A 218288-nucleotide genomic window follows, 5' to 3' on the forward strand; every position below is an offset into this window, starting at 1 on the left:
GCAGCTGCCACCAGACGGTCCCCAGGGACAGGTTCAAACCCTAAACCCTGCCTCTCTCTCTCTGCCTGTAGGATTGGTTTAGCAGGACATGAGGGGTTAGTGAGGGGAGAGGTGTTGCCCCCTTCCACAGGCTGTGCAGAGCTCCTGATGGCTTCCGTCTCCCTTTCTTTGCTCCCTAGAAGCTCACTGGTGTCTTTGGGGCACACCTTTGCCCCTCAGAAAAGCCTCTAATGTGAGCTGCTAACAAACTGAATTCACATATGCTATGCAGAAGCCTTCAGCTGTTGTCTCAGTAAGTTACTAAATTCAAGGAATGTCACAGAAAAAACAGGTGCGGAGAGGAAAACCATGGCTTAACATAGCCCTGACTTGCTGGCTCCTTCCTGTATTATACAGACATTTAGCAATTATAGAAGGAATTTAGGAGTTGAATGTGGAAGTCCTTTATAATATTTCTGCAGCAAAGATGCTCTACAAGGCATTAAGTGACATAAGTGTTCTTATTATTAACATACTGTTTGTTTCGGTAACACCTTGAACTAAAGAGCCAGCCCTTTGCGGGTGTGGCTAGAAGACCTCATGTCTTCGAAGGAGGATGAATGCAACCCTGATGATGATGAGAAGGGATGTTCACTGCCTCCCCTTTGTCGCATAACACAGATCACTTTGGGTGCACCTGGTGGGGGAAGGGTTATGCTAACATGGATTTATTGTGGAGAGAGGCTAAACTGTCCGCAGTTCTTCTGTTAGCACAGATGAGGAGGACAGCATGCACTCCCAGCCCTGTGTCAGGTACCTCTGTGCAGCCCCCGCCCTGCTTCACTGAACCATGGGAAGGAGACACTGCATAGGAGGCTTTCAGAGAGCATCTGGAGCCCATCAGAGCTGTCATTGTTGCAGTCCCCACAGAAGAGGTCCCAGTTGCGTACCCTCTGGGCAGGTTATGGAGAGCCTGCTGATACAACCTGGCTCTGTTGGAGGCAGCACAGCTGCCTGGCAGTCAGAGCTCTTCAGCCAAGGCAGCAGTGGCAGTGAAAATCTTCCTGAACTGCCATATGGATGGGTATGGATATCAATAGGGGCTTGTGAGAAGAAGGGTACAAATGACTCAGCACCTTTGCTGTGACTCTGGCAGAGCGTCTTGGCAATGGTTTAAATCTAGTGATGTTCCCTTTCTATTGCTAGCTTGTGTGGCATCTGCCTGACAGAAGAGAGGAAGAGAGAGAGAACAACTGCTAAGCCATAAGTTGCCTAGAGACAGTTAAACTGCCTTGGCAAAGTGCAAACTGACACTGGAGATTAAACAGGAACTAGGTCTGACGTGTCTGTGGAAGCTAGTGAAGCAGTGTGCAGCTGAAGTGGCTTTTGATAATGACATCTGTGAGAGCCCAAATGCTCGATTAACAGGAGCATATGTCTTATTTAGGAATATTTTAAGCTTTGCCTGTGGAAGTCAGTTGTGACACCCCACTTCTAAAACAGGTAATGGGCAGACGTCTGAGCCCAGAAAGTGTACTCAGATGAAGGGATGGCTAAAACTGAAAAATTCAGTGTTCGGTTCTCCAAATACACTGCCCACTGAGCATTGTGGTGTAGTGTCACTTTGACAAAAGCTGCTAGCTCCTGATAACTGCCACAGTGCTTCTAAAGTAATCTCCAAACCATTCCAAAGAGTGCATTGACTACTGCGAGAGCAGGGATCCTGATTCCTAAGTGTCCTTGCAAATAAAATAAACCGTAACATTGATAATCAGGATGAGATTTAAAAAGCTTTCAGGAAGTTAGAAACTCCACACCCAGTGTTTTAGAATGCATAAAGTACTCCACACTGGATCAATAACTTCCACTTCTTCATTGCATCGCTTTCATCAGTTTTTCAAAGAACAGAGCAAGCAATTCATCTGCCATTTTTTATCATGTTTTTTGTCTTTAACTTGCCCCCCATTTCTCCTCTCTCACTGGAAGAGCAGGGTCACTTCTTGGTTTGAACATATGTTTCATGTATGAACTTTCCTCTTTCTGGTTTTGGTCCCAATTCAGGACAGAACTGTGAGGGAAGCCATGTAAGAGTCTAAATCCCACTAGGTTGGGTAATACTTATTCATGTTGCTTCAATTTAGGTACATAATCAAGTATATCCTGAATAGGATGTCTTCCTAAACAGAGACATTTCTGGTACTCCATAACTTCATAGTTTAGTAATTTACTGATCTGGTTAATTAAATGCGTATAATGCATACACAGTATACAAGTTCAATGCGATGTTGTACTGTGAAATGTAGCTGCCAACAGAAATAGAAATCGCTACATGAAGAAGATCACAGAATCACGAAATGGTTGAGGTTGGAAGGGACCTCTAGAGGGCATCTCGTCCAACCCCTCTGCTCAAGCAGGGCCGCCTAGAGCCAGTTGCCCAGGTCTGTGTCCAGATGGCTTTTTAATATCTCCAAGGAGGGAGACTCCACAACCTCCCTGAGCAACCTGTGCCAGTGCTCAGTCACCCTCTCAGTAGAAGAGTGTTTCCTGATGTTCAGACGGACCTTCCTCTGTTTCATTTTGTGTCCATTGCCTCTTGTCCTGTCACTGGGCACCACTGAAAAGAGCCTGGCTCCATCTTCTTTACACTCTCCCTTCAGCTATTTATATACATTGGAAAGATCCCCCCTGAGCCTTCTCTTCTCCAGATTGAACAGTCCCAGCTCTCTCAGCCTTTCCTCATGGGAGAAATGCTTCAGTCCCTTAATAATCTTTGTGGACCTTTGCTGAACTCTATCCAGCATGTCCATGGCTCTCTTGTACTGAGGAGTGCAGAACTGGACATAGTACTCCAGGTGTGGCCTCACCAGTGCTGAGCGGAGTGGAAGGATCACCTCCGTCATCCTGCCTAAGCACAGCATAGCTAGCCAGTCGAGGGAGGTGATTGTTCCACTCTACACTGCACTGATGCGGCCCCACCTTGAGTGCTGTGTGCAGTTTTGGGCGCCTCAATATAAGAAGGACATCAAAATATTAGAGTGTGTCCAGAGGAGGGCGACCGGAGGATAGGGCTCAGATGTCTCATTGAGTTGAGGATTGCATTTATTTGAGTCCTTCTTAGAAACAATACAGGGAAGATTCTGTTCTCTTTTCACCTTCGTTACTCCACAGACTTGTCTCCCCCATCCCCTTGCTAAGGCTATAACAATCCTGAGTGCTGAGATAAAAATGATAGGGAGGCCTATCCATATATCTCATCCACAGAATGGTATAAACCCCTTGATTCTGTGCTGGTTTTGACTGGGACAGAATTCATTTTCTTCATAGTAGCTAGTATGGGACTATGTTTTGGATTTGTGCTGGAAACAGTGTTGATAGTACAGGGATGTTTTCGTCATTGCTGAGCAGTGTTTACACAGAGTCAAGGCCTTTTCTGCTTCTCACACCACCCCACCAGCGAGGAGGCTGGGGGTGCACAAGAAGTTGGGAGCGGACACAGCTGGGACAGCTGACCCCAGCTGACCAAAGGGATATTCCATACCATAGGACATCATGCTCAGCATATAAAGCTGGGGGAAGAAGGAGGAAGGGGGGGACGTTCGGAGTGATGGTGTTTTGTCTTCCCAAGTAACGGTTACGCGTGATGGAGCCCTGCTTTCCTGGAGATGGCTGAACACCTGCCTGCCGATGGGAAGTGGTGAATGAATTCCTTGTTTTGCTTTGCTTGCGTGCACGGCTTTTGCTTTACCTCTTAAATTGTCTTTATCTCAACCCACAAGTTTTCTCACTTTTACTCTTCTGATTCTCTCCCCCACCCCACCAGGGGGGCAGTGAGCAAGCAGCTGTGTGGTGCTTAGTTGCCGGCTGGAGTTAAACCCCGACAGTCCTTTTTGGTGCCCAACATGGGGCTCGAAGGGTTCGAGATAAGAACAGGTTTGATTGGAATGTGCTAGATCGAATTTATAGCTGTTATTGCTGTTTAGCTATTAATTGGCAGGCTCCTGTGCTTGCCATGGGGCTTGCTTGCCTTACTGTAAATTAGACTGTAGTGCTCGTTAGTGCCTGCTTTTTGCTTTCGCTGCTTGCTGTACTGCTTATCGTCTTACTCTGCTGTGCCTGGGAACATTTTGATAACAGCAATGGCGATGCGCCTGGGCTGTCAGATGGCCAGGGCATCGCTGCTGTTTCTGTGCTGCTGTACTGGACAGGCTGGAACTCCAGTGTGAACTCGAGTCGAAGGGACTGTGACCGTGGATGAGTCCACATAGGAGCAGGAGACCCTGAAGCGTCTGTGGCTGTGGATAAGCCGATGCCAGAGGAGGTACATCTCAAAGCATCTGTGGCCATGGTTATGTCTGTGCCGCAGCAGGTATACCTCTGAAGGGATTGTGGCCCAAGGATAAGTCCACACTGGAGAAGGTACACCTCGAAGCATCTGTGGCTGTGCATGAGGTCATGCTGGAGCACCTCAAAGCGTGTGGCCATGGATAAGCACACGACAGAGCAGGTACTCCCCTGGAGGGACTGCAGCCATGGGTAAGGCCATGCTGGAGCAGGTTTACTTCTGAAGGAACTGTGGCTGTGGTAAGGCCACGCTGGAGCAGGTATATCTCTGAAGGCATTGTGGCCCATGGAGAAGGCCACGCTGGAACAGGTGCACCTTCCCATTGGCAGGCAGGTGTTCAGCCATCTCCAGGAAAGCCGGGCTCCATCACGCATCGTGGTTACTTGGGAAGACAAATGCCATCACTCTGAACGTCCCCTCCTTCCTTCTTCTTCCCCCAGCTTTATATGCTGAGCATGACGTCATATGGTATGGAATATCCCTTTGGTCAGTTGGGGTCAGCTGTCCCAGCTGTGTCCCCTCCCAACTTCTTGTGCACCCCCAGCCTCCTCGCTGTTGGGGTGGTGTGAGAAACAGAGAAGGCCTTGACTCTGTGTAAACACTGCTCAGCAGTAACTAAAAGATGTCTCTATATGATCCCTTCTAAATTTCTGTATATTACATACAAAAAAGGTGACCTAATGGTAGACACGTGCAATACAGTGATACGGAGACAATTCTGTGCTCACTAGGAACAAAGTGTATTTTAAAATTACTCCCCATCATTTTCTTCTTCAAAAGAGTCAGTTCCCACTTCTTCATAGTCTTTCTCCAGGGCAGCCAGGTCCTCTCGGGCCTCTGCGAATTCTCCCTCCTCCATGCCTTCACCCACATACCAGTGCACAAAAGCTCTCTTGGCATACATCAGATCAAACTTGTGGTCAAGCCTTGCCCAAGCCTCTGCAATGGCTGTGGTGTTGCTCAGCATGCAGACTGCTCGCTGAACTTGGGCTAGGTCTCCACCAGGAACTACTGTAGGAGGCTGATAGTTGATGCCAACCTGGAAACAGGAATATGAGAGAAGGTTGCAAAAAGGCAAGAGCAGAAAGCAGTCAAAGAGCTGAAAAAATGTGAGTAAAGTTACAGACGCTGGGGTAGAGTGGTGACACTATCAAAACTACCCAATGGCAAATGCCATAAAAAATAATAATGTCATAAACAGTATGATACTTGGTCAATTTAATGTCTGTATTATTCTTCTGTTTAATGTACACAGGCAACTTCGTAGCTTTCTTAACAGCTACTCAATGCTGAACATAGAGTTTCACCAAGATACTCTATAGAAACTAATACAAAAAGTTGGTTCCCAGTTAAAAGTTTTCATTCTTAAACCAGCTATTTGTATGACAAATGTTTTTCCACTGTTCATGTCTGTATTATTGTTGAAATTATGTTTCCCAACACTGCTATGTAGCCACTGGGGAGAGGCTGTGTAATATTTCTGCGTGAGGGGGTTAATTGACAGATTCCCTAATATCAGCATTTCCTTTATTAATTATATAATTTTTGGTATTTCCTTAATTTTAGATGTTGCTTCAGAGGGAACACTCACTGGCTTTTCCAAAATTGAGGTCTGAAATGAATACGTCTTTAAATTTTAACTCATGTACACTTCAGATTTCCACTTACGTAAATATTTAGGAGTCTGTGTCAATGGGTTCTCCAAAGGAGAAGCAGCACATTTTATACAAATGCATCTTTCTTATGTTCCTTCTTCTCACAAGTGGGAAACATGCAGGATCTAAAACTTTAAATACAAGTTTTCCACTAGACCGAACTTGCCCTTTAAAGAGAAGCTCATGGCAGGCCTACTCACCTTGAAGCCTGTTGGACACCAGTCAACAAACTGGATAGTTCTCTTGGTCTTGATGGCAGCAATTGCTACGTTGACGTCTTTGGGAACTACGTCACCACGGTAGAGCATGCAGCAGGCCATGTACTTCCCATGTCTTGGGTCACACTTCACCATCTGGTTATTAGGCTCAAAGCAGGAGCTGGTGATTTCAGCCACTGAGAGCTGCTCATGATATGCTCTGTCAGAGGAGATGATGGGGGCGTAGGTCACTAAGGGGAAGTGGATGCGCGGGTAGGGCACCAGGTTTGTCTGGAACTCTGTCAGATCCACATTGAGGGCGCCGTCGAAGCGCAGCGAGGCGGTGATGGAGGAGACGATCTGACTGATGAGGCGGTTGAGGTTTGTGTAAGTGGGGCGCTCGATGTCGAGATTTCGGCGGCAGATGTCATAGATGGCCTCATTATCTACCATGAAGGCGCAGTCCGAGTGCTCCAGGGTGGTATGCGTGGTCAGAATGGAATTGTAAGGCTCCACCACAGCGGTGGAGACCTGAGGGGCTGGGTAGATGGCAAACTCCAGTTTGGACTTCTTTCCATAATCCACAGAGAGGCGTTCCATCAGTAAGGAGGTAAAGCCAGAGCCGGTACCCCCACCAAAGCTGTGGAAGATCAGGAATCCTTGCAGGCCAGAACAGGCATCAGTCTAGAAAGAGAAAGAAAAAGAAAAAGAGAAAGTGAAAGTGAAAGAATAGGGGCTGAAGAAGAATGAAAAGACTTCATCTACTACGTGAGCTTATTCTGAGCTGAAGGAGAGAGCAGTCATTGGCAATACACAGCATAGATTTCATGTCAGGTTTTCTTGAGAAAGTGCTAGTGATAATCCCATCCTTTGCTTTCCTCACTGGCTCAACTTATGACATAAAAATCAGACTCTTACCTGTGGAGCTTCTCTCTCTGAGCTTCACACTTCTTTTAGTTAGTCTAGCTTTAACAAACAGTGTAGAACTGCCTAATCCACCCTTCTATATCAGTATTGGTGCTCTAGGGCTGTGCTAATAATGAAGAATTACATATTCAGAACCACTTTTTAAGAATATCTGGAGGCATACAGCTGGAAAGTGAACTACTGGCCATCTCTCTCTTGGCTAGTAATGATGCCTCTGTATGTCTTGCAATCTCTTTTCTGAACCATTGGTATCATTTGTAGTTAACAAGCTACCTGTTCTGCACTTCTTTCTTCTGCAGAATCCAAAGCGCTGTTTCAAAACTACTGGGACTTACCAGCTTACGGACGCGATCAAGCACCATATCAATGCTTTCTTTGCCAATGGTGTAGTGGCCACGGGCATAGTTATTAGCTGCGTCTTCCTTTCCAGTGATCAGCTGTTCTGGATGAAAAAGTTCCCGGAAGGTGCCAGCCCGCACTTCATCTGAACAAGAAAGAGAAATTGTAAGAAGCTGCATGGCTGTGCTCCAGTGCCAACAAGTTCTGGCTGTTGTTGGCATTGATGCAAGCTTTCAGTCATGGGAGGTCATGACCCCAAAAAACAGATGCTGGTGGAGAAGGGAACTGTCTCCTAAGCATTTTTACATTGTTGTGTTCTGTTGATTTATGGTGTGACTTGTATCCAGCCACAGAATTTGTTATCTTCTCATGAACTTGTCAGTTGTGCAGCCTGTATCCACAAGAGGACAAGTCACCAGAAAAAAAGTGTGAAGAAAATCAGGTTCCCCCAGGTACCCCAGTTTTTAGAAATCCTTCTGTTCCTGGAGGGAAACTGTCAGGCTCCCATTTTGAATCCGAATCAGAGAAAAACAGAATTCGAATGGCAAAAATGTCGTGATAAACAAAACCAGAAGTTAAGTGTTTGTGCAAAGAGAAGTCATACAAACCATGTGTACTAGCTATTAAACTGCTGGGGATCCTGCTGTTCCTATGTTTATAACACCTATAACAGAATCTGGCATTCTGTGTCACAAGAAAATTAATTTCATGCTATCTAGGGGTAGACCAAGATACAAAAGGTGTGCTGCTTTGTACCAGTGGAGGCTGGTGGCGCACTCCATGGTGATATTAGGAAGAGTAAGCTTTTCTCCATTTTCCAGATTTATTTCTATACTAACCTACTACAGTTGGTTCCAGGTCCACCATTACAGCCCGTGGCACATGCTTCCCAGTGACTGTTTCGTTGAAAAATGTGGTAAAAGAGTCATCATAGTTGAGTTCATCGTGCAGATCCTTGAAGGTGCCGTCTGGCTGAATGCCATGCTCCAGGCAGAAGAGTTCCCAGCATGCATTTCCTATCTGAACTCCAGCCTGGCCAACATGAATAGAGATGCACTCACGCTAAGGAGAGAGAGCAGAGACAGGGTCAGAAAAAACAATGCACATTAGTCCTCCTTATTCCTAGTGGTTACTTTTTCCCAGTGTATTGCTTTTCCAAAAAAATGGTGAATTGTCGCTGTCAGCATTCCATTTGATTGTTCAACGCCACGACCACAATAAGACTGTACATATACATGCCAGGTACTGGGGCAGTTCTTTAAAAGATTGAGATCTATCTGCTGTAATATATGGGTAAATGAAAACAGGCAGGGAAAAAAATAATTTCAATTACACAAACCCCACCTTTCCTCCTATGGATTGGCCCTGCTGAGGAGCACATCCCAGTTTAGTTTATTTTTACTCCTGGCTGGAACCTGACACAGCCATGTGGTATCCTTCAACCTTATGTAACCCAGGACAGGTGATGTCTTTTGATCCTTTTACCCTCTGACAGCAGGCTAGAGTGGAAACTTGGAAGAACTGCTTTAAGCAATATTCACCTCAGGAAATTATTTCAGGTTCTCTCAGTTGAAACAAATGTTCCTTCAAGCTCCTGAGCAGCTGTGAATTTTACATTGCGGGTCCATTGCTTATTCAGGCAGTGTCATTGCAATATAGTGTGTTTATTTGCATAATTTTGAGCACCGTTTTGGTGGCAGCCAGGAACTTTAAAGAAAAGAAAACAATGTATGTAACACCAGGCTAAAACAGGCACGTGCCAATTGCTCCAAAATCCTTTACACTTAAGAGTACAGGAGTATGAAAGACCTGGTGCTAGATTTCATAAGTTCAGAAACAGAATTATAAAGCAGATGCTTTGAGTTAGTCCCGATGATTACGACAGCAGGCGTGGTGAAAGGCAGTTTTTTAAGGAGAGAGTGGTTTCGGACACGTGGAGTTTTTCAGCTTCAGTTTCTGCTTTGGAGCAATTGTAATTAAAGCCTTCTGATCTCCACCTTTGTGATCTCAATGGCTCTGTCTATACTAGGGAGTAAGAAAGGGTCACGCCATAGTACTGAACACTGGCCTGTGATCGCCTGTGCTGACTGATAATTAACACACTCTCTGGCACAGTTTTGGCTTATGGCAGTTCAGATAATGCTTTTCCAGATAATGCTTGGGCACCATCCGGAGTACAACTCATTGTCAAGAGTGGTTTCCAGTGAGCAGCTCACTGACCACTGCCTAGCTTTGGAGAGGGAAAGAGAATTCAGATGCCTAAATATGAAGCAGGCTGTGCTACCTGGCTTCAAGGCCAGAAGATGGTCTTCGCTCATTTTTATTTTGTAATATCGCATTTAGAGATATCCAATGACTTAATATCAGATTTGGCCAGTTAACTTTTTTTTTTTTTTTAAATTCTGTAACTGCTTACCCTGCAAAATCATCCTGTGACCTGAGAGTGAAATGCGTCTTCCCCAAAAACTAAATCCTCAGGCAGAATGTGTGACCAGTAGCATCTCTGGAACAGTGTTTTCTTCACAAATTGATATTTATTTATGTTTTAGAAACATAACTAAAGATATCTTTTCAGAAGCAAGTGGAATTTCAGAAGTCACCACTGCCCCAGTTAGCCATCCTCAGAAGTTCAAATGAATATGGAAAGTCAATTTAAATATTTCATTCAATGAAATATATTATTTCTATTCAGTACTTATTTGTAAGTTGCTGACTCTGCAAATGGATATGCAGCAGTGTGTGTAACGTGCTCTCAAGTGTACTTGCACAACTCTGTTTTTCTCAACTGAGTTGTGCAAAAGTGTCCGAGTTATTTGAGTGACGATGAGGCTTCATAGCTTGGTATGTTGCAGGGGAGTTGCAATCTGGAGGATTACTCAGGAGACGCTGAAGGCATATTTAGGCTTAGAGAATTCAGTTAATGCTGATTTTGCACAGGAGAGGCTCCTGCTTTTCTTTTAAATCTCAATGTGAATCTGTGAGGCTGGCAGCAAGGAAAAAAAAAAGTTTTTTCCTTTTAAACATGGCAGTGAGGCCAGGTGACTTTTTTAAAGAATGTCTTTTTAGAGCAAAACTACAATTACAAGTCAAGCAATACTTGGAACATAAAAAGCTGCTTTGCTCTGTTCCTCAGATCAGTAGAGGAATTGGTCTGTTTTTTCACAGACAGAACAAGTGAATGTTGCCTTAGAAAGTTAATATTGTAAAGGTTAGTATAGGACTACAGCTGGAGACTGCAGAACCAGTTCCTTTCCTTTTAGACTGAGCTTTCAGCTGCACTAGTTTGAAGCAGTATCATCTCAACCCTGCCTTTTGAGCCAGGCCTCTTGCTCAGTGAAGTGCTCCTGCCTTCAACTCCCATCTTCTCCTACCCCAGCAGTAATTTCTAAATACTCTGACAAGGAGCAAAGACAATAACAAACAGGTTTCTAATTTTGCATAGTAAACAGCTTTAAAATAGGTATCAGACTTTTAGCAGGGAAGAGAGTAGGCCTTCTTCAGAGTCACAGGCAGAGTAAACTGATCTCTACATGGTATTTAAATTTGGAGCCTACTCCAAACTCATGTTTCACATCCCATCACTAATGTACCAGGACCTGGCTTACAAATTGTGGACCTGACTTTTTATCTACCAAGAGACAGTAGAAAGGGACAGGTCCTTTGTGAAACTAAACCTGGGACAGCTTTGACTCTATTAAAAAAACAGAATACTACCTGGCTTAAATATTTATTGTACAAAGGCAGACTTTAGTCTTCCAGCTATTCCCGAAACATACCCACTACCCTAGGTCTGCCTTAAGGCATGGGGAGCTTGTGGAACTGTGTATCTTGCCTGCAAAATGAGCACTCTCATTTTGGACCTGCAGCTGTACTGGCAGAAAATAACATAGTTCTCTTCACCAAAATAAGACTCAGTGCTAGACATAAATTGGGGTACTAAGTGAAATGGATTTTTCACATTCTAAGAGGTTTTGAGAGATTTCTATGACTTTATAATAAACTCCCAAATCTTAAAAATGAAGGGCCTTTTTTACTTACTTAAACGCATACACATATAAAAACATTCATGCACTTCAGAAACACACATGTATACACTGTATAGCTATGAACAGTACAGCCACTGGGGCTAAATTAATTTGAAACAGACACAAAGGTAAGTAACTTCTTTGTTTTATTTCTAAAAAAAAATATTATCTCATATGAAAATGAACCTGTGTTGAGAAAATATAGTCACAAAGAAAGTACTAAAAAGCTAAGACTCCAGATCTAATTTATTTTATAATTCCACTAATTAGAGACTCTCTGAAGAAAACTTTGGTTCACCATGCCTTACAGCTCCAGTGAGATTTTCTAACGCTCCTTTCCCATCCTCTTACATGGTAATCAGTGCGTGACATCAGGGTTTTGTGGCACAAACCGCTGATAACAACGGCAGATCCCCCTGCCTTCCCTCGTCCGTGGTCCTCCCGGTCCCCGTATGACTGGTGTTCCCGCATCCCCCTTACCATGGTGTCTCCAGTGATGTTTCCTTCCCTTTCGGATCAGTGGTGGCCGGTCTTTGCAGGAGCCCGGCTCTGGGCTGCAGGGCGGGAGGCAGCCTGGGCCCAGCACCCGGCACCTGCTGCTGCGCTTCAGTGTCACGGTGCGGCGGGGAATAGGTCACAGGCTCCGCAGTTCTGCCCGCTGCATCACTGCCTCCTGCCCTCCCCGCCACCCCGCGTATGCAAATTCATCCAGACAGGCAGGGCTCAGATAGATACACCCCAGATTTCAAATTTAGTCCCGCCTGGTTTGGCGTGCTTATTAAATCTGAGTGTAGCCATGTAACGTGCTGTACACTATACTTTCTAACACCTGAGTATTATACATGTGTGTCACCTACAAGACACATACCATCCCACTTCCCTGTTCTGCCAGTATGTACACGTGTAGATGAAAATCACTCCTAAATTCCAATACAGAAGACCAAGAAGGCATAAGAGAGCAAAAGAATGGAAAAGAGAAGGATAGAAGAAAAAACAAAAATAGAGAACTGGAAAGTAAATATAATTACCATTCTGAAGTGTGCTCTACCAGTGCTCTTAAATGCTGGCCTGACGTCTTGCTGTCCTTACTCCAGCTGCCTCTCTATCAATGTTTCAATTTACTTCTATTGCTTCTCTTTCTGTGTACAGTCATCTGGGCTGTCAGCAGTATGGGACAGCATTCAGTACAGACTCTAACTCATCTGTCCAAACACAGAAAGAAATTTGATTCTTATTGCAGTGCTTATTGCAAGACATAGCTGGAGGCATCACACAAACGTTCTCACACCAAATTAGGGCAGTTGCCTCCACCACTTTCTTGTTTGCTCCTTCTGCACTAGCTCAGCATTGGAAAGCAGCAGCTTCTCTCAGAGGAGAAATTCTCGTGTTTGCAACTCCTAGGTACCAAAGAGGAAGGCACACTTAATTGCTTGAAACTGAATATTATGTATCCCCTGAGTTTGTAAACATACTGTTTATTATGATGTTTAATCAGTAGAAATTTAAATACCCAATTCCTAAAATTTAGGTTAGTCTACTTTGACGTGATGATATTAATAGATTGTTCTGCCACTGTTGGCAACCAGCATCTAAGTATCTTCTCTAACACCTACATCTTAACAGTGTGAAGTAGTTCATACTGTTTTTCATAAACTCACATTTACTTTGGTATAGTCTTCATTTTGCTGATCTTTACATAAACCTGCAAATCACTACTCTGATTTTGGCTGGGAAAAGCTACAGAGATTTCTGGAGCCACAAATATTTTTTACAGAGGAAGAGTTCCCATGATAATTTCTTTCTGCTGCTCTGTTTAAGCTGAGTCCCACGCTTCTCCAGAAAACCATCAGACCATTGCTTTGAGACTAAGGAATAGGTTGTTCTAGTGTTCCTCTTCCAATGGAACTGGTAATGTTCCAGCCAAGCTCTGGCGCTCTGGACAATCTGAAATGTTAATGCTCATGGCTCCACCAGATGTGGAGATCTGTACAGAGAATCACCTCAGGAAAAAGTGTCACAGCAAATACTTTGAGCAGTCCACCACCCAAATCCTCTTAGGCACTCTTTGAATCAACATGTCAGATCTAGCAGCTACAAAACCTAAAAGAGGTCTGTGAATTACTAAATTATTTGGAACTTAGTCCATTGCTGCATTTTCTCTGCTCTTCCATTGCCCCCCTCCTCTCTTCTGAAATAGGCAGTGAGAGCACCTCTGGGAGTTAATCATTCCTCTCTCCACCCCACTCAAACTCAACTGTCCCAGGACCCATAGTCTCACCAATGTTGGGTTGCCACACTGAACAGAGTCTCACCAGTCAAAACTTCCAGGGAGCAGGGAGTGACGGAGTCTTGAGCGGTGTCCCTGGCCAGTGGGAGTACAACGGCTATGTCCCTTCTCTCTAGAATCAATTGAGCTAGAAGAGCCTGGGGATGACCCAGGTTACTATTTTTCCCTTTCTCACATATGCGTAGCTAAGAAAAAGGCGTTTGCAAATCTGCTTTAGACCAAAGACAGTGCTTGACCTGCTCTGTCTTGAGATAGCCCATGAACTCAAGTGCTGGAAATACGTACTGCTCTGGGGTGAAGGCCAGACACAGACGTAAAAACCCTGAGGAAGACTTGGGCATACTGTTTTTCATGAGGTTTCCTTATGTTGCTCTGTCCACCTGTGTTGTGGAGTGCTTGGGCAGAAAACCCTCAGCCTAGATTTAGAGGGTAAGCTGAAAGCACAGCGTGGGACTGTGCTCCCAGGTACCGGTGAGTTTTGTTGACTCCAGAGTCGGCCTCTAGGCTCTACTCAGTAGACACGAGGCAGATATGGCCTGGACTTGGATTCTTGGACAGAAAGTCATCTTGCTCGATGCTGGCATTCAACCTGTGCGGGCAGATGGTGAGCTTATAGGGGCACCTCTCTGTCCTGCATGGAACAGGCTTGAGACATGCCCTGCATGGGGACGGTTGATAGCCCAGCAGCCTGGTCAAGACCTGCCCACTTCAGCTTTTACCTTGCGACGCTGGTAGATGGTGACGAGAGCTAAATAGGGCTGCTAATAAAAAAGCTCTGCCACAGAGTCCTGAGGTGTGCAAATAAGTGAATTCGGCATGAGTGCTAGAGTGGCTTTGCTGGTACTGCCAGAGGGCTTGTGAATAGCCCATGCTCCTCAGGATGATGCGCAGCCTGCACGCAACTGGGATGGTCTGGACATTCTCAGAGGGCTTCTCATGTGCACATGGACTGGGTGCTGTGCCATAGGTGCCCTCCAGAGCAACGCAACAGAGCAGAGGAGTTGTGAGTTATTATCTCCAATTGTTTATGATGATACTATCAAAATCAGCCTCTTAATCTCAACCCACGAGGTGGGGTTTTTTTCGATTCTCTCCCCCATCCCACTGGGTGGGGGGAGTGAGCGAGCGGCTGCGTGGTGCTTAGTTGCTGGCTGGGGTTAAACCATGACAGAGGGATTTTAAAAAAACCCTTAACATGGCCATACAAAACCTAAACCATTTTTCTCTATTTAAAAATAGATACATCTCTGAAAATAGCATTTTTGAATGATCTAGAGCTTAGAAGTACTGTCCACCAGATCTTAGGCCAAGAGAACCACTAAGTCCTGTGATCTATCAGTTCTTTTCTGACTAGAGGTCAAAATATGTCAACAGGCAAATGAAGGACAGTTAACTTCTTTATCTCCTCTACCAGATATACATGACTCCCTACAGATTGGTTACCTAAGTGACTCACCAATAGTGGCAGAATCATGGATTATTTTAGAACAGTAATGTGCCATCTTACAAAACAGTGCACTCCTAGGAAGTTCTTCGGTGATCATACAAAAACCTCTTTCGCTTTTAATTTGGTGTGTGAAAGTCTTCGCATTTCCCACACATTATAATACCTTCTTATGGTAGGTGAATGAAGATATAAATGTTGCCCTGTGTCCCCTGTAGAAGTACATTCTCTCATTCTGTTGCCACCTACTGGGAGAATTGACAGCATCTCATTTCAGGTATTTCTGAAATCCCAAAGTCTAGTATTTCAGTACCCACATAAAACTGCTATATTGATAAAATACTGGCTTTCAGGCATTATCCCTGAAACAGAGAACTGTGCTATGTATTTTTAAAATTACTTTTAAATAAAGAAAAATTAAGTAGATGTTGGGATACAGTTTGAAAAGAGTTATTTCCTTTTTGGTAAGAATTGTCATATACAAAATTTCTCTATATATGTTAAAAATTATAGAATTAGATCTGGACTTGCAGAATTATCTCCCCTAATATAGCAAGGTCAGAACTATAGTTTCTAATATAAAGATCAGCCATTCATTGTGCAGATAAAAACCCCAACTTCTGGATGTGCCTGCTTTTCTTTATGATCTTTTAGCAAACCTAATACAAACAGATTTTTCAGAAAGAGGACAAAGCTTCTCAACAGTTTGGGCAAAACATAATGCATTTCTGTAGCCCTGCTGGAGTTGTATGCCATGAGTATATGCTTCAGTGAAAACATGGATTTTTTTAAAAAGAAATTTATGAAAGATCAATAGTAAATCCAGCATTAAAATAACAGTGGTATGTATTTGGTCTCCAGGGTGTCTCCCCTTCATCAGTGCTAAGGGAAACCTTCCAGATAACTATGAGCTCATAAGCAAGTTGGACACTCATGGCAAGATAAGTACAACAGTCTTATTGTCTTGCTGCAGGCATTGTTTAACACAGGGCTGCTCAACAGGTACCCCCAAATGGACCCCATTTTCTGAACCTTCTATTAGCTTTCTCTTGCTCTCCCCCCGCCCCCCCCAATAGACACACAGACACCACTTTTTCACCACTGGCCCTGTTCTGCTAATTTTACACCTTTATATGGTAATTTCAGTTTTAGTTAGTACCCCCAGTAAGCTGACACCCCCTTCACTTTCTGTTGATATCTTACACTCAAGGCAGGGGTCCCCAACACTCCCCTTTCACTATATGTTATGCCCAGTAGCTTCTCCTGCCATTACCTCATTACTTCAGACACAGTTTAGGATTGGCCAGCCACTTTTCCTGTTCCATTATCTGCAACATCCAACAGTTTCTCTTGTTATCGCATCAGTTTAACCTCAGGCTGTGGCTGGCCACCTGCCTGCATGCCTTAACACTATATTGCTTTAAAATCCTAAAACAATGGGAATATACAAAAATATACCTTATGAAGACTTAAGCTGTGAAGTCGTAGCTGGTGTTCTTAGACATCCCACCTATACCTATCACACACATTTTTTTGTCATGGTTCTGATTTATTGTGATCTCAGTAAGTCTGACGGAGCTGATAATGCTTCTGTCCTGCATGCCACAAGTTGGTCATTTTAAGGCCCTTAACTCTGTCACAGATGTTGTTCATTTAGCAGCTACAACAGAACTGTCAGCATACTTGCACCTCCAGACCAATCCAGTTATGATTGTTACACAGTGCTGCACAAGCATAGTGTGCTGTAAACTCCTGCTGAAGCTAAGAGTACCTGAATTGTGCCCCTACTCATGGCAGCTGGCAAAATCGCACCTTCCAATGACCCCGCACTGTGGATTCTGTAGAAGCAAGGGCACTAGGACAAGCTGTATGTTCTTGGCACCAACAGAGTTCTCACTGCATCTTACAGCTTTACAAACATTACGTTTCGAATTAGTATGAAATAAACACTGAGCACTGTAGGTAACTTCTCCTTACGTAGTGTCTGTAGCAATTATGTGGGACATTTTGAAGCACGAGTTCCTCAAATAATATTACAGCTACATGACTGTATCTTTGTATTGAATAAATGCCAGTATAGGTGACAGAGATCCTTTCAGGATATGTTAGCAAAAAATATGAAGCCTGCCATCCCCTGAGGCAAAGTGACTAATGATTAGCTGGTCATATATCCTGCATTTACTGTCTTGTGATCTCATAGTGGAAAACTCATCTTGTTTATAGTCTACTAAGATGGCAATGGACTTGGTGTGTGTGAGACAAGCAGAAATGCAGCCACATGAAAAAAAGAGACATAGAGACAATCTTATGCACAGAAAGAGCAGAGTGACTTTTAAGATTCCTCTCCCTCATTTTCTTCTTCAAATGAGTCAGTTCCCACTTCTTCATAGTCCTTCTCCAGAGCAGACAGGTCTTCTCGCGCCTCTGCGAATTCTCCTTCCTCCATGCCTTCACTAACATACCAGTGCATAAAAGCTCTCTTAGCATACATGAGATCGAATTTGTAGTCCAGCCTTGCCCAGGCATCTGCAATGGCTGTGGTATTGCTCAGCATGCAGACTGCTCGCTCAACCTGGGCCAGGTCTCCTCCTGGTGTAACTGTAGGAGGCTGATAGTTGATCCCAACCTGCAAATAACAATAGACAAAATGGAGGAATAAAAAGAGTTATGAGAAAAGGGACAAAATTAGACAATAAACAGGGTAAGAAAATTGTAAAACCATTGATGAGGGGAGGAAAACAGGTAGGGGAAACCCCAAATCACATCAGTGTTAAGTCTAATGTCATTCCAGCTACTTTTTTGTGCACAAGTGAATTCCTTACCCTCACTCAAGGGGCGGGGGGGGAGGGAGACCAACCAGAACTGAACTCTAAATGAAGAAAAACTTACAAAAATATGTCAGTATGCATGGAAAAATTCGGGACAATGAACAAAATCTCTCTCTGTGAAGATGTTGTAGAAATGTTTCACTTGCCAAAAATATATTATTGATAACTTTTGGGGTTTTTTTGTTTGTTTGGTTTGGTTTTTTAAATCTCACGAAAGACACTCTCAAGTGTCTCAGTGTCTTCAGAGTATAAGCCTTACCTTGATCTTTCTTCTAAAATGCAATTTCTTTAAGTTTAAAGTCTTATAGGGTTGACATTCTCCTGTTACTGAATATAGAAATACTGTATATGCTTCCATTTACTTAAATATTTAGGAGTCTGTGTCAATGGGTTCTCCAAAGGAGAAGCAGCACATTTTATACAAATGCATCTTTCTTATGTTCCTTCTTCTCACAAGTGGGAAACATGCAAGATCTAAAACTTTAAATATGAGTTTTCTGCTAGACTGAACTTGCCCTTTAAAGAGAAGCTCATGGCAGGCCTACTCACCTTGAAGCCTGTTGGACACCAGTCAACAAACTGGATAGTTCTCTTGGTCTTGATGGTGGCAATTGCTACGTTGACGTCTTTGGGAACTACGTCACCACGGTAGAGCATGCAGCAGGCCATGTACTTCCCATGTCTTGGGTCACACTTCACCATCTGGTTATTAGGCTCAAAGCAGGAGCTGGTGATTTCAGCCACTGAGAGCTGCTCATGATATGCTCTGTCAGAGGAGATGATGGGGGCGTAGGTCACTAAGGGGAAGTGGATGCGTGGGTAGGGCACCAGGTTTGTCTGGAACTCTGTCAGATCCACATTGAGGGCACCGTCGAAACGCAGCGAGGCGGTGATGGAGGAGACAATCTGACTGATGAGGTGGTTAAGGTTTGTGTAAGTGGGGCGCTCGATGTCGAGATTTCGGCGGCAGATATCATAGATGGCCTCATTATCTACCATGAAGGCGCAGTCTGAATGCTCCAGGGTGGTATGCGTGGTCAGAATGGAATTGTAAGGCTCCACCACAGCGGTGGAGACCTGAGGGGCTGGGTAGATGGCAAACTCCAGTTTGGACTTCTTTCCATATTCAATGGAGAGGCGTTCCATCAGTAAGGAGGTAAAGCCAGAGCCGGTACCCCCACCAAAGCTGTGGAAGATCAGGAATCCTTGCAGGCCAGAACAAGCATCAGCCTGAAAGCCAACAGGAAAAGTGAAAGAATAAGTGGACATAAATTACACCCTCAAATAGAGACAGCAACACCCACACCCAGTGCACAGCACAAAAGTCAGCAGTTTTCCCAGAAAATTCTCAGTTTTTCTCAGTTTTCCCCCGTAAATCTCAGGGTAGAGTATCAATAGAGCGATATTCATTTTTTTCTTACAATAATAACGCTATAGCAATATTTGAGGTTTTCCATTTAAGTCTTCCATTCATATGAAAACTAAGATGGGACATCTGGGACCTGCATTTCTCTGTTCTGAGCCAATGAGAATAGTAAAAGCAAAACGAGAGCCACTATAAAAAAAAAAAAAAAAAATGTATGTGGTGTTTATTTCCCCTCCCACCCCCCTAAGGTCTTTCTTCCAACGTAATAAGGCATACCAGCTTGCGGATACGATCTAATGCCATGTCAATTTTGTCTTTGCCAACAGAGTAGTGGCCACGGGCGTAGTTATTAGCTGCATCTTCCTTTCCAGTGATCAGCTGCTCTGGATGGAAAAGCTGCCTGTAGGTGCCAGTTCGCACTTCATCTGAACAAGAGAGAAAAAGCTAAGCTTGGAAGAGATAATTCACCAAGGTTGATAACATTTGCAAAACCAATGGAGCATTTTATGTTGGCAGAAAATGGTATGGAAGATCTGTATGTTGAAAAACAAAGTACAGAGGTGAGGAGTATCATCTGAGATGTTCTCAGTTTGGGCAAAAAAGAAGTGGACTCTGCTCCAAGTGTAACTTGCTGTGTTACACAAATGAATTCATTTATCAAATGAGGGCTGTGCCATGCTGTGGTAAAATTTCAGCTCTATATACTGATCAGATGAAGATCCATCAGAACCTTCAGGGGAATGACTGGAAAAAAGAGATTTGCAAGAGTAAAACAGTGGTTTCCCCTGATTCTTCATGCTCCTCTCTTACATCTGAATATGAGGAAAGCATTTTCCATCAGTTAGCAAAGGAAAAATACCACCACAAAAAAAGACCAGAAAGGAATCTCTTTAAGAAAGCTAAATTGTATTCATAACCAGTCGAGGTTTAAACAATAGTAAACTTTTGATTTTATTAATTATTAGTAGCACACCCAGGACAGAGTGCAGTCCAGTTTTCATCTTTTCATTGAGATAACAGAATTTTTAGTAATATCTGATATTAAAAACTTAAAATCTGTACGTTTTGCCTGCATGCTGGGATCATCCCTAATGGTAAGGGCATTGTCCTGCTATTCAGTGATCTGAACTTTGGCACCCAGAAGAGTTAATTAATTTCTGTTTTCCAAGATTAGTTCTATACTGACCTATTACAGTTTGTTCCAAGTCCACCATAATAGCCCGGGGCACGTATTTTCTAGAGCTAGTCTCTCTGAAGAATGTGGCAAAAGAGTCATCATTGCTGGGCTGGTCGATGAAGGTGCCATTTGGCTGAATGCCGTGCTCCAGACAGAAGAGTTCCCAACATGCATTGCCAATTTGAACTCCGGCTTGGCCAATGTGAACAGAGATGCACTCGCGCTGAAAGGGGAGGACAAGGGAAATGGTGAGAAAAATCAGAGAATATCCTAAGAGTCTATAAGCTGATCTTACCTGAAACCCCAATCAACCAATGACGACAAAATTTTCCACAAGACTGCAATTAATGGAAAATATTCTGACACTTATTTACAAATAGGAAGAAAAATATTTTGCTGTGTGTAGAAAGAAACAGTAATCACAACAGCTAGAGATTTGCAGCCATGCCTACACATGGTGTACAGTACACAGGATCTACGTGTAAGTGCACATAAGCCCATACAGATAGAAAAACTGTGTATAGGTATACAAAATAAACAACAGTAGGTCTCAGCTAAGGAATATGAGCCAAGTCCAGTTATCCGGGACAAGACACAGCTATGCCGCCTTATTGATATATAGATAAAGCAAAGGGAATGAAGTATCTTCTGATCTCTCAACCTTCTGCTGAGCATGTGTGTTGGACAAGTGGAAAGCAGGTTTGTAGAAATTAAAGGAACTAGAATTAAAGTGCCTTTAGTACCTTAATTAATTTCATCAGTACCTTAATTAATTTCATCCACTGATTGTTTTGGCCCATTCTCTGGGTACTTTTAATTCAATTTAACATGTGAAGGGTTAACTTGATACTCAAGAGGACTTGGTACTCTTTACATGTTAGACTAAATTAATCTCCTCAGAAATCCATCTCATACATACACTTCTGTAATCATGGCTGTTGAGTCAACAACCGGTTTCTAAAGTGTTTATTACTGTGTCATGCACATAGTTTAATAACAGAAATCTGAAACACAAAATATAATATCATATTCTAAAAGAAAAAGAAGCGTGTCTCCTGCTGTAGATTGCTATGGAGACTCCCAAGTACTGTGAATTTAAAGGGTTCTCTCAAAAACACTCTTGTTGGACATGGTGTATTTGAATATGAATCTTTTGGCAGATGATTCCCATCCAGTCTTACGGAGTATTTAGGGAAATGTTCACATTTCTTTGCTCTTAATTTTAATACTCACAAGCTAGTAGGAAAAGACCATTAATACAGGGTTAAACATACTGTATTCAAAGTACATCCAGAGTAGCTTCTACCCAAAAAGGAGTAGCTTCTACTCATCCTTCTTTTTCTGCATATGACTTCCCTTATAATAAATTTATTAACACAAATGTAGCTGTACATATTGGACTCTCAATTTATTTACCACGAAGCTAATACAATAGTTTGTTTGTACACTGTGAGCAACATTTGTTGCCCCCAAAACAAAGCAAAAAAAGTCACTTCAACCTTCCTACCTTCACTCAGATCTTGACCAGAGTAGGGGGAAACAGAAGCCCAAACTCATTGCTCATTATCTCATAAAATAATCTGATTCTTTTCTTACCATGGTTTCTCCTGTGTGCTTCCTTTCTTGATTGGTGGCAGCAGCTTTGGTTACTGATGTTTCTGCTGATGTTTCTACTGTTGTATAAGCAGTGTGGTGCAAGGTGGCAGGGCATCCACACCTTGCTGGGAGGGGCCCCGCAGCATCACAGTGTAGGCAGGAGAGGTCATAATCTCTCCCAGGCAACCGTCTCATTCCACCCACTCACCAGTTACACCAGCAGCCTGCTTTCTACCCATGAACAGGACCCAGCCTTAAAGTCTGTTCTTAAGCAAGTCTTCCCAGTTAATTCTCCAGGCTAAACCCTGGGGTTTTGGGTTTTTTAAAAAAAAAAAAAAAAAGAAAATTACAACTGGTATTAGTAACCAGAATTTTAACACATACGGAGTATCTTCACAAATAACTGGTTTCCTTCCATGAAACTCTAACAACTGGTGAATATGCTACCGATAACTCATTTAAAAGATTATTAACCATTTCAGAGTTTCTTCATTTACACTTTCAAAAGGTGGCATCATTTTTAAATGGTGTCTTTCTGACAAAGGCAACTGTAGATGAATGGTGGACATGGAGTTGCCTAAGTTCCACTGATTGAAATGAGTTGGGGAAGAGGTTAAACTGCAAGGAATTCCACTTGACTATTTGATCATCTGTGGACAAGGTACATAGGATTATCTTGTCCTCTGGTGCTAAGGCACCAAACCTCGTCTTTCTGCCAGCCATTCCTTGTATTTGTAACTGCTGTTCATCTGATTATAGACAACTGTTCTTCAGCCTTTCAGCTGCCTACAATATGGGCCAATACAAGTTTTTTGCATCTCTCAGGAAGACGGCAAAACAAAAAAGCAGAACTATAATTTGCTCTTACACCTGGAGTTACTAGCAGAAAGTTCACATACACATGGCACACACACACATTCTCTCTGACAAGGCTTAAACAGTAAGATCCCCATGGCTATGTCTTTTCACTCCATGATATAATGAGAGTGCAGAGAAAAACACACAGCTAAAGATAAATACCAGGTACTTTATTCTTGGTAGTACTGGTCTTAGCCATCCCAAGATACACAGAGACACTTACATATTTACAAAAAAAATATGCTGGATCTTTCACAGAAAGTAATTACCACTCTCTGAACTCCTATGAAAATGCAGACTTATACCCTACCAACATCATCAGTTGATTAGATCTCATCAGATTGACAATGAACAAGTCCTCTACTTAATTCAAATATGCCTGTACAATGAGGACATGTAGTGAAACATTTCTGGAAATTATCTGAAAACTGTACAGTATCAATACATTAAACGCAAAAGTTTTCATATACTTAATCACAACACAAATAAGCAACTCTACAAAGAGGTAAATCAGTAGTCACTTTATTGTGAAAATCAAATATTGCAGTTTTAGTATTAATTGCAAAAAAACCCTGATAGCTTGTTTCTGCCTTCTTGACCTCTCATGATGAATTAAATACAATACAAATGCTAAATCAGTAGTACTCAAAAAAAGCAAAGGTTACCAACCTACACTTAAAATCAAGTTGAATGTTAAAGTCCTGGTAAATGAGTGGCTATGACATTTAACAGCATTCTAAACATAAGGTATGGCCTGCTTAGACCACTGGTCCCAACCTCCAAAATTGCATCTCTGCCATCTAACTAAAAATGTTAATAGAAAAGTAGAGCAAAAAATGGTTGTCAGTCAATTTGGCGAGAATTTGGCCTGACTTCAGACTGAAGTTTGCCATTTCATTAACTCGCTTACAAAGGACTTAAAGTGACGCCTTGCAAAGTAGCAGGCCAGTAGACACAACCTAGTCATTTCTTGAAAGAGCTCAACTCCAGACAGAACTTCTGTGTTTTATTCTACTTGGTTTCCCATCAACTGTTGGTTGCAGAGTTGTAACTACACTTATAGCTGGATCACAAGAACCATCTAGCAATATCAAGAGCAGCTCTTCCCTATGTGCGCAGAGTATGTAAGAAATAACTTTTTAATATGGTGAAGCATTATGTGCTACTTATCCTGGTGTAAAGTCCTAGCAGAGACAAAAACTTTGGGGAAGGATATGGTATTTTTTTGGTTTTTACACTTGAGACAACTAGGCAAGGTCATTACTGCATTTACGAATGACCTGCCCCAGTTTATCTGACACTAATACTGGAGTATTTCTTTATGGGGATAATCTAAGAAGAAATAGACACAGAACTATTTTTAGCAGTGAAGATGCAGACTGTTTTCGAAGTGTCCCGGTAGATAGCAAAGCAACAGACTGCACACAGTTTGAAGGTGCCAACAGGCTGCTATCCGTGTGACAAAAACAGAAATAGCCACCACCTCAGTGTATGGCTACTGCTGGAGACAAAGGAACAACCTGAAGGGGACTACTGTTGTAAGACACCACATTGGGATCTATATTGGCTACTTTTCACAGGTTTGGTGTGTTGGATAGAATTTGCCCACCAGAAAGGCTGCTTTGTTCAACATCTGTAGCTTGGGCTGACGTTAGTCAGCCTGAATCCTTTTGGCACAGATGCTGGGATGGCGGGCTACTTGTTTGCCACAAAGGCCCCTTGCCTTTAACTTGTCCTCTCCAGCACACAACAGTTTGCTCCTGTGAAAGCAATATTTAAGTAGGTCAGCGCTCTCTCCTTTGGAATTTACCTTTTGTCAATCGATGATAGGTGGATGGATGGAGAAGAAATGAATGTTCTACCCCAAACCTCCAATTTCTGCCCCAAGTGGTCGGAAATGGGGTCAGTCTGGTGACAGATCTGCAAAGACAATAATTTTCTTGCCATGGATCTGGGGAAGGTTTTAGGATCTCAGAGAATATCTCTTTCTACCTATTAATAAACTTTTGCTCTGAATGACATAGCATTGCTAAATGGCTCCCATGTAACCCAGGACTTTAGATATTGGGGGCAGAGGGGGCAATTCTAGACATACAGAGACTTTCTCACATCTACATAAACAAAGCAAGAGGTAGGGAAAGAGTAAAACAATGCAACAACTTCAGTTGTTCAACTAGACAATAATATAGAATGTAGTTTAAAAAAATAAATCTATTTCCTTACTACCACCACATGCTCCTAAGAATTACTATGCATCAGGCAAGCACAAAGTGCTGTAATTTGCATTTAAGAAGAGTAGGTGCAGCACAATAGTCTTTGTGGCCCACCACCTTGGCTTTCTGGCTTAAACGTGACTAAAATCAAGAGTGCCTGTATAAGGAGGCATCAGTCACAAGAGAAACCATGGCCTTCAAAATGCAGTAGGCTTCACTTTCTCCAGTGTTTTTCTTCCACATGCTTGTCCTAAATCCCATGCTGCAGTAACCAGGCTTTTCAGATGTCTTCAGGCAAAACAGAATATTCCACTAACTACTGGTACTCTGTTGCCTTTTATAGTCATGCCTCCAGGAATGCTATTTCACTTGTTCAGGGAACTGCCCAGCATTTGCAAGGATGGAGCCTTCTTCCATAGTTCATAACTGGCTACACAACCCTCACTCAAGAGCTACATCCAAAGCAAAGTGTTTGAAAAGGAGGATTCTTATTCAGTTGCAGATTACTGAAGGAGTGGCTTTATCCTGGTGTTCGACAGAACGGTGCTGTAGAGCCAAGCAAAACGTCAGGAATACTTGGCGTGGTTTCAAAATTCATACAACACCATTCCCTGTCTGAAGAAATGAAGGTATCACCACACAGGAGTTCACAGGTGGTCATCTCAATTAGGACACTGATTCCAACAGTCCTTGAAGAGCCTGATAACATCCTCAAGACAAGCTGACAGTTTTACAGCAGCAGAGAAAACCACATTCTGTGACAGAAGACACTTAGCCTTGACTTGGAGGCCTGTGGATTGGAGAAAATACAGCTGCCCAAGCCTGTCGGAAGAGCTGGACCAGTTTGTAAATGAATGGCAGGGATGTGGGAGAAGCTGCAGAACAAAACAAAAAGCAAAAGAGCTTTTATTATAAAAGGTAAAGCTACGAAACACTAAACGTATTAAGAAAGAACTAATCCCAACTAGAGTTAATGGAAACCTAGTTGTCTTATTTCCTTCTGTTCAGTTCAGTACTTGGGCCTTCACTCAGGGCACTGCTCGCATCCCTAGCAAGCCTTCTTCAGTATTTTCCAATGGACTACTTGCAGAATAGCTACGGAGCACCTGTCACCCAGCAGAAGGGGAAACACCCATCCCCTCCACGCCCCAGCTGCCACCTCTACGTCATGGGACCAGCCCATTCTTCAGCAACAGCAGCAGCCATCACTAGTGAGACTCCAGCATAAGCAGATCAAATGCATGACTACGTTGCTGCCCTGGGCAACTCTCCGCTTTCCTGACAGGACAGCCCTAGAAGGCAATCACTCTTCCAAGAGATATTCACCTTGTAGCACCTTAAGATGACTGAGGCAGAGGCTGAGTCTAGGACTGCTCAGCCTGCCTCTCTCAGTCTGTACTTCGTCTGTTGGAAAGAGCTGAGGATGGAATAACTGTTTACAGAAAACTGGCTTTTGTGGAGCTACATCTTTCTGCACGGATTGCAACTGGAAACATGAGAAACAAGCCCAAATAATAAGTTCCTAGCCACCCAGTTTTTGTGTCTCCCAAATACGAGACATTTACACAGACCAAATCTATTAAAAGCAACTATTTTCTTCTCTGTAACCATAATGGGATTTAAAAAACAAAGGAAATCTTAATGCTGTACCTGGGTCTAATCTCACCACCACCAGGTACAGCAGAAAAGTAGCCAAGAGCATCTTTTTGTAAGGAAGTAAATAGAAGTGGCTAGACATGGACCGCAGTGCTCTACGTAGCAACGTCAACATGGTCAAGAGCTTTTGGGACAGAGCACCTAGAATACAAGAACAGAAAGGCTGTTAGGGCAAAGTAAAGTAAAAAAAGTAATCACATAGATACAGATAATAAAAACCTAAGATACTAAAGTAAGACTGTTCTTAGTTTGATTGCATGAGAGTTCAGTTGGGGTTTTTTTTGTAACAGGGAACAGAGAAACAGTACAATTTTATAATACAATTCATTATACCTTTTTTTTTTAGGCATCTAGTATAATATGATCTTATACCACAGTAGTGCCAGTTTCTCTCCTGGGAGATAACGTCAAGTGATTTACAGTTCTGGAGGAGAAGCAGTACTTTAAATGCCAGATATGCATTGTTCTACATGGGCTCGACTATAAATGGAGACAAAGCAGAGAGTACACAGAGCCAACAAAATGTGCCCTCAAAGGATTGCTAGTTAGTTTCAGTTTCCCTTTTGTACCTTTTTTTTTTTTTAAATACATTTATTCTGAAGTGCTTTTTAACCTGGAAAACAATTCTCATCTCTTGACATTGGCAGAGACTAAATATGCTTTGTAATTGTCAGCAAATGGATCACTAAGTCTTCCATTTCCTTCTGTGATACCCAACAGGACTTCCTCGTGGCTGGTTTGTCGTGACAATATTCTCAATACCTAGTTAATACTTGCTACCCTTTGTTAGTAAGGGACTAACTAACTTGAAATAAAATTAAAAAAAAAAGAGGAGCACAAACAACAGACGGAAAGCCTACCCAAAACAGTTTCTGTTGTTGCGTCTTGCTGCTCTTCGGCAGCCGAGTGCATCTCTTCCCGTTGAGTCCACTGACATCGGCTTTCACAAATGGTCCCGAGAAATGCTAGCTGCTGCTCGCTGTCAAAAACATCACAGCCACGTACAAGCTCTTCTGCCCCCTCAAACTGGCCAAGCGGAAGCAACACATGCAACAGATAGAGCTCCAGCAACGAACCGTACTCAGGGAGGCTCTTATTGGTTTGGTCTCTCAGCCAGCTACTGCCAACCTCCAGCATCACCTGGGGCTCTCTCACTTTGCTGTACAACAGGATACTGAAATAGAAGAAATAAATACTAGAAAACACTAACTCTTTGTAAAAGTTGAGATCACTGACAGTTACTACCCACAAGCAGCTATCATGAAGGCACGTATCAGGGTCTGCACTTGAAGCACAGAGAGGCTTCTGAGGCGGACAATAGGTGCAGCCACTGATGTTACTTTCTCAACATCACCTCTTTTTACTTTATCACCGTGAAGCAATCTTCAGGCCTGCAGGCATGCTCCAGCACACACAAGTCAAGAACAGGCCTGTCCCAGGTTCTGCTTTCATCCTCACTTACACCACACAAACTGAAAATATCACACAATACTCAAGTCTGGCCTGCTATTAAACCTAACGCAAGCCCTGCTTGTATCTGACAGCCACAGACAGAAACTCACCACAGCTCCAGAACTTTTGGAGGCAGATGTTCAGGGACATGGTAATACTGCAGGACCCAAGACAGAACTTCTCTCCACCGGTTCATCTCAGCCAGCGCCTGAATCCCCACAACACAAAGGGAGCATTTCACTTCTGCAGAACTGGCAATGAAGAGACACCTAAATAAGTGCTTCTTACAACCATGTTTCCCCTTGCATCCCTTCCGTGAGCTGCAGCCTAGCCTAGGTACTCTACAGTTCTCTGGAAGCCACTTCCCCTCCTCTTCTTCTCCTCACCCCCGATAAAAAGACAAATTCAACCACCCGAGAAGATGCACTGAGCCTGTCTCTCCAGGAGGATGTGGGGCAGGCTCCTATGCACACATCGCTTCCCTCAAACATGCACAGATCCCTTCATATGAAACATGTAAATATAGACAGGCCGTTATCAAATAGCAGTCAAAGCCAAGCTGGGTTTTAAATGGCTACTAACTCGCTTTTTAGCAACAAGTGCCCCCCTCCGTTAATTTAGCTAATTAAGAAAAAGCTAAGCAAAACCACAGCAAGGACCATCGGTGCTATTGCCATTCATACAGATAATATTTATATTCGAATCTAAGGGCTTCCTAACGCCCCGCCAAAAAAACCCCAGTTTATTACACCCAAAAAGCCCTCTATTAAAAACAATAAGCAGGGCAGACACGGCCCGCAGTTAGAAGCCAGCCTGACGCTGATGCGGCAGCGAGCCACTTCCCAGCGCCGCCCTGTCCCCGCTCCGCACGCCCGGCGCCCGCTCGCACCTCTCGGGGCCGGGGCCGGGGCCGGGGCCCAGGCTGTCGCAGCCCGCCTCACACCTCTCCACAGCGGCGGCGAAGTCCCGGTGCAGCACCAGCAGGTCCGCCGCCTCCTCCAGCAGCGAGGCCGCCTGGGCCGAGACCGGGGGCCAGGCCAGAGCCTCGCTCCTCATGGCGGCGGCGGCGGGAGGGCTGCCGGGAGGGCTGCTGCTGCCGCCGCCCTCCCCGCGCCCCACCGCCCACCGCCCGCCCGGCTCCGGCTCTGGCTCCAGCGCTGCCACCGCCCCCCCGGGGCTCGGCTCCGCTCCGCGCGGGCAGGCAGCGGCAGAAGCCCGGCTTCCCACGGCCCCGGAAGGCCGTGAGGGAACCCCCGCACCGCCGCCTCCCGGCAGCGGAAGGGCCGCCCCGGCGGACATCTTCTCCCCGCCCCGCGGGCCGGCGGGACATGTAGTGTAGCGGTAGCGTGAGGGAGCGGGGATCAACGGCTGCTGGGGCGAGGCGCAGGAGCGGCGGCTTGTCGGCGCGCAGGCTTCCCGGCGGGCCCGCAGTCGGGGCGGTGGCAGAGCTGACTCTGCGAGGATTAGTGGTTAAAAGCGGGGTCTCGGGGGACCCCCCTGAGAAGCTGCGACCGCAGGCTGTGGGATCACGACGCCTTCAGCTGTGCCGGGACGGGGGTCGGCGCCGGTCCCTGCCAAAAACCCCTTCAGTTTCTCACTCGTGTGGCTGCCAAGGGGAAGCGGCCCAGGCAACGCTCTCCGCCTCGGCTGCCCGCGTTAGCAGGCGGGTCAGAGGTCCGTAGCGGCCGCTGCCGTTCTCCCCGCGGCCGCCGGGCGTCAGCCCAGCCCCAAGCCTGTCCCTGCCGAGCAATGAGCCCCGGAGGAGGCCGCCTCGGAATGAGGCGGCACGGCTGCCGTCCCGCAGCTTTCCTCACCACGGCCAGGCAAGCAGGAGAAGGGGTTTGGCGTGGGTAGTAAAGGGAGAGCACTCCCCCACTGCTCCAGCAGCACAGCCTGGCCAGCAGGCTCCTGGGCGGGATAATGGGTGCCCTCCTCTGCTGGCCTCCTCTTCCTCCGGGGCCTTTTCCTCAGTCACCCGGTGTCCACGGTTTTAAGCAGATTACGCTGTTAAAGGAACTGGAGTTCGGGCATAACAACAGTGTCTCCATCAGTACCCTACAGGCAATGATTCACATTCTTCTTCAGTTGTTATTTAAAAACAATAGGGAGTCTTGGTTACAAGGTAATTACGGCAGGCAGTGCAAACTCCCCTCAAAAATGAATCTCTACAGGAGAGGCAGGATTTATTTCTTTTGTAATGCTGACCCCCTACTATGATTATTTAATTACAAAAATAAAATATGCTAATACAGAACATGTTAAAAAGTGAAACACATCTTTTAAAGGGGAGTTTCTATGCCATTTTAGTCTTGAAAGCAGGGAAGAAAGTGTGGAGAGTATGATTAAAAACTTGATCATAACTCTCTTTTTACAAGTAGCTGTTTCCAGGAGGGAGGACCACGCAGCTGCCCCTCACGGGAGCAGCAGGAGCACTCTGCAGTAGCAGCTTTTGCACAGTGGTGCATCTGAGGGGTTTGCACACTCTGCCATTAACTGTGGAAGAAGTTCCTGGAGGATTCAGGCTGGTTAAGGCGAAATGACAGCACAGAAACATTGTAAAAGGAAGGGCCCAGCAGCTAAGCAAAGGCAGAGGTAAAGGTGTTTGAGACTTCTGTTGCTTGGCGCTTGCAATTTGGAAAACAACATTCCTTTTTGGGAACTACAAGTCCCAAAGTGCACTGTGGGAAGAACATGCCTCATACCAGCCAGTGCCCAGCACAAATTCCCAAATATGGATAAGGAATCAATTTTGAAAAAGACTCACACTGGCTGGATACTCCTCCCCACTGAGACTCAGAAAAGGAGTGAGACAGCACAAAAACAAAGTAAGTTTGCAATATGCAAAGATATTATTCAAGAATTTCTTTCATGGGGAGCAGACAAGAATATTCTGTCCCTCAGAAGGGCAGGACAGCATTGCACTGGTGATGTTGGAGTTAGCTGCTGTGATGATGGAGGCGACTTTTGAAACAGGACTGTTGTTTCAGGTGGGGAAGTGAGCACCAGGAGCAGCTGTGCTGTGAAGTGAGTCAGATCCTGTTTCCCTGCAGATGCTCCTTATTAATAAAGACCTATGGAAAGATACATGAGCTGCAACACTCATGCAGTTATGCTAGAGGCAGGGAAGGATCAGGGGGAGGTAGGAGTTGCTCTAAACAGAAGAGCTGTATGAGTTGCAGTGTGGTTGTTTAAGAAGCCAAGGTAGAACAAGCAGCCTTGTAATAACAATAATTATAGGTAAAATTAATTTTTCTGTAAGGCACAGTAGAAAGTTTTTGTACTTCACCCCTCTTCCTAGAGGGGACAGTGTGGTGCCTTGAAGGCCAAACCTCTTGCAGCTCTCTGACCTGCAAATAATAGTAACTCAGTAACAGGATTGTTTAACTTCGGGCCAGGAACAATTACCTATTTTACTGGCAATTTGTTAACAAGCCAAATGAAATAATTCAGAAATAGAATCATCTTAGTGGAGATGAGAGATGCTCTAGCTCCAGACTTGGGCACACGTGAAGCCTCGGAGGTTGACCTGGTCATGGGCAGCATCGGCTCCTGCCTCCGTTTCTCTCACTGGCAGTCAGGCATATTCCTTGTGCAGCTCAGATGCAGTGCGTGGACTCTCTTCTGCTGGGTGATGTCAAGCGCAGCTGGTCAGCCTGATCCGTCATCCCAGCACCCTCCTCCTACTATGTAGGGTCATGGAGCAGCAGAGTCGGCACGGCACAGTGCTGCGAATGTAGGAGGTGCAGCCCAGCCCTGGAGAGGAGCCTGTGGCCATTTGGGCCGCTAAACCAAACTGTCATGTGGACACTCATTGCCAAATAAGAATGATGCTGTTTTTCCATCTTTCCTTAAATGTGAACAGCTTGAGGTGTTTTTAAAGCTGAAAGAGCCACTCCTGTACCTGAATTAGCCTATACAGCAAGGCTGTGCTGCTACACAAACGCTGGAGGAAATCAGCGTGTTTGCCTGTGCTCCTGGATAACCATTTCTAGTAACCAGAAAAGCTAAAGTCTAGCAAACTTGCTGCCAGTGACAGGTAGTAAGAGGGAGCATTGCAGTGGATTTTGTGTCCTGGGTGGGATGTTGATACCCAGCTCCTTGCCTTTTATCTGAAATCAAGGATTTTTTTGCTGCTGTCATCCTGATTTTCTATAGGAAAAGAAAAGTGAGTTTCAGAGGGGCCTTGTTTGTGTCTGCATCTGCTGTGGATTCACAGGTTCCCCTCCTCCCTCTCCTGACAGGCAGTTCAAGGAGAGTTTAGAGTTACAGGCACCTGTAGCAAGGCTTCCTGAGGTAAATCGCCTCAAGTATTAATCCAGATCTGACCCGCACACGGTCACAGGGCCAGAGAGCTGGCAATCAGTCTTTTCTGTGGTATCTTCTGTGTCAGTAGGCTGTTAATATGAGATTAGCAGCATTAGGGAGACTTTGAGCTAGAAACAGTGAGGCCCTATGATTTGATTTGACGAGAAAGAAACCCACCCTCTTACACCCATATAAAAACAGACAGAAGAGCTGGAAATTAGAAAAGGCATTATAAGCACAACTGAGGAAAGGATAGTTTCTAGGAAAGATGTGGAGTTTTGTAGTACATCGTAGCTTATCAGCAACTCTTTAATAAAGCAATGAGGTCCATGGAGACCGCAGGTCCCAGCGTGCAGCGCTCTGTCCTTAACACCATGTGCTTTTGTTTGGGTCTGGCGAGACCATGACATGCTGGAATCTGTAATTTGCTTGTAATTTACATCAGCAGTACATCCCTATTAAATATGAAGATAGCTGGCTGTAGATCCCTTCAATTAGCCCAGATTCAGGGCTCCCCTAGCTCCTGGCAGGTGGTTGTCAGAGCCCTTGGTTGGGTGAAGGTGAACACTTTCTGGCTGTGCATTGAACAGATGGCTGATCGTGATGCTCCGCTTTCTTATCTCACCCAGCGTGGTGGCACAGAATCAAACCTATTTTGTTGTTTCAAAAATAGAACTAGAAAGAGGCAACTCACCTGATTTTGAGACCACCTGCTGATGTTCCTAGTTACTGTATTTAAAAGCAGTCACCTCTTATTTTGGCCACATGAAAACTTGCATAAACAACAGGCGAGGATGGTAGAAGACAGAAAAGGCAACTACAGGGGTAGTCACAGCCACAGTCCAACTGTGGGGTATCACATAACATAAGAGTATGAGCAAATCCCAGTTTTAACCTTCATCACAGATGCACAAAACACTGTGTAAGGTGCAAGCACTGGAAACTGGGAAACTGGAAACACGGAGTTGTATTCACAACCTGTTGAAACTTGAGTTTTACTCAGATAATGGCAAAAGCTTTCCAAAACAAAGGGTGATTTTAAAGCCTCTTCCTTTGCTTCGTATCAAACAAAATACCAGCCTTGGCAAGGCAGCAGTCAAAGAATAATAGCTGTTACTTTTGATTTCATTGTTACTGTTATAATAGCAATAATTAGTGCTGGGTGGGGCATTTCATAGCTTTAAGGTGACCAATTTGGTTAAAGGCCTAAGGCATCTTCTTTTCTGCAACCAGTTATTATCTGTGAGAAAATACTAAAGCCTGTCATCACTGTAAGGTCAATTAAATCCTGTTTGCCTAGCACAGCATCTCTTTGCTTACTGATTCAGAGTAGCAAGCCCTTTTAATAGTTAATACCTCTTCTCAGAGCCCGACCTGCCGAAATCAGTTGTCATCCATTAATCTCCACCCTTCCTCTTTTTCAAAAGCAAACCTTGTGCTCTCATGGTTGGGAGAAGGGTTTGATGGTGTGAATCCTGAAAGTATTTGTACTGTAAGGCAAATGAGGTGATTTGAGAAAATATGTTTCTTCTCATTTTTAATCTAGCTTCCTAAGTTCTCAGTACTTCTTTTTTCAGTGTTTGTCAGATATCTGTCCCTCATTTTGAATGCATGTTTACTGTGATCTCCTGTTAATTATTGCTACAAACAGGTGATGAGTGTTCTGCATCTTGAATTGGAAAGCGCAGAAAATGTTACAGAAGTTAACAAACTCTTTTGCATCTCAGGCTGTTGGTCCTGGCTCTTATCTGGCCAGATCTTGCGACACTTACAAAAGTTGTGATGAGAGGTTGTGTTAGGAAAGCCAGCAGTGCTGCGGAGTTGTGTGGTAGTGGTACCTGAGCCTTGGGAGAAGACTTGCTGGGAAGGGGTTGTTCGCTGGTGCAACCTTTGTGTCTTGTGTTTCATGGTAAGCGTACCCCCGTGCGCCCCTCCGGCAGGTGGACTGTGGCAGGCAGGGCTCCCCTGCTTGCCATTTTGCTCGTGAACTTGATACAGTAATTAAGAAGCTATTGCTTTTTTTATTAATTTGCCTCTGAGCTTTTTTATGTAGTCAAAGAAAGTGCAGCACCTCTCTTTTTGGGGAGGATTTCTCCCCTCCTTTGAAGATCTGTGTGCTATTTTAGGGTCTTACTGGTTTGAGAGGTCTATTTAATAGTTTGTGTAAAATTAATGTTTCAAGCAGTGTATTGGCCCCCATTTCTCCAACGAGCTGATGTTCTCTTTCCCTCTGTTCCTCCCTTACTTGCTGCTCCTTCTCGTCTTTCTCGGCAATACCAGATGCAGACAAAGGTAGGATTAGGTGTCTAATTAGTTTATGTAGCCTTAGACATACGTGTTTACTTCTTGGCACTGGGGGAAGGGCAGCCCGTGAGGAATCTAACCCTTGTCTCTCAGTGAGGTTTTCAGCTTTGAGAGCAGCCTGAGCCCAGGCAGGCTGAACAGGCAGGCCAAAATTTTCTAGACACATTTTCGTTCCAGATGCCTGTTCACGGAGGAAGTTGAAAACCCAGTTTATGTTACCAAATCTGAAATAATTTCTCATTTAGGGTTAGATCCAAAATGTTTATTTCCAAAAAATGACTCAGTGTAGACAGCCTGAAAGAACGTGCTTGAAACATTACGGAAAAGCTAATAAACTGTAATTAATATCTTTTGGAACTCTACCGTAGATCGGGCAAGTTGTATTTTAAATATTTTTTTGTTTATCAAAGTGAACTTTAAGCTGTAACTCTCCCGTCTCCCACTGTAGTCATCCTTCAGCAGATGTAATCAGGGGAATTCAGCATGGCATTCCCACAGTAACTTACTTTCACCCCAGATCAACACTGGCTTGTCTGGAGAGCGGTAACCCAATGGCTGGCGTTAGTGCTTGGCAGCCACTTCACTGCAAAGTCAGTGGCTGCTTTTAAACCACCACTGAGAAGGGTTTGGACCAAGGTGGCTTGCTGGCTTTGCACTGAAGCACTTGTGAGATCTTTTCCAGCATTTCCAGTATGAGAATGACCTGGTGGTGGGGATGAAGGTGTTGGGGAGCAGAAAGAGCAAGGGACAAGTTGTAGGCCAAGGGTGAGCCCAGGGCAGGCAGGGCCAGTGTCCTCCCTGATCGGGGCACAGTCACACCCAGAGGACCTGAGCAGGGTGGGCAGCGCTGGGCGCTGCTAACAGGTTTCATCAACCGTGCCAGACAAGGCGAGGTGATGAATTAGGCTCCGGGTCCATCCCAGGAGTCCAGTCAGGAGCAGCAGGAGGCAGGACTACGACATAGGTCCAGCATCCACCCAGGAGACAGAGACAGGGACGCAGACTTGCACACTACAGTGTAGCTCAGGGCAGGCCTGGGTGCCCAGGATGGCGCTTAAATGGAGCCCTGCTCCCCAGGACCACTGGGCAGGAGGTGCAGGATGAGAGTCCTCGGTGAGGCGGGTCAGGGCATTTAAGGTCTATTAGTGCCATTGAGCGGGGCAGAGCCTGAAAATGACTTCTTAAGCTGCTCCAGATGTTTTAAGATGATTAAAGAACTATATAATGTAGTAATTTTTAAAACAATTTTACTAATTAATAGACTTGCACAAGTGTCTTGATTTAGCTAAAAATTGAAAATTTCCTGGATAGGTACATTTCAAGCATTAAAATTATCCCGGGCTGTCTTGGATATAGAGTTTATTGACTAGAGATTTCTTCCTATAAAATTTTTCTCTGTCTGAACATCAGCTTCTCTTTTCATAAAACAGAGATGATAACATCATTGTCTTTCCTACCTGACAGCAGGCTTATTAGTTTTGTAGTTTAAGTTGTATTTATGGAGTGTTCTGAGATATCTGGATGAAAAGAAATGGACTAGTGTAAAGCAAAGGAGAAGAGTACACTACAGCTGTATACAGTAGCAAAATAAAATTACTCAAGAGCAAAGTAATGGGAATGAGATTCATGTATGAGCTTTGAACCAGACCTTCAAGTATGGAAAATGGGGTGGGTTCTGCCAGAGACTGGGAACTTAATTTTTGCACTCAGGGATAGATAGCATTTGCCCTCATGTTTCTCATTAAGTGTATTTGTGAGGAAGCACTAGAAGGCTAGTAGACAGAGGAAGATGAGAGCTGCATGCTGGTGTGTCAGGCTGGCACTAGGAATACGTCCAAGTCATGAGGGTGGAGGTCACTGTAAACACGAGGGAAGGTTAAAAGAAATAGGGGGATGGGGAGGTCATGGTAAGTTTGAAAGGGAGAGTGGATGGACAGACATGACTGATGATAGCTCTGGAAACAAAAACTTAAATAGCTCAAGTTTGTTGTTTGTATTCAAGAACATTTCCATGCCAGGACTCAGCATCCCTCTTTCTGTGTCAAATTAAGCAGCAGTTAACATTCCCTATGCGCTGTGAGCTGCCGGAACAATAGGTCTATTCTGAGCTCCCCTTGCAAGACTGTCTCATGCCAAAAGGTGTGTTCACCAGAAGAAATTCAATACTAGAAAGATGCTCGGATAATTTTAGGAGATAGAATCAGTGCATGCTAAATCCCCAAAGGAGCTGACTCTCAAAATAGTCTTAGCAGGGAAGCATGCTCTGTAAATCATTACCAAAAGTTAGGCTGAAAGCATTAAAACACTTTGCATAATATGCACATAGTTTCTGCCTTGATCTTCCAAGCCACTGTTGTTTATTTTCCTAAGCTTGCTGTGATCAAAGCTGGTTCTCTGGTCTTGCTATTCATGTGACAGTTGAAGATTCTGACTGGTCAGAAACAGGACAATCACGGGGCTAAATCTCTAGAGCTGCCTGAATCATAGGGTTAAAAGAGGACTGTGAAGTACTTCATAGGCTGCCTACACATTGCTCAGCAAGTCAGAGGTTAACAAAGGACCTTATTCTTTGAAAAGATAATTGAGGCTGAAAACAAGTCAACCATCCCACAACTAAGCCATGGAGATCATCAGTTCTTGTGAACAATAGCCGATGATGTTCAGGATTCAGTGAGTTAAGTGGTTAATCCTATACAGAAAGCTACATCCATAATGGAGTTTAAATGGGGGGAATCCACCCAACTCGACCCCTAGAGAATTGCTTCCTGCAGTTACGCTGATGGATATGTCTATAAATATCATGGTAGCCATCAGCAGATAAAATCTCGCAGAGCTGAAAAGCCTCTGCCTATTAAATGATACATTGATCTCCATGAAACAGCAGTAGCCTGGGTTAATGAGCCACAGAAACCAATCCCCCAGCTCTCACAGAGTGACTGTAGCCAAAAAGAAGACCCATATATTGTTTCCTTCTTGATTCAGTGGAAAAAGGTCAAAACCCTTATATACTCTTTTTTCCTTCTGCCCAGTATTCTCCACAAGGCTGTTCCTTACATTCTGTATTGGGCACTCAGGCAGCATCTCATCAGCCTTTTGCTGCAATTTGTTCCAAATTTATCATTTGCTGTCTATATCCATCAGAGAAAGCCGTCAGTCAGCACAGTTAGGGCAAATCTGCCTTTGCAGTTTTCTTCAGATAAAGCAGTACCCTCCGCAGCGGCAGAGAATGCACCGACAGGTTTGTGTGCCTTCTCCAGCACAGGTACTAACGGGTGACATAAACTTCAGCAACCACTTCTGTTCATCCTCACCTTTTTCTGTCACTTTTGTGATTTTAGCAAAAAAGTGCTCAGTCCTGTTTTGTTTTGGTTTTTTTTTTTTCTTTAAAGCTGAAAATCTTAAGGTTTTAAGCCTATCGTGTTATAATGCAAGGCCTGACTCATGATTTTCTACTCTCAGAGCTGTTGGTACTGCATACCATGTAACATGCACATACACACAGTACATAGACTTTAACCCTGTATTTGAATTCTCCATACTGCCTGTATAACTCCTCCATGTCTGTATGTGCATGCAGGTCTCAGGACAAGTATGCCACCTTTCTGGTGCTTTAACTAGCTCTCCTGGTATTTAGAGCTACCAGCTGCAAATGAGTTAAACCATATTAAGTAGCTCTCATTTCTCTTTTGTCTTCTGTATGTTTCTTTTCTGTGCTGTCCATCTGTTTCCCTTCGCTTTTCTTCCTCCATTTTGTTCTCTGGCTCCTTGCTCCTCAGTTGCTGACTTGCTGCAAATCCCATTGTTTCTCAGCACTGGGGACTGTGACTGGCAGTTGTGCTGGGCAAACCCCAGGACATCACTGTGGGACTTACCTGGAGAACTTGCAACAGATGCTTTGTATCGCCGCCCTGGCTGGCAACCAGTGCTGTTAGCAGTCTTCTTCCAGAGTTAGTAAGGGCCAAGACAAGAAGGATTAGAAGAAAGCAGGCTTCACAGTCCCCCCAAACCCATGCCCATAGCTGCTTACAATGTGAAGATACAGAAGGAAAGTGAATTGTGAGGGCAGAATGATTAGGGTGCTTTCCTCTCTTCTTTCCCTTCTCTGCATGGATGTTTCTGCTTAGAAAGTCCTATGCTTGTCTAGCAGTGACCTAGGCAAGGAAGAAAGGAACATTACAGGGACTTTATTTCTGGACTTGTCCTTTGCTGGTTCAGTGTCTTTGAGCATGAGACAGCCTTTTGCTTCAGACACCCTAGAAGGAGTTAAAGTAAACTGGAACATGAGAGAAGGATCATGAGATGCACCAGCTCAGCCTGCCCCGGTTGCGCTCACAGTTGGGTCTGCTGAGTTCAGTGACTCAGAGAAACGAGCTGTCATTACCTCTGAAGAACCAATGCGCTAAGAGAAAATGATTCTGCTCCGTTTTCAGCAGTATCAACAAAATTGTTTACCAAGTTCCAAAGAGTTATATTTTTGGCATCCCTGTGGCCTGTTTTGGCCTGTTGAATGTTACTGATGAGTAAGAAGGAAAGAACTTGACTTGACTCTCAATTATAAAGCAGAATTTGTATGGCTGACAGTTGAAGAAAAACAAAGCAAACTCAGTGTTTTGTATATTTACTTCACAAGATCTGGAAAGACAATCACTACAGAGCCCACTGATTTCAATTGGAGGGATACGTCCTGGTTTTTAAAGTCATGTCTCTGGTCTCTCAAAACCACTGCAACTTGAGACACCCAAAATCAATGCTTGTACATCTAGTTGTAAATGGCCTGCTCAGAGTTATAGAAGACTGTGGAGAAGCTGGGATTTCTGTCACAGACAAGCCTCCTCTTTGTCCTTGGAGGCCACATTAACTATGACTCTGCTGTAGCCTGTGCTCAGCCCCTGTGGCATCAAGAGAGCCCTGGTTAGGCTTCCTAAAGGAAGGACAGAATTGCAGATATTTCCAGGACTTGGTTGGGAAACCGATCTCCTTTTGGGAGGAGCTGCAACCACCCTTGGTTTCTGCTTTCATGCTGGGTGAGGGGAGCCTCCATCTGTTCTCACCGCTGTGCAGATGTGGGCAGGGGATAGGTGCAGCGAGGCTGGAGTCTCAGCCTGGTGTAGAGGTAGAAATGCTGTTAAGTGGATAATGGGGCGCAAGGTCTTCGCTGCAGACTCAGGTTCCATAAAAGTACATGTGATGATGCCAGAAAAGCTATATATTCTTGAAACAGCCACAGGAGGATGGTGTTGCTGACTGCATAACTTGGGCTAGAAATAATAGCCACGGTAGCACTGGCCACTGCCTGTGAAAGTGAATATGAAAAGGAATAGGAAGAGCTTAGAGAGCAACAACAGTGAAAGAAATAGTAGCCTAATAAACAATTCATGCCAAGGATTTCTACAGTGCTTTACTTATTCAAAGCACTGTGCAAAACATTAGCTGATTAACCTTAATTAATCATTCAGGTAATTAAATGGAAGCGGAATGAAAATGGTTAGAGGAAGTTTGGAGTATGAAGGCTTCCTGAAATCATTAAATGATTTTGCTGTCTTTGATGGAAGGAAGAATTTCTTCCTTTAGGGTTTAAATGTGCTCGCAGTGTGGGTGTTATTGCAGTTTTAATAACAACCTGCTTAATTCCCTGGGATGGGAGATTACATGCAGCGCAGCCAAAGGCTTCTTGTTTGTTTGAGTAACTTCAGCAGTTATATGGGCCTAACAAAAATGAGAAGTATCACTAGCTCTATGTTTCAGGGCACAGAATGATGACCAGCTTCAGGAAGAAATCTTGTTCCTTTGACTTCTCACCAGGAGGATGGATTGGTACGTGTTCCTTTGCAAAATTTAGCATTTGCCATTGTTGGGAGATAGGGTACAGTTACGGCATGACCTATTGCTTTAACTTAAGCAGGAGGGAAAGACAAAGCTGTTCAGTCATTTGATGTAGAGGAATCGCTGAATGAGTGTGGCTAAAGACACTGAGAATGCTGCAAGTGAAAGCTAATTTTTTTATGGATTAATTCGTTCCCCTGCAGTAAGAAGATAGGATTCTTTGGCAGAGAATCAGTGCAACTTGATTCCTGGCTGTGGCATATTTAGGTTTGTGTTATCACCTGCTGCCCACACTCATATAGCATAAACTCCTGAGAGAACTTGTGAAGAGATGCGTTTTTAGTCAGCTGGCCTGAATCACTGCTTTGCTGACGAACCCCTTAAGATGCTGGAAGAAGACCTGTTTCATGCCAGGCCAGTATAACCGCAGACCAAGTACGTAGCTCTGATTTCCTAAATTCAAAGACTGACTTACTGTGCAAGTCAGGTTTTCAATTTACCTGCAACCTGAGAACTCAGTATCTTAAGCAGGTACAATACAAGCAGTTGGTGCTGCAGATAAAGCCAACAACCTTCAAGAAAGCTGTGATTTGATAGACTGCTAATTGCGCTGATACCTTTGCTACCCTCCCTCAAAAAGACTACAAAAGCCTGTGTTTCCTTCTGACCTGGAATACTGTCACTGTAAGCAATGAAAGCTATCATCAGACTTCTTTTTTCTCTCCCTTTTCCTCTGTCTAGTTCCCCCGGGGACAGGAGATCCTGGCAGCTAGATCTACCCCAGGCTTTTGCCTTTTGTTTTCCTGTACTTTTCTCTTGGCACGATTCAGAAGTTTTCAGTATTGTGCTTCCACAATCACATGCTAAAATATTTGCACAGCTGTCTGATGACAGAAAAGGGGGGAAAGAGAAAATCCACTCTTCTGTTATTTCAAAAGTTTAAAACAAAACAAAACCAAAAAACCCCCAACCAAACAGAGTTTAACATGAGTTAATCATATAAAATCTTCAGTTTGCTCTGCTCTTGTATAACAGAATCCTCTTTCACCTTGCCTGGTTTCCCCTGTGTCATTCACCTTTCTCTTCTTGCATGTATAAACCCACCTTTTCATGCTTCTCTTAAAACACCTGTGGGTTAAAACGCCCGTGGGACTCCATTGCCCACCTGTGGGCACTCACTTCAGCCTGTTGCTGGTGTACAGAAATAGGACCAACTCCTACAGGCTATAATCAGGCATTCTTGAGGCAAATCTCTGACTGAAGTCGTGGAAGTTTTGGCAGAAGGACTGCAAAACTAATTACATTCCTCCCCCAAGTATATATATTGGATGGTGATGAGAGATGAGAAAATACTGCCTAGAAAGAAAGTCCATTAATAAATGAGAAGTAGATGTGGGGAAGAACAGTCAATTGAATTATTTATAATGCAGTTATAAAATTGCTGAGTTGCTGAGCTTTCCAGAAACCCATCAATAACAGGCATGACCATAGCAGCAGTTAATAGGAGTACAGACAAGCAGGAGCAAGGATCTCCATGAAAATCAGGTGTGGAAATATTGTGAAAAAAGCCTACCACATCCAAATCATCATATGTTTAGCACAGAACGTATTTTAGTGTGGTGATAACTTTCTAATAGCCTTGAAAACTTGTTGTGAGTTAATTTTACCGGCAGTGCACCAGAGCATTTCAAGCAAAAACTGAGCAAATGTAGGCCCATCTTTTAAAAATAGAAAAACAGCACAGACGCTTCCTAATAACGCTAACTATAGATCATAGTAAAAAAAAATTAAATGCATGTTTAAAAAAACCTGGATAGTGATACTAAGAGCAAAAATGAACCTCAGTGTTTGAAAGAACCAATCTTGTCACATTTTATTTTTGTCAGAATTACCTGATTAGTGACTGATGATACTAGGGCAGATATACTGCATTAGATCCTTTGGTGCAATGAGTGGAAGATTCAACTTTTCAAATCTTCAGTGGCTGAAAGAAGGAAAAGCGAAAAGGCCAACAAGCTCTTTTTCAGCTTTGACATCTATAATTCACATGCATGCACTGCACTCCCACTACAAACAATCCGCTCCCTTCCTACACACATAAACACACACTCCCTGCCTTTATCCTGCTCTCGGACCACACACGCATCTCTGTCCACTTTCTGCCCTTCGCATCAGCTAGCCTCCTCCCTCAGACGCATGAACACCTCCTCTGAACTAACTCCTCAACTAAAGGTGTGTTTCCACCCTGGTCCACCAAGTTTGGGGTTTTTTTTAAGGCTTTCTTGCTGTCCTCAGTCGCAAGCTCCAGACAAAGCCTTGCTTTCTGTGAGGGAATTTCACCACCAGGAATGTGGTCTGGACATTTATGGACAAAGGAACATTCATGTTCCCGCTCCTGTTGCCTTTTAATCATTAGGAAGAATGAATGTGCTGTGGCTTTAGCCTTCCAGCTCAGTTTATGAAATCTTTCTCTTCCTGTGGATGTACATTTAGGGTAGCTGCCTTTTGGTTGTAGCTGAGACTGAAGTGTGCAGGCACAGGGATGTACTCTCTCTGTACTGGCCTGGATCCAGCAGCCGGAATGTTGTTTCCAGCCATTTAGCCTCTGAAACCTTCTGTTTGTGAAATTAGCCTGATGAGGCGACTGATGAGAAACTGGTGCTTATTAGCTGCTGTCATTTTTATACCCTCTTCCATAAGTAATGGTACAGCAGCCCTCATGATCCCATTAAATAGCTCTAGCTAGTGCTCTGCAGGAACATAAAGCTGCAAATGGAAAAGGCTTCTTGGTGCTGCAGGCCAAGCCCAGCCACCTCCTCTCCCATATGTTCCTCTGCTGCTTTCATACCCCTTGCTAGCCCAGCATTATTCCTTCTCAGGATTATCTTCTTCAGGGGACAGCTTCATTTTGAATGGCTTCATGCTATCACACCCAGAGGCACCAGGTCTTTTCCACTAAGCCAAGCATAAAAATGTCTTAGGGAAGGGGGAGGGCGGTGTCAGTAAAACAGATATATTTAATTATATGTACCAACTAGCATTTTCCCTATGTAAGATTAAGTGTGCCGTTCAGTTTCTGATCTTACTGCGTTCTCATTTGAGATTACTGAAGAAGCATCCATAAAATGCCCATGATAACGTGAATTTTTATAACATGCCTTCATATGTTTAGTAACCTCATAACTGTGTGGAACCAGATGCTCATAAGTCTGGGTGTACTCATAACTAATTTTGAATAAGCCACTAAGCAACCATGCAAGGAGGTGGGGGGGATGCTGTTTAAGTCCAGCATCTTTAATGTGAAGGCTCCAGATTTCCTGAGGCTGGGCCTAGATGGGCTTACCTACTTTGCAGAGATACTTCTGCACTGCCAAGTCTAGCGGCATTGTCATGGCCATCACTGCATTTGGTGATGTTCTCCAAGTCCCGCATTTTAGAATCATGTAAGCATAGGAGAAATGGAAGTTTTTTTTCTAAACCAAATTAAATTATAATCCTTGTAGTGTGTTGGAGAAAAGCTGGAAAACTCAGTCTGAAGGCAGAGAGGCAAAGACGAGTAAAAAGAGTTGAATTGTTATTGTTTTTAATGTCTGAGATTTTTTTTAGCCCACTCACAGTTTTCTGAATCTGCTTCAAGTCTTTTTAACCCTTCTGGCTGATGCTGCTGTTCTGAGCTAGGCCCATCTCTGCTGCTTCAGGTCATAGTGGGGCAAAAAGGTACTTAACCCCCTGTCATGATGGGATCTTTAATATTTTAATTTTGGCATCTGGAGGCCTGTCCCTACCTAGCAAGTTGTGATGAGCCACTGTCAGAGAAAGCTCAAACAACCTGAGTTAAAAGTGAGGATAGGAAAGTTAGTTAAGAAAGCAAATGTGTGGGTTTTACTTCTGTGTGTGTGTTTTTGTCGGTACCACCTACGTGCACACAGAGCTGTGTTTGTTACTGGTGTCCTGAGAGAGGAAATCCATTACCTTAAAAGAAGCACTTGGCATTAAGAGAGAATAATAAGGAAAGCAACAAAGAACCATTAGGAACATTTTATTAAGAAGATGAGATAAATAGTCTGTCTCGTAAACAAGTGGTATTATTTAACTATCCAAGGATTTGTGTTCCAAAATAAGCCTGAATTGTTCATTGTCCAGCAGAATAACGCCTGCTTCTGCAGTCCTGGCTGCTTCTCTAACTACAGCCCAGAGCCTGTAGGTCTCTGCTGCTGTGAACTGTCCTGCCTAACATTACTCATAATATTTACGTCAATGTTATAATAAAAATATCTTAAGCAAGTAGAAAACAGCAATATTAAGGCTCAGAAAGAATAATGCCAAGACTTTGCACTTGAGGGGACAGGAACAAAGGAACTCTGCCTTTCCTGAGCTTCCCCGTAGCTGTAATAGGGCCTCACAGACACACTTGCATTTGGTCGTGTTGGCAGAGAAACACTTGGCAGAAAAATACCCTGTTGCCATCTCAACTGCTCATTCACCTGCTCAGAGAGACAAAATTATATCGCTCTGTCCTAGCACTTCTTCAAACACTGGTAAGTGTGTGCTGATGTTCAGATGTTTACCAGAACAAGGTTTCTTTTTTCCTGTTTTCACATTACATGGTATTTCCCAGAGGAAGTGAGTGGCTCTCTCGGGTTATGCCAGCTTTCCTATACCATACAAACAAGATTTACAGATGCTGTAGAGCTCTGTGAGTGGAGTAACCAAAGCGGGGGGGGGGGTGTGAGGGTGGGGGGGGGGGTGTGAGGGAAGTACCTTCTGTATAAAACAGCCTTTTTTTTAAGAAATGGGTGGATTACCCAGGTCAGAGGAATCCTCAGAGGAGGAGGCAATACATACATTCGGTGCTCCCATTGCGGCTCCCTTACCAAGCCACAGGGGACCACTGCTCCGTTACCGTGGCAACAGTGACGAATTGGCAGCCAGACCCATCATCACACAGCCTCCTCGAGACCCTGCGAGATGCTCTGGGAAAGACTTACAGAAGGAGATTTGCATCCGAGATCCCATTTCTTTTTTACTTTGGCTTTACCTTGCAAGCCTAGAGAAAGAGAAAATTGTTTGTGTGAGCTCTCCAAAGAGAAACCTGTGCGGAGGCAGGGCACGATGAGCGGCGAGGGGGCTCTAATTTAGACGCCAGCCCTGGCAGAAGCGGGTGAACTATGAGCACCTGTCGGGGAGGAGTTGACTTGTGTGAGAAGAAGGTCACTTATGCAGCCTTGCTCTGTGAGTACTGACCCAGCCAGCCTCTCATACCTTCTGCTGAAAATGTTATTTATTGTTTGTTATTGACTATAAAATTCTGGCGTTTCTTGTTTCTAAGGAGAGGAATTTTCTTTTGTGCTAGCTCTTCTAAATAGGCTTCATGCAAAATCTATGAATGCACTACTACTGGATTTTTTTTTCTAGGTGTGAAGTCTTGCAGGAGCTGCAGACTTACCCATTAGCAGCAGGTTTCTCGCAGCAAGCTCAATGAAATCTGCAGGGCAGTATCTGCAGTTTGCAGTGAGCACCGCACAATCCATACCTTAATGCATTGATACCAGGTTTTGTACTCTAGCCAGCTGATACGGTACTATCCAAAGATCAGCTTTTTCATTTAATTCATTATTCTAGCCTTTGTTATACACGCTAACGTACTTGTTTTTGTTGACCTTAAGAATTTAAGCAGTAAGTAAACCAAATGCCGCTTGGAACAGGTGCAGAAAGAGTATTTGCCGTATGTAGGATAGAGTTACAGCAACTTTATTCCAGTAAGCCAAACAGATGCATGAGATAAACTGCTGATAAAAAGAATTATTATATTGGCAAAGATCCACCACACTCCACCGTAGCACATGGATATCATAGTCAAGCATACAGACAGATAGTAGTCAAACATACAAAAGCCATGGGTGAGACCAATCTAGCATGCTAACAATACGCATCTATAAATGTAATCGTGCTACAGAGCAGTAAGATCATCAGTTTTAAATTCTCACCTGAAAAGTATTAATTAAATCTAGAGATCGTGAGAAGAATATGCTGCTTTGTAAAAAACAATGCATTGCAAAAAAATTATAAGGAAAAAGAAATGAAAGAGATCTTGTACACCATAAATCTGAAATCTCGATCAACCTGCAGCCTGCTCACATGAAAGCCATGGAGATTTTTTTTCTCCAGATGAATTTGGTGCTTGTTCTGTTCCTTGGCCAGACGGCAGCACTGGGCCATCTCTAGCTGTAATCTCATTAAGACTATTAGGCTGTGATTGTGCTTGTGCTCTGTTGCTGGCATGGATTTAGGCAGACAAATGATCCTCGGAGCATGGATGGCTCTCACAGTTGAGAGGAGATGGGCTATGTTCTTTCTCACGAGGTTTGAAAATCTCACAACCTCAACTTTGGAAAGGCACTGTTTGCAAACCAGCCAGAAAGGCAAATAGGGACAGGTCTGCTCAGTCCAGGCACACAAGGGCAATTTATGAACATAGCTTCTGTTCGTGGTAATGGGAGTCACATGTGTAAGTTCTCTGCACAATAACGGCAGAATACACTCCCTTCAGTGTGTAAATAGTATAAAGCTGTGCCTGTGTGAGTGTTGGCATGAGAGGCTGGGCTACAACAGAAGAAAAACAGAAATCAGAAATGAATTATTTGTTCATTTTTCCATCCCCAGAACCAGTCCTGTGTTCTGCTTTGTCCAGTCTGTTATAACTAACACAAGCAAAGTAGCTTTTGCTTTTTTGGACTGTTTGACCAAACTTGAAAATATTTTGATGACAGAGGATGTTTCTGGAGTCAGATACAACTTGTTTTCATTCAATTTTAACCCATTACTCTTCATTACAATTCCTTAGGACACCACAAATACCTGTTCTTCCTTTTTTGCGTTCCTGCATCACTCAAATACTAGCAGGTAGTTCTGTTCCTCTGCAGCAGTGGAGTTTAAGTACTTCTGGATGTAACTGGATTTCCAGTCCCCTCTGTGACCCCTGCACATGTGGACCTCTTGCACATAAATCCGTACCGGTTTATGTCATTCGCGCATGAGCCTCGGGAAGCAGTCTTTGCTGAATGAATGCCAGTGTACCACGCAGTTCATAAATATGTAAAAGTAATGGGCCCTATCCCAACAAGCTTAGATTCAGAAACGTTTAGCAGATGTTCTGGCTGTGGGGGAGGAAAACAGGAGATGAATAAATACAATACAGCAATAACAAATACTTTGTTGATGAAACTGCACATAAATTAGAATGACAAACACACCCTTACCAGGACTTTGAGCTATCCATAAAAGAACATCAACATGTTTTATTAATAGTAGTTCCACGTTCTCAGGATCAATAAAGTGACTTCATTGATTTACTTTCCCCTTTTTATTAATACTTCTCTAAACAGTGATGAATTTGGATGGAACATAGGTAGAGTCTTTTTTATAGCTTGTCAAAGGACAATTCTAATAGTACTAGTAAAGCAATAAGGTTCTCAACCAGGACCCCAGAGCCTTTTGCTAAAGAGAACCTAACCATAGGTAAGTTAAGAGTTTGAAGAAAACTTCCAGACCTGTTTGAGATTCAGGGCTGTTGGTTATTTCTAGACAATACCACAAGGGAGCTGCTCTATACACTTGGTTAAAGGAGTAAAAAGCTGTTGCTTTAAAAACAAGTATACAAAACATAGCTCAGGCTCTCCCCTAATCCAAACTCCAAATAGTAAACATGCCTTTTAGACCTTAATGCATGCTACGTGGAGTAAACCAGTCCCAGGGGGAGCCGTGCACTGGCAACTCTTGTGCGGAATTTGTATAGCCCAAATTAGGTGAAGAACCAACAAAGTGTTTCAATGACGACCTTGCAGGACTTTCTATTACATTTCACCAAGTTATATTTAAATCCGTTCCCTTAGTCCTTCTTGGGGACTAGCTAAGTACAAGGAAATGCTGTACCTCTGATTTTTTGTTTAATATATTAATTGCATAGTATGGCAACAGTCTAGTAGTACGTCATCTGGATATGGTTTTCCTCTTGCATATCTATATTTTGCTCATTGAAAAGCACTTGTCTTACTGCTTTAGATGATCTTGCACCTCTTTACACACCTGAGCTGTTGTTCTTAAAGGAAGCATGAAGTCAAACTCAGCTGGGCTACTCTTCCCAGCCCTTAGCATACTGTACAGTTTTGGGAGGGAGTTTTCTGCCCTTGTGTAGCCTTTGTTTTGGGTTACTTCTACTTAAAAATTTACAGTATAGAGCAGTGAAAGTTGCATGTTTCTCATTAGCTTCTTGTATGCCCACAGTCTTGAGTCATAGCAGCAAACCCAGCCACAATTTTATATTTTACGGCTTGGAAAAATCTGTGAGCAGTGAAATTATCACAGTGTGTATGCACAGACTCAGAGCTTCTCTTATTCCTAAAATGCTCCCAAATGCTTGAGTCTACACTGAACACTCAGCAGATTTGCATGTAGCCCCAGAGAAACTTTACTTGTTGGTTCCTATCTGAAAGATTATTTTCTTAGCCTGAAGGGTTGGAAACATTTTTCTACATGGTCAAAGTTTACTGGATCTGATGGGCTGGCTTTTTATTTCCGTGTTGAACTGGAGTCTTTACCTAGAGAAGTTTCTACTTTTTCTTAGTGAGTGTCCTGGTTTTGGCTGGGATAGAGTTAATTTTCTCCTTCGTAGCTGGTACAGTGCTGTGTTTTGGATTTAGTGTGAGAATAATGTTGATAACACGCTGATGTTTTAGTTGTTGCTAAGTAGCGCTTATCTTAAGTCAAGGACTTTTCAGTTTCCCATGCTCTGCCAGCAAGCAGGTGTGCAAGAAGCTGGGAGGGAGCATGGCCAGGACAGCTGACCCGAACTAGGGAAAGGGATATTCCATACCCTAGAACGTCATGCTCAGTATATAAACAGGGAGGGCGTTGGCCAGGAGGCGTGGATTGCTGCTTGGGCATCAGTCAGTGGGTGGTGAGCAATTGCATTGTGCATCACTGTTTTTTTTTTCCTTCCCCCTCCCCCCCCTTCTTTTTTTTGTTATATTCCTTTTCATTACTATTATTTATTATATCTCATTATTATTATTGTTAGTATTATATTTTACTTTCATTATTAAACCGTTCTGATCTCAACCCATGAGTTTTACCTTCTTTCCCGATTCTCCTCCCCATCCCATTGGGAGTGGGGTGGGGGGAAGTGAGGGAGCGGCTGTGTGGTGCTTAGCTGCTGGCTGGGGTTAAACCACAACAGTGAGTTTTTTCCACTACCAATAGGTAGTTTTTTCAAGTGAATTAGTCTTGTATTTGTTTTCTTGTAATAAAATACGACCAGCAATTTATTTGGAACTCAGCTCCCACCCCTGCACACAATATCACTCCAGATTAGTGTGTGCATGTGTGTTCAGGGGTGGCAGAGGGGGTTAAATAGCATCATTTTATAAATATTACAGTTATTCAAATGCTTATGCAGTGAATAACCACTTGCATCAGGAGAATGCCGGGTGGTTGATGACTTCTGTCTTGTATTTCAAACTCAAGTTGAACACTTGTGTTATTGCTTAGGAAGTCAGCTCTATATTTTCTCCAGAATTGGACAACACTTCCTGCTAACAGTTGCAGCTGATGCAGAAGACAGCAAATTTTAAGACCTCTGTAGACTAGACTTTCTTGACTGTCCTTCAGTTTCTTCCGGAAACATTTCTTCTTTTGGAAGCGTTCAGCTACTGATTTGTATACAGATTACTTTTACATAAAAAAAAAACATTGCTCTAGCTGTCCAAGTAGATGTGAACATCAGAAAATAAGACTATAACTCATCAAGGAGATCCCCAATTAAATTGCCTCCAGCAGGTAGCAATTTAAATGCAGTGACTTTTAGCAGAAACACTTGCATACAGGAGATAAGAGTTCTGGTTAACGGAGGGCATCTCAGCTGCTTCAGTGACACTTTGGTTTCATGTTGTGGCCTTGACTTTTACAAACACTGCCACATATGTGGAAAGCAAAAGAAATCCTCTGGCACTGTAAACGTCATACTAAGACGTATAAACAGGAGGGATGTTTGTAGAACACACCAAGTGCTCCTTCCATTCTACATCATACTGGTGAGGCCTCAACTGGGAACACACTGTGTGCTGTTCCAGCACAGGGAAATTCAGGAAAGACATGGACTTTCCAAGAACAAATGGAGTTTTAGGTCTGGGGAATGTAATAAGAAGTGACATGATAAATCTTCATGCATCTGAAAGGCTGTTGGAGGAGTGAGAGGAACAAATGTTTTCTTTGTCTGTGATGGGTAGGATGAGACATAGATGTAAATGATGGTAAAAGAGATCCAGGTTAATCATTAGGGAAAACTTTCTGAAGGCAAAAAGAGTGAATCATGAGAAAAGGACATCTTGCCTGGATAGACCGTGGTGTCTGCGGCACTGGGGAGGTCTTTAAGGGGTAAAACAGATGGGACAGAGATGTTTTCACAGGAGTGGAGTTAGATGACCTCTCAGTATCCCTTCCAGCCCTGTAATTCGGTGATAGCCTCCTCATTTGAAAATCCACTTGCTATGTTTTTACTTGCTAATTCCAGATGTGGGGACTCTGCTCCGGGAGAGCATGCTTCCAGTGGAATTTGCTGTTCTTGGTTTTTAAAGACATTACAAATTCCCGCTCAAGCAGTCACGCACCTGGCAAATTCTGAGCCTTGGAAGGTCGTCAGAAGAGAATTCAAGATTCCTTGGCCATTTTTACTGTGAAAATAGCTTTGATATCATGGAGATACCAAAAACTTTATGGGATTTTCTTCTGGAACTTGCCTTCCTTGCTATACTCCTTGTCTAACTGGGAGCAGCACCTGGCCCTTATGAACCTTCAATAATTTCTCTTAGAAATGGAATATATAAAAAAGTCAGGCCTTATTTTTGTACATGGATTTTTCAAAATGGGACACTGTACCATACTCTGACCTTATTTTGAGCAGTAACAGCTCACCACCTTTTAAGAGCTGAATCTTGAACCACAATATTTTTCCTGGGTTGGTTTGGGACTGCTTCCTTGATGGCTGCTCTGCTTACTAGCAGTCACTTCTGGAGTGCCAGGCACCCAGTTTTACAGTGCTTGCAGGCACTCATTCACAGGGAATCACCGCTTGGCTGGGGCGAGGTGGCTGTTACCTAGCCCAGTGCAAACCAGCAGTTCTGTAAAGTCCTCAGGGAAGACACAGCGACGGGCTTACCTTGCACATCAGCAGCCTGGAACACCAGCCTTCTACTAGGCTGTGATGCAGCATTTCAGCTGTCTTAGCTTGCTTTTACAAGGTAGCCCATTCTGTACTGATGTTGCAGCCCCTTATTTTTTTGTGCGCGCTTTATTAGCCTAAAGTTCTGTACAGTACTGCCTTCCACCCTCCTCCCACTCTGAACACCACGTGCGCGCAGTGAAAAGAGACATGCAAAGGAAGTATAGTGCTTTGTTTTTCCTTTAGTTCTACTTGTTTAAACCCTTCCTCTTACAGTGCATTGTGAAAACTTCTCTGGGAATCTAACAGCATAATGATGCAAATAACCCTGTCATATGACTAAGTCTGTCTGGTGCTGGATTCCAAAATATCAAGCCAAGACATACAAGTCTTGTTGTGGATGCCATAGGCAGCCTCATGCTTGAGTGCAGGTGGCTCTTCAGTTCCCTAATGGGAATTGTTCGGGTCCTTATTAGCATTTTACAAAGATTACTGTTGAACTGACAGCCCTCCTGACTGTTCAGAGGCAGAGTGCTCAGCCAGTAATCAGTGGACACACTGTACGCGTTTGCCCCTTTGAGAGCATATTAAAATCTCTCCCGTATCACCGTACGTAAACCGTCTCCTCCGTCTGCTTTCATTTTTCAATAATCTAACACATCCTCAACCTGCATCTTTGTAGAGGAGGACACCTTGATATTTTGGCTATCAACAGGTAATACACGCTGCTGCCTCCCCTGCAATGAGCTACTACGTCAGTGGCCTTCACTGACTTCAAAGGCGGAAATACCCATTGACTGGAGCTCTTACTGCCCTTTGGTACTTGTATGTGCGTGACTTCGTGCATCTGCTCAGGTAAGGACGGGCGTCTTTGCCAGATTTTCCAACACGTAAGCTGAATCAGCAGGCTGCGGCTCTCAAGTGATTGCAAGCAGTAGCTCTAATTTCTATGCTCATGGAAACTCCATCAGTAAACAGGGTGGGTTGAGCCAAGTTTAGATCAGCTAAAGGCTTTCCTCCATCTGTTCTCAGAGAGGGATATAGATAGCGATTTGGGAATTGTGCACTTCTGGCTGATATTTTTCACACCACACTGTAGTACGAATTTCCTCAGCTGTGTCATGAACTCATTTTATGCGTCTCTTATGAATGGTATCTAGTTTGTTTTTTATCATGTGTTATTGCAGTACCTGAGTGCTTTTCATGCCAAAATCTCTAATAGACTATGGAGATCATAACTTCTCTTAAGGTAAGGTTGGAAGACTATGGCTTCGGCAGGACATTGGGACTGTGTGAGTCTGGATGTGAAAGGTGTTTGAATTATCTCTGCTGGAGAGGCCTATTTAAAGGAAAACTGGTGTACTTTCATATTACCATTGCTATTATGATATTGTCCTGGGTTTGTACTTGATTCCTAATCCCTGGGTCATTCACAGTGCTTCTGTATTGGTTTGCATTCTTGCCCTATTCAGGTGCACATCGACTGGCTCCCTTGGCTGAAGAATTCAAGGGCATACGCAGCTGAGTGTGGCAAAGACAGCATATATGTGTGCACTGCGTATACACACTAAAGTGTACAGATAGGAATGAAATATTTATATATAAACAGTATACAAATGTGTGTATATATATGCACACAGACACGTGGGTGTAGGTATATGCTGAACGGACAGTGCTCTTCCTGAGAGCTAGCTCAGATGCAGAGCACTCAGCCAGTAATCAGTGGCTTCCAAGAGCATTTAAAAAAGTAAACAGATGTGCATATGTATATATATAAGCCTACATACACACACTAAAGATTGCTATGTTCCTCTCAATACTTTCTTGAAGAACAGGGGTTTGTCATTTCCCTGTCCATCCAGTACCTATACTATTACCTCAGCGTAACCTGAGGGATTAGTCAATATTTGGGTCTTCCAAGTTAATTCAGTTAGCAGGAGACAAGGATAATGGGAGCAGGCATTCATCTGATGTAATTCCGCTAATTTCACAGAGACACAGGCAACGAGCTATTTTCCTGAACGCAGCAGGATCCAAACAGGAGGAGTTGCTATGACCACAGCTCCAAGCTTCTCCCCAGCCAACCCCAAACCAAAAATATATTTAGCCCTTTCTCATGATGATTTTATAAGCATCTCTCCAGCCATTTTTAGATCTGATTTGCCACCTTTCTCCTGCTGATTTCTTACGCGCCATCTCTCCTGCGCTCAGCTTCACCAGCGCTTCACACTGACACGCAAAGCACGCGTGGAAATCTTCCAAGCGCGCACACCTCGGCTCGTGCCAGGAGCCTCGCTGACAGGCAGCGCTGTGTGTGGTGGCACCTATTGTTTCAGCTGCCCGGCCTGCAAGAAGGCCCTCGTTGTTCTTGCCTCATCTGGGAGGGCTGCGGTCGCTTTGTCCTGGGGGGAGGGCGGTTCTTCGCGGGATTCTGGTCGGCAGCAAATTTACTTCGAACGGGAAATATTCGCTTCCCCCTCGAGGAGGTGGGTAACAGCGCGGGGGGCGGGGGCCGCTCGCCTGGGTCGGTCTGACGGGTTCGGGGAAGGCCCTGTGCGGCGCCCGCCCCAAGGGCCCTCACCGCGGCGGGCGGGGGCGCGGGCGCGCTCGGGTCACAAAGCGCGCCCCCGGTGCGCGCCGCCCCGCACGCGAACGCTTAACCCCCCCCGGGGCGCTTTAAACGGTTGCTGCTTCGCCCCGCCCCTTTTTTGATCTCCGCTCCGCCAGTCGCGTTTGGCGCGCGCCCTGGCCCGGCCCCGCCCCGCCCCGCCAGGGCGGCCAATCCCCGCCCGGCCTGTGCGATTCGAGCGGTGGGAGCATACCATTGCCAGGGAGCGGGGGAGCAGCGGAGAACGTGAAGGAGCTGTGTAGGGGCAGTCGCGTCCTTTTATTGTTCGCCGCCGCACCTGCTGCGTTCCCGTTGCCGTCGCTCTCCTCCCCTTCTGCCCCTCTTTCAGAGCATCGTGGGCCCGGCGGCTGGAGCCTCCGCTTCCCGCCGCCCTCCCCTTGACCCCGTGTATCGCTTTCAGGGGTCGGGATGGGGGCGGGTAGGCTTGCCCGCACGCGCTCCTCCTCCTGCCCCGCCAACCGCTCCGCGCGCGGGGCGGGGCGGGGCTGAGGCAGCTGCCAAGGTGTGCGCGCGCCGCCGCCGCCGCCGCCGCCGCTTCACCCGCCCCCTCCCGCGGCGGGCAGGGTCGGGCCGCTCCGCGCCCGCAGCCTGACGGGCGGAGCGCGGCGCCCCCCGCGGCAGAGGCACCTCGGGCCGCGCCAGCCCTGCGGCCGCCGCCCCTGGAGCAGCATGAGGTGAAGGCAAGTGCGGCAGCGGGGTCCCTCCGCCGCCGTCGCCCCGCGGGAGGGGAAGAGGGCGGGCTCCCGCGCGGTGCGGCAGGTGGGGTGGCCGCTTCCCGGCCGCGCGGGCGGAGGGGAGGCGGCGTCTCTCGTGGTGGCGGCGGCGGATCCGCTTCATCCCTTGGCATCGCCCGGGGAGCGGCCTGGCGCAGCGGCGCGGGGGCCGTGCGGGCCCGTAGGGAGCGGCGGCGGTTGGGGCTGGCGCGGTGCGGCAGGGCACAGTCGCGAAACCCGATCCCCGGGGCGGCCCGCAGCTGGGCGGCTGGTCCTTGCCGGCTCCCTGACCCGATTACACGGCTCGGCGCCGGGGAGGAACGAGGTGGTGGCGGCCGGGCGTCCGCCCCGGGGACCCCGGAGCGCTCCCTCGCCGGAGGGGGGTGGCTCAGCGAAAGGTACCGGGGCGCCTCATCCCTTCGTCCCGGGTTGGGGGGGGGAGGAGGAGACGGCGGTGGTTGTACGGGGTGCGCGCCCGCTACCTGCGGGAGGGCGGAGGGGGTGCCCTGCGGTGCGGGGTCTGCCCGCGCCCCGTCCTCCCGGGCGGGCGGCAGCGCTCTGTCCCGCCGGCTCGGTCGCGTCGGGGTGCCTTGCTATAGCGTGCTTCTCCTTCTCGTCGGCTTTATCGCTGATAGCTGCTGTGTGGGTTGCGTTACAGCGCGGGTAAACTTTACAGCGATGAATACCACTGTGTCATGAAGTGACTCCTAGTGCTTCCATCCTCAGATAGCTTATGACACCCCCACAAGAGAAATTGTATATACCGGCTTCATTTTATATAGACTTCTGCTTGTCTCGCGGACCTAAGCCTTTAGCCTTTTTATTGTTATTCTAGATATGTTCAGTACAAGGGATGTCCGGCTTTCTAATACTTTTGTCTCTGTTCTGTTTTTTTTGTTATGATACGGACTTAATCTCTACAGGCTGTTGTCCTAAGATGTGTTTAGGGTGTTAGAATACTTAACAAGGGTAACTGTGTCTAAACATAGGGTTCCTTCTCTTATTGTAATAAAAACCTGCTTATGCATTCACTGTAACAACTTCATTCCATATTCCGAAGAAGTCATCTCTTACCTCATGCAGTCATCCATTTAAGGTTAGTGCTGTGGAGCCATTGACAATAACTTATATTGAGATGGAGGAATACTTTTCAAGTCTGGCACTACAAAAATTGCCACTTCCTTTGTTGATTCTGTTGTACTTCTTTGAAAGGTTAACAAAATGAAGAATCTGTGGAAAATCTCTTTGAGTGTTAGACTTAAGACTTAAAATTGGGGTTCTTAGTTATTCTGCACTTTAAATGGATTGGGTCGATACTAGTGTAGGGGGCTTAGGGGAAGCTGAGCAAATAAATGGCCTCTCATGGACAATCTGGATATACGGAAACTGACTACCCATTAGGGCTCATTTTAGTTACAAACTTTGAAAGCTACAAGTTAACCGAGCTTGAAAAAACGCAGTAAACAAGATTTTCTGAGTGTAACTAAAAACTTACTTGAAATAGACTTCTTTTCCCGATAGTTATGCTAATACCTCTTTCTGCATTTCTTTTGGAGAATGTGCTTATTCTACTTATTTTTTCACTGTCACACTTTCAGCACTTGTGTTTGGGTTGGTTGTACTGCAGGGATGTATTTGGTAAAAATAACTCACTACATGGGAATTAACTTCTTTAATCATGAGAATATTTCTACAGGTCTAAGAGTCTGTGAAAGCTTACTCACACAAAACTAGATTTAGAGTTAGATTGAACTTGGCAGTATCCCTTTAAACCAGCCAAAAGTCCGCTACGCATTCATCTGCAGCTGAAAATGAAAAAGTCACACTACAGTTAAGAAAACAGATATGTTTGTACTTAGCTTGCAGCTTGCTAAAGTACTTGTGTCCAAGAACACAGATGGATATAACTAGATATACTAGACTTGTATTCATTCATATCTTAAATTACAGTTGGAAGGTACACCTTATAGCTAATTGGTGAAGTTGGAAAACCTTTAGTTCTTCAAGCAATGGACGGGGGAACTCCTCTTAAATGTTGCAGAACAACCATAAATAATTTTCTTTTAACAGTTATTTTTAAGTATTTGTGCAGAAAAAATAACTAATAGTTATGCTGATTATGAATGACGTATTCTGAATTTCAATTTTCAGTAAATTTGAATACTAATCCTGTGTGTTAAGGAAGGATCTGTAAATAGTATGTGACTGTATATTCCTGGTGTAAACCTAAACACAGCTGGTTGAGGTCAGGATGACATTTATTCTGAGCTTTCTTACCTCTCTGGGTTTCAAATATCCTGCAAACATGCCTCACATGAGAAATCTTAGTTATTTTGCAGGTGCAGGTCTCCTTTGATAAAGACTACAGCACTGTTGCTTTTCCATGAGAGAACTTGAATTATTGTTGTACACATGGTAATGCAGAGCTGATGACATGTTGCTTTTGGAGAAAGCTGAGGCAGAAGTGGTCCTTAGCTGGATGTGTTCCTCTTGTCTTGCAGGATTTCAAAATGACTTCTCAGTCACTTAAGTAATCCATGAATGGATTAGTTTTTTTTTTTTTCTCCTTTGCAAACACAAGGGCTGTCTTGCCAATGTAATCTTAGAGTCGTATTCAGGGTAGCTCTAGGTAAAGGGAGAGGGAGAACTGTCCGTGCTGCTGCTGTCTTTCTTTGGTAGAGACAGAAAACTTCCACTCTCTTTTGACTGTGTCACGGGAAATTGCCTGTGAGAGCAACAGCAGAGCCCGTACATGGACTTTCTTTGGTGTTACGGCTTTTGTGCTATTACTGTAAAGAAGGCTTAGGCAACTGTGGTAGCAGGTTGGTCAAAACTTGTTTCTGCCATGCAGCTTCCAGCCCTGATGTTTTAGGAATCTGTTCTCTGGCAGTTGATCTACATCTTAACAACCTGGGGTGGAAAAATCCTTTCACTTGCAGCTGAGGCTAGGGTTACACTAAAATCTTCCATCAGTGTAGCTGTCAATCAGGGGTATGATCTGTTGTATGTCAGGTCCTCGCACAGATTTGGTTATACAAGTAAAGCACGTGTGTGCTATTAGGGCTTGTCTTGACACTGTGATCTGTTGTTAATATATGGGTGTGAAACGCAGCTTTGCCAATGTACTGTACGACTGTTCTAATACTGTTGAGATATTCCTAGCATGGATGTGATCCGAGAGAGTTTTCCTAGGTGAGGGATTTTAGTGTAGCAGATCCTAACAATAATCTCACCTTTCATTTAAAAAGGGAAGGAGGGGGAAGTTCCCGCTGGTAAATCCAGGAGGTGGGTTTTTACATGAGCTCCATTGGAGAGCCTTGCTTGCATTTTCTTAGGGCTCCCAGCAGCACCGGAGCCTAGAGCTGACCTTAGCCTTGCAAACTAGCAGGATGTAACTGAGATGTCAGCTACAGAGATGCTGTTCATAATTTGATAGGTGGAAATAAAGCAGCAATGATACTGATCCGGTGTTCATGCTAGTATTTGGAAATGATGTGATAAGATACAAGAGGCAGGCACTGTTTATTTACTAGGAGGGGAGCCCAAAACAGTGGAGACAGAGCAAGAGGTAAGCTAGCATAGGAATATCGAATCACCACCCTTTCCTTCCTTTTTCTCCTCCTCCCTCTCCCAGCTAAATGACATCTTCTGTTGTAATTGCACAAGGGAGAGGGAGAAGGGGAAAAGTGCATCTAGGAGGACCCAAGAACGTACACTCTGAGGAATGAGATCTGCACGTAGACGGTGTTTGTGAACAGTATGAAAACATTTGGATTCCAACTGAGTGTTTGGGCCATGCAGTCACGGAATTATTTGTTGTCTGTTCCTGCAGTCTCCTCCTAATTTTGAGGTAGTTGGAATACTTAGTTGATAGGGCTCTAACAGCATTTGGTTTCTTTGTGTAAACAGTGAACTGACATGGATCGTAGCTCGTCTCATTCTCCTGCCTGTGTTGTATCTTGATTTGAAGAGGCACTGTGATGCTCTTATGTATGGAGTGGCTTGTGATAGAAATTCAGTGCCCAGATATGGGGAGACAATTTAAGGAAAGGAAGGTTGCTCACCTGTGTGGGCAGCCTCTTTTCTGACACCCCCTCCCTCCCTTATTCTTTTAAAATTTAATCAAGCAGCAATTATTTTGGCTTGGTAGCAAGAGGAAACTGAAGGATGTTTTTCTTTCTTTTCTGAGGTATTGAAATTTACTCCATTCAAAAGTATTCAGTGAGACTAGGAAAGGAAATGCAAGTTCTTGCTCTTCCTAGACAGCAGTAAATTAACAATAGAATTATTTCAGTTTCAGGAAAGAGGAACCTATTTCATCCCACACTTCCTAAGGAGAGTTCCTATCTTTTCTGCTAAAGGTGTGCAGTAGCACATTGCTGCAGCAGCACCTATTGCTGAAGACAGAAACCTGATTGCTCCAATAGAGGTCAACTGTTCTGAACCTGTTGTTTTTGCAATAGACAACATGAGAAACTGCATTTCATTTTTGAGGAAGGGCACTGAAGAAAGCTATGGAAATTGTGAGGAAAACCTTTTTACTACATTCCTGTCGCTCTCAGCCTGTCATCTCTGTCTTCTCCCCAGATCTTTATCTGGGTTATATGTTAACCTTTTTCATTCTTTCTCCACAACGTCTTTGAGATATGATCTTTTGTGTCTAGCCACATGGTTAAAACTAGTCTAGGCTGCCCTCACTTTGTCTGGATTTATTTTTGACACTCAACTGTTCAAAACAATGACCATTTTTACTGAAAGTGTTTTGTTTTTTTTTTTTTTGTCTGCTGCTAAGACTTTTAGCAAATCATTCCTATGCGGGGTCCTACAACTACAAACATAAGCTAATTTTCTTCTTGGCCCTTTTCGACTGTCATCTAGAGTGGCATACTGTGGAGAATTTGACATGTAGTCCCACTTGTTAATGCTGCTAACTTTTAGGCATTCACTAAAGCCTTGTTGTGGTCTTTCTTTACCTTGTTCATCCTGAAAGAGGAGTGTCAGATGGATGCTTTTTACCCATCGTGAAGTAGAGTCACATGAACATCTACGGAGCTACCTCATCTTCTGCCTTCAGAGTTGTTCTTAATGCCCTCCCCTGCCATGAGCTGACTGAACCAGAACAGCCCTGCAGTGGACTGAGTAGTCCACTGCTTATCTTTCTGAGTGTTTTTGCCTTTTTGCTGTGCTCCCTTCTTTCTTTGGATCCACTTGTCCAGCAATCATCTCATCCCTTGAGGTGGAGTCTCTGTGTGCAAGAGGTGTGTTTTCTTGTTCTGCTCCTATGTAGCATGTTATGTACTGTTATGTTCTGGTTTAGACTGGTGATCTCAAACATTATTGTAGGATACAAAACAAAGGTAAAATCTTGCAGTTTTCTGTTTTCGGTGCTGACTGTTTCCAACATCAGGAATATTCTTCTTATGTTATGGGTCTTTTGCTGTGTTTGCATGCATTAGGATTCCAGTTGTACAGCTTAATTAAAATCTGGGAAATAACCCATTTATTGCATCAACTTCCTCTTTGGCCAGCAGGAAAATTGTTCTGTATTACTGCTTTCTGCCCTGCTGTTTGGAAATAATTCCTCTGAATCTGCAGTGCTTTGAAGTGAGGCAAGGCTTGCTGGGAGCTGATAGGGTTGAGGGAAAGGGACATTTCAGTGCGTTGAAGACTTCTAATAAATCTCTTCCTTTCAAGCTCTACTTAGTTATATCCTTTATTGTCATGGCTGCAAGATGCTTTGGCATGAACTTCGGGTGGCGCATCTGAGGAAGTCTTAGGGTATAATCTTCTACTCTTCTAAGTAACTTTTGAACTAAAGTGACAATAGATAGCATAACTTTTATGCTTTTATAGTGACCTTCCTTTAAATTACTAAGATCTCTTTACCCTGAGTCTGTGGGGAGACTTCTCACTGGAAGTTAAAGTGTAGGCAGAACAGCAGCATTTTTGTGGGATCATATCTTGTTATCTCTGCCATGCAAGTAAAAGTGCTTGTGGCCATGTGAGTCCTATCTAACATTTCTATCTCTTTATGGCCTTGGTGGAACTGCCTTGACTTAACGGGATGGTTGGGAGGTCCTTCTTGCCCTTCTCTTAGTCTTTCTAAATATGCCATGTATACTTACACAACTATTAAAAAGGGCTTCTCTTGTTGGGTCCTGTGAAAAGGATAGTATAAACTCTGCTCCATTTTTGTGAGATACCGCAGCTTGTAGCGATTTGCACCATTTAAGAACTTGCTTATGGTTTTTTTTGGGATTCATTAAAGAAATTAATCCTAAAGGCAACAAGAAACCAAATGTGGCTCTAACCCAGTTAAAGAGCACAAACCAATTGATATCCATTCAGTGATACCCATGTAATAGACTACTCTGGATCTCATGTTGAGAAGTGTCCTCCAACACTTGCAACATCATGGTTATGTGACTGAAGAAACAAAGGGGAGGACAGTAGACTTTCTCATCTCCTCTGTTTTGTGGTGATCTGCACAGAAATGAGGAATGGAGGCAGGTGTTTGCCTAGGAGTCTTGCTTCAAACAGTCAAATCCAAGAATGTTTCACTAATCTCCTTTTTTTGTAGGAGCAAGTTCTTTAATAACAGTCTGTGTACATTGTGTATGGTACTCCATCTGCTATAAACAGAGTTCTGCTCAGTTTGAGAAAGAAAAGCCGGATTAGACTATGTCAGGAAGGGTAAACAGTTTTGGGGAACGTGGCATGCTTTTGATGATTCATTCAGCCATGCTAAATCACTAATTAAGTGAGGCTCCCATTCAGAATTCTCTGGAGCTGTGCCTCTTTCTGCATTGATTGTAAAGAAAGACAGGTTTGGAGTTAGCCTTTGTGTCTAGTTTCCTTGGTGAGCCTGGGAAGGCCAGTGCCTCGCACCTGGTATTTCAAGTTTCTTCTAGATCTCCTAAGTGCCATTTGTCTTGCTGCTTATAAACAGAATCTACACATACTGTGGACTTTCCAGGGAGAGTAGGACTGCTTACACATCCAGGAAATATAGGAAAAGGTTGGGTGTCAGTGTTACCTGGTCTGCTTCCAGTACTTCAGAAAGAGAGGAGTTTGTACATGTGAAAATGGAGGAGTTATCCAGAAGGTGACAGCATCAGTAGCAGATCTCCACTAATAATTCTCCACGGTGATGGTATTCAGTGTTCCCTCAGAGAGAAAAGACAGATGGGCTACTGCTAAGCCCATCGTTGTACCTTATACTTGTTGCTTTTGCCTTACATATAATGCCTATTGCGTTACACATGCCTGGTGACCCACCCAGGACTCTGCTGTGCCAAATATTGTATTAAAACATAGTAAAGAAGTCCGTGCTCTAACATTTTTTTTTTTCTTAAGTAAAGCAGATGAGAGTGGAAGAAAGCAGATATGATTTTTCTGTTGATGTTTAGAATGGCAAATGCTGTGAAGTTTTGAGTTCAGCGTATTGAATAGAATATTATTTGACAGTGGATTTATTTCAGGATGTGAACCAACCTTCAAATCATTCAGTGGGGTGCTTCTAAAGCTGCAAAATGTAAACTGTGGGCTTACGACAAGGTATGTATCTGTGAGAGGTATATATTTGTGTCATCTGGGAACCTTTGTCTTGGAATAACCAGTTTGCATTCAGGGCAGATGTCCCTGGCACGTCCTCCCTCGTCTCTAGCTCCACTCAACATGGTCAGGCTTAAGGACATTGAGTGGACTTGCTTCTGAACTGTTCCTCAGACACCTCTCTGCACTCATGCCGCACTTGTTCCCATTTCCTTCGTCTCATATCCTACCCAGACAGTAAGTGATAGGACTTCGGAAGAGGGATAAGGTATTCCAGGTGGCCAGCTTGTGTGCTGAGCCAATTCCACAGTCTGCTGATAGAATCCTTCATACAGTTGTGGTCATGAGTGTATTCACAGTGTGGCTCACGAGGGGAGGGAGGAGTCTCCTAATCCATGTTCCCTCCGGGACAGGAGGGAGATCTTCATTGGTGGGTGTGCTGTGTATACAACATGTAGCCCCTCTCTCACCTCCTCCAGGTCTGCTTGTTTGATTTTTTGACTGTACTTTTCCCTCCCATCTCTTTTTTGTACCCTTCCTACCCAGTGCCTCCCCAAGATGCAGAACCCTCTTCTGGCCACGGTCAGACTGAACTTCAGTAGCACTGGGGAGGGAGTCTGGCATCCCAGCAACGGTGGACTGTTTCTAGTATCTTATCCTTGCGTCTCAGGGCATGGTGCCACTTGAAAACTGGCTTTTTGGGTGCCTTCAGAGAGCAGAGTGCGCTGTTCAGGTTCGTTATTCAGTGTTCCTTCTGGGTTCCTTCTCCTATATGTTTTCCTTCCTTTAATCCACTGCCCTCTTTTTCTGTTTCATGTGCCCCACAGGCATTTTCTTTCTTTCCCTCCTGGCTGTTTACTATCTTACCCTTTGGTGCGTGGAGGAGAAACTACTGAATTTTGTTAGCAGTAGCCATAAGCCTGTTCTTAACAGGGGGAGCCAGTAGGAACATAGAATGCATCCAGGGCATGTCTCGTGGACTGGATTAACTGGGCAGTTTGCTGTATTGTTTTCTTGGAGGGGAATCGGTTAATGTTAATTTAGAAATGGTATAGTCTTAACTGTGATCTAAAACAGCTGAATTGCTTGGAGAGTGTCACTTGAGATGTTTGCTTCCTCTGTAGGAGAATTCTTCTGCTAATGTGCCCTTTTGTGGACGATTGTCTAGATGTCTCATCAGTCTGGAGACGCTTGTTTTTAGTGCTATGTGCTCTCTGGAGAGTTTATTTTTAAATAGTTACTGAAGCAACAGTCTTCTAAAATGCTGCGGTGTTAGGATAGAGGGAATTAAAATGTTTAGTAATCCTCTAAAAGGGTAGATTGAAAAAATATATTTGTCTCTTCTATTCTCTAAGGCTAGCTGAAAGTGTTGGTGAAACTGTGTTCTAGAAGATGACTTGTTTGCTTCATAATTTTCTTCCTCAAAACTCCTCTACTCTAGTTTAAATTGTGGACATTCCCAAACTGAAATATTGTCAAAACCAAAAGTTTTATATCAGGAACTGCTGTGCACTATCCTTCATTCTCTGCTATAAAAAGATGACTTTCACCTGTGATGAATTCTGCCATCTTAAGATGGGCTGTATCTTGAGATAGTCACCTTGGAACTGTAGCTCCCATGGAGCAGTAAGGTGCTATTACACAAGCAAAATAACTTTACTTTTTTGAGGAGAAGCATTTTGTAAGTCGTCTTTCTTTGTGCCAAAAACCTGGGGACTTTACTGTTTACCCTCTGCCAGAAAATTTCAAAGATGATGTTTTTCAAGAGGTCAGATTTCCGTATAGCGTTGTACTCCTGCAGCATTGTAGCGATTCTACTTTATATAATTTTCTTTCTTAATCTAAAGTCTTCAGATGAGTTGTCAGTACAACAATTGCACTTAACGAAGTTATTGTATTCATTTGAAATCATATCATGTCACTGATAAATCAGATGATTAATCAAATGTTGCAGAATGTCACCTCTAAATATAAGGGATTTTTCCAAGTCCTCATTCCTTTGCTGCTCTATTCCTGTACTCTTCAGCTATCACAAAAGGCCCTTTGTTGTTCATTTGACTGTTAAACTATGCTTATTTTATGCTTCATCAAACTCTCAGTGAGCTCAAGGTTTATAGTATCAAAAGTCTGGATCTCCAAGGGCGAGAGAAGCTAACAGGTTTCATAAAGTTATAGGGATCAACCAGCATACAGGAAAACATCCCAGGCAGTCAAGGCTTTTTTGATAGTAGAGGACAATGGTGGTGAATTCTTTATTGTGCTTTCATGCAAACCATGATGATAACTTACAGGCATGATGCTTTCTCACAGTCAGCATCTGCTGGTGAATTCAGCTATCGGGCATAGTACTTTGGTTATAGACTTTTAAGAAAGCAAGGAATTTCAGAAATGTGAAGTACAACAAAGCTGAAAGAGGGTAGTGAAGGCAGAGGAAAGGATGAGATGGCTGAGTACGTTCAGGATGCATAGGTTAGACCTGACCCAGCAGGCCAGTGCCTACTGCACAGTAGCTGGTCTCGGTTGTTCCTTTTCCTGTTAGTGTCACAACAGAGGTGGATCTTGAAGCAAAGACTCTGAAATGGACTGGGAATAAAGTGCTGTGAGATGAACACAATAAATTAAGATGAGTGTTAATTTCTTCTGTTGGATTTGAGGATGAATTGCCTTACAATGCTGTGCTAATTATGGCAATTCAGGAAATGATTCACAAGAGTGGGTAGCTGAGCATAGTCCTTCTAGCAGCTGTCCTAGCTTAAGCTAGATTGATTTATTTACTAGAATTGTGCTTCATTTGCTACAATGGCAATTGCAAACGCTCACTTTTAATTCCTATGACTTGACTGGATGGAGTCCTGACACCTGACAGAAGAATGGGAGCAGCCTTCAACCTGTCTACAAAGTCAGACACTTTGGCTTGTATTTAGAAGAGTTTCTTTACAGTAGTATGGGCTAGAGGATGTTTTCAGTGCTGTAAATTAAATACTAGGCCATGTAACACAATCATGACATTTAGTGCTAAGTTACACCGCATATTGCACAATTTTACTGGGGTTTGCTGCTTGCTTCATCATGTGGGCCCCAACATGGGGGCAATATCTTTAATAAGTATCAGGGAATCTGAGAGCAAGTAGATTCTGTGATCCTGTTCTCAAATGCAGTAATGACTTAAAATATATAATATTTAAATACATTTTTTCACTTATAAAAAATTACATTCTCCTGTTTCCCCAAGTAGAAATGCAAAAGATATGTGTTCCCATTTGATGGGATAGCTCCTGCTGTGCAAAATGCAAGTTGCTGTGACATTGGAGTATATGCCAGTTACACGCACCAAACACGTGCAGTATCTATGGAGTTTCAGTTATGACAGCAAAATCTTCAGGTAGCAAGAACAAGGTCATGGGTGTGAGATTAACTTGCATACAGCAGTCCTTGTTGTGGAAAGGAATGTTTGGCAGGCATTAACTTTTTATAAGCTGATAATACTCAGGTACCGCAGAAAAATTCTCCTTTCTGTGAAGGTCTTAAAAATGGTGGAGGTATGAACCCTAGCCACCCCCTTCAGATCTGGGTTCAAAGGGTCTTCTCTTCAGAAGTGGAGGGGGGAAAAAACGTGATGGGCTGACCAGGCTTTTGGTAAGCCTGTGACAACTAATTTGTGACAACTTACTAGAGCACTGAAACTGAGCAGCAGCCCATTGCTGGACTGCGTCCTCACCTGCAGGATTTAGCTGTTATATCTTAGAATGGTTACAGGAGGCCAGTGGTGGAAATGAGCTGTGACTTTACTTCTCTCCCAGGCAAGGCCCTGACCATAAGGAGTTAAAACTTGAAGAGGAATGAACTGAGGTCAGCAGCACAAATAGTCTGTTCAGTAAATTTTCTTTGTATACTGACTCTATTCTTTCACTCATTATTTGCTCCACTTATTCTTTTCCCTTCCTACACACACACACACACACACACACGCGCGCGCGCGCGCGATTTTCCTGGCTTTATTATTCTCTCTTGCCCTAGTTATCACCTTCCAATGGCCACTTGTCACTGTGACCCACCCTCTGGCTGAGGGAGCTGTAGATGATAGGTTTACTGTGAAAGAACCACCCTCAGTCTGGGATGGACACCTATGCTCAGCTTAGAAGATGCGAGGCTGTTTTCCAGCTGCTCCTGTGAGTCTGCTTCCTCTGAGCACTGCAGTGTCTATACAGAATGCAGCACACGGGAGGGAGAACGCTGTTCAGCCAAACACAGAAGAATTAAAAGCTGTTGCCCACCTTTTTCCCCCCTTGGTGGCAGGCTGTGAGCTCCTGGGTGAGTGAACATCTGATATCTGACATGCGTTGTTCCAAGATTGGAGGGGAAATCCATTAAATAGCTGTGCTATTACTGAGAATTCGGGTGAATGTAGGACGAAGCATTGGTTAGTGCTAGAGTCTGCAAAACATAGCAGGCTTTGATGCTAGTGCTTGGACATGATGCTATGAAAAGAGAAAAAGGTTTTAACGGTCTTGTATCTGAGGGTCCACAGAAACCAGCTAGAGGAGAAAGTAGGATTTGGGGGGTTGAGTGACCTTGAATGTGTGCTCCAGTGAAACAATCCATGTGTGACTGGTATTTAGGAAAATATTTTCTGGGAGACCCTTTTGTTAGGGGGGAGCAGTTTAAATGTCCTGCATCTGTTCAGAGATCCATTTCGATTTTTCAATGAAAGTGTAATAGCTACTTCTTGTCACCCTTTGTGTGTGATCTTGTAAATGCTCCTGTCCCCAGGCTCCTGAAAGATGTGCCAAATCTCTTTTTGTGGGGATTAAATTAACTTTAAAAAGCCCCACAAACAGGGTGAAATAGATGCTTAGCAGGCGTACTGTAATGTGGCAACTGTGGAGAAGACAGCCCAGGTATAATCATAAATATATAGTTTTGGGTTGGGGGGGCTTTGGGTCTGCACTGCTTAGCAATCTACAGTCTAATAATTCTTGCCTGCTGTTGGAGTGCAGCCTCTGTGTTCCTTCCCTTTCCCTTAGGGCACTGTTGTCTGCTTCATTCTTCTGAGATTTTTATGCTTCCATTGTGTTTTCTTAAATAAAAAGGCAACTCTAGAAACAAACAAACAAAATTCCTTTCTTGCTTGCCTTGTGCTTTTCACTTCTGAAAATGATTTTCCTTTCTGTGGTATGGCAGCATTATTAAAACCAGGACTTTTCTCAGCTGAGCTCTGTTACTGCAGAGCCAGTGGGGTAAAGTGAATATAGTGCTTGCTATGAGAGTTGTGTTTTTTCCCCTTGGTTTAAATATTCATAGTTACAGATCTGAAGATACTAAATCAAGACAACTGTTCATTGTTCTCTAAACGGACTTTAGATACAGCTTTCCTATAGCTACATTGTTCAGTGAAGTGCATTCCTTTTCAGTAAATGGACAGGCTTTAAGGCCCTCAGGTTCTTCAGATCTGAAACAATAGAAGCAATCATTAAAGCTAAATACAAAAGGAAAACAATTACGAAGGGGGAGTTTTTAGGAGTGTCTTGGGCAATGCCCCTACCTCCAGCTGCTGGGTTTTTTTTGTTTTTTTTTTTTATCCTGGGGTGCTGTGTCCTCTTCTCCTCCTCTTGTCACACAGCACAGCTGTCTGGGTGTACATAAAGAGTTTGATCAGAAAACTGATCTGGGTTTAAAAATAGAATAAAAGATAGCAAACCTGGTCAGGTTTACTGTGGAGTCCCATAGCTGTTGTGATGGCATTACTAGTCAGGTGGGGATGGTTTGGTGGTGAAGTGAAGACGGGGCTACTGTCAGTGGTACTTCGGGTATGGGGGGAAGCATAGTGAATGACAAAGAAAAGTTGTTGCTTGATGGTCTTGTATTTGGAAGGACATACTTGATACCTGTGGAGAAAAGGGAGGAACATTTTCAAGGAAGTGTTAAAAGGCTACAGCTTCTATGAAAGAAAGAGGCAACAGATGCAACGTAATAAAGGAGAGAATACAGCTAGTGGTTAGATGAGGTGCCATAAAATCACTATTTCTGTTGAACCATTATTCTTATTTTTCTGGTGTAGGGTTTTGGTTCATAGGCTTGTGTTCTGACCGTCTTCTATGTCTCTAGGGCTCCAGCTGAGAGATGGATGTAGCAGTACTTCTGAGAGAATGTAGTTGTTCTGTTAGCTGCTGTCTGCTTTCCCTCTTAGCTCTGTGAACTTCTTCAAGTGTGCTTGTGCACCTGTGAACATGGTCACTTCTGCCTGTATCAACTGGTTTTATAATGAAAAATTACCTCTTCCTGTACAGGAACTCAAAATATTTGTACTAGCAAAATATATGCTACTTGCTTGTTCTTAATTACCACTGAATATGTGAAAAACATGAGGCTTCTAATAATTGAAGAAATGACTTCATTTTCCTGTTAATTGGTGACTGGGAGCAGCTTGGTAACATGTTGGAACACTAAAAAGCTGTGTTGATTTTTTTTTTTTTTTTTTTTGTAAAGCTAGTTTTCAGATGGATATTTGAAGTACCCATTTGTGTTACACCGAGATGTTTCTAGCCATGTAGTTCCTCTTTATGATTCCTTCAAAGGGCTTTGCACTGATTTGGAAGGGCACCTTTTACTGTAGTGTGGCCTTAGGATAGTGCTTTCATGAAAAAATAAGTAGGGGCAGACTGTATGTCAGGACTTGTTTGTGAAGTGGTTGGGTGGAATTGACTTAAACCTTCACTGTACTCAGAGAATGATGGAAGGTGACTTGTCTCACCGCTTAAAGATGAGCAGCCACTTTCAGGAATGGAGTTTCTTACCTCTCTGCAGAGAGACTTGAAATAAGATGCCCTGCCTGCTCTGCGAAGGAGGAGTGTAAACCAGGCGTAGTCAGCGTAGTCTTAAAATAAATGCTAGTGAAAAATTGGAGGTCCTAACCTTGATGGGTCTGAATGTTACTCAGCTATACAAAGCCTAAAAGAGAAATTGAAAGGAAGTAAAACTGGAAAGGAAGGACCCAGCTGTCTTTCCTGTTTCACAGAACTTGTGTACGAACCAGGGTGGAGTATGCACGAGAATGATATTCATAGTTGCTTTTCTGTCTTTCTTCTGTACTTTGCTCTCTAGTTTAGATAGGCATTTGCAGCATTGCAGGATTTCTGTCTGTACTCTGTTCTTATCTAGGAAAGTAGCGTTACCTTTTAAACTGGTGAAAATACTATTGATCTAACACTACACTGAAGTTCTTTCATCTCTAGGTGTTCCGGCCATTTTACAAAAGGGATAAAAGTCTGTGTTCCCTCAGTTTTTGAAGGGAGATAAATGAAATGCAGCATTATCATATTGTAGTTGACCTTCATAAGCTTAGACACAGCTAGGATAAGAATCTAGGTCTCTTCCTGTTCCTGGGATCAGTACATTAAGAGGGAACTTTTCACTATCTTGCAGATGTGATACATGTGTTTGTGGGTGTGAACAGCAACTAATGAATATTTATGCATATGCTAATGAACCCCTACATCTGTTTTTATATATGCATATGGGTATGGATTTGCAAGATACTAGTGTGGGTGTGAATAGATGCAGGCCTGGGAAAATTGTGATAGCTTGTAACTGTGCCACTTGGCACATACAGTGTGTACAAATGCATACTTGCAGAACAGTATTAAAAAGCAAAATAAAAATTTCTACCTTCTCATCCCTTCCCAAAAGAGTCATGAACCCTAGGGTTTTTTTAAGCATAACTACCACTTGCTGAAAATCTTAATAAAAGCCTCCTACTTCCTGTCTTTGGTGACTTTTTGAACGGGAACTGCTGTTATGTGACACTGTTTACATCCCCGAATAGGCAAGCCTAGTAATGCTACAGGTGGGAAGGAGAATGGTGTTAGAGTGAACCTGACAACCCTTTTTAATATACTCTGCAATTTAAAATTTGGGTGGCTGGTGGTGAAGTTGGCAATTTCATTGGACTGCATGTTGGGAGTTATTTCTAGGGATGTATGCATTGAGCCCATTCTGTGACAAAGGTGCCCCCTCCCCTGTGCTTGCTTTTTTTGAGAGATTGGTGATTCATAGTTACATTACAAAATCTGATCTGCTAAAAGTTGGGGTTTAGTTACAAGAATGCTTCCAAAATTAGTAGTGTGTTTTATTTGCCTACCTACAGTGTTATTGAAGCCCCTCCTTGACACCTGTAGTGTTTCTGAAATTTCCATCATAGCTGATGGTCCCCATGAACCACTTCTGTTCCTTTAACAAAATTATGTTGTAGCAAGAGCCTCAGTATTTGATTCTGAAATGTTTATGTTGGTGCAACTGTCATTCTGATTTAAATGTTGAAAGAGTTCTGATTCGCAGGAGGGAACACAGTCAGGTAAATTCTATGATTTTACTACGGAGTCTTGATAATTTGAGAAATGGGAACACAGTGTTCTGCCCTCTAATTGTCTCTTTCTTGGTAGTCTTGTTTTTAAAAGGTGTTTGGCCTTTTCAGAGGACTTAGTGGAGGCAGCCTGTTTTGCTTTTAACATTCACAGTATCTTTTTTTAAACTGTTGTTTCAGTGTCTATTCTGTAATTTTTGCCTGAAAGTTTCTATTGTTTATACTTCTAACTCTACCTCTGAAGCCTTCTATTCCTCAGGCCAGCCCTGAGTTGTTAGTTAGTTAGCCCCTTTTGTAATTTTTTAACATTAAGTGCTCATTTTCAGGAAACCAAGAAAGAGGCATTCCTGGTTTTGTGACTGTTTAGTGGCTTTGTCAATGTGATGCGCATAGATCTTGAGTGCCGAGTATGGACTAAATTGAGATTCTTCCCTGCAAACCTCCCAACTACTGCCTTTTAGAAAAGATGTTAACTATATGACTAATCAGTGCCTGAGCTCCATATAACTTTGCCGGTCTCCTCAGTTGAAACTGGGAGCTGTACTGAAATATGCAGTATAACAATTTTTGATATAATACTAGTTCTGGCAGCAGTCATACCTACTGGTTTCTTAAGGTGTCTTATTACAACAGGTGGAAAAAAAATGGGAGGCAGGGAAGATCAATGTACAAGCCGTTTCATACAGTGGAAACTAGTGAATTAATAGGCAGTCCAGTAACAGGAATTTCAGACTTCAACTGAATTGGAGTTGATATTTGAGGACCAATACGTACATGCTCACCCTTTTTGCAAGGCAGTGAGTAATCCTGTCGTTCATATTGCAATATGTAGCATTCTGTTTCTGGTATGAGACAGTGCATGCTACATCTAGTTATGATGTTTCCCAGTGGGTGGATTTCCTCCCTTGAAATCACTATGCCCTCGGGTATACTTTTTTAATATCGGCCAGTATGACTGCAGATGCTTTCTTCCCTGTTTGTTCCTGTGTGCCTTTTTTTTTTTTTTTTTTTTTTTTCCCTGGTCACCCTGAGTTATTTGCTTGCAAATTAATTTATGGAAATGACTTTCACAAGTTGTTAGGTAGTGTCTCAGAAACCTTTCTCCGTGTGCTTCAAGTTAACCGATAGAAGAGAAGGAGCTCAGTTTACCAGGGCTAATGTATGGAAACTCGCAGAACTCTTTCTGCTCCTGCTTGGCATATTAATAGGGATGAAATATCAGAGTAACAAGAAAAAAAAAGAAATTGGTACTACTGCCTTCAGAAGGGAAGTAGGCAGAACAGCTTTATGTGGCTTCTGTCTTCTTATGCCAGCTTATTCACTATAGTAAACCTGACTTGTATTTTTACCGTACTTTTGAAAGACTCCAGGTTTTTACGACTGTTTTTAACACTTCCAATTGAGAGGGGGAGGTTCTCCTGTATATGTAGAAGCACTCACTTCTGGTTTTGTAGAAGGATAATTAGTGAATGATTCCTGGACCAGTATTGGCACTGGTGATGAGACATGAAGAGAAATCAAAACAACCCCTAGACTGATCACTGTGTTTTCTTATTTTACTTAGGAGCATAAAGGACAAATATGAGAATGTACAGTTTGCCAGCTGAAGGAAGTGTGTATGGTGGCTTTTTTTGGCTCAGTTCTGACTTTTTAAAACACTTAAGTGAGCAAATGACTTGTTCCTTTTCCTGATCTGGCTAGTTCTTTCACAGTCTCATCTGAGATACACTTCACAGATTCTGAGTAGGGTTTTTTGAATGGCCGACTTGCTGGATATGAAGGCACAACTTGAACTGCTTTTTGATAAACAGCAGTGGTAAAAAAAAAAAAAAAAAAAAAAAATTGTGTGCCCTGGCTGCTATAAACTGTGTTGTAACTTCTTTCCTAAAGACAAATCCTCTCCTTCCTTGGCAGTTAGAAGAGAGGCCACAAATCTGAGCTGGAACTATGTGTCTTGACTGGAGGCCTAGGAGGTATTTGTTCTGGGATTGAGCTATGTCTTCAGCCTCCATATGCACTCTAGATCTCTGGTTAAGGACAAGTGAAAGGCACCTTTCCCCAGTTCTCTTTTGCTCTGTTGTAGCAAGAATCTGCTGTCTCCTTATTTGATGGGGTCTTGTTCCTTTGCTGTCATAGTCCTTAGGGCTTTCTGTTATGAGAATGTTATAGAAAAAGTCTCTAAGCGCAGGCAATGCTGCAACCAGAATCTGTGGGCAAAAGGTACCTTCCCTACTCCTCTTGAGGATCAGTTTTGTTATACTAGACTGATAGTTGTATCTTTCCAAGTGGCCTTTCTCACAAACCTGGACTCAGATGATCCATTGAAGCTATTTTGGGACCTTGGGCAGATGTCAGCTTTGTGCTTCTTCTCTCTTTCTGGTATCCACAGTGAGCTGTGAATTCTGTACGTTCCACAGAAAAAGAAGATTCATGATCAGAAATCCAAGGCTCTGACCCCAGTGAAGTGTCAGACTTGAAAATACAGAGAGAATGCCTAAGGTTAGTTAATGGGAAGGAAAAGCCCCACTGTAATCTTTTAAGTGCTAGACAGCTTCCTTTCTGTGGAATAGTTATCAGAGAGAAAGTGAATCATTTACTTTGTGCTTTTCCTATAAGTGCCAGTTCTGTGATGGGAGAAGCAGAAGTTCAGATCTGGACTGTGAGAGGAGAGGGCTGCACTTAGTTCTTAGTGAAACAGCTTTGGCATAGGAGGTTTTGTCACAGTTGAAAATTTCCTGTACCTTTCTGTGGAAGAGGGGCTACTTGGAAGATGCTTAGTGTTCATATTTTGCATGTTTTGACTGAAAAGGCAAGATACTTCCATTTCCTACTATTGTTGCGTAGAGTATAGAGCAGCACTATCCAGTGCTTGCAGTTTGCATTAGTAAGACTTTTGAGTTGGTTTTCATGTGTTTGTGTATGTGCAGCAACAGTTACAGTTTGAACTTTAATTACTTTACTCTTTTCCGGGCTTATGCTCACTACTTGTGTTATGGTTAAGCAGTGGAGATTCATTTTGGCACACTGAAGAAATGCAGTTATCTTGAATATCTTATTTCCTTGAAAATGTCTTACTGCTTACAGGTTTCGACTAAAGTGTATGCTATGCTAACAGAGCACATGAAATTTCAGTTTTATTTTTGTGAGCTTGACAGTGTCATGTTCAGCTTTTCTGTTGCATACCTTTTTTTCTCTTGTGCTGAAAAGACATTTATAAACATTACTAGAACAAGAGAACACACTGGATTTGAAGAAATTTAATAGGTCTTAGGGCATGCATGCCAGTTCTGAGAGCTTCTCTGAAGCTGCGTCTTGCACACTGTTGTTGCAGTCTGGCTTGTAGAAACATTATGTTCTCTTCTGCTTATGAAGTTCAGGCTTTACAGCTGGGGAGAGCTCTTCATCTCACAAACCTGCAGTTACTGCAGTGCTGTTTGGTTCTCCTATGAAATAGAAGCAGAGGCACCAAATAGTCACATTTGACTTGGTGAGGTTACTGTGCCCCTTGCCTGAAGACAGGCCTGTTGACCTTAGCCCAGTTCTGACATAGCCCTATTCTAGTCTCTTTTTTAAAAAGCTGGTTTTAAGTATTACTTCAGCAATAATGTGTGATATAAATCCTGTCTAAATAAAACTTGTTTACAAGCCTTATTACAAATAGGAGAAATAGGTCTCAAGCATGCATTAAAAGCATTGTTTTGAGTGTGACAGGGACAGAATAAGTGAATCCTAAAGAAAACTTCTGTGTGCCTAATTGTCTGCAGCTATCCCCCTAAACGGGAAGAGCGCAACAGCTTTTTGTTGTTTGCAGTGAGGTGTAGAAATGCAGCATCTCGATGACTGTGCAAGTAACAGACCTTTTCCCATTCTGTTCCCAAGGAATGCTCTAATGTTTGCAGTGTTATCTTACGTGCTAGGGCTATCTGCTTTACTGGGCCACAGCCCGTAAACCAAAGCAACTGCTTTGCATCTTGCTCTCTTAGCCTTTTTTTCCTCTCATGTTAGGAAGGCTCCGTGTTTGGAGGAGTGCAAAGCACTCTGTGTGAGGAAGATAACTATAGAGTTGATGTTTTTAGTAGAGGGCTTGGCTCTATCGCCAGCTGCTGTCAGCTTGCCCTGGACTTTGTTACAGGACTGATAGTGCTCTTGAAAAGCCAGATCTTTGTGTCCCTGTGGTGATGTGCTACAGACTGGCTGGGGAGAGCTCTGTGTGTGTAGAATGTGTTTGTGCATGTGTATTCTTCCCTTGAGTAGGGCAACATTTAACTGTTCAAGTGAATTTATACTGATAGTGAGAAGGTATGGATTGGCATCTGTAGGAAAAAGAAAGGAAGGTTGATGGCATGGGCTGAGGCAGATGGGCAGGGCACAGAACGGGAGAACTTGGCTGAGGGTGTTCTTTAATTTGGGATTTGTGGCAAGTGTCCTTGATTATGGCTTTGTTATTTTCCTGTGAAGAAGGTTTCTGGCAGTGTGGATACCTGTATGGGTGGATGCTGTTCTTGCGCCAATCAGGTGTATCAGTGTCATCCTAAATAGTGTGGATGTGATGTTCTGTACTCCTTCTAGGTATGCTCCCAGTCTCTCTGAGGACGCCTTTCTAGAATTAGGCACAGTCCCAGCAGGAACAGCTGGCTTTTCGTGGCAAAGTATGCTCCTTGTAGGACTTCCTAGAGGGCCTAAGGAAAATAGGATTCAAATCGTGGTAAGGCTTGGTGGGATTTAGGTGTGCAGATATTTTAAGCTCTTCTGAAAATTACCAGCTTTATAGGCCTATCTCAAAACAAATGGTTAGAGATGAGATGTGCATTTTGGAAAAACTGAGTAAAAAACTTTGGTCGTTATTGTAACTACTTAAGAACAAAGTGCTATAAAACCATGGTATCAGGTTTTAAAATTTGAATATCTTTGTGTCATAGCTCTAGCCATCTGTCACATCATTTAGTAGCTGTGCCAATGTGATTAGGGTAATTTGATACATAAAGGTATTCTTTTGGTCATGACTGATTATTTTCAAGGTATAAGTTGGTAAATCCAAGGATAAGCTTGAAGTGAAATTCAACCATATGAGAAGCTTGAATCCTTGAAAACGTGGGACTCTGGACAGATTAGTTTATTAGAAAGTAACTTTGAATTGAGAAACCTCTCAATTTCTAGAAAAAAAAATCTGGACCCTGAAATAAATACTTAGTCTTGGTAGTGTTTTCATAGCCCTCTCTTTAGAACAGGACTCTGAATTAGAAAAGGACTTGCATTAGGTGAGCTTGATGGCCTCTTAAAGTTTTTTATGTATGCAATAATTTAATCAACCTGAATTTCATTTAGACTTTCAAGGTCTTAAGGCATAACAGGAAGGGCCACCTACACAGGTACACTCTTGTCTTGTTTTCCCTGATGCCTTGGATATCTTGCTGTGAACTGTTAAGGAGAAACTTTCCTGTCAATGCAGAGTAGACATTGAATAGGTCTTCTGCAGAAGATCAGGAACTAGTTTTCCTGCCCTCTTGTAACTGCATACTCTTGTGTCCTCCACCACTCTGTGGGGAAAGACTGCTTTGTTAGAAGCACTTCGTGAAATGTATTGCTGATAATACGTAGTGGAAAGGCAGAAATCAATCAGTCTAGGTGGAGAGGACTCTGGACTTCCTGGTGGGGTTTTGATAGTGTAAAAATATGAGGGGCTTTCTGCAGAGTTGGATGATCTGTTTTGCAGTAACTGTCTCTGATGGGGGTATATTCAGACGTGCAGCCTGTTCTAGCTCTCTGCACTGTTTCCTCTGACTGTTGTTGGGATGGTATCCTGCAAATTGCTGCCAGTGAACTGACAGTCACATCCTCTCCACAAGTCAGGAGATAGGGAAGGCTTACTGAGGAAAGAAGGAGAAAGGAAGGAAGGAGAGTGGTTCCATCATAGTTTGTTTGAGCTGAGATAGTTCTAGCCCTGTCTTGCACATTGAACTTAAAGGTCCTGAATCCCTTCCTGGTCACAGGGGTGCCAGGGTTACTTTCAGGTTGAAGGTAGAGAGGGCTTTAAGCTCTTGCTTTTAACTCCTGCCTCTCATAGTCTGTGTCCTGATGTTCTGTCTCCCTTAACTTTTCCAGCACTGATGCTAGCGGTCCCCATTTGAATCTTAAGATAATATTCTCTCCCAGATCAGAGGCTTAGACTTTGCTTTGCTTCAGCAACCCTCACTTGTGGCTTTGTGTGAAACGAGATATTTTATTGGTAATCCTTTCTGTTAGATGGAATAAATTGTTAACTCTTCAAAGTAAAGATGTTGTGGGATAGACACAGAGATGACTCTACAGTGAAGTTCCTTTTTAAAGGACGATTCTGTTTGTGCAGGAGTTAGGACTACAAACTTATGGTTTTGTACTTTACTCAGAGACTAATATTTGACTTCTGTTCACTTACACAGTAAACCTAGAGATGGTGCTCTCTGAGGTTGGTCTCTGTTGATAAGACTTCACAAATAGATTTAGCAGACGCATAGCATAGGCAGTTGGGTCTCAAAGAAATATGAACAGTAGAGTCCATTCACCAACTGTTAACTGAAAGTATTTTCTTATGTAAGAAGAGCCTGTTAATCCACAGTTATACAAAAATCTTGATGGAGGTTTATAGGATGGAAGTTGAAGTCTGCCCTTGGAAATGGCCTGCTAGCTGCTAATTCTCTGTGTTCTTGATATAAAACTACCTAAGTGACTCAATACATAATGAAGCAAGTTTGCAAATGCCTTATCTACTCATTGCCAAGGCAACTTCTGGTCACATCCTTCCTCTGGTTGACTCTTTAGCTAACAGTTCTTTGAAGATTGCCAATAGTTGGTTTGTGGCCCTGAAGGGAGATTACCTTTCATGATTTCTGTGCTTAAGTACAGGAAGAGTCTGAGTTATTGCCTTCCCCATCTCCCCTTGTCTTAAAGCAGGTAGAAATATGGAAAAGACTATACTATTTTACACCCTTCCAGTTGGGCTGTTAAGATAAGCTGGGGCTTCATCCTTCTATTAAGGTGTTATGAGTGTTATTTCTCCCACTTTATCAGGTGAAGTAGCCTCTTAAAAGCACCCCTAGTCACATGTTTATTTAGTTCTTACCGTAAAGCCTTCCTTCCGGATTCAGGAATAAGGACTCTTTCAAGTTCAGGGCACAGTGTGAATGTTTTGTGGGAGAACAACAGGTTTGCTGGATATTCACTGAGTGGTTTCTAAGTGCTTGTGGTGCTTTCTGATTGAGAGAAATGTTTGGGAGTTGCAGTGGTTCATGAAGAACTGGGGAGGGTAGCTGTGCTGTCCAAAGAAGCTTATTTATAGCATCACCAGAAAAGATAGGCTAGGCACACGGCAGCTGCATACCAACAGATCTCATCTTCCAGAAGAACTTGGGTAAGTCTGCTGATCGCTGGCTTTTTTTCCTTCCCTATTGGAGTTGGGCTCAGTCTGATCTAGGGAGTGGCTGTAAATCTAGCTTTTCCTTTCCTGTCTAGTTCAGGGAAGTATACATTTGGCATTTAATGCCATTAGTCAAGCGAAGTCCTTGTTCAGATCATTGGCTTAGTTTAAATGAATAAATAAAAGCAATGCACAATTCCTACAGGCTAGCAGAAGGTTAAGGGAGATATATTTAATGTGTATTAGTGTGGGCTTTGTTTTGCTGGAAATCCCTTGATTTCTTTGGCCAAGCAGTGGTGAAAGACCTCAAATTGTATGTGAAATTGTTGGCTTTTTAAGCAAGTTAAAACAGAAAATGGGAAAATGCATTTTTCTTACCGTATTACTCTAACATTTGTCAGTGTTCTTTCCATCTTGCAGAGCTCAGTAGCCACCACTGGTACAAAGATTTGTAAGTCATGTCAACTCTCTTGTTGAAGAAATTGATTAAAAAATGCAAATCTTTTCTAGTTAAGTGTGTTAACTTTGAAACTTTAAGATGGTTCAGAAGTTTGGCCTTCTGTAGTCATGGTTTCAGGCTGTTGTAGAATGGAGAGAAACAAGCTAAAATTAGTTAATCTTTGGGTTGTTTGAGAGTATATGTAGACTAAAATGTTTGGTTCCAACTCTGATGTCGTTAATCTAGAACTTGTCTACTATTGTGTGTAGATACCATACTGAAGAAAATGCTGAGCCTTAAATATAAATACTCCTGATTGATGGGAAGAGTCTTAAGCTACTTCTTCAAGTTTGTGTGGTAGAGCTGTTGCCTTTCAGTTTAGTTCCTCCCTTCAGGAGTTTCATGGTGACCAGATACCAACCTCGGCTCTAACACTGGTTTAATTCTATGCTAGTGATACATTAGATGTATTCTGGGCTAGATCAGCTAGCTGGGTGCTAGACTTCAAGTGGTAACTCCCACTTCTGCTTATATACAAAATAATTAGTGATAGCCTGAGTCTTTGACTCTGCAGCTGTGGCAATCTGAACCAGTCACACGCTGAAAGAAGTTAGATTCGTCTCAAATGAACAATGGCTGCAAACTGCTTGCAAATGTTATGCCTTTCTCAAGACACACCATCAAATATTACGTTTTATTCTTAAATAATAATTGTTTAAAAGAATAATGCAGCTGGTTTTAACTTGCATAAAAGCTTATGTGAGGGACATAGTGTGTGTCCCTGGCAAGGTCTTGAGTCTTGGAAATGCTGCTGCATTTGGTATTCAGCCCTCTAAGTAGCCAGGGTAAGGGGAATGTGTGGGGAACAATAACAATAATAAAAACTTTAAATAGGCAAATAACTGCTTTTGAGTATGAAGTACCCAAAGGCTTATGTGCTTCACAACCTGCGAAATGAGTATATATGGGGGGGAAAAAAGTCCACCTACCCATAAAAAGTACTTCTGATATTCATAGCTTCCCCCACACCCCCAAAAAGATGTTTCAATGAAGTGAAAATAGTTCTGTGGAATAGCTTTTGTCAGGGAGAAGAGGACAAGCCCAGAAATATGACCTGTACAGGGAAGTTTCTGAAAGGATATTTTCATGAGTCTCTTGTACTAACCTGTTCTTCCTTGCTGGTGTAAAAATGTGGAATATGCAGGCCAGTCTTTTTTCCTCTGCTGAAATTTAATTTGGAAGCTGGGGGAGAACGATATTTACTCCTTGAATCTCAAATTGTCCATAATGCAACAGGGCTAGTCGTCATCCTTACATCTGAGTCTCGTCTGTTGAATTACATGTCAAGAGTTAATCATTTAAGATACTGACTGCTCCTAACTTGTACTCCTATTGGTGGGAAGCAGGGCACTGGTCACCTGATAGACCATTTGATGGAAGAGGAATAGGTATGTCCAGTGTAACCATTTGATTCCACCTGCCTCCTGCCCCACCAGGCTGTGCTGAGGGGTATGTACGAAGAGCTCACGTGATGTCCATGTGTATTGGGTTTGCGTGGCAAGGTTTTGGTAGCGGGGGGGGGGCTATAGGGGTTGCTTCTGTGAGAAGCTGTTAGAAGCTTCCCTTACGTCCAATAGAGCCAATGCCAGCGGGTTCCAAGACGGACCCGCTGCTGGCCAAGGCCAAGCTAATCAGCAACAGTGGTAGCGCCTCTGGGATAACATATTTAAGAAAGGGAAAAGAAGTTACAGGGGAGTAGCAGTTGCAGCGAGAGAGAGAAGTGAGAATATGTGAGAGGAACAACTCCGCAGACACCAAGGTCAGTGAAGAAGGAGGGGGAGGAGGTGCTCCAGGCACCAGAGCAGAGATTCCCCTGCAGCCCGTGGTGAAGACCATGGTGAGGCAGGCTGTCCCCTTGCAGCCCACGGGGGTCCACAGTGGAGCAGATACCCACCTGCAGCCCATGGAGGACCCCACGCCGGAGCAGGTGGATGCCTGAAGGACGCTGTGACCCTGTGGGAAGCCCGCGCCAGAGCAGGCTCCTGGCAGGACCTGTGGCCCCGTGGAGAGAGGAGCCCACACTGGAGCAGGTTTGCTGGCAGGACTTGTGACCCCGTGGAGGACCCACGCTGGAGCAGTCTGTTCCTGAAGGACTGCACCCCATGGAAGGGACCTATGCTGGAGCAGTTCGTGAAGAACTGCAGCCTGTAGGAAGGACTCACACTGGAGAAGTTTGTGGAGGACTGTCTCCCATGGGAGGGACCCCACGCTGGAGCAGGGGAAGAGTGTGAGGAGTCCTCCCCCTGAGGAGGAAGGAGCAGCAGAAATAACATGTGATGAACTGACCAAAACCCCCACTCCCCATCCCCCTGTGCTGCTGGGGGGGGAGGAGGTACAGAATTCGGGAGTAAAGTTAAGCCTGGGAAGAAGGGAGGGGTGGGAGGAAGGTGTTTTTAAGATTTGGTTTTATTTCTCATTACTCTATTCTGATTTGATTAGTAATAAATTAAATTAATTTTTTCCCCAAGTCGAGTCTGTTTTGCCCGTGACGGTAACTGCTGAGTGATCTCCCTGTCCTTATCTCAATCCATGAGCCTTTTGTTTTATTTTCTCTCCCCTGTCCAGCTGAGGAGGGGGAGTGATAGAGTGGCTTTGGTGGGCACCCGGCATCCAGCCAGGGTCAACCCACCACACCATGGTTGTGTTACATGAATTGAAATTGTGGCTGTATCTGTCTATTGTTGAAAAGGAGCCATCCCTCCTTTTGCTCCCTCTCACTTTCTGTGTAGCCTCCTTTCCCTTTCTCTCTTCTAAGCACCCAAATTGTCCTGGCCTTCAAATTGGGTAGGGGGAGCATTTGTCTTCTGTCACTGTCTTTTATTCTGGAAGCTCAGTGCCTATCGCTGGTGCTCAGGAGTAGCAGATGTATTCTGTTTCTAGAAACCAGCACCTTTGTGTGTGTTAAATATGCCTTTGGCTAGAAGTGCCAGATAACTTGTTTTGAAGAGCAACAGACCCAAGTTCAGATGTTTCCTGCTCCAGAGAGCTTATTTGCAAATTACATTGCTCTCCTTGTAACCTTCACTTAGTATCCTTTAGTCTAAAAATAATTACTGCTTGTGTGAGATTTCAAGGACTAAGATTTTGCGTATTTTCAGCAGGAGGCTGACAGTGTTGTTTTTTTTTTTTTAAGACTGTGATTCATTTAATAGTTTATAAACAAGAAATTTTGGCTGAATGATGGAACACTTAAAATCTGACCCTTGGTAAACTGTTTATATGTTACCTATTTCAACACAAAGATTATTGCTCTTATAGAGCATAAATATTAATGTAGTTTCTCCCCTGTCTCCTTAGGCCATATTTTTTTTTTCCCTGGGTCAAGAATTGTTCAGATGGGCATGTAAGGTACTACAAATTGAGACTTACTCATTGTACTAGTCATCTTTAGGTCCTTGAGGCAGCAGTAGTGAAACAAATCTCTTTGTGCTGCAAGTGTTTTCCTTCTCCCTTCAGAATCTTTTCAGGACCAAGCCATTCCTGTCTGCTTGTTTCTGTACGCTGATCAAACAGGTTTGTTTTCAGTGTCCAAATGGCTTCAGAAATTAGACTTGAAAGGCTTGGTTGTTTACATCACTTTGTTTTGTTCTGTCAAGGTTACTAACACATCAAATCTGGAGAGAGCGAATTCAAGGTTTGTAGCACAGCAGTTTTGGAGAGAGCAGGTCCATGTGTGAATAGGGCTTGGAGAGGCCTCTCATCAGCGTGGTTAAAAAGATGCGTGTGCAATATGATTAATCTTAAGAGCTTTAATACAGAAGAATGAAGCTAATTGTAGCTTCCCCTTTTTATAACACCCAAGGCTTACCATCCTATGCATCTAAGGTGCACTAGCAGAAGAGAAAGATTTTGTTGTGTTAACCTCTTGGAACCCTGTCATGGATGCAGGTCCTGTTGTGTTTGGCACTCCCAGGGAAAGGACTGCCTTTACCATATGCATTTGTAGAGCTTGGCGTGTGACCAGATACTGTGGCAAAAAGCTCAGCCTAGAGAACAGCAGAGTGCACAAAAACTGTCTGACATTTGGGTGCTCTTGGTGTTATGCTGGCAGAACCTTTTGGATTCTTGCATTTTTTTTTTTTAATTGTCCTTAATCTCTCACCCCATGCCACGTTCAGAAAACAGTGAGGCAGCTGTGCATCCCTGTGCTTGAAGATGGTGAGGGAGAAATCACAGAGATGCTTCTATGGAAAAATTATTAAAAGGCTAATGAAAGCAGTTACCGTTATTGGACTTCTAATAGTCTGCTGCTTTAGACCTAACAGAAGTATTAAGTTGACAAGGTGTTCAAGCGGCACCTTTTTAGTCACGTTCTCAGTGTAGTGAAGCTTGTCACAGGTTCTGTCTGTAACAAACTGGGGTTTTGGGATTAACCTGAGCTGAGACAGCTGGTAAGAGTCTGAAGAGGAGTGCTTTCCAGTTCACATGGCTGTGGAGTCTTGATAAATGGCTGGTTGGCAGACTGTGTTGCTGTAGCAAGGGTGGAGGCTATCTGCTCTGTGGTGTTGCCTGTTCCTTTGTATTTCAGAGTGGTAACTGGGACTGAAAGTGGCCTTTTCGTGGTCTTTTTAGTCTTTTGGTTACTGTCTGGCAAGCGATCTGCAGTATGATGACAAGTTTTGTAGTCCTTTCCAAGACTTGCCCAACCCTAAGAGCCAGAATTGTTCTGTCTGGCTGATGCTGAATTCATTTCTCCTGCCCCTTATTGTTCATTCCTCACTTTACAAGCTATTTGAAGACCAGAGTTTGACCATGTAAGTAATCCCAAGAGGGTGCAGATAAAATCTTAAGAGAAGTTGTCAATCAACAAGGGGATTAGGGAATGGATTCTAAAGTGTGCTGGGGTAATAGAAAATTCTGAATATTCAAGAGGAGGAAAGGCGTGTCCAGATGAGGAAAGCAGAATCTCTTCTAGAGGCTTAAAGATGACTGTAAAAGCATATTTACTAGCTCTTCTGTTTTTCTAGGGGAATAACAGCTGCCACAGTTAGAGAAGGCTCCGTTTTAAGAATTCCCCGTATTCACGGGTTACGGGCTGACTTGGCATAGCTGATAGTTGACATGTGGAGCACTTCAATTTAGGGTCATCAGTTCAGACACATCCTTGGTCAGCAGTGGAAGCAAGCTGTTACCACAGGAGGTTTTTTAATGAAGTGAGCTGGCAATCTGTCAGGCTCTTAGGGCATGAGTTTCTGTAGAACTACCATAAATGGTACTTGCAAATAACCTTGGAGTCAAAGAATTAAGCAGGTGTCAATGATAATCCAAAGAAATGAAGTACGCATGCAGGGAGTAACAGGCATGGAGCACTCATGCTTGTACAGCTGATAAATGGAGTGTTTATACATTCCTTCCTGAACTTCAAATAAGAAAAACTAGTCAGTAAAGCAATGAGAAGCTTCTAACTACATCATCTACATTTTCACTGTCCAGATAAAAATAGAAACCCATAATGGTAACATTACTGGATTGGCTTAGGCACCAGTAGAGCTGTGCTTTCATGGTCAGAATAGGCAGTCCTTGAGGTCCTTTTGACTTCCAGTCACCTTTTTCTGTGTACCAAATTACCACTTTTTTCGTTCCAGTGGCTTTTTCAGAGTCCTGCTTAGCTCTTACTTGTATATACTGTTCATCAGAGGTGCTGTTCTGCTGTGGTGAGATTAAGGCTGACTTTCCTTCACTGGAGTCGACAGCCAAGTGCTTAATTCCTGGGGAAAACTAAAGACTTCCTCAGTTGTCCTCTTAGGAGCTTTGCATGGAATGTCCTTGCCCTTCTGCCTACCCTTGGAGTGAAGGATGAGACGGTACCACACTTCTCTCCACCTCTGTTGCCATTGTTTGGGGTTTAATTTAATAATTCGCCTGAGCAGCTGAGATTGTCTTAGTGTGGTGCAGCATTTGTAAACAGTATTTGCACTGCAGTTTTCTTGTTGTCTCCTCGAGCCCATTCATGTCTTTTTCCAGCTCCCCCCACGTGCATACTCTAAGCCCAGCTAGACAGCTCTATTCATGCAAACCTAGTTATTCCTTAGGGAAAAAACAACAAATGAAAGTAACTGGCCCTGAAGCTTCTTACTGAGGATAGCAATGCTAAAAGCTGTTCTGCCTGGAGATGTGAACTTAAAATAGGTCTCAAAACAAATCTGCTTTTTCCCCTTCTCCCTTTCTACCCCAGTCTTGCCACATTGCGGTCAGAAATCCTTTTTTTAAACTTTATGACAGTTCTGGATATTTTCTTTGACTGAAATCAATGTATACTCTGAAACATATGCTCCTGACATGAAATCATCTACTCTAGGGAGAAAAGAGAAAACCAGCTGCCACGTCACCACGGTTCTGTCTGCCCACCACCCTGTGTGTGTGTGTGATGGGGAGAAAAAAAAGTGATAGCATTCAGTTTTTCACTAAAATGTCTGTGTATGTTCTAAGAACTTCAGCTAAGAGTCTTGTGGCTCACTCCTATTACACTTGCATGCTGTTTTGCCTGATCTACCCTCGCCCTTTAAAATCACAGATGATAGATTTCTGCTTTACACCTGCACCTCTTTCACTATCTGCCAAAGAGTGCATAGTTTAATGGATGAACTGAACTCTGTCTGTCCCGCCTTGATTGGTAGGTGGTGACGTAAGTGTACATAATTGAAATGCATTGATTTCCCTGGAGTGCAAAATTGAAAAGCAGGAGGTTAGCCAGCGGGTTACATGCTCTCGTTCTAGAGGAATAGTGAAGTAAGGGAGCAAAAATGCTGGAGCAACTTGCTTTGCTGCACCACGTAAGTGACGGCAGCCTCAGTTGAGAATTCAAGAAGTGCTTGGAAATGGACAAATTTTGTGTTGCAATCAAATAGACCTCCTCATAATGAAGGCTTTGTGGAGGCTGAGTAGCTCTCCTTTAAAATGGTGGTGAGCTGGCAAAAAGTGGGGATTAAACAGGGACTGGGAATGGGTACTTGAGGCTGAACACAAACTGAATTACACTAATTGAATCTAGTTGTTGCTTTATCTTGTCCAGCACTTTTTCAGTAATCTCTCATCTTGCTGCTTTGAAGATGAGTAAATAGATTTTATAGCAAGGAGAGTGTGTGCTTTCCTGGCTGCAGGATTGTTTCCAGCTGAACTTGTCTTCCTGTTTCTCTAGAACTTCTCCCTTCTGGATCTTGGGTGCACTTGTTACTCATGTAACTCAGATTTAGTCATGCCACATGAAAATCCCTGCTGATTTGAAAAAATAAGATCTAACCTGGGTTGTCTAGCTGAGTCATAACCCTTTAGAGGATCTGGAGGACCATGTATTTTGGTTCTGGAAAGAAAGATGAAAAACTATTGTAGAAATTGTAGTTGTTCAAGCTGTGATTGCTTTCTGCCTGCTTAGGCAAAGCATAATTAGCTGCTTCCTTGCAAACATATAATCATTGTGATATCTTTAGCTGCTTTGTGGTACAACTTCACCCCATGGAAGACAGAGCATCACAGATGGTTTACATTTTCCTGAACAAAACATACAACATACTCCAGGAGAGTGGGCATGCTCTGGAGCTCTGCTCTTTGAGCAGCTTGCTCGCTGAAGATGGTAAACCAGATAGATTTTTCAAGCTGAATAGAAGTACTTTATGGAAATAAGATTTTTGACCTTTCAGAGCCATATTGGTAGCTCTCAACTTTTGTTGAGAGAAACTCTCTAGTGTGAATAAAGTATGTAAGCTTGTGAAGCGTTATTCTGAATTCTCAGAGAATCAGATGATGACACTTAAAATAGAGCATGAGCCAGACCCTAAAGCTTGATCTTTTGAAAGTTTTCTTAATTATAATTGAATGTTAGTGAAAACTCACCATGGCAAGGTCCTATAAAAGCTTTCATTATACTGTTCCTGTACCTGTTTTTCTAAGTGTTGATGTTGGATGCTGAAGAAATACTTCAGGCTTACTCTCCATTCAAAAATTGTATAGAAGTCTTAGAGTTAAGTCACCGTATAAACTGAGAACAAGAAAGGGAGAAAAATGCTTGACAGGAAGTGCTTTTGTTTTTTTAAGTAAATCTGTACATTTACTTGGATAAAACGACGTTTTGTTGAAAACTGTTTTGTGATTCTTGCTGTACTTTCAATGTGTGGTTAGAAATGGCTTTTTAGCTTTGACTTTTAAATTCCTCAAGTCTCTTCTGGTCTGACTAAAAAATATGGCATGATATCTACAGTTAACTTGCAAAGATAAGTAGCTCTAATTTGCTCTTTGCTTAGGTACTGTGTGACTAATATTGAGTACAAATGATCACACTGAAAATCTGAACAGCTACAATAACCTTTCGCTATACTATTATTAAATTGTTAGCTTTATCTGTTACAGACAAATCAATTCTTGGCTTAGAACAAATGCATTCCCATTGGAAATGTGTAGATTTTACCTGGTTGACCCTTTGGGAAACTTCTGGGAGATTTCTGAATGGGGACCTGAATGTCCTGTTCCTGTTGAAAAGCTGTTCAGAAACCTGTGTCACAAGTAAAAGCATGGATGCTGAAAAATTGGCAGGGATGTGGAGAAACACAACAACAAAAAGTATGCAAAAATCAGTGGTCATGTTTGAGTGAGTACGGGCCATGGCCATGTCTCATGGACTTAAGGTGAGATGTATTAATGCTTGACAGTTCCTGGGATTTAGTGGTAGGTATGGACACGACAGCTATTTTCACTCACTGCTGCATTTGGCTGCCAAAAGAAGACTTGAAATAAAATAAAAAAAACCCAGAACTGTGACTATGGTAAACTTGTAGTGATTGCATGAGAATTGCTGCTTGTTGCTACAACTGTATTGAATTGTGGTTCCTAGTTTTGAGTGATGGAAGTGTTGGCAGAGGTAGGAGACCTGTTTGATGTACTAGTGCAATTAGACCAGATCGCAATGGGTAGTATGATACAGCCTTGATTTTAGCATCTTTTGACTTTTGAATGCATGGTAGGTGAACACCTTTATAATTCATTTTGTCTGACAGCAAGTACTTTGATTTTTTTTTTTTTTTTTTTTTAAGTTTAAAAAGCTGTTATTTTGGTAGCTAGTAGATATTCTTTTTATCAGAGGGTGGTGGGGACATAAGCTCTTGCAATAAAATAATATAAGCAGTTACTAGATTTCTGACTATAACCTAGAAAAGCAATTCTGTTCGTTCAGGAACTTTTCACCCAATGTAATGTACGCCACTAGAGATGAGCTGTGAAAGTAAACCTCCTTTGTATGCTTGCTCTTTTTTCTGTGCTTACCTCTACCTTTCCTTCTGAAAATCCTGCATGAAAACATGTCTGTCACTTCACACATACTGTATGTTCCCCGTGTCAAGATTCCCAAAGAAACAGGATAAAGATTGTCTTCTGTCATGCTCCAGAGCTGTGTGTGTGAGGGCTTGAGGGGGAATGTCTTGGCATGCCCAGAGGAAGTCTCAGGTGTTTGTGCTGACCTGTGAACTCGGTGTGACAAATATATTTTGTCAGGCAACCAACTACTCTAGAGTTCTGAGAATATTAATGGATAGTGTGGACAATATTGCAGTTCAAATGTTTTGTGTAAACCCTTCAGCATCAAACATGGTAATTTACATCCCACGAGCTTATTGCCCTTGCACAAAAATAAAACTGTGGATATTTGTCTAATTTTCTTGCAAAATTATAAGCCTTAGCTGTCTAGATCATGTTTCCTATTCCTCCTGTTATTTTTTAAATAGTGTAATTTTAAATGACTTGAACAGCAGACTTCCATAACTTCCCTTGAGCATGCCAAGTTGATAATAGAGCAAACATTCAATTTGAGTCTGTTCCATAGCACTTCTGATGTGGGTATGAGCTTTTCTTTCCTGCTTTGTCACAGTTCCTGATGGCAGCCCTTTGGACTGCCCTAATTGATGTTTCTCCAGATTTTTTTGGGAGCCAGTTAGCTGTAGCCCTAAAAAGCCCAATTAAGATCCTGGAAAGAAATTCTGCTTAGTGTGCAGCTGCTGTGAGCACAAGAAAAAGGCAGTGATAAATCTACAGGTTTTTAAAACTGAAGTTAAATATGGGGATATTAAAAGAGCAATTGGAACCTTTCTTAAAGGGGTAAGCAAGATGAAATGTGTCTGCATTTTTAAAGAGGCGTTTCCTTAAAGCATCCAGAGGCCTAAACTCAGTGGGACGATCTAGACAAATAATTTATTTTCTTTCTTTGACAGTAAGCAGGCTGGGTGTTCTTGGCTTTGCTTATGCAACTTAACACTAGTTAAACTTCGTGGTACTGCAACTGAAGGAAAAAAAAAAGGAACTTTTTTCCCAGACATGTTGTCATACTGAGGTGATTGGAACTGCAGAATTTTTTAAAATACTGACGTAAATATTTTCCTCTGCCAAGACCTTGTTGACTTTTAATTCTTTTTTTCAACTTTCACCACCTTTGAAAAATGAGGGAGATGATTACATTTCTTACAGCCTTTTCCCTAAGGTGTAAGAATATCCATAGGGTGCCCCCTCATGATTTGCATAAAACAGCTGACGATCCCACTGTTGCCTAAGGGATGGGTCCCATCTCACCACAAACATTGTGTTTCTTTTTCTCTTCCATTTCTCTTGTGATAGTTGTGGAGCCATGTGGGGAGTTGGATCAAATCTCTGACCTGACTGAAGAGGCTGCTCTTGTTTCTTTGGTCAGGGAAGGGTAGTGGCAGCGTGGTCTTCAGTTGAAACTCCTTCTTATTTCCAAAATCAGGGGGAAAGGGAAACAAATACCTTTCAGTGGTAGCATGAAATAGATATCCTAAATAGATAGATTTAAGCAAAGCATGGATCTGTGTACATGGAGATCCTGGATGCATCTACTGTTAATGCATGATTAGAGGCAATAACTAACAGGAAGGTTGTGTGGCTAGGTTTCTGACCACAGAAGTGGTGTTGTTCCTTTCTGCAGTATCATTAAGTACTTCATAATACCAAGTGATATGGTTTAATAAACCCAGTGAAACCACAGGACTGGAAGAGAAAGCTGTAAAATTCAGGAACTGGTTTTGATGAACAAGCATGTTGTCTTTGGCCTTTTTGAAGGCAGAAATGTCTGTTAGCACTTCTGTTTTGGGTACAGGTACGGAATTTTCTCTTTATCATGTTTGGCTGAGATTACATTTTAAACGCTCAATTTTAAGAAATGTACACTTCAGTGATCTGAATAAATTTTGAAATTTAGAATGAAAACATATCAAGACATTAAAAAATGCTCAATAGACTGTATTCCTTGTTCTGTTCTTGCAGTACTATAAATGTAGGAAAAGCATAACATTTGATTCTTCCAAGATACATTTACAGACTTCAGCATAGCTCACTTGCTGGTGATGGATAACAGAGCTTTCCCTCTGGAATCTCTAGTGCCATTCCGGTGCAATTATTGGTGACCAAAATAGTCCGAGAAGAGTGTCCTTAAACTTAAAAAAACAGCAACTGATTTTGGAAGGTTTCTCTGTCCCCATCCTAGAAACTATTCCCTGTACTGATCTTGGCAATCTGCAATGGAGAGATAATACTGAAAGGAATCGCTCTCCTTTCTAGGAGGGTTTCCACTTCACTGCAAGATCTAAAAACAAAGAAAGAAAGAAAAAAAAACAGCTGTGGCTTTTCCTGCTCATGCTGTTTGTGGCACATTCAAGCTTCAAAACAACTAAAACCCTGTTGGTTACCTTATCTCAAAACGGAACATCATATCATAATGATCTGTAAAGTATTACTTGATATGCCAAGGTATGTTTAACTCTTTGGGTGAATTTTTTAACATTTTTAATAAAGTCTAAACAAATCTGCACTCCTTTTTGTTTCATTAAACAGTGAACTGGAGAGCTCAAAGAAGCATTGAAGTAATTAATTTATTTGAACTTAGCAATGGTAAGGAAGCAAGTTTTGAAATTAGGCACTTCTGTTCCTTCCAAAATCTTAATGCTATATTCAAAGGTTGGTGGTTGAAATGGGCCTTGAAGAGTTGAATTTTAAGGATTGTAGGAGCAGGAATGCGTTTAATTTGCAGAGCCCTATTATGTTTCTGAGATGTGCTTTTTATTTACTACTTGAGGAGCCAGGTCACTAAAGAAAAAACTTCACATAAAATATGGAATACTTGATAATTTCAGGACTGTAGATGTGCAGATTTCTCTCTTTACATGAGAACAAGCTTGTTTTTAAAAATTGAGTTCCTTTAGTAGGACTGGAGGTTGGCTATATATGTATCAAATGCAGAAGAAACTCAGTGAACACTTCTACAAGCAGTAGCTGACCTCTTTAGCCTAAAGACTTGAATTGTTGTGCCATAACACAAGTTTTGGCTAAAAATTGTTGCTTGGGCAGTGACAGTGTATGGTAATGTGGTAGCTGAATTTAGCCTAGCACCCCTACCTGGGCTGCCTGCTGTGAGAAGGGAGACACTGATCCTGTGCACTGATGACATTAGAAAAGGTTTTACTTTTTTAGTGCTTGTGGTATTCATGTCTAGACTAAGCCTTTTCTAAGTTTAGACTAAAGTTTGTCCCCTGTAAAAGGCTTAGTCCAGCTTTCCCTGGTTGCCAGAGGATTTGAGTGGAGATAGTTGTTTTCTAAATACACACACAAATTATCTTTGTTTTTTTTAAAGCAAAAGTTCTTTTTAGTATAGACCTCTAACTGGAGGACTTCAGTGTTGTGATGAGACTGCTGAAATGATCTGTGCGGAACAGCGTAAAGTAGTATGTTCTGTATTGCCCAGCATCTGTTGCCTCAAATAACCATTGCCCAGGACTTGTTCGCCCATACGATCAGACTTGGCATTTACATGGGTTGCGATTAGTTTCAGGCCAGTTAATGGAAGCAGTCTCACTCAATCTTTCCTAGGCCTTACCCCTTTAAAGGTGCTGAGATGATTAACTTCACTTCTAGACTGCTGGCTGGAACATACTTCCAGCTTTGACCTGATAATCTTCTCAAATCCTGTTGCCAGACCCTCCTGATAGGGGATAAGGAAAGAAAGAAGGACCTTGGGCATAAGAGGGCTGACTTGCTAGAGGTTCTCCAGTCCAACATGTGTGTGTGTAATAGATTTCCACTAAACAAGGCTTTTTTCTAAATCAGCTGTTCGTAGGGTCAGCCTACTCTGCTGGTTTCTTAACCTGTCTCCCCCCATAAGTGACCTTTTTTTTTTCCTAGCAGAATCATTTGTTTTCGCAAGTACTTGTAAGTAGCTACCATGAACTGACACTAGAAACAACTTCTCATCCCAGAGGTGAACCTTATTTTAATAAGTGAGTTCTTCATATGTCAAAATTAAAATGACAACCCTGCAAGAACTAAAGCCTCTTGATTGCCCTAAAACTGAACCATGGGTCTTTGGATTCTACAGATATCCAGTGTTTTAAATCATATTGACACATTGCAAGTCATCAAAAATGTGGTTTTGTAAATGCACAGGTAGATAATTTAATTTTAAAGTGAAACATTTGTGATTTTTCTCTGTACATCAGTATTACATTTCCTCACAGCCATGTGACACTGACAGCACAGGATAAGAGAAGAATTTCTGGCTATTTAAAACCTTGCGGTTCTGTTGCCAGCTGAACAGCGATTCCCTGTGGTCCCACTGCCAGGAATTACGCTCTACCCATGGGAAATATAGCGTGGATTTTTTTTTTTTTTTTTTGCTATTAGGTGTGAATATCATTTTGATGTCATTAGGTACCTCTTTCACACTGCAGCTCATAGGAAACTTGCATGTTCTGGGTCAACATCTGGACTAACATGATATTCAATCATTTCTTGAGTTAAAAACATTCTTCGATGTTATTTTTCTGATTCTTCCAGAGCTTGTTTACTGCAAATTCAGATGTCACTAAACTTGACCAGTAAGAACTGTTTTCAAGGAGAGAGGAGGCAGTTTAGTTGAACCCTTGGGCTAGGTATTGCCTTTGTTTAGAAAGTAGAATGTGAAATGGGATTCACAGCTACAATCCCATCTATTAGTGAGTAGTTTCATGTGTTATCTTCATGGGTTAAGCTTTCTTTTGTTTAATGTTCAATGAGGCCTGGGAATAAACACTTCATTTTGTTTCAAGGTAGGGAGGAAATCTGAGGACCTTATGAGTTGCATGAATATAGGGGAAAAAGTGACTTGCTGCTTTTAGCTCTCTTGACTTTACCTTTTAGGGTGATGTGTGCTGGGACTTGAGCATCTGTCCTCTCTTGTATTGCTTGGTTACGTAAAAATTAATCTGCCTGGAGGTTAAATATGCAGGTCTGTCTGCTGCAAGGGATATTATGTTAGGTTTAAGGAGTCCCTCGTGACTCCATCCTTGGAGATACTCAAAACCCAACTTGGCACAGTCCTGAGTAACCTGTTCTAGCTGACTCTGCTTTGAGCAGTGGAATCAAACTAGGCAATCTCCAGGGGTCCTTTCCAACCTTAATTATTCTGTGGTTCTGGAACTCACAATTTTGTAACTTGACCCACTCCTCAAATAAGAGTTTTAAACAGGGTAGATTGGTGCACTTCACTAATCAACAGCCGAATCAACTTCCCTAACCGAGAAGAGAAAAGGAAACATGGATGGATTTCCCCCAGACATGATCCTACTTCTTCTGCAGTCAAATATACTGATCTGAGGAAAGCTAATGGCATGGCAGGCCTCCAGTTTAATACTGTCAGGGTCAGCTTAGTACTGACTCATGTAGTTGAGTGTAGCTTAGTTGGGACAGACTAGTCTTTCTTTTCAAGCACATGTGCTGGTTTTCTATGAATGGATTTTAACTTCTTATGTTCAGTGAAGGAAGCCAGAAGAGGAGCAGGCTGGAAGTTTCTCTATGCTAAATCCTGTCTGTAGAAAAGACTGCTGAGAGAATGAGCCATCCAGCCTGGACACCCCAGCCACAGAGCATCTTTGCTTTTCTGTGAAAGGAAAGGTGATCTTATTCGCTTCATGTGCTCGTTTGTTCTTGAAGTGTGGTACGTCTGTGGAGATTACACCCAAAACTTGTTGGGCTGACCTGAGATAGGATTGAAATAGCTGTGGGCACAGGTTGGTATGTGATATTTAGTTATTAGGTGAAAAACAGACCCACCTTAGATAATGAATTGAATTTGTTTGCAGATGTTTTGCATCCACATCTGCCTCGCTGCAAGTAGCTGTTGTAGTGTTGTTGACTTCTCTCATAGGTTCACTACGCTGCTTTAAATTCTTCCAAGGAAAACAGCATTTAATAGCAAGGTACCTATCTTGTTGGCCTTTTTCATTAGGTGTTACCTTGCTATTAATTTACTTACATAAGCTGATGTTAATGTAACGTGCTATAACTAATAAATAGCTCCGTGCTAAAAGTGAACTGCCTTGTCTCCTGGAGAGGAGCTACGTGGGAGTTATAATGCTTAGATATGGACACACAGAAGCAGTAAGTACTATGTTGAGTATATGGAGAAGTGTGTGGATACCACTAGTGTTCTCTCCAGTGTGTCTTGTGAGTTACTGAAATACCTTAATGTTGAGTAGCCTTAGGGTTACACTCCACAGTCTATACAGGGATGAGCTCAGAGACCCTCCGTACGATACACTGGCGGCCTGTTTTCTCCAAAGGTAGCGAGTGTAATGGGCATAGGGGCACTCAGAAACACTTTGACAGATAGCAATCCAAACTACAGAAGGGACCACCTCTTGCATCTGGTGAACAATACTGTATTATGCTTGTCAAGGACATAGCTTCAAATTTCTTTACAGCTAGATACTGTAAACTTGCTGCTGTTTTGTTCTCTGTTTCTCTAAGATACTAGCACATCTCAATCTACAGCTGTTTATAAATGTGCCAACAACTCTGGAGTGAAGTAATAGACATATATAAATACTGATCTTCCTGTTAAACTTGAGACCCTACTGATCTGCTTAATGGCTGTATTACTGTCAGATCTGAGGAGTTAGCCAGGAGACTAATGGAAGTAACAGTGTAATAGCACTGTTACATAGCATATACAGAAAAGGGAAAACCAAGCTCATTCAAGATCAGATTAGAGCAATCCTGAATCAACTACATTGTTGGTGTTATTGTAGGTGTTGTTAAGAGCAATTCAAAGACACATGAAATAATTTTTCTTCATTTGGGATAATGGATTCCTGGGCAGTATAATACACGCTTGGAGCTCTAGAACAGTACTTATCTCTTAAATTCTCTGATGTAATTTGGTTAACTGATTATACCTGTATAGCTTGTAGTCATCTTACATTCCTTTATTAGCTGTGGGGACACAAATGTGGCATAAATTGCCTGAAGCATTTCTTTGCATAGCATATCTATGCCTTTGGGGGAAAATAATGTTCAAATTTTATTTTCCAAAGTAAACAACATGCAGGAGTGTACCAGCAGTTTTTAGTATGCTGCTTCTGCACCCTGGTGCACTACCAAAAGCACAGTTTTCTTGAAATTGTATGAACCTCTTTCCCGTCTTTCCAAACAACCATTCTGTTAACAGCACTGTTTCTTTCAGCCCTATGCACATAGGCAAAATTCTGGAAGTCTGTTGCTGTCTTCAGCTTTCAAGGCTGTAATTCTTTAAAATAGAGGAAGAAGCGAAATTTCATCCATCCTGGCAAGGAAATGGAGTTTCAAATCACTAGGGTCACCTCCCTCGCACTTCTTCCCACCCTGCACAACACATGCGTCAGTAAGAGGACACACGGTTACAGAAATGGCTACAGTATCAGCTACTTTGACAGAAAATTCATCTGTATGCAGCTGAAGGCCTTGAAAGCTGATAATTTTGCACAGCATTATGAACCTTCAATAAAGCTTTTTTGCTATGCATACATGTTTGCAGTCATGGTTGACATCACTTGATTCTGTCTTGGCATATTAATTGTGCATATATTGTCATGTCTACATATGGACACTAATGTCAAAGCACTGGACTAGTTTGGAGGCAAATCCTAGGACGTGGTCTGTTCCTTTTCAGTCTCAGAAAATTGTATTCTATTAATACACTGAGTAAGTCTTTAATTGCCTTGGGCTTTTCTTGTGGGAGAGTGCTTTAGAACCCCATTTCTCTGGTTTCAAACATTGAGCTGCAGTCCAAAAGCTAACACACATTTTTCTGCCACTATTGGAGGTGTTCTACCCTATTTATTAAGTTGATAGAAATGGGTCAAGAAGTAGGGGAGACTGGAAGGGCTGATTACAAGTTCTTTGTTAGTTTGACTCCACTAGAGTGGAGAGAGTAGGCATATGGATTTCACTGGTGGCTTCCAATGTAATCAGGAACAAATTCTTTACATTTCTCAGTCTTCAAATTGGAGAAAACCAAGCCTTCTTAATAGCAGTATATGCTTCTGTTAGCATAAACTAATGGTAAATATATGAATACTAAATTGTTTAATACCAGTGAGCAACTGAAGGGAGGAGGGTGGTTTCCAGATGTTGAAGGCCCCAGGTTCCTCTCTCTGGAGAGGAGCTTAGAGTTAATGCTGTGGTCTGCTGTGCAGGAGCACTGTATAGATTTCCAGGAAAGTGTCTACTGTTATGCTATGGTTCTGCCACCACTGTTGCTCACCCCCGGTTTAGAGAGCTGTGCTGTGCTACCAGTCCATTCTGGCTGACTGAACCTGAAAGCAGCAGTTGAATGAAGTTGAAGAAAGTATTTCTTAATTTCAGTATTTTTCTTCTTAAAGAGAGCTTGTCAGTCTGATTCTGAAGTTATTACCTGCTTTTAGATAAGGTAGCAGCAGCCTGTTGGTATTATCGCTGAGAAAGTCACAAGTAACCTTTAGTCTCTCTTGCCCCTTCTCCTTGCTGCATTAAAAGCATTTTGAAAAAGGGTCCTTCTGGCTGGTGCTCAAATACGAGATGGAGGGTGGTGTTATGAAATAAGGGATTATGGAAATTATTCAGTTTGAGCCCAAGGTCCAGAACTGAATCATCTGCCAGTGGAAATCCTGGAATGCCCTACGAGACAAAGTCCAGTCTGCAAGAAGCGTAGTGGCAAGACAGTGCATCAGGGCTGTCGAACCACGCTGGACAGAAGTTGAGAGCTTTACCTCTTAAAGAGGTGCGTGTAGATGTCTTTCACAAAAGGTGATTGTAGGTCCCTTGGTGGGGGCTCTCAGACCTGCATTAAGTGAAGGGGGTGCTTGTGCCTCGTAGAGCAACTTTCTCTGCCAGATAGCTGGGAGGTTCTGCTAAGGTTATCTGCCTAAGACCCCCAGATATCCTTGCAGAGGGATGGCCTTTATCTAAAGGAGGATGGAATTAAAAAGACTAGACAGAAAAGTTCTTGAGGATGAAAGGCAAAGAGAGGAGCCTTTCTGTGTGCTCACTACTAGGAGCAAATTCTGCTGAATGGCATCCTTACACTTAGATTGGATTAAATCTCTGACTAATTCATACCAAGTCTTTTCATGTCCCCACCAGTGCAGCTGTATTTGAGCAGACTAGTAATGTCTGCCTCTGGAAGTGATGACTGCCATCTTATTTCAGAAACTGCTTGCCAAAGCCTCAGGGAGAGGAGAGTAAATCACAAAACCTCCTCCACCTCTTTCCTCTGTAACTGATTTCCTAACAGATTTTCATTTGCTTGAGGCATTGAGCTTGGCATGGTCTTTGCTGAGAGAGGCATCTCCTGCGTGTTCAGCGGCTGGAGGGGAATTGCTGCCTGGCCAATTGAAACTGTTTCAGCACTTACTGAGAGTCAAATGTCCAGCCAAGTGGGGAACATGCTGCCTGGTTACTATTTTTAAGCTGTGTAATAGTATGTGCAAATGATATTAACTTACGTCCAGAGTTGAAAGTTCGATGTTACAAGTTTTGTTTTTGCCATACTCTACCTGTAATCTGGATTACCTTTCAAGGTTTTGGTATATTTTGTAGCATGAGAAAATGTAACTTCTTTATTCTACCTGTTTGTCATAGTTTAGCCAAAATGTTAAACAGGTTATTTGCTTACAATATATTCCTGTCTCCTGGTAAAAGCTTTCCTTGTACCTATGAGGAAAATTAATGATTGGAAGCATTAGACACACAGGATTGTGTAATAGAGATGAATTTTCATTAAACTGCTAGATTTGATCAGTTGTCATTTGACAGTCTCATGGTGAAGTTTGTTAGTTGCTAAGGGTTGGATTTTGCTTTGCTTTTTTTAATTACTATTGTTACTAAAGGTTGCGGAGCATACCAGAATGCAAGGGGTGGGTATTCTTATGTTTAGAACAGGAAAGATTTACATAAGTAAATTTATCAAGGGTTAATACTAAACTAAGTTTAAAATACTGTCAAATTAAGAACTCCAAGATGTAAGTACAGTAAGAGAGTGCTTTGAGGAAAGGCTAGAATAGAGATTCCGCCCCCCCCCCCCCCCGAGAATAAAAACATGTCTACAGGAATTCAGCCTGGGACTATAGAAGAGGTTTGTGGGACATGTGGAATAGACCTCAATTAAATGATCTAATTTATGAAATAAAAGTTATAGGATTATTGTGTGTGTGTGTTTTTTTTTCTTCCTGTGATCTAATGAATTGAGATTTAGCATTGTGTCCATTGAACAAGTTCAGTATCTTTTCTGTTATCTAGAAGCCCCATGGCTTAAGAGGCTAGACAAATAAGTTCTACCATTAAAACGAGGTGTAGCTCCATACTGAATCTGCCAGTCATTCCAAAAAAAAGAACATTCAAAACGTGATGGAAACCAGTCTCTTTCTGGTTCCCTTCAAATCCTGCTTTGTGTCCTGTTCAAACTCTGTTCAGTCAGTAGTGCTCTTACTGAGGTGTGTAATTCTCTGCCTTTGCGAAATGAAATAGTCCATAATATAGACTTAAGCAAATGTAGTAACTAATGTGGGAGGACAATACAGGCCTGTAGTGGCCTGTGGAGCATCAAGAAACAGTCTGCTGCATCTACCCTAGATTGAGTTCCTTGCCATTGCCATTTTTGGTTTCAGATATTTGGAGAGACTACACAGCATATGTTTTCATGCACAACTTTTAAGGAGAAAGGAATGCTAGGTGTAGTGATTTGAGCTACATGAGTAGGATACACCCATCAGTGGTTATAAACACACTGTGGGATTTTTCTTTGGCATCAGGGAAGTTTGAGGGAGTCAGCCTGCTGGTGGAACCTGGGTCTGTTGGCCATGCATGGGTTGGGGGCAGTGGCAGATTGGGGTATATGATAGCTGGGATATACAATGCTGGATATATTAACAGTGACAAGTGAAAGCATGTGGCAGGTAGTGAGTAAGGTGCTGGTCCTCATCTGCAGATGAGTCCTTGAGATGCTGTTCCTTGTTGGACCTTTCTGGTTAAGGGAAAGGAGGTGGCAGTTCTGAGGGTCTGGGCTTAAGGTCCAATTTCTTAGGTGTTTTTTGAGATCTGCGTGTATGTTTTACCTGGTAATTATAAAGGCTAAGGTTGCACCCACGGGTTGTAGCATGGTCCCAGCCCTTCCTGGTCTTTTCCTAGAATAAAGCTTGAGATTTGTTTCGTTTTTAAAGTTCAACAGCCTCTAAATGAAGTGGTTTGTGGGTTGGAGAAATCTTTATGGCTCTCTTATTCAAATGTCTGTTTACTTTGGTTTCTTGGCTCCCAAAAGAGTCTTGCAAGATCTGCATTAGGAAAAAAATTTCCAAAATTTTTAAGTATCTCTGCTTTCCATATTCAGTCTTCCTCCACAGAAACAGGATATACATCCCTTAAATAATCTGAACTGCTCTGTGCAGTGTACTCAATTTGTGATGCCATAGCTAGTTGAGTGTGTGTGGAGGGTGGAATTATAAATCTTTTAATCCTGTTTTCTAACTCCCTTCTCCACTACCACTTCCTTCAAGGAAGTGCCTGCCTCTTTTCCACACCCATAACAGCTGAGAGTTGGAAGCAGCACAAATAAAACTTGCTTTCCCATGTACATTTTTAATGTGTGTAACTGGAATATTTGTTCTTTGTTTTGTGAGAGTCTGGTATTTACCAAACCACTGAGGAGTGAGCCTTGGAGTTAAAAGTCCAAGCAGCCATCTGCCTTGATTAGAATAAATGCTGGCACAAATGACCAGTCTTGGAGTTTGCTTCTGAGGTGCTAAGATGTTTCTCTTGATGACCCAAATGAAGGTGGGTTTGGTAAGTTCAGCCTAGTTTGGACCCCATGATTCTATGTGACTAGTAATCTTTGACCTGTGTAAGGCAGAGTTAGGTAATAAAAGGGAGAACTGAAGCACATCAGTGGAGATGAGTGCATATAATAGAAGGCAAGCACATACTACATTAGATGCTAGACCTTTTCATTTTTCAGATCTCGTGAACCATTTTACATGGTCTTTAAAGAATGGTAATTTTTTCCTTTTGTCACTTGCAGTTTTTATGGCTGTATCTGTCTCTTTGTCCGTGTTGATTATCTTTCCTGCGTTAACTTTTGTGATCGTTGCAGTCTGTGTTTTGGTACCAGGTTCTGACAGATAGAAGCCTTCACTTACATAAATTTTAAAAAATGTGTTCATGTGAGTTTCATTAGAGAATTTCTTTTATGAGATTTCTTTTTTCTTTTTTTTTCTTTTTTTTTTAAATATAAATATAGGCTCTATTTGTTTTCTCACTGTGTCGTGGAATGGCTTGGGGTGATCAGTGTGCTGGCAGAACCTGAAGGCCTCAGGACTTGGCTCACTGGGCTGCAGAGGTCGTTATAGTGTGTTTGTAGCCTCCAGTCTTCGTTCTGCTCAACATTTCTAATTGGGTCAGAACAATGTTCTTGTTTTTTAATGTTCAGTAAAGCTTTTCTGAAAACCTCCCTTTCTTGTGGCATAGCATGTTGGCTCAGAAAGATGAATCAATACATGTCCTGTATGATGTCAAAAGCTGGTATGTCTTGCAGTGCTAAGGCGACTGATTTGTTTTATCCCCATTTAAAGTCATAGAAATAAAGTTTTGTGAAAGTGTCATTCCAGTCATTTCTTAGAGATATTTTTTTTATTTTTTTTTTTTTTAAATAGGAGCTTTCCTCAGGTTGTTGGATAGTGTTTGAAGAACTCTGGGGAAGTCCAACTTGTAAAACTAGGTGGGAACTAACTTTGAGATGGGTTTCTATGTTGAGATGTAACATCAGGAACACTTCAAATGAGGGAATGACGTTCAACCTTCTTGCTCTGTTAAGTGGTGGAGTGAGAAGCCTCCATGTGCTTCAGCCTGGTAGTGAAGTCACCTTCACCTAGTGTGAAGTGATTGTACACTGACCTTAGAAGTGGGATATGTGTTGCTCATCAGAAAATACCCACGGTCTGACTGCCTGCAGGTGTTGGGTATGGTCTTCATGGGAAATGCTTGTAGACTGAGGGCTCCCTGTATTGAAACAGCTGGATTTGTGTTTTGAGGACTTGTATTTTCTAAGGAGGATTTGTGGGAGATGCATGGATTTCACCACCCAGATACCAAATGGAGCCTTTGCTGTCATATGTCATTGGGTTTTGGGAGGCCTGTAAAGGGAAGTGTTGCTTATACGACTTGCTGCATTAATGGCCATGCTTCAAAAAGTTTGTCATGAGAGTTTTGATTCTAGTGGGATGTAGTACTTTTTACCACTGGAGTAAAAGCACATTTACTTCTTTGAGAAAAAAATTTTCTTTTGCTGCGCATGTAGACTACCGTGTGGTTCTTTACAGCACGGTGACAGTTCCAAGATGTAAAGAATGTCCTCAGCTTCCCAAACACACAGCTGGTGAGTTGGTGCTAGGTGAGAATGCAATAACTGCATTGGTTACTGGTCGCCAAGTGTGAAGATTTGTGCTGTGAGGGATCTCCCTAGTACATGACTGTGTCAGGCATTTAAGCTAGTGGTTCTTGAAGCTTCTTACAATATGACAGCTATCCAGATGGCCTACTATTCTCTTATCTTATAAGGGGGCAACTACCTCTTCCTTGGTATAATTTCCTTTTTTTCTTCCAAAGAAGAGAGATGATCTGTTTCTTGATCTCTTTCTTTATGTTGGTGTTCATTCAGTGTAGGGACTCTGCTGTGATCAAAGAGTCGTGTATGACAGAGCGGCAGAATAGTGTTTTTGTTGAATTCATATAGATGAAAGGTTTTATTTTGTAGGTCTAATGTTTTCAGTACTCATGTTGTGGCACTAAAGAAATGGTTAGTAATAAACAATGCACACATTTTTCTTCAGTACCTTGATATGAATTTGGGAACCAAAATATTATCTGTAACTGCTTCTGTATTTGTATGTTTCCATGGTTGTGGGTATAATTTGCACTTCTTTTCAAATCATTACTGGATTGAGTTTTTCTTGATGTGAGCATTCTATTAACTGTTTGTATATATGCTTTGATCTTCTTAAGAATGGGTTCTTGTATTTGCAACCAAGTTCCTATTTGGTCTCTCTCCCACTTTTGTCCTAGCTTGGGAGGGAGGGTAGACAGGAAAGAGGTGGAGACCCAAAGGACTCACTCCCATATGGTGGGCAGAAGCCCACCAAATCAGGTTTGATAAGTGTATTAAAACACAAACATCTTTTTGCCAGCATATTTGCTTGACTGTTGAATTTTATGAACAAGAGCAGATCTAAATACCATCTTAAAACATACTGTGGACAGTGCTGACATTCCTTTTTTTCCATCTGATATAAAAGGGAAGCTGCAAACAATGGTAACCACGCCTTTGTCCTCCTGCTTTCCCATTCTTTGCCTGCATAATATGGAGCTAAAATAATTGCCAGTTTTGGCTTTAGCTTTTCTTGTCAAAATTGTCCTCTTTTTGCTGTCTGTTCCACAGTCTTACTGCTGCCCTAAAGCTGCACTTTTTGATACCTGTGATCACTTAGAAAGTCATGAACATATTGTAGCAAAGTCCATTTCTTTAGTTTTAGGTAAAAGTAAAATAAATCAAATCCTGGAAATGAAAACAGAGCTTTTTCATTTGTTGGAATAAAGACTTTTTTTTAGTGTGGTTTCCTAAAGAAGGGAGGCTTACAGGATTGAGCCATTTGTCCATCTGCTTTTCAGTTCATCCTTAATAACTTTTGAACAATTTCATCCAGATTTGACAGGGAATAAAAGTCTCAAAGGTAATTGGTTTCCTACAAGAAAACTGGAGGCTGGGTGGAGGAGAGAGACAAAAATAGGTGTCCCCACTGTCTGCAGCATAAGCTTAACAATAATCTGTGCTTAGGCTTTTGCTAGCCAAGTTGCAAGTGCGTACTGGCTGCCCTAGGTACTTCAGTAATCTCAGAGTTTCCAGAGCGTGTTACTGAGTCTCGCTTAGGCAGAAGCTGAGGGGCCATGAAAGGGAGACAAGGGCATAGGGAATGTTGCTGGTGAACTGGAAATTTTAGGGAAAGGATGAAATCAATGGAAATTGGGGCTACTGGAGCTATCAGTAGTTTTATGATTGATGGACCAACTTGCTTTCAGATTCCATATGGTACTACTGCAGTTTGTTGATCTCTGACTTCTCAGAGATTTGTCTGTCAAGGATGCATGTGTGGTGTTTGCCTGGCTGTGAAATAATCAAAATGTAAGAAAGCATTTACATTGTGCTCAGAGAAACTCAGCATTTTGAAGTAGAGCTGGGCAGTTACTTTGGCAAATGTTTTATTCACTCAAAATGCTGTTTTAAGGTAGACAGAACAAGCTGTGAATTTAGATGGAATTAACTCAATAGTTTCTGCCGGAAAAAAATGGAGAAGAATGCTGGAAAATACATTCCCCGTAATATTTTATTTTTGCAGGCTCAAGTCATTAGTTGAATGAGCCCTTTTAACAGAATCTGGATGGAAAATGTAGTGGGGGTGACTCCTGTAATGGGGGTTTATTTGCCTGGAATATAGGAGCCCTGCATTTGCAACACTTTCTGCAGGAACTTGAATTTGTACAACCAAATTCATTATGTGTATCACTTGCAAAATCTCTTCCTATCTCTTGCATTTGACAGAAGTAGGGCACTGGACTTTCTTTCTTGTATATGCATTTGGTAAAATATTCATATTCCTGCATCTGTGGTGACTGTGGGAAGGAACCGCCACCTGGAATTATTCATTGCCTGTGTCTCTGTTTTTCATTGGTTTCTTTTGTCCTGGGCAAGTGCTGGAGATCCTGAGCATACTTCCAGTCATGAGTCAGTGACAACCTCATGCTATTATTGTAAATAGCAACATGAACACTGTTCTTGCATGCATTTTTTCACGGGCTTTGTCTTTCTCTCCCAACACTCCAGCCAAGGAATTTACAGAGCTTCTGAGTCAGCAATCAGCTGCCTCGAGACAAAACATGCAGGATACTGCAGGCTTGCAGAATAGCCAACAAGGCATACAAATACCCTGGAAACCTGGCAAATAATTCTTGCCTGCCCTTGCTTTCCTCCTGTAATTTCCATGTTCTCTGACGTGTTGCTCACAGGTTCCAAGGGCTTTGGGTGTTTACATCAAGAATGCAGAGTTCTGGGGAGTGACTTATTGTGGTGACTGAAGCCTCTGTATTTGACCTGTGGGCATAACTGACAGCCTGCATGAAATGGGATGTTGGCAGAACTGCTGTATTAATGTGCCGCTTGGGTTGCACTGTGTAAAATGACCTGCTTTTGCAAGTTTGTCTCCTGGCTTGGCAAACCTTGAACGCAAAGCAGTAAGTTCCTAGAATGAAAGTAGGTTGGATTTTAACTTTGGGATCTCTCCGAGTAGCGCAGAACCAGTGCCGCTTCACACCTTTGGTGAAAACGTACAATAGAAGCAAGAGTAAGAAATGAAACCTATGTTGTCCTTACATCTGGATATATCAGTAATGGACTGTGGACTAACAGACTTAAATTGCCACTCCACTTAATTTAGGTCATATAACTTCTATTGCTTTTTCTTAGGACGTGTCAGTCACCTGAAGCATTGGTGTAAAGTGAGTGTGTGAGTGGTAGAGTGGGGTGCAAGAGGTGGGGGAAACAACACAAAATAGTATTCGACTTGCAACGTTGTGCTCATTAATGAGGCATATGACTTTAGACTGTAAGTATTTTATTGTGTCTGTATTACACAGATGCACTGAAATTACTCCTTCATTGTAAGAGGTGATTTGTTGGAGCTCTTCATAACATTCTTCTTGAGAGCAGAAGAGGAGACACAGGCTTAAAGCACAGTGTCTTAGACCTCTGCAGTAGTGCAGTGGTTACTGTGAGGTGCAAGCCTGGAGCATGTTTCCAGCTTCACAACAGTGAAGTTAAGATTAAAAATAAGGAAAGCAGTTAGTTCCATCCTGCTTAGTGAGCAGTACTGATAGGGATATGGCATCACTATCAGCCAGTTAGAAAAACAGCTTCATGTGTACTGAGTCCTCTAAGGCGTTTGTCCTAATAAAGTCAATCACATTCTCCGGTATAACCCATTGTTGTCCTGTGGCTTCTGTAGGAAATTCTATTTTTATTTTTAATAACAAACAGTTTGTGGCTGTATGTAAAGGTTTCCAGGTCTCCTTTGCTATTTCTAAATGTAAGCAATAAATACCATGTTAGGGTGAAATGCAGGAGTGCCCAAATAAGCCGCTGCAGAGCTGTCATACGGGAGGGGAAGAGACGTGAACTGTAATGTTTGACTTGGCTTCCTGTCTGCTGGAAGCAGGAAAAGAGCTGGTGAGAATCTAAAAGGTTTTATCCGAGTCCACATATTTCCTTTTTTACCTTAACACCCTTTGCAAAAAAACCCCAAAGGACAAAAAGCACCTCAGAAATGCTTTCACTTCCATAGTTCCCGCATATGTTCCCATGCTGCCGTCCTATCTGAAGACAAACAGAACTATTCTTTCTTAGAGAGCAGAGTAATCTATTATGTGTATGTACTTAGTATTATGTATAAAAGGAAGAAAGATTTATTGCAGATAAAAGAGAGAGAGAGAGAGAGAGGGAGAGAAAATATCTGTTCTTTAAACAAAATCTGCTATTTGTGATCCAAACAATTCATTCCATAGGTCTGCAGGCTGCTCCTGAGGGATCCCAGAAAAGCAACTAATAGTAGCAGACCTCCTGTTAGCATATTTAATCTGCTGAGGACCCCCTAAAATTTTGTAGGGCCCTGCATATCAAAAGAAGTTGAAAACCACAGAATAGAGGAACTACTATGAGAATCTGCTGAGGATCATGCATCAGCCACATTTCACTCTTACGCTGCTTACTTACTGCCAGGAATATATGCGTAGACTCTAGGTAAGGCAAAGGTTTATACTGCTTGATGCAACACAGACAGGAATCTGGTTAAAGTATTTTGTGATTTAACAGAAGCGAGATGTCCCACTGTCTGCAGTGAGGCTCAGCGAACTTTGGAAGGCTCCACTTCAGTCAGCTTGGGCAGGAATCCTCAGGATATTAATCAGTTGACTTACTTAGGACTGGTGCATTATTAGTTACTGATAATCTGGGCTCTCAGTTCAGCAGGCTTAGACAGAATTTTTGAAAGAAAAAAAAAAAAGAGCAAGCTCAGTTACATTTTCTTCTTTTTATTTTATAGGTTAATAATGCTTGTAAGCCAGAGGTGAAAGTGGCTAACCAGAACAACATCGGGAAATCTGGCAGACTGGAAGAGAACAGCTGCCCCCCAGGGCAGCTGTGAAGTGTGAAGCATGGAGGAAAGTAAGAATGGGAAGGTGAACCAGGCTCATGTTCTCTTCGACAGATTTGTCCAGGCTTCAACCTGCAAGGGGACTCTCAAGGCTTTCCAAGAGCTCTGTGACTACCTAGAACTAAAGCCGAAGGACTATCGTTCTTTCTATCACAAACTCAAGTCCAAGCTCAATTACTGGAAAGCCAAAGCCTTGTGGGCCAAGTTGGATAAAAGAGGCAGCCATAAGGACTATAAGAAGGGGAAAGCATGCGCCAACACGAAGGTAAGAGATTTATTCACAGTGGTCAAGACAACTGTTACCCAGTTTGTCTCTGGAATACACCATAAAAATGTCTGGATGTAGAAAATGTTTGCTTGGTGGCAGTATAAGCCAAGGGAATATTCAGGACTGTTCTCACACATACTATTTATAATATAGTCGCAGTTTGTTAGCATTTGACTCACAATCAAAAATTGCGTTTGCTACTACCAAATTTGACTGCCCACCTGAATAGGGGAAGCTAAATGGAAATCCTTGGGAATGAATATTTGTAATTTATTCAGGAGAAGCAGCCTGCAAGTTTCTGTGTTTTACCTTTTTGTGGCATCAATACTATAGATAGCTTAGAAAATCGGTAAACCTTTAATCTTGGTAGGCTTTTCTTTTTTTAAATTTTTTACTAGACAATAACAGGGACATGAAATTTGCTGTTGGAGTCTAGATACAAAATATGTATGTTTGGAAATTTCCAATTTTAATTTGAAAATTCGCATGACTCTCTCAAGAAAAGTGAACTTTCCTGCCAATTTGGCAAAATATTCTGTTTACCATTATTTAGAAAGTAATCACTTGTATTCCAGGTTCAGAGAAGAAAAAAAAAATGCTGTGGAAACTCATACCAATTCCTTTTAAAAGGTTGGTATGTGTGGTATTTACTGCAGGAATTCCTGCTTTTATACACCCCCCCCAATTTTTTTTTTTACCTGAATTATTGTGAGCTGGTATTTATGTGCTGCACCCTTGTTGGACTGTACAGTATGAGCTTATTTATTTGTTTTGTTGTTACTGAAAGCAGTTCTTTATATCATTCATCAAAATCTGAATGAAATAAGTTATTTTTGCAAATAATCGTACACTCTTCCTTTTTTGAAAAAGGAAGATAGTGCGGAATATAATAAAATTAGAACCAGATTCTGTCCTCCTTCATTGAGGACAATAGGTGCTGCTGCTTCTTTTGAATATTCACCTTTTGGGAGAAGGAAATATCTTAATAGGAGGAATTAATGACTAATTTTTCAGTAGAGAGCTGAGAGGGGAAATACATCCTGTTTAGGACATGTCAGTCATTTCAGATCTGTGGACTGAAGTTTAATTCCCAACTAGATATTAGAAAGTTATGTTAGTTTCTTGATTGTTTATTCTGTTTCACTTCCCAGTGACCATTTTCATATGGATGGTGGCATTTATAATTAATTACTACAATAACACTTGGAAAAATTACTAATGGACCAAGGTGCACTTGTCCTAGGCCTTGTAAAGATAATGCTTTCCTTAAAAAGTTTACAATTGGTACATCAGATGATAGATAACAGGTGCATATAGATTAACTTGGAAAACAATAAAACAATTAGGCACTGTTGGTAATCATGGTGGGCAGTAGCTTCAACACCCCAGAAGTCCGGCCACTGTCAAGGTTTACATTTTTCAGGCAGCATAAGAAAGGAAGGACTTACAGGAAGATAAATGTAGTGGGTTTTGTGTATATTTAGGAATAACCTTCCAAGCACTATGGACATCATGGAGAAAAATTCAAAATTGTTTTTCTGAAAACTTGACTGCACTTTGCATTCATTGGATTCAGGAATTGCTCTTATTTTGAATGAAACACGATGGGTAGAACTGAAATATGGTGTTAAAGGCTGTGAAAGGAAGACAGGTGGCTTATGTTTTATTGAGAAAGAGACTGAGGAAGCTGTGGAAGAACATAGAGGTATTTTAACTTACTTGAAGTAATAGACTGAAAGAGTGATTTTGCATCTGGGCTCTGAATATATCTTAGCGGGCAAGATTGTATTTGTTAACACTGAAGAAAAGGTTGCCTCAATAATAGGAGGTGCAACATGAAAGAAGAGATTTAATGGAAGAATAAGTGTATAACTTGGATAGTGCTTGATTATGAGGATGTACAAAAAAATAGATACGAGTGGAGGTTGACATCCAGCTATGAAAGACATTCAGAAAATTGATTGTGACACTTACCTAGAAGGGAAGTGGTGAGGTGAGTTTAGAAGGACATTAGAGCTCCATTTTATCATGTTGGGCTTGAACTGACAACTAGGCAGCCATGAGGAGATGTCAGAAAGGCAGAGATTTTAGCCTGGACAAAAAGTAGTCAGCTCAGAGTTAGAAAAATTCTGTGAATCTACAGCACTGACAAGCTGATTGAACCAGTGCCTGTGAATGAGGTGACGCAAAGGCAAATTGTAGAGGAAGATGATAAAGAGATGACGGGCGAAGCCCTGTGGGAAGTTGGTGGTGAGAAGAGTGGGAAAAATGGGGGAAGTCCTTCAGATAGTGCTCTGAAAGAGTAGCTGGGGACATAGAGGAGTACTGAGTCTTAAATCAGAAAAGGACACCCTTTGAAGAAATACCTTTAGCCAACTGTCTATAAAACATCTCTTCAAGTGCAGTTGAAAAGTGGGTAAAAGGGGTAAAGCATACTGGGAGTGATGTTTGACTAAAGAGTTTGCTAGAGATTTTGTATAGTCCAAAAGCTTAGCCTATTTTGTGCACCAAAGCCAAGCTAGAGAGAGTGTAGGATGGAATTGGGGAAACGGGATCAAGAGAGAGATGGTGGTGAGATCAACAGAGACTCACGGGGCCATGTGTGACTCTCCCTCATTTGATGATGAGAGAGAAACCTGAGAACTTGCTGGTGTTGGTGTGAAGGACCAGAGGGGTGGGAGGGGGGAATGACTGCAGCAGACGTGTCAGTGATCACGCTGAGTTGGTCTCTACTAGAGGAATGGGAGGGATTATTCTATAGCTGCTCTCCTGTGTGGGTGACAAGGAGAAGAGAGTAAGAGAGAAGAGGAAGAGGAGTGGAGGCAAGCCAGAGAGTAATTTGCCAGTCTTTCTAAGAAGCTGTTGGTGAGATGCTGTATAGAAACACAAGCGAAAAGGGTGGATGGTGAATAAATTAAAGGTGGCACCCCACTCTGCCCCAACCCAAAAACATACAGGACTGTGGATTTCAGATTCACGCCATTTTGAGTCGTGAAATTAGTAGCTGAGAGAAAGTGAAATTTGGTTAAATTTTTTTTTTTTGTTAGTATGTCTTAAAAGAATATATACCTGTGATGATAAATGGGTTTTGTATGCCTTTACATACAAACTTTGTAAAATTTTGTAAATTTCATTACATTTTTTACAAATAATGTAAAGAAATGATAAATATATGTATTCTTTTTATATTTTTCATATGTTTCTGTTAATTACTTGTTTACTATCGTAATAGTATCTGCCATTAAATGTTTATATGTAATTCCTAAGAGATAATCATAACTATTCGAAGTAGAGGCCTTTTGAGAACTGAATCGATTCTGATTTGATGTTTCCTAGCTCACTTAGTTTTATCTTCCTAATGTTTAATGTAATTTGCAAACCACTGATTAAAAAATACAGACATTTAAGTGGGCATGTGGAGATGATAGAATTCAAAATAAAGATTAGGGTTTTACCCATGAACAGAAGTCAGTCATTTCTTTAGGAAGCTCAGCTTCTATACACTTGAACATACACCAGTTTTGAAATTCTCATCCTCTGTAGTGTAGGTCTTACTTGCCCCTTTAAAAATTGGTCAGGGATGAAGTGCTGTGTGTGACTGGAGTTGGGCAGTTAGTGCATCACATGGCCAGCATCCAGGTTAACCAGAATTCAGATAATCAGTGTTTGTGAAAGCAAGACTTGGGCATGATGGATTGTTCAAATGTAAATAGTTACAAATGGTGCTCTCTCTTCATTGGTTATACAGAGAATACAAGATTTCAGTTTGCATTTAATGTTCCATTACCATGGTGTTGTTACTGAAAACTTAATATAATCTGTCTGAAAAAGATCTTGAGCAAGAAGTGTTTCTGAGGGGTGAGACAGCTTTAGTACGTGGAGTTGCAGCAGTTGCTTGGAGTCATTGAGGGGAAAGGGAACAAGGAACAACAGTAGCTGCCTTTATTTACTTGGTTGTACTTGGCATCTCATGTAGTTACAGCTGCCTGTGGCGGTATCAGAAGGTAGGTTTCTACCAGAGATCTGAAACTGGAAGAAGCATTAGAGGTGGAACAGGGAGCAGAATCTTTTCTTCTGTTTTTAATTGTGCTTAGAACTCACTGTGTTTTGTAACAACATAATTTAATATTTTTGTGATGGTAAAAAAAAAATGGCAACTTTGACCATGAATTACTTCACTGAGTATCATATATTCTACATCCAGAACATCTAGAGTCTTAAACATAACTTAGATGTTGTTAACCACATCCTTGTTTGGGGGCAGGGGGGAAGGTTGTAGAGAAAAAAATGTTTTTACATTGCTGTGACAAAACTACAAGCAATTAATTTATAATTTGATTATGTAGACCTGAGTTTGAAGTCTAATTTTAGTACAATTCCTTTGCTGTTGTGTACTCCATCATAACTATTTTATATGGGGAAAGTTATCAAAGAATAAAAGTCACCCAACTCAGTGTGGTCTTGTTGCTTATTGAATCCAGTCTCTTTGAAGACTGTAGTTGTCAGATGAGCAAAATTGTTACCTGGATAAATATGATATGCTCTGCTAATTTTCTTAAAAGTTTAAAAAAAAAAAAAAAAAGACTAAGTGGTGTTTGAGAGTTATACTTACCTACAAAGAAAACAATATTAAATTGGAAGAAAATATTGGATCCTAACTGATTATCCCTTTTAGCAAATGACAAGTTGGACACCTGTTCAACATACAAGTCTATTTAGGAATTTAATAGCTCAGTGGTTGGGCTTGCCTTTTCTCCCGTATGCGTTCAGGTTCCTGAAGCTACTGAAGAAGCAGTGCTGTTATTCTTCCCTTCCCTTTCCTCTAGACTTGGATCTCTGCCCTCAGATTTATGTGACTTCTTATCTTGTACAGTAGTCTTACTTTGAATTTGCATGTCAGTTATGTCATCACTGCTGTGACTTGTACTGTTTTATTCATCATTCAGGCTTTATATTTGCAGTTTCACATTATTTGCAGAATTTATGCCCCAGTGAATAACTGGTGAAAATGTGGCGACCTGTAAAAATTGACATATGGGGATGACCAATGAACAAAGAGCTTTGCTTTGGCATAGGCTCTTTATCAGAAGGTTGGGTTCTGGTTAAGTTTTAGCACACTTAAGAATTTCTCAAAGAGCTTTGTTGTCCAGCCATAAGGGTATGTAAGGATCTGGAAAACACTCACATGGCAGCAGTAGTCACCACTGTAGTAAGGTCTTTATTCTGTGGGTCTGGTTTATACTCAGTAGAAATCAAAGTACAAAAATGATATGACAAAGTGGACTGTGTACTGTATTCCTGTGAATGCACATACCCATGCCAGCTTTCTTTGTGGACCTCAGTTTCTGTGGGTAAGAAGTGTCAACTGACTATCTTAGCTTTTTAATCGTAAAAGAAATGATCTTGCTGTATCATTCATTTCTCAGAAAATACTTCCAACACTAGATATGCAAGTATTTTACATTCTCAAGTTGTTTATTAGCCTCTGATAGTGTTTGTGAGAGGAGTGGAAAAAGATATGAGAAGATATGATGAAAGACCTTTGATATGACAAAGGTTAGGTTGGAGAAAACATATTTTGATTAAAAGTTGTCCAGTCACACAAAGTTTGTATTTACATTATGTTTACTTTCCTGAAGTTTCCTTTGCTGCAATAGTAGAAGCACCAGCATAGGCATAAGTTAGAGTGCTCTGACTTGACTGCTGTCTGTGCTACTCTAAATGGTGATGTTTGTGAAAACGTTAGCATCTCATGTATTTATCTGCCGTAGCCATTGCTATGCTACTCACTGATGATGAAGAATTTTTAGTGTTACTGAAGATTTTCTCGAGAAAGGCCAGCTCAGGCTTTGGAAGATGGAAGGAAAACTTGTCATCACCTTTTTTTTTTTTTTTTTTTTTTTTTTTTTTTTTTTTTTAGAAAGAAAAAATTCAGTGGACGGAATGGGGGAGGGAGAAGCCTTCAGAAATATTGCTGTTCTCCAGGTGCTTACATAGCCTGGAGGGTACACCTTGGCAGCTCTTCTTAAAACAAGGGTTGCAAACAGGCAGTTTACTTGCCTGCTTCTCCAAACTTTTCACTGGTCCGTGATATGTTTTATTTTCAGGGTGCTGTTACGGCTTTAACGTATCAGTGGCAGAACATGGCGGGTAACAATAGAAAGACTGATCTGAAATTTCAGCTTATGTTGCAGACAAAGAGCACTTACTCCTAAGAGCCGTGGGATGCTTGCAAGCTGCGCTAAAAATATCTGTTTCCTGCTAGGACTGTAAAGTTACTCTGTGCTGGTTGTTTTGCAGTGTCTGATAATTGGGGCTGGACCCTGTGGCCTTCGTACAGCCATCGACCTGTCATTCCTGGGAGCCAAGGTGGTGGTCATAGAAAAGAGGGATGCCTTTTCCCGCAATAATGTGCTGCATTTGTGGCCATTCACCATACATGACTTGAGGGGTCTTGGCGCCAAAAAGTTTTACGGCAAATTCTGTGCGGGATCCATAGACCATATCAGTAAGTACAGCCGCTGCTAGACACAGCAGCACTTGTTCTTCACAGGGGAAAAGTAGGTGAGGGCATGGGGTAACTCATTAAAATTCAACCTACACAAGTCACTGCTCTCAAGTCCTTAGGGTACAATTCAGCATTAGCTTTGCATCGTGGTGCATTTCGGGCTAGACCTAGATGTGAAAGAAATACATTGTGTCATGAGATGATCACATATGCAGTTATAGCTATCGTCTTTGATACCTTTCCGAGGCATATCTGTTTCCTACACTGAAAAGTACATTTAAGGTTCAAAATTTTTTTTTTTTGATGGATAACGTTCCTATTTTTGCTGTTACATTCCTGCAGCTGCCACATTATTCTGTTTCTCTTGACCATTGTAAGCGACTTGTAAAAAAAGAAAAACTACTGAATACTTTTGAACATTCTTATGAATGTTGATCTGGAAAAAGGAGGAACAATTTTGGCTTTGTTAATTTTTGGAAGAATGATGAAGATATTTTCAAGAATACTGTCAGCCTATGAATAAGTTTTGATTACATAGTAAAATTGAGAATAGTTTTCATGATTCTCAAATTCTGAGAAATCAGTCTCTTTTGAAAGCTGAATGCTTTGGTGGAGCAGGAGTTGTTATTTTTCAGTTTTTCTTCCCCCCCCCCCCCCCCCCCCCCAATTTACTGGACATGGCACTGTGTTCTCCACTGGGCATAAGTGGGAAGTATAAAGTAGCACAAACATAATAGATAAGATTTGGCTTCTTGTCCAAAGCAAAAACTGCGCCTTTCTCCCCGCACACCCCCACCCCCACCCCACCCCCAATGAACGGTAAAACTGGAAGATCTTTGGAACTTCAGTCTTGCAGATTGCTTTTTCCCCGTCCAATTTCTTGGCATTTTTATTCTTCAGTACTTTATGCATGTTGTCGTCTTTTGTATCTCAGCACAGCTGAAATTTAGTGTTTAGGTGGAGCATTTTTTCATTTCAGTATCTGAAATATGACAGTAAGGTGTCTTCCTTGAAATTAATAGAGTTTGCACCCTGTCATTTTCATACCCACTGCGCAGGTTAACTGAAGAGGAAAGAGGTAGTGAGGACCTTACTATGCCCTCACTAACCCAAAGGTGTTAGAGTGAAGGTGCAGTTCAGTATTACAGCTAGGCTGATCAAATGGCCAAAGCGCGGTCCTGCCTTGTGCTCCGTTCCCTCTCTTTCCTGCAGTGCATGTTCTGGTTGTTTCCCTTGTTGCTGATTTGGGGACTGAAACATTAAAAAATTATTTACTTTTTATTCTTTGAAAAGGGCTGGGTTTTCAGCTATATAGAAGTTTCTTGGCATGCCGTGATATTACATACCAGTGCTGCCTGGATGAAGTGCTGGGAACACAGTGGGAAAAAGAAAGCAGCAGCTGGCCTTTAAATCAGTTTATCAGTAATGTCAAACAGAGACGCGTGGGCACTTGTGCTCTTCTCTTTTTCTTTTATTTCTTTATTATCTGCTTTTTTGCAGGTATTCGTCAGCTCCAGCTTATCCTTTTGAAGGTTGCCTTGATCTTGGGAATAGAGATCCATGTCAATGTGGAATTTCAGGGGCTTGTTTACCCTCCGGAGGATCAGGAAAATGAAAGCAAGTAGCATTGAAACGGGTAGTAGAGAAAGGGGAAGTTATGGTAGGATACACAGACTCCTACGCCTTCACCCTGCTTATGACTCTAAGTCCTTTCCTCATGCTCCATTAAAAAGAGTAATTAATACACTTTTGCTTGAATTTTTAGTAGGATTTATTTTTTCTAGTGACAAAGCCAAATTAGTTACTATATGAAACAAAATCACCTGAAGTGCTACACAGAAATAGACCAAGACACAGTAGATCGTAATTGCTCGTAAAATATGTAAGCCTATTACACTTAGAAGACACCATTTTAAAACAACTCCTTTCCTTGCATTCATTGAGGATATTTATATCAGTGAATGATCCTTTTTACGCTTTTTCTATCTTTGTGAAACCTGTTCTCTGATCGCCATGGGAGATGGTAGCTTACTTGTTTTTTGTCATCCTATTAATTGAATAGATAGTAGAGAAGCTATAAAGGCTGTAGTGATCCTTAAAGGTAATAGTCAGGGGGGTTTTACCAGAGCTGTCTCTGCCTCTCATTCACAGAGTGGCTGTGCAAGTCAGCAATAGCCCTGTCAACAATATAGCTGTCCTCCAGTGTATCTTTACTGACCGCGCAAGGAAGGGATTATGGATAGTAAGAAGTGGTTTTATGTATTTGTGCTATTATGAGTGCTGTTTATATTGTCATTAATTTGGAGTTTATCAACAGGAATAGGTTGGCGTGCATTGGTCCACCCGAAAACCCATCCAGTATCTGAGTATGAGTTTGAAGTAATCATTGGAGGAGATGGCAGGAGGAACACCTTAGAAGGTAATGATGTGTCCATAATTTGGATAATTTCAAATAGAACTTATTCTTAAATTAGTTACAACAAAAATGACCTTTAACATCCCAATCAAAATCTGGAAAGACATTTGACTAGTGAAAAGGAGATTAAAAGTCCATGTAAAAAGCCATTTGCATCAGAGACGCATGGGTTGTCTTTTTCCTCTTCCTATCCACTAGCAAAGGAATTGCGTGTGTTGACCTAGATAATAGTTCCTACATTTTTTCTTTAGTTGAGTGGTGTTGTAGCTCTTACTTTTGGGAGTAGGAATTGAAGTGTTGAATATTATTCTGTGTGGTAGAGAATTCTATCTTAATATATTTGATGCAAGTTACAATTTTTGTAAAAGAGGTAAGAAAGAGAGGGGAGCTTTTTCCCTAAACGAGAGCTTTTATTTTTCCGATGAAGCAATTGTTGCTTTCTCTGTGGAGGAGTTTGTAATTTGTCAGATCTATTCTCTCTTTTTATTTTGTGAGGGCACCTGTCTATGGCATGCTGATCCTTCCCTGAAGGTATGCTCTACTTTTCAGCGTTACTACTTTATCCTTGCCGTAGGGTTTCGCCGAAAAGAGTTCCGTGGTAAACTAGCAATTGCTATCACAGCAAACTTCATCAATCGCAACACCACAGCTGAAGCCAAAGTAGAAGAAATCAGCGGTGTGGCCTTCATATTCAACCAGAAGTTCTTCCAGGATCTACGAGAAGCCACAGGTTTGCCAGCAATTGCCGGATTTCCAGTGAAAACTATTTGTCTTTGTTATTACAACTTTAACTCAGGTATCATGTTTAATCAATAAATGAACATCTTGTGCAAGGAAGTCGGTCATTGCTGTCTCTGGAATCTGACTTCCCCATTTTTACAGCTGTTCCATACAGCTGTACAAAGCAGATGTGTGTCATTCAGATATGTGTCATTTTTGTTCAGAAGTGGAGAACTTATCTCCCTGATGGTTTTCAGGAAATCTGAGCCCTAAATAGGAAAAGTCTGAATCCTGAGTTCAGCTTCTTGCACTCTGCATCTAAATGGAAACCTTCGAGAGATGATAAAGATATTTTTTAAAAGAGGTGGCTATATGCAAGTGAAATATGCTGTTTGTGGTTTTGTTGAAGATTCAGATTTTTAAGTCATCAAAAACATGGGAGAAAGCTGCTTGGCATTCTCTCTCTAAGGCTTTCTAACCATGTAGTGTTGCACGTAACATGTAACTGGTTCCTTCACTACCACGTCTTTTGTTCTGTCACAAGGTATTGACTTGGAGAACATTGTCTACTACAAAGATGATACACACTACTTTGTCATGACTGCCAAAAAACAGAGCTTGCTGGAAAAAGGAGTGATACGGCATGTGGGTATTAACTTTTCTTATATTCTCTATAAACTAAGATTTTTGGGACAATTTGCTTTTGGTATGGTGAAAGAAGGGAAACATACTCTTCTTCCAACATGTAATGTTTTTATACAGGTGTATTTTAGAACACAAATATATGTGGTTAATGCCCTTCTAAAGTATTTTGAGCCATCAGAAGAGTGTTACAAGACCTATCCTCTCCAAATTTGTATCCCTTTGTAGATTTGGGGGTTTCATTCATGTTAAGATAAAATATGCTTAAAGAACATTTGATAACTTAGTTGAGCTTCCCTCACTTTATGGAAATGAAAAAGCAGGGAGTGAAGAAAGTATTGGAAACTTACCTATATTTTATTCTGACAGAAGCTGATTTAAAAGTAGTTTGGCCACAAATGAATAAATAAGGATTGGGGTCTTGTGCCTTTTGTCTGAAGTGTGTGAAGAGAAATGCTCAGAAGTTTCTTAGCCCTTTCACAGTCAGAAATGCTAGCAGGACTGATTACTGTTTGCAATAAAAGATTTACAGATTTTCTCTTGGAAGCATAAACACAGACAGGAATGAAAGAAATTAGAGGGCAAACCTGTATCAGTGGATTTGTCAGAATTTTAATGCCAACTACTGTATATACCAGTCTTAAAATAAACTTGTGGATTTGGCTATTTCACTTTTGCTTTTCTGTTTTTGGCAGGATTATGCTGACACAGAGTTATTACTCTCACGGGAGAATGTGGATCAGGAGGCTCTGCTAAACTATGCCAGAGAAGCAGCTGACTTCTCCACTAATCAGCAGCTGCCATCGCTGGACTTTGCCATCAATCACTATGGTCAGCCAGATGTGGCCATGTTTGACTTCACGTGCATGTATGCATCAGAGAACGCAGCCCTGGTGCGAGAGCAGAATGGCCACCAGTTACTTGTGGCACTGGTTGGGGACAGTCTCTTAGAGGTTTGTGTTTTATAAACAGTGAATTGAAGCGTAAGCACAAGGCACGGCACCCATCACTGAAATATGCACTGCCTGTAAGAGAGTTACTATAAAGAAAGCTGCTGTTTATTATATAATAAAGTGGGAGGTTTGAAGGAAGGGTAGGAGTGTTGGGAAAACAGAATATTTAGGATGGTAATGATCTTGCTTAAGAAAATGCATGCAGAGATTTTTCTGAAGCTGTGTCTGTTCCATCTGCTTCTTATTGGGACAATTAGACTCTCTACAGAACCCACTGCAGGCCTGCTAACCAACTACAAAATGCTGATTATTAAAAAGTGTAGTCTTGAAGAGAAGCTGTTAAGGCACTCCAGGCTATGAATTGTTGGAAATAGAGGAGTATTGGCTTTGGGGGAGCTCATGGGCAATTCACTATACATCTGGCTTCCTCTAGCCCAGTGGGAGTAGAGCTTTAAGCTAATTACTGAGCTATAATTTCCCAGCAGAATACAATCTGAATATATTCTTGATATTTATTTAAAATTTTCCCTCACTGATGTTTTTCCTTCCTCTGCTTTTTTTGTAAACTATAATATTAGCCATTTTGGCCAATGGGAACTGGAATAGCCAGGGGATTTTTGGCTGCAATGGACTCTGCTTGGATGGTACGAAGTTGGTCACTCGGAGCTAGTCCTTTGGAAGTTCTTGCAGAAAGGTAATAGAGAAAACGAATACACTTTCAGTTCTAATCTAATCCTCCAACGTCTCATCATTCATTCTAGTTTCTTCTAGTACAAATATGTAGACAGAATGGGAGATACAGATTCTCACTGTTTTTAGAGGATGCTTGTGGGTATAATTCAGTTGAAGAAAAAATTTCCTAAGGAGCTGATAAACTTAAGTATATTTATAGAGGAATAAGAAATGTTGCAGCTGTTCTTGGTCCTAGTTTTCAAAGATTTGATGGAGAATCTTTTTTTGGTGCTTGTTGGCATTGCATGGAGAAAGTGAGCCTGACTTACTGTCACCAGCTTTGCAATAGCAAACCAGATGAAGAGGTAGGTGCCTTTAATGTACCAGAGACAAAAATTCTTGCCATCCCCTATTATCCTGTAGATATCTTTTATGATTTCCTTTTAAGGAAGCTATGACCTGCTTTTATTTCATGTTCTCCTAAATTGGTCAGTTTGTTTCATATAAGCCAAACAACATCTTGTGTTTCTTTGGAGTATTGAGTTCTTGATGTTTTTATCATCTTTGGTTGAGTGTTGTTTTGGTGACTCAAGGTGATCTTTTAGAGATCAGTACTCGGGTAATTAAAAGGTGGAGTACGTAAAAGCAACAGCTAGTAGAACTGATTTTAAACTTAAGCAACTGCAGGTTCTGACCATCAGGAACCATAGTATAATTTAAAAAATTGTATAAATGGCACAATGGATATTTAAAATTCCATTTGTTTGAATTTAAAAAAAATGGTGAGGATAGTAATGTTGCAGTTGGAGCCAGACTTCTATCACCTTTCTATTAGGCATTTGCAGACAGCAGTAAGATCTTCCCTGAGCCCTCTCTTCTGCACACTGAACAAACCCAGTTCCCTTGGCCTCTCCTCACAGGGCAAGTGCTCCAGTCCCCTTGGTGGCCCTCTTCCTGAGTCGCTCCAGTGTCTCAATGTCTTTATTGTACTGGGGAACCCTTTCAGTCATGCTTAATGTATTGTTTTCTTCCCTCCTTTTGATTTCTGGAGTTGCATTAAATTGCAGATTTTAATATACTGAATCTTAGCTATTCAGTGTCTGAAGTGGTTAGATTTCTGATCTGAATGTTTATCTCTCCAGAATTTACTTAGCAGTATTAGTAGTGATGCATATCTTTAATAAAAATTTAAAAAACAAAAACAAAAAAACCAAACACCAAAACAAACACAAAAAACCAAAACCACCACAAAACCTAAACCAAACAAACCAACCAAAACAAAACCCAAAACTTTTTTTCAATTTTATTTTCCCAAGGGAAAGCATTTATAGGCTACTGCCTCAGACCACCCCTGAGAATGTGAGTAAAAACTTCAGCCATTACAGCATTGATCCTGCCACCCGGTATCCCAATGTCAACGTCAACTTCTTGCGGCCACAGCAGGTAACTGGACAAATGGTGCTTCTGAATGTTTGTAATCTGCATTGTCTTTCCTTAGGTGAAGCTATGCTAATGTTTTGGGAGCAGATAGTGACCTGATGTGGCAGTGTAACATGGAAGCAGTGAAAAGCAGATACGTCAGTCAAGAGTAGACCTCTGTGCTTTAACAAATTCCTTTTTAGGAATTTTTGATTTTGATAGTTTTAACTATGCTGTAATGATACATGAAATCTCTACATTTGTGTTTGTCTGTGTGCATGCGCATTTTCTTCGTGATAATCTAGTATAGCAGTCTGTCATTGCAATTTGGTATCCACTGAGCAGCAGCAGTCAGCTAGACTGTTCAGCACTGATGAGCTGATCCTTGTTGTTCTGAGGTTCTTGGGCCAGAGATTTCTGCTGCATAGGTGTACTTGTCTTCCTTCTTGCGCCTTGGGATGGCTCCTTCTTGTCCTCTGGCTCGTTCTGTATGGATCTTGGGTGCATGGCATGTTGGTAATTTTTAGGTTTTTTGTGTCATTTTAGGTACGCCACTTGTATAATACAGGAGACTTGAAAGACATTCACCTGGAAATAGAGAACTTTGTGAACTCCAGGACACCAAAGCTGACTCGGAATGGTAGGCCTGGCTACTGTTCTATTACTTTCAGTACTCTGGAGCTGGATCAGTGCAGGAACCAGAGCGCAGCAGGGCTGTAGAGTATTATTTAACCAGTCTCTTTTGGTTTAGAAAATGTATCCAGCAATTGTTTCGTCAACAGTGTGATTTTCCAATTTTTCAGGTGTCCATTAACATGTAAATATATTTGTTTGCTTAATTTCCCTTGCTTTATAATGCTGTTAAATTTCTAAGCATATTTGCTTATAGAAGCATTTCTTTTCACCTCGTTTATCCTATAACAATGTCCATACTTAGAGTGCAGAAGCCTAGCCTGAATTCACTCTGACAGTAAACTTGGAATTTTTACAAACATAACAGAAGGTATTTCTTGTGCAATCTTTCATGTTCATGCTTTCCTTTACTTAATCTCATGTCTTAGCTTAACCAAATGAAACCTTACTTTGCTTGCATTATTCTGAAAGTTAGATGCCTTGTGATAAGCATTTCAGTATCTGCCTACTTGTCCTGTACCCTGAGGGGTATGTTGAACTTTTCCTTTTGCACACCTTGCCTTTGGATGCCCAGATAGTGTTTGGGGACTCTCGGAATGGCACTTTGCTGCTAAGCCTCCCTTTCACTGCTGAATAGCTATGTAGTCTTTTGATTTGTTCTTTGCCCTGCAACCACGTCTCTTTAGGCTGTAATCTCATCAGATCTTGCAGTAAGGCAAGGTCAAAACAGGTCAGTGCTTTTAAAGGAAAGCTTTCAAGAGAAAAGAAAAAGTTGCAGAAGTACATTTGTAGTTCTTCCATTAGAAATAGTATATCTGGGCTTGAGAGAGCATTGTGCTACTGTAAATCCTTTTGATCATATTTAACAAGCTCTTGCGACTGTTTTAATATTCCTGGGGCTCTTTTACAAGGGCTAGGGTGTAAAGCCTGGCAAGTTATAACTTAGATAATTACTTTTTAGCAAATTAAAAATCCTTTCTTGGATCTAAAATAGGTATGATAGTCTTTTTTAAAAAAATAAGAATTCTGTCCTGTATTGCCCATTGTACAAAGAGCTTGTTGTTTACATGAAGGTTTTATTTGTTGATTCGTGGTTTTTATGTTGTGTTTAGAATTCATGAAAGAAATGTACATTTCTACTTAAAAACGTGATTTGATTTTTTTTTTTTTTTTTTTTTTTTAAACACACAGAGTCTGTAGCTCGCTCGAGTAAATTGCTCAGTTGGTGCCAGAGGCAGACTGATGGATATGCTGGTGTTAATGTGACAGATCTCACGATGTCATGGAAAAGTGGCCTAGCTTTGTGTGCCATTATCCACAGATACCGTCCAGACTTAATGTGAGTAACAGGCTGTTTTGAATAACTGGGAAGGGCAGAACATTAGTGATATTTGGAACTAATAGTATGGAGACTGAGGCAATGCATTTGTGACTTATGGAGAAATGGATTGAAATGAATTCAATTAAACTTGATAGAAGTTAATGTACAGTGATTCACCAGCAGAGTGGAAGGTCATAATAGCTTGATGAATATGAAGATAAATGTGTTGTCATTTTCCCTTCTGGATAATTTGACGGAATTAAGCTTCAAGTTGGTACTGACTGGAAAACATTATTGACTGACAGCTCTTTTCTCTGTGAAGTTAGTCAGGAATGGTTCATAGCTTCAGTTAAATTTCTTGTGAACAAGTCTCTACACAGCCCTTTATAAATCTCCTGTTTAACAGTAACTCTTTTTAAAGACTTTTAGAATGCTCTTTTTAGAAGTAGTGACCCAGAGTCTAAATAGAGATGTTACTACTGTTTGTACGCTAACATGCTGATTGGATGAATGAGAGGGGCGTCCTCTCACATGATGTATTGGGTAAAACAGTGCCCACTTTCTAGAATGGGACAACACTGGCTGGAAGATGTAACGGTAGCAAAGACTCTGGTGCTTTAATTGAAATCTGAAATGGCTTCAACTTCCCAAAGGGACATTAGAAAAAGTAAATGCTAGAGCTGTATTTAAAGACATAATCTAATGTAAAGCATGCTGAAAATTTATGTGAAAATTACATGGTTATTCCCTTCCATGTGCACTGAATTACTTCTCTACTGGTATACTCGAGTTAACCTGAGCTACTCTGTTTAATAACTATATAGCTTGTGGAGAGTTCAAATAGCTTTTAAAATGGTTTATATAACTCTCTACAAGCTATAGCTTTTTATATAGTTTTTATATAGGTCTACAAGTTTTGGAAGAAGCCAGCAGAACTAAAATATGGATCAGTCAAGAAAAAAGGGGACAAAAGTGAAGACTTAATTTAGTTCCAAGCATACAAAAGACTTGACGTAGGGGAAAACAGTACAGTGTTCCAGCAAAGGAGGAAGTGAAGATGTATTTCAGAGGATAATAAATTTTTTAAGAAGAAAAATCTGGGTTTGGAGGAGAAGCAAAAAATGAAAAAAGAATATGTTTGAGCCAAAGTTCACCATAATTAAGTAGCATCAACTCTGCAATACAAAAAGGTTGCTGTCAAATAAATTTGAGAGATTTTGGAGGGAAAAAAAAAAAAGGAGATGGATCCCTGAGTTCTTTCAGAAGACTGATTTCTACTTGATTCAGTGCATGCCCTCTTTCTGCCCTTTGCAGAGACTTTGATTCTTTGGATGAGCACAATGTGGAGAAGAATAACCAGCTGGCCTTTGACATTGCTGAAAAAGAGTTTGGAATATCTCCCATTATGACTGGAAAGGAAATGGCATCTGTTGGAGAGCCAGATAAACTGTCCATGGTGATGTACCTCACACAGTTCTATGAGATGTTCAAAGACACCATCCCCTCTAGCGGTAAGGAGTTTGGGGCACGTCTGTCAGATTTAAAGACAGCTTCAGGGTGAATGTGTGTGCTTCAGTTATCTTTGTGGTTCTTCTGCATGAGAGTCTAGTCACTCACTAACTTTACGTTACAAAAAGTTGACGACTTGTTGGTACTGATAAAGACCAACACCTGATGACCTACCGATAGCAGCACCAGGAGCAAAAAAAGGAGTTAATACAAACTAATGTCCTCAAAAGTTCTAAACTCACTTCAGCACTATTAGATAACTGTTTTGCTTTCTTGCTATTATTAGGGGTTCATCTGTGTTAGCTAATGTGAGATGCCTTGCTAGTAGTTGTTTAGTAGGTAATTTCAAAACACTGGCCGAGTTTTATACCTATTTACCATCCGTGAATGGTGAGACTAACTTCAGGCCAATGAGGAATGAAAGATCTTTGATTAGAACTGAAAGATGTAATCGCCTAAAACAAATCAGTATGGCCTACCTTTAAATATTAATAACGTTGTTACAGCTTTTTATTACTGATGATCTTAATTCAAGTCTGTCGTTCTGGTGGTGGTGGGGGAAGTGTGTTTAATAGCCTTTTAAAAATATAGTGTGTATCACGTATTATTTCCAAAACTCTGAACTCTTCTTAAGAATACTGATGATCATGATGCTCTTTAAATATGAAAGTAAATAGAGTAAACAAACACAATATTTATTCTGGGTGGTTATAAACCCTGAAAGGAGAATTGATTTTGGCAAAATGAAAAAGCAGAGTAGCTGAGAAAGTTATTAATTCTGGACATTACAATCATTTTGTACAGGGAATTTAAGAAAAAGACTTGTTATGTTAAAAAAAAAAATCAGTGAGTCCTTTAGTTGTGTATTTAATAATAACACCACAGAAAAAAATTCTTGGCATTCCCTTGTCCTACCTGTTTTTGCTAACAGATAGTCTGGACCTGAATGCAGAAGAAAAAGCTGCTCTAATTGCCAGTACCAAATCGCCTATCTCTTTTCTCAGTAAACTGGGACAAAGCATCTCTCGGAAACGCACTCCAAAGGTAACCTTACCACAATCTTGATAACAATTGTGTCTGTTAGGCTGCTGTCCAAGTAGATGGTACTAAAAATGTATGTGTAAGTGAGTATCTTCTATGTGTTTGCAAGAGACCATGTGTTCATCAGCTCTTGGTATGGAACAATACATGACATTTATAACTGCAGAATTACATCTGTAATATGTACTCTCAATTAGTGGTATTTTTCAGTCTTAAAATCCTAGCCTTGTGGTAGTATTTGGGGATATATTTTGTATTGGAACATAACTGGTTACTCAGTTCCCAGTTAGTTGAAAGTGTTGAAGAATGTCCAATTTGAAGGTAAGAATCCCCTAAGGAGGATCAGGAAAAACCTCTTTTCTTAAACAAATGGAGAATGAGCCTGGAGAATTAATCAGTTGTGTTGCAAAGCTTATTTAAGTGCACTGATGACATTTATCTCAGGCCAGAAAGGTATGAGAATCCTTATCTTTGGTTTTTTTCCTCCTCCTTCCATTTTCAGGACAAAAAAGAAAAGGAACTGGATGGTGCAGGAAAGAGGAGAAAAACCAGCCAATCTGAGGATGTAAGTATTACAGTGAGGAAGGTGGCAGGGAGGAAAACATATGGTAGGTTCTTTGTTCCCACTTCAGTTCTTTCATTTTCTATATCCAGACAGGGTTTATGTAAGATTTTTTTAGATAAAAATTAATTATTCTTCAGAGGTTACACTTTGTCGTATCTATAGTGCAAATATTTTACTGACGCTTATGAAAGAATAGTACACAACCAATGAAATGTTGCAGTTCCCTCATGTTCTATTTTTATTGCAATTTACTTTGGTTTGATGAGGACACCAAGAATAAAACTTTCATTTAGTAAAGTCATGCAATATAGTCAGAAGTTTCATTCATATTTAAACTTTAGCCTTGGTTAGTGCAAAAAGCATACATTTCTAGTATGGCCCATAAGGCAGTCCTTCAGTTGAAATGTTTATAGCCAAATAGGTACAAGTGAGTTAAAACTTAGTGCTTTGAGCTGTCAACGAAAGTTTGAAGATAGGCTTTTGCTTTATGCCAGGGAATTCATGGGAGTGTTTCAACTGTGGTCTATTTGGTAGGTAAGTGTATCAAATAAGGTTGAAAAGATAAGTAAAGTTTAACAGAACTTTTGATGACATGCCAAAGGAAATTAAAATGTGAGCTTTCAAGTGCAGACTAATAGATTTATTTTCTACAGTGTTAGAAACCTATCACAGCAAAGGGGTAGAGAGGAAAAGGTGATCTGGTTGTATCTTGTTAGATTTTGATATCACTGATTGTTAGGAGGACATCCCACGAAGCTACAGAGAAGAAAGGCCCACGCTGGTGAGCGCCCTGACAGAGAGGAGAATTGATGCTGCCATTGGGAATCAGAACAAAGTGAAGTCTATGGCAACCCAGCTGCTGGCCAAGTTTGAGGAGAATGCACCAGTGCAGTCCTCAAGCTTACGAAGACAGGTAGGAGATGGATAATAAAACCCTTTATTTTGGAACTGTGGAGGAGGATAATGAATAATAACATGCATTCCTCGAGACTGGATGCTAGTGGTGATTTTCTACTTCAAAGGCTCTCCTAGGGAAGAGTGAAGCTTACTCAAAAGAGAAAAAATTAAAATTTAGGAGTATGGGGTGGAGAAGAATGTCCTCATAAAAGTCTGTTTCTTTGTTATTGCCCGTATTATGTTATGTAATCTCTTTCACAAACATCTTACCAGCCATTAGGTTTCTTTTATAACTACTGTTGCTGTTGAAAAGCTTTCCAGGAACATTCCAATTCTGATGTTTAAGAACGATCACTTGATTTCTGATTTGAACTTTTTCATGCCAGGTTACATCTGTTCATTCTTGTGAACAGTGATTAAGTTTTGTATGTGTATGTAAGTGGAGCGGATAAATGCCTGGGAGTTTCTTTGCAATTGGGATATTTGTGTCATTCCAGGTGAGGCTTCCTGATGACTGCTGGTTATTCAGGATGGTATCTGAACTACTGCAACTGCAGGGTAGTTGTCTTTGAAGTTAGATTGAGTCACTTCAAGCTACTGCTGGCAGTGCAGTGTCAGCAGTATAAGGCTCAGTATAGTTTAAGTGCCTGAGTTCTTGCTCTGCTGCATAGTCTGTCTTCATAGCTTGTGCCAAGCTCTGTGCTGCCATGGCCAGATTGTGAGTGGGACCTGACCTAGCTACTTTAAAGCTAGGTCAAGTATGTCTATGCTACACTGCATATCAGTGTTAGTAGTATAACATAATCTCAGAATGGTGACGTTTATCGCACTCTTTGCCAATCAAATGTTTCCTCAGCCACTGCATATTGGCTGGAATAACCAGGCTGATTTGAAGAAACAATGAAAATAAAGGGAAGGTCCAAAAATATGTGTAGTTTCCCATTTTTGGGGTTTTTTCCCTTTTTATATTTTACTTGCTAAATGAATTCTCCCCTACCCTATTTTTTTTTCTTAAATGTCTGTCTGTCTTATTCCGTATCCCATTCCTTTGGCGTTCTTTGAGTTTCCTTTACTGTTTTGTCTTTCCTCCTTGGTCCCATTTTCCCTACAACCTGCATGCAGCAACCTGTCCTGCCTTATCAAGAACGTGTTCACAACCAGCCATCCAGCAGACGAGAGCAGGGCCGTCTTGCTCCCATACCCCAGTGGAAACAGGTAAAGAAACTGATTATGAATACAATGCATTGCCTGCACCCAACACCAGCTATCACTGTCCTGTTTTTAAACCAATCCTTTTCCAGCACCTTGTGTGAGTCCATTATTTTAAACAATTTAACTTTCAGTGAATAAAATCAACACCTCCCTTTTGGTAATGATGCATGGTTTAATGTTTCAAAAGGACTTAGTCAAATTTTCCCTGCCGTCTTATGCTAGTTTCAGCTTCCCAGGGTTTCAGTGGATGTTTTAGAAAAAACTTTGCCTACAGAATTTCTAGATTTTTCTGTTAGAAAAAAATTGAAAATATGTAAGCAAATTATCGCAACCAATGAGGTAAAAGGTGTCATGCCATCTATGATATTAAAGCTCTTCCTTGGTGTAAATAGTAAAATCAGTTTTCAGTTTTGCTATTCACATGTGAAATCTTACGTGTTCTGCAGTTACAGGAGACTTTACTGTGGTTTCCCTTTGTCTGTGAAACGTAGCTTTCCTTGGCAACTTCTCATGTTCATTGCATTGCAGATTCCTGTATTACTGTGAATTAAGTAAATTTTAGGTTTTCTGCCACAGAGGAGTTCAGAATAGGGATCAACAGCAGAAAAATCAGCAGGTATCAAATTTTATTTTTTCTCGTGTGTTTTGGCCCATTGTCATTGCCAGTGTTTTTCTTTCAGCCATGTACTTTCAAAAGCTAAGGCTTGTGACAATCTTTTCAGGCAGATAGGGATACTTATCTCACTGGCTTCCTCTGCTTCCGCTGTTTCCCTGTGCAAATGGCCTCCTCGTGATTCTGAGAGTGCTGAGAGATGTTTTTCTGGCAGCCATAATTTGGAGAAACATCTGCTTCTTTCTGGTTGCAGTTTAATCAGAGCATACTTTGGAGTCAAGAGGAAGATGATGACACTAGTCTGGAAGTTCACTGTTCTGCATGATTATGGATTCATGGTGATCTTCATGTTCGAGGCATTCAACACAATTAATGATGCATGTCATGACTGGTGCCATGATCGAGAAGATTTCTCTCCAAGGAAGAAGACCCAAGCCAGGGGAATTGTTGTCAGTAGGACTGTCAAGAGAGTCTTAAAAACGTCAGCATTATGTTTAGGTTTCCTGACTCAGTGTTTGTTCTTCTACCTTCTGTCTCATCGAAATCTTCTATATAGGCTAATGAGCACTTTCAGATGGATACACATCATCCATGATTAAGGCAAATTTCATTTTTTAAGAATAATTCCCAGGTAAAGGGGGAGAACCCAAAGAACTGATGCAGAAGAGCATAATACGGCTGTACAATATTAAGTCAGTTGATGAGCACTGCTTACGTTACCCCACAAAAAAAAGGAAAACTGGATTGCATTGGTTGTCTTTCTCAGTTCAGAAGGATGAAAATTTGTGTTTTAGCACTCAGAAAAGATCACATCTCTGCAGCCTTGAGACTTCTATTTGAACCTGCCATTGAAACTTTATGAAGGCTTTATAATTAAGCCTTTATGGTGAAACACAAAAGTTCTTATTGTCATCCTTTTGTAATTGATCAAAAAAAAGGACAAACTTTTGTTTCCTGCTTTTATGATGAGGATTTTCTCCTCACCAGAGAATAGTTTTTTGTTCTTGTGTTTGTTCTTCTTTTTACCTGCACTACATGATTTAAAAAAAAAAAGGGGGGGAGAAAAAAAATCCTTCTGGTCTCCCTCGACATTGATAGCATCTCCATATAGGCAGCAACGTAGGGCAGATCTTTGAAAAATCTTTTTGTAACAGTTGTACTCTCAGAGGACTTAAATTAATTTATTCAACAATGACATTGATTACCCTGTGTGGATGATTTCCCTCTCAAGATTACACCTGGAGATGATCTTTCCTTGATAGGCTTTACTGCGTCAACAGATGATGATTCGTTCTTGGGTCCAGGTTTCATGCTGGATTTGCAGTGCTTTTCATCTGACAATTGAAATGGAGAAGAATAAAACTGGGTTTCAAGGCTGCAAAATCTCCAGGGTACAGTAGGATCAAAGAAACAATTGACACGGTCCCTATTCCAAAGGTTCTTTATGACTTGCCTGGGGAAATGAAGAACACCAGTTGTCTTCATTCAAAAGCCATGGGTGTATATAGAACCATTTATTCTTGACTGATCAGAGATCAGCTGAGGCAGGAAGCCATCCACTGAGCCAAGCAGCCAGCTTGGCCGAGCATGGACAGAAATCCATCCTGCAGGAAGTTGTTGCTGAAGCAGTGCTTCAGCTAGCTGCTGAGATTCCTAATTCTGGTTGCTTAGGCACGGAGAATCCAATAGCTGTGAGACCGTACCTTTCTACGGTACTGAATCGGCTTTCTACAGAGACATTGGGCACTCTAGCTACAAAGCTATTTCCTGGGCCACGGATACCAACAGTGGAGTTGGTGCTGGGTACCAGTACGTGTTATTGGAGATACTGCAAGGGATTAGTATTGCTCCTGACAAGTTCTTTAGGGAGGATGTCTGTTTACTAGAAAGAGCTGTTCATGAAGCTATGGGAAAGGATTCTCTTGTTTGGCACAGGTGTCAGAGTTTATGAGCAGAAGCTTCTGTCAGTGACTGTGTGTAAGATATAACATGTAGCAAATACCTTCTAGTGAAGAGTCCTTTGAAGAGGAGCAAAGTAGTTCCTAAGGCGACAAAGCGGTGATGTGTTACTGAGGGAAACCACAGGTTGCCTAATGGTCTTGCCAGTAGGCAGAATGAAGTTGAGATCTTCAGGGGTCTTTGGGAGACTGGCAGTTTCGCGTCTTGTGATTGATAGCTTTGGTCTTTCCTGCATCTTGGAAACTGCAAGAGGAAAGTATACTGCAAAAGCGTAAGAGTGATTGCAGGGGAGAAACCACACAGTTGCAAAGGATGTGGTCTGGGTTGGACCCCCAGTTTTGATGGAAAATTTACATCTGCCTTGGGCTATTGCCTGCCAGTGTCTGTCAGATGGACTTCCTTATCTGTACTTGCTTATCAGTTTAAGTCTAGAATCTTGCTTTGCCCTGGAATTAAGAGTTATGAGGTCAGCAGTTTCAATAAGCTTGTAAGGCAGAATGTCTCTGTGTCTGTTGTACAGGTCGGGTAGGGGTGGCTTGCTAAGATGGAATTCCTAGAAAGAGTGAAATCCTGGCAGAATCTGTTCTGAAGCAGTTTTTACTTTCATCACAAGACCTTTAATACTACCTCTCTTGGAAAGGGAAAACCTTCAAAAGATCAAGCAGGTTAAAAACCTCACCAATCCGCTGCTCGCAGTGTTCTGTATGGCCTGCATTTTCCTCATGAATTGGATTACAAAGTTTGCTTTATTGTTCTACACTTTGAGAATGTTGATCTGTGTTGTCAAAATTGGGTTCGTGCTATTATGAGCACCTCAGCAGCAGCTAGTAATGCGTGAAGATACTGTTAAGTGTGTGTGCACAGTGGAAATGTGTGTAATTTTTTATGTGATGGTAATAGCTCCTAAAAAAGCTGGATTGTGTTTCGTGGTGTGGTGGTTGATCTCCTCAAATGAACGCCTACTTGTATAAAAACATCTTCCATGGTGTGTTCTATTGCTTTCTAAGCCATTTTGCCTGCTTTTGGGAAAGAGCATCTCATCAGGGATCATGAAGCCATTGGAAAGCCATATGGTCTATCCAGAAGAGGATCTGACTGTTTGAGTATAGTATGGGAGACGACCCTTTTAAACTGAATTTTGTCCTGGCTTTCCAGACTCTCAGCTTATGGCCTTCAGCAGTTTTCTGCTATAGTTTCGTAGGTCTCCTAAGAGCAACAAGGTATGTGTGTAATACATAAACTTAAATCACTGATGTGTACAAAGATGCTTGTAAGATGGAGATCACACAGGTTTTGGTGCACTCTGGAGGTCTGATGCTTGTTCTTTTGAGATGGTTCCCTGAAGTGTAATAAAGGTGTAGCAGTACAAACTCTTTTCAGTAATTCTGTTGGAACTGTGGTTTTTGAAGATATGCAATGACTGAGATGACCATAGTCAGCAGGAGCTGATATCTCAACAGAAGAGAACCTACAACACCAATGATTTCTGCAAATACTGTTTTTCCTACTTAATTTCTTATTTAAATCTGTTGATATATCTTACCTCTTTCCCATAGCCATCTTTGTCTTTGCATGCTCAGAAATGCGTCCTACTGGAAGACTGAACATGTACTTCATATACTCATACAATGTTATATTTTGAGATCTGCCATGGAAAAATACACAAGTTTGTGAAAATTTTGAAATTTGAAGTGCAAACTCAGCCATGGTCAGACAAAAATCCATGAACAGCTGTAGTGGTTGAAAAATATTATCACGCTTTCAGCTAGAAATTAGTGACTTCACAGCTGAGCCTTTTGAAACAGCATATAAATGTTCTTCATCCACTTCAATGCAAAGTCATGTGCTTTAGTTTAAGCTGCTTGTAGCATGTGTTTGAAATAGAAGAGTTGATTTTTACTTCCCGCCCTGAAAGGGAAGAGAACACCCAAACAGATGTTAGTGCCAGCTCAGCTGTAAGGGCAGTAATGAACATCTGTAAGATCTTTAAACAGCGTGCTGTTTCTTTGGAGGCTAACAGTGGCTTTGGATACACGGTGGTTTTTTTCGCAGTGCAACAATTTCCAGATATGCTCTGGTGAGAACTCAAAAGAAAAGGAAAAATCAGGCAGAAGATACATTAATAATCAAGAAGTGGTGGAGAAAAGACTGTACGTAGTAAGGAGGTACAGAACTAGAAAGGCATGTTTTCTGGAATATTAAAATGAGGACATGTATGTGCATTGTGTAATATTCATACTATTACATATGGCTACATTTTGGCTATAAAACAGCTGTATTTCTGTTCTAGTAGAATGTAGTGCAGTTTAACTTGCCTGAGATGGTTTAATATCTGTAAGTTAAAGAGGAGGGATCTGAAGCTGAGAACAGAACACTGTGACTTGAGCTGTATTGCTGATGAACTGCAAGCAAGAGTAATTAGATCAACAGGATGGATATTTTTAAACATTGCAAGGCACAGCAGTAAGTAATTTTTCATGAAGCAAAGAGAGCAGTCCAACTGTGCTATGGAGAGGTCCAAGTTGTACCTTTCACTGACTGTAAGACCTTGAGTCAGAAACTGCTGGTTTAGCTAATGATTGATATAAGTACGTGTTCATTGGCTGCCCCTAGAAGTATCTGTCAAATGGACATGTGATCGTGTGGCTATGGGTGAAAAACTTAGGTCTTTCAGCTTCAGATAAAATGTGGCTTTAGGTCGTTCGTGAGAGGTGTGAGCTTAAGATCACAGTCTCTCAGTTCATACGTTCTGGCTTGTCTCACCAAAGCCAATGGTAACGGTATCTCTCTTCTACCATTAGTATGATTTTTTTTTTTTTCTTTTTCTGTTTTAAAAAAAAGCCAAGGAATAAGGAACGTTCTCGGACCTGCCCCAAAAAAGTGATCATGCTCTCTTCTTCCACTCCACCTTCCTCTCCACCGTATCCCAGGCAGCAGGTGATTCCCTCTGCATGCTCTATCCCTCTCTCTTCATTACTGCTTGTACAAGTGACTAGATCAGTTACCGGACATCCCATTTACAAATGCATTTCCAATTTTCTTTTTTCAGATGATGATAGGGCTTCTTCAACCTCTTAGGTTAGAAACATAGGTCAGCATTAGCTCACCAGAAGCATGGAGAGTTTCCACTGGAGACTCTGAGATTTTACTCTAGAGTAATTTGTAATTACAGTAGCCTTTCTCAGTTTTGAGTTGCAGCAAAATAGAAATGAAATGTTTGGAGTAATGCAGGGAAAGAAAATGCAACTTTTCTCCATTTCCACTCTTCGTTTAAACAGGTGTGACTGAACGTTTGCCCTTGTATCCATGAAACTCTTTTAGGTTTACTTGTATGAAGTGCTTTTTCTGGAGTGTTGTAGTGGCCTGCACATGCCCACTGTGGTTCTTCTGTTTCCCCCACACCCAGGCCTTTGTCTCACAAGAGTTTGTGTTCAGTCTGTCTGAGTTTGAATTTGGAGCAGTGAGAGCTGTTCTGAACACAGTGTATAAACGTGCATCCAGATGTTCATGCACGTATATTTGTTGTCCTTCTAGTTAAATGTTACCTGAAATCCTTTAATATTTGTGTCTTGTTGTACGTGGTCATCGTGCTTCTTTGAGTTGTATACTTTTTTAATTTTTGTTTCATTTTCCTACTGCAGTAATAAATTCCACTCCTCCCTGATCAATCCTGAACTAATCTTGAGGTGATAAAAAGGCAGCTGCAGTTCCATAGACCTCTCATAACTTTAAATAAGGACTGTACAAATAAATTTCCCCATAGGTGGAAAATGTTTCTTTGCTGAATGCTTGTATGCCTATAAACTCTGTAAAGGCATGTTACCTTTTAGCAGAGTAGACAAGACTTACTCTTGCACATAAAGTTTGACTTGCCTTATTGCTGTGATTTCTCAGAGGGTAGTTACACGTTACACTTAATCTGGTCTAATTATTGTCAGCCTCCAGAGCACACATTCTCTGCTGCCTCTCTGGTGTTTGCATCTGCAAGACAGGTCAGGTCTGCCTACTGATCTGATTTAAAACTGTCCTAACAAAAAAAGTGGTTAGTTTTCTGGCATGCTGTAGACAGCATATGGTGCAAGGAAGGATACAGGAATGGACATCTAGGTAGAATGGGTGGGTAAAGCCCTTTTCAAAACCCATATTTAAACTGAATTGAGTTTAGTATTATCAGATGATGTGATAGCTAGCTGCCTTCCTCTTGTCAACATTCTTTGAAAATTTTGACAGATACATTTTATGAGAGAAGAAAGGTTGGCCCCAAGCTTACAGATAGAGAAACTAAGGCAGTTAAATGCTGAGTTTTACTTTTTAATCTATGGCGTGGGATTCATTTTCCGTATAGAGAAATTGGCTTTCAGTCACTGAGGACCCCTTAGCTCTATCTTTTCCCTCCCTAGCTTCTCCAAGTGTTTGTTTGTCCTGTCTTTTTGGTTTTCTCGTTCAGTCATGAGAGCCAACTACTGTTGGGTCCAAGTGTACTTTGACCATTTTCTTTGTTGTGTCCTGTAGGAAACTTTTTTGCATGTCGTCTTGCTCAAAAAAATAATTAAAAAAAATTTTGGCTTCCTCCTTTTAACTCTGAGGAATTTTTACCCCCTGTGCTACAGAACTGATGTTAGGCTCAGTTGAGGGGTCTGTTTTTGGAGACATTCTTTTTTCCTTAGGAATTATTTCTTTTCCTGAAATTGTCTTGGCCCAGGCCTCATAGCGAGTCAGATGGATCTGCGTCCTTGTTACACTGATGTCTTTTAAAACCTGTACCTCTGCGCTTCTAATGCATTCATTCTGCCACTTCTTTTAAACTTTCCGTTTCCTTCCTTTGATCTAACATCACAGTATGAGTTATATTGAGTGTCTTGCCATCTTTATTGTACTAATTTTATTACATTGTGGTACTATATTGTGGTTTACTGACCTAATATGAATATATATGTTGTTAAAAAATTTCACTACGGGAGCCAAGTTATTATTGCCAGGTTTAGAATATTCTTAATAAACTGTTCTGCTCTCATTGTGGCCCTCTTTTCTGCCTGCATCGTAAGAAAAATCAGATGAAGTGTGTTTTGACTAGGAAGTTGGTCTGTGATTGTTATTAAGCTCATAATTTGTTGCCTGCAGAGAAACAGGGAACCTGATGCTGACTATCCCGGGGAGCAGAGTCCCAGACAGGAAAGGGTAAAGAGCATGAACAAATGGCATGGATGCTGATGACACAAGGCTGTGGTGGATGTGTGCAATACAGAGAACAAATATTGGGTAGTGAAACACACTTATCCTAATGCTGCTGTTAACACGCTGGAACTGCTGAGAGTCAATTAGGAGTGATTATTTCTGTGTGATACCCACATAAATGCATAACAAGCCTTCATCAATAGTTGCTATATGCTTTTATTTTGCCATAGATCTAGCACTTAAGCTCTTCCCATTCTTCTTTTTCTCTTACACCTCTTTAGCGAAGTATGCTGTGGCTGTAGCAGAACAAGAAGAGTTATGTTTTGTGCTAATTCATGTGAACATGGTTGCATTGTTTTCACTGCTTGCTTTCTGGATGGTTAAACAACTGGCATTCCATCCTGCCTCCTACAGGCCAAAGTAAAAGGAGAAATGATGAGGCATTATTTAGTATAGAGACTTTGAAGCCTTCTTAACAATGAAATATTCAACAGTCTGTCTGAATGGCTCAGTATTATACAGAAGCATGGGAAAAGAAAAGATAGGCACTCAAAAGAATTGGTTGATTTGAATTCATATCAACAAATTAATTGACATTCCAGTAAAGGCTTTGAATGAATTAAGTCATAAGTGGTAGCCAGTTATAAAACTGTTGCAACTTTCAGAACGTGTTCTAACAAAAGACTCTTGTGGGCCGAGTGTTTTCTGACAGGCAGTAGAAAATGAATAAGCGTGTGTCTGCAGTGACACCGAAGCCCACAGCTTTGTAATAGGCCCTAGTTTTAGTGAAAGTGATCTAGTAGGAAGGAGTAGGTGGAACTGAAAGCAGCTGAAAGTAGAGAGTATTATTAATGCATCTGAATGGGAAAAGTGTTTCTCGTAAATTGGGTGTGAACCCAATTTTCTGTTCTGCTTTGGAGGACAGTTAGCAATATGTAGCAGTACCCTGGCATTCTTGACAGATCAAGCCTGAGGTTTCTTCACGCACATGTTTGTAGTTCCTGGTCCATTTACTTTTGAACTCTACAAACAAATTAGCTGAAGGCTGTGTGATGCTGCAAGTGATACTTCTGTCTTCTACAGCAGGCCACAAGCCAGGTCTTTTTGCCATGTCACTAAGTGTACCACGCAACAGTTTAAGAAGATTGATATGAAAGACCAGAATAGCAGAGGTGTCAAATATTGTGCCTGGGGTGTGTTGATATGACAGTGCAGTAAGAACAAGCAGGATAGTGAAGTTGCAGAAGTAAAACTGGCAGCTTCTGTCATAGTTTGATTTTGCTGTGCTTTGCTTCAAACCAGCCAGGCTCATTAAACATCCTCTCTTTGGTAAGTACAGCATTTACTTTTCATATACCAGCATCTTTGAGGAAACTAACTCATTCTTTATGAGAACTGAAGTACGTTACCCTAAAAACATGTGTTTCTGTGCACAAAATCTGAGAAACACAAGTATGCACAGGTTTAGATATGTAAAGGAAATCCTTGAGAATCAAGAACTATGGTGAGATAAGTTGGCAAATAAGCTCCTTTGTGCATGATAAAGCCGCTTTTTTTTTTTTTTTTTTTTTTTGGATGGTAATGCCAGAGAGGCCATGCGCTTGCTTGGTTTTGGCTGCAGCAGTCCTAGGTGGGAGAGTTGTGAATAACGACGAATTCAACTGTTTTTTTTTTTTCTTGGCCTTGAGGGTCAAAACTTAGCACTTCATTAGAACAATAGGCATTGGGAATAAAACCAGTATTCACATGGGAGCTCCTCTTACTGTTCTGCATGTGAATTTCATACCTTTTGTCTGGCATTTCATGTCTGTTCCTTCTGGGGCTTTTTTTGCTGGTTTGTTTACTTCCTCCCTCCTTCCTCATCTCACAGAGATCTCCTCGTTTATTTTCTGATGACCAAGTGCCTGAGAATGTTGAGCAAAGGGCATGTCAGCTGGCTGCCCTCCTGGAGTCCAGACCTGCAGTGAGGCATCAGGTGACTACAGCCCTGCCTATCTGGTGTCCTGTATCAGTGTGGGATTCTGGGTACCGGTGACATCTGGGGTCAGAGGGATAGAAAAATTCACCAAAATATGATGACTGTTGCTGTACAGTCATGTGGTTAAAAAGACACGGTCAAGTCTATTTTGTGTAGTATTTTTATCCTACTTGCCAATTCTTAACTGTCTCCTTGTTTGATGAATGACAGTGTTTCTGTTTCTCAAAACACAATATAAACAATGAGGTAAAAAACACCCTCCAAGCTTCAGAGTACATGCTGAAAACCAGCTGGACTCCAGATCAAATCATCTCGCAGTGCTCGTTTACCAGTCAGTTGCTCACAAATTTTACTTGGTTCTGGAAGCAGGAACATTCGCGTTTTCCAAGCATAATTCCTGGCTCTGAAGTACTACTTTTGTGTCCGTACCTCCTGTATACTTATTTCCAAAGGCAGAGTTGGCAGTTTGTGCAGATTTTCTTTGATTCCAGTGTACACTTTTGGTTTGGTTTGGTTTTGTGCTTGATTTTCTCTCCAGTGTGTCGTCTTTGGCATATGGGAGCATGCCAATTTGAACAGTGCTTTCTTTAGTTTCTAGTTGCTTGCCCCTATCTCTGTTTTCAGTTATCTTCAGCAGCATTTGGCAAACTGGAGAGTGCTTTTGGAAAACACCTACATAAGTGATTTTTTTCATAACTTATTGTTTCAAGTTAACCATCCAAAACCAAGCTGTCTTCTTGAGCTGGAGTATAAACAGTCCCAGAACGTTTGCTAGTGGGCATAACTTTTCCAAGCCGTGCCAAAAGGAAATTTATAACATCTAGGTCACTTTTCACTGCTGTTCTTTGGGGATGCGGTCTTTGCTGATGATTAAAGTCAGTGAAGCTGTTCTCCAGGAAGGAAGAATGAACCTTTGACTAGATTTGAGATAGGATTTGGGGACATAGAAGAAACTATGAAAGACTGAGTAAGAAAACTAGTTTAAACATATTAGCACCTATTTGTTAATGAGTGACACAACTGAAGATCTTGGTCATGATCCAAGGACAGCATGCTCATGTACATTTCCTTACTCAGTTGAAATGATGATACAGAAATGAACATCTAGACCAAAACGTCTTGCTCCTACCTTTTGTGTTGCTCTCTAGCACTTTTAAGCTCCTTTTGAAGGTGGAAAAGATTAACAGCATTACAATGCAAAGATAGAAATTATTTTTGAAACTGTTTGATTTCTGTGTAGTGCAGAATTAAGGAGGAGAGAAAATAGAGGGGAGACAGAGAACACAAAGTAGAGGAAACGATAAAGTGGGTAGGGCAGAGAGGAAAAAGAGGAAACAGATGTTGGAACACTGCAGGCAATGATGGATTATGATGGGGGATTTAAGGGAAGAAAACAAGAAAAATAGATTAGTAAGAGAAAGAAGGCTTAGCAAAGTAAGACATTTTCAGAAAGAAATTTGATTTAAGTGTTGATGATCTTAAGTACAGAAAATTTGTGTATAAAGAGTTATATTTCTTTAAATTGGGGAAATTGTGAAAGCCAAGCTATTTTGCATTTTGTCCAGTACATTTAATCCTGAGGCTAGCCTATTCTAAGTGGCTAGAAATAGCTATTTTCACAGGTCATGCAGCTACATGACATCTATTTTTCCTTTTTATAACTAAAAACATAGCTTTCTTGTAAGAGTGTCAAATATTTGAAATTTGCATAATTTTTCTTTCCAGACTATAATTTCTAGGAATGCACAGTTTCTACCAGCGCTGTTTGTCTGATACTTCCACCTATTGTTTTTTTCCTGTTTATGTGAAGTATTTCTTGGGAGATAGGCGTAATGACCCATAGAGATAATGAGAGGGGTATGTTGGAAGACCAAATTTTGGGTTCTCCTGTGAGGAACCAGTTTCAGAAGGATGCAAATTCTCAGTTTGGGATTTACTGTTTGCCATTTGACAAGCAAGAACAGCAGATTGTTTTATTGTTTCATTCTTTTTAGTGTGATGTTTCCAATCTGCTTACAGTAAATTTTAGGTTGGAAATTTGCTGCTAATTACTGGCAATGCATACAAGTTAATTTCTTTCTCTTTCATCCCCAAGGAGAGCAGGCTTTTGTGTTATATAGTTAAAATATAGAAGAAGTCTCACATGGCCTGAAATATGATCTTAGTGCCTTGGGCCAGTAATACAGAACAATGGGAGATACAGGAGGAGCAGAGGAAATTGATTTGGGATCTTTGCCAGTGGCTTGGTTGGGTTACAGGAGGTTGGACATCTGTAGAAGTAGGTAACTGCTTCCAAATGGTCCTAAATAACTTAAAAGCTAATAAAGAGCAAATTAAGAATAACTTACTCTGCCTCACCAGGGAGAAAGTGAAGATACACTGGACATTTTTCTCCAAGTTTTCCTACAAGAGTCTTTAAGAAATTTTTTTTGATGGTGGGCAGGAGGGCCTGAGTTTATTTTCTCCTCTCTTCCCTCTGTAGCCATGTATGATGGTTTTGATTTTTTATTTTATTTTTTAGCCTGAGACTGAACCGTCTCGCCGATTCTTTGTTGACCAGTGGGAGCTCTCCCTTAGCCTCCGTTCTTCTAATCGCCCTTCTTCACCTTCATCTGACTCTCTTCGACAGGTAGCATTAGCCTGAGCATTGCAAGGTGCACTCAGCTGTGTTCGCTTGCTGCACCCCGGTCCCACCAGCCAAGGACACACCACAGGAGATGGCTAGGCTTGCAATGCTTCACCTGCAGAATGCAATGTCTGTGCATATTCATGCACAAATGAGAAGCCAGAGGCAACCTGTGGCATAGCTTGGTTATTGTCAGCCATAAAGCAGTTTGAAACTAAATATATATTTAATGTTTGGTGTAAATGAAAAGCTTGTGGTACATCTCACTCTCAAATCAGTTTTTCGGAGCACTGATAGTCCTTCTGGCTTTGCAGTAAAGCTTTCTTGTTTTGCTTGCTGCTTTTCTTGAGATCTTGGGCCAAACTACAGAATGCATTTGTGCATATATGCTTAATGGACAGTGTGAAATAAAAAGTATTTTGGCTTTCTGAAAAATCACTTGAGAATTTGAGCTAGTTGCAGTTGTCATACATAAACAGCAGGAACTTGATTTGACCTAAGCTGGAGTGGGTTCTTTGCCCACTCTTGAAATTGTTGCAGAACATTGTATATCTTGAAGGCTTTTGCCCATGGGAAGAAAGATAAAATGCTTCATTTAAGACTCAGTATTAGGCCAGATGTGATGTGTAGGAAAAAGCAAAACAAATCAGAAACACAGAACCCCAAATCAAAAATCCAGCAACTAAATTTCTCACATCAAATAGTCCAAGGTATTGTGAGTTAAGATTAGCATAATCATTTTTTAAGCATGGGACTTCATATGTGCTGGTAGAAATTTAAAGATCTTGAAGCATCTGCAGTTAAGGTTGGATGAAGGTTTCAAATCAAAACTTGTTCAGTGGAAACCTGGTTCAGCTAAAAGAAAGTTTTTTCCCCATGGAAAAGCTTGAACTGTCTTTTAAGAAAACTTAAAAAGCCTCAAAGGTTTCTGGTCTTTTAGAGGAAAATGGAAAACTCTTGGCCAAAACTCTTGCCAGTTAAAGATCAATGCTGAAGAAAATTTTTCTATTGGGCACCATTTTAAATGTAATATTTGACAAGATATGATATATGACATTGAAAGGCAACTCTGGACATATGTGTGTGCACACACTAGCTGAGGAAGAATATGGAACCTGGAAAATTTTGGAAGACAAATCATGTGTTATTTCTTGCATATATAAATACTGTGAGTGCTCTGCATTTTGGGGTGGAATCAGTAGACAGGTAGAAGTTCTTTCTGGGTAGCAATTAACCCTCATTACTGCAGTAGCACAGAGCTTAAGGAATTAGGACTTCAGTGATAGCAGCAGTAATCGCTAATGGCTGAGCGCTCCATTTTCAAAATCTTTTTCCCCAGAGAAGTACCCATTCTGTGGTGAATTTCAGTTTTTGTGATGCTTCCTGCTGTTCTCATGTCTGAACATGTGAAGGTCTTAAACATTCCTAAAAGGCTAATAACGACATATATGAAATTTATGCTGTGTTATTAGTTGTGGGAAATAACTAGTGTTCTTCAAACAAGTTCTGCTATATGAGTAAAGGGAGGTTTGAGATACAACTTTAGTCCTTTCCTTCAGAAAACTGTTATCCTTGGTGTTTTACACTTGCCAGAAGCTGGAGTGTCTCTCTGATCCTTCATTTGCTGAGGAAACTCGACTAGAAACATTCGTAATGCTTCTTAGTCTGGAAAAGGAAAATTGCTTGGCGTGCTCCTTGCTGCTCTGAGTCAAATACATGGTGTTTGCAGTGTGATTGAGCTAACATGGATGTAACCACATAATTTTCTTAACCATATAATTATTGCCAACGGTTGTATTTCCTGTGAAAAACACTTCCTCTGCTCCTGCAGTGACTGAACTTGGCTTGCAAACACTCATTTTTGTACCATCTAAGGTAACAGCCAACCTGCCTAGATTTCTCGGAATACTGGAGGGTTTTTAGATATTTAGAGTTATGGAGTCAGTCAATACCCATGATGGAGAAAAGCCTAGTCATAAAGCTGTGTTCACAGTTGAACAAGTCTATTTTCCAGATGTATGCAGGTATGGCTTTAAAGCATTGAATGAAGCTCTTGCATCTTTTTCCATATAAACCTCTATGTATTTTTAGTGTTGGAAGAATTCATATTTTTGAGTCACTATGACTCGTTAAGGATTTCTCCCTGCTCTATGAATGCTCTGTAAATTAATTCTTTCCAGCTGCTAAGGATATAAATATGCTGTTATGATCAGCACGTTGCATTAGACTATGTGACGTGTCTTCTAAAAGATCTGTGTTTCTGATGCCAATTTTACCTGGAACCTAAAATCTGAACCTATATTTGGCCTCATCTTTGAGAGGTGTCTATGCTTAGGTTTCCAGGTGCAAAATACCCCACAAGTGAAAATAAGATCTGCTTTCTTCATCATCATAGTATTTCTAGAGCACTCAGAGAATGCAAAATGCAAGCCTTCTTTTCCATTCTTACAGTTGATCCTGGACTATACTGGTGATTTCTGATGACACTAGCTTTGCTATTACTACTTGTCACTTCGTATTGTCCACTGTCTTGGCATGATTTGACCCCTCTGCACCTTTTCACCACCTAACCTATTATCATTTTAGTCATTTTTTTTAATTTGATTTTTTTTCTTTTCTCACTTCACTATTGTTTTATTCCATCCATCTGGTAGAAGTATATAAAGATGTACACAGGCGGAGTGAGCTCATTGGCTGAGCAGATAGCCAATCAGCTTCAAAGGAAAGAGCAACCCAAAACCCTTCTAGACAAGAAGGAACTGGTAAGACAATGTACAGAAGATGATGCGTGTTTGTGATTAGATGTACTGTAGAGCTAAAGTATTGTGAGTGTCCAGTTGTTACTACCACTGATGGAATCTGTCGTAGCTTTGTGAAAGACTTCATTTCCCTTTCTCTATCCACCCTCACTCTTGTCCTCATTTTCCTTGCAAAATGTTTTAATCTAATCTCAGCGTCCAAGGATTGTGCAGAAACAGTTGAGAAACTGCTTGTCATATGTATGAAAATGTGTTTGATCCACTGGGGCTACTTCTGCATTACAGTTTTCTGGAGGAGATACTGATTTTGATAATGTAGATCTAAGAATTGCTGTGTGAGGGATTTCTAAAGGCTTTGGCTTTCCATCATATGCCTCCTTCAGTCATTTATTTCAAGGTTATTGTTAATAGCACTGGTGTCCACTCTTCCATCCAGAGCTTATTTTACTCCTGACATATGTAGGCATGGCATCCTAGGACCTTCTTCCCTGGACAATAAGGTTAGTTTTTGGTGTCCTGGTTAAAACTGTGAATTGTGTCCAAGAACTGTAGCATCCAGGTGCTCCTGTATCCACATAAATGAAGAGAAAATATGACCGTGCAATCTTGGTGAGGCTGGACGCACGCAAATTTAGCCATGCCTATTTCTGTCTAGGGCTCGCTCAAAAAGGAGTTCCCCCAAAACCTGGGAGGCAGTGATGTCTGTTACTTCTGCCGCAAACGAGTCTATGTGATGGAAAGGCTGAGTGCTGAAGGCAAGTTCTTCCACCGCAGTTGCTTCAAGTGTGAATACTGTGCAACGACTCTGCGCTTGTCATCTTACGCCTATGATATTGAAGATGGTAAGAGAAATTGCCTCTTTGTCAGAATTCTCTTAACTGTCCTGGAAGCCTGACTAGTGATTTCAGCTCTTTCTTTGCTTAAAAATTATTTGGTGAGTTAGGGAAGAGAGTAACTTCGGTTCCAAAGACACCATCTCTCAAACTGTTGAAACTATATGGATTTCCTGTGGCCAGGTCATGCTGACAGCAAAATGGCTTTGATAGGTATCTACTGCGTGTAGTTAGGAAGAATCTTTTTGCATATACTGGGTAGAATAATGGCCATGGAAACACCATCTAGGCTTAAGGGGCAGAAAGAACTAAAATTATGTATTGATGATGCATTATATAATGACTTCAAGTAATGGACTTTGCTTGGTCATGAAGAGTTGAGGAAACTTAGAATCATCAAACCAATCTCCCAGTAAGGAATAGAAAACCCATTATTACTTGGCCAGAAGGTCAGCAGACTGGCATGCGAGTTTAAAGGGGCCAATGATAATTTTGAAATCAACATATAAAAGTAACATCTTCATCAGTAGTCAAAGTTGGGAAAAAGCATTTTTTGAGCAATGCTGTTATTTTGGGCATTCACAAGTAACTGAATATCTGACTATATGTTTAGCAAGAACAGACTGAGCTCCTCTGTCAGCTGTATGGGCTGAAACAGTTTTTGCCACCAGATTTAGTGATTCCCTCTGCCAGCAAGCTTATGTATGCAGTTGTGGCCAGATAGTTCTCAATGAAGCAAACACAAAGCTTGGTGTTTCAGCACACTTATAACATTGATTCTGAAATGATATTACATGCCTAACAACTGTGTATGTATATGAAGCAGATATAGCCAAACAGAAATATGTGGTATCCTATCAAATCTAATAATTGTGAAAATTTAGCTTATATATCATTCCAGGTTTTCTTTGAGAGAAAAAATAACAAAGCTATACACGCATTGTCGCTATTCATCTAACTGTTTGGACTGATGAGCATTCTGCAGCGTTCTGCAGTCAGTGTCTGGTTTTAGGCTTCAAAGTCTGACAATTTTTATGTAAGAGCTTTTCTGTTGTTGCTCTTTTCAGACAATTTGAAAGAGCATTTTTTGGAAAAAGTAAATATTAAGAAATGTTTATTTAAGGAGAGACTTCTCAAAAGGTAGTGTTTGTCACTTTTCCATCATAAAACAAAGCATTGTGCAAATACCAGCCCAGAGAAACTAGAGGAAGGGGCAAAGGTCAGAATATAGGTTTGAAATGCATTAGCAAAGTTGTAGGAGTAGGATAGCAGTAGGGGATGCTATGGGCTGCATATACCAAGCAAGATACACTGACAAAGGTACACTGGAAGATAATCATGTGCCATCAATTTGCTGCTATTATTATTATTTGTATTATGGTATTACTAGTGCTGCTTTGGCTCCCTGACAGTGTTCAGATACTGGTGAAAACCCATCTAGACTTCTGGGATGTTGCTAAACCAGTAGTATCACAAAAGGTCTTAATTGTGAAAATGAATCATTGGTTGATTGTCCTTTCCACAAGTAGCCACTGTGCATTTTTAGAGATGGTTCTTTGGGAGTTAACACTGTCCTCTCCCACTTCCCTCTGCTGGCTGTATTCATTCTTGCTTTTTCCAAAAGTGCTTCTGCCAGCTTTTCATGTGATGATTTCTTTGTTCCTCACACACTGCCGCATTGTTAGCATGTGATACCACACAAGCCTCACAGCTTTGCTTTGGTGTTTGATAGGATTTTAAGCTAAATGGCTGTCAGACACCCAATGGAAAGGAGGCTAGCTAGGAGGGGGAGAGAGGAGGGCTGGAGTTACAACTTCAGATAGTGTTTGCCTCTACGTGTAGTGAAGAAACTAGAGGGAGCAACGGGAATGGCAGCAGAAAATAAGTTGCAGTGAGATGGACATTTATATTGTGCTAAACTGCTGTGTTCTCATTGTTGACCATCATTCGTGTTTTATCTGCAGGTAAATTCTACTGTAAGCCTCACTACTGTTACCGACTCTCTGGTTATGCTCAAAGGAAGAGGCCAGCAGTGGGTCCTCTGTCAGGAAAGGTAACTCGTTATTTTCATCTAACATGTCATGTTAATAGGTTTTGATTCTTAACACTGAAAAAGTAAATATGCTGGGGTTTTGGTTTTGTTTTTTTTTTCAGAAAGTAGAAAGATTCAGAGTGCATCGAGTTGCATTTTTACGTCATGAGAGCTTGCAGTTCTATAAATTTTGTTTAAAAGCAGTTCCTTTAATTACCACTTCTCTTTTCACGGTTCTTATTATAGAATAATGTACTGTCTCATTCAGAACAGGATTTTGATTTGTTTTCTTGTCAGCTGAAATACTTATTCAGTCCATGCAGAGACTACATGAATAATGGTTTTGGTTTTGCTTTGTTTCTCCATGTTTTTTCTTAAGATGAAACAAATTATTTGCATTTCCTTTGAAAAGTGAAGTTCTACCCCACTTGCATAGGCTATGAAGACGACCTGCCTTCATTTCTGAAGGTTTTCTGTATGTTAATGGGAACCTGCGTGAAAAGAAAGGATAACCTTTTTCCTATACTATCGTAATGGAAGCATTTGTGCTTCCAATATAGGATCAAGACGCACTGTGTAATACAGAAAAGTCTCTCAGCTTTTGTCATTACAATCCAAGGCACTTAATTTGTCTCCTCAACCCCCTTTTCAGTATTTTTGCATGCTCTGTCTGAGCAAACTACATGCTAGTCTCTTAAAAAGTTCTGTTAAGCTTCCATGCTACAAACTGTCCTTCCCCCTTAAATTATATTTTTCCTTTGCGGTGGTGTTTGTCTTTCTACCTGTTTCTCAGGTTTTATTATTGTAAGCTGAAGCTGTACTCCTCCTTTTTGGAAGGGTAAGGGATCCATCCTGATATTTGTGCCATGCTTCCTGCCAATAATAAAGACTAAAAATGGTATTTGTTTCATTTCCCAGATGAGCAGACTTCAGGGATCTTACTGCTTTGACTTTCTTGGATATCCAGCTTGTTTTTCAGAGCTTTAATAAAGCCATAAATTGAGAAGGAACATACTTGGTTCAGACTTTGCCTTATGTGATGATTAAGGGGTATCTTAATTGCAAGAGGGATGTCTTCCTAGTTCAATGTGTTCACTACATATAGCCTCACATGAAAAAAGTATTTCTGAGGCATTTCCAATTTCAATATGAATTTAATTTCCCCCACGTTCTTACAGGACACCAAAGGACCTCTGCAGGACACCATGGCAAGTGATGGAAGTGGACGGGCAAATACCATCTCCGCCTCAGCAGAGAGGGCCCCAGGTAGCTCCGCTTCCTTCTTTAGCAGGGTGGTGCAGTACTCTCTGTGCCTCTTTGACAGAGTTAGGGTGGCAAGCCAGCGCCTGCAAAGCACAGTTTCCTCGATTGGGCACCAGGTAGCCCAGAACCCTTTGGACTCCTTTTTCATGTGTCAGCTGATGGCTTTTGGGGTTCCCTTTCTCTATGTCCAGTCAGAAGTTCTCGTGCAGATCCTAGGGGAATTCTGTGGGCAGCCTGCTGACCAGTAAGAATTAATGTGACCCAACTTTGAGCTGTATAACTCGTGTGATTTTTGGGGTGCCATGTGAATTTTGTGCATTACGTGAAAGTCTCAATATATTATGTCGCACTGTGGCTTTGGGGCCTAGATGTTCTCAGTCCTTTCAAGGACGTTATCTGAAAGAATTCCAGGAAAACACAGATGCTCAGTTGAGGGTCTCCTCTGAGTGGGCCCAGATAAAGAGCCCTGTAATATATGCAGCTTAGTGAAGTTAGAAGTTCTTCTGATGCACTGGAATAGCTCACAAACTGGATTTCTGTGTTTGCCTGAATTCTGGGTGTGGTTTCTCATTCTCCCAAGCTTCTCTATTAATCTGGTACTTGAATGGGAAAGATCCCATTATCTCTGGATTGTGTCTCCTTTGGAATTCTGGGTGTCTGATAGCTAATGGGATCGGATTCCTTAAACCCCTTGAATTTCATGGTGCTGGCAGGTCATGGTGCTCTTCCCTCACTGCCAGAATCTGTGCTGCTCCTGGCCATGGCTTTGGGAATGGGGTGGTGAATGTGTGTGTCTTACTGTGAAGCAGTTTTGCCTTTTAACTTGAAATTCTAATTCCTTCTAACATGGGAGAAGTGTCTGTGCTACAAATGCTCGTTTGGCCAGCCCCTAAGTGCTCATTTAGTGATGTCAGAAAAAGGAAGAGACTTAATTTCTAGTATTTGTTCCAGAACACAGTGGATAAACTGAATCAGCTGCTTTTAGAGAGAGAACATACTTAGAGCAACACTTTGAGAAAATAATGTTTTCGCAGTGCCAGTTGAGAAAAGACCTTAACAACATGCAGGCAAATAAAAATCATGCTTTTGTTTGACTTTATGTATTGTTCTTACAAGTCTTTCTAAGATTGTAACTGAATGCAATCCAACAGAAATTTATTCTTAGTGTGCGCAGTTGATTTTTGAAGTGTAGTTACTTTCACCGTTTCCTCTTTTGTTTGTGTGGAATTTCCATATGGCAAAATGCAGGAAAGGGAAAAGGTATGGAAGAATGACATTTGCAAAATGCTGTGGACAGATAGGTTAACTACAGCATTTTTGGTACAACTGGATAGACTTAAAATTGCTGTCTCTAAAAGTGAAGAGTTTTTTTTTTTAGTTGGAGCATATGCTTTAAGATGAATGGAAAAAATATTTCTTGGAGCACAGGGCACCTGATGTGAGAATAAGGTGGTTTATGGAGTGAAGCTATTGGTGATGAGAGGTGGAAGAAGGAGAGTTTAGCTATGTATATCTATTAGTTTATCAAAGCAATTGCTGGCAGAAAGTCTCCTTCCTCTGATTTAGTCCTTCCAACTGATCAAATTTAATTACTCACTTTTATAAATGACCATTCAGTAAATAACATCTAAGTGATCACTAAGTAGAGCAAGCAGTAGGCCATGATTTGCTATAAACTTCTATAAATCAGATATAAATCAGATGTTTCCATCTCTCCTTATGTAGCGGTGGCACAGTCCAGTAGCAGAACTGTATAGTACTTCCAGAGGAGTGAAACAGAACAGACACCATTTTATCAAATGGCAAAACTTGAAATCTAGGGCTCCTTCTGTTTGCTTTCTGCTTTTCTAAAGCAGTGTATAACTGTAGCATAATTTTTAAAGGTTTTGGACCTTTTAAAGCTTTGCCTCTTGCAGTGACCAAAGTACATTAGGACATACTCAGCTTAGCTGGGTCAAGCTAGGTCATCTTTAAGGCAGTGTATTGTGGTGCATTCTTGTGTGTGCATGACAGAAGTATATTTAATGGTAGAAGAGTGAGCAGCGCCTCTGCCATTCTCCCCCGTTTCTGCTGGAAAAATGCCATTAGTGGCTGAGATTTTGTTTTCTTTGTGAATTAAGTTCTAAGTGTATCTTAAAACTACTGGCTTAACAATGGTTAAGAAGCGGGAGGAGGCTAAATGCAGCGTACTTTAAAAGCAAGCTGCAGTGTCATTAAAGGCAGGTCAGTTCTCTGTTAGTGTAACAGTCATGTCCTGCAGGTACCTACCTTTAGCTCCTGTTCTTGCTGGGTAGGTAGATCAGGAAACCTGTGATGTGTTTACAGTTATATATGGCTTGAAAAAACAAACCAAACCCTTTTGAATTACCAAGCTTGCTAATACAGTGGAAGAATAGGATATTATCAAAAGGAGTCTATAAGATCACATCTCATTATAACTCCTGACTTTGAACTACCTGTGTATACGCTTTCTTGCAATTTATTAAATTGACTGTTTAAGAGATTATAGACATTCTGCTTTCGCTGTAGACAAATATCTCACACAAAAACCTGTCTGAAATGGAGATAGAGGCAGAGCTCTGTTTCCAAGGCTCCACTTCACCCATGTGGTAGACTCATCTAATACAGGTCATACATCTGAAAATGTTTGACCTCCCCTAAAGCAAGTGCCACCAAATGAAATTTGGCAATAGCAATTGCAGACCCTGAGGTCTGAGCCAATCCTCAGTAGTGAGGTAGATCTTAATGTGGCATGTAAGTTGCCCCTAAAATGATTAAGTAAAAAAAAAAAGTGTAACATGCACAGGTTTGATATTTGATGGAGATTTAAAGATAGCTTAGCAGGGAAAAGGAAGGTGTGCAGCAGAAACATCAATTCAAGAATATACAAGACAAAAAACCAGCTGTTTTTAGATTTTATACCTCTGAGTTAAATTCAGCCCTGAGTTAGCAAAAGTGCTTGTTCAGTGAGCTTTATGGTGACTCGTGCGAGGCCTACTTTTTAGTTGCCATGGAATCCCAAATGGATGTAAATTGCATGGGTTCTCCCCCTACACTCACTGCCTCCTTTGCTATACCACCAAATCTGGCCTCTTCTTTTTTAGCTAGCTCAATGCTTAAAATATATTCAACCACAAAATAACATTCAGCAGGTTTGGTCAGCTGAGGTAAGATTGGTCACAACAAGCACTTTCTTGTGATGTGTTACTAACCTGATTGGCATGTATTAACTTCACTGAAGATGTCAGTCCCTCACTGGGTGGCCGCAGTCTTAGGTGGCATTTAATGTGTTTTGTCTGTCCCTTGTATTGTCACAACGATAGTTGCAGGGCACAATCTGTGATAAGCAAGTGGAGGTTTTTTTAGCAGTCAGCTAGAATCACCCTTCTTGCGAAGGTTTTGCCTGGTTTGCCAGAGAGCCTGCATGGCATCTTATGTGGTGGCATTTTATGTGGTGGTTACAAGGGATGTTCCCAGGGAGGTTATGGTCAAACTGGCTCTTGCAATATAGATCAACCCTTCAGTTTGGGAAGTGGCAACAAGCTTTTGAGTGATGGGTGCCATTCTCTCTGGGGAAGGGAAGTCGGGGAAAGCTGTTACTGTGCTTTTGGTCCTGCTGAACTGTGGCATGCTTGTAGATTCTGTAACCTTTCTCTGTACCCTGTCTGCCTGTTTTTCTCTATTTTCTGCATTTGCCTTTGTGCCAAAATTGCTGCTATTGCCAAGAGAAAAAAAATACTTTGCTTTTCAACTGTCTCTCCCTTTGATAATCTGTAACTGCTGTGTCTTGGATTTTTTTGAATATTATTTACAGTACTTTATATGGTTTTAATGTGCTTTTAATGCAAATGCTGTTCTGTTTGTTCTAAAGGTCTGTAAGAACATATTTCTGAACTCTCAGCTCTTTCTTGACAGATGGACTTGGAACAGTCTTTACCCCTGTCAGCTTTATGAGACGTTCCTTGGGGTGACTTTAGCTGGTGATGTTTTGTTGTAAGATGTTTCCCATTTCAGGCTTGTGTTCTCACAGCAATGCGTTTCTGTCCCTATCGGCAATAGGGAGTTCATAAAGGAAAGACCTGCTAGGGAAACTCATACTTCAAAATGTACAGCAATAAAAGGCAAGTCATGAGATCTTTCAGTAGTTACTTGACCTGTGAAAGATTTAAGAAGCTGAATATGAGCTGTAGTATGCAAAACTGAAAAATGCAATACAAAGTAGAGGCACTAGGTCTTCTGCTTTAAAATCACAAAAATATATAGTGTATATGAGATAGGTATGCAATATGAAAAGTTAAAAATCCTCCTATGGATGTGCCTTAAGTATTTTCAGGGAGCAATGTTCTGAGCAAAGCTCTTCACAGTAGAATTAAACAAGTGATCTGTTGTATATAGCAAGCAAAGCTGGACTTTACATGAGGAAGTTCTTTTACTGACTTGGAGAGCTAGAAAAGGGTGGCTGCTTCCTCTAAATGGCATGCCCTTTACAGTAAATTATCTGAGCCACATTTTCAAAAGGATCTTAACTGTCTGTACAATTCTAATGAATCTTTATGAATGCATCCAATATTATTTGCACACAATTCTACTTATGTGTCTAACAAAGTATGAATACATTTTATATATATTTCTGTATAGAAATAAGCTTCTTGTTCAAAAACATTGCCTCTTTATGGTTCTGCATACACTGAACATGCCTTACTTGTGAAAATGATTCAGCTCAAAGCAATACTGTTTGCTTGTGCAAGCAAACAGATCTTCATTAAATCCTCCACTTGGTCACTTCTTTTCATTATTACTCACATTTGGGTTTTGTTCTTGTTTTAATTTGGTCTGTTTTAAACATTAAATTACAGAAGATAGCAGCAAACTAATTCTGTGACATCGTGTTCTGTTTGTGGTGCCTTCATTTTAAACCACTGAACTGTGCACTTACAAACACATCCATAGCGCACTCCTCTCCCCACCCACCCCCCCAAAAAGTAGTACATCCATATTTCAGGATGCATCACCAAACTGAGAGGAAAGATAATTCCTCTACTACTGTGCCTTGAATGTTGTCTGTTCTGTTTGGAGGAGCTGTGGTGGTGTGTTTTGCAGGACGTGGCACATGATACTGAACCCTTTTATGGGGTTTCATACAACTCCAAAGAGATCTGATGCAAGATTTATTTCTCTCCGTTGGAACATTTAAAATATAAACTTAGGAACCAGACCCTGTATTTTTGGAAGCTGAGGAGTGTGTGGGTTGCCCGATTAGGACCAAGGTTCAGTGCCCAGTGAATCATCGCTCAATAGCAAGCCAGGAATCTCTGTTAGGATAAGTGCTTGACTGTTCCCAGTCCATCATGTTCCTTGTCAGTGTTCTTACCAGGATTTGGGTGGCTTTGGTGTAGAGGAAAGGAGAATGCTAAAGGACCAGCAATTTGAAGCCCAGAAAGTTTGGAAAGGCAAAGGCATGATGGAAAGGTTATTTGCTCTAAAGAGTGGAGATGCAGCTGACCTGATAGAGTTTCACTGAAAAATCCTGAAAAATGTTTTGGGGACCGAGGAGCAGTATACAAAATAGTGATGTGCTGAGTTTGTACTCATGGATCCTGCTAAGAACACTTTTTCTTGGGAGTAACTGGGCTCCTAATTCCACCTTTCTCTCTAGCTTTCAGACCTGTAGACTTGTGCCACTGGAATATTTGTTTATTGTTTGTATGTGTATATTCTGAAGGGTGATATGAATTTTTCTGGGCACTTTAAGAGCTTCATTGAATGTTTTTGTGTCTTAGAAAAATAGTATCAAGTTTGTGTGAAGGAGTTGGATTTTTTTTTAATTGCTGAATTAAAATGTCTGGGTTTTTTTGAAAAGTGGAATCAGAGAAATGACCATTTTGAGATTGTTTCCCTCAAAGAAAAGGAGGGAGTGTGCATAAAATAAGCTTGGTGACAGATAATGTTCAAGTGAGATGATTAGTGCTCAGAAAGGCTTCATGTCTCCATTGTATAGCCTCTTTGAAGACTTTGATTTATGCAGTTGTTTTTAACCTGTTTTTGTTTTGGGTGTGTGTCTCTCTGAATTATGTAATGTGGTTTTCCTGTTGCTGTGAAATCAAGACATTTGTTCAACTGTGTGAAATGTTCAAGGGAATAAATTCCAAACAAATTTCAGGTTTCTGAGTTTTTCTTTGTCCTCCCCCTTCTCCCTCCACTGGTTCCAGGTGAGGAATGCTGCAGGGGATACAGAGTTGGGGGAGAGTGGAATGAATAGATCTGGCAAGCTCAAATGCAAAAGATATTTTGGGGAGCTCCGTGGCACGTGCCGTCTGTCACTGCAAAGTACTACTTTTCAGGCTTCTTCTGTATTGTGGTTTTTTTTTTTTTTAAATTTTGCTATCATGTTGTGGTTTGCTCAGAGTGCAGGGCATACACTGCACAGACAGCTTGACATACTGCTGTAGAAAACCTGCTAAGGACCCCCATACTAAATATTCTGCTGCTTTGGCAAAGCTGGCTTTGGATAGATGCGCTCTCAGTGTTGCAGCTTCACGGATTTTGGTCAATTTGGGAGGTGGTTTTGTGTGCCTTGCTGCAGGCCAGAGGTCTTTGTCGCACTCTGTAAGCAAGGCAGTGATACCCATATGCGAGGGGAGAGGAGGAATGTGGGCGAGTGCAAGTCAGTGCTCGGGAACAGGGAGGCATAGCCTTTACACTTGGCATGACAGGTAAGCGTCTTGGCAGGATTTGGTTCCTCTTGTTGGTATAGCAGCAGCTGTGATGATGGAATGTTTTGGTGTGATGGAAAGGCAGAAAATGAGTAAATATGGAGCCTTGTAGCCAAATCCTGTGTCTTATGTTCTAGCTGGACAGTTGTCTTCTCTCAGGAGAATGGCACATGAGGAGATGACCTCCCTTCCTCAAGACCATTAAGAGACTATTCTGTAATGTTCTCACCATGACAAACAGATCGAGCTGGATCGTAATTTTGAGCTGCATTTTCCTGTTCTCAAAGATACATTGGATTAGTCTACATTAGGGACTCATTCTGTGTCTTTTCTCGCATGCTTCTTGTGCTTCCTACTGCACCATTGGCAACTAAAAGCTTGTAATAGCAGGTGACTTTTGAGAGTCTAATTGTGAATGATATATCTTCTCTTTCGGGTTTATTTGGCCAGGGTCATTATGTTTAAATGGTAGCTCACAGAACTGCAACCTCAAACCAATTCTGTTATATGTAAGAGTTCCTTCTTTGGAGGAAAGTAATCACTTTATGCCTTTGCGATTGCCTTTTATTTTTCTTTACTATGATCAGTAGTCCTGATTTTGAGGCTAAAATGGGCCTTCAGTTCTGAGAAGGAGCCATCAGTGTTCAGTGTAGAACTTCATGTGCTGGTGTGTGAACTAGAAATGTCATTTTGATGCACCACTAGAACAGCCTGCGGTGTTCTGTGTCAGGAAAGCTGTTAATTTTGCAGCTACATGTATGCTTTTCAGAAATCAAATGTTTGCTTCATGAATTAAAAAAAAAAAGGGGGGGGGGGGGGGAAAGGAGGGGAAAAAAAAAAGAGTGAAGGGAGGTGCATTTCCTGAGCTCATCCCCATCAGAGGTGAAATCAGACTTCCTTGCTGTACCAGTATAGGAGACATTGTTTTCAGCTAAAACTTGGAGAAACCAAGTACTTGTGTGATGGGAGAACTCCCAGGCACTCTCACCTCATTCTCTTTGAAGTCAACACAGATGCCTCACACTTTCTCTTTCTGTGCCTGTGGTTCTTCTCTAGTCTCATGGCTTCTGATGTTCTCTTACTAATGCCTACGGGAAGAGGGGAAGAGTTGAGCTCTGTATCCTGCCGCACTGGATGGGAGGGGGGTGCTGCCAGGGAACTCCTTCCATGGCCCTGACACTCAAAAGTCACTTTTTGTTAAAGGCATTCTATTTTTGTTTGTGAAACAAAACTGAACCTTTTTCAAGCATTCTTCCCTTCACTACTACCCTTCCTCCTCGCTCCCATTCCAACCTAAGATACTTACCTTAAAATTATTTACTCTAGAGGAAACTTTATTCTGTAAATAAAGCCCCAAGTAACACACTATGCCAAATATCGTTCTTTTTAACCTTTGTTGTGCAAGTAAAATGATCTGAAAATGAGGAAGAAAAGTAGACTGTTTGGGCCAGGCCATGTTCTTTCTGAGTACATGCTTCTTTGCCTGTAGTTCTGTAAGGAGAACACATTGATTTTTCTGAATATGCTATCCTGGGATCTTGAATTACACAGATTTGTCCTTCTGTTGCATCTGTCACTTCTGAGGGTCTCTAACATTATTGAGGACTTGTAGAACTTGGTAAATAGGTTAAATATTGTCTTCATCTTACAGAAAATGAGGTATCATGTACTTTTTTTTGCAGTTAACGTCCTCACTTAACGTCCTCAAAAAGAAATTTTCCACAGAAAATCTTACATGGTTGCTAATTAACATCCAACTATTTATCCCAGAACTGAAATTGAAGGACTGAAATTCACTGTATAAATAGTAATATATTAAAGCCAATTTTTACAAAGAAGGTATCATAATTATGTGTGTAAATCACTTTAAAACTTTGAGGTACTGAGCCATTCACAAATGCACAAAAGTCTGTGGGCAATGTGAATGTTTTGTTTCCTCAAAAACCAGATTACTTCCACTGAAGATGGACTGAATTAGCTTTTACAGGGGTTTGGAAACTTCACTGTAAGATTTGAGCTTTTGGGAGTACTAAGATGTTTTCCACCATGCATCCCAAAACAGCTTGCTTCATCAGATATATTTTGGTAGCAGTTTTTCCAAGAGGCATGTTGGCATAGACAATCTCCTTTGCAATATGCATCGCTAGGGTAGTGTAGAAACCCTGCTGTGTACAAGTTGTTTTACATTTTAGACATATTACACTTCTTCATCTGGTATGGTAGAAAGCAGAGTAATTCATACAGATATTTTCCTCTAATGTTCTGTAACAGTGATGAGAAAGTGTAAGGTACTTTTAAAGTAATAAAACGAATTGATAAATGGCTGTTCACCTCTATACCAATTAAAACAAGCCAGTGATCGTTTTACCACCTGCTTGTGATCAGCAGCATAATATATTAAGGTATGTAGTTGGTGATGTATCTTAAAATACAAGGAGAAACAAGAGGAGAAAATCAAACTTTAAAAAAACAAACAAACAAACAACCCAAAACCATATAGAAATAATGTGAAGGGAAGGAATAGATACACCAGAGTCAACATTGAACCTATTCTCCTGCTTCTATGAGGTGTATTTATGGAGGAAGGTGGAGTAGTGGTTGCTGAGCTGATCCTGGTGATGTAGAGCTTAGCTTAGGCTTTCCAAACAAAACTGGGCAGATGCTCTTTAAGGATGAGATGGCACTTCTATGCTCTGTTTAGTTGCTTACATCTTCTCTCAAAAATGTATGTTTAGTCTGACATTTCTCATGTTTGCTGTCATCCCAGAACGCTGTGTTTTCTTTTTTAGGAAAATTTCATAACTGTCCTTTTCTGCTGTTACAGAAGTTTATCTGATGGCTTGCGGGTAGCAGTGTTTAAAAATAGGACTTTTTTTACCCAAGAGATGTTTCAGATACTTTCAGGCTTGGGTAACTCAGTGATTTAAAACGTCAGAACTGATGTGTAAGTTATCTTTAATCGGTAATGTGTCTTTTGGAAGCTTTCTTTCCGGAACTGGGGCAGATTTTGAATATACCTAGCTATATACCTATACACAAGAATTTTCTTAGTTTCAGAAAAATTTCCACTAAGGTGTGAAGCTCTGGATTGTTTGGAATATTCAGTTGCTTTACAAGTTATACAAGAGTATGTGGGATAAATGTAGATAATAGAAAAGTATGCAACAGCATGAAGGAGCAGATGTTAACGCTTTTTGGAGTATATGGAGCTTTTACTTAGGGCAAGTATTCCCCAGTATGTTTTCCTGTAACTGCCAGCCTTAGATTGCAGCCTGTTCCATTTGCAGCACTTCATAATCTTGACACAAGTGATGGAAATTAAGTAAGGGCATGGTCAGTATCTGAATATATTCTGAGATCCAGTAATTATGGAAATCTGTAGTACATTGCAACAGGAGAGATAGTGGTTATTAGCTCAGTAGTTGAAAGAAGATATCCATTTGAAAGCTGTGTTTTGAATCTGATCACAATTTGAATGGGAAACTGAAAATATTTGATATTTCACACTTCTATTATGTTTGATAAAATTTCTAGTTCCTGATTGGTTGTTCTTTAATGATCAAAACATCATCCAGTATCCAAGGTGGAAGTGGAAGTACCAGTTTCTATAAAAAGCAGGCAATATTTGTATTGATAGATTCCTCTACTATTTTTAGGTGGAAATGTCCTTGGTTCAGCTTTGTGTTACTTGCATAGTGGGCATCACCTGTCTGATACCTCCCAGTGAAATGAGAGGTTCTGGAGGCTGCTATATATGAGTGGCAAGAAATAGATGCCACAACGAATAAACTATACAAAGTCTTATGTAGTAGAGAAGATAGCAGAAGCTTTCTAACAACATAAAATGGGTTACTGTTTGGATTATAACTGGACAATCACTCTTAAATATTAATTTCCAAGTTACTTAACAAAAAAAAGAGAGTACTTCACTTAAAAAAGGGGAAAACTTTATGAGCCAAAGTGATGGTGATTTTAAAATATAGCGTGGCCTTTCTCTTCTTTCCTGTTTCTCCCTGCCAGTCCCTGGATGTGCGCTTCATCCCAGGTGGTTCTCTGAGGTAACATACCTTTAATAGCTTCCAGGACAAAATTTACGCCTGCAAAGTAATGTTATCTTTAGCCAGATTATCCTTTAGTGCTCTTCAGCCTTCCCACACTCAGCTTCTTTCAGGAAATGGAAATGAGGCCAGGTAGCATATGATAGAGCTGATCAAAATACTGGAGAGACCTCAGACATCTTAGATGATACCAACAAAATGGAAAATGATCGCTAATATGTTACTGACTTACCAACATTCCTGAGTAATAGACACACCGATAATTAACCGACTTAATATAAATTGATGTAGGGATTTTATATCTCTAGTACTGGAAACCTGTTTGGGCAGCAGTAAAAGTGAAATCTGTACAAATGTTAAGATTTTCTGCCAGAAAAGATGCAATAAGGAGAATCAAGCTTAACAGTGTTCCCTGGGGCTTGGATTAGGTGACCTAATACCTCCTTTCCCCTGTTTCTTTTCTCCACCCACCAGCTACAGCACTGGACTCTTTCCAGGAGTCAAAAATAGCTATATTCCTGGATTATTCTATACCTCTGCTGTAATGAAGACAACTTCTCTGTATTGTTAAACCATACATTGAACTTTTAACTTTCATTATGTAATACTGCTACTTCGCGCATCTGCGTATGAAAAACACTATGTATTTCTCAAACATAACTTTATGGTATAAGTTGCAGATGAATTTTTATTTGTTTTCAAGACATAAGTATAAATTACAGATTACCTTGAAATAAAACTGGTTAATTACATTCACTTCTGGTTGCTTCCACTAAAAATAAAGAAAGGTCAGATCAATCAAATTAGCAGCTGTTTCTAGGCCTTGCCCTACTGGTATTGTAGGAAGCAATGTTTTGTCAGTGTCTGTTTTGACAATTCTAGAAGTCTATTTTAACCAAAATAGCATGGGGGTGGGGAAAACATTGCAACACCCATAAGATAAACATATAACTTACTGATTTCATTCAGTAGTCAGTCCAATTCACTTTCATAATTATGAAGAGAAGGGGCTTCCACATTTACTGACAGTATCTGAGATATGAAGAACTTAATTCTAGCTGGAGGTTGTGGAATGTGCGGAGGAGGACTTACATCTTCATCTGTTTGTTTCTGGGGTATCTGTTTCAGAATCCCTTGAATATTTTAGCTGTCAGTTATTCCCATACACATTATAACGGTTTGAGGGGGCCCTTGGGGGCCTCTCTGCTCCTCATTGCTTAGGGAACCAGTAGATATCAACAGGAATCTCACTGATTTTTGTTTCATGTGCTGTGTGCTGTTGAATCAGGTAATACTAGAAAACTTCCTGGTCAGCACTGGAAGTAGTGCTGGTTCTTTAATAACTCTCTGCTGGGTACTTCTGCATCAGAGGATATTTAGATAAAACACCTTTCTGCCTGTACAGCCTAATCTTCCCATTTCTCTGTTTAGGTCCCTGATTTGCTAGGAAGAATTGCTAGACTGACAGTTTGAGGACTGAGCCTTGACATGGTAGTGGAGGTCTTGAGCATGTTGGTTGCTCAGTAGCAAACCCCTTTGTCTTCTGGTAGGCTAGAGAGCGCTGCTGTTCTGCTCTGTGTCTGCTCCTTAGTTCCTTAGATTTTAAATGTCAGTTTAAGGACAGTTGTATTGATCAAGTCCAACCTGCATAAGACAGTCTGCATATGTACAATTCCCATATCAAACTCCAAGAGCTTTGACTCAGTAGAGCATATTTTCTAGAAAGCTTAGTTAGTTACTGTTTATTGTTACGATTGATACGTGTGCATTACAGAAGAATTTCAGTAGGGCCATCTTCAGATATAAGTTCATTTTGAATCCTGTGCATGGACACTCTGGATATCTTGCTTATGAGTAGACTTTGTTTTTCTTATCATACTGTCCTCTTTGAATTCAGGGCTTTTATATTTAGCAGAATGTGTTATGGATCAAACTGGAAACACAGACATCAGCAAATTCAAGATTTGATGGCTTCTTAATACACCTGAGTAATTCAGGCTTCCTGAGGGCTTGGGAATACTATGGATAGTAAGAGAGAAAGTTGAGGCATTATATCAAAATAACATTGACATTTGATTACTATTAAGTATTTACATTTGAATAAACACACTCTTGTTTCTATTTGAGCAGGTGTTATATTACCCCTTTTGGCTTTGAGGATGTGCTTATCAAAATTCAGGGGATCCTACCAGGGTATGTGCAGTTCTGCAGTATGTGATGTGAGACTGTGTGAACAAGCAGTGACAAGAATTCACCGGACCTGCTGGGCTCTTTCCAGTGGTTTCCTGGAGACATTTCTTAAAAGAGAAGATAAATTTTAAAGGGTGGATGAATCTGGATTTAAAACCTTAAACTTCTTCCTAACCCTTAAAAAATCCATTCCATTTAACACGCTTCTGCAGGTCAGTTTAGAGTTGCCATCTACATGTTTTATGTATCTCTTACTGTGCAGTACAAAAATTGTTAACAGTGGCTAGATACTAATTTTGGAGAGGATTAAGGAAAGGATTTCTGGCTACGTCTCAGAAGAAATCAGTTGCGCTTATTTAAATGGAATGTCTTAATTGACTTACTGTTTCAGTATGTGCAGCATCCAACAATGGGCCTTAGTACTAAGATTTCTTTTTTTTTTTTTTACACACTGTGCTGAGTGCAGCGAGCATCTGGTAGGAGGTGCTGTTGCTCAACCTGCTCATGTAAAACATGTAATCATTATGCTTAAAAATCCAACATATTTTAGTCCCTTTCTTACTTTAAAGCGTTTTGTCTTGACTTAAAGTGAAGTTGAGAGTGAAGGGGTTGGAGTTGGGCATTCTGGATCCTGTTTCTGGCACGGCCACCAGTCTGTTGTGAGACTGCCTTGCTGGTATTTAATCTCTGTGTCTGGACTTGTGCAATGCCTCTACAGTACTTACCTACTTCCCAAATAGGTTTGTTTTAATATGCTAATACTTGTAAAACATTCTGAGGCCCTTGGATGAGAAGTGGAGTTGGAATACGAAGAGGCAGTTAGTGGAATTGATGTGGGTGAGGGTGAAACTTCTGGGAAAAAACTGAAACTCAGTCTGACATTAACACAGGTGAAAAATGAGAAGCCTAAAAATGCTGCTGGATCTCGTTTGCTGCCTTCTCTATACCTCACTAATAATGTTTGCTGAACTGCAAGCACACTTCAGAAACCTTACCCCAAAAGATACTTCTGAGAAGTTAATGGCAGTGGAATCTGAGGACTTTCAGCATTTCTGACTCAGAGCTCACTGCATCGCTTTTAAACTCCCACGGGAAAGTTCCCATCTTCCATCTCTGTACTTTGTCATATGCAATATGCTGCTGTTTCTATAGGAGTTCTTTTATCTGACATAGTTTTGTTCTCAAACAATTGTGTGGAGGTAGAAGTAATTGAAGAGTTTGGAAATGATGAGTGAAAACAAACAGGTACAGTGTTTCACATTATAAAAGCACAGGATCTGAGAAATCCAGAATCAAGGTTTTCCTGAGAAATATTAATTCGATTCCTCTTTTGCACGTGTTTCACAGTAGACTCCTTTATTTGAATTTCTGTAACTCCCCAAGGCCACAGCTGAGTCTGCAAAATACTGGACCCACACTTCACAAGAGATTACGTTTAACTCAGAGAGCTTGCAATCTTAGCAGATTGGACTAAGAGAAGGAAGTCTAGAGGTACTGCATGATTAATGAAAAGTAAATTCTAGTAAAATAGGCAGGTAGTTTCCCTTTGGGAAGAATTCAGTGTTCTCAGATTCCCAGTTTTTTCCTGCATCTTCAGCAAGTGTTATGTCAGGGAGTAACCTTGACAAGATTTCATCTGGCTCATGAGAATAATCTGTAGATTTTACAAAACAAGGTAGTACTGGGTGAAAATCGAGATGGGATCCTCTCTCAAGAGGAGCTTCTCAAGCCTTCCAGTAATTGCCAAAGTTGCTGGAAAAGGACACATTCATGCAGGCAAGGAGCAGTTCAGTGTAGGAATGTAATCTCTGATCATACAATTTTCTTTACAGGAGGCAGGCTGTGTCAAGGCTGAGGTAAATAAAGGACTCTGGCAGCTTTCATGCAACAGTTAAGCAGCCTGTCCTGTTAAGAAAATCAGTTCCCTTGAGATGATCTATATAATGTTCATGGCCCACTGACTCTTCCAAAGTAAAGAATCAGATTTTAAAATGTGTCCTATTTTGGATGTTGTTTGTGGGTTTTTAGCTGATCAGTTGATTGCATGAGAAGTTGCTCTTGGCTTTCAGGTAGCTCCCCTCTCTGGCTAGTAACATAGCTTTTTTTCTGGCAAATGCAGCCTCATCAGCCCCTTTTCTCTCAGTTGTGACTGGTTGCTGACTTTTGGCTCTGTGGGCCCAGATGCACTGACAAGGTAGAATGTCAGCTAATGGATAATGAGTGCACTCTGCAGCTATCTCCCACCAGCAAGCTACAAAACAGTCTGGGAAATACAATGTAATGATTTGAGAGAGGCACGTTTCCCCTCCAGAAGAACAATAGAGAATAAGCTTTAGTGTCTACAAGAACTGCATTGGAATAGACCTTGCCCATGCATGTAGCACCATATATATATGGAGGAAATGAGGGTAGGACAGCTTCAAATTTCCTTGTCCCTATTTATAGTTTCTTATTGTAGCTTCAAATGAATTGGTGTGAACTTTATAACATAATATGAGCAAGTTGTTCATCATCTGATCATGTTAACGATACCCGTATCTCACATTTACTTTCATCCCTTAAGTAGGTTTGTGAACTGTAATGCTTTTCCTTCTGACAGTTGATGGCTTCATGGTGCAGAAAGTTGACTATCAGTAGCACTTCTTCTATTTCACATTTGGTAATAAGTTTGACAGTGGCTTTGCAGCTAGCCAGATAAGTCTTCATGGCACCTTTTAGAAACAAAACCAATAGACCAAGTAGACCAAATGGTCTGTATAGAGCAAACTCCTAGAAATGCCCTGCTGAAGCTGGTAGTCGTTTGAGTTTCTGTATCATGTTCTCTGATGTAGAGCTGTTTTCTTTGCAAAGTGAAGTGGAAGGATGTGACCAAGCCTGCATCTCAAGTATAGGGATATATACATTAACTAGAGAAAGTGCTGGGAATATCCTTCCTACTTCTTTGAGATTTTTGAGGCACGGAGTGCTTGTCAAACTCACAGGACATCTTGGCTTGACCACATCTTTTTGCATTAAAGTTTAGGCAGATTTTCCATCTTTTCAGGTTTTTTTAACACAGTTGCACTGAGTCACTTACTCCCACTTACAGTTTGAGCTGTGATAGAATTGGTTTGATTCTCTGTGTACCAGTTATACTGGGTCTTCATGATGAGAAGGGTGATGATGATTTGTATTTTGAAAAACATACCTGAAAGATTGTATATGTTCACAAAATGCATATAAACAGATATCAGCTTGATTTTCAGTCCTCTTTTACCTTAGAGTGATTGCTGCCAGTCTTTCTCCCCACCCTAGATATTGCAGCATTGAAACAAGCATTATTTTTTTTTGATACACCCTTCATTTCATTTAATTATATGGGAATGATTTTATATTTCTTTTTTTGTTTTACTTTGAAAAGGCTGACAAAAACCACTTAAGATTGTTAGAAAACAAGAGGAATGAAATAATGTCAGATGGATAAAAAATTCTTGTTCTTTTTGTTTTCATTGGTTTTTTTTCTGCTTGTGGACTTTGCAGCTATGTTGGGGTATGCATCAGAAGAGAACAAGTTAAAAACAGCTTGTGAAAAGATATTTCTGTTGAAGTAGCTGAGCCTAGCTGATGGCTCTGTTGTGTATAAAGAGTTCCAAGTAGTACAAAAACTCTTCTTTTATGATTATTTTAATATATTCCTTCTTTGTTTTTCCTCACCTTGGTGTTCTTGCGTTACCCAGAGTCCTTTTGGTTTTTTACTGTCAGCCAGAGGTGGCAGAGCAATATTCCAGGTCATTTCCCCTGTTACTGTGAACTCAGGGTTGGGGAATGTAACACAGATTACAAAAATAGATTTGGCTGAGGTGGTATCACCATCTAGAGAGAATGAAATGAAACGTGAATCCCAGCTGAAAAGGCAGTCCAGTTCCACTAAACTTTGAAAATACTAACTCAACATAAGGCTTAGCAGGAGGAAATGGTAGAGACCACAGTATCCCTGGAAATGCAAGGTAGTGTTCCTGCCAGCCACCTGAGCAAGCTTCTGTGGTTTATACTATAAAGAAGCCCTGTAGTTCCAGCCGAGGGCACAGCAGCCACTTGCCCACATCATAGAAGGGTTCAATAACATTAAGGAAGAGAGAAAAACACTCCTGGCAGAGTTGTCTTTGAGATTTTATCTTTCTGGAGAGGGGTTGGAAATAAATGCCACTAATTATGGCAAGGCCTGTGTAGTTTTGTGTGAAAGACTAAGATGGTACTGAGTGAGTAATTGCTCTGAAAAAAAGGCTGTTAGGAATAAACTGAGAAACTACAAAGGATGGAGAAAGAAAATGAAAACTGTCTTGGAGGTCGAAACGTGTGAGGATAAAGTAAACGTTGCCAAAGTTAATGCTGGGTTAGACTTTGCAAAGGAAGGGAAAGCAAACAGCTGTATTCCTTAAGCATGTAAGGAAAAGCAAGGTAAGGGAAAGCAGAAGTGGGTCCACAGTGAAGGTGGGGCTGACATAAAATGCAATTGTACATATAGTCAGGCAATCAAATGAATACTTGGCCTCCAATTTCAGTTGGGACAATGGCATTGGACATGGGAGCAAAAGAAGTCAGTGTGTAGCCAGATTTGGAAATGGAAATTAACCCAGTGAAGCTGGAAGCAAAATGTAAATATTACTATACTGTAATGAATGGAAATAAAATTTGACCAAATAGTCTTTGTCTCAGAAGAGTGGAAGAATGGTACAATGAAATTGTGAGCTTTGTGGTAACAATTTGTGATTAAATCAAGCTATCCTGATGTACCTTGACTATCTAGTTCAGGGTAATACTGTGTGACCACTGGGTGACAGAAGTATGACCTGCAGGTAAACAATTCAAAAGAAAAGAAAAAAAAAAAAGAAAAAAGGTGATCTGAACAAGCACATATCAGTTGATCTAAACAGTAGATAAAACACCTTCTTTGAAGGAATAACTAAAGACTGCTAGTTCTGCAAGTGAAGTCCTTTGACCTTATGAAGGTAAGTGGTATAAAATGTGACATGGATTCACCAGAGACTGTGCCAGACTAGCTTGACAGCTTTTGTCGACGAAGTAACTGATTACCTCCATAAGGAAGATGTAGTGCATTTCAACAGTCTGGACTTCAGTAAAGCACCTGAATGCTGCCACATGGAAATAATTATTTAAACTGGATAAAATGAGGGAGTAGTACATGAAGTGTCAAGTAGCTAAGAAGTTGACTTAAATGAGAGATTAGAGGTTTTATTGAAAAAGGAAATAATGGGGTTGGATGTCATCTACAGACTGTGGAGTTTCACAAAAAATGATCTGGGTACTGATCTTTGTAATACTTTCACTAAGGTTACTGGCAAAAAAAAAGGAAAAAAATCTGCTAATGAAATTCATTGCTGAGGCAACATTTCAAACCCTCATCAATGCAGAGGAGGATAGGCACATCATACACTAAGAACTGCAAAATGTCGCAGACTGTAATATTAAAAATAGAAATGTAATAGTAGAAAGTACCAGGTCATGCACTAAGAAAGTGTTGAGAATTTTGGCTACCAACAAGGTGCTTATCAGTTGAAAGCAAAGAAGGAGAAAGATCTGAATATCAGTCAGTAAATAAAAGCCACCAGTGTTATGTGGCGTATAAATAGGCAAGTGTGTTCTCAGCGTGTATCAGATGAGAGATTTCTGGCAGGGTTGTATGTTAGGCTGGTAAGGCCTCATCTGGCAAGCTGTGTTCAATTCTAATCATGCAGGTTCTGGAAAGATTAATCCAAACTGGGACAGGTGCAGGGACCTAGGGGATGATCAGCACACTGAAGAGCTTATCTCATGAGAGGAAAGCTTGGCTTGTTTAGCAAAGCACAACAGAAGCTAGGAAAGATTGGGCTCTGTAAATAGTAAGCTGGGTAAGGGTAAACAGTGGCATGGTATTTAAGCTAAAGTACTAGAATTTAAAAAAAAAAAGGATGAATGCAGGTTAGAATTTAATTCATTGAGTGCCACAGTGAATGAAGCTCCTGTATACTTTTCTCCAGCTGCCTGGTTCACATATCCTTGCAATTTTCTGGCATTCATGGGATTTGTGCTTGCAAACATCTCACCTAGATTTTTCCCTGTGGTTCATTTAATCACAAACTCTGATTAAAAAGAAAATTAATTCACGTCTATAAAAAGTTTTAAAACTTGTTCCAAGTGGGCCTTCTTCATTCTCTTCCTCCCTCATCTTTAAGTAGTAATAATATTTTCTTGCTCCCTAACTCTGTAGACTTACCTTGACTGGTAACAATTTTAACATGCAGCAGGATTGCCCCATACCATTCCTATGTCTTGTAGAATATATCCAGTCTGTGGCCAGGCCTTCCCCAGTACTTGCTACACAGACTTCATTGCAGCTCTAGTTTTTGCAGCTAAAATGTCCCTATTTCCTCTCTCAACTAGGACATTTAACATTCTTTTTAGCATCTATTAGCCAAAACCACTAAGATTCCCTTTTGCAGTGTGGCTCCCCAGCAGGTTCTGCCAGTAGTGGCGAACAGGATAATGACATAAGGTATTCTCTCGCTTTATTTACCTCCCTCTGCCTCATGCCCCTTTTTCTCCCAATTGCTCAATTTTCTTAAAAAAATTACGGTTCTGACTGTTGCATTTATTGTTTATTCACTGGCTTATTCTTTAGGTTCTAATGTAAATGGGCTGGAAGAGCCCAGTCTTGCTAAGCGGCTGCGTGGCACACCTGAGCGGATTGAGCTGGAGAACTACCGACTGTCACTGCAGCGGGAAGAAGAACTGGAAGAGGTTCCTGAAGAGACGCTAGCAGAGCATAACCTGAGCAGTGTGTTGGACAAAGGAACAGAAGAGGATGTGCCCAGCAGGTTAGCACACATTGTCCGTAAGCTTTTTTATACCTATCTCAACAGACTTTCGCCTGCTTTTCCCTTAGCTTTTTTTTAACATATTATTTACCAAGTTGCCGTTTCTAAAGTTGTTGAAAATGTTCTGCATATGTACACAGGTATTTTACGCTGTAGTTTCTGTTCTTCTAAATAGCTTACTACTGTTCTTGGAAGACACCTATAGTACCACAATACCATGAAATTCAGTCCAAAGTTGGAAGGGATTTTTAAATTTTTTTTTTTAATTGTATCAAAGACAAATGAGTCTTTTGAGCAAACAGAACATGGATTCAAATGGGAGAGGGTTCCAAAGTTAACTTCTCTTCTGTATGTTTTGCATTACAATTCAAGAACACTTTTGGTTTAAAGATTCAAGCTTGACACAGATGTAATCCTGACTGAATGCTGATGCAATGCCTGAGAGATATTAATTTGAAGCAATAGTTATGACTGTTGAAAAACATGTTGTACCTTCACAAATTCCTCTTTATCTGCAAAAGATGTATAAGCACATCAGGATCCAAATATAGGCAGGTATTTCCTTACTGGAAATAGTTGTTGCAAGAATCATTGAGAGAAAATACTTGATGAAGAATGCTTGTGAACTTTATAGTCAATCACACACTTCTTGCAGAGTCTCAATCTCTTAATATGGTTTCTAATAATCTACTTTTCTTTGTAGCAATAACAACCCTTACCTTTTCAGCTCTCAGTCTGTCCAAGAGTCATCTTGAAATAAACTCAGAAAATTCTGTTACTGGTTTCCTGAGTCTTAGATCCTACAAATATATTCTATGTATGTGTTACCTAAAGGTATAGGGCTGTATGAGAAATTCCTTACTACATTTATACATGTTAAATTGAATTGGATTGGTGTGGTGAAGAATGCAGGAATAAAAATGTTTGTTAAATTGTTTACAGGATTAATGTAGTACAGAATCTTTCATTTATTTATCTGATAAGTTTGAAGATGCAGCATCTGAAAAGGAGTAACTTTTAGTAGCCTGAACTCAGCCTTGACAGAGAGTGTGTACATGTGGACTCATGAAGGTGTGGCTTTCATATAAGTGCCTGGCAATTACTAATATCTTGTACAGCTGTTTTCTCTGAAACCTAAATAATACTTTTGGATTGGTTTCTTAACATACTAATTTCTTTAGAAGATACTATTTTGACATTTTACATAATTGAGATCTTACCTAGTGCTCTGATTGAATAATCTTGAGACTATTTGTGGGAGATGCAAACTCTGTTTGCTTCACTCATCTTTCCTTTAGCTCCCTGCTCAGGCCTAGGAATTCTATCAACTGTGACAATATAGGCATTAATGATATTGAGGGGTTTTCAGTCCTCTAGCTCTAAAACCAAATTTACTAGTATGGAACATTATTATTATTGGTCTTGATTTCATTAAATCAGGACACAGTAGGCCTGCCCACTAAATGGCAGACGACTTCCAAAGGAGGAGAGTTAGTTAAAAAAAGTGGAGTTTTGGCATTTTGGCATGAAGCTGTTGGTCATCTCCAAGAGGCGTTTTGCGAGATTGTAGAGACTGAGGGCAGTACACTATTAGGTTAGCGAGCTCGATTTCCTCTCGTAGGGTGTTACGTTTAGCTCCCTTTGTCCTACATGCATTCCCCTAACCTGTATTAAAGTAAGTATTTCTGTCTGTAATAGACTGAATTGTATAATTTTGCATGTGAAAAGCAGTGTTTAGTGGGCAACTCACACTCTATGATAGAGAGGAAAGAGAAAATACATCAAATTCCGTGTCAGTTTGACTTGGAAAAATTTCTGTCCCAAATCCAAATATGGCAAGCAATTTACTCAGAGCATTGATAAGGCTGTGCAGGCCAAACATCAGAGAGAGAATTTTCTATATGATGTAGCTAGCGGGTATCCTCTGTTCAGCTCTACCCACTTCATGATAAGTCACAGAAAGACCGAAAAAAAGGGAAAAAGTCTGACCACTTTTTCGGCAACAAAAGAAAAAAGTTTGACTCCTGCAACAAGCCAGCCAAAGCCCTGATTTGATCATCTTCACTGTCTTGGTGCAGTGCTGCAGGGTTAGGAGCTGGCAGAGGAGATGGGAAATTCTTTGTTCCCTCCATGTCTTACGGAGCGATGGATTGGGCTTCAAGGTTCACTGAGGTGTTAGCTCTAAATCAAGCAGAGACCACGCATTTTGGTGCACAGCTTCCCATCCCGCACACAATCAGGAGTATGCACGCTGCAGGGAAAGTTTACAGAAAACAGTATTCAAAGTACATTTTTTCAAAAGAGTTAATCTTTAAGCTTCAAGAAAAGTCATTTAAGCAACTAAACCCTGGCTACACAGTTTTGAGGGGTGGAAAACCCTTCAGATGCCTTATTCATCGCCTTTAACTTGCAGTTAACTCCCAGTATGTCATCTGCAGTTTTGGTATAATACCCTGTGGCCTTTCGAAGGAGTGTCATAGGACAGCTTGTGCTGTAGGGGGTCTGTATGGCAAGGGAAGAGAAGAGGTTCATTTCCACAGTTTAGGTTTCGGTTCCTCTCCTCAGCACTAACTCTATGTAGGTACACCTTTTTAAGGAGATATTCAACGGCTTATACAAATTCTATAAAGCAACCTACTTTGGTCTTTGATCTCTGTTTTATAGGGAAAAAAAAAAGTTTCAGCTGTTGAATTAATTCCTGTGGCACAGAGTTGCCATGCTGAAAGGAATGCCCACTATACCAGGCCATCTCACTACCGTCTTTCAGCTTCTCATTTCTCAGTATTCAAAGGTCAAACAAAAAACAAGTTATAAATAAAAGCCAAAGAAGGTAAAGTGAGCTATGTGGTAAAGAATTTATGTCGTCAATATTACATGCGATAAGCCCACTGGTTGAAGAGCAGCAGCTTGTCCCATTCAGCAGTCAGGGCAACAGTTTGAGCAGCAGTGAAACTTATTGACAGCACATGAAAAATCTAGCATGCAGCACCTGTCAGGTTTATTTCCATACCAGAGAGTGGGAAGGTTAATCAGGGAGGAGGGGAACATAATTTTTTATCTCTGTGACAATATCTGCGTAAAGCCTTTGGAATATGCTTTGGTCTCCTGGAATATGCACCGAGTCCATGGCATGCAACAGTGTTTGTATTCAGTATTTAGCATGTGAAAACCAGGCAGCCTGTTAAAAATAAGTATTCAGTTTATGCTGTGAAAAAGTGGGTTGTAATTTGAGCAAAATAATGTTATATATATGCAGAACAGTGAGGAGAATTTAAGAGCCTATGGACAGAAGTATGTGACAATCAGAGCATGAAAAAAGTGGTGTTTTCCTTATTAGCTTTGCTATCAAAAATAGTCTCTCAGACAAGTAGATGAATAAAATTATGTAAATATGGTATGTTCATGTAGTGTTAGACTAATTTGAAGTTCTGCACCTGAATATGTTTATCTGCAATGTAAAAGAAAGAGTGCTGCCATATATCATTTTTTGGGAAACTGTCAGTTTGTCACATACTGTAATAAAACCTGTGTATGGGAAACAGAATTACAACAACTGTGCAAGTTATATTTTATAGACCTACATGAAATTTAAACGTCATTATTTTCAGCTTGTCAGTTTTCCCTCTCATCGTCTATATGGAACGGGTTCTGCCAAAGGCTAACTACTGTGATAGCTGTCATAAGGAAGCAGCAGAAGTAGAATACTGTTGTCAGATGATTCACCCGAACTTTAACCATTCACAAACAGTTTTCTCCTTCAATCCAGATAAATTTGGGCCTTTTAAGATTTATATGGGAAGCATCCAACTGTTGCTCTAATAAATGCAGTTCTTTTATGACAGTGATTTATTACGGAAAAACAAAGGAAGAGGACCTTTTCTTCCTGCAGATACGTTCTCTGAATGTGCTGCAGTTCACATTCATTTTCCAGTGACCAATGCAACCGTCTTTCTCCCCAGTACCTCTAGGTAGCCCAGCATGTAGGAGTGAGCTAGATTAAATGTCATTGTATAGGTGGTTACATTTCTTGCCCCTGCTGCTTATACTGAGGAACTATTAGAATTAGAGATGTCTACTAAAAAGCACTAATGATTTACTGGTTTGCATGTTTTAGACTTTGCTGTGAGAATAAGAAGCTCATTATTGTAATTATCCTTGCACTGCTTCCTACAGTTTCTTGCCACTATCTACACTGTGTACTTAATTGGATACATATTATAGTTCTGTCTGTGATGTAGAAAAGTGAGGAATTTTGTATTTATTTTTTTTTTCTCCACCTCTCCTTAGCTCACATGCTGTATCCTTTGGCCTGATAGTTGTGTTGTGTGTTCTTTCTGCTCCCAAAGCCTTCTGTGGTTCACCCCAGCAAGTGCCAAAAACATCTTAGCTATCCAACATGCTAGCAGTAGCTGCCATTATTGAAAGACGTGACCTTCTACCTTCTGACACTGCTAAGAACTATTGCACCACTTTATCCAAAGCAATGTGATATGAAGAAAGTAATTTCTTTCTGCTGTATTCAACTGTCACAAACTGTAACAATTAATGCCGCACAAATATTTGGACTTGGCTTCACAGGCACTTTTCTGCTGCTTCACCTTCTTTAAAAGAAGCAGGGCAAGGGCCATACTGCATCCCACATGTGATGCTGTCACTAAAATGCCTATGAAATATTGAAAGCAGAAAATTAGTATTATGGTTTCCATCGTATATTTTGGGCTTGTATGTATTGAAACAACTTGTCAGTGATCTAAGACTGGTCTAAAAAACATTAACTAGTTGTTTCTTTATCTTTTTTCCTAAACCCTTACAGTAGTTCGGAGTCTGAGATGGAAGAGGAAGATGAGGAGGAAGAAGATGAACTACTGCTGCCTCAGCAACCTCCTTCAGACTTAGGTGGTGTGCCATGGAAAGAGGCTGTGCGTATCCATGCCCTCCTGAAGGGAAAGAGTGAAGAAGAGATTGAGGCTGAGGAAAATAATGAGATTGAGGACAAAGAAGACGAGGAGGAGGAGGAGGAGGAGGAAGACGAAGAGGAGGAAGATGAGGAGTCAAGCGAAGGTTAGACAGATTGATTTGTCCTTCCTTTCTGCTAGACAGCAGGGAAAACTGAGTTGAGTATTTGCCATGCAGAATGAGAAAGATTTGCCTTTGAAAACTTTTCTTCTTCTTTCACTTCTTTATTGCTTTGATTTTTGAGGGAGTTATTGTCAAGGAAAGCTTTAGGTGGATCATTCTGGATACAGAAGATCTCTGCCCACAGGGCAGTTATAGCACTAGTACCAACATAATATGCTTCCCATACACTATGCCAACATGTGCAATTCACAGCTTTGTGACACTGTATTGTTTTATTGTTGCTTTTTATTATTATTGGGAATTGGATATGAACGTGCCCTTTGTTCTTTGGCAGCAAGAGCTGGAAGCATCGTGAAGACAGTGTTTTCAGTTTGCAGAGTGCCTGCTTCAAGGGTAGTGCCCTGTAACTGTCATCAGGGCATCCCAGTAGAAGCTGCTTGTAGCTCTCCTTCGTTAAAAGACGGCCTTGAGAAATCAGGGAGTTCAGGTGGTTCCCATTTTAGCTCTGAGGGATTTCTGTGGAAAATCTTAGGGAAAGGCTCCTTCCCCTGTGTTTGTCTCAGTCATCAAAATGCGAAGTTTGTGCTGAGAATGGCACGTTTCCAGTGTTTCACCACCATGCCAAATTTCTCGCTGATCTTGTCTTTGTCTTTGTACTCACATTTCCTTTTTGTGAAGACTAGTAGACTCCAAAGAGCTTCTTCGTAAAGGTCTTTGGCTGCCTAACGCAAGCAGAGGTCCAGTTTTTTGAGTCTTAGTGGCAGTTTTGTTGATGAGCTCAGCAGGCTGCTTGGCTACTTTTTCAACGTAGGAGCTGTATCTCCATAGCTGAAGTCTGTGGAAGTCCAGACTGCTTTTTAAGTATGGTAACATGCATGTTGTGTGTTTAGTCTGCTAAACCATGGTGTTCTTGGATGGACGTTGTTTCATTCGAGCAGTTTTCCTGTCATACACTTTGAATACAGTGGGAGTATGGGGAGTTGCTGGATTTCCAGACAGTCTCTCTTTCTGATTCTGTCCTTTCTCTTTCTCTCTCTCTCTCTCCCCCCATCACTTGTGTGTGTACATGCGTGTCTGGTGTTATATATGGATGTGTGGTTCCCTCTGCTGTAGAGGGGGAGTATTGCCCTTGGGAGAGAGAGCTGCAGCAAGGTCTCTGGCTTCAACGTCTCTCAAATGAAGAGGACACGGGTACATTTAAAGGTACCCGTATACCATCTCCACTTCCATTTCCCCAAAGGAGGGGGGAATGTTTTAAAGAGCAGGTCCCACATGAGAAGTTTCTGTGTTTTATTTAATTGCTTTACCAGCTCCCTAAAAACTGATTCGATAGCTGTTGTTATCTTCTTCTCCTTGTCCAAGTGCCATATATCAGGTCTGACATTGCCACTGATTTTAGGAAGAAGGTAAAGCTGCCAAGTACCTCAGGATATCTAGAAAGCCTGGACAATTTGCTACTGTAATGTGCATGAAAAGTGACCCCCATGTATTTAGGAATTTCATATTTGTTCCATACACACAGACTAGTTGCACCTGCGCAATATAGCAGATACATGGGACACATCAGAAGTACTGCCTTTAGATAGCCTGTGTCAGCAAACTTGCATTTTTTTGTTGTTGTCCTTTGTGAGTGTGTGTCTGTGGGGAGAGTCTGTGGGGGAAGCTAATCAAGCTGTGGTGATCCCTCAGGATTTTTCAGACAATAATATAATGGGCATAAAATTAATCTGACATTCCAGTTTAACTGGTTGTGTTATTTTCCATGATGCATTCTCTTGCACTTTATTTCTGATGGTTGGGGTTTTTTAAGCATTTGGTCCTAATAGCTTGTTAATCCCTTATTCCCTCAATGTGGTTCATTAGAGCCAGAATACATAAGAGGAAAATCCAAGTGCCTTCTTGCAGGTAAGAGGGCATATGCAGTTGTCAAACTGCATATTTTGCAGCTTATGGTTTTAACAACTGTAGCTTAGCTTCTGACTTTTTTTTAAAAAAAAAAAAAAAAAGGAAGAGGTGGTGTAATTTTTTCCAATTAACTTTTCTGATTGTAAGAATGAGAAGTATTAGTAAGATGGCTGAAGAGCATAACTGAAGAAGTTCCCCCTGTTGCAGTTGCTAGTGTGCTTTAGACCTGGCTCCTAAGGAGCTGATTTGCGGGTGGCTTCTCATTCCATTAAAGTTAAACATGGAGACTGCCTGCTGCTTATAAAGTGCTGGTAGGTGCTACGGTGGAACTGGAGGGGAAAGCTACCTTTCCAAATGTAAGTGCAATTAATGTCCAGCTTACTGCAAAGCTTAGCTGGCAGCCTTGAGGGAAGGCTACGCGCGGTGTCGTTTGAAATTCTCAAGCACGTAGACCTCAAGGAAATGTTAGGTTTGCCTGTTAGCCAAGCATCAGTCCTTCATGGCTGGCTGTGCTGCTATTTATTTTCTGCAAAAGGTGAGAAGGACCCATGTCCTGATCAGGACAGGCTCAGGCCTCTGTCTCTAGAGACTTGTGGAGTAACTGAGGGTGTGTATGTTACACTGGTCTAAATCCCAGAGAAATCCATTTTAAAACATGCAGATCATGTGGGACCTGCTCTTTCCGAGCCTTGCTGAGTGACTATATACTTCTCAGCCATTGCTGGCAAATCTAAACCTTTTAACACAAAATTTTGTGTGGCGATGCAAATGCTAACTCTACCCATCTTGGGGCCTGCATGTGAGTGCTTTGGTACAGAGTGAGAACAGCCCAGGTTCCTGTCCCTGCAGGATGTCCAGTAGCTCTGGTAGACCATGTGGTTGTGCTAATTGATACGAAAACTCTCTGATGAGGTGACAGAGACATAAAACTGCTAAATACTTGGCTAATCCCGCTCTGCATTTGAGTTTGTGCGTCTGAACCCTTTTCCCCTTTAATAACCAGCTAGTGATTCTGTTCTTCCTGCAGTTCCTTCTGCCTGTTTCTTCTGCAGTTTTAATGCCAAATCTCACACATAGTCATTCCTGAAATGGAAGTCCCAAACACTTTGTCATGTCTGGGGAAAACATGGCTGGGAGAGAGGAACTTCATTGAAACAAGACAGCAGGAAATAATGAGTGCAACTTCTAAATTCTGCTAATGTTTCTTGTTTCCTTCAAACACTAGTGCACCATATGAAAATCTTAACTGCTTTTGAGGTTCTAAACTGCTGAAACAGTGTTTTGCCCTACTCAGTGGTAATCCAGCTGTTGTGAAAATTGACTTCCTGCTTTATAAAGTAAGTGGGCATTTTCCTTTCAGGACGAGTCATTTGCTTTTGAAGACCACTCCTGCAGACACTGAACGCCTGTCCCCCATAGAATGAGTTATTTTATTATGGGTAAATAAAACCTGAGCTATAGTCCCATAGCAGATAGCAATAGAGACAGGGTCTATGAATATACCACCTCAGGGTAGATGCTCCCAAGGTGGGTATCCTGTAGCAGTTAAACAAGTTGCTTATCAGTTGCTTTAGGTGCCCATTGTTCCCTTTGACACTCCATAAGTAGCTGAGCTTTATGTAGGCAGGTAATTGAGGAGTAATGTAATTTGTTTTAAACAAATCCATTTGTGCAACAGGAAGTCCCTTCTGGGGCGGGGGGTGGGGGGTGGCTGTTAAGTCATAATGAAAATGCTGTTACTCTTCAGAAAAAAATTATACCCTTTGAACAAGTCAGTACAAAAGAGCAGGAGTAAACAACGTGGTGTTTTAAGTGCTAAAGTAAGTGTGCGCCCATGTGTGCATACACACACACGTGAAAATCTTGAGATCCATCATGTAATTTAATTCACAAAGAAATACGTACCCAGCATAGAAAGGAGTGCTTAACTCAATAGTAGGGAATGAAAGATCTTTTGTTTTGGTGCATCAAACTACAATGCAGATTGTCCTTTGCCTTTAACAGCAAGATGTCTTTGGCAATAATCATAATGAATAGGCTGAAGGAGCTGGAAATTTCTGCTAAATTGGTATTTACATACCACATACTGTTGGACACCCAGAGAATGTCTTTCATTTCAGCGAAGCTGCTTGCAATAGAGATAATCTACAATGAAGTTTTTAACAGCATCTCTCTGCCTTTGGAATGGCATTATTCAGCTTTGATGGGAAGTATGAGGAGCGCTGTATTGGTGTATGAGAGCACACACAATGCTGAGCTTTTTCTGTCTATCTTGCAAACTGATCTTAGCCAGTAATATTTTCTTTTCTTCTTTTCTTATTTCCTTTCCTATGATGTGTTACCTTTCCTTTCCACTGTTCTCCCATCTTTTTCTCCCTGTCCTTCATACACCCTGCCTACAACCTCGTATGCCATGCCTTCCTCCTGTTAGCTGGAAACCTTAGACTGCAGCAGATTGTAAATCCGGTTGATCCTCTGGAGATCCTGGCAGATGTGCACTGGACACACATCCGTGAAAAAGAGGAGGAGGAAAAAATGGTCCCAACCTCAAAGTCCTCCACCTCCAGAGGTAATCTCCCCCAAGCCCTGCACCGTCAGTTCCTGCATCACGGTTGCAGCTGTTTAACTCTGTTGCTTCTGCGCCCTTCAAGAGCAGTGTACTTCAGCAGGGGCAGCAGTGATTGAATGGAACTACTTTCAAATTCCACTGAAATTACACTTGGTTAAACGTTTTGCTTTTCAGGTCAGTGTCTACTTAAAATGACTGCTTTCTCAGCTCCGTAGTGGTGTGACTTCTTCTGACCTGTTTGTCTGCCTGCTTTGACTCCATAATGATTTTCCTCACTACACACATGATTTGATAGTGCTGGCAATGAACCCTCGGTAACTGACTTCAGGGATAGTAATAGAAGCTGTCATGTGCTTTTTGTGGCAGTGAGGATGCTATGCCTCTTCAGGGAAAGCTGAAGGGCTATGTTGTGTAGCTACTACAGCAAAGATTGAACAGGGTCAGCTTCTGTATTGAGTATATTTCTCTGCTGCCGCTTTTCAAAGTGTGTAACTGCGTCTGGTATTAGTAGGGAATGATGGGGTTCAAAGGGCTTGCAAATCCGATCAGTGGTGGTTTTGACTCCCTGTGTTTAAGATTTGACAGTGTATCTATTTTTTAAACTGAGGTGTGACCTTTGTGAGTTGCCCGTTACTTAAAGGAAAACTTTGAAGGGGGAAAATGCCAATAGTCTAGCTCTCTTGTAAGCTCCTTCCAGCAGTCCCTGCTGACTTTATTCTAGGCTATATTACAGCGTGTCTTAAGGTAAGTATGTCATAGGTGCTTTACCTATGCAGAAGCCTAGGCTTAATAAAAGTTAACCATGCAGGTGATGAGTAGTGGTCTTCTCTCAGAGTCTGTAACCACTGTGCCAGAATTGTAGAGGGAGTAAGTATGCTGTGGGAAGGGGTGTCTTTTACAGCAAATGTGAAATTAAGTTAATGCCTGATCTCTATTAAAAAAGCCTAGGGCTTTACCTCATGTTGCCTGATCATATTCCATTATGGATAATTATCTTTTCCTCATAGTTCTAGATGTTTGGGGTTTTTTTTTAATCCTGGTCCAACTTGATACACAGGTCCAGATGAGTTTGGCTACACTTCTAATTGCAGTTTGTAGAATGCACTGGGATTTTCTGGTGTGAAATCTGCTCCCTACAAATAAGAGATGGGTATTTTCTTCCCACTGCAACCACAGAAATAGACTGTGGTCAGCCATCTGTAGCATTCAGTATTGCTGGAGTAGTTGCTTAACATTTAAAAATGCTAAGTAAAAAATGTTAACACAGTTTTTTAAGCTTACTACAGTTCAGGTTACTTTAGCTTCTGCTTCAGGGTCTGTATCGCTATAGTTTCCAAATTTTTCTTTTGTATTTTATAATTCCTACTTTTCCATAGTGTATTGGTACAGCTGCCAGCAAAAGATGATCCTTCCAAAATTGGTTTTATGGTCTTTCCAGCTTCCTTTGGGAAGGAAGGCAGTATTTCCTTTCCTTCCTCTAAAACTGGGGCAAACTAGGACAATCCTGATCAATAGATTAGCTGCTTCAATTACTTTGTCATACAGTACAGGTGTGCGCAGACATATCAGCAGTGTGGCTTTTTAAAGGGCTGTTGCCAATAGGTATTTATGGTGGATATGCTGTAAGTTTTCAACCTGAGTTCAATAGACAAATATGTTCCTGGCTGAGCTGTATTCTGTGCTACGAGGTGTTTGGAGAGCCCATCAGTAGCAGCAGCGACAGGGTTTGACGTGAAAGCCTGGGATAGCGTGACAGTACACAGAAGCCACTCTCATTCTGCTTTGGGCTCTCTTCTTTGTCTGCTGGCATTCACACCCGGGCAGCACAGGTTCTGAGACGCCTGTTATGACTGCCCCTCTCTCGTTGCTCAGCTCTTTCATCTCTTAGTTTCCCTCCTCTGCAGAGTTTCAAGTGGAGGACAGCAGCAGCAACCTGCTGGTCAGATGCGGTGTTTTTCTCACTATGCTGTTCGTATTTCCTCTAACATTACAGATCCTAAAGGAAGATTAGGCCCCTGACATTTGTATGTTATCTTGATTTAAATCCCAAGCCTGGAATTGGTTGTTTAACATCTCATAAGTTTTATTCCTGTACTTGCTACTGAAAAATTTCCCTTTGTCACTCTTCTGTTTTAGACGCTTACTGATGGTCTAATTTTGATTTCTTACAATTTATTGTTTTTTAAATTCAGCATCCGACCTTCCCTCCGTACGCCATGAGGCGGTACAGGCGTGGCTGGAGACGGTCCCTGGAGGTAGTTTGGTGATGTTCTATGTATTCCCATGCACAATAACCCTGCCCGTCTCTTCTCCATGCCTTCAGCAGCTGAGCTGGTACTTTAACCCTGGAACTTACGGCCCTGTCGCTACTGCATGACTGGACATGGAGGGAGGGAGGAAGGGGAAGTGTGCATGCACGCCTTGCTCAGACAGTCCATTCTTGCATGAACTCGACATTTGTTGTAACCCTTCTGAAGGCAGGCCAAACAGAGAGGTTATCTTGGGTGGAATAAAGTAGAAGGAGGAATCTAGCTGAGTGCTTCGATTTGCTTTGTAAACTGAAGACTGGACCAGTTATTCTTTCCCTAGCTCCTTGACTAAAAGAACATGGGGCTTTCTTGCAGTCAAAAGATTAAGTGACAGAGAGTGATTAAAGCAATTGCAGTTCTCTGTAGCAACTGCAAACTCTAGTTATCTGGTGAAGAAAACAAGAAAGAAGAATAAGGTTGAAGCTGGGATCTTTAGGAATAGTGATGGCTGTTGTGTCTCCTTTGACTTGGGGTTCATGTAATTCAGGAAAGTCTCAGGAAAGTTGAAGGATGGTAGAGCTCAGCTGCTTTTCTTATGTGGTCCTCTAAGCTTGTTACAAAACTGATGAGCATGAAGATTCTGGGATTAGAGTAAGGGAGTAAATTTGTGTAAAGCGGTGAAGGTATCTAAATTAGTGGAACAGCACTAGTTTGTGGCTAGGAAGTGGATCTACAGCTAAGTTGCTTTGGCATATCGGAATAGCTAGCTTGCCTATAAAACTTTGCTTCTGCTGCTGCTTTGGCAAGGCAGCAGTGTCTACAAGATGTCTGCACACAATGCAGTCTGCTCACGGCTGCTAGCTGATATGAACCAAGTGCTGATCCCAGTTTCTGGCTGCCATAGTGTGTAGCTTCATAGTTACTGTGTGACAGCTTTTGGCCTCTTGCTCTTTATCCTAACTGCATATACGTATATGCACAGTATATGTATAATATAACCAGCCACCTGCAAGCTCTCCATGTCCCTCAAAATGGGATCCACCCTTGCACCAAGTAGTTACTTATTTATGCATCTGTAATCTTCTGTTGAGTTTTGCGTACCAACCTATTTAAGAGTTGATTTTCTCCTCTCTCTCCAACACTCCCTATGTGTGTCATGTCAGTTCATGGTTTCTGGATCTGAAGACACATATACATAGTGGTATCAGATATTCCTAACATCAGAGTTACGTTTTTGCAAGTTTTGATTAAGATTACTCACACTTGCTGCTACCATAAAACCATCCCATGATGTTATTATTTCCAAAGTAACATAAGCTACTGCATACCTAAGCACCAATCAGACTGGGGCACAGTTTGGTTTTGTTCAGTAGATTTGTAAATGCCCCTGTGGGCAGTCCAGCCTTTGCCATATGATTCAGTCTCCTACGCTGAACATCTGTAAGATTCTGGATTTTATAAGCCTCTGACGTAAGGGAATAGGCCAGTGCTTTATCACACATAAGTGTAAGTGCCTTTTCACAGTAGCTGACAGAAAATAAACTAGCCCATATGTTTGTCTGTCTTGATACTACAGAGGGGAAAACCATGGAAAAAGAGAAATTCTTAGGTTGAAGGAAGACAACAAACCACCCACGGAAGGCTGTGTTTTGAAACAAGCAAAAACCTGTATTAGAGAAAGAGGAGAGGCTGCAAGACCTCGATTTTAGGCAGCGTTGGTTTGTTTTCAAGATTGTCTCAATTAACAATGCTAGCATATAAATGGTTCCAAAAGCCACATTGTCACTAGTAAACAAAAAAGATCAGGGCCTGCTCCCTGACTCACCGGAAAGCTGGCACAGCATGATTTGCTCCCATATGGCTGAACTTTTTTGCCGTCCAGAATCAGGGGGCTGCGTCCGGACTGCCTGTTGGAAACAGCCTCTAGCCCTACCATGGGAACTAACTGCTGGAAGTCATGCCAGGAGCCCTCCTAAAGATGACAGTATGACACTGTATGCATTCAGGTCTAGAGACTTGCACTGCTTAGTTTACTGGTATAGGTGCAACCAAGAAGGTTATAAATATATCTGTTATCATTGTCGTAGGACCATATCCTATGTGTATAATTAGCAAACATTGTGCATAATAATACATGCTGATTGTGTACGCATTTGCAGTAGGATATACAACAGAGTTAAATGTCTGCATGTTGTTGGACACGAATTAATGCTAACTCACTGCACAAATCTAAAAATGTAGTTGACTGACTCTACTGTGGAAAAAAACCTGGAAGTGCTCGCTTCCTTTTTTTTTATACTTAAATTATGTTTTATGAAAATGCTTAACAACAAAAAAAAATAAGCAAATCATCCATAGCACTAGAGATGGGACAAGGTGTCATAAGGTTTAGGCTTTTTTAAAAAGTATCATTTAATAATGAAATTTAGACCCCACAGTTTGGTCTTGTCTCTCCTCCTGTAATTAAATCCTGTCACAAGTAGTAATGTCAAATGCCCTTTTCAAAGTTATAAATTCAAGAATCTTTGCTTTATTTTGACCCAGCAATCAAATTATGATCTGTAACAGAAAAGAAAGTTTTGAATATGTCTTTTTATTTACTTAAAAATATCTGAATTAATTTGTGTCCTAGTTGCTTGTACAATGTATCAAGTCTCTTAGATCCTTTTACCAAAGACTACTGTAGCTGCACAGAGTTAAACAGTTTCCAAACGTAATAATGATCAATCCCAGAGCTAGACTCTGTCTGACTTACACCCTGAAAAGCCTGTTTCAATTTCAAGATGAACAGTTGTGGTACATTGTGAGATTTCAGTTTTCACCTAATACACATATGCTATGAAGTGATGGTAACTGTTCTGGTGTGGTAAAGAAGAAAAAAAAATCTTCCTGGAAGAACAGTAAACTTTGTTTTGGTTTGATGTCCTCCCAGTCCCCTTCTTGTTTAATTTTTCACAAGGCCTGTTGCTCAGAAAAGCCTTGGTTGCTTTCACTGCAAATGCCTTGGAGACTCCCCAAGGGCAGGCATTCCTTGATTTGTTGACGTCTGAAAGTATCATTTCACCATAGATGTCTTTCCGGGTGACACGTTTCAGGATTTCTTGTTTTGGCAGTAATTAATATCTCCACTATAAACTGTTGGTACAGTTCAATGTAGAACCTTTTCACTGTATAGTTTGTTTTGGTTTGTTTTCTTTTTTTCTCAATATTTGAATATATTCTAGCTCCATGTGAGGATAATGATGTGGAGGACGAGCTGGGCACAGAGCCTGCAGACACAGAAGGGCAGGCAGGTGAAGAGGGAGACACGGGTGCAGAGCTGGATGACGGTAGGGTACCACTGTGCATCATTTAAACCTGTTATGTGAACGGAATTGTATTGGCAGAAAATACTTTGTATGAGGGTACTTAAACCTGATCTTATTTTTAGTGATGTAAGTGTTTTTTTTCAAATAGTCAAGAGGGAGCCAGGAGTGAATAACAAAAGGAAACAGAAGAACCTCAATGCCATGGGTTGTAGAATAAATTTCTCATGTCTTCTCACCATCTGCTAACTAGAGAGCTTGGTCTTGTGTCTGTATTCAGTACTAATCCTGCTGAATAACAGAAATAGAAGTAAATTTGTGAAAAGTCCACAATATTATGCCAAAAATCTTCCCTTGCTAGTGTAAAATGAACTGCATATGCCAGAAAACATTGAAAAATTTCCAGAAAACTGGTAAGATATGACTTCAATTACTACTTTATTTATCTGTACTAATAGTCCATAATGTACTGCTTAAATGACTCTGATTAGCACACAAAAAAGAGTGAAACATTTAGGTGTTCAGGTTATGAAAATAATTAGCACCGTGTGAATAGAAAGAAAGGATTATGAAAGATTTTAAAATAATAAACAGATTTTCTGATGGACTTGTATCCAAGATCTCTTGGTTTTTTTCCCCTGCCCCATCTGTGATCAGATGACATCCCATCTGATGCAGAAGCGGAGTTTCGCTTACATCAGGGTGGCGTAGAAGAGCCAGAACTAAAAGTCTCTGAAGATGAAGAAGATGAAGGAGCAGAAGGTGCTTCTTGCAGTGTGACAGAAGGTAATAGCTTTCCCATCAGTGTTGGAATGATTGTAATTGCATTTGAGATAGTGTATACATTTATTAGATTTAAGAGAAGACAATCTCATGGATTTGAACCATCTCACTACTCTCAGTGGCAAGGTATGTGCTTGCATTAACATTTTGAGAAGAATGTTCTGAATCCATTAGTTACAGCTTCCTAAAGCATAAGAACCCATCTAACTGCTTTTTCTTGCAGAAGTTTTTATGTTAAACAGCTTGTACCATTTTGGACATGTAAAAATTTTTGCCTAAGTTCCAGATGTCCAATCTAGAATTTGTAAAAAGCTGAGAAATTCGTCACTACTTGCTGTGTGTAACATTAAAAAAATAGAATATTAGCTGTCTCATGTGTTTTTGGAAACATTTTTGCTTTCCCTAGATCTGTGCAAGCCATCCATCCCTATGCAGTCATCTAGTGACAGTGTTCTTCCTCTGTCTCCAGTTGATAGTCCCAAAGCAAAACAAGCAGAGGTAAGAAAAGGAATCTTTGAAGTTTTCTACTTACTACCTGTAGTTCAGTAGAACAGTTTGTTGGATAAACTAATGAGGACTGACAGCAGTGGCTTTCCTCCTTTCCTGTCTCTATAATTTATGTTGATCTTCTTGAAATCTGACTTCATTTAGACTTAAAAAATAATGTACTATCTTTCTTTCCTATCTTCAGAGTGTAGTGGCTCTGTCACAGTCACACAAGCTCCCATCAGAAAGCCCCAAAAAGAATTGTACAGGATATTTTAATTTCAATGTGCAGTTAACAAGAGATATATATAATGCATGAGGGGAGCCGTAAGTAAGGTGTTTCCTGTTTATCCTGGTTTGGCTATCTTTTCTGTACCAAAAGCGGATTCTGTACAGTTGCAATTCAGAATTATATTTGTATTACTTACTAGTAACCAAAGCAGTGCTTATTTATTCCAGAGTAACAGCATAGTTCAGCTTAAGGAATTGAGACATGTCAATGATGTACTGTCATGTTGTCAGCCCTGGAGTCAGCGTGCAAGCATACTGTGGTGTTTCCAGCTACTGGTGTGTAAGAGCAAGAAGTACATGACCCTTCAAATGTTCAGTTCAAGTTTTTCCCTCCCAAGTGTTTGTTTTTAAGGAATTACTAAAAGATTAGACTTTATCCTAGAGAGTTTTGTCATAAACCAGTTTATTTTTAGAATGGACACATTATGGGATAAGGCTGGCTTGCCGACAGCAATTGCTGGCAACATTCACTTTCTATTAAAATTAAGGGGGTTTTTTTCAGGACCATCTAGTGATTCTGTTAAACATCGTTACTGTTTATATCAGGACAGTGCCTAAATGCAGTACTCAAGACCTAGGTGTTTAATATGTGTCATACAAGCACACAGATAGAGAGGTTCATGCTCTGATGGTCATGTGTCAGTTAAACCAAACTGTCTGCATTCAAAAGAAAGCTGGTGCAAAAGATGTCATTGGAAAAAACAATACCAAAACTCAACAAGGGGAGTCTACTGCCAAAGGGTTATATTGTAAAACAACGAATTGTGCTACTGAGTGCTACGGCAGTCTGGATGTAGGAAATGAAAACCAAGACTTCTCAGACCGTTAAGGGTCAAGGGAATTGCAGCCTAATTTACTCTTAACAGAGAAAGTACCCCTTGCTTTAAGAAAACATTACAGCAGATGCTAGCCAGCAGAAAGTGCTGTATTGATCAGAGCTGGAGAGACTTGCATCAAATCTGTCTGAGGTAAGGGAACACCACAATACAGAGTTGGAGATTCAAAGGGAGAGCGGGAAAAGATAGAAACAGATTTCTGGAATTTAGTTTAGTGGTTTTTCTTCCAAAAATTAAATTTTGGAAGAATTTAATTTGCCTTGTTGTCATCTACAAAGGACAGTTTATACAATGGGGCAGAAAAATGAACCATAGCTGATGAGAAGTCCTAAGTAATGTTCCAGGCCTGCGAATGGGATGCCACGTTTTCGTATTTTGATATTTGGATGGTTTTGTTATTGCTAACTTTGTTAAAAGCAAAAGAAATGGAACAGTATTCTACTGTGCCCAGTGACTATTAATATTTCCCTTTTTCATTTTTTGTAGCATGTAAAAGATCCCCTGGCTGAAGTATCCCATGCAATAAAATCTCCAGAGGCACGCTTTTTTCCTGAGCCTTTCATTCTTGAAGAGGGACCAAAGGATGAAATTCCCAAAGACAGGAAAGTTAAGAGCCCTTTGGTGCCACCATCTCCAGTGTTATCCCAGCCGGTTGCATCACCAGAAGCCATTGCACCTACACCATTAGCAGAGTCTCAGCCAGCAGCACCAACACTGGCTTCATCCCCAACATCTGCTCAAATGCCTATCTGTTCCCAGCCTTTGCCTTCTGCCGAAACATCCATTCCATCCCCAGTGGAGCCTCCAGTATGTTTCCAACCTGTCCCAGCCTTAACGTCTACTCCTTTAGCCCAGCTGGTCCTTAGGAGCCAGAATAGTGAGGTGGAAAAACTGGGGAGCCCTACTACTGCAGAAGAAGCCCTGAAACGGAGTAACCTTGTAGAAGAGTTCTGGATGAAGAGTGCTGAAATCCGGAGGAGTTTAGGGCTCACCCCAGTAGACAGAAACAAATGCTCAGAGACGAACTTTACTGTATCTGCCCTTGAGACAACTCCTCTGAAGACTTTTAATAGCGAGAATATTTCAGGGGATGAAAGGATCCATCTTGTGAAACCCCAGCCTGCCCCAAGAAGACAGGGACTGTCCAAGTTAGAAAATGAGCAGATTTCTCTGCTCACTCCAAAATCTCCATCAGAAAAAGAGCTAAAGAGTTCCAGTGAAGTAAGGAGAGATGTATCCAGCAGTTCTGGACTTGGCCTTCAGGAGAGCTCGTCTAACATGAGAACTATGGCTAGCCAGAGCTTCAACACTTCTGACTCTACCATGCTTACTCCTCCATCAAGTCCACCACCACCACCACCTCAGGGTGAAGAACCAGCCACTTTGCGTAGAAAGAGGCATCAAGCAGTCTGGCAGAATGAGGTTGAAGCCAGGTCACCTCCAACACCAGCATCAACACCTCCTGCTCCCCCAAGCCGTGAGCTGACCTCTGCTGCCAAAGAGTCAACCCAGGCCAAAAAAGACGATGTGCGGAAGTCTTTTGCAGAGAGTGTGGATGAGATTCCATTTGCTGATGATGTAGAAGACACATACGATGACAGGACAGAGGACTCAAGCCTTCATGAGAAGTTCTTTACACCTCCTACCAGTAGGCCAAGGCCAGAGAAACCACTTCTTTTGCCCTTGGTCAAAGAAAATGGTGGTCCACCCTCAATGGAAGGAGGGGTTAACCAAAAGAAGAGAATGTTGCCTGAAATTTCTGCGGAGGCCAAGGAGCTTGCAGAAGAAAGAATGAGAGCCAGAGAGAAGTCTGTCAAGAGCCAAGCACTGCGTGATGCCATGGCTAAACAGTTGTGTAAGATGAAAGATATGGAGATGGCTGCAGCTGCTGCTGCTGCTGGGGCCACAAGGGCACGAAAGGCATCTTCTATGCCCTTGAAGACCAAAGAGTTGTTTTATGACTCTCCAAAGCATCTGGCCTTGAAAATAGCAGAGGGATCCACACGAAAGCATGATGCTGCTAGTGAGAAGTTCTCCACTCCTGCTGCTGATGTGACTGGACCTGAAGGGTCTGTCACCTCTTCAGAAGGCTCCAGTGGGAAGAGTAAGAAAAGAACTTCTCTCTTCTCCCCTCGTAAGAACAAAAAGGAGAAGAAATCAAAAAATGACAGCAGGCTTTCCGACAAATCTAGTGGTGGGACAGAGGAAGCAACAAAACCTAGGTCATTATGGAAGTCTGTTTTCTCTGGGTATAAGAAAGACAAGAAGAAAAAGACTGATGACAAATCCTGCCCAAGTACTCCCTCAAGTAGTGCCACTGTGGATTCTGGCAAGCACAAAGCTTCTCCGTTGGTTACAGCTGCAGGTATAATAGATATGTGTCTCTGCACCATGTACTTTTCCTACAGCTAGGTATCCTTGAAAGTAAGTTTGGCTTACTTTGTCATTCAGCTACTCTGCTGAATGACACTGCTCCCCAGTGTCAAATGGGCAGATCAAAATAAGTGCTAGCAACTAAAATTGTATGTTTGCATATTGACAGAATTAGTTGATATGCCACTGAAAAAAATGGATCCTTAAATAAAAGCTTCACTGTCGATATGTACAAGGCACATCTGTTTTCTGCCTTAGACTAATTTGAGAAATAAGCAGGGTTTGTTGGAATCAGTTGTTTGTGACATTTCATCTCTATTTTAAGTCTGATCCTCATCTTTTCCTTGAGTGGTCTGTTCTCTTTCTTTCAACCTGGCTCCGTGGATGCTGAAGACTGCAGAGATGCAGTTACTCTTGTGTTCTCAGTGATCTGGCAACTGTCGTCTGATCTATGAATTGGGGATTCTGCAGCCTCATGTAAATGTCTCGCATGCCATCAGGTGCAGGCGGAAATGTTTAGTGGCAACTTGTGATACAGTAAATAAGTTAGCCATAAATGTGATTGAAAGCGAACATGTTACGTTTCTCTGGTCTTGTACAAATAGCCAAAATAGTGCCAGGTGCTGTCATCCAGGTGCTGTATCTATCCTAAGAGCATTGATACAGTACAAAGGGATCATCATTACCATTATTTTTAACAGCGTTTGCAGAAAGTGATGCTCTCTTAGAATGAAGCTTCTAACTAATACTGATCATTTTGCGGAGCAGTGCTTCTCTGATCACTCTGTAATCCCAGGTGAAGCAACTGAGACTGGCATAAAAGGACTAAGTATTTTTGAAGCTCAATCAAACAACTTACTGAGTTCTGAAATGTTTACAGTAAGAATAGTTACCACTTCTCTAACTTCTCCTTTTTATTCCCGGCTTCTCAGATTTGCAGCTCCGTCAACACTTGAGTTTCTCAGAGGACTCTGACCTCTCCAGTGACGATATTCTGGAACGCTCCTCCCAGAAATCCAAGCGAGAGGTAGGCAGATAGGAAATGCATTTTAAATGGATCTTGCATTGAGCAGATCACAGGCTCAGAGAACCACATCAGAAACTTGGACGATTGATTTTGTTGTTCTTACTGTTTCTTCCATGGAACAGGCTTTCCTGTAAGTTGGCTGACTGTTCTGCCTAAAATAAGTTGGTTTCACTTGGTTTCACAATTGCAAGCTACTGCCACTGTTGTTATATGAAGGATCTATTGTCTCACTGTGACACTACTTTACAAGGAATATCACAGTCAGAATAGTGAATTTTGTCCCTGTTGTGAGCATGCCAGTGGTCTACAGAAAACAGACATTTAATGTCAGAAGAGTAAATTTCACTGGCTCTTTATTGCAAAAAGATAACAAGTAATTACTTTTTGTAAGGGTCCGATTTTAGGATATTGTTTTACCAGCCTCTTTGATAGATTGAAGTGGTAGAATTCCAATCAAACTACAGACAGGAATGTACTTTTGCATACATCAAGAACATAGTCAAGACAGAACATCAGCTAAGAGGTAAGCTACAGGCTGCAGTTTTGCAGCTCATGCAGATTTGCTTATTTTTCCTGGGAGAAGAGAATGTGTACAGTCTGAATTAGTACCTTCTTTTTTTGGAGAGAAGATTTTGAGTCCGTTGCTGAGTATTTCCATATGTCTGTGTGTGTAGATAACAACTGTGAAGGTGAAATACATGGTAGTGAGCCCCTATGAAATGCCAGTATATAGGGGTTGGTCTTAGCCTGGTGTTCTCGTTCCAGTGTGGTCTGGTATGAACTCTGCTTCTTCTGAGAGCGCTGTTTCTTGTTCCTCACCAACCTTCCCTAGCTAGTGCTATAATGTCATATTGTAAGACATATCAACGGCTTTCTAGCCAAAATAGTTTCACTTTAAATGATGCTTTAAGGAAGTTACTGAGGAGGAAAGAGGAAACACCAGTGGGTCTCCATAAAAGCACAGAGAGAAAAAGACGTTTAGTTTATTTGCACATATTTATGTGTGGAAAATATATGGTGAGAGCCAAGTGCCACAGTTAGTTGCTTTTAAATTATTTATTTCAGTTTTAGGATGGCACTATTAATGCAAAAATAAGTGAAAAATGTAAGGAACTGCTCAATCATAGTAATGGGAAAGAGCCCTTCTTTCATTCCCGAGAGCTTCTAAGCTCTTCTAGACAGAGTTTGCAAGGTTTGGAGGAATAAGTAGAGATTTCATTGACCCCATAGAACACTAAAGCCCTGCTGGTACTGAAGTATGAAAAATGTGTTCCGCCTGTCCCTTCCTGGTGGTGCCTGGTTCACATGTTAAAAAAAACTTGTGAAGAGAGCATCTGAAAGAGTAATGTCCTGTCTCAAACCTGTCATCCAGTGTGCACAAATCAGTCTCAAATGGCAGGATCTAGTTGATACTTGGCTCAGATGGCAAAGGTATGGAAGTATTGCAAATTGAAGTGTCATAGGAAATGCTTTCTATGTATATATAGTGGAATGAATTAGAATAACTAATGAATTTAAGGCTGGTGGAAGGAGTTGATGAAGTAAGTAGGAATTTACTTACCTCTTTTAATCTCTCTCCCTAGTTGATCTAGATTTCTTCTAAGAGGAAGATTATTTTGTTTTTATTTTATTCTCTTTTTTTCTCTCCCCCTTCCATTCCTCCTTGCACGCCCTCAAGGCATTTCATGAGAAATTCTGCATTTTCCAAGAGATGCAGAAGAATGAGGTACCTGTGGCTAGCAGAGGACAGATATGCAATATAGGGGGTTCAGATAAGAGTTACTGAGTTACTGTTCTGCCTTGTAAGCTCCTTCAGGAGGAAGCAGGGCTTCATTAAGGTCTGTGCTTGTTTTCAGACTTTTGTATGCCTTGATGGTCACTTTTTTTTCTGTACTGAGCTACTTTGATTTAAAATGGCTTTTGCAGAAAAAAAGATCTCATCATTAAGCATTGGAGGCAATAGGTGACAGTGGCAGATGCCTGGAATCCTAATACTGAAAATATCTCACCAGCTCTGCCAAGGGTATGGTGGTGGTGTCTCACTTTCTCCCATTTGCTGTTGCTGAAGTTACACTAAGAATTTCTTTGCTCAGCATCTGCCTATTTTCTAAAGAATAGTTTTGAGAATGAATTTATTTAGAGGAAACGAATCTGAGAACTCCATTTACCTAATTTTATTGCATCCTGTTCAAGGATGTAGAATGTACATGCAAACACTGGAATGCCTTGCTGTCAAACTAAATGTAATTGAACTTCGAAACTGACAAAACTGGGTTTGTACTGATTTGGGGTGGGGGTTATATTTTTTTAAGTTACAAACTGCCTGCTACTTATTATGGGTAAGAGTTGACTTCCTGTGTGCCACATAACTTTTATGTGAACCCCGTCTCTAAACTGAAATTCTGCTTGTGCTGCTTTTTTGGTAATTGTAGTGAGCTTGTTTCCCAGACAGCTTGCTCTGTTTAGCCTGTTCTTTGTGATCAGCAGTGAATTAATTCAGTGTTGTTTAATGTAGTGTCTTTCAAGAGAAGCCTCTTGTAAAGAATTCCTAATGGAAATGCCCTGTGGGTCTCGTGTTTATAGGTGTGTGTCATTGTGTGTGTGTTTGTCGTTGTTCCTGTACAATTGTGGTATTGTGATCAGACGTGCGTTTTACTACTGCAGGTAGCTTGCTTTTTACTGAAGTTTGCATACATGCTGAAGTTGTTCTATGGCTTTTCATTTGTGACTGTTTTTAGCTAATTGAATGTGAAAATGCAAAATGCTGGCTGTTTGCCCAGAATGGCACAATGCCCTCTGTACTTCATGACAAGGGAAATTTGCCTCTTTTATAAACCCTAAGTAGTTTACTTGCCTTATTTTTGGGTACAGGGTAACGTAGAATGTCCTTGGATAGAGAAGGTAGTGATCTTTTCTGCCTCCTTTTCCGCCTCCTCATAATTTCAGCTCCTCAAGCCCTCTGGAGCGGGTCTCTTTTTAGACAGGGAGATTCCGTTACTGTAGGACACATAACCCACTCTGAGCCCATCTGGTGTTTCCCCTGTCACAAAGCAGTGAGGAAGATTTATGATGTTAGTTAAATGCAAATGATCATTTCTCTGAAGTAGGGATAACTTAAAACCATGAAATAAACACAACTCCTAGGAAAGGTTGTAAATCAGATTGTAAATGGAGAGTTGTGTGACAGAGTAATATATGGTTGGCTGAGCCAGTTCAGACCAAATATGCCCCAGCATAAGCCATTATTCCAAATGCTAAGCCAAAATTTTATATGTGTATGTATGTGTACTTCCTCAGTGGACGTTAAAACCGTAGGTAGATAAAGGCCAAATAATTCCTCTAGAAAAAGATATTTCCAAGTTGACTGTATCTTCAAAGAGGCTGCCAAAGCTAATTGCCTTCAGGAGAGTGCTAGAAACTTGATTTTGCGGACAGAAGTTCCATTGTGCTTCATCAGTCTGGGTCACGTTCAGCATTTGCACAATTTTATGTTTCACTTAAAAACAGCTTTGTTTTATTACTGTGCATCTGTTTTCAATGTTGAACTGATTTTGCTTCATTTTGTACGTTTTTTTTATTTTTTTTTTCCTTTACCATTCCCCCTTTAAAGTCGATTTATGTACCACACGCCTTGGCATTCAAGAGATCATATTCGTCAAAGGTAGTGTTTCCATTCCCACTAGCTGGCCATTGTTGCATTGCATGTCCCTATATTAACCCATTGAATCCATAGCTACCCGTCACATGTGCACTAACATCACAAACGTTGACTATGCATGCGTGAGATGTTAGCAGACATGGGCAGCAAATTCTTCATAGAGGTTGTCTACCAAAAATGCATTAAGCTTTGAATTGTCTGTCTGGTTAGAATGCATGCAATTATCAGTGCACAGCAGTGCACCACTGTACAGAGTGATGTGGATAATCTTTGAGCTTCAGAACAAATTGGTTTTCAAGGCAATTAAATATGTATGCGTATTCTTTTTTTTTAATACTTAGAATATGAGTTCAAGTGAATCGTCACACTTTAATTGGTGTCCTTCAACATTGTTGAGTTCACTGAAATCTTAGTGAAACTCTGTATCAAGCTAAAATCAAGACAGAAGTTGCATTTCTGTTTCAGGAATGTTGCTCCTTTCTGAAATTCTTATTGTCCCGTCTTCACAGTCGCAACAGTGTTACATGGGATAGGAAAGTCACACCCTCTATCACTTTACCTTCTGATTCGGGTATCATTGTGGATTTTGTGTTTTTAAAAAAAGAAAGAGTAAAGTGTTAACTTCTTGGAGCTTTAACGATGGTGCTTGCTAACCACCTATCTGAGGGATTTTTAATAGAGCTGTGATCCTACCTTAAACTCTATTCACTGAGAACAATAAACCAGAGGTAGACTGACCAATGTGGCAATACAATAACTAGATAAAGCAAATTTCAGGGTCATCTGTCTTAACATTTTGTCCTTAAAATTGACTGTCTATGGAGAAGATCTCTTTCCAGAAGTGGAAGACATCTGTTTACAGCTGTCCCTTAAAGCTTACATACATGTATGTGGGAAGAGAGTTCTTTTCTTCACTGTAGTTCACTTCATGCAGTTGTGAAGTTTCTCTGACACTCTTAGAAGTCTATGAGAGGAAGCCCTCCTAGACTACAACACAACCAACTAGTATACCTGATAAGATACTAAACCCCATTTCAGTAATGTTAAAAAGAGTTACTTATTTTTAAACTAGTTTCACTGAGAGAAAAGAAGAGGAGGAAATACCGTGCTATTTCTATAAACATAGCCTTTTTCCTTTTGGGTGGCGTCTGGTGTTGTAATATTCTGGTTTTAGTTTAGGGGTTGTTTGCTCTGGTTTATACCAGCCAGTTTTGTGGAGTTGCTCTTGAGATGGGATTTCCCATCTCACACCAGAATGTCATTCTGCTTTCAAATGTCTTTTTGCCTTCTTGATTCATAGAAAAGTTGCACAAATTTACACAGGTAGTCATTACCAGTTATACCAGTATAACTCCCAACTATGGATGTTCTTGCTCCAGAATAAAATAGGGAGAGGGGAATACCAATACAACTACACTAGTCTATAATAATTTCTTAGCTTATACTGCTGTAACTGTTCATGTAGACATGCCTTTACCCTCTTTTAAAATGAAACCTATGTGACCCCTCTATATGGTACTCATGGATTTAACTACATCTATTTGGCTAAATCTATTGAGAAATAGAATAAAAATTTATTTGATCTTTGGGGAGAGGTTTCATACAGCAATGGAAGACAGAGGTGGGACATTATACACAATCACAGCTTTGCAGTTGGCTTATATGCTTCTTCACTCCTGATTTGACCCTGAAATTGTTGCTCACTGCACTGTGAACACCTTTGCCTACAGAAGCTTGACCTTTGACACAGCCATGGCAAAGACAGAACACCTCCCTTCTGAGATTTTGGAAGAGAAAATGGTCATCCCTCCCCCCAAACCTCTGAGCATGCAAATAAAATCTGCTCCTGTTTTTCCTTCCTTCAGAGAGCCTACACAGAAGAGGAACTGAATGCCAAGCTGACCCGGCGAGTACAGAAAGCTGCCCGTAGACAAGCCAAGCAAGAGGAGCTGAAGAGGTTACACAGAGCTCAGGTAGTGTCTCACAATCTTCTTGTCATGGCAGACAGTTAACTCTATATGAAAGCACCATGATCCTGACATTCGTCTGAGTGTGTCAGAAGAGGATCCAGAGACAGAACTTTCCTCTATTTCTACATGATTCTCCCTGCTCCTACTCCCTCTTTCAAATTTCATATCATGTCACAGACATGGGAAGAATGGCTGAAACCTATCGTGATAGTTTTACAGTGAGAAAAATAATGACCATAACACCTTTCTAGCAGGAGATGAGTGAAGCAATAATACCTGATGAAGCTGCACCTATCATTGCTTTGCTAGATTATGCTGCTGGGTGAAGTGTTACCAAATTAACCTTTAATTACCAGAGAATCTGTTGGAAAACTGCTGGCATCATCTATAGGTGATGGGATTTGTTTAAAACTCAAGGTAGGGGCTCAGCTGACTGAATAGCATCACCTTTCACTTCAGTGTTTAGGAGGGTGATTGGAGTTGTAGCAAATAAGTGAGTATCAAGGTGTTTGCAAAATTAAGGGATAGGATGCAAGGGGGTGGGGAGGATATTGTCACTGGAGGGACTGTGGTGCTAGCTTTTGAGGCAGTTAGCTTTTGAAGCAGTGTATTGTTGAGGACAAATACTTGTTTTTGAAAAGGCCAGTTTGGCTGAAGTCACTTAGTGCTGGATGAGTGCTGCAGACAGAGCAGGAGAATTGCTGTTGGTGAGATTCTGCTCCATTCTTCTCTGAACAGATCATCCAGCGGCAGCTTGAACAAGTGGAAGAGAAGCAAAGGCAACTCGAGGAGAGAGGGGTTGCTGTGGAGAAGGCCCTGCGGGGAGAAGCAGGTATCCATCAGAATTTGGTTTGCTTTTTAACATTTTTTTTTATCAAGTGCTTGTGCACTAGTCCATAGCTGCTTGGATTTTAGAGGCAATTGGACCATTGTAGCCTAGAGATGGAGTCCAATGTGAATCCATTCTCCCTTTTCTACTATCTTTTTGAGGCCTTGTTTCTCCTGTGTTTCTTCTAATCCTGGGACTTCCCTATCAGCAGAGACTTAGTTCACTTATCTTTGCCTGGGGCTTAGGAGGTAATGCTCCAACTGTTAATAATGGCTGTCTGACTGCTTCTGCGTATTACTGGATATTACAGCTAGAAAATTGGAGGGGTTTCCTAGCTGCAATTCACATAAAGCTGTCACAGTAAGAGAACCCTGTTTGTATGTTAAGGAAGTAATTGTGAAATTGTGTGTGCTTTCTCTATTGTGTTGGATTATCAAGGTAGTGTCCTTACAAGGGACCATCACAGAACATCTTCCTCACTGCACAGCCCAGCACACTGGCTACTTCCGACAAAGTTGTGCAGAGCAGAAATGCACACGTGTACTGAAAGGTATCCATGTCAAGCTGTTAAAGGAATGTTATGTGTTCTTGAAATTAAACTAAATGAGTATCATCTGATCTGGCAAGCATATGAGTGGAGGGAGTACTTGGTTCAGATAATGCTGATAGTAGTATAATGATCTGGAAAAAAGAATCCTCGATTGCGAGGAGTCAGATATCCAACACGCAAATGCAACGTGCGTATACCTGACAGGCCCTGATTATGTACCTGATTACAAGGGTCAGAGATCAGAAATAGTAATAGTGGAACAGGTGTTTGGAAAATGTTTGGGCTTGTTGCTTGGATTGAAGAGCCACTGCTATGCCTGTGAAGATGGAACTTAATTAAGCAGTGAAGGTTCACCAGAGGAAAAGTCTGTTGTGACTTCCCGCCAATTACTACTCCGCCAGGATTAGGTATGTTTGATGCTCCATAAGGGTGTGCCAAAGCAGAAGGACTGAGTGGTTACCAAAGCAAATAGGTACTACAAGTGTGGAGGACAATCTTGAGGACTTCAATGGTTTTGTGATCTGACTGGCTTTTTCATTTGTGGGTTCAAAAAAAAAAAAGCCTTGTGCAAAAACTCTTTCTTTGCAGTGGTGCCTCGTTCCTTATACTGTGTATTTCTGTGTAGCCCCACTCTGTTCTCTGGCCTGCCAGTTACTGCACTTACTAAAACCACCTCTTATCTCTAATTGTTCTTTTCCTTTTTCTTCTTTTCATCTGGAAGTCAGTCTTGATTACTGAGCTGCTAAATGACTTTCATATAAGACATGTCAGCACAAGTGAGAAATCTTAGCAGCTGAGAGAACATTCTTCACGACAGAATGCTCTCTCATTGAAGAATGATAGAAGAATGCCTAAAAAACATTCAGAGAGGGCAGAATATGACCAAGAGTAAGAATTACTATTTTATATGGAAGACTGCAGAATTAAACCCTTGTATAACTAACTTTTCACTCCCAGCTCTCCCAAAATGGAAGCAGTCTTAGATGAGCTTGTGTATTTGTGAATTTCCTAGCAGAATTATGGAATTGTAGGTCACTCTTTGCAAAATGAATCTCTTTTCTTCAGAAAGTCTCTAGGGTATGCTTTGCTCTTGCAACATGTTTCTGTCAACAGATCATACATTATGGTTACGGAAGCTTAACTCTGTCATAAAGAATTCACCAGCCTCAACTCTTCCAGTTATTTCAGGGGATTAACAAGAAACACATTGGGGGGGCGGGGGAGGGGGCACAGGGAAGCATGTTCTAACCTGTGCTGACTGAAACACAAGATTATAAATTAATTCCATGCTTCACCTAGCCACTCTTGCATGGACATTTTACATACATTTGCAATAAAATAACTGAATTCCTTCTTTTTAAAGTCTGCGGCATCACATTCTGTAAGTACAATTAATTTCTGCCTCCAATAGCCATTAATTATTCAGGAGGGCAGTATAATTTTCTTGTCATCTGCATTGCCTAAGATACTGACCTAACAGTGACCACTGCATTCAGCAAGTACCATTGTGTAAAGGTGTGGAGTCATGCTCTTGTCTCTGATCGGTCCCTCCCCTAATGAAACCATGTAAACAAAAGTTAAAAAAGGGAAGGGCAGTGTATAAAGTGGTGTTGTCATCTGAAAAAAAAAATCTCTTTCCTTTTAATAAGCTTGTACAAGGGGAAGAAATGGGGGAGGGTGGGAGGTATGCCTCCTGTGCACATACTCTGTCCACATAAATAGAGAAGGATTGCAATGCAGGATCGAAGTAATGGCTGTCCCATAGACAGCCAATATTACCTGTTCTAGGAGAACATATTAGGCTCTGTAATGAGTGGGTTATTCAGCTTCCCTCTCTGTAGGGAAAGAACAAATCACTCACTGACTTAGGCATTTAAATATGAAGTTTTAGATAGTGTTAGTAGTAGTTTCCTACTACTAGGTACTTGAAAATCCTGACAGAAGAAACAGAATTCTGTATTTTGTAATGAATCTTTTCTTTTCCTATTGTAGAAAAAGATAGAGAAGACCATCTGAACGACTTCTCTGTCATTTATCATCTTTTAGCACGTTGCCTGTTAGTCATCTTTCCTGTCTGTGAAGAATTTCAAATTTTGCTTTTGTAGAGGTCTTCCATTAACTTTAATTCCTCAGATCTCTGACCTCTGGACTTCTTTCCATTTTTAGAAAAATAGTATTTTTCAGTTGGGCTGGTAAGAACAAAAACCAGCACTATAGGTAAGAATTTGTTTACTTAGAATAATTTTGCTTCTATTTTCCATCCATTTTGCATCATCTGTAGTATGTTCTTGCCAAGTGACTTACACTGAGAAGACTGTCAATAAATTCTTCACAGCGATGCCCTGCTGTCTTCCTGAGAGATTACAGTTAATTTAGATCCTAGTAAGAGGTACAGACAGCTCAATACTCTTTCCAGGAATTTCACTCATTATCTGATAGTTGTCAAGTTGGAATATTTATATGATGATACTAGCTATTCAACTAATCAGATTCAGAAACATTTTGAAGGTCATTGTCAACTTTCATTTTGACAAAATAATTGCACCTTCTTGGCTACCTACTTGTCTTTTCCTTTTTTAAATTGGCTCAGCCTCAGGCAAGGCGCAGTTGGTCTTTTATTGTTTTAAAAGCTGAATGCTCAATCTAACATTTAGTTTCTGATTCAGAAAATGATCTCACACCCCATGATTACTTAATTGCCTTAATATGTTCTCTGTGATTATCTTTGAAAATCTCAGCCTTTGATAGTCGCATTCATACCAAGAATGAATGATTTGGAATGTAAGCTCTATTTCAAGTGACAATGTAAGCTCTATTTCAGGTGGCAAGTTTGTCATATGGTGGTCTAAGCTTTTGTCATCCCTTTTTTCCTTCCTCCTCCCCCCCCTTTCTTTTGCATCACGGTATTTCACTGCAAAGGTAAAGTAGGATAATCTCAATAAAGAATTTTCCCATTTTTCTGCGGTGTCCCAAGAGACACCTTGAATGGGATTGCTATTAATGTATCAGTACTTCGTATTATAGTGCATCTGCCTGTTTGGACATGCTCATGACTTTGGTTTCCTGTGTGGATTTTTCATTTTTTCAATTAACAACTTAAAAATATGTCAAATCAGAAATTTCTGGAACCTTTTTGTTTTCTCTCTTATCCTCCTCTAGCATAAACTTTGATAGGCATTTTTAAGAGCTGGGAAAATGTCTCCTACTGTCAGATCAATACTGAAAAATTTAAGAGCCACCTCTTTCCATCAAGTGAATCATATGCAGTGAGAAATAGTACTCTCAGTACTCCCATCTGCCTCTTCCCCAAAGAAATGTTACAGAGTGCTAGACTCATGGTGTACCTGTCTCTAGCAGCTGTGGACGTACACGTCTCTGCTCCGCATGCTTCTGTGCAGGTTCTTCTCTGGCATAGATACTGCATTAGGAGAAACACACATACATATCTTTCCACACTTAGGCGTTTGCCATTCATGTCAGCGCTCAGTCAGTGCCTTCCACCCATGTGCTGTACACACACATCCTCCACTCACTTGCCTCCAAGAAATCAAGCCTTACACCTTTCCTGCAGCTGACCTAGGAAATTACACTGTTTCCTTCTGACATATTGCTCAGCATGAAAGCAACAAGATTGGTTCTGCTTTTCTCAGCAAGAACAGGAAAGACATCAGTGTCAGGTGCTGGTGCAGACTGAAATAGGTGAAGTGTCTCTGTGTAGACTTCTTGATTTTTCCCCTTGGAAGTCCTTGCCTGCCTGCAGGGAATTTTCTCCTCATCTTCCCAATATATGTTTGTGATATGTTTGTGTGTGTATGTACATATATGTATATATACAGAGAAAGAGAGACATATAATTTATATATATATATATATGTGCCCACGTGTATAGCTGCATGTTTCCTGTTTGCCTTTTTTTTGTTTCTGTCTGTATGTCTTTTTCTCATATATTGCTTTGATTGTGTGGGGCTAGGGTGGGTATCTGATTCAATAACTCTGTCTTCACCAATTCCTTGTTGTAGACTATTGGGGAGAGTCTTATTACAGTGACCTCATCGACTTGCATCTGGGTGGTATGTATGGCTGAACCTCCTGCTGACACTAACCCTGCTGACACTCCTCCCCACCCCTCCCTTCACCTACTTCTCCCATCCTTGGCTCACAAACACGAAGAAACAGCCCTTGCACATGACTGGCTATAGCACAACCCCTTTTCCAGCTCAGGAAGAGGAGATCCTAGCATGCTCCACAAACCATGTGTAAGGCTCCCTCTTCTATTTTCCACAGTGCTGAGTATTTCAAAATTTACTTACTGTTTTCACTCTAGCCACCTTCCCTGCTAGCAGTGGAAGGCCGTTCTGGTTTTTTGCTTCTCCTTTGCACAGTCCAACTCTATCATCGAAATCCTCTGTAGGAAAAGATTTTAATGTGAAGGGGACAGCAGAACTGACCTGCTCCCAACAGCTAACAGCACTGTAAAGAATTAGTCATGCCATTGCCTGCCTCTTCCTCTCCTGAGGCTCATCTGCTTCTTCCAAAAAAGTCAGAGTGTGTTGATGATCTAACAAAACCAAAATGCTCCCTGAAGGGACTTTTGAAACACTTGTAGATGACAGATACTTATTCTTTCTTGTTTTGTCTTACTGTAAGGTCAGGAGAGAATCTGCTGTTAAGAGTTCCAGTCATTTTTGCTGGAATCTGCGAGGTTCCAGTCAGACCAGTTTGCATCATTACACAGCTAATAAGCTTCTTGCTATGTTGGTTTTTTTAATATCCCATTTAGTGCTAAACACAAGTTACAGTGTTTAGCTCTTTTTTTCACTTAGCGATTATAATCTGGTTATCACTCTGCACCATGGTTCTGCATTTCTTTAATTAATGTTACTTCCTGAATCCCTTAGTAGGTGAATAACTTTTGGGTTTCAAATGGCATTTGTTTAGCATTTGCCCATCTTGAAAATTAAAATTCCCTTTGGTAATCACCCTAAATCTATTCTTATAAAATGAACACATCTGTCAGCAGATCCAAGAGAAAGCAAACGCTGCTCGGTTGCATGGTCATCTGAGGGTCTCATTTCATTTGTCTTTCAGAGTATAAAGTTGCTTGATCTAAGCTGTGTTTTTGTTGAGGGAGTGCATTACAGTCCAGCTCCACAGAGTGGAAGATCCACAGGCTCTAGGCCTGATCCAAGACACATCTCTAGAAGTCTTCCCCCAATTTCGTTGTGTTCTGCATTTGATCCTTCAAACATAATCTTGCCCAGGCTTTTAACTGTCGATTTTTCTCCTCCTCCGGGAGGAGGCTGTGCCACATAGTATCTATCTGTAGCTGCCTGGGAATGACTCCAAATTGTCCTGGTGCAATAAGCTTTTATTGAAAAACATCCACCTGAGTTAAGAATATCCACCTAAGTTCAAGTTTCAAAATGGAAGATTTTTCTCCTTAGTAGACCTAATTTATTGCCCAGTTCCCCTGTGCTAATTTTGATGTGATAGTCCTCCGCTAGCCCTGTGCTTCATTCACTGCTAAGTCCCTCTGGCATTCTTTCCTGGGGTATTTTCTGCAGAGAGACTTTGAAACCCTCTTCCTAGTTATGTCCATCAGGGCTGGCCCATACTCGTATGTGCAGAGAGTAGGAGCTGTAAAAGGGTTGATGCTGAATTACACATAACAGACACTTATCCCTATTTAATGCTATTTCCACTATACCTCTCCCTCCTCCCGCTTCTCCTCCTAATGCCTCTTTAGAGACAGCAATCCCATCAAAATCACTAATAGTGACTTTAAGAAAAGCAAAATAATCTTTACTTAAAGGGACACTGTCACTTGAAAAATTACTGTGTTGCAGAAAATCTTAACTGAAAATTGAATTTACTGTTTATCTTTGTTGTGTGTTTGCTTTTGCCATTTCTCTGAACTCAGATGGTCACCCCAGAGTCGTCATTTTTGATCTTCTATAACAGGCTGGTTTTATTTATAGGGTGACTCAGTCACTTCGGCTTCGAACAGTCAGAGACAATGTTCATGTTTTGTAAAAATGGTTGATATATTTTAAAACTATATCATGTTTCTGCTCATCTCAAAAATACCTTTTTCAAAACAAACTTTAAAAAACTGTATTGGGCAGTATCCCTTTAAATGCAATGAGCCAGTATAGCCTGCCTGGAGTATGTGGCTTTATAGTACTATTTTGTTGCCTCTGTAATTTGCTTTATATTTGCTTTTGGGGCTGCCAGAACACTTTTGCCAGAAGGGATACATTGCTCTGATGATACTTGTCACTATTCAGTGGCAGATTTAGAGCTCAGCTTCGAAATTCACATGTCTGTGCAGGATGCTGCATCTGGGTGGAGTGCCATTAAAATCCCTGGAGCGCCGTGTGGCTGCGTGGTCCTGCTGAGCGCTATAAGCAGCTAGGATGGCTGCATAGTTAATTATTCTACTGGCAACTTGTGTCTCTGAGGCATAGGCGTGACTCCAGAGTCATGCTGTCAGTAGAATGATAAGCAAAATTGCAAAATACTTTGAAAAGTTATCTGTAAGTTGGTAATTATTTTTGAATGATCAGTGCATTAATTTATTCTGGATTTTCTTTACACTAATGAGAGTTGCGTTTCATTTAGTTGTTACAGATTGTGCAACAACTTCTGCAAGGGAGTGGTAACTTCTGACATCCTTGGTCAAGTTCCAGTTTGCAGGATTACAGATTGCTATCTTAACTACCCCCATTGCTCTGCTCAGATGCCATAATCCTCTCTTCCTGTTCTAAAATGTCATTACTGTTGCTGTAAAGCAGATGTTTCATTTCACGCTACAGATGGTCACATTTCAATTCTGAGTAATTATTCCTATGTGTATGTCATATATGCGGTTATGGTAAAAGAACATTACAAAGGTTGCAAAGTCAACTGAAATAAAGATTTTATATTGTGTTGATATATCAACAGATTTATAACCTTTAGGTCCACTGCAGAGAACTCTGCCTCATCCCCTTATGGAATAACTGGTAGCAATGCTAGGTTGTCATCCTCTGTGTAGATCCTTATGGAGAGGAAATGGGACACAGTCAGTGGATTTCACAGATGTTTGCTGGCAGCTGTGGAATGGTGAGACTTGAAACACAGATTCTGAGCCAGACACTGGAAGGATGCAGTGGTCTGGGGGATGTACACTCTTTGTCCCTTTTATTCCCTCTTTCCAGACAGTCCTTGTGTCCTAACCCTGTCTTTTTCCATCCAAAGCTCCTTACCCCACTTCCATTTTCATTCTCAGTCTCAGTTTCTGCTTCTCAGGCATTTAATTTTAATCCTACCTTCTTGACAAAGAAATCCTAGTATTCTACCCTTCAGACCTCCTGTTCCTCCCCACTAGCGGTTGCCAGTCTTTCAGTCCTGCTCTGGTCTTCCCACTGACTCAGTCCCCACAGCCTCAATCTCTGCCTCTGGCCTCCTCCCAGAATTTTTGGGCTCTGCTCCCTCTTCTACCCAGCATTATTTGTCTGGAAAATTGTAGGTCATATCTTCTCCACAAATCTGCCTTCTCCTTTCACCCCTAACCCCTTTTTCCCTCTTCTCTCTGTCTCTTCTCCTTTATTAGTTTGCATTCTTAGTCTCCTTGCTTACTTAGTCCCAGCCTCAGTTCCTCCTTACCCACTGGTTCCTTGTCCCAGTTTGCTCCTCATCTGCCTGCAGAAAGTACCTCCGTTGTTCCCTCTGCACTCAAACGAGTGGCTTCCTTTTCCTTGCACCCAGCAGGGAATCATTGAGGAAACAGCCCCACACTCCTGTCTTGCTTTGCTCTTGGCTGGAGTATGCTGAGACAGGCAAGAAGGATGTAAGGAAGAGAGCTGGTATGTTTGATAGTGCTGATTTCAGACATCCGTTCTCCCTTCTTGACACGAGCCTTATGAACAACAGGTAAACGGGGGGAAAAAAGTGCGATTGTGGCTCTTTTAAAATTCTTTGTACTTTGTTTAAAGCATACTCTACAACAACTTCACTTTTTATTAACTTATTTAAAATACTTGAGCTGGCTATGTCCTTTAAAGTCCTGCAGATCTAACTCTGCAAGGCTGGAGTCTGATACACTCAAGTGGGAACCGTCCTATTTCTTGTGATTGGCAAACACGGCTCTCCTGGAAGAGGAGTGGAGTTGTAAGATAAACATTGTTTTCACAGTCTGCAGCTGCTTTTGACACTGAAGTGAATTGGTAACATGTTTTCTTTGCTGTAAATTTGGAGCAGGAAAGCGCACTTGATAAGCAGAACTTGTTAAGTATAATTAGAGTATTTGTTAGGTTCTGGAAGCAGGCAATTACCATTTACCTGCTTCTTTCTGCACACCTCTCACAACTGCACACAAAAACTAACAGTGTTGGGAGACAAGGTCAGTGCAGAACTGTACTAATTCTGACTGCATTTTGAAGTGCCTTGAGGTCTAGTAGAAGCAGAGGACTTCTGTGCGGTTGTTTGTGTGTGTATTCTGCTCCAACTATTGTTTTCCCTCCTGGCTTCCCCCCCCCCCCCCCCCCCCCCCCCCCTTCTGCTGGATAAATAAAGGTGTGGTTCAGTTTGCATGACAATTCAGTGGTCTGTGAGTTTTCCCCAGGTTTCTTCTAGTGATTGTACTTTAGAAGATACTGGTTTTGACATAGTTTTAGTAAAGTGTTAAGTCAGACACTGAGTGATGTGCTTATGGGATAGTTGTCAGAATCCTTGCCCTCAGCTTTATAATACCTGCAGTTGTGTGGATGCTATTCTCCAAGAGGTGGCTTTCTGCATTCTTGCTCTTTTACAACACTGCTGTTGCACAACTTCACCAAATAGAAAAGTTGGAATGCTTTATTTTTCAGTACTCGGGTTTCTGACAATAACTGATTTTTAAAAGGTGGGAAAGAGGGTATTTCCTGTGATCAGGGCAGAGTTTGTCTTACTAATCTCTTTTGGACTAATCCTTGTTTTAAGCACTAATTTAAAATTAGAGCTCTTAGTCTGCCTGCTAAATGAGTGATGGAATTTGTTAGTAGAATAAGAATTTCTAAAGTGTCGTGCTCTTGGCTTGTGAGGTCAAGTGCCAGCATAATGGTTCAGGAGAACTGAGATTAGCCAAAGAGCTGGATTTCCTGCCCGGTGTTGCTGATTTCCAAACTGCGCTGGTTAGTCAGCAATATAGAAATCAAAGTCTTTGGATGCAAAGCTTGCAAAGGATGTGATCCCATTTGGTCTGTGGTATATCTGTTCAAGTCATTTTGATTTGCAGTGGCTCACCACTTCTCAGAAACCATCACAGCTCTCATACCACAGGACATGGGCAAATAGGGAAGGGGATCAATGTGAGGTGTAGCTTGGGGATAATGGTGTCTGCCACCCCAAACTTTCTGCTGTGCTTTCTTCATCCTGATCAATCATTTTTACTACTGTGCTTCAGATTATGAAGAAGTGTTACGTAGCTACAGCAGAAAAGGACAAAAACAGTCTGAAGTATTGCTCTTTAAACAATAGGAAAATGAAAAGTAGAAAAGAAGACAACAGTCCAGTGTAGCTTGTGTAACGAAGAACAACATACAGTGAAAAGGAAGGTCTGTTTTCATGGTGGCTATACAATTTCCGTTCCTTGTTTTGAAGAGGCTTTGGAGCGATGGTATTTATTCTTGGCCTGGCTCTTGGTTTCCACCGCTTTAGCAAAGTCTGCAATCTCTCACGGGTACTATGGCAAACAAGGTCTTTCTTGTCATGACTGCATGAAAGATTTCCCAGAAAGATCTGGGAAAGGCTTCTTTTCACAGAGGCAAGATAATTCCAGTCACTTTATTGATGGGATTTGCCTAATCTGCAAGGCAGAGCTTCTACGTCTCCAGGATGTTCAGTGTGCTCGGGAGCTGGGGCACGGTCCTTTCCTCAATAAACTGCAGCTCCTGGCTCCGTACCGGTCACCCCATGCACCCTTGTGAATGCCTCTGCTTGCCATCTTCGCTACTTGGGCTGCTGACCTCTGCTTTGAAGGCTTTACGTGCATTTCGGAAAAGTTGGCTTGTGGCATTGAAAAGGAACAACTGGTGATTAACAGAGTGTGTTGGCAGGTTTGCCTCTCTGGGGGAAAAAAAGTTATAATTTTCTGTCCAGAAGCTGTAGTCACACCTCAGACTCTTGCTGACAGCACAGAGAGAAGCTAAGAAGTGAATGGTCACAGAAATAGTTCTTCTCTTACCCTTCAGCTCCTTCTGAGCGAACTGCATCAGTGGGGCAGTGGGTAGCTGGTATTGCTGCTGCCGGCAGCGCTCTTCCCATGCTGTGGATGAAGACTTGTGTTGCCAGACCTGGCCTGGGATTTTTGGTGGGGGAGGAGACTTAGACAGGGGATTGGTTTTTTGGTTTTGGGGGGTTGTTTTATTATTATTATTTGCTTATCAAAAGTTTTTCCCATTTGGCCCTGACTCCATGGCCAGGAAAATTGTCTTGCAGTGATGATCATGTTTTTAATTTAATGAGCCCATGAGGTGGTGATTTCTCTTCTCTAAACAATAATATAATAATAATACTATATACTGTAGGATTAGTGATGGCTTTGGGAGAAATAAGAAGACATGTAAGGATTTCCATTATGTAATCGGACAAGTGATAACGGCAAGGTAGATGAGACAATTTTTAACACCATATTGTGAACCAGAGTCTTGTATAGTTCTCCTTTTTAATAGTACTGGATGAGGAGTTCAGCCTTTTCCCAGGATTGTCTTTAAACATAAATATACACAGTGAGAGCTCTTGCTGTGAATTTGTACTTTTTTTTAAATTAACCTTGACAGGAATGTGAATGATCTGATGATACATTCACTGTCTAAACTTATCAGCCGGCTGAGGGAATGTTTTTTCCATTTATCAAAATGAATTTTTTTTTCCACGGTTCTCTGTTTCTGAAACAGTTAAGAGGCCTTTTCTTGAAAGAGTTCATCTGGAGGGATAATGAAATGTGTAGCGTGGAATACACTTAAAAATTTATTACTGTCAGTGAAAAATCTTTCTCCATTTCAGGAAATATGATAAAACATTTTTCCTCTTAAAGTTAGAAAGTTCCTATTTCAGTCTACTTATAGTATCTGTACCACATGTATCAATACTCTTTATTAGCAAGGGTGGGGAGGTAGTTTTCATGACTACCACCTTAGAGAAGTTTTTAAAATATATTTAAAATTCTACTACTGCATGATACGTATTTTAGAGCATAATAATTGGTGTAGTTTTCACAGCTTGAGAACTATAAGAGGTAATTTTTCAGGTTGCACTTTACTCTGTCCTCGCTGTTAAGGATCTCCAGTACATAAGGTACACTTTTTAAAGCCTTGATAATCATCCTGGGCTGGACAGAAGTTGTTTCCAAAGCAATTGTAACGATCATATAACCTGTGTTCACTGATGCAACTGTAGTTTACATGTGGAGTAATTGGAAAGGATCTTAATAGTACAGGTTATTTTCATTATCTTACTGAAAAGCAATGTTAACATTTCCTGTAGCAGGACTATTATAGATACCATGGACTTTGTAACTTGATTCAAGGACACATTTTCCTTAAACAAGAGTGGGAGCATAGTATTTCTGTTAAAAAATAGCACAACTGAGAGCAGAGGAAGAAAACGCAATTGCAGAGAGTGGGTTCTGTATTACAGCCTTCTGCTGTGTGAGTCCTGTGGCTTTTTACTGGAGACCAAAGATGGCATCTTCTCCTAGGATCAGACCTTTTGCTCAGTGGTTACAAAAGTTAGTAGTTTGTGGTCATGTCACAATGAGATGGATGGCATTTTCACATACCAGGTGTTTATTTTCAGATCAAATATGGCAAATCGGGAATTCCTCACCAAGTCTATATGTCCATGGTTGGAAATGTGTAAATATAGCTGTGTTTGAGTTATCAACATCCCATAAACACACACACACAAAATTCTGAATGAAATCTCCAACCCTGAAAAATTGAAGTGGATTTTTCCATATAGTTAGATGTCCATCTCCTGATCCCCCCAGGACCAAGTTAGAGTGTTAAAGCATATATAGAAGAATTCTTGCTGAATAAGATATGATGTGAAATAAAAAATGTAACAGGTATCATGCACTAAATGCTCTGCTTTGTGTGGAAGCTTATTCTTCAAGTGCCTTTGTGGTTTGGGGTTTTTCTTGTTTTGTTTTTGCTTTTGTAACCTAATCTGTGAAATAGCAATCGTAGCAAAAAAAAGCCCTAGTATTTTTTCATTTTAAATGAAGAAGTTGGAAAATTCTGAACAACTAGAATTAAGGTTCTGGTACTGTCAACTAATGTTGGTATGATGCTTTATTTGTAACTGTCATATGGCCAACTGTGGCAGCTCTCCTAATGTTGCCCCTTCCTGCTCCCAGTACAGAGGTTTCTTCCTGTCTGAGAAAACCGCCCTGCTCAGTCACAGGCTTTGAAGCCAATGTGCTCTCCCTCTCGCTCCAGTATGTCCTCCATGTGCTGGTCTAGTTCTGTGATGGTCCCTTCTAAAGCCTTCCCAGTTCGCCGGTAGTCTAGTTCCAAACCACGTATATCAAACTCTGCTGACTTCTCCAAAATAAGCATTATTCTGCCATATTGTTGTTGTGGAGTTTATGCCTTTTCCCAACACAGAAATGCCTCCTCTTTATAAATGCGGTTGTGCATTGAGAGCAGTAAGTGTTCCATTCTGCTAGCTCTGATGTTTCAGGCTCATCACCTTCCTGGTGCATATGTTCTCCTGTAACTATTAGTGATGTTGGTTATTTCCTACTGTTTATCTCTGTAACGTTAAGTACAGCTGAACCATTTTAGAGATGAGAAATGTTTGTCCTTCACTGGGTGACAGAAAAGATGAAAAAGATTCAATAAGTCACCGATACTAACAGGACCTGTAAGCTTTAAAATGCTTTGTGAAATGAGAATGTCAAGGGAGAGCTTTAAATTTACCGTTCTAACTCTGCAAAGCCCTCAGTTGGTCATTGCCCCTGCAGACCCTGATGTGAATCACTTTTTTATTCATGTAAAAGCCTTTTCCCCTCTAAGAATAACAGTACAGTTGAGTACATGTGTACTCACCATACTTGACACAGCAGATCCTGGCAGGCTGGTTCCACATTAATCAGATTCTCCCTGTGATGTTCCCTGTCTGAAGAAATTATTTTCCATTAAAAAGGATGCTTTTACCATCAGTGGATGCTGCCATGGTGATAAAAGCATGGTCCTGATAAAGCTTTAAGGTAGGGTGGCTGCTTACAGCTCGTGTCTTATGCATGCAGGCAAGACTTTTTGTAACCCTGCTTGAAATTTGACATTTATCAGCAGGAGTTAAATATTCGTCTCTGCTCGTCCTGACATCTTGTTCACAAACCTTTCGGTTAAAGACCATGTGATTGAAAAATACACGTTAGGAAAAAGTACAGTAACAATAACCTCCTGCCTGGTATTTGTACGGCTCAGTAAGAGTTCACCAGTATCTCAGTCTACCTCTTACCTGTTATCTGTGCTTATTAGGGACATTATTCATCTGTAGACTGTATCCCTTGTTTCTCCTTCTCCATTTCTTGTATTTTTTCTTTTCTTTTCTTCTTGTGTTTCCTTTCTTTCTCACTCTTATGCTTTTTGTCCTTTGCTTGTCTTTTATTTCACTCCTTTCCTCTTCCGTTCCACTTCCAACTTCCTCTTCCTCTCCTGCCTCTTCCTCTTCCTCGTTTGGTCCTATTGAAGTTGAGCCCAATGCCGGGACACCACGTCGTAGACCTCTCTCCTTCTGCCCTTGCTGTGCCCATGAAGGTAACGTAACCTCACACGCTCCCTGTTCTCCTCGACCACAGCTGGGTTGTCGTAGCAGCACTAGTCAGCTAGCGACCACAAGGCCCCCAGCCCTTTTCTTGCTGTGTCCCCAAACCAACCTTCTCAGTAGCAACCTGCTAATCAGCTTCTCTGAGCCTGTGGCAAGTTATTAAAGGTACAGTATCCCTTTTGCTAGTCCCAGCTGTGCTAGGGAAGGTGTAGCGACTGGGAGGGACATTGGGCAGCAGCGGTGGGAGCGGTCACGTCACAATCGAAAGTTTCTGTTTTCATTTGGTGGCTTCAATTTCTCTATTCCTCCTGAAAGATGTTTGGAAGGTGGGCTAAGGGAAGACAATCTGCTTCCTTAAAGATGGCCTTTTAATTAGTATATATGGATTAAAGGAATACTGTGTCTTTATAAGGACTAGTTTGCAAAAACATCCTTGAACTTTAAAAACCAACAAACCTTAAGCTAGACCAGTTTTCCCTCATCTGTCTTGCTGAGTGCATTCTTTAACTGTCCCAAATGGAGTTTGCTGTAGAGTTTCCATTGCCAAGGCATGGGGGAAGGGGTTGTTTATGTGTGTTCATGGTGTAATTTTGCTAACCACTTACTCTGCTGTCCATGGTGCTCCCTCACATCAGTTGTCAGTGCTCCCTCTCCAATCCTCTCATTATTCCTCTGCTCATTGGCTGTTTAAAAATACTTATGTATTTCATAGGTCAGTAGCGTTGTGTTTTTGGCTTTTTCTTAGAGGCATTTGTTTTCTATACATCCTGGCATCGGAGAGGATGGGGAGACTTCCCAGTGTTTTCATGGCGCCACAGCACTGGACATCTGCATGTACAGTCTCCCTCTCCTGTCGCCACATGGGCATATTGTGCAGAGATGCTCAGAAAGGAATGCTTGGAACTGAGCAACACACTGGTGTAAAGTCCACAGAGCCGAAGGCTCTTAGGGTGGTGCAACCGGGTCTGGTATTCCCCAAGGATCTGCTATTATGATTTTTCAAAGGAAGGTATTCTCAGCCTAAGCCGCAATTTAATAGGAGTTGTAGGCTCTCCTTTGTTTAGCTCCAGTGCAGCACTTCTCTGCGATACTAAGGATGGAGGCAGGGCACAGGTCTGAATTAACTAGCCATTAATGTGGTGTTCGTGAAGTGTTTCCCAGAGTTTGAATAGTAAGCTTGCTGCTTGATTATTTTTAGCATCAAAATGACTGTTTGAGAGTTTTTGCTCTTGATGTAGATAGGATGTATCCTTAATAACAAACTTAGACAGGGATGTTAGTTACTTTAGGATGCGTAGGTTACATGCAGTGCAAGCTGATAGGATGCAGCAATCCGAAAATGCTGTTGAGCTTGATTTGTTGAGCTTGATTTGAGGCTTTGCTCCTGCCTCCACTTCCATGCAGGCAGGCGCATTGCTAGTGTCCTTGATGGTGTCTGATATAAGTCACAGCATTCATCTGCAGGTAGTTCAGTGTGGAATCAGTGGCCAGGAGATTGCTAGGAGGAACTTCCCTGGTAAGCTCTTGCATTTGACAAATATCAACAGAAGGCTTTGGGAACAGCATTCTGCAATTTATTCCACATAACTCCTGACAGATACCAGATTCATCAGTGGACTACTGAGTAAGTTTAGGAGTTGGTTTTAAAATAAATGAAATACCAACTGAGAGTTCTGTAGCAGGTGGCCAAGACCCAAGGTATTTTTATTCTGCTTTGATATTAGCAAATGTGTCTGGGGATTCTTTTTCTTACCAGTGCTGATGTGCAATACAGTAGAAGTAGTTTCTGTGTTCACTGTGCAGAGGGGATCTTCAAGATGGATAGATATATGTGGCTAGGAGGAGCAGTCAGAAAAGATTTATTTAGCTATTGAAAAAAGAAAAGAGAAGATGTTACTTTTGGCCAGTAAAAGAAAAGATTGAGGACATGCAGTTGGAGAAAATGAAGGTAAAACACATGGAGTGGCAATGGAATCCATTTCTGATGAGCATACATTTAAGTAGCTGGCATGAGGATCTATAAAGCTCTTCTAATTAAAGGAAAAGTGAAATACTTACAGAAATCTGGGCTTTCTGCATTAAGTGAGGAAGAAACAAGCAATCACAAGAGAATCAAAAAGTAAAGAAAAAAAAATAAAAAAAAAATCAGGCTCCAAAGAGAAGAGAATCCTTTTGGAGGTGACTTCCACTCTTTTGTGTGCTCTAGGCAAACTGAATGGACCCGGCTTGGGAGTGCTCTGGCAGCATCTTGCTTGGCTTTCTTTGCACATTTTGCCCCATTGTTGTTTTTGCAGTTTGGGCTTGTAAGGATTGCAGGGCGTTACCTGAATACTTACCAGGTTTCTTTTTTGGCAGGCATGGGTAAGAAGGATGATCCCAAGCTGATGCAGGAGTGGTTCAAGCTGGTGCAGGAGAAGAATGCCTTGGTTCGCTACGAGTCTGAACTGATGATATTGTGAGTGAATGTGCAAAGCTTCACAAGGGGAATTATGTTACAAATAGTATTGGAAGATCTGTCGGTACTGTCTTCCCTATAATGCCAGGAGGTCAGCAGTCTCTTAGGCTGATTCTTGGCTGAGATATGAATCCAAGTACATTTCAGAAGAGTGGTAGAAGAAGAAATAATAGCAATAAGGAATGAAAGTTCCAACTATTTGTGCACATCCAGAAGTACAGATGCATGTTTAAAGCTCTGAGCCCTTCCCAAGCTGTTCTGGGAAAAAACTCGTCTTGTTCACACAAGTGTTTTTGAGCTAAGAAATAATGTGTGACTCCTCCTGGTTTTGGTAGAGTCCACTTTTAAGTGTAGCCAAAAGTGTTTAATTCGGTCACCTTTGCCATGTGGCCCTCTGCCTGTAGCGGGACCCCAGTGCCTCTCATTTGGGCTCAGATGATAAACCTTTTTTCCTGTTAATGAAACTGGGAGCTTTCACAGTCCCCGTGCTGCAAATTCACTGAAATTCATTTCTGAGTATGTCAGCTGACCCAGGCAGTGTGGAAGCTGATTGTCTTAGTGCCTGTGTCAGAAAAGCCCCAAGATGTTGTTTGCATTGGAATCTGAAAAGGCAATGGCCTGACATGTACTTAGTTGATAAGTGACTTTGTCTTTAGAGCAGGAAGTGGCGGGAGATACATAGAGGTAAAGTATAATTTTACAGCGATTGCAGATCTGTTTGTTCCTTCACACTGTTTTAGATTTAATCCCACCCATAATCCGCTCAGCTTTCTGTATTGCACTTCCTAGCTGAAGGCAAAGAACTTGAGATGCTGAAAGTATGTTTAAATCTTTAAAAAATATACATCTTAGGTGTTTCAAGAGTTGTTCCAAAACAGATTGGTAAAATGCATAGCAGATATCTAGAGGGGGAGCAGAAACTGAGAATGGATATGAAGCAGTGTATGGAGTATTTTAATATACCCAGAACTTGGATTCCTGATGTTTCCCTTTCAGTGCTCGGGAGCTAGAACTGGAAGACCGGCAGAGTCGATTACAGCAGGAACTCCGGGAGAGGATGGCAGTGGAAGGTGAGAGCAAAAGGGAACATTTCACAGATTGTATGTGCATATTTCTAGCCTTGTGTATGTTGATAGTTTTCGATATCTCTGTAGATCATCTGAAGACAGATGAGGAGCTCTCAGAGGAGAAGAGGATCCTGAACGAGATGCTAGAAGTAGTGGAGCAGAGAGATTCTCTTGTGGCTCTCCTTGAGGAGCAACGGCTTCGAGAAAAAGAAGAAGACAAGGACCTGGAGGCAGTCATGCTTTCCAAAGGTTTTAGCTTGAACTGGTCCTGAGCTTAACACATTTACCTCTGCTGGTCTGTGTTGTCCAGTTGGCCTACACTGAGTTCGCCAGAATTACATGGATAGAAAGATGTTGAAGGGGAAACCTCCGAAGGGTCTGACAGCCTGCAGGGATTTGGAGCACTCAGAAGCCTTTTGATAAGTGTGTTGGTTCCAGAAGCTTAAGTTTTACATGTTTGCAAGCCAAGTTGAAGATAATGAGTTGAGACTGTGGAGTCTCCTTGAGGTCCTATACAATGGACCGTATTTTTGTGTGTGTGGTAGGAGGGAGAGGAATAATCCATGTGTGGGGAAAGGAGGTTAAGGGAAGAAGTACCCTTAACTAAACTGGATTTATGGCAGTCCATTCCTTTCCCGTTTTTACTACACCAGTTCTAATAAAAGGGAGGGAAGTGGCAACCCTCTCTGGAAAACCACAGCAGCCTGTAGCAGCCTGTGTGGTGGAGTCAGCTGTCTGAGAGAGCTCCAGAACCCCAGGGCAACACCTTCTTTGCTTTAGTCTTCCTCCCCACCAAAGAAACCTGCAGTTGATCATTATGCATGGATATGAAGAAATATGAGACAGAGAAGATGCCACTAGTATGTGTGATGGAACTCTCTGCCTCCCGGTTTTTAGAGAGATTTGGGCATCAGAGGACCCTCTCCCTATCATAGCCTCCTAAATCATCATCTTGTTGTGGGGAAAAAAGGGGAGAAGAAGAGAGAGGGAAGATGCCCTTCTGCTTTGCTACACACTGGAGAGACAGCTACTGCTGGCCTTAGTCTTCATGGCCACAGCTCAGAGGCTGGTGGGCTTCTTTGTTCTGTTTTTGTTGTGACTGTTTTGACACTGGAAAATACTGACTGTGGGACACTGGTAAGTGTGTGCTGGGGCAGGGGTGTTACCAGGCGGCATTCCCTGGCTGTTAGGCCCCTGAAAGGGAGAAGCCCTTAAGTGACTGAACCACCATTAAGACTTTTCAGACTTTTCAGTGTTTTTTTTTTTTTCTTCTGTATTTTGTTTTTGCACATTGGAAACGAAGCTTAAGACCTGCCTGGGCCCTCAGTCACTTTGACCCTTTTATGTCAATTAACTTATTTTTTTAATACTTGAAAGAAGATTCATTTTTGTATCTTTTAGGAAAAAAAATGGACGAGTGATGGGTGTGTGTGCCTGCTGCATCCTACAACTTCCACTTCTAAATTACTGGACGTTGTTACCTGTGGCTATTTATTAGTGTTCTTATTAATAATTTGATTGTTACACATATTTGATTGTGGAGGGAGTGTTTTAACTCTGTTAAAGACACTACTGCGGATTGGTCCCTGCTTCACAGCAAGGGCAGCCTTTATGTACCCATGGATGCATCCTGCCCTAGGAGTTTTCCTTTATGACAAAATCCTGCGCACTCATGGAGTTGTAAGAATCTATTTGTGTTCCTAGCATACTTTTATTCTGCATCCCACGTTCCCTCTGTTGGACTAATAAATCTATAATTTATTTAAATTTTACATTTTTATAACAAGAAGGCCAAAACTGTGAGGTAGAAATATCCCGTATGTCTCTTTCTCACTGAAAGAGGGGACCCTCACACTCCTGAGATACAGCTAGGGGGACTTCCATGAAAACAAAAATAGCAGATTTCCTGCTGCGTCTGTTGGAAGAAGCTCCTTTTGGCTCAGCTGGTGAAGCTGCTGCTTTTCAGCCAGGAGGGTACTCATTGTAATCGTATGTTAACCAGTGAGCAGGATATGCACTGAGCAATTCAGCACCGTTCACTGTTTGACAGATTCCCTGAGCACACTATGTCCTTAACTTGTCCCACAGAACTGAAATAGCACTGTGTGTTGGGTACGCGTCCCATCCTTAACGTGATGTGTGAAGAGGTTTTCCCCCCTTGGGATGCTGACTATCATCTTTTCTTGTTAAAGAAGTACTAAGCCTGCTCCCCGATGTCTTTGAGAAAGTGTCCCATTCCCAAGCATATTCATACAGCGTACTGACTCTTTCAGCTTGAACTTATGCTGTTGGTGCAAGGCACCCAAGCAGGGCTGAGCGTCCTTTAATCTTTTGCCCCAGGACAGAAGTTAGCATGGTTTCTTGCTGCTGGCTCTCTACCTCCTTCAAAGAGGTCTTCTGTAAGCCAGGGTCTACGATTTGAATTCACCTCTGACTCAGGAGCATACCTCAGGCTGAGGAAGAATGGGTAGGGCTGTCCCCAGAGACTCTGAGCAGTGCTGGTTGTTAACTGTGGAAACATGTTTTTTCTGCCTCAAGCGTTCCCCCTTTATCCCCCTTAGTGTTTTCTGCTGAGGCATTACAAATTAAATCCAGATGCTCATGAAACCAAGCAGACATGCAGCTGCAGTGCTACTTCGTAACTGCGCTTGTTAGCAAGTGGTACCTGCTATACCAGCATCACGGAGTGTTGGCTTACCAACAGGATGTCCAACAAACAGAATTCCCCCCATTTGCCAGTGCAGGGGCCAGCTGCACAAGTCCAGTTGGCAATGGTAGTTTACATCGTCTGCATTTGAGGGGCCAGTGGAAGCTGGAGAGGAGGAGGGAAGAAAGAGGGAAGCTAGATACATAGTTTATTGTAAACTGTCTTGCGCAGAGAATTGGCCTCAGTCCATTTTATAGTGCACTAGATATATGGACCGCATCTAACTTTTAACAAAAGATCGTTGAATGTGAGCTGTAGAACAGAAAGAAATCCTGAAGAAGAAATACCAGATTACTGCTTTTCCCTTTCATGCTGGGGAGCGCTGGCCAGATCTTTGCAATGCCCAAGAGTGGTATCACTTAAGGGTGTAATGCCCTACTGCAGGGGAAAACTGCAGATTCTAAACCTGAACTCTTTAGGTTATGCTGAAGGCCTTCAGCAGTGAAAATGAAAATGAAGAGCTAACATCGCACATACAAATTAATTAAAAATACACGAAAGGGAATGTTAAAAGGCCTTTTTATATCAAAATGGTTATAAAAGGCACAAGTTGTATTTGCTGTTCAGTTGCACTTTAAGAATATGACTTGCATATCAGATACTGGGTTTTTTTACTATCTGAATATTTTTAATTCAAATTTTGTATTTTTTAAGCTGAAGAAGGCTCTTGTGACTACAAGTTCCCTTATTTGTATCAGAATCCAAGTAGGATGTTCTAGCTCTTTGTGCTGCCCAAGTGGGCAGCAGCACATGACTCAGCCATGTGCATTCAATGATGTGTGTCCATTTCGCGTATGAGGGGAGCGAAAAGGCCCTCGGCTTCCAAGAAGTGGGCACACAAGGGCGTCCGTCCCCATGTGACACAGTCCGTACCAGGGGCTGGCCGCTTCCTCCCTGCAGTAGCTAGGAGGAGAGCCGAGCTTGGAACCTAACCTGTGTTCATTTTGAAATGGGCACACTGAGGATGGGGCAAGCACTTCAGTCCCCTACGGGGAAGGGAGCAGGATACCACCTCCAGGAAACGCCCGGGAGGCAAATGGGGATAGGGGAGTGAGGACTGCCAAAACAACTAATCTGCTGTTTTCACAGTACAATTTTTTTTTTAACTGTTCTGTTCCTTTTAGCCATGTTTTCATTAAAACTCACAAATGGCTGTAAAATCCTGAGCTTCAAAGAACTAATGTGTGGGGAGGTGACAAGATGTTTCAGCTCCAACTTCCAGACATATTCCTTCTTTCAGTTAACCAATACCCCATGGTCTCACTAGGGCATGTTACAAACTGCGTTGCTGAACATATTTTAGAGCAAACCGCAAGTTTTAAAAGTCTGTCCTTCTCTATCCGTCTCTGCATTTTATGTAAATATTTGTTTGTATGTAAAGACACCAGTGGATCCTTGGGTTACCCCCACGGTCAAGAATCTGAGTTTTGTGCAATGCCTAGGCCTCTCTTAGAACACGGTGCTTGCATAGAGCTAGTCACCACATTTGTGTGCACTCTGGTGGTTTTTAATATTTTTATACATCCTAATCCTGAACATTATGAAGTATTATAAGTGGTCTAGACTGCATGATCTAGAGCAGCCGGCAGTTCCATTTTCTTAGCAGCTGTTCCTAAGATGTTCACAGCTACACCTTGTTTGGTTAACATTCTTTTAAAATAAGTTTTCAATTAAGTGTTTACACCAGACACCAGTGGATGAGAAAGGTGTTGCATTATAAAATCTCCTGTGTACAAACTGAAAAGCCACAATATGGCTTTATGGGAATTTCAGTCATCACTGTCTGCAATAAAGAGAACTCTAAAGCATACTAAAAACCAGCCTGTATATAGTTCACAGAGAAAGAGATCGCTGGCTCTCGACCGTTGCAAAATAACAGAGACTAGAAGCTTTCCAAAAGTTCCTGCTTTTGGATTGCTCAGAGTACTGCTATAGGCAGGGTAGCCGGGCAGATGAGGATGTCACTGAAAGCAGACGCGAAGGGGAGGATGCCATGTTCTGATGGCATTGCAGTAATTTAAATACTCTGTATCTGTGCGTGCATGCGCGTGTGTGTGAAGTCTAATCTAGGTGAAGGGATCTGCTTTGGCATCTTCCCTTTTGTATGAAAGTGAACTCTGATATTCAGATTGTTCAAGGCTTTTATGGTTGGCATGTATGGCGTGTTAACAGAAAAGTGTATACCCTACCTGTAAAAAAACCAACTCTGTTCCAGCCTGTTTTCTTCTGTTTGGTTGTGTTTTATCGTTTGTTTTTATGCACACTTGCTTTGTTGGTGTTGAGATTTTAGCACCTCAGATGGCCAACTGAACTAAAAAAAAAAAAAAAAAAAAATAAAGTCATTAATTATTTTTTCTTTTTGTTGGTGGAGTTACCATTTGTTTCCCTTGCATTCACTCCCATGGTTGATGACTAAAGAGGAAGCCAGGAGCTGAGGGAAGGTGATCTTGAGATGAGATAAAAAACTAGGTGTTAAAGGGCCTGACTTCAATTTCTCTTTTGCTGGAACACTCGGAGCCCGTCTGAATTATCTGAGATACAAACAAATTGATCTTGATACAGCGCCAATACACAGTCCTCCTTTCTCCATGTTTTATATTGTTTGTTCAGATTCTCTGTGAAGAGAAATTACAATAAATAGTCAAGAAGAGGTGAAGGTAATGTAAATTGAATTGTAGGAACTAGGATTTCATTTCTGTAGCTGTAGCTCACTTCCTTAGCCTGCAGTAGTAGCGTGAACATCAGACGCTGGTACAGCAGCGTTCAGTAAAATGAGTGAATGACATCAACGCCTCTGTGCTGACTTTCTGTGTTGTTTTAAGCCTCCACCACTCCATGCCCGTGTCTCACCTGCACTGTGCCAGCTCAGGAAGGTTAGCTAAGCGATGTGCAGCTCCAGAGCTGTGCCCCTTGAACAGACTGGAAGGATTCAGAGGTTCAACCTCACCAGCTCGTGTGTCAAGAAAAGGTATCTTGTCTGGGTGTCTCCTGTTTGAAAAGAGCGCGTGTTCCGCCTAAGTGGTGCGCGCTGGATCCAGTAAACGTCAGGAGCTTGAAGCCTGGAGGAATGACATCCAGTCAGCTGCAGTGCTCTCATTAAGTAGACTGAGAGAAATCATAAGACTTTGAAAAAAAGGCACAACAGGCAGAAAACACACAGGATGTTGTGGGAAATCCCGGCCGGGGAAATCCCAAACAATGAGTCTAATTTTCCTGCCCACCCAACCATTTTCAAAACAAAGGATAAACCCTGGTGTTTATAAGGTGGTCGGATTAAAGCAGAGCTGTTATGGCAACAGGGGGGACGATGGGCCTCGGATTTCCTCTTGCGCAGTGCACGGCCCGGAGGCTGGGGATGGCAGGCTGTGCCGTAGGTGGCAGGAGCGACACAGCTTGCTCCTTCATTTGTGCAGCTCAGTAGGTCGGCAGTTCTTTGGGGACATTTCGAACCCTACAATTCTCCCTGTCCTTTTGGTCTCTTGCTTTCAAATAGTAGCGGGAGAAAGCTGCGGTTACCCGGGAGGGATCTCTGGTGTCAAAAGGCCAGTCCACAAGGATTTCTCCCTTGATGCCAAAAGAGAAATGAACGTATGGAAAGTGACCACTGGACTCTGGGACACCAGAGGTCGGCTCCCATCCATAGCTTAGGAGACTAGTCTTGTGACACTTCATCACGGCTTTTTAATTACACTGCAAACTTGTTAGCCCCCGATCTCAATTAGGGACCCAGAGGTTCTGCTATTTCATAAACTACGGACGGAACAACCAGTCTCCTAGAGAGACCTTCCTGTATTGCTTGCTTTGGCAAAGAGCTACGTGGGCCCT

General features: G+C 41.5%; 4 protein-coding genes across 5 annotated transcripts; 1 reads left to right on the forward strand and 3 right to left on the reverse strand.

Annotated features, from left to right (window-relative positions):
• Positions 1–5047: 5047 nt before the first annotated feature.
• Positions 5048–11960, reverse strand: LOC127012944 (tubulin alpha-4 chain). Its single transcript, XM_050891415.1, has 5 exons — positions 11945–11960; positions 8279–8501; positions 7436–7584; positions 6177–6857; positions 5048–5360 (listed from the first exon to the last, which is right to left on the reverse strand). The coding sequence occupies exons 1-5, from the start codon at positions 11945–11947 to the stop codon at positions 5073–5075; spliced, it is 1344 nt and encodes a 447-aa protein (XP_050747372.1). The 5' UTR covers positions 11948–11960; the 3' UTR covers positions 5048–5072.
• Positions 11961–17527: 5567 nt separating this feature from the next.
• Positions 17528–20618, reverse strand: LOC127012949 (tubulin alpha-4 chain-like). The gene is made up of 4 exons (XM_050891428.1): positions 20576–20618; positions 19666–19814; positions 18573–19253; positions 17528–17821 (listed from the first exon to the last, which is right to left on the reverse strand). Exons 1-4 carry the CDS (start codon positions 20601–20603, stop codon positions 17528–17530), a joined length of 1152 nt encoding a protein of 383 aa, XP_050747385.1. The 5' UTR covers positions 20604–20618.
• Positions 20619–23526: 2908 nt separating this feature from the next.
• On the reverse strand, positions 23527–29424 carry PEX26 (peroxisomal biogenesis factor 26). The gene is made up of 5 exons (XM_050891442.1): positions 29231–29424; positions 28452–28592; positions 27750–28063; positions 26884–27030; positions 23527–26108 (listed from the first exon to the last, which is right to left on the reverse strand). The coding sequence occupies exons 1-5, from the start codon at positions 29395–29397 to the stop codon at positions 26005–26007; spliced, it is 873 nt and encodes a 290-aa protein (XP_050747399.1). The 5' UTR covers positions 29398–29424; the 3' UTR covers positions 23527–26004.
• A 77226-nt stretch (positions 29425–106650) lies between these two features.
• Positions 106651–216777, forward strand: MICAL3 (microtubule associated monooxygenase, calponin and LIM domain containing 3). Of its 2 annotated transcripts, XM_050915618.1 has the most exons (43): positions 106651–106963; positions 113267–113474; positions 114975–115091; positions 115792–115893; positions 116465–116620; positions 117155–117255; positions 117948–118205; positions 118784–118899; positions 120194–120320; positions 120843–120936; positions 122121–122268; positions 123565–123761; positions 124691–124803; positions 125303–125365; positions 126105–126278; positions 127385–127477; positions 132888–132983; positions 135168–135224; positions 137092–137196; positions 139721–139828; positions 142480–142587; positions 143240–143426; positions 145382–145470; positions 146628–146715; positions 166332–166527; positions 171341–171588; positions 172720–172809; positions 175943–176080; positions 178273–178335; positions 181554–181658; positions 182292–182420; positions 182824–182915; positions 184517–186395; positions 187336–187430; positions 189109–189156; positions 191041–191091; positions 192954–193061; positions 193797–193890; positions 198457–198507; positions 208159–208224; positions 210590–210689; positions 211686–211759; positions 211844–216777. In XM_050915618.1, exons 1-43 carry the CDS (start codon positions 106700–106702, stop codon positions 212026–212028), a joined length of 6981 nt encoding a protein of 2326 aa, XP_050771575.1. In that variant the 5' UTR covers positions 106651–106699; the 3' UTR covers positions 212029–216777. The 2 variants fall into 2 exon arrangements, with proteins under 2 accessions (XP_050771575.1, XP_050771576.1); XM_050915619.1 differs by lacking the exon at positions 189109–189156.
• The last annotated feature ends 1511 nt before the right edge of the window (positions 216778–218288 follow it).

The sequence above is a fragment of the Gymnogyps californianus genome, chromosome 1 (genome assembly GCF_018139145.2).
Source record: "Gymnogyps californianus isolate 813 chromosome 1, ASM1813914v2, whole genome shotgun sequence".
Lineage (NCBI taxonomy): Eukaryota > Metazoa > Chordata > Aves > Accipitriformes > Cathartidae > Gymnogyps > Gymnogyps californianus.

Coding starts and splice junctions, on each gene's coding strand:
- LOC127012944 (XM_050891415.1), bottom strand. Junction 7,585..8,278: donor CCTGGAACCAACTGTAGTAG/GTTAGTATAGAA, acceptor TTTCTTGTTCAG/ATGAAGTGCGGGCTGGCACC. Junction 6,858..7,435: donor TTGATCGCGTCCGTAAGCTG/GTAAGTCCCAGT, acceptor TTCTCTTTCTAG/ACTGATGCCTGTTCTGGCCT.
- LOC127012949 (XM_050891428.1), bottom strand. CDS start 20,603: ATGGTGGACTTGGAACAAACTGTAATAG. Junction 19,815..20,575: donor CTTGGAACAAACTGTAATAG/GTCAGTATAGAA, acceptor TCTCTTGTTCAG/ATGAAGTGCGAACTGGCACC. Junction 17,822..18,572: donor GGTGTCCAACAGGCTTCAAG/GTGAGTAGGCCT, acceptor TGTTATTTGCAG/GTTGGGATCAACTATCAGCC.
- PEX26 (XM_050891442.1), bottom strand. CDS start 29,397: ATGAGGAGCGAGGCTCTGGCCTGGCCCCCGGTCTCGGCCCAGGCGGCC. Junction 28,593..29,230: donor CCCGGCCCCGGCCCCGAGAG/GTGCGAGCGGGC, acceptor CTTCATTGCCAG/TTCTGCAGAAGTGAAATGCT. Junction 27,031..27,749: donor AACAACAGAAACTGTTTTGG/GTAGGCTTTCCG, acceptor CTTGTATTCTAG/GTGCTCTGTCCCAAAAGCTC.
- MICAL3 (XM_050915618.1), top strand. CDS start 106,700: ATGGAGGAAAGTAAGAATGGGAAGGTGAACCAGGCTCATGTTCTCTTC. Junction 143,427..145,381: donor CGCCTATGATATTGAAGATG/GTAAGAGAAATT, acceptor TTTTATCTGCAG/GTAAATTCTACTGTAAGCCT. Junction 181,659..182,291: donor GGGTGCAGAGCTGGATGACG/GTAGGGTACCAC, acceptor ATCTGTGATCAG/ATGACATCCCATCTGATGCA.